The 271,537-nt window shown below is 55.7% G+C and overlaps 6 protein-coding genes and 13 long non-coding RNA genes across 27 annotated transcripts; all 19 read left to right on the forward strand.

Moving 5' to 3' along the window:
* The first annotated feature begins 4,136 nt into the window (after positions 1-4,136).
* Positions 4,137-23,400, forward strand: VDAC1 (voltage dependent anion channel 1). Its single transcript, XM_068163630.1, has 9 exons — positions 4,137-4,258; positions 10,856-10,925; positions 11,806-11,855; positions 13,250-13,402; positions 13,488-13,540; positions 15,650-15,877; positions 20,338-20,488; positions 21,526-21,583; positions 22,402-23,400. The coding sequence occupies exons 2-9, from the start codon at positions 10,859-10,861 to the stop codon at positions 22,491-22,493; spliced, it is 852 nt and encodes a 283-aa protein (XP_068019731.1). The 5' UTR covers positions 4,137-4,258; positions 10,856-10,858; the 3' UTR covers positions 22,494-23,400.
* A 1,373-nt stretch (positions 23,401-24,773) lies between these two features.
* CUNH5orf15 (chromosome unknown C5orf15 homolog) lies at positions 24,774-33,599 on the forward strand. The gene is made up of 3 exons (XM_068163616.1): positions 24,774-24,906; positions 28,645-29,240; positions 32,102-33,599. Exons 1-3 carry the CDS (start codon positions 24,807-24,809, stop codon positions 32,231-32,233), a joined length of 828 nt encoding a protein of 275 aa, XP_068019717.1. The 5' UTR covers positions 24,774-24,806; the 3' UTR covers positions 32,234-33,599.
* A 3,828-nt stretch (positions 33,600-37,427) lies between these two features.
* Positions 37,428-50,757, forward strand: LOC137453929 (uncharacterized). Of its 2 annotated transcripts, XR_010990486.1 has the most exons (7): positions 37,428-37,829; positions 38,675-39,765; positions 39,864-40,011; positions 40,201-45,092; positions 47,548-47,656; positions 48,286-50,071; positions 50,245-50,735. It is a non-coding gene; the product is annotated as an uncharacterized lncRNA (long non-coding RNA). The 2 variants fall into 2 exon arrangements; XR_010990490.1 differs by lacking the exons at positions 37,428-37,829; positions 38,675-39,765; positions 39,864-40,011; positions 40,201-45,092 and adding an exon at positions 46,140-46,535 and having other exon boundaries at positions 50,245-50,757.
* Positions 50,758-50,803: 46 nt separating this feature from the next.
* Positions 50,804-64,302, forward strand: LOC137453920 (uncharacterized). Of its 3 annotated transcripts, XM_068163643.1 has the most exons (8): positions 50,804-52,164; positions 52,338-54,257; positions 54,431-56,350; positions 56,524-58,443; positions 58,617-60,536; positions 60,710-60,991; positions 63,582-63,670; positions 63,760-64,302. In XM_068163643.1, exons 5-7 carry the CDS (start codon positions 60,289-60,291, stop codon positions 63,661-63,663), a joined length of 612 nt encoding a protein of 203 aa, XP_068019744.1. In that variant the 5' UTR covers positions 50,804-52,164; positions 52,338-54,257; positions 54,431-56,350; positions 56,524-58,443; positions 58,617-60,288; the 3' UTR covers positions 63,664-63,670; positions 63,760-64,302. The 3 variants fall into 3 exon arrangements, 1 of the variants encoding a protein (XP_068019744.1); XR_010990483.1 differs by lacking the exons at positions 50,804-52,164; positions 52,338-54,257; positions 54,431-56,350; ... (1 more) ...; positions 58,617-60,536; positions 60,710-60,991 and adding an exon at positions 62,374-62,630 and having other exon boundaries at positions 63,582-64,302; XR_010990482.1 differs by lacking the exons at positions 50,804-52,164; positions 52,338-54,257; positions 54,431-56,350; ... (1 more) ...; positions 58,617-60,536; positions 60,710-60,991 and adding an exon at positions 62,815-62,935 and having other exon boundaries at positions 63,582-64,302.
* A 9,626-nt stretch (positions 64,303-73,928) lies between these two features.
* LOC137446220 (protein phosphatase 1 regulatory subunit 7-like) lies at positions 73,929-79,787 on the forward strand. Its single transcript, XM_068148615.1, has 5 exons — positions 73,929-73,973; positions 74,347-74,463; positions 74,922-75,026; positions 78,008-78,094; positions 79,419-79,787. The coding sequence occupies exons 1-5, from the start codon at positions 73,929-73,931 to the stop codon at positions 79,593-79,595; spliced, it is 531 nt and encodes a 176-aa protein (XP_068004716.1). The 3' UTR covers positions 79,596-79,787.
* Positions 79,788-88,144: 8,357 nt separating this feature from the next.
* Positions 88,145-90,300, forward strand: LOC137446065 (uncharacterized). The gene is made up of 3 exons (XR_010988565.1): positions 88,145-88,266; positions 89,290-89,398; positions 90,028-90,300. It is a non-coding gene; the product is annotated as an uncharacterized lncRNA (long non-coding RNA).
* A 16,939-nt stretch (positions 90,301-107,239) lies between these two features.
* LOC137453936 (uncharacterized) lies at positions 107,240-110,725 on the forward strand. 3 transcript variants are annotated; one of them, XR_010990494.1, is made up of 3 exons: positions 107,240-107,844; positions 108,018-108,206; positions 110,007-110,725. It is a non-coding gene; the product is annotated as an uncharacterized lncRNA (long non-coding RNA). The 3 variants fall into 3 exon arrangements; XR_010990496.1 differs by lacking the exon at positions 108,018-108,206; XR_010990495.1 differs by lacking the exons at positions 107,240-107,844; positions 108,018-108,206 and adding an exon at positions 108,442-109,361.
* Positions 110,726-116,668: 5,943 nt separating this feature from the next.
* Positions 116,669-122,527, forward strand: LOC137446231 (protein phosphatase 1 regulatory subunit 7-like). The gene is made up of 5 exons (XM_068148624.1): positions 116,669-116,713; positions 117,087-117,203; positions 117,662-117,766; positions 120,748-120,834; positions 122,159-122,527. The coding sequence occupies exons 1-5, from the start codon at positions 116,669-116,671 to the stop codon at positions 122,333-122,335; spliced, it is 531 nt and encodes a 176-aa protein (XP_068004725.1). The 3' UTR covers positions 122,336-122,527.
* Positions 122,528-128,938: 6,411 nt separating this feature from the next.
* On the forward strand, positions 128,939-131,211 carry LOC137453938 (uncharacterized). Its single transcript, XR_010990499.1, has 3 exons — positions 128,939-129,334; positions 130,348-130,456; positions 131,086-131,211. It is a non-coding gene; the product is annotated as an uncharacterized lncRNA (long non-coding RNA).
* A 10,685-nt stretch (positions 131,212-141,896) lies between these two features.
* LOC137453944 (uncharacterized) lies at positions 141,897-143,710 on the forward strand. Its single transcript, XR_010990501.1, has 2 exons — positions 141,897-143,085; positions 143,175-143,710. It is a non-coding gene; the product is annotated as an uncharacterized lncRNA (long non-coding RNA).
* Positions 143,711-145,984: 2,274 nt separating this feature from the next.
* Positions 145,985-163,679, forward strand: LOC137453948 (uncharacterized). Its single transcript, XR_010990503.1, has 8 exons — positions 145,985-146,408; positions 156,829-156,907; positions 158,649-158,810; positions 158,904-158,982; positions 159,988-160,492; positions 161,037-161,210; positions 161,455-161,614; positions 163,075-163,679. It is a non-coding gene; the product is annotated as an uncharacterized lncRNA (long non-coding RNA).
* LOC137453951 (uncharacterized) lies at positions 147,809-151,105 on the forward strand. Of its 2 annotated transcripts, XR_010990505.1 has the most exons (4): positions 147,809-147,918; positions 148,463-148,636; positions 148,881-149,040; positions 150,501-151,105. It is a non-coding gene; the product is annotated as an uncharacterized lncRNA (long non-coding RNA). The 2 variants fall into 2 exon arrangements; XR_010990504.1 differs by lacking the exon at positions 147,809-147,918 and having other exon boundaries at positions 148,255-148,636.
* A 5,344-nt stretch (positions 163,680-169,023) lies between the features above and the next one.
* LOC137453952 (uncharacterized) lies at positions 169,024-188,857 on the forward strand. Of its 2 annotated transcripts, XR_010990506.1 has the most exons (10): positions 169,024-169,447; positions 171,189-171,350; positions 171,444-171,522; positions 182,008-182,086; positions 183,828-183,989; positions 184,083-184,161; positions 185,167-185,671; positions 186,216-186,389; positions 186,634-186,793; positions 188,254-188,857. It is a non-coding gene; the product is annotated as an uncharacterized lncRNA (long non-coding RNA). The 2 variants fall into 2 exon arrangements; XR_010990507.1 differs by lacking the exon at positions 171,444-171,522.
* LOC137453964 (uncharacterized) lies at positions 172,926-176,219 on the forward strand. Its single transcript, XR_010990513.1, has 4 exons — positions 172,926-173,032; positions 173,577-173,750; positions 173,995-174,154; positions 175,615-176,219. It is a non-coding gene; the product is annotated as an uncharacterized lncRNA (long non-coding RNA).
* A 7,742-nt stretch (positions 188,858-196,599) lies between the features above and the next one.
* Positions 196,600-199,259, forward strand: LOC137453979 (uncharacterized). The gene is made up of 3 exons (XR_010990516.1): positions 196,600-196,790; positions 197,035-197,194; positions 198,655-199,259. It is a non-coding gene; the product is annotated as an uncharacterized lncRNA (long non-coding RNA).
* A 5,591-nt stretch (positions 199,260-204,850) lies between these two features.
* On the forward strand, positions 204,851-209,634 carry LOC137453953 (uncharacterized). Its single transcript, XR_010990508.1, has 4 exons — positions 204,851-204,897; positions 205,903-207,125; positions 207,370-207,529; positions 208,990-209,634. It is a non-coding gene; the product is annotated as an uncharacterized lncRNA (long non-coding RNA).
* Positions 209,635-211,102: 1,468 nt separating this feature from the next.
* LOC137453970 (uncharacterized) lies at positions 211,103-217,003 on the forward strand. Of its 2 annotated transcripts, XR_010990515.1 has the most exons (5): positions 211,103-211,148; positions 213,346-213,424; positions 215,166-215,327; positions 215,421-215,499; positions 216,500-217,003. It is a non-coding gene; the product is annotated as an uncharacterized lncRNA (long non-coding RNA). The 2 variants fall into 2 exon arrangements; XR_010990514.1 differs by lacking the exon at positions 211,103-211,148 and having other exon boundaries at positions 213,120-213,424.
* A 133-nt stretch (positions 217,004-217,136) lies between these two features.
* Positions 217,137-220,208, forward strand: LOC137453956 (uncharacterized). Its single transcript, XR_010990509.1, has 3 exons — positions 217,137-217,722; positions 217,967-218,126; positions 219,587-220,208. It is a non-coding gene; the product is annotated as an uncharacterized lncRNA (long non-coding RNA).
* Positions 220,209-222,042: 1,834 nt separating this feature from the next.
* LOC137446240 (uncharacterized) lies at positions 222,043-227,320 on the forward strand. Its single transcript, XM_068148636.1, has 4 exons — positions 222,043-222,057; positions 223,610-224,565; positions 225,354-226,387; positions 226,754-227,320. The coding sequence occupies exons 1-3, from the start codon at positions 222,043-222,045 to the stop codon at positions 225,370-225,372; spliced, it is 990 nt and encodes a 329-aa protein (XP_068004737.1). The 3' UTR covers positions 225,373-226,387; positions 226,754-227,320.
* Positions 227,321-271,537: the final 44,217 nt, after the last annotated feature.

A 271,537-nucleotide genomic window follows, 5' to 3' on the forward strand; every position in this document is an offset into this window, starting at 1 on the left:
CACTCCTTGTGCCATTTACCTTTGCAGAGGGCAAAGAGCTGGGGTTACACTTTGGCAGAGGACAGGTTGAAGAACTGATGCTTGTATTGACAGTGCACATTATGCTTGAACCAAAGGGATGATCACAGTATCACTAAGGTTGGAAGAGACCTCAAGGATCATCGAGTCCAACCTGTCACCTGTCAAGTTTATTTAGCTTGAATCTTTTGAATCTTGATTCAAACTTCACCAGAAGTGTTTCTGCAGTCTCGGAAACATTCCTGCTGAGCTCCAGTGGTGTGTCTGAGCAGGATGACTCTAGCCTCTCCTCCTGGAGTGTGCTGTGGCATGCATCACTTGCCTGCTGTGGGTACAGCCCTGGGACAGCTGTGGGAGTGGTGCCTTTCTGGAGAGATCATAGAACTACAGAATCGTAGAATGGCAGGGATTGGAAGAGACCTCCAGAAATCATCTAGCTGAACCCTCCTGCCAGAACAGGATCACCTAGGGCAGGTCACACAGGAACACGTCCAGGGGTTTTTTGAAAATGTCTAGCGGAGACGACTCCACAACCTCTCTGGGCAGCCTGCTCCAGGGCTCCAGCATGGATTTAGGAAGGGCAGGTCCTGCCTGACCAACCTGATCTCCTTCTATGATCAGGTGACTGCCTGGTGACTGTGGGGCAGGCTGTGGATGTAGTCTACCTGGACCTCAGCAAGGCCTTTGACACCGTCCCCCATAGCAAACTGCTGGCCAAGCTGCCAGCCCATGGCTTGGACGGGAGCACACTGCAATGGGTTAGGAACTGGCTGGAGGCTGAGCCCAGAGAGTGGTGGTGAATGGTGCCACAGCCAGCTGGCAGCCAGGCACCAGTGGTGTGCCCCAGGGATCAGTGCTGGGCCCTGTGCTCTTTAACATCTTTATTGATGATCTGGATGAGGGCATTGAGTCCATCATCAGTAAATTTGCTGACAACACCAAGCTGGGGGCAGGAGTTGATCTGCTGGAGGGTAGAGAGGCTCTGCAGAGGGACCTCGACAGGCTGGACAGATGGGCAGAGTCCAAGGGCAGGAGATTTAACACATCCAAGTGCCAGGTTCTGCACATTGGCCACAACAACCCCAGGCAGTGCTACAGGCTGGGGTCAGAGTGGCTGGAGAGCAGCCAGGCAGAGAGGGACCTGGGGGTACTGGTCGATGGTAGGCTGAACATGAGCCTGCAGTGTGCCCAGGCAGCCAAGAGGGCCAATGGCATCCTGGCCTGCATCAGGAACAGTGTGGCCAGAAGGAGCAGGGAGGTCATTCTGCCCCTGTACACTGTGCTGGTTAGGCCACACCTCGAGTCCTGTGTCCAGTTCTGGGTCCCTCAGTTTAGGAAGGAGGTTGACTTGCTGGAGCATGTTCAGAGAAGGGCAACAAAGTTGGTGAGGGGTTTGGAACACAGCCCTGTGAGGAGAGGCTGAGGGAGCTGGGGCTGCTCAGCCTGGAGAAGAGGAGACTCAGGGGTGACCTTATCACTCTCTACAACTACCTGAAGGGAGGTTGTAGACAGGCTGATGATGGTCTCTTCTCCCAGGCACCCAGTACCAGAACAAGAGGACACAGTCTCAGGCTGCACCAGGGGAGGTTCAGGTTGGATGTTAGGAAGAATTTCTACACAGAGAGAGTGATTGCCCATTGGAATGGGCTGCCCAAGGAGGTGGCGGAGTCGCCATCATTGGAGGTGTTCAGGAGGAGACTTGATGGGGTGATGGTGCCATGGGTTAGCTGTTTAGGTGGTGTTGGATTGGTTGATGGGTTGGACACGACGATCTTGAAGGTCTCTTCCAACCTGGTTTGGTTTATTCTATTCTAAATAAAGGTTTATTCTATCACCCTCACTGTAAAGAAGTTTTTCCTCATGTCGAGGTGGAACTTCCTGGGTTCCATTTTGTGCCCATTGCCCCTTGTTCTATCACAGGGCACCGCTGAAAAGAGGCTGCCCCCTTCTTCTTGACACACATGCTTCAGGTATTTATAAACATTAATAGGATCTTCTCTCCGTCTTGTCCTCCTTCTTGCTGCTAGGAAAACAAAGGCATGACCCAGGCAAGAGCAGGGAAACTGCCTCTTACCATCCATTCCCACTGTGTGAGGCAGGAAGAGTAGTAAAGAATTCACTGTGAAAAATGGGATAAGAATTCTTAGCAACAATTTCTTTCTCTGGCAAAAGACCCTTCTAGGTCCCCTAGCCTAGGATCAGAAGGGTGACTATCAAGACCACCAGCAGTTTTCTGGGTGAGATGATTCTTCTATTGCTCTGAGCTTTCCAGGAGCCTCCAGCAGCGAAGGACTGGTTTCATACCTCATCATGAAAGCAGCACAGCTTCAGCCTCTGTTCCTTTTTTGATAGAGAGCACTCACAGCCTGACTTTCTGTCACCAGGAAAATGTCATTCTGGACTCAGCCCCAGCTTGCTGTAAGCCATGAGGGTTGATTCATGTGGTGAGAGTGAGTTATGAAAGATGCAAAGCTCCCTAATTCACTGGAGCAACTCCACACCCCGTGGCTAGTCCCTGTCAAGGGTGACTCACTGCCTCACCATCACATGTGGCTTTACCTGCTCAAAACTTCATAGAATCGTAACAATTATTTGGGTTAGAAGGAAGAGACCCTTAAAAGTCATATAGTCCAACCTCCCTGCACTCAGAAGGGACATCCCCAACTAGAGCAGGTTGCTCAGAGCCCCAAAACAACCTGGCCTGCAATGGTTCCAGGGACGGGGCATCTCCCACCTCTCTGGGTGCCCTGGGCCAGAGTCTTCACCACCCTCAGTATAAAAAAATTTGTCCTTCTCTCTAGTCTAAATCTTCCTCTTGTAGTTCAAACCATCACTCCTTGTCCTGTCACAACAGGCCCTGCTAAGAAGTCTGTCCCCACGATCCTGATCAGCCCCTTTAAGTACTGAAAGGCCACCAGGAGGTCTCCATGGAGCCACCTTTTCTCCAGGCTGAACAAGCTCAACTCTCTCAGCCTGGCCGCATAGTGACATCATACAGACCTCCCTCTCAAACTCTCCTTCCACTCTTGGTTCACTAAGAACATCAGGAATGGGATTTTAACTAGATGTGGCATAAAAACTTCGTTCTAGGTAATGCTTATTTAATTAATTCTCACTAGATGGGGAATTTCCACCAGAACTGGAGATGCAGATAACCGAGTGCTCTGGACCTGGAGGCTGAAGGTGCCCAGGATCACTCTGGTTCTGGAACTGCTGGTGAGTCGCTCCTTGAGTACCATGCTTAATTTTGGGCCCCTCACTACAAGAAGGGCATTGAGGTGCTGGAGTGGGTCCAGAGAAGAGCAATGAAACTGGAGAAGGGTCTAGAGCACAAAACTTGTGAAAAGCAGCTGAGGGAACTGGGGTTGTTTTGTTAAGACTGAAGAGGCTGAGGGGAGACCTTCTGGTTCTCTACAGCTCCCTGAATGGAGGTTGCTGCAAGGTGGAGGCTGGTCTCTTCTAAAGAACAAGTGATAGGACAGGGGGAAATAGTCTCAACTTGTACCAAGAGAGGTTTAGCAGGACAGTTGAAGAAGCTTCTTCACTGAAAGGGTTTGGAGACGCTGGACCAGGCTGCTCAGGGAAGTGGTTGAATCCCATCCCTGGAGGTGCTGAAAAGAGGCAGAAATGTGGTGCTGATGAATGTGGTTTAGTACCTGACTTGGTAGTTAGAGGATGGTTAGACTGGATGAGCTTAAAGGCCTTTTCCAACCAAGACGATTCTGCGACTGATCACCTCCCAGAGATGTTGTGCCCCGGGGCTGGTGTGTTTCACAGAATCACAGAAACGTTCAGGTTGGAAAAGACCCTCAGAATCACCAAGTCCAACCCAGAACCCTACTCTACAAGGTTCACCCCTAAACCGTATTGCCAAGCACCGCGTCTAAACGATCTTTAAACACACCCAGGGCTGGTGACTCCACTCCCGCCTCGGGCAGCACATTGCAATGCCTGACTGCAGGGCCGGCGGGGGCCGGAGGGGAGGCTCCTGCTCGGAACCCTGGCTGATCCCAGCCGCCGGACGCCAGGGAGGGCTGCCCGGGCCCGCTGCTGCGGCAAGGCCCGCCCCGCCGCCCGTCCCCTCCCCTCCCCTCCCGTCCCCGCCCGCCGTCACGCAGCCGCCGCCGCAGAGCTCGGGGAGGCGCCGGGCAGGGGTTGGGGCAGGGGCAAACCGCCGCCGGAGGAGGCCGAGGCGGGAGCGCGAGCGCGCTACCGGCTGCTGCCGCCGCGGCGGGGCCAGGTACGGGGGCGGGGGAGGAGGGAGGTCCCCGGGCCACCCCTCGGGGTAGGGAGGTTGGACGGGAGCAGGGCGGTGGGACAGGGGTCACGGGTGGGAGCTGAGGGAATCCTCTGCGAGCCAGGAGGGGTTTGCCACGTTGAGAAGGCAGTCACTGTTCCCTTGCGTAATGCAGTGCGTTAGGAGATGAAGGCCTGTGGGGTGGGGTGAGTGCGACGCGGATGGGGCTGAGGCGGCGGCAGGTGGGCGCTGGGGCTGCTGCCATGTGCCCGTCGCATCGCACCATGCCATCGGCTTGTCCCGAGGAGGCCAAGCGCGGGTCGATGCGGGCGTTGGACTTCCCCGTGACAGGGATTTAAAGGTCGTTCGGGCATGGAGGAGCCGGCAGGGCTCTTGAGAAACACTTCCTCAAGCCGGAATCATTTTGCACCTTCCCACGGAGCAAAGGTCGCAGCTGCACCTGCCTGGGTTTGGCACCATTTTAGGGGTGACATCCCTGACACCTCGCTCGTCTGCGCCCCTGGGTTCTGTTTTTCAGCTTGGCAGGTTCATCCTGACATACCAAACCACCAAACCCTACCCCGAGCAGCCAAACAGATTCCCCCCCCCCATTTTATTCTGTTTATTCTCAAAACATAGCGCTTTTCTTGGGGGGAATGAAGTCAGCTTTCAGCTTCTGAACCAAGCAAGGAGCAGCGTGGAACTGCAGCAGAGCTATTGCCTCCATTCTGCCTTGTCACAGCCCTTGCTGGGAACAACTCTTGCTGGAGGGTGAAAGACTCACACAGACTTTGGGCATTTGTGGAAAAAAAACCCACCCAAAACCAAACCCCTAACAACATTTTTCTGAAGACAAAGCTGACTCATCCTTACTGACCGAGGCAGGTTATGTCTCTGGGGAATGTTTATAGCCATGTTGGTTGAAACAGATTCCACCTCATTTCTCAGATGGTCTGGTGAGGATCAGGAGCTCAGTGTAATGGATGGTTGAATAATCACCACCCTTGTAGCATTTTACCTGTGACATTGTAAAGTCATAGAATCAGAGAATTATTTCAGCTGGTAGAGACCTTTAAGATCAAGTTTTGTCAGAATTACCTCAAAAAAGGGCTTTTACTTAAAAAAAAAAAAAAAAAAGGAGGGGGTTGGGGTGTTGAATAGTCCCTCTCCCCCCGCACTCTCCACTGAAGTTTTATGCTGATACCCAGACTGCATGTTTTCTTCCTGCCTGTGTTTTGGTGATGCCTGTGTGATGGTGTGTGGGACATGGCTACTGGTTACCACAGCCCCAGGAGCAATGTGCCCAGCCCTGGCACTCTAGGATGCAGTCAGGAAGCACAGCATAGGCCCTCTTGGCTTTGCCATCTGCTGCAGGTAGAGAAAAACACATCCACTGGCTCCTGAGCTCCTGTGCAGTGGATGCTTCTCTGGTGTGAGGAGATTAAGCTGTCAAATTGTGCTGGAAGACAAAATGCCCTTCTAATTAGCCGTTCCCATGGACCTGGTGCTGGGTGTTCCCATATCAGGGCCGGGAGTGAAGGACATGTCCCTTCTTGAGGGCTGTGCTAGGGCATGTGCCAGCCTTGCCCCAGCACTGTGCTGGTGGCATGGGGTGGGACAGCAGCACTGCTTATCTCCTTCTCTGGTTTGGGTTGGGAGGGACCCTTAAAGTGTCATCTAGTGCAACTTCCCTGTGGTTGGCAAGGACCTGTTCAGCTATGCTGGGTAGCTCAAAGCTCCATCCAGCCTGGCGAATAGATTGTTAACCTGAATATTGAGTTTAACCTACAGCATGTGGCTCTTTGTTCTTCCCTGGCAGCTGCAATAACTACAGTAGCTTCAGCAAGCTGCAATATCCCCCAACTTGCTTTAATTGATACTTACCAGTGATAGTTTAATAAGGGGCTGTTGTTCATAGTTTGTGCCTGTACAATTAAGAGTAAGCTCTGCCTTTCTTTACTTCTGTAAACATTAGTATAGACCAAATAGTAATATTTACATTGGCTTTTGAGGGGTTTATCTCCTATGTGCTCTGGTGTTTATTGGGCTACAGAGATGTTACACAAACCAGCCTTTAAAACCCAAACCTGCTCCATCGTGTGTGTAGCACAGAGGCCTTTGCCAGTGACAGAGGGATGCTGTGTGGGTTTAGTAATACGTGCAGGAGAGAAATGGTTTGCTCCAGAGTCTTAAACTTTGAGTCATAGTGCTGCATGGATTATAGGACTTCAGCACAGTAGCAGGTTGGGTATTTACAAACTGTGTGCTTGTATGGGCTTCTCCAAATTCTCAGTGTGCCCAACGTGATGTCTGAGCTCAGCAGGGCTGCTCATGACTTTATGGGTAAGTGTGGCTTTAAATCTCTCCACAATAAGGCTTAGGAACCTGATTCAAAGTAGGTTGTAGTCAGTACTTGAATGAATTTGGGATCTGAATTGTAAAACTCAAACTGTGGAATTGGCACTTTGGGATGTCAGATGGTGGGATGGGGATACTTGTGGTGTGTGGAGCTGGTGGCTCTGATCAGCCTGTTGGGTTGATGGTTGGAGTCGGTGATCTTAGAGGCCTTTTCCAGTTGAAACAATTCTATGATTTTGTGAGAACTGAGCCCTGCCCTGCCTGGCAGCAAACCCAGCCCCCTTCATGGTCTGTTTATTGATAAAACATATGTCAGTTGGGAAGTGACGCTACACAGGCTGGGGGTCCAGAGAGGCACTTAAAAGTTGCTTCATAGCAAAGAGTAATTTTTCCTTCACTGAAGGAGATAAATGAAAAGGACATCATTCATTTTTTTTTGTCTCTTGAGGCAAGAGGCCCTCATGTGCTTTACTCCTCACATAGCTTGTACCTGGTCTCATAACCTGATCCTGTCTGTCCCTCCCAGCTCACACACCACTGGGATGTGTGCCTTGAGCTCTGCACTTACCTTTTCAGGGGTCCTGGAGACAGGGGAGGTGAAGTGTTCAGAACTAATGTTTACCAGCATGAAATGATACACGACTACAGATTTATTAGGAAAACATGTGGCTGGAGTAAGGTTAAATCCAGCCTTTTTATTTTCTTAGCATTGAACCTGGCAAACTCCCATCAAGGCAGTTTTATTCCTATTGTGGGTTTTATTGGTATCTTACACTTTTAGATTACTCCTTCCCCTTGTGTACATATCATCAAGTTGCTAAGTCCATGTAGGGAACCTTTAACATAGGCACACAAGAGAGTTAGGAAGCAGAGATGAGTTTTTCCTTTGGTTGCAGCCAGTCCTTGCATTGCCAAGAGCACCTCAGGGGTGTGATGCCCATTGAGTTGGTTTCAATTTAATTGCCCAGGACATCATGTGGCGAAAAGTTTGCCATCTGTGACATTGGAAAGTGGTCAAATGTGGCCCGCTGGAAGTGCTTCATCTCTAATGAAGCCTTCACTAGGGCTGGCACTTGGGAGACTCCAAAGGAAGCTTCCTATTTTCTCCCTGTGTCAGGTGTAAATTCCTGGATGTAGTGCTCACAGCAGCACCTGCAGCTAACTCCTCAGTTCAGGTCTTCTTCAGCCATGACTTGTGTGTAGTTCAGTATTTCCTACTCAGGAGCAGAGGGACATCATCACTCCGAGCTATTTGCGCACTTGGATGAGGATAAAAGCAATGAATTCACTTCAGCCTCAGCCTAATCTGAGTTAATGGGCTGGAATCCCACTGGTGAAAAGCAAGGGCACTTGGTCACGGCCATTCCTTGATCCTTTAAGAGTTTGAATCCCTGTTAAGCATGCTTGTCTTACAACCTGCACTCACACAGGATGTAATCAGTGTTGGTTTCCATCTGTTGAACAAGAGGCTCCTGATTAGAAAGAACAAGAAATAATTATTTTTGGTCTTGGTGACTGCAGCAAGGTTAACCACCATGTGCCCATCTTGTGCTGTCTTCCACATGAAGCAGTTTTAACCACTTTGCTTTGTGTGCTTTGCATGATTTGCCTTCAACCAGCAGGGATTTGGCTTTCAATATTGTCTCTCAATTATACTAATTGCCTAAGCAGAGATCTTGACATCTCCCACTGTCCTGCAGCCGCAGCTCAGATGGCAGCAGTGGAGCAGCCTGTCACAGCTCATCGACCCCATGAGCCTGGCTGCATCCAGGGAAGAGACACAAATCAGGAGGAAGTTTTACACAGAGAGAGTGATTGCCCATTGGAATGGGCTGCCCGGGGAGGTGGTGGAGTCGCCATTGCTGGAGGTGTTCAGGAGGAGACTTGACAGGGTGCTTGGTTGCATGGTTTAGGTGATTAGGTGGTGTTGGATGATAGGTTGGACACGATGATCTTGAAGGTCTCTTCCAACCTGGTTTATTCTATTCTATTCTAAATGTCAGTGGGAGGCAAACCTGGCTTTATGGGCTTGGATGAAGGGAAAAAACATAACCTACAAAATCCAAGCCCAAAGCAAAGAGCATTCAGTCTTCAATAAAATGTTTTGATTTGGTGAAGTGGCTCAAAGGGCCTGTTGATCAAATAGGTCTGCTGGATGCCACAGTGCCGCTGGCAGAGCAATGCATTATCTTCTGAAGTGGTGCTTATGTGATTGTCAAGTGTGGGGATTTTTAACACTTTCAATTTTTGATGATGCTAAGTGGAAATACCCATCAGAGGGTTCTCATGAGACCAGGCTGGGAGGGAAGAAGCATTTCCTGGACACAGAGAGTCCTGAGTGAATATGTTCATCTCTCTGCCGAGTGCTGCCTTGGCTTCAACTTTAGGGTATGATCTCCAAGCATTTGGCTCTAGTGATTTCGGTGAAGAGCAGAATTACTTAAAGAAATCTGTTAATTCTTGGTCAGGGGGGAGGGGGTTATGTGTGTATTTTTGCATTTTCTTTTTTTTTTGGTCCTTTTTGGGGGAAGGGTGGGGGGACAGTTGTGGGTATGTTGTGTTGTTTGGGGGTTTTGGTGGGCTGTGTGTTCGGTTTTGGTTTGTTCGTTTGGGTGTTTTGTTTGGTTTTAAAGGCTGGTTTTGTATATAAGCATTCAACCCCTGCTTTCATGTTTGTGCAAAAATTAGACATTTAGGTCTACAATAAGCAACTAAAACTGCTTGGGGATATGGAATTCCTTTCTTTTTCTCCTTTAAATTTAACTGTTTAGCTGTTCATGTATTTGGGACTGCATCTTATTACTGAACTATGAGGGAAGAGTCTGCAACTGAAACTATATCATAATATGCACCCTTGTATCCTACTTGATGTTTTGAGAAGCCTGTTTCCTTTTACATAGCCACCAGATCTATTTTGATCCCTCTAGGACAGGGATTCTTCATTTATGCAGTGGCAACATCCTGCTTTAACCAGCAACAGCTTGTTGGGTGGAGTGCTTGAGGCATTGAGTCGCTGCTGAAACTCCCTATCTGATGCTCATGGGGTAGTGTGCTTGCCCAGGGAACTGTGGCCAAGACACTTAAGAGCATCCCTCATGTTCAGAGCTAGCTGTTTTGTGTGTGCTTCAGAGGAATAGTTTTCTGCTGACATTGGATAGTCTGGAGTCAGGATTGGCAGGCAACTTTTTAAGCATTCACATCCTTGTGTAATCAGCTGCTTGTTAGTGTGGCATAACCAAAACATCTGTGAATACGGAATGTTAGCGCAACGTCTGGTCTCAAGAGGAGCAGCTTTGTCAGAGTGATTCATCTCCTCAAATGATGAAAGCTTATCTATGAAGACAGAAGGCATGCACTGTTTCAGACTGTTGTACTTTGCTTCCCTAGAACAAATGACTGTGCTTGGATAAGGAAGTAGGTTGGGTTGGTTTGTTCCTCCCAGAATCTTGTTTTCCGCTTTGTATATGATAAGGCACTTTTCTCAGTGGCACAGAAAACGGGATGCATTAATTTTCTTGGAGGCCACTGAGCTAAGAATGGCCAAGGCTTGCTGAAGATGGGAAAGTGAGGACCTACATGGCAACGTGGGCATCCCTCTGAGCAAAATGTTATGGAGAAAACTGAAGCTGATGCCTCACTCCAGGAATTGCAGATAGCTCCAGTCTGCATCTGGCAGCTGCAGCAAGTGATGGCTACTCTCTGACTGCCTGACTTCATGGTGTCGCATCCCTTCAGTCTTTATTTTTCACAACAAACTCATTTTTCCCCCACTTGAACACGAAACCACTTAAAAGGTCAGTGTCTAAGGAGATATCTCAGCCTATTAAAAGCAGTAGCAAAATGAAAGGAAACTGAAGCAGAAGAATGCCCTCTTGTTGACGTTGCTAACATAAATGATACCCATTTGCTGAGCACATGACTTGGGGCCCTAATGCTCTGCATCACAACACAGACCTGTGGCAAGAGACAGGGGGAATGTTTCTAAGAAATGGTTTTAAATAGATACCTGCTTTGTAAGCTGTTTCTCGTCCTTGGTGACAAATGCATGGTCATGTCCTCTGCTGGCTAAAAACCAAAATCAAGTCCCACCATTTGCTACAGCTACTTTCTTCAGGCTGTATTTAATTGATAGGTGGTAAATAGAAAATAAAACTGCCTGATAAAGGCTTACGTTTCTGGATGTGTAAATGAATTAAGTAACTTTCTGAACACTGTAACTTGCCTTTTTTTTTTCCCCCTCAGAAAATGGCTGTTCCACCTGCTTATGCTGATCTGGGCAAATCCGCCAGAGATGTTTTCAACAAGGGATATGGTAAATAAAAGCCAAAGTCAGTTTGGTCTGTCACTGTCTGTCTGATTACTAAAGCTGTTAGAATTTTAGTATTTTTCCCTGATAAATATTCCAATAATTTCCATTAGAATCCAGAGAAAATTTTCAGTCTTAGCTTCACCTTGCCATTCCTATCTGGGAAGGGAGAGTAGTTTACTGTTGTTCTGACAATATTTGTTCCCCATCTGTTTTGAAAGAAAATTGTGTGTGTTGTTTTGACTGTTTCCTTGTGTCCTGAATAGGATCATTGATGGCAGTAATTTGCTTATGAACATACTGATGCTTAGCATGAATAAAGTCATTATTGCCTAATTTGGTCCCAGTTATATGGGTGAGTTCAGTAGGCTTCGAAGGGGGCCTCCAGGAGAGCTGGAGAGGGACATTTTACAAAGGCACATGCCTTTGTGACAGGATGAGAAGTAATGGCTTCAAACTGGAAGAAACTGCATTTGGATTCCACATTGGGAAGAAAATCTTCCCCATGAGGGTCGTGAGGCACTGGGACAGGTTGCCCAGAGAAGTTGTGGAGTTTGCAACCCTGGGAAGTGTTCAAAGTGAGGCTGGGTGGGACCTTGAGCAACCTGGTGTAGTAGGAGGTGTACCTGCTTATGGTAGGGGGATTGGAACTGGATGATCTTAAAGGTCCTTTCTGACCCAAACCATTCTGTGATTCTATGATTAAGCAGTCATATTCCATCAGAAGTATGAGCTGTGTAATCTGCTTCATAAAAGCACATGGCCTGTAACTGTACCCTTGGTTTAGTTTTAATAGTTCACAGGTGATTTAGATGGGAGTTTTAAGAAAGCAATCAGAAATGCTTTTCAAATCAACAGATACCTAATTCATATTTTTTACTCCTAGGTTTCGGGTTAATAAAACTTGATTTGAAAACAAAATCTGAAAATGGACTGGTGAGTTTGGAAAGATTCTGAAATCTGAAACTGCCTATTCCTTGTGTTTACTCTGTTTATTAAATTGAATATATAGCCCTTATTCTCCCCTTATCATTTTTCATATATATTATAACCTTGTAAGTTACTTTACATTTATAATGAGAATAGGAGATACAGTGAAAGGCTCCTTTGCAACCATGATCATGGCCTACTACAAAAACAGTGTTGCTGTTTGAGGGTATCACCATGGATTGGGCTCAAAGAAAGTGTCAGTGCTTCCCTCCTGCTTTACTGGGTTGAATGAGCAGAAATACGGGGATTTTATCAACACTTATCAATATCTAAAGAGTGAAGATGATGGTCACAGGGAATGCAAAACCCAAGCAAGTTTCATGAGGATGTGGCCAGCAAGTTGAAAGAGGTTCTCCCCCAGCTTTACTCTTCCATAGTGAGGCCACATCTGAAATACGGCATCCAGTTCTGGGCTCCCCAGTTTGAGAGACAGGAAACTGCTGGAGAGTCCAGTGGAGGGCCACGAAGATGCTGAGGGGCCTGGAGTATCTCTCTGAGGAGAAGCAGCTGAGAGCCCTGGGGCTGTTGAGCCTGGAGAAGAGCAGCCCCAGAGGGGATTGTATCAATGCTCAGCAAGAGCTAAAGGCTGGGGACAAGAGGCTGGGACCAGACTCTGCTCAGTGCTGCCCAGGGACAGGACAAGGGGCAAAGGGCAAAAACTGGACCCCAGGAGGTTCCACCTGAGCAGGAGGAGAAAATTCTTTGCTGTGACGGTGCTGAGCCCTGGAGCAGGCTGCCCAGGGAGGTTGTGGAGTCTCCTTCTCTGGAGAGCTTCCACCCCCCTCCAGCCATTGTGCTCCTGGGCAAGCTGCTGTGGGTGCCCTGCTTTAGCAGAGGGGTTGGACTGGATGATCTCCAAAGATCCCTGCCAACTCCCGCCATGTTGGGTTTCAGGGATTCATTTTCCAAGGGTGCTGCCTGCAGTCACTAAACAAGCAGAGTTGCAGTGTAGCTGTGTTCTGGAGCTGTTTATTTAGAGTATCTCTATGAAGCGTTTGGCCGACTTGCTGTTGATTCAGATACACCTTGTGCAGTCAGTTGTCAAAGAAGCTCCTTGGTCTATGTTACGCTGCTGGTGAGAGTTATCCACACTCCTTTCCTATATCCACTCCCTTATCATGCAATGCCTTTTCTCACTTTTTCTCCTCTTTCTTTGTGGGAAAGGACTATGTTCATATTAAGGACTAGCAACCACATCCTTAAACCTTCTGAGAACTCTGCACTATTGAATCATATCACAAATTGTAATGACTAGTATGTCCTACAAGTATTTGCCTGTTTACAAATATATATTATGTATATATGGCTGGGTTTTGTGTGTTTTTTCCCTTTTCTTTTAGGAATTCACAAGCTCAGGTTCAGCTAACACAGAAACAAGCAAAGTTAATGGTAGTTTGGAAACCAAATACAAGTGGGTGGAGTATGGATTGGTGTTCACAGAAAAGTGGAACACTGACAACACACTAGGCACCGAGATCACACTTGAAGATCAGGTAATTTTTGGCTCACATGATGCAATTTACCAATTAACTTAAGCTCTAGTTGTAGATCCAACCAGTGAATTTCTTTTCTGTTCAGCTTGCTCATGGCCTGAAGCTGACCTTTGACTCCACCTTCTCTCCTAACACTGGGTAAGAAGTAAGGCATTTTTTATTTTATATTTTAGTTTTTCAGAATACTGTCTTTCTTCCTTACTCCTCCTGTCCTGAGATACTGAGGCAGTAAACAGCCTGTGTGTGATGCAATCATGTACATCTGATTCCAGTCTTAGTGTTAACAATCCCTTTCTAATCCTAAAGCATAGTAAGCTAAATACAATAACTTGAACATTACAGTCAGATCATGCTGTGAAGAAAAGGTTTTGTTTGTGCTCCTATGGTGTGTTTCTGGCCATGTCAGAGGACGAGCTACTGTCTGACTAAAACAAGTCAGCTGTAATGCAAAACTTAACAAGCTCCAGGAGCCAGTTTGCCACAGCTCTAATAGGTTCACACAGTAATTGGGCTCTTCTCCAGAGCTGAATTTATCATCGGAATTCTTGCTGGCCGCAATGTGCCTTGGTGGTGGATGAGTGTTTCTGATGCAGCAATTGGACTCCATGTTTTATGTGGGCCAAAGGGATTAAGCAGCAGCTGTAGCTTGAGATGTTGGTTTATTTCCTTCCCCCCACCCCGATTATCTTTTTTGCAAGCACCGCTGCTAGTAAGCCAAAATGCTCTGCATGTTAGCTTCCCAGCATGTTGTGCTGCAGGCTGATGGGGTAACAGTCCCCATGGAGATTTCATCTTGGCTTTGAGACTGTCCTCTGCAGTCAGCTTCCAGTCCATTCCCAGTTCTGCATTAACTGGGTAGTTTTGTATTTGTTAATCAGAATAATTTCTGGAGTCTGTTGAGAATTGTTTCTTAGCTGGTAGGATTCTTAAATTAAAAAGCAAAAAACCTGTATAAGAACAAATTACAGCCCTGTAGCTTACTTCTCAGGCACTTCATGGGCACTCTGGTGTCTAAGTTACAAGGGTTTGCTTGTTGGGAGACTATTATAATGTGAATAAATGGAACTAGATTCCATCCTGGGGGGACCTGGTTTATGTTGACAGGGATGCATGCATTACATTGGAATATGATACGCCCTCTCCTTACTACTTACTGGCTGTGAAGGGTCTTTCAACAGGGAAAATTTTTTAGGAGAGGTCTGTGTTCACTTGCCCCCATCCCTGCGGACTTCTACAGAAGTTGCAGGTGAGCTGATGCAGGTGCTTTTGGCACTCCCGCTCTGTATTTCTGATTTTGGAAAAAAACAAGAAATTCCCAAGTCTGAAAGTAATGATAACAATAATAATGATGGAACAATCTCCATTTGGGTCTGATAGAACACTGACACAGTTCTTGGTAGCTGAAGCAAAAAGTCGGTTTGAAATTTCAAATTAGACTGACTTTTCCAAAGGATTTCAATAAAAGACTTGGTCAAAGACAGGAGACGCTCATAGGGTAAAAAGAGAAATTAATCTTAAATAAGAGTAGCTGAGTATATCAGATGTAACCCTTTTGCCTTGTGAGAGTGTGCACCTTTGATGTAAACCAACCCAAGAACCCATAAGAAGCTATTGTTTAGGCTGACGGTAGAAAAAGAAGCAACTGACTCAGGAAAGTTTATTTCTGTGTTAACTCTGCAGCCTTCCCAATGGCTATAACCATTCAGCTTCCTAAAGCATCCTGAAGAAAAAGCAAGGTGTCAGAGCCCCTGAAGCAGCCTCCTTCCTTAGCAGCAGAAACTTTCCCTCAGGAAGATGGAAGCTTAGGAGTGATTTCTTAACGTCTGTCACAGCAAATGTATAAAACCAGACCAACTGCTAGTGCCTTTCTGTGGCGACCCTGTAAACGAGTTCAGTTTCCATTCCTTCCCTGCATCTACCAGATTTCCCAAACCATCAGGTTAGCTGGAGATAGGCATTTGTCACCTCTCATCTGGCTTACTGTGCTGCTGCTTTTCAGCACACACAACCCAGGAGTGCTTAGTGCGGCTCCATACCACATTCTACTGCTTAATTGCAAATAGTTCACTGTAGCTGAATTAGGAGCTTGCAGGTGTGAAAGGCGAAAAGGTGACGTGTCCCACGGCTCTCCAGGTGTGTATATTTTGTCCTCAAGAACTGTTAGACTGATTTCAGCAACTGGTTTGATTGAATTGCTACCTTTGAGGGTACCTTTTTCAAGATAAGACTTTTCTATTTTCTCTTCAGGAAAAAGAGTGCTAAGGTTAAGACAGGGTACAAAAGGGAACACATCAACATTGGCTGTGACATGGATTTTGATATTGCTGGTCCCTCAATACGTGGAGCCCTGGTGCTTGGCTATGAGGGGTGGCTGGCAGGTTATCAGATGACCTTCGAGAGCGCCAAGTCTAGAGTCACCCAGAGCAACTTTGCTGTTGGCTACAAGACCGATGAATTCCAGCTTCACACCAACGTGTAAGTAACAGCAGCCGGCACTGAACACGAGTTTGAAAGGGTTTTACTGCTTACAAGAAAAACAAATAGGATGGAGTTCCAGCAGTGGAGAAAGAGAGAATGGTGGATTGCCAATTACTACTTCTACTACTTCTGTTTGAAATTACTGCTTCTCTGCCCTAGTGAGGCCTCATCTAGAGTACTGTGTCCAGTTCTGGGCTCCCCAGTTCCAGAAGGACAGGAAAGTACTTGAAAGGGTACATCAAAAGCCTACAAAGATGATTAGGGGACTGGAACATCTCTCTTATGAAGAAAGGATGAGAGGCTTAGAGCTTTTTAGCCTGGAGAGGAGAAGACTGAGGGGGATCTCATCAATGCTTATAAATACTTCAAGGGTGGGTGTCAGGAGGATGGGGCCAGGCTTTTTTAAGTGGTGCCCAGCAACAGGACAAGAGGTAATCGGCACAATCCTGAACGTAGGAAGTTCCATCTGAACTTGAGCAAGGGACTTCTTGATGTTGAGGGTGGTGGAGCACAGGAGCAGGCTGCCCAGAGAGGCGGTTGAGGCTCTATCTCTGGAGTCATCAAAAAACCTGTGCAGCCTGCTCTAGGTGAACCTGCTCTGGCAGCAGGGGTTGAACTAGTTGATCTCCAAAGGTCATTCTGTGATGTAAGGTGCTTTTTTAGTGAACTCTGGGTGATGGAGTGCGTGATGGGAGTTGAACTCGCCATGCACCCAGGCACCCAATGTCTAGTAGAGTCTATTAGTGGAATAATAAAACAAGTGGGCTACAAGATTATCCTTTATGAAAGTTGAAATAAGAGCAATGCCTTTCTTTTGCACATGTCAAAATGAAACAAAATTATTGTTTGATCTGTAGATGAAAAAGTTAATCAGAGGATGAACAAGTACAGGCCAAAGGAAATTAATGGGAGAGATAAGGGCTGTGTTGGTTTGGAGCACAAGCCTATGAGGAGAGGCTGAGGGAGCTGGAGTTGTTTAGCCTGGATAAGAGAAGGCTCAGAGGAGACCTTATTGCTCTCTACAACTACCTGAAGGGAGGTTGTAGCCACGTGGGGGTTGGTCTCTTCTCCCAGGCAACCAGAACAAGAGGACACAGTCTCAAACTGTGCCAGGGGAGGTTTAGGCTGGATGGTAGGAAGAAGTTCTTCACAGAAGGAGAGATTGGCCATTGGAATGGGCTGCCCAGGGAGGTGGTGGAGTCACCATCTCTGGAGGTGTTTAGGAAGAGCCTGGATGGGGGTACTTGGTGCCATGGTTTAGTTGATTAGATGGTGTTGGATGATAGGTTGGACTCGATCTCAAAGATCTTTTCCAACCTGGTTAATTCTATTCTATTCTAGTACCTGGAGGGATATGATGGAAAAGTTTGGTTTAGTATTACAGCTCCTAATAATTATTTACACAAGCATTTGCCCTTTTTGAATGCATGAACAATAGGAAACCAAGACCAAATTCCACAAAACCCTTAATTTCTCTGTCTCCTATTCCTCTTCTGCCTCTGGGGAAGAGAGTTTCTGAGGATGAGGCAACCTCTAATCCATTCCTCCATCCCTCCCTTTCCCATTCCCTTGGGTAACTGGATAGTTTGCACGTAGCAGAGCTGCTGCAGGCTTTTCCCATTCAGGGGCTGAACAACCGTTCTGTCTTCCTGGAGCTACTGTTTCAAAGGCTTTCTGTTCTGTTTCATGGTGTGTGGCAGAGATCTGGTTTAGGAAGCTCTTGTTGCCTTACAGGACAACTGAACCTTCACAGCCCAGACAGTATGTCTGAAAGATTGCCAAAGCTCAAAAATGTGGGCAGAAAACTTGTCTCTAAACAAGTGGAGTCCCCTCCACGCTGAGTTACTCCTTCAAGCACAACAACTTTCAGTTTTGCTATATTGTGTCAGTTCAAAACATTGTATTACTGGGTTTTGCTATAAAAAAGCTTGAATTATTACTACTTTTAATGAAAGCAACAGAAGAAAATAGCTGTAGTAGCAGCAGGGGCTCAGATCTTACTGTACTGTTTCTTAGTTCACTGTTAACTGTATAGAGGTAACAAATCATCCACCTGGTTTAGTGTTTGTCAGAAAGCATGCAGGGACTCCCTTGGTGGTGGAGCAGGAATTGTTTATTGGTACAGAACAAGCAGTTTATATAGGAAAAATCGAGCAGGCTAAGCAGTTCCCTGACATTCTTGCACCACTGCTGCTAATTGAGTTTTCTCCTTTGATATGTCCATTGTTACCTTCATCCCATATCAGGTTGAGCTTCTCCAGCATGGGCACAAGCATCCTTCTGTCTCATCCTTCTGTCTCACACTTCAGGCTGTTTACTGCAGTCAGCTCTTCTTTATCACCAGGCCATCCTCCGTTGTCAGCAGCCTGTTGTTCTTTCCTGTCCTGAAACCTTCCATAGATACTTTCTGCTTTCCTACAAGTATTCATACTCTAGCAATTGACAGGCAAGCCCATAAGTGTATGTCAGGAATACACATTTCATTATTAATAGGCTAGTTGGGTATTTGACGTGTTTCAGCCCCAGAACATGTCAGAGTTTTTATCTAATCCCAGAAGCAGTGGTGTGTTGAACTCCCATCACCAGCCTGCTCGGGTGGTGTTGCACCTGCACGTTTCAGGGCTTTACAGGGGTGCTGTGGCAGAGCTGGTGATTTCACTAATTTCACTCCATGGGGCTTGAAGCAGCATCTTTTTTTACTGGTATAACACAGACCATCTGGAGACTTCAGAAAGTTGCTCTCCTTAGTGGCGCCTTCCTTAATAAATTCATTTTCATGAGAGTTGTGTTGTTGTTTTTATTACATCTGGAAAGTGCTGCTATTGCCATTAATAATAAGAGTAAATAGACTTAAGTAAATAATGGACTTAAAAAGAGGATTGACTTTATATTTTACTACAAGGAGGTAGAGCTGGATAATTTCTAGTTTTAAATACGACTTTCCTAATTTTTTAAGCATAGCTCAGACCACCCCTTGCTAATGTTGCAGGTCAAGATAAAAACTGTGTGGGAGCCTTGCACAGAACCTGCCTGTATAGCCCGTTCTCCTCAGTCCTTTATGATGCCTCCTTTTCTTGAGAGCCAAGCCCACGCCGTTAGATGTGAGCCCCAGTCTTACCTGAATTAACTACTGTAGTGTTTTTCTGGAAGGATGGTTCTGACAATTTAAAAGGCTGCAGTTTGTGAGACTTGTGAACTAAGGTCAGAGGAGGGAAAGTGGAGGGATTCTAAATCCACCCCTTTTAAATCATTAAAGGTTTGGTATAGTCTAATAATTGGAACCAGATTGTTTCATGATTTGGAAATAACCATAAGTATTATAGTTCAGAAATAATTGTAATCATTGTCTTTGCAGGGGTCTTCCTGTGGTTTAATATTTCCTTGGTCAATATCTCAGTTTCCTCTTTGAAGACAATGAGCAAAATGACAATTCATATGCTTGCTGCTTGCAAGGAGTTTATGGCTTTTAAAAGTTTTTGTTATCTGCATGCTCTAAGGTTTTGCATTTTATTTACCACACTTTATTCTCTGTGTTGTCAACTGTGTTGTAACTGGAAGGTGTGCTGCTCAGTAGCCCAAGGCTGTCATTCTTCAGCTGCTGGCCAATGCTCCCTGCAAAGCAAAATCAGTTTAATTTCAGTTTCAGACCCAGAGACACCTATAGTACAGATGTACCATAAGGAAATGGTATTCACTAGATGTTAAATTGGCATCTTTATTTGGAACATAGCATCTGTCTGTGCCTGGTAAAAGCCTTGCTGGTGAGGCAGTGTTGGTTTGACTGTTCAAGCATGGTGACTGGGGCACAGACCTTTTGGGGCATCAGGAAGATGTATGCCTAGGAAAATAATTATCTTGGAGGGAGAGTATCTTTGGGCACAGACTGCAACCCAGGAGGTTCCATCTGAACATAAGGAAAAACTCTTTTCTGTGAGAGTTCTGGAGCCCTGGCCCAGGTTGCCCAGAGAGATTGTGGAGTCTCCTTCTCTGGAGAGATTCCAACCCCCCCGGCCATTGTGCTCCTGGGCAAGCTGCTGTGGGTGCCCTGCTGGAGGAGGGGATTGGACTGGGCAATCCCCAGAGATCCTTTCAAACCCCACCATGCTGGGATTCTGGGATATATAGAGAAGAATAGATCTCTGTACTACAAAGGCTCCCATCTGCAGAGAAGGGGAAACTGTCATGAGTAGTCTATTTTTGATAGGTTGTCACAGTTTTGGGTTTTTTAAGTTCCCTATACTTTTTTTCCCCCTCTGAATTACACTAATCACCAATGAACACCAGCATTTAAAACCCACTTCAGAACCAACCTGGCCTAATGTTTCAGTCTCAGTTGTTACAGGGATATTAGACGAGGTGTAAGTGAATGTTCTGCAAATGCAGATCTTACAGGGGGAAAGAGCTGAGGCGACTGTTGGGGGATGCAGTTTAAAATGAGAGTAATGCATTGCTTCCAGGAATGATGGCACGGAGTTCGGCGGCTCCATTTACCAGAAGGTGAACAACAAACTGGAAACTGCCGTGCAGCTTGCCTGGACAGCTGGGAACAGCAACACACGCTTTGGAATAGCAGCCAAGTATCAGATTGACCCAGATGCCTCATTTTGTGTGAGTACCCTGCACCTACAGCTATAAACAACTGAAAGCAGGCTCTCTGGGTGGGAATGGGAAGGGCTTTTGCATCAGTGAAGGATATCTTGATGCAGTTCTCCTGTGAAGCATTGGCTCCTAGGTCCCTTTGTCTTGTTTTTGGCAGCATGAGAGCGCAACATTGGATCTTCCTTAGAAGTGACACATAATGTTTTATTGTAGCATTGGGCACTGCTTGGAGCATTTTTCCCTAACCTTCTTGATAAAACTAAAAGCCATGTTAATAGAAACATTACTGCCTATAGCAACTGTGGATTGCTGGAGATTTTGCATTTAAGTTATGGCAAAATTAACTTCTTTTTGTGATTTAAAACATTAAATTCTTCACCTGCTTAAAAGGTGTGACTTTCTGGGGTGCATTAAAAGGGTGTCATCAGCAGGTTCTTCCCCACTACTCTGCCCCAGTGAGGCCACAGCTGGAGTATTGTGTCCAATTCTGGGCTTCTCAGTTCAAGAGAGAGAGGGAACTACTGGAGGGAGTCCAGTGGAGGCTACAAAGATATTGAGGGGACTGGACTATCTCTTACGAGCAATGGCTGAGAGCCCTGGGGCTGTTGAGCCTGGAGAAGAGCAGCCCCAGAGAGGATCTGGTCAATGCTTGTCAAGAAGCTAATGGGTGGAGGGCAAAAGGCTGGGGCCAGACTCTTGTCAGTGGTACCCAGTGACAGGACAAGGGGCAAAGGGCACAGACTGGAACCCAGAAGGTTCCATCTGCACAGAAGGAGAAACTTCTTTGATGTGAGGGTGCTGAGCCCTGGAGCAGGCTGCCCAGAGAGCTTGTGGAGTCTTTCTCTGGAGAGATTCCAAAGCCCCCTGGACACTGTGATCCTGGGCAAGCTGCTGTGAGTGCCCTGCTTTAGCAGGGGGGTTGGGCTGGATGATCTCCAGAGATCCCTTCTAACCGCCACCATGCTGGGACTCTGTGACTTAATTTTCAAGGGGGAAGGACTTTGAGGAAAGCTACCAAACTACTTACAGTATTTTTTCCATTTAAGGCTAAAGTGAACAACTCCAGTCTGATTGGATTAGGATACACTCAGATTTTAAAGCCAGGTAAGTTCATGGAGAGAAAATTCAGAATCAACAACATGACATTTCAATCCTGAAATGCTAGATTTTTTTTGTGACAAAATGTGATCAATGTTGCTGTTCCCCTTGGCAAGCCAGTAATGAACTTTTTCCAGAGACTGCTCTGTTAATTTTGGATGTCTGTTGGAAGCAGAATTGGAGACCACCATCTACTGCTGTGTCAGATCCTCTTTTATGTTGATATAAACTGTATCTACAGTTGGTTTTTGGTGGTTTTTTTTTTTCCACAGATAAATAAATGCATTTTTAGTACTTTCAGAACCTTCTTATTACTGATTTATTTTGCTTGAAAATAAGCAAGGGCCTTCTCAAGGTTCCGTGATCCAGGAAGAAGACACTCTTGCTGTGAAATTGGTTTTAATGTGGTTAAATAAATCTACTGCCAGAATTACAAACAGATTGACATGAGAGATTACAGCAGAAGCAGCTTGGGCATTTTCATACCTAGATTTTGGGTTGGAAAGCTGGGTTTGTATCAAGGTCTCATTTTTTCATAATACTGGACTGTAAAATTAGATTAGTCAGTAGACCAGCAGCAGTGAAATGACTCAGAGCCTTTAATTACTTGAAGTGAAAAAAAAAAGCAGATTTATCTCACTGTGATTTATTATAGTTCTCATAATTCATAAAGATTTCAAATCTGCAAATCTTTTTAAAACATCCAGGCCTGTTATCCTGGCTACCCAAGAAATTAAAGTAGCAACACAGACATTACACTTGCTGAACCTAAAGCTCCTCCCAAGTTTTAACAGTTGTTTTTTTCTCTTCCTTTTCTCTCTCAGGTATCAAAATGACACTGTCAGCTTTGTTGGATGGCAAGAACGTCAACGCAGGTGGTCACAAACTTGGTCTAGGATTGGAATTTGAAGCATAAGGAGTGGTTCTATGATGGCTACTTTCAAAATACAGCATATCTACCTTCAGAATATAGTGTACCTTTCAATGTTTTGTCTGGGATGCAAGTTTTGCTCGGTATCAGTTCTGCTAGTCCTGGTTAAAGACAGTTAAGTTTTAAAAATGCTGTTGTTAAAGAAATGGAGACAAAAGCATAAAGCTAATTCCTAATTCCAGGTTGGTTTGGTGGTGGTGGTGTTTTTTTGGTGGTGGTGGTGGTTGTGGTTTTTTTAATATTATTGGCCATGACACCTGTCAGCTGCCACAATATAGGAAGTAGGAAGATATTAATTACCAATATATTGACTGCACATGGAAAATGTTAATGTGGCATAAAAACTACAATGTGAAGAATCACAAACCACTATTAGTACTGTTAATTCTGCAAGCAAAATGTTCTGACACGTAAGGTTTCGGTTCATGGTGGAATGTGCAAACTTGGCTGAAAAAGGGATTTTTTTAGAAACAATTATTTTTTTAGATAGGCATTTCATGAAAAATGGTTTGTCTTTTTTTGTTATCTTCCACCTACAGCTGTCTCCAGAATGCTTTAGGTTGTCCAATCTGTTTAAGTCCATTGTGGAGGTTTGATGTGACTCAGCCAATACTACCTGTCCTGTGTTGTGGTTCCTTTCCCCTGCTCTGACTGGGAAGCTTGTAAGATAGGGCCATAATCAGGGAAGAGTTTGTAACTGCAAACCCTTAGTTGCATCACTGAATTTAAAATGGACTTTTGCTTTATTGCCAGTTTTTTGCAGCAACTAAATGGGTGCATTTTTAGAGTCTTCCATTTTGTGTGGAACTAGACCCCAAAATGTTGTCCTTGGCACTATTAAAAATGGATAAAAAAAAACCCAACCCAAGTTGAATAAAATATTGAAATGTCACTTTTTACTTTGTCTTTATATTAGTCATTAAAACAATTTCATATTAATTCTTAGCTCCAGAAGCAGACTGGCGCTATCCAAGTGGATAGTTTGTACCACGCAGACAAAAAACACTTGGTAGATTTAAGTTCCAGACCTGGCCATGTTTTAGCGCTCCCTAAACTCTGGCAACTACACATATGTGTGTGTTTAGCTCACAGAGAGAAGGTGGCCAAATGACTTATTTATCTTTTATCACAGAATTCACTAAGCTGAATTACTTTTCAATAGACAAATAGGTGTATTCTTTTCATATGTAAGTAAATTGCTGTGGGTAGAGTGCAGATGGTGGAAAGCTGGGATGCAGCAAGATGTGCCTGGTGAGACAGTGGCCTTACGACTCTTGAGGCTGTAGATCCCCCTCAGCTGCAGCTCACAAATTGTGCAGCATCAGCTTGACTTCTCCCTTATCACAAAGCATTTCTGAATACTGGTATGCCTTAGCTCAAATATTTAACCCAACACTCCTGGACAAAGTGGGTCCTCTTCCTGGGCCTCACTGATGAAGCAGCACCACATGTAACCAGCTCCCAGTGACGCAGCAAATGCTCCTGTATGTTCTGCACAGCCTGGGGGCTCTCGTTGCCCCTGTATACCTTGGGCTTCCTTGGTTTTCTCATGTTTGAGGCATCTGGTTTGGAATTTTCTCTCCTGTGATCAGCTTCAAGGCTTCTCTCAGGGCTTGGATTACTTCACTTGAGGTGAGAACAAGAAAGCATTTTTCTGTGAGTCCATGTTATTCTTGCACAAAGCATTCCATGAGCACAAAGCTAGCATATACGTGCTGGTGACCAGTTCCCCAGGGCTTTCTGGGGAAGCTTCAGTCCCTGACATCAGCCCTGACAAACCTCAAACCAGGAGGGGCTTGGTTTCTTCCTAGGAACAAGTGACAGGATGAGAAGAAACAGCCTCAAATTGTGGCAGGGGAGGCTTAGTTTGGAGATTAGAAAAACCTTCTCCACTGAAGGAGGTTTGGAACACTGGAACAGGCTCCCCAGGGAGCTGGTTGAATCCCCATCCCTGGAGGTGTTTAAAGGAGGCAGAGATGTGGTGCTTGAGAAAGAATCAACCAGGTTGGAAATTGCCTGAGATATCATCAAGTCCAACCCAACACCTCCTGACAACTAAAACCGTGGCTTCCAGTGCCACCTCCAATCCTTTCTTGAACACCTCCAGGGACGGTGACTCCACATGGTTTAGCACCTGACAGTGATCAGACTCGACGGCCTTAACAACCTGCTTCTAACCCAACTGCCTCCCTCCCATCTTTCCGCCCAGGCGCCGGCGCGGCCGCTCTGGGCTGCCTCCTTCCCGCGCAGGCGCCGAGGGCGGAGCCATCGCCACGTCTGTGGAGGGTGCCCGGCAAGATGGCGGCGGCCGGTGGGAGTCGTGTCCCGGCGGGCCGCGCTCTCTGCCTCCTGGTGCTCTGCGGCTGGGGCCTGGCGGTCCTCGGCGAGGACGGCTCCGGTGAGCACAGGAAGGGCTAGGCTGGGCTGGCCTGCGACGGCTGGTTGAGTGAGGGGCGGCGGGTGCCTCTTGGCCGCCCCGCCGCTAGTCTTTCAGCGGACTCGTCCTCGGAGCTTTTGGGCTCAGAGGGCTTTGCAGTCCTCGCTGCCGGTGGCCGGCGCTGGGTCCGCCTTGGGGCTGCTGCTGGGTCCGCCTTGGGGCTGCTGCTGGGTCCGCCTTGGGGCTGCTGCTGGGTCCGCCTTGGGGCTGCTGCTGGGTCCGCCTTGGGGCTGCTGCTGGGTCCGCCTTGGGGCTGCTGCTGGGTCCGCCTTGGGGCTGCTGCTGGGTCCGCCTTGGGGCTGCTGCTGGGTCCGCCTTGGGGCGGCTGCTGGGTCCGCCTTGGGGCGGCGGCGGGGCCCGGCCCGGCCCCTCGGCAGCCGGCCTCAGGCGGGTTCTCCTTTTCGCTCTCTGAGGGAGCCGGTCGCTGGCAGCGGCGGCAGAGAGGGCTGTGGGGAAACTGCTGCTCCCTCGGCGGGTGTGCCCGAGACGGGCTCACTTGGGGCTTTTATTGCTGTGGAGATCACTTCCTCTGAGTACTTCAGCCATCAGATTTGCTATTTTGTGCAAATTGTTCCAGTTGTGCGCCTGTTTTCAACCTTACTCCCCTTAATAAACTTAGGTTATTTTGTGGGTTGACTCCTAGTTAAGTCCATTTTCTTCCTCCCACCCCCTTCAGCCTGCAGACTAACTGCAACCAAATGCTGATCAGAAATACATGAGTGCAGGGAGATTTTCTTTGTTTTAAATGGAGTAGGGATTGGACAGTGAAGAGGAAGGGAATTACTGAAGGAAGGGAAGGGAGCTGTTTTGAGCAAGCAGTTCCTTTGTTGCTCGTCAGTCATATCCAACAAGCCAGCTCTGTTTGTGTTGCCTCTTCCTTGGTCTAGTGGGTAGGAATTAATGAAGGATGTGAGACCCTGTAGGAAGCCGACAGTTTTTATCTTCAAAAATGATGAAACAACTTATGTCCAAAGGGAAAAAAAGAAGAATTGTTTTCCTGGCAGTGACTTTTGACCCTACCAGGTGTTTTTATGTACAGTGTTTACAAAGAGGACTGTGCTGCTGGTTCTGTGGCCGTGATTGAACATCAATAGCTGTGTTTGAAGCTGAGGCATCTCTGGAGTCCAAGCACTGCGTTTAACATCATCTGACACTGTTGTGTAACTGTAAACAGTGCTACCACTGATTATGCCAAATATTTTTGGGTAGATATCATAAATCAATTGTGGTGTGGTTGCTAAACTCACTTGTATTGAAACAAACAAAAAACAAAACCAATAAACTTTTTAAAGGAGCAATAGGAAATTATTCTTTCTCACTCTAAACTGCAGCATTATCTGGTGGGAGTCTCTTGAATTTAAGCATATATCCTACAACATTCTTGTTAAAATTAAACTCAGTTGAAGTGTAAGGATCCATGCAGTGTAGTTCTGTAGAAAACATTCTTGTATTTCAAACAATTCAGCTATTTCTCTCTAATACTTTTGTCTGTTTGGTGTAGGTAGCAGTAGGGTTTTACTTGCTTCACTCGTATCAAGTGATAGGATGAGAGGAAACGGCCTGAATAGAATAGAATAGGTTGGAAGAGACCTTCAAGATTATCGTGTCCAACCCATCAACCAATCCAACCCACCCAAACAACTAACCCATGGCACCAAGCACCCCATCAAGTCTCCTCCTGAACACCTCCAAAGATGGTGACTCCACCACCTCCCCAGGCAGCCCATTCCAATGGGCAATCACTCTCTCTGTGTAGAACTTCCTCCTAACATGCAACCTAAACCTCCCCTGGCGCAGCTTGAGACTGTGTCCTCTTGTTGCACCAGGGAAGGTTTAGATTGGATATTAGAAGAAACTTGCTGCTGAAATGATTCTCAAACACTGGAACAAGCTGCCCGGAGAGGTGGTTGAATCCCTGTCACTGGAGATGTTTAAAAGATGCAGGGATGTGGTGCTGAGGGACATAGTCTAGCACCAGACTTGGTAGAATTATGGAAGGGTTGGACTTGATCTTAAACATCTTTTCCAAGCTGAATGATTCTGTGATTCTGTATCATGCCAACTAGCAATCATGAAAATCCTTTTGCAGCTTGTTTTCTTTGTATTTATCTCCATGTATGGAATTAGCTGGCTTGACTCATGAGTGCCGATAAGAATTCTCTAAACTTGTCCTGAGCAAGAACTGAGCAAGTTAGTGTTGATATTCACACTGGTAGTTTCTTCCACAATTAGCATGTTAAATGTAAAGTAGTTGACTTTGAATGTCAGCAGAGAGGCACCACAGTGTCTGGTTCATGCAGCCTAAGTTGAGCCTTCTCTGTTATGCAGTTGGTTAAAGAGCAATTCATGCTGGAGAAGTGTACCATATAAACAAGAAGTCTGTTGTAACTGATCCTCTGTAAATATATGTGTTTCATGAATAACATGGTTCAGTTTCTCCCTTATAATACTTGACTTATGAGAAATTTGACACAAACAGTTGGTTGAAGGCTTTCCAGTGAACCAGGGAGTGTTTAATGAAAGTATTGTTAGGTGTAAAAAAACCCCACCAAACCAAAACCAACTTTCTCAAAAAAACAGCACCAAAACAGTTTTGGCATGCTAAAATACAAGGCAAGCATGATTCAGATGTTGAAATTGTGTTTACCTAAAGTCTAAAATATGTTCTGCGTTTTTAAGGTACCTCCTGATTTGAGTCTGGGAGTGACATGCTGTAAACATGAGTAGTTTGCTTTTTTTTGCTTGTTTATTTGTTGTGGGGGTTTTGTTTGTTTGGGTTTTTTTGGGGATCAACAAAATTTAGCTATTTGTAAACTCCCTCTGCATCTTTTAACCTGCCTCTGGACAGAGAGGAGGGATGATGGACCCTGCGTATGGCTTTAATGCTTACCTTGCTTTTTAAGTAGCACTTCAAAGCCACCCCAGCTCTGCAGAGAGAAATTTGCCTTGGTGTGCACTCAGTGTTGCTGGCTTAATTCATTGTAAGTTTGCTGCCAACATAAGGCTTTCCTGCAGGAGCATATCAGAATGTCCTTCTTCCAGCTTTGTTCTTTAGGCTGTGGTTTATTAGTCTACTTCAAGTTAAGGTTGGAAATCTGTTTCTGTGCCTACAAACTCAAATCAAAATAAGTGCCTGGGAAGAGGTGGTGGGACCTTGTGTCCTGACCGAAGGAGACATCGCAGCATGTTCTCATTTTCGGCTGGTAAAACAAAAAAAACGTGGTGAAAGGCTGAAAACCTTTAACTGCGGGGCAAGCGTTACTGAGAACTTGCTCAGTAGGCCTCAGTATGGTCTGAGGGAGAAAGAGTTTGATTATGGAGAAAATACTGCTTGTCTATGATTCCTCAGCACATCATAAAGCCACAGAGCTCCAGAGGGAGGCTATTTCTCTCAAACTCTGAGTCTGGAAAAACATGTGTGCTTAATTTTTCAGGCAAACTTTGGCATAGTAGCTTAGGAAGTATGTTCTTCCAGGCTTGAATTCCTGTCCCACTGGAGACTGAAGTTGCTGAAGTACAGAAGTCTGCATTTTACATATGAATTCTCAGACATTTGCAGTGTGAAGTAAGCCCTGTTCACCATGTGATTTCTTGTCTATACAGTAAATGCTTGCAGCAATTTTCATTTGTAGCCGGAGTAGCACAGGATGAGTAAGTACCTTGTGCTTAGTGTTGACTGTTTCTCATCCCTTTTTTCAGATGCTGTGGAAGTGGGGATGCTTCAGAAAAATATTTCTTCTAAAACTGAAAATGAAACACTAAGTAAATCCCAAAATGTAACAGACAGCTTACAGAGTATAACCCCAACAAAAAAAGAGGAGACCTCAACAGCGGCTAAAAGCAGTTCAACTGCAGCAAAACCTTCAACAGTAAAAGGTGATTCTCCACCACCCATTCTCTCTCGTCTGGTGACTGCTAGTCCAGTGTCTCATATGGATGTTGATGCTTCTGAAGCGACCAAAATTGAGGAGGAGGATCTTCTAACTGATTTGAAAAACGTAATAAATAGCTCACCGCCTGCCATGAAAGAAATGATTGAGTCAGAGGGAGGAGATGACTATGGCCCTTACGAAATGACATCAAATTCCAGATACAACCCAGACCTGGAGATGCCGGAAGATGATGACTCTGACACCATTAGTAATTACAACCAGATCAAGACCCTTAATGAGAAGATAAAAGATGTTTCTGTCTCAGGGCTGGAAGAAGAAGACGACAGCCATTTCTTTTTCCATCTGGTTGTAGTTGCCTTCTTAGTAGCTGTTGTTTATGTGACCTATCACAATAAGAGGAAGGTGAGTCTGCTGTGAAAAGTTGAGGAAAACTTTGGTGTTGAAAATCAAATTCAATTGCCTTGCACATGGTTTTAGTAGGAGGAACAGAGCTTTTTGGAGAAAGAACTCTTCACTTACTCTTGTGATATGATAAGCAGATAATTAAGCAGATGTAATTAACTAATAAGCAGATCACTTGGTGACACATGGGTTTGATGGGTGGACCACTAGATGGATAAGGAACTGGTTTGATGGCTGCACCCAAAGAGTGCCTGTCAATGGGTCCATGTCCCAGTGGAGGCCAGGGACAAGCGGAGTCCCTCAGGGATCAGTCCTGGGACCTGTCTTGTTCAACATCTTTGTGGGTGACATGGACAGTGGCATTGAGTGCACCCTCAGCAAGTTTGCTGATGACACCAAGCTGTGTGGTGCAGCAGACACGCTGGAGGGAAGGGAGGCCATCCAGAGGGACCTTGAGAGGCTGGAGAGGTGGGCACAAGCCAACCTCATGAAGTTCAATAAGAGCAAGTGCAGGGTCCTGCATCTGGGTCGAGGCAATCCCAGGCACAAATACTGGCTGGAAAGCAGCACTGAGGAGAGAGACTTGGGGGTGCTGGTGGACAAAAAGCTCAACGTGAGCTCTCAATGTGCACTTGCAGCCTGCAAAGCCAATCAGGTCCTGGGCTGTATCAGGAGAAGTGTGGCCAGCAGGTCGAGGGAGGTGATCCTCCCCCTCTACTCAGCCCTGGTGAGACCCCACCTGGAGTACTGTGTCCAGTTCTGGAGCCCCTATTACAAGAGGGATGTGGAGGTGCTGGAAGGTGTCCAGAGAAGGGCCACGAGGATGATCAGAGGGCTGGAGCACCTCTCCTGTGAGGACAGACTGAAGGAGTTGGGGCTGTTCAGTCTGCAGAAGAGAAGGCTCCGAGGTGACCTCATTGTGGCCTTCCAGTATCTGAAAGGGGCCTACAGGAAGGTTGGGGAAGGACTTCTCAGGATCTCAGGTAGTGATAGGACTAGGGGGAATGGAATGAAGCTGGAGGTGGGGAGATTCAGGCTAGATGTGAGGAGGAGGTTCTTCCCCATGAGAGTGGTGAAGCCCTGGAATGGGTTGTCCAGGAAGGTGGTTGAGGCCCCGTCCCTGGAGGTGTTTAAGCCCAGGCTGGATGAGGCTCTGGGCAGCCTGATCTAGTGTGGGGTGTCCCTGCCCATGGCAGGGGGGTTGGAACTAGATGATCCTTGTGGTCCCTTCCAACCCTGAATGATACTATGGTACTATGACACTACTGCCATTTTGTCTGCACAATGACATCTTGAACCAGACATTTGAAATTAGAAAATCAGTTAATTGGTAATATCAGTAATCAATCAGTCATGAACACTGGTAATGTACAACATAAGTTCCAGAAATGAGACCTGAGCCAAGTTGAATGAAGGTAATTAACTAATTTTGTTTCTGCACAGGATTATAAACAGCAAATTAAGGAAGGTTTAACCCCAGATGTCATGGGAACATTCTTATAACTGTGGTAATCCTGGTAATAAGTGTTCACTTTAAGGTGGTCTTTACATCATAACTAATCTTGAGGATTTAACTACAAATGTTTAGGGAGTGTTTAACACTCTTTCCAGTTCACATAGAGAAGCTCAGAGTTGCTGTTTTCAGGTAACTGTTTCATGAGTGCAAATTAATTCTCTGTATCTCAGAAGTGTTCCTTAGTAACACTAAATCAGTATGAGCATGAGGGTAGCGGAACACTGAACAGGTTGCCCAGGGAAGTGGTTGAGGCCCCATCCCTGGAGATAGTCAAAGTGAAGCTTGACAGGGCTCTGGGCAACCTGATCTGGGTGGGGATGCCTCTAGTGACTGCAGAGGAGCATGGACTGGATGACCTTTGGAAGCCCCTTCCAACCCAGACCACTCTATGATTAGATGGGTAGCCTGAAAAATGGAACTTCAGCCCAGGCAGACCCAGTACAGATGCATGCACAGCTTTGAATTATGAGGGAAATGTAGTGCTTATACTTGTACAGAACACTGATTTGGTCAAGGATTTGGGGAACTGAACAGAACGCAGTTCAAAAAACCCCCAAACTTCAGCTTTACAATGCAATGGCATATCTGGAATGTGCCAGGTGTTTATGGGGGGAAATGCTGAAGACTGATTCACCTTTGTGAATTTAACTTCGAGGGAACATAGAATGGTTTGGGTTGGAAGGGGCCTGAAAGATCATCCACTTCCAAGCCCCCTCCCATGGGCAGGGACACCTCCTACTGCACCAGGCTTCTCAAGGCCACCCTGGCCTTGCACACCTCCAGAGAGGGGGCATCCACAGCCTCCCTGTGCAACCTCTTCCAGTGTCTCACTATCCTCACTGTAAAGAATTTCTTCCTAGTCTCTAATCTAAATCTGCTCTCTTCCATCTTAAAGCCACTGTTCCTCATCCTATCACTGCAAGTCTTTGTAGAAAGTCCCTCCCCAGTTTTCTTATAGGTTCCCTTCAGGTACCAGAAGTAGTAGGTGATAAAAATTACCTTGCTTTGCTCCTTAAGTAAAATAATGCTTGTAATGTCATTTGTGTGACTGAAAAGCTGTCTGTGGATACTGCGTTTTAGCACTTGCAAATAATTTTGGTAGCAGAAAATGCTCTTAAGTACATTGATAGTGGCATATATTTGTGTGAGACAGCAGTCACATTTATTTAGATTCTCCTTTTTCTTTCCCTGTTCTCACTTAAACCACCCTCTGTGATTTCCTCTTTGCCCAGTACAGTTGGTTTGCGTAGTTACAGTGAGTTCCTAGATGATGGTGGTAAGAAATGAGACTGAATGTGGTGGACGTGTAACAGACTTGAAATCAAATTGTTTCTTTCTCTTTCAGATCTTCTTGCTGGTCCAGAGCCGGAGGTGGAGGGACGGCCTCTGCTCTAGGACAGTAGAATACCATCGTTTAGATCAAAATGTTAATGAAGCAATGCCTTCCCTGAAAATAACTAATGACTATGTCTTTTGAAAACACTGTGATTTCAGTTTGTTGAGCTTACCGCTCTCTGCCTGCCTGATCATGTAATGACATTCAGGTATTCTCAACATCCTGCTTGTCCGGAAGTGAGGTGTACTCTCTTTGACCTGGCTGTTCTTGAGGTTAAATCTCATGGGACATCAAGGGCATGATACATCTGTTTGCTACTTTGGTCAGGTTTTACATCAACTACAAAGACACTGAGATTTAAATTAGTGCTCTTTCCATTCATTAGGCATCGTCTCCTCTGTCTGCAGCAGTGGCAATACAAAAAATCACCACCAAACATTTTAGGGCTAATAAATGAATGACTTTATCATCACTAAATCAAATGAACGATCTCTTTGGTATTCAGTTATGTGGCTTGTAAACATAATGACTTTTTTCTGTGCTTAAATCCTGATGCTGCAAATCTTTCATCTTCGGTCTTTTGGGTTCTGTTTTCTTGTTGCATAACTTGAGCCTGGTTTAGGCAGAATAGCAAGCCTGGCAATTTCATCATTTCTCTGTGTGTCCATGCAGTAAATAAATTTAAAAAATAATGACATATAACCCATTTTGTTTCAGAAGTTCTCATGCATTTCCTTTAAATGTTCGAGGTCTTCGTGCAAGTACGCAGCTTCTTGACAGTTTGTTCAGTACTTCTGGCTGTTTCATTGTCTTTGTAATTAATGAATGCAAACTAAGCCTTTTTGAATAATCTTACTAAAATAGAGTTGACAGTCTATACATCAGTGCTGTCTGTTGAATTTTAAGGCAAAGGGAAGTCAGTTATGTGGGTTCTGTTAAAAATGGTAACGTGAGAATGATTTATTTTGTTCTTCTGACCCAGGTAACAGGCAGATGAAGTGATGGTGTGTGGGGCTGCCAGTCTGGCCAGCGCACCCATTTGTAATCCTAATTTAGTGTAAAGCAAGTTACTGGTAAGGTAGGTGTTTGGGGTTTTGTTTTTAAACCTTGTCTTTTGTACTACCATTATTTATGTTTTCATGAGTTGTAAGATATAAAATCTTAATTTTCTGTACATTCTGTTTGTGATTTAGTTTTCAGACTGAGAAATATATAAATAAGGGTGAATCAGGACCGCATAGTTAATGACTTGGCATTCAGGTAGCTCTGTAACATTTTGAAAGCATCAGATTTACAACTCCTGGCATGAAGAGTCTGAAGGCATGACACTGTCTTTCAAATGAAGTGCTAAAAGTTTGAAATCCTACTGTTCGATGTGTTCATTTTATAACAAGAAGTAAAGCACAAAACACCCCAGAACACTTTTCTTGCAGTACTTTTCATCATACTTGGACTTGTATCCCTTAATATTTTGAATAAGGTTTTAAAAATAAATGACAGTAATAAACTTGTGGGTTTTGTCTTAACTGTTTCACACTTTTCTTCAGAGAAAGAGCTTGGGAGTGGACATCCAGTTCAAACCCATCTTGTCTGTGACTGGTTAAATTCACTCTGTAGGGGATGTTTGGAGTTTGCTTTATGCTTCTGGGATGCTGTGTACGGTAGATGGCAAGGCTTAGCAAAGGGCAGCAAAGCTGGTGAAGGGTGTGTGGAACAAGTCTTCTGAGGAACAGCTGAGGGAACTGGGATTGTTAGTTTGGAGGAGATCTCATTGCTCTCTACAAGTCCCTGAAAGGAAGTTGTAGTGATGTGGGGGTGGTCTCTTCTCCCTAGTATCAAGTAATAGAACAAGAGGAAATGCCCTGAAGTTGCAGCAGGGGAGGTTTAGGTTGGAGATTAAGAAAAATTTCATTGCTGCAAGAGCGGTCAGGCACGGGCACAGGCTGTTAAGGGAGGTGGTGGAGTCACCATTCCTGGAGGTGTTCAAGAAACCTGTGGCCATGGCACTTCAGGACATGGTTTAGTGGCCATGGTGTTAGGTTGATGGTTGGACTTGATGATCTTGCAGGTCTTTTCCAATGTGTACAATTCTATGAAATTAAAGTTTTTAAGATGTAGGAATTAAGTTTTTCAACAAGTAATTTTTCACCTAAACTGACTTATTGGTGATTCTTGTGGAAGATGCTTGAAACACTCACTTGAAGATAGCCACATCATATCACTTTGGTCAGGATCCAGAGGGAAGGGTTACTTGGCAAAGCTCCTTTACGATGTTTGAATGCTGGGATTGGAGAAGGAGGAGGGTGATGGTTTTAGACTAGAAATTTAACAGCTTCCTGCTTAAACACGTGCATAAAAGGTGATTTTCACAGCAGGGCATCTGTGTTGCTTGTGTTCCCTTTCAGCCTGGTACCTCAGCCCTTACGCAGACACTGCATGAGGGAGTGAGGAAGTACCCATATTAGAGATTCCACTTCAAATGTCATTTCCTCTTTAAACATACCCAGTGCATCAGGCCAGGTACTACTTTTCCAACCACCTGACTGTAGCAGCTAGAACACTGTTCTAAAATATGTAGGAAAGTCAACATTGACCTAAACTAGAAGAAATCATTTACATTTTGTTGATTTCTGGCATTTGTAGATAGTTACTTATTCCATCTTGGATGGCTGCCAAAGCTGTGGCAGCATAGTTCAACTGGTTGCCTCAAAACCAATCTAAATGTTTTTCCTTACAGTAACAATGTCCTCTTTAAGGCTGTATGCTAATATATTGGTGGAAAAAATCTTGCCTTTCCCTCAAATAATTTGTCCTTGTGAAAAGACTGGCTGTAGAGAGAGAAATTCATCAGCTTTCCAGCTTCTGAGCTGTTCCTTCCAAAACTGGACACAGTATGGGCAACCACTGGAACAGGCTGCCGGGGGAAATGGTGGAGGCCACATTCCTGGAAGCTTTCAAGGTCAGGATTGATAGGGCTTTGAGCAACCAATGCCCCTGCTTAGTGCAGGGAGGTTGGACTGGATGACCTGTAGAGGTACCTTCTAAACAAGTGCATGCTATGAAATGAAATTAGAAATTGGTCAGCTGGCACCTCCAGCCTGGCTGATGACGGAGCTGAACAGCTGTCAGCACACAGCTATGTCACACAGCGCGGTGCAGGTGAAGGGCCTGAAAAACAGTGACTTTGACACCTTGTCAAAGGATGGTTTTGTATCTGCAGTAGCCCTGGGATCGTTGCAGGGAAGTGCCTCGGGTAGTTGATAGGCTGTTCCCTGACATCACTGATGGATGGGGAAAGGTTTACCTTGATCCACTTTTCTAAGAGCTTCAGCAGCACCGGGAGAGTGGAGCCTGTGTCACCCACTGCTCAATAAGAGAGCCATTTGCTGAGGAGGCAATCGAAATTCAGAAAGTGCTGACAAAGAGGCAAGGAAAAGCAAGCAGACTTGTGTCAGATCTTACCAGCGAGACATGTTACAATTAATTTCTTCACTGAAGAAAAGAATCCTTCTGACATTAAGGTGAATTATGACTTCCATCACTATTCTGATCAAAGGAACAAAGTATTCCTGAAGAGCTTTCTATTTAAATTTCTCCAGATGAAAGTTGAAGCTGTTTATGTAGGCTCTTCCTCATGCTTGGGTTTTGTGAAACAAGGAAAGAAAGAATTATCAGGATAGTTCAAACAAATGATTTGTTTCACTTTTCCTATCCAGGAAACCAGATATTTAAAAATATTTATAGTTTAATTTTCATTTAGCACCAGTGCATATTACTCAGCTAAGTCAACTGTCCTTGGCTGCTGCTAGTTGTGTATGGGGTGAAGAGAAGAAGGTTTATCTGAGCAGGGTAGTTTGCCTGACAGAATATCAATTTGCAACATGGAGATGAAAAAGGGGGCTCTCTCTTCAATACATGCAAATGCTGCAAGAAGAACAGGGAAAAGGCATCCTGCTGCGGCTCTAGCTCAGACACTGTTTGTATTAGAAGACGCGGGGGTGCTGAGTTCAGTTCTGGACTCCTCAGCACAGCCAGGGACCTGCTGGAGCAGGGCCAGAGGAGACCACAGCAATGCTGGCAGGGCTGGAAGCCCTCTGCTGGGGGGCCAGGCTGAGAGAGCTGGGCTTGGTCAGCCTGGAGAGGAGAAGGCTCCAGGTGACCTTGTGGTCTTTTGTTGCTACAAGAGGCCAATCAGAAAGTTGGGGACAGACTTCTAACAGGGCCTCTTGTGACACGACAAGGGGTGATGGTTTGAACTGGAAGAGATTCAGATGGGATAGGGGACAGGGAAAAATGTAAGTATTGGTGTGAGGCGATCCGGAGACCTCGTTTTCATCTAGAGAGTGAAGAATTGGCTTTACATGTAAAAAAGACTTTGAAATGCTGCCCCTGTGCATCCTCTATTTTGTAAAAGCTTTTAGAATTAAAAAAAAAAAAAAAGTCATATAGGGGCTTGAAATACAAATACAGCCTGTGTCTATACAAATTGAAAATAGTGGCGTGTGTGTGTTGTGGTTTTTCATTCGAATAGCCAAACATCTGAGCTGCTCCCCACACCCAGGGAGTTGCTCAGTGCTGCCCCCGCGCGTGTGATGTCTGCACTGCGTTGCTATGGATGCAGCGCATGCGTCCTAGTGCGGGTCTGTCGACGCCCACATGCCAGCGTCGCGAGCGTTGCCATGGATACAGCGCGGGCGCCATGGTGTGCAGCGCTGCGTTCCGCGCTTTGGGACAGGAATTGCCACGGAGAGCCCTCGTTTCGGCATCTGACTGCCTTCTGTGCACCACTCTGCCTGCGAGCCGCCATCCTTGGGCGGGGAAAGGGGTCCTGGCTCATTCGGGGAGCTTGCAGTCCGGTTTCCGCTGTCACTGCTGGCCCGGGATCCCCAGCCGTCTTCCTTCCGGTGTCTGAGGGTGATCTGGGGGCATCCGAACGGCTTTTGGGGGTGCCATAGGAGGTCTGGGGGCACCCGAAAGGATCTGGGGATATTTAAAGTTCTCGTGGGGTCATCTAAAAGGGTCTGGGGTCATGTAAAGGGGGCTGGGCACCTCTGAACGACCCTTTGGAAGGTCTCGGAGCCTCTCTGCAGGGTTCCATGGGAGCTGGGGGTGTCTCGGTGTGAGTTTGGGGTCTCCGTGGGAGCTGGGGGTGTCTCGGTGTGGGTTTGGGGTCTCCGTGGGAGCTGGGGGTGTCTCGGTGTGGGTTTGGGGGCTCCGTGGGAGCTGGGGGTGTCTCCGTGTGGGTTTGGGGGCTCCGTGGGAGCTGGGGGTGTCTCCGTGTGGGTTTGGGGGCTCTGCGGGCTCTGCACAGTGTCTGGGTTCTTGTATGTCTTTGCAGGGGGCTCAGTGCAGACTCTCCCGTTCACTGCTGTGCCTCGTGCCCATGGCAGGGTACAGTTTGCTGCCAGGTGCTGCTGGGGGTCTGAGGAGCCTCTGAAGGGGAGCTGGAGAAGTGGGAAGGATTTTTTGAGGCCATTTCTTCTCCTCCTGGCACTTGCTGCTAGGAAGAAGAGAACAACCCGCACCTGGCTCCGACCTCGTTCTTGTTTTTTTACGTCTGTTGCCTAATGGCTTCGGCTGGGGTAGAGCTAATTTTCTTCATTGCAGCTGGTGTGGGGCTGTGCTTTGGATTTGTGCCGGAAAGAGTGTTGATAATGCAGGGGCATTTTAATTACCGCTGAGCGGGTTAGCCGGTGGTCTGCTGCTCCAGGACTGGGTTAACATCAGTCAGCTGATGGTGAGCAATAGTGTTCATTTCCATTTCTTATCCTTCTTAGGATTACTGTTATTATCATTGCTGTTATCACTATTATTACTATTACTATTATTCCTTCCCATGAGTTTTCTCACTTTTACCCTTCCAATTGTCTTCCCCCACATCCTGCTGTGTGATGCTTGTTTGCTCAGGGCTGTGCCGGACACGGAGCCTGCTTGTGTCATCTGCCTTAGGCACGCTCATGTGAATCCAGCATTCAGAGAGGTGCTGCCTGTTTGAAATATATAGTTGGGTCGACTCAGTCCTACCAAAAGAAGAAAAAAGAGAAAAGGAATAATTTGTCATAAAAAAACAATTCCTGTAGGATTTCAAGTTCCTACTTAACAATATATATTAGTTTATGGTTTGGTTGTTTTGTTTTTTTTTTCTTCTTGTTGTGCTGCAAAGATTTTTATAGGAATCTCCAGGTATTAAATATAGCCAGAGCAAGGCTCTAATTGCCCTGGGAATGCAGGGAAAAGCTTTTGGGAATTAGAACCAAATGAGAAACTTCTCAGTTAAAGAAACAAGTGAGCAAGCAGTGGTTTCTGTCTCTTCCTGTAGCTTTGATTGCAGAAGCCTCCATCTAAGCACATTTATTGTAGTATCTTTTGCAGTGACTCAGTGCAATTCCTCTGTGCCACCCAGCCCATAACAGACATGCAGCTGGCAGTGCAAATGCTGCCCAAAACGCCTTCCTACCTTCAAAACCGGTCCTGTGTCCTTTCCTCATCATGGCTGAGGAGTGCTGGTTCTTCTTAGCTTAGCTTTCCCCACCCCCCCTTCTCCCCATTTATCTTCATTTTTTGCCCTTTTCCTTCTTCCAGGCTTATCTTGATCACAGCTACCGTGGCCTGCTTTATACGGCTGCAGCTCAGGATAGGGAGCCTGGCAAAAACATGCTGCTGAAGAGAGAGAGGAGAGATGAAGGTAATGGTTGTCTCAGCCCAGGTAAGCATCTAAGGAAGCAATCCCTGGGAGGGTTGTGGTCATCTAAGTCAGTACACTCTGCTTTGAAGCATGCAGACAGCATACTTTTCACATCCTGAAAATGATCTAATCGGTAGCTGTTGATTCCTCTTTAAGGCTTTAAGCACTCTCCCTGCTCGCAGCTAAGTCTAACACTTGAGCAAAGTTTTACTTCAAATGACCGCCTTCAGAGCCAGTCAGAGCGTGCCTTTTCTGACTAGCGTAGCATTCTGAATCCTCACCCGTACAATCTTACGATGTGCTCCCCGTGTTCCTTTCTGCCTTCTAGCCAGCTACCCAAGTCTGGGTAGAAAAACTCCCTCAGGAATATAAAATCAAAAGTTTTAAAAGTCTAGAAGCAGATTATTTATACAATTGAAACTGTTGTGTATGGAGGATGTCCCTGCTCGCTGTAGGGGTTTGGACTAGATGACATTGGGAGTCCCTTCCAACCCCACCCATTCTGTGATTCCTTTTGGGGAGCTGCAGAGAGCAGTGAGGTTTCCCTTCAGCCTCTTTTTCTCCAGACTAAACAGCCCAGCTCCCTCAGCTGCTCCTCAGCCCTGTTCTCCAGACCCTTCCCCATTACGAACAACATGATTTATGAGGAGAGCGTGGGAAGCGGTTTGTTGGCTAAAGAAGACGGAAATATCTTGTAGGACCGGGGATATAATCCCATGCTCCTTGGTGAAGTGTTTAAATTGTCCTTTAGTAGTAAGTACTACTGAAATAAATTTTAGGTAGCCCATCTGAGCAGAAGGAGAACTTTTGGTTGAAGCTGGGGGAGCCTGGGTAGTGAAAACATTTTACAGCTTTCAGGGTAAAAGAAATCTTGACCTCATCATGGAGCACTTACTTGGAAATAAGCTGTTTGCTGACAGAGGATGTTGGGTGTGTGGGTCCTGGCAGCGACAGTTTTCCAAAGAGGAGCTGTAAGGCCAGCTACAAGGTTAGGTGTGGATTCTCCTGGGGTCTCACACAGAACAAGTCTTAGGATTCAGGTGGTCTGATTTCACAGCTGCATTTTCTTCTCTCTGTGGGTGACAGGATGACCTCACTAACAAAGAGAGAGACCTTATCAGAAGAGGAGATGCAGTTTGACAGGCCTGGATCTGTGTTGGCCACCAGTGCCGTTGAGCAGCTGGGAGTCATCCACAGGAGTATTACGCCAGAGAGCCTTCTGCTGGGTGCGAGGGTAAGGGGTGTGCATGTGAAGTGCCTATAGTTGAAACCCCCCAGTCTGCAGCTGAGGCCCTGCAGAGTGGTGCTTGCAGTAGCTCTGCGCAACTCTGCCATGGGCTCAGGAGGCTGTGCAGCGGTTAAACCTTTTCTTTTGCTCAAGCACAATCTTTCTGAATTCTTTTCTTGGATTTTTTTTTCCCAGGGTTCATCTGAAACTGTCTGATTTTGGGCTAAGCAGAGCTGTTCAGAAGGCTCAGCGACCTGAGCTCTACGGGAACCTCGCACACAACCCCCCAAGTGCCTTCTGTGAGTACAAGCTGTCTTTGTTCAACGTGGAACTAGTTGAGGGCTGAAGCCAGACCACAGCATAATTCATTTCTGCCATTGTAAACAAGATTGGTCAGGCTGATTGCATTTAATGGGGGACTGGGAATGCACCTTCCCTGCTGATGGAAGCTTTGAATGGGAAAGAAATTCATATTTCTTTGTCATGTTGGTGTGGTTTTGCTCACATGTACCTGGACACAAATAGAGTTTTGTGCCAATGTCAGTGAGGCTCCATGAGCACTTGTTCAGCAGGGACATGGTTTTCATATACTGACTTAGTGAGGGTGATGACTGTCTTGTGAGAAACTGGTTATAATATTTGGCTTTCGCAAGGGGAATTACTGGGGAGCGTGGGGCTGGATTGTTGGGCTGATGGTCTGTATTGTGTGGGGTATTGGGAGGGAAAGGGGAGGTGCCAACAGGTCTAAAGACTGGCCAGGTCAAAAGTGCAGGTTTGGTCTGTCCTGATGGAGAGGGGTGGGAGCGTGCAGGGGAATATATGAATATGTACGCTTTAATATATGAATATGTCTGTTTGCCGTCTCTATCAGCTCACCTCGTGTTGTGGGGGTGCGCCTCTAGCAAGCTCGCTCTGCGCCCAGTGCTGTGTTGCCTTTATTTTATAATAAACTGGTTATAAATTTTCAGCAGTGAGTTCATTTCTCACAATTTGGTGACCCGTACGTGATTACCCTGCCTGCGACGGCTTTCGGGGCCCTTCAGAAGGGGGGGCGCTCCCGCCGATTTTGGTGGCCCAGAAGGAGGACCCTGGAAGCCTCTCGGAACACGGGTAGATGATCCAGCTGACATTATAAGATAAAGGCAAGGGAAGGAGCTCCCGGAACTAGCCTGTAATTCTAGTGCACAAAGACCCAGGCAAGAAAAAGACTGTAAGTATTGTCCAGTTGGGCAGGCATTGAGGTCAGTGAGAGTGTGTGCGTGCGTGAGACGTGGGCTGGACAGCCCGGATCCACGAAGTGAGTGCAGAGTCCTTCTAACTGCGTTTCCAAGCACCCGCGAGGGACTTGGCCAGTGAAGGGACGAAGTGGTTGGTGATGGAAAGCTTGGACCTCGGGAAATGGGGCAAGGGTGAGGTGTAGAGCAGCCCCGGGAAACATGGGAGCAACAAGGGTACCCAGGGGTATACCCCCGGACAGTCCTCTGGGGTTGCGTGTTGGAGGCACAATACGCAGGATAAGGATAAGGCAAAAAGGGTAGTGGAGGAAGGGCCTAGAGAGAAAAGTAGATTGTGGGAAGGTTGGGCATTTGAAACGAGAGTGCCCAAGGAGAAGAGTGATCTTAAGGGGTTTTTTTTTAAGCTTAGTTGGATCGGCTCCGTGCGGGCCTGGAGCCGGGGCCATTAGGGTAGGGGCTGGGCGTAGAGCAGCTGGAGCTGCGAGTCAGCGTTTGCGCCAGCACCTGCGGTAGTGCGGCGGGCGGAGCAGGAGCTGTTGCAGGGAGAGCTGCAATGGCTGAGCCGTGCCCACCAGGGACTGGTAAAGGAGCAGGCCCAGGAGGTGGCCAGGCTCAGGTCGGAGAAGGAGGGTTACTCGTGTTACCAAGGTTCCTAGAGGGGGTGTGGAGAGTGAGTTTTAGGGGCAAAAGGGGAAAGGTTTAAAGTCCCGGTAGCTAAGGAGGGATCCTGGCTACGGGGTCCCGGAATTTCACTGTGGGTGGGGATTCCAGGATTCTGGATGGTAGTCAGGTGGTCTTCACACCCCTGCTTTCGGGCTGTGAAGGGGCAGCGTTGTTTCTATGGTCTAGGGGCTGTGGAGACTGGTCGTCCGTAGGGATCGGGAGACCGGCGCTGCGTCCCGGTGTCCCGGTGGTGAGGGGCCCGGTCTCGGGGGTTTGGTATCCTGCGGTCCGGTTTCTGGAGGGGCCGGGGCCGTGGGGGCCCGTGGCGCGGTCACGCTCGCGGGTCTGACGTCCCGGTTTCTTAGGGGGGACCTCGGTTTGAGGGCCCTGCTTCGGGAAGGTTTTTTTCCGTGGTTTCAGGCCTCCGCAGGAGGGAGGGCAGGGACCTGGGCTGCGGCGGGTGAGGTTTCTTTGCGGTTGGACTTTGCAGGGGATCGGCACAGCGAGGGGGGTCGGTCGTTCGCAGGGAGCCGGCTAGCGGCTCGGAGCCGGCGCTTCAACTGCCGCCGCTCGGTTTTGACCCCCGGGCAGTGATTAGTGATCGGGAGAATGGGACAAAAGCAAGTCATCAGAACTGCCTCCCATCCCCATCTCAGAGAGCGCCTTGGGGATCATATTATAGTATTGGGATGATGAGTTGAGAGAAGGAAAATCAAAGAAAAAAATGGTTTAAGCTGCATATGCTGCTGTTTGGATCAGGGCTTCACGCCCTACCCCTGTTCCCATATTTAAGGACAAAGACAAGGAAAAGGCAGACAGGCTGGTGTGAGAATATGGGAGAGGTAAAATCAGAGCGGGGGGGCCACCAAGAAATCAGAAGTGGCCTAATCAAGATCCTCAGTGGGACCATCAACAGCTTCAGGGGAGACAGAACATGGGACAAGGAATTGAAGCTGTGCCCAGAAATTTTGATAAAGCCTATAGTGAGCATCAGAGGAAGCCTCCTATGGGGTGGATGCTAGGATTAAAGAGAAGTTTGCAGCTCTATTCTGGAATAGATCCCAGTTCTGCAGCTGGGGTGATACTTCTCAGGATGCAGTTTGTGGCAAAACCATGGGCAGATATTAGAAATTGGAAAAGATTGAGGATTGGCACGACAGAGGTTTAGAGGAATTACTACGTGAAGCTCGGAAGGTGTTTGTAAGGAGGGATGTAGAGAAACAGAAGACAAAAGCTAGAATGTTGGTAACTGCTGTAAGGGTACTGGTGATTATGGATAGAGAGGGAAAAAAAGGTAGAAGTCTTATATGATAAATTAGCCCTCAATAGTAATATTAATGGAGTCCAGAAGACGATGAGTGATTGGATAAATAAAAGAATGTTGATTGATGCTCTGTTTTAAATTTGCCTGACATGGACAAATAATTTGATCTTTTTGTACATCTATATGGGGTGTTGACCCAGGACTGGACTGGAATTAAAAATCCTGTAGGGCATTGTTCCAAGTTATTAGATTCTGTAAGTAGGTGAGGGCCAATTTGCTTATCAGTGACCTTTACTAGTAGAGGAGGCCCAGAAAGCGGCTTTTTGTTTTGTTCTGGTCTCAGATCCCACCTTTGGGATTCCTGATGTATATGGGACTGAAGCTGGGGGTAAAGTGTTAATAACAACTTGGAAAGGAGAGTCACTAATTTCCCCCTGGGAAGGATCTTTTCTTGGTTTTGTTAACAACAGATCCAGCTGTCCGTACTGCAGAACAAGGGTGGACACGTGCTTCCTGAATAAAAGGAGCACTTCAGGAATGTGCTTCTGAACCTGGCTGACTTGCACCTGTAACACCTCTGGTCTGAAGGCTCTGGAACTAGCGAGACAAACCCACCTTTTGAAACATCTGACATTGTGTGACATCGAATCTGCATTGCAAGAAAATACCAAGGATTTCATTCGGTGTATAAAAGATCCTGGGACTTGATGTCATTGGGGATGGGTAAAGTGTAATGGTAAACTGGCTATTTAGAAAAGTGATGGTAAATTTTTCTGCTGCACTACAATGATGTGCTGAGAGTGTGTGTGGTTATAAATGTATGCTGTTGTAGTTCTAATTTGAAGTGATTAGGACAGAGGATTCACCTGTGTTCTTTGTGTTAAAGTACCAAAAACTCTGTTCGGCTAGTGGGACCACAGGGACTGCAATACAGAAAGGACTGCTGGATCCATCCACTGAATGGACTGAGGTACCCCAAATGGAGGACATAAAGATGAGTTCCAGTATCAGAATAGGAGTGGTAGTGGTCCTTGCCTGAAAATATCACAAACTAGAAACAGGTCGGGGTTCGAAATTGGTACAACCTCCCTGGACAAGGGAAGGAGACACGGTCCGAGCAGAGCATTGGTGGGATTGAAGGAGGCAAAGCCGGGTAGACCTCTGTAATTGCCACAAAGAAGATCTAGAACCATGGCTGTGGGCAGCAACCCCATAGGCCACGTGAGTGGAGTTGCAAGTCAAACCGGACTCCTAATTCCCAGGATTAACCACTCGGAGGGAGAAAGGTGTCACCCAGGTATTGGTATATATAGCATAGCCACTCACTGTGTATGGCACCTATTAAAGTAAAAGAGGAAATACTTTCAGGCAAGGAACATCAGTTGTTATCCCATTCCCTTTACCAGGAAGTTGAAATTGGGAATCCTTTTGCTTGTTGTAGAATTGTTGCCAAGTTAGGTTATTATGGCTCAAGCCAAATGTAGTAGAAAGAAGGGGAGGGATTGTGAGAAACTGGTTATAATATTTGGCTTTCGCAAGGGGGATTACTGGGGAGCGTGGGGCTGGATCGTTGGGCTGATGGTCTGTATTGTGTGGGGTATTGGGAGGGAAAGGGGAGGTGCCAACAGGTCTAAAGACTGGCCAGGTCAAAAGTGCAGGTTTGGTCTGTCCTGATGGAGAGGGGTGGGAGCGTGCTGGGGAATATATGAATATGTACGCTTTAATATATGAATATGTCTGTTTGCCGTCTCTATCAGCTCACCTCGTGTTGTGGGGGTGCGCCTCTAGCAAGCTCGCTCTGCGCCCAGTGCTGTGTTGCCTTTATTTTATAATAAACTGGTTATAAGTTTTCAGCAGCGAGTTCGTTTCTCACGGTCTCCAGAAGCTTTTCATCAGAGGGAAGTTGCTCATCAGCTTGTCTGCAGGTGAGTGTTTTATAGAATAATAGAATCGTTTGGGTTGGAAAAGGCCTTTCAGATTCCGCAGTCCCAACAGCTCACAAACTGCCAAGTCTCATCCCAATCTCTTTGTCTCTTAAGCATCTGCAGGGATGGGGATTCAACCACTTCCCTGGGGAAACTATTCCAGTCTTTTGAGAAGCTTTCAGTGAAGAAGCTTCTTTAACAGGCAACCTAAACATCCTCTGATACAACTTGAGGCCATTTCCTCACATGGGGGGGGGGGACAATGAACACCAGAGTGAGCCCCCCCGATGCTGGGAGACCCCAAAATCTAAGATCCTGCAATTCCACTGAAGACACCAGATGAAGGGGGGACCATCAAAGGGTTTAAGTGAGGAGAGCAACAGACAGAAGAGATGGGTGATTGCCAGTGCTAAATGCGCTGACTGCAAAGTGATGTCGGGGCTGTCAGCCCTGGGAGCCCTGCTCGGAGAGGCAGAGCTCTGTGTCTCCTGCGCGGCGGCGTTTGGATCAATACATCATTAATATTGTTATTGCCTCCCCGCCTCCTCCTTTGGCCGCAGGGGGCCAGGGTGCTGCTGGGACAGGACAGCTCCAAGGCAGGACAGCCCCAGGCGCGGCAGGGGGCCGGGGGCACAGCCGGGCGGGGGAGGCAGGGGCGGCCCTGCGGTGTGCCGAGCGGCTGCGAGAGCTCTGAGGGACGGGGAAGAGCGCTGGGGGGGCGGCTCGGAGCCGGGGCCGCTGTGAGCACCGCGGCGGGGCCGGGGCCGGGGTCTGTGCGCCCCGGGGCTCCCCGCCCCAGCGCTCTGCCGCACCGCAGCGCTCGGCGCCGGCCGCTGCCCCTCCGGCCCGGGCTCGGTGCGAGACCTGCAAGGGGCAGAGGCGCTCGGCTCTGCCGCCAGAGCTCAACCCCAGCCTGCGGCCGCGGAGTGCGGAGGCGGCGCTGGGGCAGAGCTCCGGCGCTGAGCTCTGGCAAGCACCGCGGAGCGCCCTGAGGCAGGGCCCGGGCAGGTGCGGGAGAGGGAGCGGGGGGGGCTCGAGCAGGGGGGGCCTGGGGCGGCCGAGAGGGACGTTTTAAATTCCCTTCTGTAACTGTGAGGTCTCTCCTGGGCCGCTCAGAACACTACAGATGGAGATACAGTTCATAGAGGGAGCAGCAGGGGTGCCCGAAGGCTCTCTGGGGGGCGCGCCAGCGCCGGCGGAGGAGACTGAGCGCCCTGAGGCGCGGGGCGGGGCCGGGGGCGGGGCCTGGGCTCCTCCCAGGGCTTCAGCGCGAGAATTCGAGCGGCCAGAGGCGCCCGGCCCGGGCGGGACCGGCCCCGGCCAGAGGCGCCGCTGGACTTGGGAGTTGCGCTCAGAGGGCAGCTGTGGCAGCGCTCCGGCGGATGGAGACCTGGCAGGCGCCTCAGGGGGGCTCTGGCGGATCCGCGAGGGACAGGAGCCCAGGTGCGAGCGGGGACAGGGAGGGCTGGCCCGGGGAGACCTGCGGGAGCTTAGAGCCTGAGGCGCTCGCCGTGCAGCTTCAACCGCCCGTCGGTGCAGATGTCCTCAGTGCAATGAACACGAGGGGGGGCTGCCAGGGCGGCCCGGAGGGCATTCCAGCGGCTGGGGGAGTTCCGGCTCTGCGGGGAAGGCTGAGCCGAGGCGCCGCTAGGCGGGCTGGGTGCGAGGACGGCTCCCGAAGCGCAGGGGCAGCGCTGGGGCAGCGCGGGGGGTGGCGGAGCGCTGAAGGCAGCGCTGAGGTGCGTGAGAGGGAACGGGGCTGGGCTGGGGCAGAGCTGCAGCAGCTGAAGGGAGGAGTTTGTGTAGGCAGTGTCTGAGGTGCTGTCATCTCCAGCCCGGAACATACACGTGTTTGTATTGGTTTTAATAAAAGGACATTAAGGGTGGCCGGGCTGGGGGGGGCTGTGTCTGTGAGCGCCACAGAAGGCGCCGCGGCGGGGGGGGGCTGTGGGGTGTTGGGGGCTGTGAGCGCCCTGAGGGTTCCCGCGCGGCGGCTTTCCCGCCCTGCCCGCGCCACAGGCACCAGCGCGCGCTGTTCCCGCGCGGCCGCCGCCTGAGGCAAGGGGAGGCGCCTGGCTGTGGGGACTGTGAGCGCCCGGAGGGTCCCGGCCTCACCTGTGCGCCCTTCCCGCCAGAGGGGCCGGCGCGCGCCGCGCGCCTCAGGAGCTGCCGGGGCGGGAACGGGAAGCGGCCCGGGGCAGGGCCGGGCCGGGCCGCAGCCCGCAGCTGCGCTGGGGTTGGGGTCTGGGAGGATCCGCTCCTGGGGCAGAGCTGCGGATGCCGGAGGGCAGGGCAGGCAGCGCAGGGGCTTGGGCAGGTTCGTGAGGGCGCAGGGTGAGACCGGCCGGGGGCAGGGGAATCAGCTCGGGGACAATTTCTGTTTCGTTAAAACCTGAGGCACTTCCCTCTGTAGCTCAGCACCTCCTGAGTGTGCCTCTGCTGTTTGCTCCTTCAGGCAGAACGAGGCTCTGCAGGGAGCAGACTCGGGGACAGAGCAGTGACGTTTGGGCACAGAGACTGAGAGGATCTGTGGGGCAGAAAATGCAAACAGAGAAAGCCCTGAGGTAAGCAAGAGCAGAGGTGACATCCTGGAGGGAAAACATGGAGGCAGTTTATACAGGATAAAAGCCAAAGCTTTCGGAGGGAAAAGCTGAGGCAATGTGCTGGGGGCAGAGCGGGCATGGAGGGAACCTGAGGCAACCCACAGGGAGAAGGTGAAAATTGTCCTGAGAAAACCTGAGCAAAGAAGAGGGGACACAGGAAGCAGCTTGGAGGGAAGACTTAAGGCAAATATCTGTGAGACAAGACACAGAAATGAACAGGAAAGTTAACCAATGGGAGACAAAAACGAGGATTTGAGAGGGAAAATCACAGCTTATTTAGGAGGGAGAGTGAGAGGGAGGAAAGGCATGGGAGGGAAGAGCTGAGGAAAGGTGGAAGGAGGAAAGGGGATGTTTGGGAGGGAAACAGAGGCCATTTTGGACGGGAGGAAGGGAAATTATGCCTCGAATTGAGAAGGAAATCTGTAGGGCAGAGGATGAAAATGTTGAAAATAGAAGCTAAGATAATGCAAGGAGAGAAAGGACATTTTGAACAGAAAAACCCTGTAGTGATGGAGGAGCAGTGATACCTTTTCCCCTTGGGCGGGGAGGAATTGGCACTGCTGAGGCCTAACTCTGTCCTCCTTCCTCAGAGGCAGCTGGCACAGAGCCCCACTATGGAGCGGCGAGGCAAGGTGCGGGGGGGCGAAAGGAGCTGAGAAGAGGAGGAGCACCGGGCTGAACAGCTGGACATGGGCAAGGCGCCCTGGGCAATGAGACCTCCCTCTCAATTTGGCTGTGGTAACACAAGATCTTTGCCAGCACCGTTAGGGTGCCCTGGTTGGCTTTGTGCTGGGCGACCTCCCTGTAAGCAGGGCTCGGTCTTTGCTTTTGCTGTTGTAGGCGTTTTGCCACCTAGCTCCTTGGCTGCACGGAGACTGGCAACCCTGTAAGGAGGGTCCGAGCCGGCGTCTCGGCCCGTATGGGGGGAAGTGTAGCTGCCTGGACCCCAGCCCCCCCTGTAAGCAGGGGAGGGCCCTTTAAACAGTTTCTCGGCTGCTGGCGGCCTGGCCAGCGTGACGCCCTGTACTTGGGGCACGTCACAAGGATTGGCATCCTGAGGCCCCTCTACCTGCATGCATCCCCGGGGGGGCCAGGTCTGACCCTCTGCTCTCCTGCTCGGGGTTAAGGATGCCTGCCCCACCAGTGGCTGCCCAGAGCTTGCTCCCTCTCTTGGGAAGGGCTGTGTGTGTGGCCCCTCTTGCCTCTGTGTGCCTGAGTCTGCTTGTCCTTTAGGTCCCTTAGAAAAGGCTGTAGCTTAGCTTAGGCTTCCCAGGAGGGAAAGAGGGGCTCTGGGCGGTTCCACGGCAGTCTCCTTGGAGGCCTCGAGTGGGGTGGGAGCTCGGCTTGCCCCTCCTTTGATTGGATGGACGCCGCGAAGCCGCTTAAGTCGTCTTGCGGCAAGGTGACCCCCCTGTAGTTCAGGGCCTGGGTCTCTGCCTTCATGGCAGCCTGTTCCCTTGGCACCCTGTCAGCTTAACAGCCCCGCACTCGGGGCCTGTGTGACGAGTTATGGAGCCTTCTGTGCCGTTCTGTCCCCTTCTGTCCCCAGCAGCAGCCCCAGGTCCCTGTAAGCAGGGCTGGGGAGGCTGCTTTTGGCAGCTAACAGGAACAAACCCTTAGAGGGTTGAGGTCAGTCCCTGGGCTCCTGAAGAGGTGGTGTTGTGCTGCAGCCAGGAGGGCCGGCCCGTAAGTGGGCGCAGGCCAGAGCCCGTGGCTCTCCGTGGGGCTTTTTGGGAGTGCCGGGCCGAGAGCGACCGCCCTGTAGGCAGGGAAGTGTGTTGCCGGTGTCCGGCGGGAGGTTCAAGGAGGGACCCCCCCTGTAATCAGGGCGGGTAGATCTGGTCCCGGCCTTTCAGAGGCATGGGGCCAGGGAGTGCGTGGGGCTTATCTTAGCGTGTTGTTCCCCCCCGCCCCACCCCGTCTTCGGGGCTGGGGCCACAGCCCCCCGGCCTTTGGCCGTGATGCCCCACTGCCTGGCTGCTGTCTTCCTGTAGCTGCGGGGCCAGGCCAAGCTCTCAGCTCCCTGGGTTTCGACCCGCCCGTAAGAGGGGTCGGGGTCCGAGTGCCTTTGCGCTCAGCTGGCAGCCTGTGTGGGGCACCCCCCCCGGCTAGCGGGGTGTGGGTCAAGATGCCCCTGAAGCGGAGAGAAGGAGCCTCCGTGGGCCTTTTGGGACCAGGGCCGCCCTGTAAGTCAGGGCCCGGTCAGTGCCCTGGCATCCCGGGCGCTTTGAAATGCCAGCGGCGGCTCCAGCCCCCTGTAAGCAGGGTCGTGCAGCCGCTCTGGCCGCTGCGTTGCATGCCCAGCTCCATTGCCCAGGGCGTCTGCTGCGGCGCCCGTCTGCGGTCCCGATCGGAAGTGTGCCGTGCGCCGCTTGGGTGAGTCGAGCGAAAGCGGGAAGACTTTGCAGAGCTGGGGGTGTCTGCGGGCGGGTAGCTGGCCGGGGGGTGCCCATGGGGAGCTGCCTGCGGGGCTGGAGGCTTCCCTCTTTCCCTCGGGCGGGGAGCAACTGGCACTACTGAGGCCTAACTCTGTCCTCCTCCCTTGGCAGTGGCTGGCACAGAAGGAAGAAGAGGCCCGCTGCGGAGCGGCGAGGCAACATACGGCGGAGGCAAGAGGCGGCGAGGCAACATACGACGGAGGCAAGAGGCGGCGAGGCAACATACGGCGGAGGCAAGAGGAGGCGAGGCAACATACGGCGGAGGCAAGAGGCGGCGAGGCAACATACGGCGGAGGCAAGAGGCGGCGAGGCAAGAGGAGCGGCGTCCGGCGGAAGAGCAGGACAGGAGAAAGGCGCCCTGGGCAATGAGACCTCCCTCTCAATTTGGCTGTGGTAACACAAGATCTTTGCCAGCACCGTTAGGGTGCCCTGGTTGGCTTTGTGCTGGGCGACCTCCCTGTAAGCAGGGCTCGGTCTTTGCTTTTGCTGTTGTAGGCGTTTTGCCACCTAGCTCCTTGGCTGCACGGAGACTGGCAACCCTGTAAGGAGGGTCCGAGCCGGCGTCTCGGCCCGTATGGGGGGAAGTGTAGCTGCCTGGACCCCAGCCCCCCCTGTAAGCAGGGGAGGGCCCTTTAAACAGTTTCTCGGCTGCTGGCGGCCTGGCCAGCGTGACGCCCTGTACTTGGGGCATGTCACAACGATTGGCATCCTGAGGCCCCTCTACCTGCATGCATCCCCGGGGGGGCCAGGTCTGACCCTCTGCTCTCCTGCTCAGGGTTAAGGATGCCTGCCCCACCAGTGTCTGCCCAGAGCTTGCTCCCTCTCTTGGGAAGGGCTGTGTGTGTGGCCCCTCTTGCCTCTGTGTGCCTGAGTCTGCTTGTCCTTTAGGTCCCTTAGAAAAGGCTGTAGCTTAGCTTAGGCTTCCCAGGAGGGAAAGAGGGGCTCTGGGCGGTTCCACGGCAGTCTCCTTGGAGGCCTCGAGTGGGGTGGGAGCTCGGCTTGCCCCTCCTTTGATTGGATGGACGCAGCGAAGCCGCTTAAGTCGTCTTGCGGCAAGGTGACCCCCCTGTAGTTCAGGGCCTGGGTCTCTGCCTTCATGGCAGCCTGTTCCCTTGGCACCCTGTCAGCTTAACAGCCCCGCACTCGGGGCCTGTGTGACGAGTTATGGAGCCTTCTGTGCCGTTCTGTCCCCTTCTGTCCCCAGCAGCAGCCCAAGGTCCCTGTAAGCAGGGCTGGGGAGGCTGCTTTTGGCAGCTAACAGGAACAAACCCTTAGAGGGTTGAGGTCAGTCCCTGGGCTCCTGAAGAGGTGGTGTTGTGCTGCAGCCAGGAGGGCCGGCCCGTAAGTGGGCGCAGGCCAGAGCCCGTGGCTCTCCGTGGGGCTTTTTGGGAGTGCCGGGCCGAGAGCGACCGCCCTGTAGGCAGGGAAGTGTGTTGCCGGTGTCCGGCGGGAGGTTCAAGGAGGGACCCCCCCTGTAATCAGGGCGGGTAGATCTGGTCCCGGCCTTTCAGAGGCATGGGGCCAGGGAGTGCGTGGGGCTTATCTTAGCGTGTTGTTCCCCCCCGCCCCACCCCGTCTTCGGGGCTGGGGCCACAGCCCCCCGGCCTTTGGCCGTGATGCCCCACTGCCTGGCTGCTGTCTTCCTGTAGCTGCGGGGCCAGGCCAAGCTCTCAGCTCCCTGGGTTTCGACCCGCCCGTAAGAGGGGTCGGGGTCCGAGTGCCTTTGCGCTCAGCTGGCAGCCTGTGTGGGGCACCCCCCCCGGCTAGCGGGGTGTGGGTCAAGATGCCCCTGAAGCGGAGAGAAGGAGCCTCCGTGGGCCTTTTGGGACCAGGGCCGCCCTGTAAGTCAGGGCCCGGTCAGTGCCCTGGCATCCCGGGCGCTTTGAAATGCCAGCGGCGGCTCCAGCCCCCTGTAAGCAGGGTCGTGCAGCCGCTCTGGCCGCTGCGTTGCATGCCCAGCTCCATTGCCCAGGGCGTCTGCTGCGGCGCCCGTCTGCGGTCCCGATCGGAAGTGTGCCGTGCGCCGCTTGGGTGAGTCGAGCGAAAGCGGGAAGACTTTGCAGAGCTGGGGGTGTCTGCGGGCGGGTAGCTGGCCGGGGGGTGCCCATGGGGAGCTGCCTGCGGGGCTGGAGGCTTCCCTCTTTCCCTCGGGCGGGGAGCAACTGGCACTACTGAGGCCTAACTCTGTCCTCCTCCCTTGGCAGTGGCTGGCACAGAAGGAAGAAGAGGCCCGCTGCGGAGCGGCGAGGCAACATACGGCGGAGGCAAGAGGCGGCGAGGCAACATACGACGGAGGCAAGAGGCGGCGAGGCAACATACGGCGGAGGCAAGAGGAGGCGAGGCAACATACGGCGGAGGCAAGAGGCGGCGAGGCAACATACGGCGGAGGCAAGAGGCGGCGAGGCAAGAGGAGCGGCGTCCGGCGGAAGAGCAGGACAGGAGAAAGGCGCCCTGGGCAATGAGACCTCCCTCTCAATTTGGCTGTGGTAACACAAGATCTTTGCCAGCACCGTTAGGGTGCCCTGGTTGGCTTTGTGCTGGGCGACCTCCCTGTAAGCAGGGCTCGGTCTTTGCTTTTGCTGTTGTAGGCGTTTTGCCACCTAGCTCCTTGGCTGCACGGAGACTGGCAACCCTGTAAGGAGGGTCCGAGCCGGCGTCTCGGCCCGTATGGGGGGAAGTGTAGCTGCCTGGACCCCAGCCCCCCCTGTAAGCAGGGGAGGGCCCTTTAAACAGTTTCTCGGCTGCTGGCGGCCTGGCCAGCGTGACGCCCTGTACTTGGGGCACGTCACAAGGATTGGCATCCTGAGGCCCCTCTACCTGCATGCATCCCCGGGGGGGCCAGGTCTGACCCTCTGCTCTCCTGCTCGGGGTTAAGGATGCCTGCCCCACCAGTGGCTGCCCAGAGCTTGCTCCCTCTCTTGGGAAGGGCTGTGTGTGTGGCCCCTCTTGCCTCTGTGTGCCTGAGTCTGCTTGTCCTTTAGGTCCCTTAGAAAAGGCTGTAGCTTAGCTTAGGCTTCCCAGGAGGGAAAGAGGGGCTCTGGGCGGTTCCACGGCAGTCTCCTTGGAGGCCTCGAGTGGGGTGGGAGCTCGGCTTGCCCCTCCTTTGATTGGATGGACGCAGCGAAGCCGCTTAAGTCGTCTTGCGGCAAGGTGACCCCCCTGTAGTTCAGGGCCTGGGTCTCTGCCTTCATGGCAGCCTGTTCCCTTGGCACCCTGTCAGCTTAACAGCCCCGCACTCGGGGCCTGTGTGACGAGTTATGGAGCCTTCTGTGCCGTTCTGTCCCCTTCTGTCCCCAGCAGCAGCCCAAGGTCCCTGTAAGCAGGGCTGGGGAGGCTGCTTTTGGCAGCTAACAGGAACAAACCCTTAGAGGGTTGAGGTCAGTCCCTGGGCTCCTGAAGAGGTGGTGTTGTGCTGCAGCCAGGAGGGCCGGCCCGTAAGTGGGCGCAGGCCAGAGCCCGTGGCTCTCCGTGGGGCTTTTTGGGAGTGCCGGGCCGAGAGCGACCGCCCTGTAGGCAGGGAAGTGTGTTGCCGGTGTCCGGCGGGAGGTTCAAGGAGGGACCCCCCCTGTAATCAGGGCGGGTAGATCTGGTCCCGGCCTTTCAGAGGCATGGGGCCAGGGAGTGCGTGGGGCTTATCTTAGCGTGTTGTTCCCCCCCGCCCCACCCCGTCTTCGGGGCTGGGGCCACAGCCCCCCGGCCTTTGGCCGTGATGCCCCACTGCCTGGCTGCTGTCTTCCTGTAGCTGCGGGGCCAGGCCAAGCTCTCAGCTCCCTGGGTTTCGACCCGCCCGTAAGAGGGGTCGGGGTCCGAGTGCCTTTGCGCTCAGCTGGCAGCCTGTGTGGGGCACCCCCCCCGGCTAGCGGGGTGTGGGTCAAGATGCCCCTGAAGCGGAGAGAAGGAGCCTCCGTGGGCCTTTTGGGACCAGGGCCGCCCTGTAAGTCAGGGCCCGGTCAGTGCCCTGGCATCCCGGGCGCTTTGAAATGCCAGCGGCGGCTCCAGCCCCCTGTAAGCAGGGTCGTGCAGCCGCTCTGGCCGCTGCGTTGCATGCCCAGCTCCATTGCCCAGGGCGTCTGTTGCGGCGCCCGTCTGCGGTCCCGATCGGAAGTGTGCCGTGCGCCGCTTGGGTGAGTCGAGCGAAAGCGGGAAGACTTTGCAGAGCTGGGGGTGTCTGCGGGCGGGTAGCTGGCCGGGGGGTGCCCATGGGGAGCTGCCTGCGGGGCTGGAGGCTTCCCTCTTTCCCTCGGGCGGGGAGCAACTGGCACTACTGAGGCCTAACTCTGTCCTCCTCCCTTGGCAGTGGCTGGCACAGAAGGAAGAAGAGGCCCGCTGCGGAGCGGCGAGGCAACATACGGCGGAGGCAAGAGGCGGCGAGGCAACATACGACGGAGGCAAGAGGCGGCGAGGCAACATACGGCGGAGGCAAGAGGCGGCGAGGCAACATACGGCGGAGGCAAGAGGCGGCGAGGCAACATACGGCGGAGGCAAGAGGCGGCGAGGCAAGAGGAGCGGCGTCCGGCGGAAGAGCAGGACAGGAGAAAGGCGCCCTGGGCAATGAGACCTCCCTCTCAATTTGGCTGTGGTAACACAAGATCTTTGCCAGCACCGTTAGGGTGCCCTGGTTGGCTTTGTGCTGGGCGACCTCCCTGTAAGCAGGGCTCGGTCTTTGCTTTTGCTGTTGTAGGCGTTTTGCCACCTAGCTCCTTGGCTGCACGGAGACTGGCAACCCTGTAAGGAGGGTCCGAGCCGGCGTCTCGGCCCGTATGGGGGGAAGTGTAGCTGCCTGGACCCCAGCCCCCCCTGTAAGCAGGGGAGGGCCCTTTAAACAGTTTCTTGGCTGCTGGCGGCCTGGCCAGCGTGACGCCCTGTACTTGGGGCATGTCACAACGATTGGCATCCTGAGGCCCCTCTACCTGCATGCATCCCCGGGGGGGCCAGGTCTGACCCTCTGCTCTCCTGCTCAGGGTTAAGGATGCCTGCCCCACCAGTGTCTGCCCAGAGCTTGCTCCCTCTCTTGGGAAGGGCTGTGTGTGTGGCCCCTCTTGCCTCTGTGTGCCTGAGTCTGCTTGTCCTTTAGGTCCCTTAGAAAAGGCTGTAGCTTAGCTTAGGCTTCCCAGGAGGGAAAGAGGGGCTCTGGGCGGTTCCACGGCAGTCTCCTTGGAGGCCTCGAGTGGGGTGGGAGCTCGGCTTGCCCCTCCTTTGATTGGATGGACGCAGCGAAGCCGCTTAAGTCGTCTTGCGGCAAGGTGACCCCCCTGTAGTTCAGGGCCTGGGTCTCTGCCTTCATGGCAGCCTGTTCCCTTGGCACCCTGTCAGCTTAACAGCCCCGCACTCGGGGCCTGTGTGACGAGTTATGGAGCCTTCTGTGCCGTTCTGTCCCCTTCTGTCCCCAGCAGCAGCCCAAGGTCCCTGTAAGCAGGGCTGGGGAGGCTGCTTTTGGCAGCTAACAGGAACAAACCCTTAGAGGGTTGAGGTCAGTCCCTGGGCTCCTGAAGAGGTGGTGTTGTGCTGCAGCCAGGAGGGCCGGCCCGTAAGTGGGCGCAGGCCAGAGCCCGTGGCTCTCCGTGGGGCTTTTTGGGAGTGCCGGGCCGAGAGCGACCGCCCTGTAGGCAGGGAAGTGTGTTGCCGGTGTCCGGCGGGAGGTTCAAGGAGGGACCCCCCCTGTAATCAGGGCGGGTAGATCTGGTCCCGGCCTTTCAGAGGCATGGGGCCAGGGAGTGCGTGGGGCTTATCTTAGCGTGTTGTTCCCCCCCGCCCCACCCCGTCTTCGGGGCTGGGGCCACAGCCCCCCGGCCTTTGGCCGTGATGCCCCACTGCCTGGCTGCTGTCTTCCTGTAGCTGCGGGGCCAGGCCAAGCTCTCAGCTCCCTGGGTTTCGACCCGCCCGTAAGAGGGGTCGGGGTCCGAGTGCCTTTGCGCTCAGCTGGCAGCCTGTGTGGGGCACCCCCCCCGGCTAGCGGGGTGTGGGTCAAGATGCCCCTGAAGCGGAGAGAAGGAGCCTCCGTGGGCCTTTTGGGACCAGGGCCGCCCTGTAAGTCAGGGCCCGGTCAGTGCCCTGGCATCCCGGGCGCTTTGAAATGCCAGCGGCGGCTCCAGCCCCCTGTAAGCAGGGTCGTGCAGCCGCTCTGGCCGCTGCGTTGCATGCCCAGCTCCATTGCCCAGGGCGTCTGCTGCGGCGCCCGTCTGCGGTCCCGACCGGAAGTGTGCCGTGCGCCGCTTGGGTGAGTCGAGCGAAAGCGGGAAGACTTTGCAGAGCTGGGGGTGTCTGCGGGCGGGTAGCTGGCCGGGGGGTGCCCATGGGGAGCTGCCTGCGGGGCTGGAGGCTTCCCTCTTTCCCTCGGGCGGGGAGCAACTGGCACTACTGAGGCCTAACTCTGTCCTCCTTCCTTGGCAGTGGCTGGCACAGAAGGAAGAAGAGGCCCGCTGCGGAGCGGCGAGGCAACATACGGCGGAGGCAAGAGGCGGCGAGGCAACATACGACGGAGGCAAGAGGCGGCGAGGCAACATACGGCGGAGGCAAGAGGAGGCGAGGCAACATACGGCGGAGGCAAGAGGCGGCGAGGCAACATACGGCGGAGGCAAGAGGCGGCGAGGCAAGAGGAGCGGCGTCCGGCGGAAGAGCAGGACAGGAGAAAGGCGCCCTGGGCAATGAGACCTCCCTCTCAATTTGGCTGTGGTAACACAAGATCTTTGCCAGCACCGTTAGGGTGCCCTGGTTGGCTTTGTGCTGGGCGACCTCCCTGTAAGCAGGGCTCGGTCTTTGCTTTTGCTGTTGTAGGCGTTTTGCCACCTAGCTCCTTGGCTGCACGGAGACTGGCAACCCTGTAAGGAGGGTCCGAGCCGGCGTCTCGGCCCGTATGGGGGGAAGTGTAGCTGCCTGGACCCCAGCCCCCCCTGTAAGCAGGGGAGGGCCCTTTAAACAGTTTCTCGGCTGCTGGCGGCCTGGCCAGCGTGACGCCCTGTACTTGGGGCACGTCACAAGGATTGGCATCCTGAGGCCCCTCTACCTGCATGCATCCCCGGGGGGGCCAGGTCTGACCCTCTGCTCTCCTGCTCGGGGTTAAGGATGCCTGCCCCACCAGTGGCTGCCCAGAGCTTGCTCCCTCTCTTGGGAAGGGCTGTGTGTGTGGCCCCTCTTGCCTCTGTGTGCCTGAGTCTGCTTGTCCTTTAGGTCCCTTAGAAAAGGCTGTAGCTTAGCTTAGGCTTCCCAGGAGGGAAAGAGGGGCTCTGGGCGGTTCCACGGCAGTCTCCTTGGAGGCCTCGAGTGGGGTGGGAGCTCGGCTTGCCCCTCCTTTGATTGGATGGACGCAGCGAAGCCGCTTAAGTCGTCTTGCGGCAAGGTGACCCCCCTGTAGTTCAGGGCCTGGGTCTCTGCCTTCATGGCAGCCTGTTCCCTTGGCACCCTGTCAGCTTAACAGCCCCGCACTCGGGGCCTGTGTGACGAGTTATGGAGCCTTCTGTGCCGTTCTGTCCCCTTCTGTCCCCAGCAGCAGCCCAAGGTCCCTGTAAGCAGGGCTGGGGAGGCTGCTTTTGGCAGCTAACAGGAACAAACCCTTAGAGGGTTGAGGTCAGTCCCTGGGCTCCTGAAGAGGTGGTGTTGTGCTGCAGCCAGGAGGGCCGGCCCGTAAGTGGGCGCAGGCCAGAGCCCGTGGCTCTCCGTGGGGCTTTTTGGGAGTGCCGGGCCGAGAGCGACCGCCCTGTAGGCAGGGAAGTGTGTTGCCGGTGTCCGGCGGGAGGTTCAAGGAGGGACCCCCCCTGTAATCAGGGCGGGTAGATCTGGTCCCGGCCTTTCAGAGGCATGGGGCCAGGGAGTGCGTGGGGCTTATCTTAGCGTGTTGTTCCCCCCCGCCCCACCCCGTCTTCGGGGCTGGGGCCACAGCCCCCCGGCCTTTGGCCGTGATGCCCCACTGCCTGGCTGCTGTCTTCCTGTAGCTGCGGGGCCAGGCCAAGCTCTCAGCTCCCTGGGTTTCGACCCGCCCGTAAGAGGGGTCGGGGTCCGAGTGCCTTTGCGCTCAGCTGGCAGCCTGTGTGGGGCACCCCCCCCGGCTAGCGGGGTGTGGGTCAAGATGCCCCTGAAGCGGAGAGAAGGAGCCTCCGTGGGCCTTTTGGGACCAGGGCCGCCCTGTAAGTCAGGGCCCGGTCAGTGCCCTGGCATCCCGGGCGCTTTGAAATGCCAGCGGCGGCTCCAGCCCCCTGTAAGCAGGGTCGTGCAGCCGCTCTGGCCGCTGCGTTGCATGCCCAGCTCCATTGCCCAGGGCGTCTGTTGCGGCGCCCGTCTGCGGTCCCGATCGGAAGTGTGCCGTGCGCCGCTTGGGTGAGTCGAGCGAAAGCGGGAAGACTTTGCAGAGCTGGGGGTGTCTGCGGGCGGGTAGCTGGCCGGGGGGTGCCCATGGGGAGCTGCCTGCGGGGCTGGAGGCTTCCCTCTTTCCCTCGGGCGGGGAGCAACTGGCACTACTGAGGCCTAACTCTGTCCTCCTCCCTTGGCAGTGGCTGGCACAGAAGGAAGAAGAGGCCCGCTGCGGAGCGGCGAGGCAACATACGGCGGAGGCAAGAGGCGGCGAGGCAACATACGACGGAGGCAAGAGGCGGCGAGGCAACATACGGCGGAGGCAAGAGGCGGCGAGGCAACATACGGCGGAGGCAAGAGGCGGCGAGGCAACATACGGCGGAGGCAAGAGGCGGCGAGGCAAGAGGAGCGGCGTCCGGCGGAAGAGCAGGACAGGAGAAAGGCGCCCTGGGCAATGAGACCTCCCTCTCAATTTGGCTGTGGTAACACAAGATCTTTGCCAGCACCGTTAGGGTGCCCTGGTTGGCTTTGTGCTGGGCGACCTCCCTGTAAGCAGGGCTCGGTCTTTGCTTTTGCTGTTGTAGGCGTTTTGCCACCTAGCTCCTTGGCTGCACGGAGACTGGCAACCCTGTAAGGAGGGTCCGAGCCGGCGTCTCGGCCCGTATGGGGGGAAGTGTAGCTGCCTGGACCCCAGCCCCCCCTGTAAGCAGGGGAGGGCCCTTTAAACAGTTTCTTGGCTGCTGGCGGCCTGGCCAGCGTGACGCCCTGTACTTGGGGCATGTCACAACGATTGGCATCCTGAGGCCCCTCTACCTGCATGCATCCCCGGGGGGGCCAGGTCTGACCCTCTGCTCTCCTGCTCAGGGTTAAGGATGCCTGCCCCACCAGTGTCTGCCCAGAGCTTGCTCCCTCTCTTGGGAAGGGCTGTGTGTGTGGCCCCTCTTGCCTCTGTGTGCCTGAGTCTGCTTGTCCTTTAGGTCCCTTAGAAAAGGCTGTAGCTTAGCTTAGGCTTCCCAGGAGGGAAAGAGGGGCTCTGGGCGGTTCCACGGCAGTCTCCTTGGAGGCCTCGAGTGGGGTGGGAGCTCGGCTTGCCCCTCCTTTGATTGGATGGACGCAGCGAAGCCGCTTAAGTCGTCTTGCGGCAAGGTGACCCCCCTGTAGTTCAGGGCCTGGGTCTCTGCCTTCATGGCAGCCTGTTCCCTTGGCACCCTGTCAGCTTAACAGCCCCGCACTCGGGGCCTGTGTGACGAGTTATGGAGCCTTCTGTGCCGTTCTGTCCCCTTCTGTCCCCAGCAGCAGCCCAAGGTCCCTGTAAGCAGGGCTGGGGAGGCTGCTTTTGGCAGCTAACAGGAACAAACCCTTAGAGGGTTGAGGTCAGTCCCTGGGCTCCTGAAGAGGTGGTGTTGTGCTGCAGCCAGGAGGGCCGGCCCGTAAGTGGGCGCAGGCCAGAGCCCGTGGCTCTCCGTGGGGCTTTTTGGGAGTGCCGGGCCGAGAGCGACCGCCCTGTAGGCAGGGAAGTGTGTTGCCGGTGTCCGGCGGGTGGTTCAAGGAGGGACCCCCCCTGTAATCAGGGCGGGTAGATCTGGTCCCGGCCTTTCAGAGGCATGGGGCCAGGGAGTGCGTGGGGCTTATCTTAGCGTGTTGTTCCCCCCCGCCCCACCCCGTCTTCGGGGCTGGGGCCACAGCCCCCCGGCCTTTGGCCGTGATGCCCCACTGCCTGGCTGCTGTCTTCCTGTAGCTGCGGGGCCAGGCCAAGCTCTCAGCTCCCTGGGTTTCGACCCGCCCGTAAGAGGGGTCGGGGTCCGAGTGCCTTTGCGCTCAGCTGGCAGCCTGTGTGGGGCACCCCCCCCGGCTAGCGGGGTGTGGGTCAAGATGCCCCTGAAGCGGAGAGAAGGAGCCTCCGTGGGCCTTTTGGGACCAGGGCCGCCCTGTAAGTCAGGGCCCGGTCAGTGCCCTGGCATCCCGGGCGCTTTGAAATGCCAGCGGCGGCTCCAGCCCCCTGTAAGCAGGGTCGTGCAGCCGCTCTGGCCGCTGCGTTGCATGCCCAGCTCCATTGCCCAGGGCGTCTGCTGCGGCGCCCGTCTGCGGTCCCGACCGGAAGTGTGCCGTGCGCCGCTTGGGTGAGTCGAGCGAAAGCGGGAAGACTTTGCAGAGCTGGGGGTGTCTGCGGGCGGGTAGCTGGCCGGGGGGTGCCCATGGGGAGCTGCCTGCGGGGCTGGAGGCTTCCCTCTTTCCCTCGGGCGGGGAGCAACTGGCACTACTGAGGCCTAACTCTGTCCTCCTTCCTTGGCAGTGGCTGGCACAGAAGGAAGAAGAGGCCCGCTGCGGAGCGGCGAGGCAACATACGGCGGAGGCAAGAGGCGGCGAGGCAACATACGACGGAGGCAAGAGGCGGCGAGGCAACATACGGCGGAGGCAAGAGGAGGCGAGGCAACATACGGCGGAGGCAAGAGGCGGCGAGGCAACATACGGCGGAGGCAAGAGGCGGCGAGGCAAGAGGAGCGGCGTCCGGCGGAAGAGCAGGACAGGAGAAAGGCGCCCTGGGCAATGAGACCTCCCTCTCAATTTGGCTGTGGTAACACAAGATCTTTGCCAGCACCGTTAGGGTGCCCTGGTTGGCTTTGTGCTGGGCGACCTCCCTGTAAGCAGGGCTCGGTCTTTGCTTTTGCTGTTGTAGGCGTTTTGCCACCTAGCTCCTTGGCTGCACGGAGACTGGCAACCCTGTAAGGAGGGTCCGAGCCGGCGTCTCGGCCCGTATGGGGGGAAGTGTAGCTGCCTGGACCCCAGCCCCCCCTGTAAGCAGGGGAGGGCCCTTTAAACCGTTTCTCGGCTGCTGGCGGCCTGGCCAGCGTGACGCCCTGTACTTGGGGCATGTCACAACGATTGGCATCCTGAGGCCCCTCTACCTGCATGCATCCCCGGGGGGGCCAGGTCTGACCCTCTGCTCTCCTGCTCAGGGTTAAGGATGCCTGCCCCACCAGTGGCTGCCCAGAGCTTGCTCCCTCTCTTGGGAAGGGCTGTGTGTGTGGCCCCTCTTGCCTCTGTGTGCCTGAGTCTGCTTGTCCTTTAGGTCCCTTAGAAAAGGCTGTAGCTTAGCTTAGGCTTCCCAGGAGGGAAAGAGGGGCTCTGGGCGGTTCCACGGCAGTCTCCTTGGAGGCCTCGAGTGGGGTGGGAGCTCGGCTTGCCCCTCCTTTGATTGGACGGACACAGCGAAGCCGCTTAAGTCGTCTTGCGGCAAGGTGACCCCCCTGTAGTTCAGGGCCTGGGTCTCTGCCTTCATGGCAGCCTGTTCCCTTGGCACCCTGTCAGCTTAACAGCCCCGCACTCGGGGCCTGTGTGACGAGTTATGGAGCCTTCTGTGCCGTTCTGTCCCCTTCTGTCCCCAGCAGCAGCCCAAGGTCCCTGTAAGCAGGGCTGGGGAGGCTGCTTTTGGCAGCTAACAGGAACAAACCCTTAGAGGGTTGAGGTCAGTCCCTGGGCTCCTGAAGAGGTGGTGTTGTGCTGCAGCCAGGAGGGCCGGCCCGTAAGTGGGCACAGGCCAGAGCCCGTGGCTCTCCGTGGGGCTTTTTGGGAGTGCCGGGCCGAGAGCGACCGCCCTGTAGGCAGGGAAGTGTGTTGCCGGTGTCCGGCGGGAGGTTCAAGGAGGGACCCCCCCTGTAATCAGGGCGGGTAGATCTGGTCCCGGCCTTTCAGAGGCATGGGGCCAGGGAGTGTGTGGGGCTTATCTTAGCGTGTTGTTCCCCCCCACCCCACCCCGTCTTCGGGGCTGGGGCCACAGCCCCCCGGCCTTTGGCCGTGATGCCCCACTGCCTGGCTGCTGTCTTCCTGTAGCTGCGGGGCCAGGCCAAGCTCTCAGCTCCCTGGGTTTCGACCCGCCCGTAAGAGGGGTCGGGGTCCGAGTGCCTTTGCGCTCAGCTGGCAGCCTGTGTGGGGCACCCCCCCCCGGCTAGCGGGGTGTGGGTCAAGATGCCCCTGAAGCGGAGAGAAGGAGCCTCCGTGGGCCTTTTGGGACCAGGGCCGCCCTGTAAGTCAGGGCCCGGTCAGTGCCCTGGCATCCCGGGCGCTTTGAAATGCCAGCGGCGGCTCCAGCCCCCTGTAAGCAGGGTCGTGCAGCCACTCTGGCCGCTGCGTTGCATGCCCAGCTCCATTGCCCAGGGCGTCTGCTGCGGCGCCCGTCTGCGGTCCCGACCGGAAGTGTGCCGTGCGCCGCTTGGGTGAGTCGAGCGAAAGCGGGAAGACTTTGTAGAGCTGGGGGTGTCTGCGGGCGGGTAGCTGGCCGGGGGGTGCCCATGGGGAGCTGCCTGCGGGCCTGGAGGCATCCCTCTTTCCCTCGGGCGGGGAGCAGCTGGCACTACTGAGGCCTTGTTTTGTCCTTTTGGCAATCTTTGTCAAGGCAGACAGAACGTAGCACTGCTGTGTATCATAATTTCTTGTCCTGCTCCTTCAGATATTCTTCATGTGGAAAGCACACTCAGACTATCCTTTAGTCGCCACAAGCTGTATCCAAGGCCTGCCTCAGGTGATTTTTTGCCTGTTTATGTCTCCTGGCATAATGAGCTGCAGTCCTGTTGTGCAAGAATCCCGTCCTTCTTCCATGTGGATTGTCACTTGCACTAGTGCAAAATGGTTGAGGTACCACGCAGCTCTTACTGTGTCCGTTTGAAGTCCATTTTGCTTCGATTCTGGACAGCTTTTCTGTGCTCAGGGTGAACATGCCACAGGTGTAAGGGTGAATTTGTGTTCCCAGTGATCCTCTTCTTTGGGAGAGAATAATTTTTGTTCTGTTGCTCTTATGTGATGCCTCCGTGCTTTTAATGAGTTGGAAGGAAATTTTAAGTGGTATGGAAGCAGTATTCAGCAGGGACACTAAGGACCAGTTTTCAGTTAGTCCACGTGCCAGGCAATGCAGGTGAGAGGGCAGACTCAAATCAAACTCTCCAAAGCTTCTCATCATGTCTTCACATGGAGCAACTGCTCCTTCCCTTGCAGGCATCCTGGCTTGTTTCTAGGCTTAAGCATCTGTTGTGGACGTTCTTTGCACTTTTTAACCCTCCTAAACACCGGGGGGATTCTTCAGGGAACAGTTTAGCTCAATCACAGCACTTATTTGTCTGTAAAATTTTGCCAGTGCTTCTGTAATAAAAAGGTTTTTATTTCTGCTGTAGCTTGCAAGCTGGTGACCACCGTGGGAGCACCGCTCTGTTGTTCACAGAGTGTTTTGTTGTTGCAAACTTGGGACAAATGTGAGATTTAGGTGAGTTACTTTCTTTAGAAGTGTCTGCTCAGCCATCCTCTTCCTGGATCTCTTGGACAGGAGAAAGGTTTGTCTCTCTCTGTTTGCAGTGCCCTGATGAGGACTTGTGCCAACACAGGCTCAGAAAGCTGAAACCACCGAAGGGTTTAGTGGATGAGAGCAAAGCTCAGCCAGTTGCTGAAGGTGGAAACCTTACCCAGAAGGCTGTCCCCAGCTCGGGGTGATAAAAAGAACAGGAGCGTAGCTGCTCAGCTGTCTTTCCTTCTGTGATGCCACGTGGGGGTGGTAAGGGTGCAGCAGAGGAGCAGTGAGGGAGGGGTGGGGGCAGTCTCCCACAAAGGCTGCTTGCAGACCTGAATGTTTGAAATGCCAGAACGTTCTTGGAGGGGAGGGAAAGCCCTGGGAAAGTGTGAGTGTGAGATGTTCCAGCAGAGGAAAAGCGGTGCTGTTTAGCAGGAGATTGCAGGACAGTGATTTGTATGCAGCAAGGCTTTGACCTGACTCCCCCTGGATCTCTGTTATCTTGAAATGCTTCCAGAATAGAAAAGCACAGCCTGAGCAGGCCACAGAGGGTTTGAACTGGAAATAGAAATATCAACTGTGTCTCTCTCAATTAAAACTTTGTGTGTGCTTGTGGTGTGTTGTTTTTTCTTGGAATGGAAAAAGCCTGGAAGGGAGCTCAGCAAAGCTGCTCCCCAGGCAGAGGTGGAGGACCTGCCCCAGACCTGCTGTGTTGGGAGTCTGTTACAGGGGTCTGCTGTTATCTAAAGTGGGCCTTGGGGGGTATGAAAAGGGAATTTGGGGGTATCTGAATGGTTCTGAGGGCCTCTGCAGGGTCCTGATGGAGACTGGGGGGAGGTGGTGGGGTTTAGGGTCAGGCATCTCTGTGGGGTTCCAGGTTTTGGGGTCTTGCAGGAGCTGGGGAGGTCTCACTCTGGGTTTTAGTGTACCTGCAGCCCTGGGAGGCCCCAGCTTCGGCTCCCCCTGCATCTAAAGGTAAGCTCGGTGCACCTCCAGGGCTTCAGATTGTGACAAAAGGGGTCTGGGGACATGTGAACGGGACTGGGGGTACCAAGGCGGTTCTGACCTCACCAAGGTGCTGGCTGGGCAGTTTGCTTTATTTTCTGACATTTTTGGGGGTGAATCAAAGGGAGTGGGGGGATTGTGGGTGGGCTGGTTCTGCCACGTGGGGCAGGGGGCTGCTGCAGCAGAGGAGCAGGTGAGCGAGGGCTGGGGGCCCCCCCTAAAGTGCTGAAAATTCTCCGAGGGGACCACACTATCTTTAAAAGTGTAAGTACTGGGGTGAGGCGAGGCGGAGGCAAACCTCTGGTTTGCAGCTGGAGAGGGAGGGCTTGGAGTGACTGGTGCGTAAGAAAGCTTTGGAAACGACCCCTGTCTGCCCTCTCTGCTTCTAAAAGGCTTTTAGCATTGGAAAATAAAACCCACGTGGGGGCCCGGCTGCTGCCCACGCCCAGGGAGGTGCTCAGTGCTGCCACCCGGTGTGTAACGGCCGGCAGTGCAGCCGTGCCGCGTGTGTGCCGCCCCGGGGGAGCTCAATGCTGCCACCCGGTGTGTAACGGCCGGCAGTGCAGCCGTGCCACGGCGTGTGCCGCCCCGGGGGAGCTAATTTCTGCAGCCTAACTGCGCTGAATGCTCGAAAATTCTTAGGGGAAGAGCGGAGAGCGGAGAGCTTGACTCGAGCGTCGCTATGGATCCAGCGCCTGCGCCCTAGCCCGGCTCTGCTCGCGCCAGGGGGGCAGCGTCCCGGTGGTCGCTATGGATACGGCGCCTGCGCCCTAGCCCGGCTCTGCTGGCGCCACAGGGGCAGCGTCCCGGTGGTCGCTATGGATACGGCGCCTGCGCCCTAGCCCGGCTCTGCTCGCGCCAGGGGGGGCAGCGTCCCGGTGGTCGCTATGGATACGGCGCCTGCGCCCTAGCCCGGCTCTGCTCGCACCAGAGGGGCAGCGTTCCGGTGGTCGCTATGGATACGGCGCCTGCGCCGCAGCGGGTCCGGTCCCGCGCACGCGCCCTCCTCGCGGGCTTCGCCCCGCTTTTCTGGCCGGGGGGGCGGGCGCCGCGCTGAGCAGCTTTGGAGCCGGAGCGGTGGTGGAGAGCCCTGATTCGGCGCCTGACGCCGTTCTGTGCCCCAGGGTGCCTGCGAACCGCCGTCCTTTGGCGGGGCAAGGGGTGCTGGCGCATTCGGGGAGCTCGCAGTGCGGTTTCCGGTGTCGCTGCCGGCCCGGGACTCCCAGGTGTGTTCCTTCCGGCGTCTGAAGGTGGTCTGGGGCCATCGGCAGGGCTTTTGGGGGTGACGGAGGAGGTCTGGGGACACCTAAGAGGGTCTGGGGATATGTAAAGTTCTGGTGGGGCCATCTGAAAGGATCAAGGGTCGTGGAGAGGCAGCTGGGCACCTCCGACGGACCCTTTGGGAGGTCTCTGCAGGCTCCCGTGGGAGCTGGGGGTGTCTCGGGGTGGGTTTGGTTTGGGTTTGTGCTGCAAACAGCGTTGATAATGACTTAGAGAAAGACACACAAGAGACTCAGTAAGTCTCTTGTATCGTGCTTCTATTCTGGCGCCTGACACAGGTAGGATCATTTCAAAAGAGCTGTGTGTCTTCAGAGAGGTTTGGGCAAACTTTTATACAAAAAGTTATCTGTCTATAATGACAGAGGTCCAGATGCTGCCTATCTATACAAAGCTTATCTCTCTAAAAGAGCAGAAGTACACATATCATGCAGGTGTCCTTTGTCTTATCCAAAAGAGCATCTTGTCCAAGACTAACAGAAGTGAATCACTGACAAATCCTGTTATTCCTTCTCTATCCAAAGGCTGTCTGCCAGCCCCTCTCCCCCTCCCTGCGTCCCAGCATTTCAGCTAACAAGCGGAAAATTCTTATCAACTCTGTGGTTCTGTTAATGAGACTTTTCTGTTCATCAGTTCCCCCCTTTCTCACAGCCAACAGTATATTCCTATACTATATTTTCTTAAGGCAAACTTTGGACCCAGGCTTTCTGAGCTATCTTTCCCATGCTGACACTTGTGGAAGTTACTCTCAGATGTAGTCACCCAGTCTGATGCCCCCCAAGTCCAATTCATTGAGGCTTCCCCAAATAAAGGGGTCCTCATTTGGCCTCGAGGAAGTTCAGTGCATATCCAACAGTTAGAGAGATTAGTTTGCAAAGCCAATTCTTGCCTAACGTGTAAGTACATATTGCCTTCCCATCCCTCAATTTCCTTGCTGTGCTGCAAAGATTTTGATAGGAATTTCTAGGTATTAACTACAGCCAGGGCAATCCTTCAAGTGCCCTAGGAATGCAGTGAAAACCTTTTGGGAATTGTTCCTGCTCTGGTACTCCTCAAGCTATGAGGAGCTCTTCAGGGCAGCTCCAAGGTTAGGTTTGGATTCTCCTGGAGTCTCACACAGAACGAGTCTCACGATTCCAGTGGTCTAATTTCATAGCTGCATTTTCTTCTCTCTGCCTAGGTGACAGGACGACCTCACTAATGAAGAGAGATAGCCTGAGCTCTGCAGGAACCTTGAACCCAAGCAGCCAGTGCCTTCTGTGAGTACAAGCTGTCCTTGTTCAACGTGGAACTAGTTGAGAGCTGAAGCCAGACCACACCATAATTCCCTCAGCTTCCTCTTCTGCAGATTAAACAGTCCCAGTTCCTTCAGCCACTCCTCATAAGGCTTGTTATCCAGACCCCTCACCAGCTTTGTGGCCCTTCTCTGGACACGTTCCAGCACCTCCACATCCCTCTTGTAATAGGGGCTCCAGAACTGGACACAGTACTCCAGGTGGGGTCTCACCAGGGCTGAGTAGAGGGGGAGGATCACCTCCCTCGACCTGCTAGCCACACTTCTCTTGATGCAGCCCAGGATCTGATTGGCCTTGCGGGCTGCAAGTGCACACTGAGAGCTCCTGTTGAGCTTTTTGTCCACCAGCACCCCCAAGTCTCTCTCTTCAGGGCTACCCTCCAGCCAGTCACTGCCCAGCCTGTATTTGTGCCTGGGATTGCCTCGACCCAGATGCAGGACCCTGCACTTGCTCTTATTGAACTTCATGAGGTTGGCTTGTGCCCACCTCTCCAGCCTGTCCAGGTCCCTCTGGATGGCCTCCCTTCCCTCCAGCGTGTCTGCTGCACCACACAGCTTGGTGTCATCAGCAAACTTGCTGAGGGTGCACTCAATGCCACTGTCCATGTCACCCACAAAGATGTTGAACAAGACAGGTCCCAGGACTGATCCCTGAGGGACTCCGCTTGTCCCTGGCCTCCCCTGGGACATGGACCCATTGACAGCCACTCTTTGGCTGCGGCCATCAAGCCAGTTCCTTATCCATCTAGTGGTCACCCATCACACCCATGTGTCACCAGCCTGGAGACCAGGATGTGGTGCGGGACAGTGTCGAAGGCTGTGCTCAGGTCCAGGTAAATGACATCAGTTGCTCGCCCCTCATCTATTAATTTTGTCACCTGCTCATAGAAGGCCACCAGGTTGGTCAGGCAGGATTTGCCCTTGGCAAAGCCATGCTGACTGTTCCCAATCACCTCTTCACTATTCTTCTGAGCGAGTAGTGACTCCAGGAGGATCTGCTCCATGATCTTTCCAGGCACAGAGGTGAGACTGACTGGCCTGTAGTTCCCTGGTTACTCCTTCTTGCCCTTTTTGAAGATGGGGGCAATGTTTCCCCTTTTCCAGTCTGTGGGGACTGCCCCAGACTGCCAGGACTTTTGAAATATAATAGAGAGGGGTTTAGCAACCTCCTCTGCCAGTTCTCTCAGCACCCGTGGGTGTAACCCGTCGGGTCCCATGGACTTGAACACTTTCAGGTTCTTCAGATGATCACGAACCTGATCTGCACTTACAATGGGCAGTTCTTCCTCCCTGTCCCTGGCTTTGACTTCCATAACATCAGGAGTGTGGCTAGAGGCCCTTGCAGTGAAGACTGAGGTAAAGAAGTTATTAAGCACCTCAGCCTTTTCCTCATCACATGTGACCATGTCACCAGTTTCCTTTCTGAGGGGGCCCACACCTTCCCTAGTCTTCTTCTTCCCATTAATATACCTGTAAAAGTTCTTAGTGTTCCCTTTAATCTCCCTGGCTAGATTCAACTCAAACTCTGCTTTGGCTTTCCTAACCAGGACTCTTGCTGCTCGGGCAGCTTGCTTATATTCCCCCTGTTCTACCTGTCCTTCCCTCCACTTCCTGTAGAGTTTCCTTTTAAGTAATAGTGTGTCCAGTAGCTCCTTGCCCATCCAGGCAGGCCTCCTAGCGTTCTTACCTGCTTTTCTCTTTGTTGGTACACAGAGCTCCTGGACACAGAGGAGGTGGTCCTTGAATACTGCCCAGCTGTCCTGGGTCCCTCTTCCCTCCAGGGCTTTGTCCCACGACACTTTGGCTAGCAGATCCCTGAAGCCATCAAAATCTGCACGCCTAAAGTCTAGGGTCGTGAGCTTGGAATACTTCCTCCTGACTGCCCTGAGGATGTTAAATTCAACTGCTTGTAGCCAGGTGGGGGTTGGTCTCTTCTCCCAGGCAAGCAGCACCAGAACAAGAGGACACAGTCTCAAGCTGTGCCAGGGGAGGTTTAGGCTGAATGTTAGGAAGAGGTTTACAGCTTGGCCGAAGACTCTTCTGATCCCTGTCTTCTGGTCGTGACCAGCAGCGTGCACGGGTGGCCAAGAAGGCCACTGGCAACCTGGCCAATATCAGGAACAGTGTGGCCAGCAGGAGCAGGGAGGTCATTCTGCCCCTGCACTTGGCACTGGTTAGGGCACACCTTGAGTCCCGTGTCCAGTTCTGGGCCCCTCCGTTTAAGCAAGACGTTGAGTTGCTGGAAGGAGTCCGGAGAAGGGCAACAAAGCTGGGGAGGGGTTTGGAGCACAGGCCTGTGAGGAGCGGCTGAGGGAGCTGGGGTTGCTCAGCCTGGAGAAGAGGAGGCTCAGGGGAGACCTTCTTGCTTTCTACGACTCCCTGAAGGGAGGTTGTAGCCAGGTGGGGGTTGGTCTCTTCTTCCAGGCAAGCAGCACCAGAACAAGAGGACACAGTCTCAAGCTGTGCCAGGGGAGGTTTAGGCTAGAGGTTAGGAAGAGGTTCTGCACAGAGAGAGTGATTGCCCATTGGAATGGGCTGCCCAGGGAGGTGGTGGAGTCACCATCTTTGGAGGTGTTCAGGAGGAGACTGGATAGGGTGCTTGGTTGCATGGTTTAGTTGATTAGGTGGTGTTGGATGATAGGTTGGACATGATGATCTTGAAGGTCTCTTCCAACCTGGTCCATTCCATTCCATTCCATCACCATCTAATCAACTAAACCATGGCACTGAGTGCCTCATCCAGTCTCTTTCTAAACACTTCCAGTGATGGTGACTCCACCACCTCCCTGGGCAGCACATTCCAAAGGCCAATCTCTCTTTCATCCTGCTCTATTCTATTCTGTGAAGACCTTCTTCCTAACATCCAGGTTTAATTGGTGAGAGCAACAGACTTGGTTGCTGCCACCCGCTGCTACGGGGTCTGAGTGGCCCCCAAATGGGGTTTGGAGGCAGGTAAAGGTTTCTTTTGGCGTGTGAAGGGGTTTTGTGGGCATCTAGAAGGGGTGTGGAGCCCCCTGAAAGGGTCTGGGATAGTGTCAGGGGGTTCTGGGCTGGTTCACCAGCGGGTCTGGGGACATTAAAAGCATCTGGGGGTACCTAAAACGGAGCTGGGCGTATCAGATGGGGGGTTTGGGTGCCTCCAAAGGGGTTTTGTGGGCATCTAATTGGGGAATCTGGGGGGGTCCTGAAGGAGTTGGGGGGTTCTCAGTGAGGTTTTGGAGTCTCTATGGAGTGCCTGGAGTCTCCTGGAGTGCCTGTGCTTGAAACCCCCCCAGAGGCCCTGCAGAGTGGTGCTCACAGTAGCTCTGCAAGTCTGCCATGGGCTCAGGAGGCTGTGCAGCTGTTAAACCTTTTCTTTTGCTCAAGCACAATCTTTCTGAATTCTTTTCTTGGATTTTTTTTTTTCCCAGGGTGATGTGAAACTGTCTGATTTTGGGCTAAGCACAGCTCTTCAGAAGTCTCAGAGACCTGAGCTCTACAGGAACCTCACACACAAACCCCCAAGTGCCTTCTGTGAGTACAAGCTGTCCTTGTTCAACATGGAGGTAGTTGAGAGCTGAAGCCAGACCACACCATAATTCCCTCAGCTTCCTCTTCTGCAGATTAAACAGTCCCAGTTCCTTCAGCCACTCCTCATAAGGCTTGTTATCCAGACCCCTCACCAGCTTTGTGGCCCTTCTCTGGACTCACTCTCTCACCTCTGTGTGCTGGGGAACACCACTTGTGCCCGGCCGGCCACCGGCTGGGTTTAACTCTGTTCCCCACCGCTCTTGGGGCCCAGCCATCCATCCTGTTCTGCTGTCCAGCAGTCCCTTTGAAAAACAATCCATCTGAAAAAAGAAGTAGCAGAGAAGGAAAGCTGAAGCTGCAAAGACTGCAGTCCCCTCAGTTCTTGTGGTACCCTCTGTGAGATCCTAAGCCACCTGAACTGAGCCGGTCAGGCAGCCAAGCTAGTGCAGCAGTGTCTTCTGGAGAGTTGATAGGAGCCAGTTCTGTGGGGTTTGTTGAAGTGAGTGGCCAGTCGTTCTACATGAACAATTGTCTTAGTGCTAGCAAGTAGGAGGCTCTGAAGTGTGGTACTTTGAGAGCTCCATTCATACTTGCCCTTCAGGAGGAGCCAGCTCTTTCATTGAAGGATCTTCCTGAGGTGTCCAAGTACAATTTCTGTTGACACTTTTCAGCTCTTACATCCAGGTTGCTGACAGAGGATGTTGGGTTTGTGGGCCCTGGCAGCGACAGTTTTCCAAAGAGGAGCTCTAAGGCCAGCTGCAAGGTTAGGTTTGGATTCTCCTGGGGTGCCTGTGCTTGAAAGCCCCCCAGAGGCCGTGCAGAGTGGTGCTCGCAGTAGCTCTGTGCAAGTCTGCCATGGGCTCAGGAGGCCAGTATCTAGAGAGAGGGAAGGACAGAGACACTTCTAAGACAGTTTTAAAGAAATAATTATGAGAAGAGGCAAATTAATTCTGGGGACTCATGTGATATATCTGTTTAAGAGAAAAAAAAATGAAGGAGGTTTCTGACCATAACCAGGCTGACAAAGCACAGTAATGTGGTTTCCTATGGGATTCAACTCCTCCTGCATTGCACAGGACACTTCAACAGCTGTCCTGACAAGCTCTAAGTAATGAACTTAATCCACCCTGTGCGAGCAATGGGGCAAAAGATTACAAAATCCATGTATGCAGTTGAGATGTGTTACGTTGGGACGCCCAGGATACAGCTCATCAAGCTCTCCTAGTGTTTAGACGCAAGATGGAAGAAGGAAGGGGGAAGACAGAGCAGAAGGTCTATTTAAATATGAAACTCCTAGGCTGAAAGAAAAGAAAAACATTTTAAAGAGCACTCAGTGAGACTCTGTCACCAGCATAGCTAATCACAGAATCACTGAGTGTTAGGGGTTGGAAGGGACCCCAAAATAGCATCCGGTCCAACCCCTGTGCCAGTGCAGGATCACCTGGGGCAGGTTTTGAATGTCTCCAGAGACTCCACTAACTCTCTGGGCAGCCTGCTCCAGGGCTCTGGCACACACAGTGAAAAGGTTTTCCCTTCTGTTCCTGTGGAACTTCCTCCTTTTATTCGTCGGACGCAGCGGAGCCGCTGGGTCGTGTTGCTGCGGCAAGGTGACCCACCCTGTAGTTCAGGGCCTGGGTCTGTGCCTTCATGGCAGCCTGTTCCCTTGGCACCCTGTCAGCTTAACAGCCCTGTACTCGGGGCCTGTGTGACGAGTTGTGGAGCCCTCCATCCCCCTTCTGTCCCCAGCAGCAGCCCAAGGTCCCTGGAAGCAGGGCTGGGGAGGCTGCTTTAGGCAGCTAACAGGAACCAACCTTGCCTGGCCCTTAGGGGCCTGAGGTCAGTCCCTGGGCTCCTGAAGAGGAGGTGTTGCGCTGCTGCCAGGAGGGCCGGCCCTTTTTTGTTGTCCTTCACAGCAGAGGCTAAGATCTAAATGGGCTTTTGTGCCTCTTAATTTTTTTCCTGCATGACCTAGCAACATCCTTAAACATTCCATGGGTCAACTCTCCTTCCTTCCCTGATGTTTTTCCCATAATTCACTCAGAAGCTCGTTGCCCATCCAGGCTCTCTCTTCTGGGGCTCATCTCCAGCACATTGGCGCAGCCTGGTCTGAGCCTTCAAGGGTTCTGTCTTGAAGCAGGTCCTGCTCTCCTGGACCCCTTTATTTTTAAGGGCTGTTTCTCAAGGAACCTTCTGAGTTAGTTCCTTAAGTAATCTGAAGTCTGCCCTCCGGCAGTCCAGAGTGGAGGTTTTGTTGCTGCCCCTCTTAGCTTGACTGGATTTTGAACACTCAATTATCTCCTGGTCACTGGACCCCAGACAGCCTCCAACCACATCTCCCACCAGCCCTTCTCTGCTTGTAAAAGGAAGGTCAAGCAAGGCCTTACCCTTGGTAGGCTCTCACAGCACCTGGGATAAGAAGCTGTCCTCCATGCACTCTAAGAACCTCTTAGACTGTCTCCCTCTAGCTGCCCATAGAATCACTCATCAACCTCTCCATCCTGGTTGGGTGGTCTGTAACAGACTTCAACCAGGATGTCAGCCTTGTTGGCCTTCCCTCTAATTCTCACCCACAGGCACTCAACCTGATCATCCATGGCATCTAGAGCCCTCCTGATGTACAGGGCCACCCCTCTACCTTTTCACCCCGGCCTGTCTCTCCTGAAGAGCCTGTGGCCATCAATTACAGTACTCCAGTCATGTGAGCCATCCCACCACATTTCTGTGATGGCAGCTACATCATAACTTTCCTGCTGGAAAAAGGCTTCCAGCTCCTCTTGTTACCCGTGCTGTGTGCATTAGTGTACATGCACTGATTTCAGCCCCTTCCCCCTTCAAATCTAGTTTAGAGCCCTGCCAATGAGACCTGCCAACTCCCTTCTTAGAACCCTTTTCCCTCTGTGGGATAGGCTGTTCTCATGTGCTAGGAAAGCTGCTTTGAAGTCTCCCTGGAGCCTTCTCTTCTGCAGGCTGAACAGCCTCAACTCTCCCAGCCTGGTCCCACAGGGGAGGTTCTCCTGCCCTGTGTGATTATCTTGGTGCCCTCCTGGACCCTCCTTTGCAGCCTCGTGCCCTTCTTTTGCCGGGGGCACCAGAACTGGATATGCAGAAGCGTTGTGCAGAGAAGCTGAACAGTTTGTCTCTGCCTGTGCTATGCCATCACTGCTGAGCAGTGACAGATTCATGCTTGCCAAGTTGGTAATTGCTGCTCTGGATACACCTCATGGCTCAGGGAATGTCACTGTCACTGTTCTCTGAGCCTGCTCATTCTCAGCTCTTGCTACCTGGCCAGTGAAGGCAGCAGCTGGGACAAAGCAATACCGCCCTCACTAAACCCACCAGTAAAAAGTGCCACCAGCCACCTGTCACACGGGTGAGGTTTGCTGTCACTGCACTTAACTCCGCTCTTGGGTCATGGTGGGGGCCCTGCCTCGTGCACACCTTGTGTTGGATTCCCAGGCTTGTTTCTCAGGAGTGCAGCTCCAGGGGCCAAGGCTACAAAATGCCAGGCAGAGGGAGAAGCTGGAGTTGTATATCACAGCAGTGAATGTCTCCTGTTGTCACGTTGCAGGCAATTGAGAACAGCGACACCTTGGCCACTCTTGACAGCCTGTTCCTTGGGAAGAACAAAATCACCAAACTGCAGAACCTGGATGCACTGACAAACCTGACTGTGCTCAGCGTGCAGGTAGGGCTCTGCTTTGTCCTGTTTGCAGCAGCCTTCCTCACCCCCTCCCTGGAGGTGTTCCAGGCCTTCAGCAACCTGCTCCGGTGGAAAGTTGGGGCTGGACCTGGATGATCTTCAAGGTCCCTCCCAACCCAAACCACTCTATGAATCTATGAAATGAGTTATAGTAACATGTAAGCCTGTTGTTTGTAAGGACCCCAAGAAGACAACTTTCAGGCTACAGCTTTCGATGGGAGGGTCAGAATCTGATTCTTGCACACTTAGAGCCCCTAGACCCCTGGACCTTCCGTTGCGCATCGGTGGTACAAAGCTCAAAGGAACTGAGCTCATGAGATCAGTGTGCACCCGAGCAGACCCTTTCCCCTTCCCAGCCATACTTCAGAGAAAAGCCTTTTCTTCAGGGAGTCTCTTGGGGTTTGGTTTGTTTGGATGCCCTTACAGCACTGCTTCCCTTTCAGAATAACCGCCTGACCAAGATCGAGGGGCTGCAGAGCCTGGTGAACCTGCGCGAGCTGTACCTCAGCCACAACGGCATCGAAGTCATCGAGGGGCTGGAGAACAATGTGAGCAGGCTCTTGCTAGCTGTGCCTGACCTCTTGCCCTGAGCTGCTCTTATCAGTAGCTGTGCTTTTCAGGAAGGTTTTGTTCCTCAGCTTTCTCCACTTACATGTAGGGTTCTGAGTCCCTTGGAAAGACCTCAAAGATCCAAGTATTTGTTGTGTTAAAGTACCTTGTGTAAGTGGAGCTCCTCCTTGTGTTGTAAATTGGTTTTGTGGCGAGGTGAAGCACAAGATGCAATTAATGCAGGAGCCTGGCTCATGCCAGGACACAGAGGTGTTTGGGCAAGTCCGGAGGAGGGCTACAAGGGTGATCCAAGGGCTGGAGCAGGTCTGCTGTGAGCACAGGCTGAGGGAGCTGGGGCTGAGCAGCCTGGAGAAGGCTCCAGGGGGGCCTTAGAGCCTCAGGGGAGGTTCAGGTTGGATGTTAGGAAGAAGTTCTATACAGATCCTGGGATGCATCAGGAGAAGTGTGGCTAGCAGGTCGAGGGAGGTGATCCTCCCCCTCTACTCAGCCCTGGTGAGACCCCACCTGGAGTACTGTGTCCAGTTCTGGAGCCCCTATTACAAGAGGGATGTGGAGGTGCTGGAACGTGTCCAGAGAAGGGCCACAAGGATGATCAGAGGGCTGGAGCACCTCTCCTGTGAGGACAGACTGAAGGAGTTGGGGCTGTTCAGCCTGCAGAAGAGAAGGCTCCCAGGTGACCTCATTGTGGCCTTCCAGTATCTGAAGGGGGCCTACAGGAAGGCTGGGGAAGGACTTCTCAGGATCTCAGGTAGTGATAGGACTAGGGGGAATGGAATGAAGCTGGAGGTGGGGAGATTCAGGCTGGATGTGAGGAGGAGGTTCTTCACCATGAGAGTGGTGAAGCCCTGGAATGGGTTGTCCAGGGAGGTGGTCGAGGCCCCGTCCCTGGGGGTGTTTAAGAGCAGGCTGGATGAGGCTCTGTCCAGCCTGATCTAGTGTGGGGTGTCCCTGCCCATGGCAGGGGGGTTGGAACTAGATGATCCTTGTGGTCCCTTCCAACCCTGAATGAAACTATGAAACTATGAAACTATGAAAGAGTGATTGCCCATTGGAATGGGCTGCCCGGGGAGGTGGTGGAGTCGCCGTCATTGAAGGTGTTCAGAAGGAGACTTGATGGGGTGCTTGGTGCCATGGGTTAGCTGTTTGGGTGGGTTGGATTGGTTGATGGGTTGGACACGATGATCTTGAAGGTCTCTTCCAACCTGGTTTGGTTTATTCTAATAAAAGTTTATTCTAATAAAGAGCTGCCTGCCAGGACCTGAAGGGATCCTGCAGGAAGGCTGCAGAGAGACTTTTGCTGAGGGTGTCTGAGGCAGGCTATGGGGGAATGGTTTGAAGCTGAGGCAGAGCAGGGTTACAGTGGAGCTGAGGAAGAAGTTCTTCGGTATGAGGGTGGTGAGACTCTGGCACAGGCTGCCCAGGAGACTGTGGATGCCTCCTGCCTGGGGGAGTTCAAGGCCAAATTGGATGAGTCCTTGAGCAGCCAAGTCTAATTGAGAGGTGTCCCTGGGCATGGCAGGGAGGTTGGAGTAGATCATGTCTGAGGTCCCTTCCAACCTGAGCCACTCCAGGATTCTCTGTGTCCCTATGCCCTAACCACTGCCTGCAGAGGAGCCGAGCACCCCAAGCCTGCTTTCCCCCACGCACAAGGTCTTGCACTGAGCAGTTTGCAGAGGAGATAATGACATTCCCAATTTGCCTAGAGAAGAGATAGAGGGGGGGAAAAAGAAAGAAGGAAAGCAGGCTAAGTGATGCCTGCCCTGGATATTCAGCTGCTGCTGATCTCGCCCCCTCCTCCAGGAACAGCGTAACCCTAATAATCCTTCTAGCACCCTGTAACGAAGGCTAATAAACACCTCAGGGGTTTGCTTGAACAAAGGATCTTGGCACCGGCCATAGGAAACCCCTAGCCCGTGGCTGGTATGGGGGAAGAACAAGTAGCAGGATGTGGGTTGCCCACCTGAGACCCCCCCAGCTCAGTCCCTCTGTGCCCCCCTGCCTGGTTTCCTGCTCCCCTGGGGGTTTCTGGGGTGAGGGACTTTTGGCAAGGGCTCGTAGGGACAAAAGGAAGTGGAATGGCTGTGAGCTGGAGGAAGGGAGATTTAGATTGGAGATTAGGAAGAAATTCTTTCCAGTGTGGGTGGGGAGGCACTGGTACAAGCTGCCCAGGGAGGCTGTGGATGCCCCTTCCCTGGCGGTGTTCATAGTCAGGTTGGATGAGACCTTGAGCAACCTGGGCTGGTGGAAGGTGTTGACGGGGGTTGGAACTGGATGATATTTAAGGTCCCTTCCATCCCAAACCATTCCATGATTCTGTGATCTTCAGCCATGGAAATGCTGCTGCAGCCTTTTACACAGCAGTTTGTAGGTAACTCTCGGTTCCTTTTGATAGGACATCAACTGGAGCTGGAAGTAGGAGGGAACGAACTGTGGCATGTGGCTTTCCTTTGTGTTAGTATCCATTTGAAGAAGCCTGTAGCATTTTCATTCTCACCCAACAGTAGATGATATTGTCAGAGAGCAGAGACAATCTGGAACTTAGCTGACTCTGTAAGGCAGAAAAAATCCTTTTTCTGGAACTCTTGAATTCCCTGCTGCAACAAGTTTGTTCAGGTCTGCTGCTGAAGAGGGCATTTGTGATCTGATTTTTAATGGAGCACTCTGCTTCATGTGTTCTGAGGAAAGGCTCACTCTTGAGGAGCCCTTGGCTGTGAATTGCTGTCAGACTAGTGATTGCTTTAATTTTTGTCATAAGGCTTCTGGGCTGTCAGTAACCCAGCTTCATTAAAAGTAATTGTCCTTGCTACATACATAAGCAGGGAGAGTTCTTGTGCTGCATGTAAACAGCTGGCAATAGTTTTTCTTTGCTTCCCACAGTTTCCAGCTCTGGGCTTGAAAAAGTGGGAGAGAGAAGATGGGAAGAAATTTTGGTCTAATGTTTTTGTGTTTGCTTGTCTAGAACAAACTCACAATGCTGGACATAGCATCCAACAGAATCAAGAGGATTGAGAACATCAGTCACTTAACAGAGCTGCAGGAGTTCTGGGTAAGCATAGGATGGAACTGTCCCTGGAATGTCCCTACAGCAAGTGAACAAAAACCTTCTGGTGAGGAGCAATGGGAGGGTGGTGTACATCTATATCTCTGAGTAAGCTCAGATTCACAGATTGCACTGGGTTGGGAGGGACCCTCAAAGGTCATCTTGTTCAACCCCCTTGCACTCAGCAGGGACACCTTCAACTAGATCAGGCTGCCCAGGCCCAAAAGGAATTTGATCTTGAATGTCTCTGGGGATGCCCCCTCGATGGAGGTGTTCAAGGCCAGGCTGGATGAGGCCTTGAGCAGCCTGGGCTGGTGGGAGGTGTCCCTGCCCAAGGCAGGGTTTGGAGCTGGATGGTCGTTAAGGTCCCTACCAACCCACTCTATGATTATCTGCCAGGCAGCAAACAGTGCACAAAGTTTCCACTTCACTGTGGATGGCCGAGGTGAGGAAGTTGTTCTTGGATGGGGGCACAGCTGATCCATTGCTGGGGTTTTTTAATGATTATTTTTTGTTATTGCTGTTAGTGTTTAAAGGTGATACTGCTTTAGTCACTGCTTCTGCATCCAAAAGCAAAGGATGGCTGAAGTCTCCAGGTTGCCGGCAGTTGGAGCATCATCCCCTTGTAATTCCTCTGCAGTGCCAGCAATGAGGCACCTCCTAGGCTTGGTCCCTGGATCAGGGAGCTTGGCACTTTCTGGAGTGGAGGAACAGTTTTGGTGGGAAAGTGATGTAGAGGGGGGAGGAAAATGCCACTTTTCACATCAGTTTGGGACCAATTTTAATGTTTCCTGGGAAATCATGAAAGTAAAGATTTCAGTGTAAGAAGATCTTGGCAGTAAACATTTCTAGCCCTTAAATGTGCAGTGGATCAACTGGGACACTGTTGTAAAGAGACTGTCTCAATGTCTTGCAGGGTGTTTTATCCTAATTCATAGATCACAGAATGGTTGGGTTGGAAGGGACCTTAAAGATCATCCAGTTCCAGGCCTCTGCCTTGGGCAGGGACACCTCCCACTAGACCAAGTTACTCGAGGCCTGGATATGCTCTCAGAGGGGTGGAGCCTTTGATCACTACCCCAGGACAGTGTAGGGATGGTTAGCGAGGGCCTGCCTGGAATGTCTGACAGGAAAGCACAGCTGGGAGGCTCCAGGGGGAAAAGGGTCACATAGCCAGGGCCATCTCACATGTGCATGAAGACTGTACAGTGCCACTGCCTTGGGCTTGTAGAAATCCTCCTGTGCGGTGGCTCTGTGGCGAGGCTGCTGCTAACCAGGCTTAGCTTGCAAGTATCTGTTGGTGTGAGCCTCCCCTGTATGTGCCGTGCAGATGAATGACAACCTGGTGGAGAGCTGGAGTGACCTGGATGAACTGAAAGGAGCCAAAAACTTGGAAACCGTCTACCTGGAGCGAAATCCCTTGCAGAAGGACCCCCAGTACCGGCGCAAAATCATGCTGGCCCTCCCCGCTGTCCGGCAGATTGACGCCACCTTTGTTCGATTCTAAACCTCCTCCTGCTGCCCTCCTTGGAGAAATGTCCCAGCTGGGTTTTTTATCCACTTAACCACACAGCCCAAGTCTTCAGTGCACTGTCACAGAGCAGATGGTCAAGAAAAAGCACTGAGTACCAGATCCTGTGTACGATGCACTCATTGTTTTTGAGATGTTGTTGTTATTATTATTAAATCTTGATATGGAGACTTCTCTCCGTTTCTGCCTCTTGCTGGTGGGGGAGGTTTGGCCAGCATCATTGCCGCAGACTGAAGTCACCTGGAGCCACTTGCTGACTTCTCTTGGCTCTGTGACACAGCTTTGGGTTAGTGACATCCTTGCAAACATCACTGCCAGATCCAGTCACAGTGGTGGTCTGTCAAAGGATGAAAAGATGGGGAACACCGTTCATGTGGGGCAGAGTCAGAGAGAGACACCCATCCAAGTCACCCTCAGAGCTGCATCCGCTCCTTCTCCTCTGTCAAACGATAGAAAACTACAAGAAGAAATAAATGGGAAGGGTGATTGATTGGTGGTGCTTTGATTCATTCTGATCTGTGGTGGATTTGAATCTTTGGAAGCCTGGAATGAATCCCTTTGCCTTCAGCAGGAGATCAGTAGCATTAAACAGGACAATGTGACCCTGTGGAAAATTTTGCAGGTTCCATTTGTGGGCTGTTTTCCTTTTACATGCCCAGCCCAGCTCCGCTGTGAATTAAGATACCACAGAGGTTGCTGGAGGTGGTCAGGTGACACTGGGCTTCATGGTGGGAGCTGCACCCCACCGTGCTCCTGAACTGGGGTGATTGATTCACCTCAGCCTGCTGCAGGTACGTGTTTTTGGAGGTCTTGGAGCCCCCTCATAGCGTCAAGATCACTCCTTGGGGTCTATAAGAGTAGCAGCTTCTTGGCTGCTCCAGTGGCCATCCCTGCTGCACACCCCCATGTTGTCCTCTGGCCTGCTGCCTGGTGGCCTGCCTATTGGTGGGCAGCACCTTGGAGGTGGAGCTGGACTTCAAACAAGGCTGCAAAAAACAGCAGAAGCTTCTGCAGGTATGAGGTAAGCATGGTGCTTTACACTTACATGGCACCCCAAAATTCTTGTAGCAGGCACCCTCCAGGGTGTAGGGGGATACCTACTGCCCCCTCAACGACTCTCTGCAAGTCCCTCACAAAACAAAGGAAATTTGGGCTAGGCTCTTCATCTTATAACCTGGAGTGTTTTGCTTTGTGTGCTATTCAGATGAGTAAGCGCTCTGGTTCAAAACTGCATGGTTTGCTCCTGTGTCCTACCTTTTCCTGTCCCACTCTCCCCTTGTGTCACACCTTTTGTAGCCCCCTTTTCCCCCCTCCTTTTTAGGTCCCCTTCTGTTCCTCCTTTCCCCATCCCCCTGTGCTGAGTCTTTCTCACCACCCTGCATCCCTCCTTTTCCAGTCCCTCTCCCCCTGCTTTTCATGTCACACTGTCTCTCTCTGCACAGTCAGAGACCAGAGAACAGAATTAAGACTCAAGATGGAGTCAAGCACCAAGTAACTTTTATTTGCCTGACAGCAAATTTGCAAATGCAAAGGGGGGAGAGAGAAAAAGAAAGGAAAGAAAGAAGAAAGGGTCAGTTGAGATAGCTGCCACCACCACAGACCTGCAGCGTCCTGAAGGCCAACTCATCTTCCACCTCAGTGGGTCCAACGTTGGCAGTCTTTCCTCTTGCATTTGGTCACATTATATATTCATTTCTCTTCTGAGAATCACTTAGCATGTTCTGTGATTAGTTTTGCTTACCCACAGCTTCCACCCAGCAGTGGTGTGCATGCCCAGTACTGTCACTGGAAGGGTTCTGGTGGTCTTCGGGCTGTCTGAACTGTTCTGTCTCCCAGGCCATGGGTTTGAGCACACGTGCAGAGGTTAGGCCAAATTTATTGGAATCAGCTCCACACTCAGGTGTGGAAGAAAGCAGGAAACCTCTGTCTAGTCTTGCGGTCCAATTGATGCTGCATGGCTGTGGCAGTGATGTCAGTTGTTGGCTTTGTGTTCTAGCAACACTGAACCAAAACAAGCAACCAGTCTCTTACACGAAGTTTGCAGAGATGGGGAGTAGCCTCTGGCCTAGTGAGACTAATCAGCAGTGTTGCTTCAGCTAAGATCTCCATGGTGGAATTTTTTACTGCAGGGAAAATATTGTGGGTAGCAGTTGTCATTAAGTGGGTAGCAAAAAAGGTAAAGGCTCTTAAATGACAAGTAACTGAATTTCATTGCTGTTAAAATATGCAGCAGCAGGTTTAGTTGATTAGATGGTGTTGGGTGATAGATTGGACTTGCTGATCTCAAAGGTCTTTTCCAACCTATTCTTTTTTTTACTTTTATTCTCATGCAAGAGTTGGCTTTCCCTCTGAACTTTTATACTTTTGTGTAAAGCTTGAGCAGCCCTTAACTTTCGAACTATTATACTGCATGCACTACTGCTTTGCAACATTCACAGGACTGTGGTGGTGTCAGATGGTTCACTTGCATTTAGCTCCTCAGGCGCCAGACCTTCCTTTGGGCTGATAGTCTTGGCCAAAGCTGCAATGTTCAGTCCTTGCTGTGAAAGGCAGGAGGTGCTGGCTGGGCAGTTTGCTTTATTTTGTGCCTTTTTGGGGGTGAATCAAAGGGAGTGGGGGGATTGTGGGTGGGCTGGTTCTGCCACGTGGGGCAGGGATTGGGCGACCGGCGCTGCGTCCCGGTGTCCCGGCGGTGAGGGGCCCGGTCTCGGGGGTTTGGTATCCTGCAGTCCGGTTTCTGGAGGGGCCGGGGCCGTGGGGGCCCGTGGCGCGGTCACGCTCGCGGGTCTGACGTCCCGGTTTCTAGGGGGGGACCTCGGTTTGAGGGCCCTGCTTCGGGTCGGCACAGCGAGGGGGGTCGGTCGTTCGCAGGGAGCCGGCTAGCGGCTCGGAGCCGGCGCTTCAACTGCCGCCGCTCGGTTTTGACCCCCGGGCAGTGATTAGTGATCGGGAGAACGGGACAAAAGCAAGTCATCAGAACTGCCTCCCATCCCCATCTCAGAGAGCGCCTTGGGGATCATATTATAGTATTGGGATGATGAGTTGAGAGAAGGAAAATCAAAGAAAAAAATGGTTTAAGCTGCATATGCTGCTGTTTGGATCAGGGCTTCACGCCCTACCCCTGTTCCCATATTTCAGGACATATACAAGGAAAAGGCAGACAGGCTGGCGTGAGAATATGGGAGAGGTAAAATCAGAGCGGGGGGGCCACCAAGAAATCAGAAGTGGCCTAATCAAGATCCTCAGTGGGACCATCAACAGCTTCAGGGGAGACAGAACATGGGACAAGGAATTGAAGCTGTGCCCAGAAATTTTGATAAAGCCTATAGTGAGCATCAGAGGAAGCCTCCTATGGGGTGGATGCTAGGATTAAAGAGAAGTTTGCAGCTCTATTCTGGAATAGATCCCAGTTCTGCAGCTGGGGTGATACTTCTCAGGATGCAGTTTGTGGCAAAACCATGGGCAGATATTAGAAATTGGAAAAGATTGAGGATTGGCACGACAGAGGTTTAGAGGAATTACTACGTGAAGCTCGGAAGGTGTTTGTAAGGAGGGATGTAGAGAAACAGAAGGCAAAAGCTAGAATGTTGGTAACTGCTGTAAGGGTACTGGTGATTATGGATAGAGAGGGAAAAAAAGGTAGAAGTCTTATATGATAAATTAGCCCTCAATAGTAATATTAATGGAGTCCAGAAGACGATGAGTGATTGGATAAATAAAAGAATGTTGATTGATGCTCTGTTTTAAATTTGCCTGACATGGACAAATAATTTGATCTTTTTGTACATCTATATGGGGTGTTGACCCAGGACTGGACTGGAATTAAAAATCCTGTAGGGCATTGTTCCAAGTTATTAGATTCTGTAAGTAGGTGAGGGCCAATTTGCTTATCAGTGACCTTTACTAGTAGAGGAGGCCCAGAAAGCGGCTTTTTGTTTTGTTCTGGTCTCAGATCCCACCTTTGGGATTCCTGATGTATATGGGACTGAAGCTGGGGGTAAAGTGTTAATAACAACTTGGAAAGGAGAGTCACTAATTTCCCCCTGGGAAGGATCTTTTCTTGGTTTTGTTAACAACAGATCCAGCTGTCCGTACTGCAGAACAAGGGTGGACACGTGCTTCCTGAGTAAAAGGAGCACTTCAGGAATGTGCCTCTGAACCTGGCTGACTTGCACCTGTAACACCTCTGGTCTGAAGGCTCTGGAACTAGCGAGACAAACCCACCTTTTGAAACATCTGACATTGTGTGACATCGAATCTGCATTGCAAGAAAATACCAAGGATTTCATTCGGTGTATAAAAGATCCTGGGACTTGATGTCATTGGGGATGGGTAAAGTGTAATGGTAAACTGGCTATTTAGAAAAGTGATGGTAAATTTTTCTGCTGCACTACAACGATGTGCTGAGAGTGTGTGTGGTTATAAATGTATGCTGTTGTAGTTCTAATTTGAAGTGATTAGGACAGAGGATTCATCTGTGTTCTTTGTGTTAAAGTACCAAAAACTCTGTTCGGCTAGTGGGACCACAGGGACTGCAATACAGAAAGGACTGCTGGATCCATCCACTGAATGGACTGAGGTACCCCAAATGGAGGACATAAAGATGAGTTCCAGTATCAGAATAGGAGTGGTAATGGTCCTTGCCTGAAAATATCACAAACTAGAAAGAGGTCGGGGTTCGAAATTGGTACAACCTCCCTGGACAAGGGAAGGAGACACGGTCCAAGCAGAGCATTGGTGGGATTGAAGGAGGCAAGGCCGGGTAGACCTCTGTAATTGCCACAAAGAAGATCTAGAACCATGGCTGTGGGCAGCAACCCCATAGGCCATGTGAGTGGAGTTGCAAGTCAAACCGGACTCCTAATTCCCAGGATTAACCACTCGGAGGGAGAAAGTTGTCACCCAGGTATTAGAATAAACCTTTATTAGAATAAACCAAACCAGGTTGGAAGAGACCTTCAAGATCATCGTGTCCAACCCATCAACCAATCCAACCCACCCAAACAGCTAACCCATGGCACCAAGCACCCCGTCAAGTCTCCTTCTGAACACCTTCAATGACGGCGACTCCACCACCTCCCCGGGCAACCCATTCCATAGCGCAATCACTCTTTCTGTATAGAACTTCTTCCTAACATCCAACCTGAACCTCCCCTGGCGCAGCCTGAGACTGTGTCCTCTTGTTCTGGTACTGGGTGCCTGGGAGAAGAGACCATCATCAGCCTGTCTACAACCTCCCTTCAGGTAGTTGTAGAGAGTGATAAGGTCACCCCTAAGTCTCCTCTTCTCCAGGCTAAGCAGCCCCAGCTCCCTCAGCCTCTCCTCATAGGGCTTGTGTTCCAAACCCCTCACCAACTTTGTTGCTCTTCTCTGGACTCGTTCCAGCAAGTCAACATCCTTCCTAAACTGAGGGGCCCAGAACTGGACACAGTACTCGAGGTGTGGCCTAACCAGTGCAGTGTACAGGGGCAGAATGACCTCCCTGCTCCTGCTGGCCACACTGTTCTTGATGCAGGCCAGGATGCCATTGGCCCTCTTGGCTGCCTGGGCACACTGCAGGCTCATGTTAAGCCTACCATCAACCAGCACCCCCAGATCCCTCTCTGCCTGGCTGCTCTCTAGCCACTCTGACCCCAGCCTGTAGCACTGCATGGGGTTGTTGTGGCCAATGTGCAGAACCCGGCATTTGGATGTGTTAAATCTCATGCCGTTGGATTCTGCCCATCTGTCCAGCCTGTCCAGGTCTCTCTGCAGAGCCTCTCTACCCTCCAGCAGATCAGCTCTTGCCCCCAGCTTGGTGTCGTCAGCAAATTTACTGATGATGGACTCAATGCCCTCATCCAGATCATCAATAAAGATGTTAAAGAGCACAGGGCCCAGCACTGATCCTTGGGGCACACCACTAGTGACTGGTTGCCAGCTGGATGTGGCACCATTCACCACCACTCTCTGGGCTCGGCCCTCCAGCCAGTTCCTAACCCATCGCAGTGTGCTCCCGTCCAAGCCATGGGCTGACAGCTTGGCCAGCAGTTTGCTATGGGGGACGGTGTCAAAGGCCTTGCTGAGGTCCAGGTAGACTACATCAACAGGCCTCCCCACATCCACCAGGCGGGTCACCTGATCATAGAAGGAGATCAGGTTGGTCAGGCAGGACCTGCCCTTCCTAAATCCATGCTGGCTAGGCCTGATCCCTTGGCCATCCTGTAAGTGTTGTGTTATTGAACTCAGGATGACCTGTTCCATGATCTTGCCTGGCACTGAGGTCAGGCTGACAGGCCTGTAATTCCCTGGCTCATCCAACCGGCCCTTCTTATGGATGGGCACCACATTGGCCAGCTTCCAGTCCTCTGGGACCTCGCCAGTGAGCCAGGACTGCTGGAAAATTATGGAGAGTGGCTTGGCCAGCTCATCTGCCAGCTCTCTCAGCACCCTAGGATGAATCCCATCTGGTCCCATGGACTTGTGGGGATCCAAGCTGCTAAGGAGAGTTCCAACTACCGCTTCATGGAACATAGGGAAACTGTGCAGCTCCCTGGCTCCTTCTGCTAGCTCTGCAGACCAGCTGTCAGGAAGCTGTATTGGTATATATAGCATAGCCACTCACTGTGTATGGCACCTATTAAAGTAAAAGAGGAAATACTTTCAGGCAAGGAACATCAGTTGTTATCCCATTCCCTTTACCAGGAAGTTGAAATTGGGAATCCTTTTGCTTGTTGTAGAATTGTTGCCAAGTTAGGTTATTATGGCTCAAGCCAAATGTAGTAGAAAGAAGGGGAGGGATTGTGAGAAACTGGTTATAATATTTGGCTTTCGCAAGGGGGATTACTGGGGAGCGTGGGGCTGGATCGTTGGGCTGATGGTCTGTATTGTGTGGGGTATTGGGAGGGAAAGGGGAGGTGCCAACAGGTCTAAAGACTGGCCAGGTCAAAAGTGCAGGTTTGGTCTGTCCTGATGGAGAGGGGTGGGAGCGTGCTGGGGAATATATGAATATGTACGCTTTAATATATGAATATGTCTGTTTGCCGTCTCTCTCAGCTCACCTCGTGTTGTGGGGGTGCGGCTCTAGCAAGCTCGCTCTGCGCCCAGTGCTGTGTTGCCTTTATTTTATAATAAACTGGTTATAAGTTTTCAGCAGCGAGTTCGTTTCTCACGGTCTCCAGAAGCTTTCCATCAGAGGGAAGTTGCTCATCAGCTTGTCTGCAGGTGAGTGTTTTATAGAATAATAGAATCGTTTGGGTTGGAAAAGGCCTTTCAGATTCCGCAGTCCCAACAGCTCACAAACTGCCAAGTCTCATCCCAATCTCTTTGTCTCTTAAGCATCTGCAGGGATGGGGATTCAACCACTTCCCTGGGGAAACTATTCCAGTCTTTTGAGAAGCTTTCAGTGAAGAAGCTTCTTTAACAGGCAACCTAAACATCCTCTGATACAACTTGAGGCCATTTCCTCACATTGGGGGGGGGACAATGAACACCAGAGTGAGCCCCCCCGATGCTGGGAGACCCCAAAATCTAAGATCCTGCAATTCCACTGAAGACACCAGATGAAGGGGGGACCATCAAAGGGTTTAAGTGAGGAGAGCAACAGACAGAAGAGATGGGTGATTGCCAGTGCTAAATGCGCTGACTGCGAAGTGGTCTCGGGGCTGTCAGCCCTGGGAGCCGTGCTCGGAGATGCAGAGCTCTGTGTCTCCTGCGCGGCGGCGTTTGGATCAATACATCATTAATATTGTTATTGCCTCCCCGCCTCCTCCTTTGGCCGCAGGGGGCCAGGGTGCTGCTGGGACAGGACAGCTCCAAGGCAGGACAGCCCCAGGCGCGGCAGGGGGCCGGGGGCACAGCCGGGCGGGGGAGGCAGGGGCGGCCCTGCGGTGTGCCGAGCGGCTGCGAGAGCTCTGAGGGACGGGGAAGAGCGCTGGGGGGGGCGGCTCGGAGCCGGGGCCGCTGTGAGCACCGCGGCGGGGCCGGGGCCGGGGTCTGTGCGCCCCGGGGCTCCCCGCCCCAGCGCTCTGCCGCACCGCAGCGCTCGGCGCCGGCCGCTGCCCCTCCGGCCCGGGCTCGGTGCGAGACCTGCAAGGGGCAGAGGCGCTCGGCTCTGCCGCCAGAGCTCAACCCCAGCCTGCGGCCGCGGAGTGCGGAGGCGGCGCTGGGGCAGAGCTCCGGCGCTGAGCTCTGGCAAGCACCGCGGAGCGCCCTGAGGCAGGGCCCGGGCAGGTGCGGGAGAGGGAGCGGGGGGGGCTCGAGCAGGGGGGGCCTGGGGCGGCCGAGAGGGACGTTTTAAATTCCCTTCTGTAACTGTGAGGTCTCTCCTGGGCCGCTCAGAACACTACAGATGGAGATACAGTTCATAGAGGGAGCAGCAGGGGTGCCCGAAGGCTCTCTGGGGGGCGCGCCAGCGCCGGCGGAGGAGACTGAGCGCCCTGAGGGGCGGGGCCGGGGGCGGGGCCTGGGCTCCTCCCAGGGCTTCAGCGCGAGAATTCGAGCGGCCAGAGGCGCCCGGCCCGGGCGGGACCGGCCCCGGCCCCGGCCAGAGGCGCCGCTGAACTTGGGAGTTGCGCTCAGAGGGCAGCTGTGGCAGCGCTACGGCGGATGGAGACCTGGCAGGCGCCTCAGGGGGGCTCTGGCGGATCCGCGAGGGACAGGAGCCCAGGTGCGAGCGGGGACAGGGAGGGCTGGCCCGGGGAGACCTGCGGGAGCTTAGAGCCTGAGGCGCTCTCCGTGCAGCTTCAACCGCCCGTCGGTGCAGATGTCCTCAGTGCAATGAACACGAGGGGGGGCTGCCAGGGCGGCCCGGAGGGCATTCCAGCGGCTGGGGGAGTTCCGGCTCTGCGGGGAAGGCTGAGCCGAGGCGCCGGTAGACGGGCTGGGTGCGAGGACGGCTCCCGAAGCGCAGGGGCAGCGCTGGGGCAGCGCGGGGGGGTGGCGGAGCGCTGAAGGCAGCGCTGAGGTGCGTGAGAGGGAACGGGGCTGGGCTGGGGCAGAGCTGCAGCAGCTGAAGGGAGGAGTTTGTGTAGGCAGTGTCTGAGGTGCTGTCATCTCCAGCCCGGAACATACACGTGTTTGTATTGGTTTTAATAAAAGGACATTAAGGGTGGCCGGGCTGGGGGGGGCTGTGTCTGTGAGCGCCACAGAAGGCGCCGCGGCGGGGGGGGGGCTGTGGGGTGTTGGGGGCTGTGAGCGCCCTGAGGGTTCCCGCGCGGCGGCTTTCCCGCCCTGCCCGCGCCACAGGCACCAGCGCGCGCTGTTCCCGCGCGGCCGCCGCCTGAGGCAAGGGGAGGCGCCTGGCTGTGGGGACTGTGAGCGCCCGGAGGGTCCCGGCCTCACCTGTGCGCCCTTCCCGCCAGAGGGGCCGGCGCGCGCCGCGCGCCTCAGGAGCTGCCGGGGCGGGAACGGGAAGCGGCCGGCGCGGCCCGGGGCAGGGCCGGGCCGGGCCGCAGCCCGCAGCTGCGCTGGGGTTGGGGTCTGGGAGGATCCGCTCCTGGGGCAGAGCTGCGGATGCCGGAGGGCAGGGCAGGCAGCGCAGGGGCTTGGGCAGGTTCGTGAGGGCGCAGGGTGAGACCGGCCGGGGGCAGGGGAATCAGCTCGGGGACAATTTCTGTTTCGTTAAAACCTGAGGCACTTCCCTCTGTAGCTCAGCACCTCCTGAGTGTGCCTCTGCTGTTTGCTCCTTCAGGCAGAACGAGGCTCTGCAGGGAGCAGACTCAGGGACAGAGCAGTGACATTTGGGCACAGAGACTGAGAGGATCTGTGGGGCAGAAAATGCAAACAGAGAAAGCCCTGAGGTAAGCAAGAGCAGAGGTGACATCCTGGAGGGAAAACATGGAGGCAGTTTGTACAGGATAAAAGCCAAAGCTTTCGGAGGGAAAAGCTGAGGCAATGTGCTGGGGGCAGAGCAGGCATGGAGGGAACCTGAGGCAACCCACAGGGAGAAGGTGAAAATTGTCCTGAGAAAACCTGAGCAAAGAAGAGGGGACACAGGAAGCAGCTTGGAGGGAAGACTTAAGGCAAATATCTGTGAGACAAGACACAGAAATGAACAGGAAAGTTAACCTATGGGAGACAAAAACGAGGATTTGAGAGGGAAAATCACAGCTTATTTAGGAGGGAGAGTGAGGGGGAGGAAAGGCATGGGAGGGAAGAGCTGAGGAAAGGTGGAGGGAGGAAAGGGGATGTTTGGGAGGGAAACAGAGGCCATTTTGGACGGGAGGAAGGGAAATTATGCCTCGAATTGAGAAGGAAATCTGTAGGGCAGAGGATGAAAATGTTGAAAATAGAAGCTAAGATAATGCAAGGAGAGAAAGGACATTTTGAACAGAAAAAGCCTGTAGTGATTGAGGAGCAGTGATACCTTTTCCCCTTGGGCGGGGAGGAATTGGCACTGCTGAAGCCTAACTCTGTCCTCCTTCCTCAGAGGCAGCTGGCACAGAGCCCCACTATGGAGCGGCGAGGCAAGGTGTGGGGGGGCGAAAGGAGCTGAGAAGAGGAGGAGCACCGGGCTGAACAGCTGGACATGAGCAAGGCGCCCTGGGCAATGAGACCTCCCTCTCAATTTGGCTGTGGTAACACAAGATCTTTGCCAGCACTGTTAGGGTGCCCTGGTTGGCTTTGTGCTGGGCGACCTCCCTGTAAGCAGGGCTCGGTCTTTGCTTTTGCTGTTGTAGGCGTTTTGCCACCTAGCTCCTTGGCTGCATGGAGACTGGCAACCCTGTAAGGAGGGTCCGAGCCGGCGTCTCGGCCCGTATGGGGGGAAGTGTAGCTGCCTGGACCCCAGCCCCCCCTGTAAGCAGGGGAGGGCCCTTTAAACAGTTTCTCGGCTGCTGGCGGCCTGGCCAGCGTGACGCCCTGTACTTGGGGCATGTCACAACGATTGGCATCCTGAGGCCCCTCTACCTGCATGCATCCCCGGGGGGGCCAGGTCTGACCCTCTGCTCTCCTGCTCAGGGTTAAGGATGCCTGCCCCACCAGTGGCTGCCCAGAGCTTGCTCCCTCTCTTGGGAAGGGCTGTGTGTGTGGCCCCTCTTGCCTCTGTGTGCCTGAGTCTGCTTGTCCTTTAGGTCCCTTAGAAAAGGCTGTAGCTTAGCTTAGGCTTCCCAGGAGGGAAAGAGGGGCTCTGGGCGGTTCCACGGCAGTCTCCTTGGAGGCCTCGAGTGGGGTGGGAGCTCGGCTTGCCCCTCCTTTGATTGGATGGACGCAGCGAAGCCGCTTAAGTCGTCTTGCGGCAAGGTGACCCCCCTGTAGTTCAGGGCCTGGGTCTCTGCCTTCATGGCAGCCTGTTCCCTTGGCACCCTGTCAGCTTAACAGCCCCGCACTCGGGGCCTGTGTGACGAGTTATGGAGCCTTCTGTGCTGTTCTGTCCCCTTCTGTCCCCAGCAGCAGCCCAAGGTCCCTGTAAGCAGGGCTGGGGAGGCTGCTTTTGGCAGCTAACAGGAACAAACCCTTAGAGGGTTGAGGTCAGTCCCTGGGCTCCTGAAGAGGTGGTGTTGTGCTGCAGCCAGGAGGGCCGGCCCGTAAGTGGGCGCAGGCCAGAGCCCGTGGCTCTCCGTGGGGCTTTTTGGGAGTGCCGGGCCGAGAGCGACCGCCCTGTAGGCAGGGAAGTGTGTTGCCGGTGTCCGGCGGGAGGTTCAAGGAGGGACCCCCCCTGTAATCAGGGCGGGTAGATCTGGTCCCGGCCTTTCAGAGGCATGGGGCCAGGGAGTGTGTGGGGCTTATCTTAGCGTGTTGTTCCCCCCCGCCCCACCCCGTCTTCGGGGCTGGGGCCACAGCCCCCCGGCCTTTGGCCGTGATGCCCCACTGCCTGGCTGCTGTCTTCCTGTAGCTGCGGGGCCAGGCCAAGCTCTCAGCTCCCTGGGTTTCGACCCGCCCGTAAGAGGGGTCGGGGTCCGAGTGCCTTTGCGCTCAGCTGGCAGCCTGTGTGGGGCACCCCCCCCGGCTAGCGGGGTGTGGGTCAAGATGCCCCTGAAGCGGAGAGAAGGAGCCTCCGTGGGCCTTTTGGGACCAGGGCCGCCCTGTAAGTCAGGGCCCGGTCAGTGCCCTGGCATCCCGGGCGCTTTGAAATGCCAGCGGCGGCTCCAGCCCCCTGTAAGCAGGGTCGTGCAGCCGCTCTGGCCGCTGCGTTGCATGCCCAGCTCCATTGCCCAGGGCGTCTGCTGCGGCGCCCGTCTGCGGTCCCGACCGGAAGTGTGCCGTGCGCCGCTTGGGTGAGTCGAGCGAAAGCGGGAAGACTTTGCAGAGCTGGGGGTGTCTGCGGGCGGGTAGCTGGCCGGGGGGTGCCCATGGGGAGCTGCCTGCAGGGCTGGAGGCTTCCCTCTTTCCCTCGGGCGGGGAGCAACTGGCACTACTGAGGCCTAACTCTGTCCTCCTTCCTTGGCAGTGGCTGGCACAGAAGGAAGAAGAGGCCCGCTGCGGAGCGGCGAGGCAACATACGGCGGAGGCAAGAGGCGGCGAGGCAACATACGGCGGAGGCAAGAGGCGGCGAGGCAAGAGGAGCGGCGTCCGGCTGAAGAGCAGGACAGGAGAAAGGCGCCCTGGGCAATGAGACCTCCCTCTCAATTTGGCTGTGGTAACACAAGATCTTTGCCAGCACCGTTAGGGTGCCCTGGTTGGCTTTGTGCTGGGCGACCTCCCTGTAAGCAGGGCTCGGTCTTTGCTTTTGCTGTTGTAGGCGTTTTGCCACCTAGCTCCTTGGCTGCACGGAGACTGGCAACCCTGTAAGGAGGGTCCGAGCCGGCGTCTCGGCCCGTATGGGGGGAAGTGTAGCTGCCTGGACCCCAGCCCCCCCTGTAAGCAGGGGAGGGCCCTTTAAACAGTTTCTCGGCTGCTGGCGGCCTGGCCAGCGTGACGCCCTGTACTTGGGGCATGTCACAACGATTGGCATCCTGAGGCCCCTCTACCTGCATGCATCCCCGGGGGGGCCAGGTCTGACCCTCTGCTCTCCTGCTCGGGGTTAAGGATGCCTGCCCCACCAGTGGCTGCCCAGAGCTTGCTCCCTCTCTTGGGAAGGGCTGTGTGCGTGGCCCCTCTTGCCTCTGTGTGCCTGAGTCTGCTTGTCCTTTAGGTCCCTTAGAAAAGGCTGTAGCTTAGCTTAGGCTTCCCAGGAGGGAAAGAGGGGCTCTGGGTGGTTCCACGGCAGTCTCCTTGGAGGCCTCGAGTGGGGTGGGAGCTCGGCTTGCCCCTCCTTTGATTGGATGGACGCAGCGAAGCCGCTTAAGTCGTCTTGCGGCAAGGTGACCCCCCTGTAGTTCAGGGCCTGGGTCTCTGCCTTCATGGCAGCCTGTTCCCTTGGCACCCTGTCAGCTTAACAGCCCCGCACTCGGGGCCTGTGTGACGAGTTATGGAGCCTTCTGTGCCGTTCTGTCCCCTTCTGTCCCCAGCAGCAGCCCAAGGTCCCTGTAAGCAGGGCTGGGGAGGCTGCTTTTGGCAGCTAACAGGAACAAACCCTTAGAGGGTTGAGGTCAGTCCCTGGGCTCCTGAAGAGGTGGTGTTGTGCTGCAGCCAGGAGGGCCGGCCCGTAAGTGGGCGCAGGCCAGAGCCCGTGGCTCTCCGTGGGGCTTTTTGGGAGTGCCGGGCCGAGAGCGACCGCCCTGTAGGCAGGGAAGTGTGTTGCCGGTGTCCGGCGGGAGGTTCAAGGAGGGACCCCCCCTGTAATCAGGGCGGGTAGATCTGGTCCCGGCCTTTCAGAGGCATGGGGCCAGGGAGTGTGTGGGGCTTATCTTAGCGTGTTGTTCCCCCCCGCCCCACCCCGTCTTCGGGGCTGGGGCCACAGCCCCCCGGCCTTTGGCCGTGATGCCCCACTGCCTGGCTGCTGTCTTCCTGTAGCTGCGGGGCCAGGCCAAGCTCTCAGCTCCCTGGGTTTCGACCCGCCCGTAAGAGGGGTCGGGGTCCGAGTGCCTTTGCGCTCAGCTGGCAGCCTGTGTGGGGCACCCCCCCCGGCTAGCGGGGTGTGGGTCAAGATGCCCCTGAAGCGGAGAGAAGGAGCCTCCGTGGGCCTTTTGGGACCAGGGCCGCCCTGTAAGTCAGGGCCCGGTCAGTGCCCTGGCATCCCGGGCGCTTTGAAATGCCAGCGGCGGCTCCAGCCCCCTGTAAGCAGGGTCGTGCAGCCGCTCTGGCCGCTGCGTTGCATGCCCAGCTCCATTGCCCAGGGCGTCTGCTGCGGCGCCCGTCTGCGGTCCCGACCGGAAGTGTGCCGTGCGCCGCTTGGGTGAGTCGAGCGAAAGCGGGAAGACTTTGCAGAGCTGGGGGTGTCTGCGGGCGGGTAGCTGGCCGGGGGGTGCCCATGGGGAGCTGCCTGCGGGGCTGGAGGCTTCCCTCTTTCCCTCGGGCGGGGAGCAACTGGCACTACTGAGGCCTAACTCTGTCCTCCTTCCTTGGCAGTGGCTGGCACAGAAGGAAGAAGAGGCCCGCTGCGGAGCGGCGAGGCAACATACGGCGGAGGCAAGAGGCGGCGAGGCAACACACGGCGGAGGCAAGAGGCGGCGAGGCAACATACGGCGGAGGCAAGAGGCGGCGAGGCAAGAGGAGCGGCGTCCGGCTGAAGAGCAGGACAGGAGAAAGGCGCCCTGCGCAATGAGACCTCCCTCTCAATTTGGCTGTGGTAACACAAGATCTTTGCCAGCACCGTTAGGGTGCCCTGGTTGGCTTTGTGCTGGGCGACCTCCCTGTAAGCAGGGCTCGGTCTTTGCTTTTGCTGTTGTAGGCGTTTTGCCACCTAGCTCCTTGGCTGCACGGAGACTGGCAACCCTGTAAGGAGGGTCCGAGCCGGCGTCTCGGCCCGTATGGGGGGAAGTGTAGCTGCCTGGACCCCAGCCCCCCCTGTAAGCAGGGGAGGGCCCTTTAAACAGTTTCTCGGCTGCTGGCGGCCTGGCCAGCGTGACGCCCTGTACTTGGGGCATGTCACAACGATTGGCATCCTGAGGCCCCTCTACCTGCATGCATCCCCGGGGGGGCCAGGTCTGACCCTCTGCTCTCCTGCTCGGGGTTAAGGATGCCTGCCCCACCAGTGGCTGCCCAGAGCTTGCTCCCTCTCTTGGGAAGGGCTGTGTGTGTGGCCCCTCTTGCCTCTGTGTGCCTGAGTCTGCTTGTCCTTTAGGTCCCTTAGAAAAGGCTGTAGCTTAGCTTAGGCTTCCCAGGAGGGAAAGAGGGGCTCTGGGCGGTTCCACGGCAGTCTCCTTGGAGGCCTCGAGTGGGGTGGGAGCTCGGCTTGCCCCTCCTTTGATTGGATGGACGCAGCGAAGCCGCTTAAGTCGTCTTGCGGCAAGGTGACCCCCCTGTAGTTCAGGGCCTGGGTCTCTGCCTTCATGGCAGCCTGTTCCCTTGGCACCCTGTCAGCTTAACAGCCCCGCACTCGGGGCCTGTGTGACGAGTTATGGAGCCTTCTGTGCCGTTCTGTCCCCTTCTGTCCCCAGCAGCAGCAGCCCAAGGTCCCTGTAAGCAGGGCTGGGGAGGCTGCTTTTGGCAGCTAACAGGAACAAACCCTTAGAGGGTTGAGGTCAGTCCCTGGGCTCCTGAAGAGGTGGTGTTGTGCTGCAGCCAGGAGGGCCGGCCCGTAAGTGGGCGCAGGCCAGAGCCCGTGGCTCTCCGTGGGGCTTTTTGGGAGTGCCGGGCCGAGAGCGACCGCCCTGTAGGCAGGGAAGTGTGTTGCCGGTGTCCGGCGGGAGGTTCAAGGAGGGACCCCCCCTGTAATCAGGGCGGGTAGATCTGGTCCCGGCCTTTCAGAGGCATGGGGCCAGGGAGTGTGTGGGGCTTATCTTAGCGTGTTGTTCCCCCCCGCCCCACCCCGTCTTCGGGGCTGGGGCCACAGCCCCCCGGCCTTTGGCCGTGATGCCCCACTGCCTGGCTGCTGTCTTCCTGTAGCTGCGGGGCCAGGCCAAGCTCTCAGCTCCCTGGGTTTCGACCCGCCCGTAAGAGGGGTCGGGGTCCGAGTGCCTTTGCGCTCAGCTGGCAGCCTGTGTGGGGCACCCCCCCCGGCTAGCGGGGTGTGGGTCAAGATGCCCCTGAAGCGGAGAGAAGGAGCCTCCGTGGGCCTTTTGGGACCAGGGCCGCCCTGTAAGTCAGGGCCCGGTCAGTGCCCTGGCATCCCGGGCGCTTTGAAATGCCAGCGGCGGCTCCAGCCCCCTGTAAGCAGGGTCGTGCAGCCGCTCTGGCCGCTGCGTTGCATGCCCAGCTCCATTGCCCAGGGCGTCTGCTGCGGCGCCCGTCTGCGGTCCCGACCGGAAGTGTGCCGTGCGCCGCTTGGGTGAGTCGAGCGAAAGCGGGAAGACTTTGCAGAGCTGGGGGTGTCTGCGGGCGGGTAGCTGGCCGGGGGGTGCCCATGGGGAGCTGCCTGCAGGGCTGGAGGCTTCCCTCTTTCCCTCGGGCGGGGAGCAACTGGCACTACTGAGGCCTAACTCTGTCCTCCTTCCTTGGCAGTGGCTGGCACAGAAGGAAGAAGAGGCCCGCTGCGGAGCGGCGAGGCAACATACGGCGGAGGCAAGAGGCGGCGAGGCAACATACGGCGGAGGCAAGAGGCGGCGAGGCAAGAGGAGCGGCGTCCGGCTGAAGAGCAGGACAGGAGAAAGGCGCCCTGGGCAATGAGACCTCCCTCTCAATTTGGCTGTGGTAACACAAGATCTTTGCCAGCACCGTTAGGGTGCCCTGGTTGGCTTTGTGCTGGGCGACCTCCCTGTAAGCAGGGCTCGGTCTTTGCTTTTGCTGTTGTAGGCGTTTTGCCACCTAGCTCCTTGGCTGCACGGAGACTGGCAACCCTGTAAGGAGGGTCCGAGCCGGCGTCTCGGCCCGTATGGGGGGAAGTGTAGCTGCCTGGACCCCAGCCCCCCCTGTAAGCAGGGGAGGGCCCTTTAAACAGTTTCTCGGCTGCTGGCGGCCTGGCCAGCGTGACGCCCTGTACTTGGGGCATGTCACAACGATTGGCATCCTGAGGCCCCTCTACCTGCATGCATCCCCGGGGGGGCCAGGTCTGACCCTCTGCTCTCCTGCTCGGGGTTAAGGATGCCTGCCCCACCAGTGGCTGCCCAGAGCTTGCTCCCTCTCTTGGGAAGGGCTGTGTGCGTGGCCCCTCTTGCCTCTGTGTGCCTGAGTCTGCTTGTCCTTTAGGTCCCTTAGAAAAGGCTGTAGCTTAGCTTAGGCTTCCCAGGAGGGAAAGAGGGGCTCTGGGTGGTTCCACGGCAGTCTCCTTGGAGGCCTCGAGTGGGGTGGGAGCTCGGCTTGCCCCTCCTTTGATTGGATGGACGCAGCGAAGCCGCTTAAGTCGTCTTGCGGCAAGGTGACCCCCCTGTAGTTCAGGGCCTGGGTCTCTGCCTTCATGGCAGCCTGTTCCCTTGGCACCCTGTCAGCTTAACAGCCCCGCACTCGGGGCCTGTGTGACGAGTTATGGAGCCTTCTGTGCCGTTCTGTCCCCTTCTGTCCCCAGCAGCAGCCCAAGGTCCCTGTAAGCAGGGCTGGGGAGGCTGCTTTTGGCAGCTAACAGGAACAAACCCTTAGAGGGTTGAGGTCAGTCCCTGGGCTCCTGAAGAGGTGGTGTTGTGCTGCAGCCAGGAGGGCCGGCCCGTAAGTGGGCGCAGGCCAGAGCCCGTGGCTCTCCGTGGGGCTTTTTGGGAGTGCCGGGCCGAGAGCGACCGCCCTGTAGGCAGGGAAGTGTGTTGCCGGTGTCCGGCGGGAGGTTCAAGGAGGGACCCCCCCTGTAATCAGGGCGGGTAGATCTGGTCCCGGCCTTTCAGAGGCATGGGGCCAGGGAGTGTGTGGGGCTTATCTTAGCGTGTTGTTCCCCCCCGCCCCACCCCGTCTTCGGGGCTGGGGCCACAGCCCCCCGGCCTTTGGCCGTGATGCCCCACTGCCTGGCTGCTGTCTTCCTGTAGCTGCGGGGCCAGGCCAAGCTCTCAGCTCCCTGGGTTTCGACCCGCCCGTAAGAGGGGTCGGGGTCCGAGTGCCTTTGCGCTCAGCTGGCAGCCTGTGTGGGGCACCCCCCCCGGCTAGCGGGGTGTGGGTCAAGATGCCCCTGAAGCGGAGAGAAGGAGCCTCCGTGGGCCTTTTGGGACCAGGGCCGCCCTGTAAGTCAGGGCCCGGTCAGTGCCCTGGCATCCCGGGCGCTTTGAAATGCCAGCGGCGGCTCCAGCCCCCTGTAAGCAGGGTCGTGCAGCCGCTCTGGCCGCTGCGTTGCATGCCCAGCTCCATTGCCCAGGGCGTCTGCTGCGGCGCCCGTCTGCGGTCCCGACCGGAAGTGTGCCGTGCGCCGCTTGGGTGAGTCGAGCGAAAGCGGGAAGACTTTGCAGAGCTGGGGGTGTCTGCGGGCGGGTAGCTGGCCGGGGGGTGCCCATGGGGAGCTGCCTGCGGGGCTGGAGGCTTCCCTCTTTCCCTCGGGCGGGGAGCAACTGGCACTACTGAGGCCTAACTCTGTCCTCCTTCCTTGGCAGTGGCTGGCACAGAAGGAAGAAGAGGCCCGCTGCGGAGCGGCGAGGCAACATACGGCGGAGGCAAGAGGCGGCGAGGCAACATACGGCGGAGGCAAGAGGCGGCGAGGCAAGAGGAGCGGCGTCCGGCTGAAGAGCAGGACAGGAGAAAGGCGCCCTGGGCAATGAGACCTCCCTCTCAATTTGGCTGTGGTAACACAAGATCTTTGCCAGCACCGTTAGGGTGCCCTGGTTGGCTTTGTGCTGGGCGACCTCCCTGTAAGCAGGGCTCGGTCTTTGCTTTTGCTGTTGTAGGCGTTTTGCCACCTAGCTCCTTGGCTGCACGGAGACTGGCAACCCTGTAAGGAGGGTCCGAGCCGGCGTCTCGGCCCGTATGGGGGGAAGTGTAGCTGCCTGGACCCCAGCCCCCCCTGTAAGCAGGGGAGGGCCCTTTAAACAGTTTCTCGGCTGCTGGCGGCCTGGCCAGCGTGACGCCCTGTACTTGGGGCATGTCACAACGATTGGCATCCTGAGGCCCCTCTACCTGCATGCATCCCCGGGGGGGCCAGGTCTGACCCTCTGCTCTCCTGCTCGGGGTTAAGGATGTCTGCCCCACCAGTGGCTGCCCAGAGCTTGCTCCCTCTCTTGGGAAGGGCTGTGTGTGTGGCCCCTCTTGCCTCTGTGTGCCTGAGTCTGCTTGTCCTTTAGGTCCCTTAGAAAAGGCTGTAGCTTAGCTTAGGCTTCCCAGGAGGGAAAGAGGGGCTCTGGGCGGTTCCACGGCAGTCTCCTTGGAGGCCTCGAGTGGGGTGGGAGCTCGGCTTGCCCCTCCTTTGATTGGATGGACGCAGCGAAGCCGCTTAAGTCGTCTTGCGGCAAGGTGACCCCCCTGTAGTTCAGGGCCTGGGTCTCTGCCTTCATGGCAGCCTGTTCCCTTGGCACCCTGTCAGCTTAACAGCCCCGCACTCGGGGCCTGTGTGACGAGTTATGGAGCCTTCTGTGCCGTTCTGTCCCCTTCTGTCCCCAGCAGCAGCCCAAGGTCCCTGTAAGCAGGGCTGGGGAGGCTGCTTTTGGCAGCTAACAGGAACAAACCCTTAGAGGGTTGAGGTCAGTCCCTGGGCTCCTGAAGAGGTGGTGTTGTGCTGCAGCCAGGAGGGCCGGCCCGTAAGTGGGCGCAGGCCAGAGCCCGTGGCTCTCCGTGGGGCTTTTTGGGAGTGCCGGGCCGAGAGCGACCGCCCTGTAGGCAGGGAAGTGTGTTGCCGGTGTCCGGCGGGAGGTTCAAGGAGGGACCCCCCCTGTAATCAGGGCGGGTAGATCTGGTCCCGGCCTTTCAGAGGCATGGGGCCAGGGAGTGTGTGGGGCTTATCTTAGCGTGTTGTTCCCCCCCGCCCCACCCCGTCTTCGGGGCTGGGGCCACAGCCCCCCGGCCTTTGGCCGTGATGCCCCACTGCCTGGCTGCTGTCTTCCTGTAGCTGCGGGGCCAGGCCAAGCTCTCAGCTCCCTGGGTTTCGACCCGCCCGTAAGAGGGGTCGGGGTCCGAGTGCCTTTGCGCTCAGCTGGCAGCCTGTGTGGGGCACCCCCCCCGGCTAGCGGGGTGTGGGTCAAGATGCCCCTGAAGCGGAGAGAAGGAGCCTCCGTGGGCCTTTTGGGACCAGGGCCGCCCTGTAAGTCAGGGCCCGGTCAGTGCCCTGGCATCCCGGGCGCTTTGAAATGCCAGCGGCGGCTCCAGCCCCCTGTAAGCAGGGTCGTGCAGCCGCTCTGGCCGCTGCGTTGCATGCCCAGCTCCATTGCCCAGGGCGTCTGCTGCGGCGCCCGTCTGCGGTCCCGACCGGAAGTGTGCCGTGCGCCGCTTGGGTGAGTCGAGCGAAAGCGGGAAGACTTTGCAGAGCTGGGGGTGTCTGCGGGCGGGTAGCTGGCCGGGGGGTGCCCATGGGGAGCTGCCTGCGGGGCTGGAGGCTTCCCTCTTTCCCTCGGGCGGGGAGCAACTGGCACTACTGAGGCCTAACTCTGTCCTCCTTCCTTGGCAGTGGCTGGCACAGAAGGAAGAAGAGGCCCGCTGCGGAGCGGCGAGGCAACATACGGCGGAGGCAAGAGGCGGCGAGGCAACATACGGCGGAGGCAAGAGGCGGCGAGGCAAGAGGAGCGGCGTCCGGCTGAAGAGCAGGACAGGAGAAAGGCGCCCTGGGCAATGAGACCTCCCTCTCAATTTGGCTGTGGTAACACAAGATCTTTGCCAGCACCGTTAGGGTGCCCTGGTTGGCTTTGTGCTGGGCGACCTCCCTGTAAGCAGGGCTCGGTCTTTGCTTTTGCTGTTGTAGGCGTTTTGCCACCTAGCTCCTTGGCTGCACGGAGACTGGCAACCCTGTAAGGAGGGTCCGAGCCGGCGTCTCGGCCCGTATGGGGGGAAGTGTAGCTGCCTGGACCCCAGCCCCCCCTGTAAGCAGGGGAGGGCCCTTTAAACAGTTTCTCGGCTGCTGGCGGCCTGGCCAGCGTGACGCCCTGTACTTGGGGCATGTCACAACGATTGGCATCCTGAGGCCCCTCTACCTGCATGCATCCCCGGGGGGGCCAGGTCTGACCCTCTGCTCTCCTGCTCGGGGTTAAGGATGTCTGCCCCACCAGTGGCTGCCCAGAGCTTGCTCCCTCTCTTGGGAAGGGCTGTGTGTGTGGCCCCTCTTGCCTCTGTGTGCCTGAGTCTGCTTGTCCTTTAGGTCCCTTAGAAAAGGCTGTAGCTTAGCTTAGGCTTCCCAGGAGGGAAAGAGGGGCTCTGGGCGGTTCCACGGCAGTCTCCTTGGAGGCCTCGAGTGGGGTGGGAGCTCGGCTTGCCCCTCCTTTGATTGGATGGACGCAGCGAAGCCGCTTAAGTCGTCTTGCGGCAAGGTGACCCCCCTGTAGTTCAGGGCCTGGGTCTCTGCCTTCATGGCAGCCTGTTCCCTTGGCACCCTGTCAGCTTAACAGCCCCGCACTCGGGGCCTGTGTGACGAGTTATGGAGCCTTCTGTGCCGTTCTGTCCCCTTCTGTCCCCAGCAGCAGCCCAAGGTCCCTGTAAGCAGGGCTGGGGAGGCTGCTTTTGGCAGCTAACAGGAACAAACCCTTAGAGGGTTGAGGTCAGTCCCTGGGCTCCTGAAGAGGTGGTGTTGTGCTGCAGCCAGGAGGGCCGGCCCGTAAGTGGGCGCAGGCCAGAGCCCGTGGCTCTCCGTGGGGCTTTTTGGGAGTGCCGGGCCGAGAGCGACCGCCCTGTAGGCAGGGAAGTGTGTTGCCGGTGTCCGGCGGGAGGTTCAAGGAGGGACCCCCCCTGTAATCAGGGCGGGTAGATCTGGTCCCGGCCTTTCAGAGGCATGGGGCCAGGGAGTGTGTGGGGCTTATCTTAGCGTGTTGTTCCCCCCCGCCCCACCCCGTCTTCGGGGCTGGGGCCACAGCCCCCCGGCCTTTGGCCGTGATGCCCCACTGCCTGGCTGCTGTCTTCCTGTAGCTGCGGGGCCAGGCCAAGCTCTCAGCTCCCTGGGTTTCGACCCGCCCGTAAGAGGGGTCGGGGTCCGAGTGCCTTTGCGCTCAGCTGGCAGCCTGTGTGGGGCACCCCCCCCGGCTAGCGGGGTGTGGGTCAAGATGCCCCTGAAGCGGAGAGAAGGAGCCTCCGTGGGCCTTTTGGGACCAGGGCCGCCCTGTAAGTCAGGGCCCGGTCAGTGCCCTGGCATCCCGGGCGCTTTGAAATGCCAGCGGCGGCTCCAGCCCCCTGTAAGCAGGGTCGTGCAGCCGCTCTGGCCGCTGCGTTGCATGCCCAGCTCCATTGCCCAGGGCGTCTGCTGCGGCGCCCGTCTGCGGTCCCGACCGGAAGTGTGCCGTGCGCCGCTTGGGTGAGTCGAGCGAAAGCGGGAAGACTTTGCAGAGCTGGGGGTGTCTGCGGGCGGGTAGCTGGCCGGGGGGTGCCCATGGGGAGCTGCCTGCGGGGCTGGAGGCTTCCCTCTTTCCCTCGGGCGGGGAGCAACTGGCACTACTGAGGCCTAACTCTGTCCTCCTTCCTTGGCAGTGGCTGGCACAGAAGGAAGAAGAGGCCCGCTGCGGAGCGGCGAGGCAACATACGGCGGAGGCAAGAGGCGGCGAGGCAACATACGGCGGAGGCAAGAGGCGGCGAGGCAAGAGGAGCGGCGTCCGGCTGAAGAGCAGGACAGGAGAAAGGCGCCCTGGGCAATGAGACCTCCCTCTCAATCTGGCTGTGGTAACACAAGATCTTTGCCAGCACCGTTAGGGTGCCCTGGTTGGCTTTGTGCTGGGCGACCTCCCTGTAAGCAGGGCTCGGTCTTTGCTTTTGCTGTTGTAGGCGTTTTGCCACCTAGCTCCTTGGCTGCACGGAGACTGGCAACCCTGTAAGGAGGGTCCGAGCCGGCGTCTCGGCCCGTATGGGGGGAAGTGTAGCTGCCTGGACCCCAGCCCCCCCTGTAAGCAGGGGAGGGCCCTTTAAACAGTTTCTCAGCTGCTGGCGGCCTGGCCAGCGTGACGCCCTGTACTTGGGGCATGTCACAACGATTGGCATCCTGAGGCCCCTCTACCTGCATGCATCCCCGGGGGGGCCAGGTCTGACCCTCTGCTCTCCTGCTCGGGGTTAAGGATGCCTGCCCCACCAGTGGCTGCCCAGAGCTTGCTCCCTCTCTTGGGAAGGGCTGTGTGTGTGGCCCCTCTTGCCTCTGTGTGCCTGAGTCTGCTTGTCCTTTAGGTCCCTTAGAAAAGGCTGTAGCTTAGCTTAGGCTTCCCAGGAGGGAACGAGGGGCTCTGGGCGGTTCCACGGCAGTCTCCTTGGAGGCCTCGAGTGGGGTGGGAGCTCGGCTTGCCCCTCCTTTGATTGGACGGACACAGGGAAGCCGCTTAGTCGTCTTGCGGCAAGGTGACCCCCCTGTAGTTCAGGGCCTGGGTCTCTGCCTTCATGGCAGCCTGTTCCCTTGGCACCCTGTCAGCTTAACAGCCCCGCACTCGGGGCCTGTGTGACGAGTTATGGAGCCTTCTGTGCCGTTCTGTCCCCTTCTGTCCCCAGCAGCAGCCCCAGGTCCCTGTAAGCAGGGCTGGGGAGGCTGCTTTTGGCAGCTAACAGGAACAAACCCTTAGAGGGTTGAGGTCAGTCCCTGGGCTCCTGAAGAGGTGGTGTTGTGCTGCAGCCAGGAGGGCCGGCCCGTAAGTGGGCGCAGGCCAGAGCCCGTGGCTCTCCGTGGGGCTTTTTGGGAGTGCCAGGCCGAGAGCGACCGCCCTGTAGGCAGGGAATTGTGTTGCCGGTGTCCGGCGGGAGGTTCAAGGAGGGACCCCCCCTGTAATCAGGGCGGGTAGATCTGGTCCCGGCCTTTCAGAGGCATGGGGCCAGGGAGTGTGTGGGGCTTATCTTAGCGTGTTGTTCCCCCCCGCCCCACCCCGTCTTCGGGGCTGGGGCCACAGCCCCCCGGCCTTTGGCCGTGATGCCCCACTGCCTGGCTGCTGTCTTCCTGTAGCTGCGGGGCCAGGCCAAGCTCTCAGCTCCCTGGGTTTCGACCCGCCCGTAAGAGGGGTCGGGGTCCGAGTGCCTTTGCGCTCAGCTGGCAGCCTGTGTGGGGCACCCCCCCCGGCTAGCGGGGTGTGGGTCAAGATGCCCCTGAAGCGGAGAGAAGGAGCCTCCGTGGGCCTTTTGGGACCAGGGCCGCCCTGTAAGTCAGGGCCCGGTCAGTGCCCTGGCATCCCGGGCGCTTTGAAATGCCAGCGGCGGCTCCAGCCCCCTGTAAGCAGGGTCGTGCAGCCGCTCTGGCCGCTGCGTTGCATGCCCAGCTCCATTGCCCAGGGCGTCTGCTGCGGTGCCCGTCTGCGGTCCCGACCGGAAGTGTGCCGTGCGCCGCTTGGGTGAGTCGAGCGAAAGCGGGAAGACTTTGCAGAGCTGGGGGTGTCTGCGGGCGGGTAGCTGGCCGGGGGGTGCCCATGGGGAGCTGCCTGCGGGGCTGGAGGCTTCCCTCTTTCCCTCGGGCGGGGAGCAACTGGCACTACTGAGGCCTAACTCTGTCCTCCTTCCTTGGCAGTGGCTGGCACAGAAGGAAGAAGAGGCCCGCTGCGGAGCGGCGAGGCAACATACGGCGGAGGCAAGAGGCGGCGAGGCAACATACGGCGGAGGCAAGAGGCGGCGAGGCAAGAGGAGCGGCGTCCGGCTGAAGAGCAGGACAGGAGAAAGGCGCCCTGGGCAATGAGACCTCCCTCTCAATCTGGCTGTGGTAACACAAGATCTTTGCCAGCACCGTTAGGGTGCCCTGGTTGGCTTTGTGCTGGGCGACCTCCCTGTAAGCAGGGCTCGGTCTTTGCTTTTGCTGTTGTAGGCGTTTTGCCACCTAGCTCCTTGGCTGCACGGAGACTGGCAACCCTGTAAGGAGGGTCCGAGCCGGCGTCTCGGCCCGTATGGGGGGAAGTGTAGCTGCCTGGACCCCAGCCCCCCCTGTAAGCAGGGGAGGGCCCTTTAAACAGTTTCTCGGCTGCTGGCGGCCTGGCCAGCGTGACGCCCTGTACTTGGGGCATGTCACAACGATTGGCATCCTGAGGCCCCTCTACCTGCATGCATCCCCGGGGGGGCCAGGTCTGACCCTCTGCTCTCCTGCTCGGGGTTAAGGATGCCTGCCCCACCAGTGGCTGCCCAGAGCTTGCTCCCTCTCTTGGGAAGGGCTGTGTGTGTGGCCCCTCTTGCCTCTGTGTGCCTGAGTCTGCTTGTCCTTTAGGTCCCTTAGAAAAGGCTGTAGCTTAGCTTAGGCTTCCCAGGAGGGAACGAGGGGCTCTGGGCGGTTCCACGGCAGTCTCCTTGGAGGCCTCGAGTGGGGTGGGAGCTCGGCTTGCCCCTCCTTTGATTGGACGGACACAGGGAAGCCGCTTAGTCGTCTTGCGGCAAGGTGACCCCCCTGTAGTTCAGGGCCTGGGTCTCTGCCTTCATGGCAGCCTGTTCCCTTGGCACCCTGTCAGCTTAACAGCCCCGCACTCGGGGCCTGTGTGACGAGTTATGGAGCCTTCTGTGCCGTTCTGTCCCCTTCTGTCCCCAGCAGCAGCCCCAGGTCCCTGTAAGCAGGGCTGGGGAGGCTGCTTTTGGCAGCTAACAGGAACAAACCCTTAGAGGGTTGAGGTCAGTCCCTGGGCTCCTGAAGAGGTGGTGTTGTGCTGCAGCCAGGAGGGCCGGCCCGTAAGTGGGCGCAGGCCAGAGCCCGTGGCTCTCCGTGGGGCTTTTTGGGAGTGCCAGGCCGAGAGCGACCGCCCTGTAGGCAGGGAAGTGTGTTGCCGGTGTCCGGCGGGAGGTTCAAGGAGGGACCCCCCCTGTAATCAGGGCGGGTAGATCTGGTCCCGGCCTTTCAGAGGCATGGGGCCAGGGAGTGTGTGGGGCTTATCTTAGCGTGTTGTTCCCCCCCGCCCCACCCCGTCTTCGGGGCTGGGGCCACAGCCCCCCGGCCTTTGGCCGTGATGCCCCACTGCCTGGCTGCTGTCTTCCTGTAGCTGCGGGGCCAGGCCAAGCTCTCAGCTCCCTGGGTTTCGACCCGCCCGTAAGAGGGGTCGGGGTCCGAGTGCCTTTGCGCTCAGCTGGCAGCCTGTGTGGGGCACCCCCCCCGGCTAGCGGGGTGTGGGTCAAGATGCCCCTGAAGCGGAGAGAAGGAGCCTCCGTGGGCCTTTTGGGACCAGGGCCGCCCTGTAAGTCAGGGCCCGGTCAGTGCCCTGGCATCCCGGGCGCTTTGAAATGCCAGCGGCGGCTCCAGCCCCCTGTAAGCAGGGTCGTGCAGCCGCTCTGGCCGCTGCGTTGCATGCCCAGCTCCATTGCCCAGGGCGTCTGCTGCGGTGCCCGTCTGCGGTCCCGACCGGAAGTGTGCCGTGCGCCGCTTGGGTGAGTCGAGCGAAAGCGGGAAGACTTTGCAGAGCTGGGGGTGTCTGCGGGCGGGTAGCTGGCCGGGGGGTGCCCATGGGGAGCTGCCTGCGGGGCTGGAGGCTTCCCTCTTTCCCTCGGGCGGGGAGCAACTGGCACTACTGAGGCCTAACTCTGTCCTCCTTCCTTGGCAGTGGCTGGCACAGAAGGAAGAAGAGGCCCGCTGCGGAGCGGCGAGGCAACATACGGCGGAGGCAAGAGGCGGCGAGGCAACATACGGCGGAGGCAAGAGGCGGCGAGGCAAGAGGAGCGGCGTCCGGCTGAAGAGCAGGACAGGAGAAAGGCGCCCTGGGCAATGAGACCTCCCTCTCAATCTGGCTGTGGTAACACAAGATCTTTGCCAGCACCGTTAGGGTGCCCTGGTTGGCTTTGTGCTGGGCGACCTCCCTGTAAGCAGGGCTCGGTCTTTGCTTTTGCTGTTGTAGGCGTTTTGCCACCTAGCTCCTTGGCTGCACGGAGACTGGCAACCCTGTAAGGAGGGTCCGAGCCGGCGTCTCGGCCCGTATGGGGGGAAGTGTAGCTGCCTGGACCCCAGCCCCCCCTGTAAGCAGGGGAGGGCCCTTTAAACAGTTTCTCGGCTGCTGGCGGCCTGGCCAGCGTGACGCCCTGTACTTGGGGCATGTCACAACGATTGGCATCCTGAGGCCCCTCTACCTGCATGCATCCCCGGGGGGGCCAGGTCTGACCCTCTGCTCTCCTGCTCGGGGTTAAGGATGCCTGCCCCACCAGTGGCTGCCCAGAGCTTGCTCCCTCTCTTGGGAAGGGCTGTGTGTGTGGCCCCTCTTGCCTCTGTGTGCCTGAGTCTGCTTGTCCTTTAGGTCCCTTAGAAAAGGCTGTAGCTTAGATTAGGCTTCCCAGGAGGGAACGAGGGGCTCTGGGCGGTTCCACGGCAGTCTCCTTGGAGGCCTCGAGTGGGGTGGGAGCTCGGCTTGCCCCTCCTTTGATTGGACGGACACAGGGAAGCCGCTTAGTCGTCTTGCGGCAAGGTGACCCCCCTGTAGTTCAGGGCCTGGGTCTCTGCCTTCATGGCAGCCTGTTCCCTTGGCACCCTGTCAGCTTAACAGCCCCGCACTCGGGGCCTGTGTGACGAGTTATGGAGCCTTCTGTGCCGTTCTGTCCCCTTCTGTCCCCAGCAGCAGCCCCAGGTCCCTGTAAGCAGGGCTGGGGAGGCTGCTTTTGGCAGCTAACAGGAACAAACCCTTAGAGGGTTGAGGTCAGTCCCTGGGCTCCTGAAGAGGTGGTGTTGTGCTGCAGCCAGGAGGGCCGGCCCGTAAGTGGGCGCAGGCCAGAGCCCGTGGCTCTCCGTGGGGCTTTTTGGGAGTGCCAGGCCGAGAGCGACCGCCCTGTAGGCAGGGAAGTGTGTTGCCGGTGTCCGGCGGGAGGTTCAAGGAGGGACCCCCCCTGTAATCAGGGCGGGTAGATCTGGTCCCGGCCTTTCAGAGGCATGGGGCCAGGGAGTGTGTGGGGCTTATCTTAGCGTGTTGTTCCCCCCCGCCCCACCCCGTCTTCGGGGCTGGGGCCACAGCCCCCCGGCCTTTGGCCGTGATGCCCCACTGCCTGGCTGCTGTCTTCCTGTAGCTGCGGGGCCAGGCCAAGCTCTCAGCTCCCTGGGTTTCGACCCGCCCGTAAGAGGGGTCGGGGTCCGAGTGCCTTTGCGCTCAGCTGGCAGCCTGTGTGGGGCACCCCCCCCGGCTAGCGGGGTGTGGGTCAAGATGCCCCTGAAGCGGAGAGAAGGAGCCTCCGTGGGCCTTTTGGGACCAGGGCCGCCCTGTAAGTCAGGGCCCGGTCAGTGCCCTGGCATCCCGGGCGCTTTGAAATGCCAGCGGCGGCTCCAGCCCCCTGTAAGCAGGGTCGTGCAGCCGCTCTGGCCGCTGCGTTGCATGCCCAGCTCCATTGCCCAGGGCGTCTGCTGCGGCGCCCGTCTGCGGTCCCGACCGGAAGTGTGCCGTGCGCCGCTTGGGTGAGTCGAGCGAAAGCGGGAAGACTTTGCAGAGCTGGGGGTGTCTGCGGGCGGGTAGCTGGCCGGGGGGTGCCCATGGGGAGCTGCCTGCGGGGCTGGAGGCTTCCCTCTTTCCCTCGGGCGGGGAGCAACTGGCACTACTGAGGCCTAACTCTGTCCTCCTTCCTTGGCAGTGGCTGGCACAGATGGAAGAAGAGGCCCGCTGCGGAGCGGCGAGGCAACATACGGCGGAGGCAAGAGGCGGCGAGGCAACATACGGCGGAGGCAAGAGGCGGCGAGGCAAGAGGAGCGGCGTCCGGCTGAAGAGCAGGACAGGAGAAAGGCGCCCTGGGCAATGAGACCTCCCTCTCAATTTGGCTGTGGTAACACAAGATCTTTGCCAGCACCGTTAGGGTGCCCTGGTTGGCTTTGTGCTGGGCGACCTCCCTGTAAGCAGGGCTCGGTCTTTGCTTTTGCTGTTGTAGGCGTTTTGCCACCTAGCTCCTTGGCTGCACGGAGACTGGCAACCCTGTAAGGAGGGTCCGAGCCGGCGTCTCGGCCCGTATGGGGGGAAGTGTAGCTGCCTGGACCCCAGCCCCCCCTGTAAGCAGGGGAGGGCCCTTTAAACAGTTTCTCGGCTGCTGGCGGCCTGGCCAGCGTGACGCCCTGTACTTGGGGCATGTCACAACGATTGGCATCCTGAGGCCCCTCTACCTGCATGCATCCCCGGGGGGGCCAGGTCTGACCCTCTGCTCTCCTGCTCGGGGTTAAGGATGCCTGCCCCACCAGTGGCTGCCCAGAGCTTGCTCCCTCTCTTGGGAAGGGCTGTGTGTGTGGCCCCTCTTGCCTCTGTGTGCCTGAGTCTGCTTGTCCTTTAGGTCCCTTAGAAAAGGCTGTAGCTTAGCTTAGGCTTCCCAGGAGGGAAAGAGGGGCTCTGGGCGGTTCCACGGCAGTCTCCTTGGAGGCCTCGAGTGGGGTGGGAGCTCGGCTTGCCCCTCCTTTGATTGGATGGACGCAGCGAAGCCGCTTAAGTCGTCTTGCGGCAAGGTGACCCCTCTGTAGTTCAGGGCCTGGGTCTCTGCCTTCATGGCAGCCTGTTCCCTTGGCACCCTGTCAGCTTAACAGCCCCGCACTCGGGGCCTGTGTGACGAGTTATGGAGCCTTCTGTGCCGTTCTGTCCCCTTCTGTCCCCAGCAGCAGCCCCAGGTCCCTGTAAGCAGGGCTGGGGAGGCTGCTTTTGGCAGCTAACAGGAACAAACCCTTAGAGGGTTGAGGTCAGTCCCCGGGCTCCTGAAGAGGTGGTGTTGTGCTGCAGCCAGGAGGGCCGGCTGGGGGCATCCCTCTTTCCCTCGGGCAGGGAGGAATTGGCACTACCGAGGCCTTCTTTTGTCCTTTTGGCAATCTTTGTCAAGGCAGACAGAACGTAGCACTGCTGTGTATCATCACTTCTTGTCCTGCTCCTTCAGATATTCTTCATGTGGAAAGCACACTCAGACTAGCCTTCAGCTGCCACAAGCTGTATCCAAGGCCTGCCTCAGGTGATTTTTTGCCTGTTTATGTCTCCTGGCATAATGAGCTGCAGTCCTGTTGTGCAAGAATCCCGTCCTTCTTCCATGTGGATTGTCACTTGCACTAGTGCAAAATGGTTGAGGTACCACGCAGCTCTTACTGTGTCCGTTTGAAGTCCATTTTCCTTCGATTCTGGACAGCTTTTCTGTGCTCAGGGTGAACATGCCACAGGTGTAAGGGTGAATTTGTGTTCCCAGTGATCCTCTTCTTTGGGAGAGAATAATTTTTTTTCTTTTGCTCTTATGTGATGCCTCCGTGCTTTTAATGAGTTGGAAGGAAATTTTAAGTGGTATGGAAGCAGTATTCAGCAGGGACACTAAGGACCAGTTTTCAGTTAGTCCACGTGCCAGGCAATCAGGTGAGAGGGTAGACTCAAATCAAACTCTCCAAAGCTTCTCATCATGTCTTCACATGGAGCAACTGCTCCTTCCCTTGCAGGCATCCTGGCTTGTTTCTAGGCTTAAGCATCTGTTGTGGACGTTCTTTGCACTTTTTAACCCTCCTAAACACTGGGGGGATTCTTCAGGGAACAGTTTAGCTCAATCACAGCACTTATTTGTCTGTAAAATTTTGCCAGTGCTTCTGTAATAAAAAGGTTTTTATTTCTGCTGTAGCTTGCAAGCTGGTGACCACCGTGGGAGCACCGCTCTGTTGTTCACAGAGTGTTTTGTTGTTGCAAACTTGGGACAAATGTGAGATTTAGGTGAGTTACTTTCTTTAGAAGTGTCTGCTCAGCCATCCTCTTCCTGGATCTCTTGGACAGGAGAAAGGTTTGTCTCTCTCTGTTTGCAGTGCCCTGATGAGGACTTGTGCCAACACAGGCTCAGAAAGCTGAAACCACCGAAGGGTTTAGTGGATGAGAGCAAAGCTCAGCCAGTTGCTGAAGGTGGAAACCTTACCCAGAAGGCTGTCCCCAGCTCGGGGTGATAAAAAGAACAGGAGCGTAGCTGCTCAGCTGTCTTTCCTTCTGTGATGCCACGTGGGGGTGGTAAGGGTGCAGCAGAGGAGCAGTGAGGGAGGGGTGGGGGCAGTCTCCCACAAAGGCTGCTTGCAGACCTGAATGTTTGAAATGCCAGAACGTTCTTGGAGGGGAGGGAAAGCCCTGGGAAAGTGTGAGATGTTCCAGCAGAGGAAAAGCGGTGCTGTTTAGCAGGAGATTGCAGGACAGTGATTTGTATGCAGCAAGGCTTTGACCTGACTCCCCCTGGATCTCTGTTACCTTGAAATGCTTCCAGAATAGAAAAGCACAGCCTGAGCAGGCCACAGAGGGTTTGAACTGGAAATAGAAATATCAACTGTGTCTCTCTCAATTAAAACTTTGTGTGTGCTTGTGGTGTGTTGTTTTTTCTTGGAATGGAAAAAGCCTGGAAGGGAGCTCAGCAAAGCTGCTCCCCAGGCAGAGGTGGAGGACCTGCCCCAGACCTGCTGTGTTGGGAGTCTGTTACAGGGGTCTGCTGTTATCTAAAGTGGGCCTTGGGGGGTATGAAAATGGAATTTGGGGGTATCTGAATGGTTCTGAGGGCCTCTGCAGGGTCCTGATGGAGACTGGGGGGAGGTGGTGGGGTTTAGGGTCAGGCATCTCTGTGGGGTTCCAGGTTTTGGGGTCTTGCAGGAGCTGGGGAGGTCTCACTCTGGGTTTTAGTGTACCTGCAGCCCTGGGAGGCCCCAGCTTCGGCTCCCCCTGCATCTAAAGGTAAGCTCGGTGCACCTCCAGGGCTTCAGATTGTGACAAAAGGGGTCTGGGGACATGTGAACGGGACTGGGGGTACCAAGGCGGTTCTGACCTCACCAAGGTGCTGGCTGGGCAGTTTGCTTTATTTTCTGACATTTTTGGGGGTGAATCAAAGGGAGTGGGGGGATTGTGGGTGGGCTGGTTCTGCCACGTGGGGCAGGGGGCTGCTGCAGCAGAGGAGCAGGTGAGCGAGGGCTGGGGGCACCCCCCTAAAGTGCTGAAAATTCTCCGAGGGGACCACACTATCTTTAAAAGTGTAAGTACTGGGGTGAGGCGAGGCGGAGGCAAACCTCTGGTTTGCAGCTGGAAAGGGAGGGCTTGGAGTGACTGGTGCGTAAGAAAGCTTTGGAAACGACCCCTGTCTGCCCTCTCTGCTTCTAAAAGGCTTTTAGCATTGGAAAATAAAACCCACGTGGGGGCCCGGCTGCTGCCCACGCCCAGGGAGGTGCTCAGTGCTGCCACCCGGTGTGTAATGGCCGGCAGTGCAGCCGTGCCGCGGCGTGTGCCGCCCCGGGGGAGCTCAATGCTGCCACCCTGTGTGTAACGGCCGGCAGTGCAGCCGTGCCGCGGCGTGTGCCGCCCCGGGGGAGCTCAATGCTGCCACCCGGTGTGTAACGGCCGGCAGTGCAGCCGTGCCACGGCGTGTGCCGCCCCGGGGGAGCTAATTTCTGCAGCCTAACTGCGCTGAATGCTCGAAAATTCTTAGGGGAAGAGCGGAGAGCGGAGAGCTTGACTCGAGCGTCGCTATGGATACGGCGCCTGCGCCCTAGCCCGGCTCTGCTGGCGCCACAGGGGCAGCGTCCCGGTGGTCGCTATGGATACGGCGCCTGCACCGCAGCGGGTCCGGTCCCGCGCACGCGCCCTCCTCGCGGGCTGCGCCCCGCTTTTCTGGCCGGGGGGGGCGGGCGCCGCGCTGAGCAGCTTTGGAGCCGGGGCGGTCGCGGAGAGCCCTGATTCGGCGCCTGACGCCGTTCTGTGCCCCAGGGTGCCTGCGAACCGCCGTCCTTTGGCGGGGCAAGGGGTGCTGGCGCATTCGGGGAGCTCGCAGTGCGGTTTCCGGTGTCGCTGCCGGCCCGGGACTCCCAGGTGTGTTCCTTCCGGCGTCTGAAGGTGGTCTGGGGCCATCGGCAGGGCTTTTGGGGGTGACGGAGGAGGTCTGGGGACACCTAAGAGGGTCTGGGGATATGTAAAGTTCTGGTGGGGCCATCTGAAAGGGTCAAGGGTCGTGGAGAGGCAGCTGGGCACCTCCGACGGACCCTTTGGGAGGTCTCTGCAGGCTCCCGTGGGAGCTGGGGGTGTCTCGGGGTGGGTTTGGGTTTGGGTTTGTGCTGCAAACAGCGTTGATAATGACTTAGAGAAAGACACACAAGAGACTCAGTAAGTCTCTTGTATCGTGCTTCTATTCTGGCGCCTGACACAGGTAGGATCATTTCAAAAGAGCTGTGTGTCTTCAGAGAGGTTTGGGCAAACTTTTATACAAAAAGTTATCTGTCTATAATGACAGAGGTCCAGATGCTGCCTATCTATACAAAGCTTATCTATCTAAAAGAGCAGAAGTACACATATCATGCAGGTGTCCTTTATCTTATCCAAAAGAGCATCTTGTCCAAGACTAACAGAAGTGAATCACTGACAAATCCTGTTATTCCTTCTCTATCCAAAGGCTGTCTGCCAACCCCTCTCCCCCTCCCTGCGTCCCAGCATTTCAGCTAACAAGCGGAAAATTCTTATCAACTCTGTGGTTCTGTTAATGAGACTTTTCTGTTCATCAGTTCCCCCCTTTCTCACAGCCAACAGTATATTCCTATACTATATTTTCTTAAGGCTAACTTTGGACCCAGGCTTTCTGAGCTATCTTTCCCATGCTGACACTTGTGGAAGTTACTCTCAGATGTAGTCACCCAGTCTGATGCCCCCCAAGTCCAATTCATTGAGGCTTCCCCAAATAAAGGGGTCCTCATTTGGCCTCGAGGAAGTTCAGTGCATATCCAACAGTTAGAGAGATTAGTTTGCAAAGCCAATTCTTGCCTAACGTGTAAGTACATATTGCCTTCCCATCCCTCAATTTCCTTGCTGTGCTGCAAAGATTTTGATAGGAATTTCTAGGTATTAACTACAGCCAGGGCAATCCTTCAAGTGCCCTAGGAATGCAGTGAAAACCTTTTGGGAATTGTTCCTGCTCTGGTACTCCTCAAGCTATGAGGAGCTCTTCAGGGCAGCTCCAAGGTTAGGTTTGGATTCTCCTGGAGTCTCACACAGAACGAGTCTCACGATTCCAGTGGTCTAATTTCATAGCTGCATTTTCTTCTCTCTGCCTAGGTGACAGGACGACCTCACTAATGAAGAGAGATAGCCTGAGCTCTGCAGGAACCTTGAACCCAAGCAGCCAGTGCCTTCTGTGAGTACAAGCTGTCCTTGTTCAACGTGGAACTAGTTGAGAGCTGAAGCCAGACCACACCATAATTCCCTCAGCTTCCTCTTCTGCAGATTAAACAGTCCCAGTTCCTTCAGCCACTCCTCATAAGGCTTGTTATCCAGACCCCTCACCAGCTTTGTGGCCCTTCTCTGGACTCACTCTCTCACCTCTGTGTGCTGGGGAACACCACTTGTGCCCGGCCGGCCACCGGCTGGGTTTAACTCTGTTCCCCACCGCTCTTGGGGCCCAGCCATCCATCCTGTTCTGCTGTCCAGCAGTCCCTTTGAAAAAAAATCCATCTGAAAAAAGAAGTAGCAGAGAAGGAAAGCTGAAGCTGCAAAGACTGCAGTCCCCTCAGTTCTTGTGGTACCCTCTGTGAGATCCTAAGCCACCTGAACTGAGCCGGTCAGGCAGCCAAGCTAGTGCAGCAGTGTCTTCTGGAGAGTTGATAGGAGCCAGTTCTGTGGGGTTTGTTGAAGTGAGTGGCCAGTCGTTCTACATGAACAATTGTCTTAGTGCTAGCAAGCAGGAGGCTCTGAAGTGTGGTACTTTGAGAGCTCCATTCATACTTGCCCTTCAGGAGGAGCCAGCTCTTTCATTGAAGGATCTTCCTGAGCTGTCCAAGTACAATTTCTGTTGACACTTTTCAGCTCTTACATCCAGGTTGCTGACAGAGGATGTTGGTTTGTGGGCCCTGGCAGCGACAGTTTTCCAAAGAGGAGCTCTAAGGCCAGCTGCAAGGTTAGGTTTGGATTCTCCTGGGGTGCCTGTGCTTGAAAGCCCCCCAGAGGCCGTGCAGAGTGGTGCTCGCAGTAGCTCTGTGCAAGTCTGCCATGGGCTCAGGAGGCCAGTATCTAGAGAGAGGGAAGGACAGAGACACTTCTAAGACAGTTTTAAAGAAATAATTATGAGAAGAGGCAAATTAATTCTGGGGACTCATGTGATATATCTGTTCAAGAGAAAAAAAAATGAAGGCGGTTTCTGACCATAACCAGGCTGACAAAGCACAGTAATGTGGTTTCCTATGGGATTCAACTCCTCCTGCATTGCACAGGACACTTCAACAGCTGTCCTGACAAGCTCTAAGTAATGAACTTAATCCACCCTGTGCGAGCAATGGGGCAAAAGATTACAAAATCCATGTATGCAGTTGAGATGTGTTACGTTGGGACGCCCAGGATACAGCTCATCAAGCTCTCCTAGTGTTTAGACGCAAGATGGAAGAAGGAAGGGGGAAGACAGAGCAGAAGGTCTATTTAAATATGAAACTCCTAGGCTGAAAGAAAAGAAAAACATTTTAAAGAGCACTCAGTGAGACTCTGTCACCAGCATAGCTAATCACAGAATCACTGAGTGTTAGGGGTTGGAAGGGACCCCAAAATAGCATCCGGTCCAACCCCTGTGCCAGTGCAGGATCACCTGGGGCAGGTTTTGAATGTCTCCAGAGACTCCACTAACTCTCTGGGCAGCCTGCTCCAGGGCTCTGGCACACACAGTGAAAAGGTTTTCCCTTCTGTTCCTGTGGAACTTCCTCCTTTTATTCGTCGGACGCAGCGAAGCCGCTGGGTCGTGTTGCTGCGGCAAGGTGACCCACCCTGTAGTTCAGGGCCTGGGTCTGTGCCTTCATGGCAGCCTGTTCCCTTGGCACCCTGTCAGCTTAACAGCCCTGTGCTCGGGGCCTGTGTGACGAGTTGTGGAGCCCTCCATCCCCCTTCTGTCCCCAGCAGCAGCCCAAGGTCCCTGTAAGCAGGGCTGGGGAGGCTGCTTTAGGCAGCTAACAGGAACCAACCTTGCCTGGCCCTTAGGGGGCTGAGGTCAGTCCCTGGGCTCCTGAAGAGGTGGTGTTGCGCTGCTGCCAGGAGGGCCGGCCCTTTTTTGTTGTCCTTCACAGCAGAGGCTAAGATCTAAATGGGCTTTTGTGCCTCTTAATTTTTTTCCTACATGACCTAGCAACATCCTTAAACATTCCATGGGTCAACTCTCCTTCCTTCCCTGATGTTTTTCCCATAATTCACTCAGAAGCTCGTTGCCCATCCAGGCTCTCTCTTCTGGGGCTCATCTCCAGCACATTGGCGCAGCCTGGTCTGAGCCTTCAAGGGTTCTGTCTTGAAGCAGGTCCTGCTCTCCTGGACCCCTTTATTTTTAAGGGCTGTTTCTCAAGGAACCTTCTGAGTTAGTTCCTTAAGTAATCTGAAGTCTGCCCTCCAGCAGTCCAGAGTGGAGGTTTTGTTGCTGCCCCTCTTAGCTTGACTGGATATTGAACACTCAATTATCTCCTGGTCACTGCACCCCAGACAGCCTCCAACCACATCTCCCACCAGCCCTTCTCTGCTTGTAAAAGGAAGGTCAAGCAAGGCCTTACCCCTGGTAGGCTCTCACAGCACCTGGGATAAGAAGCTGTCCTCCATGCACTCTAAGAACCTCTTAGACTGTCTCCCTCTAGCTGCCCATAGAGTCACTCATCAACCTCTCCATCCTGGTTGGGTGGTCTGTAACAGACTTCAACCAGGATGTCAGCCTTGTTGGCCTTCCCTCTAATTCTCACCCACAGGCACTCAACCTGATCATCCATGGCATCTAGAGCCCTCCTGATGTACAGGGCCACCCCTCTACCTTTTCACCCCGGCCTGTCTCTCCTGAAGAGCCTGTGGCCATCAATTACAGTACTCCAGTCATGTGAGCCATCCCACCACATTTCTGTGATGGCAGCTACATCATAACTTTCCTGCTGGAAAAAGGCTTCCAGCTCCTCTTGTTACCCGTGCTGTGTGCATTAGTGTACATGCACTGATTTCAGCCCCTTCCCCCTTCAAATCTAGTTTAGAGCCCTGCCAATGAGACCTGCCAACTCCCTTCTTAGAACCCTTTTCCCTCTGTGGGATAGGCTGTTCTCATGTGCTAGGAAAGCTGCTTTGAAGTCTCCCTGGAGCCTTCTCTTCTGCAGGCTGAACAGCCTCAACTCTCCCAGCCTGGTCCCACAGGGGAGGTTCTCCTGCCCTGTGTCATTATCTTGGTGCCCTCCTGGACCCTCCTTTGCAGCCTCGTGCCCTTCTTTTGCCGGGGGCACCAGAACTGGATATGCAGAAGCGTTGTGCAGAGAAGCTGAACAGTTTGTCTCTGCCTGTGCTATGCCATCACTGCTGAGCAGTGACAGATTCATGCTTGCCAAGTTGGTAATTGCTGCTCTGGATACACCTCATGGCTCAGGGAATGTCACTGTCACTGTTCTCTGAGCCTGCTCATTCTCAGCTCTTGCTACCTGGCCAGTGAAGGCAGCAGCTGGGACAAAGCAATACCGCCCTCACTAAACCCACCAGTAAAAAGTGCCACCAGCCACCTGTCACACGGGTGAGGTTTGCTGTCACTGCACTTAACTCCGCTCTTGGGTCATGGTGGGGGCCCTGCCTCGTGCACACCTTGTGTTGGATTCCCAGGCTTGTTTCTCAGGAGTGCAGCTCCAGGGGCCAAGGCTACAAAATGCCAGGCAGAGGGAGAAGCTGGAGTTGTATATCACAGCAGTGAATGTCTCCTGTTGTCACGTTGCAGGCAATTGAGAACGTCGACACCTTGGCCACTCTTGACAGCCTGTTCCTTGGGAAGAACAAAATCACCAAACTGCAGAACCTGGATGCACTGACAAACCTGACTGTGCTCAGCGTGCAGGTAGGGCTCTGCTTTGTCCTGTTTGCAGCAGCCTTCCTCACCCCCTCCCTGGAGGTGTTCCAGGCCTTCAGCAACCTGCTCCGGTGGAAAGTTGGGGCTGGACCTGGATGATCTTCAAGGTCCCTTCCAACCCAAACCACTCTATGAATCTATGAAATGAGTTACAGTAACATGTAAGCCTGTTGTTTGTAAGGACCCCAAGAAGACAACTTTCAGGCTACAGCTTTCGATGGGAGGGTCAGAATCTGATTCTTGCACACTTAGAGCCCCTAGACCCCTGGACCTTCCGTTGCACATCGGTGGTACAAAGCTCAAAGGAACTGAGCTCATGAGATCAGTGTGCACCCGAGCAGACCCTTTCCCCTTCCCAGCCATACTTCAGAGAAAAGCCTTTTCTTCAGGGAGTCTCTTGGGGTTTGGTTTGTTTGGATGCCCTTACAGCACTGCTTCCCTTTCAGAATAACCGCCTGACCAAGATCGAGGGGCTGCAGAGCCTGGTGAACCTGCGCGAGCTGTACCTCAGCCACAACGGCATCGAAGTCATCGAGGGGCTGGAGAACAATGTGAGCAGGCTCTTGCTAGCTGTGCCTGACCTCTTGCCCTGAGCTGCTCTTATCAGTAGCTGTGCTTTTCAGGAAGGTTTTGTTCCTCAGCTTTCTCCACTTACATGTAGGGTTCTGAGTCCCTTGGAAAGACCTCAAAGATCCAAGTATTTGTTGTGTTAAAGTACCTTGTGTAAGTGGAGCTCCTCCTTGTGTTGTAAATTGGTTTTGTGGCGAGGTGAAGCACAAGATGCAATTAATGCAGGAGCCTGGCTCATGCCAGGACACAGAGGTGTTTGGGCAAGTCCGGAGGAGGGCTACAAGGGTGATCCAAGGGCTGGAGCAGGTCTGCTGTGAGCACAGGCTGAGGGAGCTGGGGCTGAGCAGCCTGGAGAAGGCTCCAGGGGGGCCTTAGAGCCTCAGGGGAGGTTCAGGTTGGATGTTAGGAAGAAGTTCTATACAGATCCTGGGATGCATCAGGAGAAGTGTGGCTAGCAGGTCGAGGGAGGTGATCCTCCCCCTCTACTCAGCCCTGGTGAGACCCCACCTGGAGTACTGTGTCCAGTTCTGGAGCCCCTATTACAAGAGGGATGTGGAGGTGCTGGAACGTGTCCAGAGAAGGGCCACAAGGATGATCAGAGGGCTGGAGCACCTCTCCTGTGAGGACAGACTGAAGGAGTTGGGGCTGTTCAGCCTGCAGAAGAGAAGGCTCCCAGGTGACCTCATTGTGGCCTTCCAGTATCTGAAGGGGGCCTACAGGAAGGCTGGGGAAGGACTTCTCAGGATCTCAGGTAGTGATAGGACTAGGGGGAATGGAATGAAGCTGGAGGTGGGGAGATTCAGGCTGGATGTGAGGAGGAGGTTCTTCACCATGAGAGTGGTGAAGCCCTGGAATGGGTTGTCCAGGGAGGTGGTCGAGGCCCCGTCCCTGGGGGTGTTTAAGAGCAGGCTGGATGAGGCTCTGTCCAGCCTGATCTAGTGTGGGGTGTCCCTGCCCATGGCAGGGGGGTTGGAACTAGATGATCCTTGTGGTCCCTTCCAACCCTGAATGAAACTATGAAACTATGAAACTATGAAAGAGTGATTGCCCATTGGAATGGGCTGCCCGGGGAGGTGGTGGAGTCGCCGTCATTGAAGGTGTTCAGAAGGAGACTTGATGGGGTGCTTGGTGCCATGGGTTAGCTGTTTGGGTGGGTTGGATTGGTTGATGGGTTGGACACGATGATCTTGAAGGTCTCTTCCAACCTGGTTTGGTTTATTCTAATAAAAGTTTATTCTAATAAAGAGCTGCCTGCCAGGACCTGAAGGGATCCTGCAGGAAGGCTGCAGAGAGACTTTTGCTGAGGGTGTCTGAGACAGGCTATGGGGGAATGGTTTGAAGCTGAGGCAGAGCAGGGTTACAGTGGAGCTGAGGAAGAAGTTCTTCGGTATGAGGGTGGTGAGACTCTGGCACAGGCTGCCCAGGAGACTGTGGATGCCTCCTGCCTGGGGGAGTTCAAGGCCAAATTGGATGAGTCCTTGAGCAGCCAAGTCTAATTGAGAGGTGTCCCTGGGCATGGCAGGGAGGTTGGAGTAGATCATGTCTGAGGTCCCTTCCAACCTGAGCCACTCCAGGATTCTCTGTGTCCCTATGCCCTAACCACTGCCTGCAGAGGAGCCGAGCACCCCAAGCCTGCTTTCCCCCACGCACAAGGTCTTGCACTGAGCAGTTTGCAGAGGAGATAATGACATTCCCAATTTGCCTAGAGAAGAGATAGAGGGGGGGAAAAAGAAAGAAGGAAAGCAGGCTAAGTGATGCCTGCCCTGGATATTCAGCTGCTGCTGATCTCGCCCCCTCCTCCAGGAACAGCGTAACCCTAATAATCCTTCTAGCACCCTGTAACGAAGGCTAATAAACACCTAAGGGGTTTGCTTGAACAAAGGATCTTGGCACCGGCCATAGGAAACCCCTAGCCCGTGGCTGGTATGGGGGAAGAACAAGTAGCAGGATGTGGGTTGCCCACCTGAGACCCCCCCAGCTCAGTCCCTCTGTGCCCCCCTGCCTGGTTTCCTGCTCCCCTGGGGGTTTCTGGGGTGAGGGACTTTTGGCAAGGGCTCGTAGGGACAAAAGGAAGTGGAATGGCTGTGAGCTGGAGGAAGGGAGATTTAGATTGGAGATTAGGAAGAAATTCTTTCCAGTGTGGGTGGGGAGGCACTGGTACAAGCTGCCCAGGGAGGCTGTGGATGCCCCTTCCCTGGCGGTGTTCATAGTCAGGTTGGATGAGACCTTGAGCAACCTGGGCTGGTGGAAGGTGTTGACGGGGGTTGGAACTGGATGATATTTAAGGTCCCTTCCATCCCAAACCATTCCATGATTCTGTGATCTTCAGCCATGGAAATGCTGCTGCAGCCTTTTACACAGCAGTTTGTAGGTAACTCTCGGTTCCTTTTGATAGGACATCAACTGGAGCTGGAAGTAGGAGGGAACGAACTGTGGCATGTGGCTTTCCTTTGTGTTAGTATCCATTTGAAGAAGCCTGTAGCATTTTCATTCTCACCCAACAGTAGATGATATTGTCAGAGAGCAGAGACAATCTGGAACTTAGCTGACTCTGTAAGGCAGAAAAAATCCTTTTTCTGGAACTCTTGAATTCCCTGCTGCAACAAGTTTGTTCAGGTCTGCTGCTGAAGAGGGCATTTGTGATCTGATTTTTAATGGAGCACTCTGCTTCATGTGTTCTGAGGAAAGGCTCACTCTTGAGGAGCCCTTGGCTGTGAATTGCTGTCAGACTAGTGATTGCTTTAATTTTTGTCATAAGGCTTCTGGGCTGTCAGTAACCCAGCTTCATTAAAAGTAATTGTCCTTGCTACATACATAAGCAGGGAGAGTTCTTGTGCTGCATGTAAACAGCTGGCAATAGTTTTTCTTTGCTTCCCACAGTTTCCAGCTCTGGGCTTGAAAAAGTGGGAGAGAGAAGATGGGAAGAAATTTTGGTCTAATGTTTTTGTGTTTGCTTGTCTAGAACAAACTCACAATGCTGGACATAGCATCCAACAGAATCAAGAGGATTGAGAACATCAGTCACTTAACAGAGCTGCAGGAGTTCTGGGTAAGCATAGGATGGAACTGTCCCTGGAATGTCCCTACAGCAAGTGAACAAAAACCTTCTGGTGAGGAGCAATGGGAGGGTGGTGTACATCTATATCTCTGAGTAAGCTCAGATTCACAGATTGCACTGGGTTGGGAGGGACCCTCAAAGGTCATCTTGTTCAACCCCCTTGCACTCAGCAGGGACACCTTCAACTAGATCAGGCTGCCCAGGCCCAAAAGGAATTTGATCTTGAATGTCTCTGGGGATGCCCCCTCGATGGAGGTGTTCAAGGCCAGGCTGGATGAGGCCTTGAGCAGCCTGGGCTGGTGGGAGGTGTCCCTGCCCAAGGCAGGGTTTGGAGCTGGATGGTCGTTAAGGTCCCTACCAACCCACTCTATGATTATCTGCCAGGCAGCAAACAGTGCACAAAGTTTCCACTTCACTGTGGCTGGCCGAGGTGAGGAAGTTGTTCTTGGATGGGGGCACAGCTGATCCATTGCTGGGGTTTTTTAATGATTATTTTCTGTTATTGCTGTTAGTGTTTAAAGGTGATACTGCTTTAGTCACTGCCTCTGCATCCAAAAGCAAAGGATGGCTGAAGTCTCCAGGTTGCCGGCAGTTGGAGCATCATCCCCTTGTAATTCCTCTGCAGTGCCAGCAATGAGGCACCTCCTAGGCTTGGTCCCTGGATCAGGGAGCTTGGCACTTTCTGGAGTGGAGGAACAGTTTTGGTGGGAAAGTGATGTAGAGGGGGGAGGAAAATGCCACTTTTCACATCAGTTTGGGACCAATTTTAATGTTTCCTGGGAAATCATGAAAGTAAAGATTTCAGTGTAAGAAGATCTTGGCAGTAAACATTTCTAGCCCTTAAATGTGCAGTGGATCAACTGGGACACTGTTGTAAAGAGACTGTCTCAATGTCTTGCAGGGTGTTTTATCCTAATTCATAGATCACAGAATGGTTGGGTTGGAAGGGACCTTAAAGATCATCCAGTTCCAGGCCTCTGCCTTGGGCAGGGACACCTCCCACTAGACCAAGTTACTCGAGGCCTGGATATGCTCTCAGAGGGGTGGAGCCTTTGATCACTACCCCAGGACAGTGTAGGGATGGTTAGCCAGGGCCTGCCTGGAATGTCTGACAGGAAAGCACAGCTGGGAGGCTCCAGGGGGAAAAGGGTCACATAGCCAGGGCCATCTCACATGTGCATGAAGACTGTACAGTGCCACTGCCTTGGGCTTGTAGAAATCCTCCTGTGCGGTGGCTCTGTGGCGAGGCTGCTGCTAACCAGGCTTAGCTTGCAAGTATCTGTTGGTGTGAGCCTCCCCTGTATGTGCCGTGCAGATGAATGACAACCTGGTGGAGAGCTGGAGTGACCTGGATGAACTGAAAGGAGCCAAAAACTTGGAAACCGTCTACCTGGAGCGAAATCCCTTGCAGAAGGACCCCCAGTACCGGCGCAAAATCATGCTGGCCCTCCCCGCTGTCCGGCAGATTGACGCCACCTTTGTTCGATTCTAAACCTCCTCCTGCTGCCCTCCTTGGAGAAATGTCCCAGCTGGGTTTTTTATCCACTTAACCACACAGCCCAAGTCTTCAGTGCACTGTCACAGAGCAGATGGTCAAGAAAAAGCACTGAGTACCAGATCCTGTGTACGATGCACTCATTGTTTTTGAGATGTTGTTGTTATTATTATTAAATCTTGATATGGAGACTTCTCTCCGTTTCTGCCTCTTGCTGGTGGGGGAGGTTTGGCCAGCATCATTGCCGCAGACTGAAGTCACCTGGAGCCACTTGCTGACTTCTCTTGGCTCTGTGACACAGCTTTGGGTTAGTGACATCCTTGCAAACATCACTGCCAGATCCAGTCACAGTGGTGGTCTGTCAAAGGATGAAAAGATGGGGAACACCGTTCATGTGGGGCAGAGTCAGAGAGAGACACCCATCCAAGTCACCCTCAGAGCTGCATCCGCTCCTTCTCCTCTGTCAAACGATAGAAAACTACAAGAAGAAATAAATGGGAAGGGTGATTGATTGGTGGTGCTTTGATTCATTCTGATCTGTGGTGGATTTGAATCTTTGGAAGCCTGGAATGAATCCCTTTGCCTTCAGCAGGAGATCAGTAGCATTAAACAGGACAATGTGACCCTGTGGAAAATTTTGCAGGTTCCATTTGTGGGCTGTTTTCCTTTTACATGCCCAGCCCAGCTCCGCTGTGAATTAAGATACCACAGAAGTTGCTGGAGGTGGTCAGGTGACACTGGGCTTCATGGTGGGAGCTGCACCCCACCGTGCTCCTGAACTGGGGTGATTGATTCACCTCAGCCTGCTGCAGGTACGTGTTTTTGGAGGTCTTGGAGCCCCCTCATAGCGTCAAGATCACTCCTTGGGGTCTATAAGAGTAGCAGCTTCTTGGCTGCTCCAGTGGCCATCCCTGCTGCACACCCCCATGTTGTCCTCTGGCCTGCTGCCTGGTGGCCTGCCTATTGGTGGGCAGCACCTTGGAGGTGGAGCTGGACTTCAAACAAGGCTGCAAAAAACAGCAGAAGCTTCTGCAGGTATGAGGTAAGCATGGTGCTTTACACTTACATGGCACCCCAAAATTCTTGTAGCAGGCACCCTCCAGGGTGTAGGGGGATACCTACTGCCCCCTCAACGACTCTCTGCAAGTCCCTCACAAAACAAAGGAAATTTGGGCTAGGCTCTTCATCTTATAACCTGGAGTGTTTTGCTTTGTGTGCTATTCAGATGAGTAAGCGCTCTGGTTCAAAACTGCATGGTTTGCTCCTGTGTCCTACCTTTTCCTGTCCCACTCTCCCCTTGTGTCACACCTTTTGTAGCCCCCTTTTCCCCCCTCCTTTTTAGGTCCCCTTCTGTTCCTCCTTTCCCCATCCCCCTGTGCTGAGTCTTTCTCACCACCCTGCATCCCTCCTTTTCCAGTCCCTCTCCCCCTGCTTTTCATGTCACACTGTCTCTCTCTGCACAGTCAGAGACCAGAGAACAGAATTAAGACTCAAGATGGAGTCAAGCACCAAGTAACTTTTATTTGCCTGACAGCAAATTTGCAAATGCAAAGGGGGGAGAGAGAAAAAGAAAGGAAAGAAAGAAGAAAGGGTCAGTTGAGATAGCTGCCACCACCACAGACCTGCAGCGTCCTGAAGGCCAACTCATCTTCCACCTCAGTGGGTCCAACGTTGGCAGTCTTTCCTCTTGCATTTGGTCACATTATATATTCATTTCTCTTCTGAGAATCACTTAGCATGTTCTGTGATTAGTTTTGCTTACCCACAGCTTCCACCCAGCAGTGGTGTGCATGCCCAGTACTGTCACTGGAAGGGTTCTGGTGGTCTTCGGGCTGTCTGAACTGTTCTGTCTCCCAGGCCATGGGTTTGAGCACACGTGCAGAGGTTAGGCCAAATTTATTGGAATCAGCTCCACACTCAGGTGTGGAAGAAAGCAGGAAACCTCTGTCTAGTCTTGCGGTCCAATTGATGCTGCATGGCTGTGGCAGTGATGTCAGTTGTTGGCTTTGTGTTCTAGCAACACTGAACCAAAACAAGCAACCAGTCTCTTACACGAAGTTTGCAGAGATGGGGAGTAGCCTCTGGCCTAGTGAGACTAATCAGCAGTGTTGCTTCAGCTAAGATCTCCATGGTGGAATTTTTTACTGCAGGGAAAATATTGTGGGTAGCAGTTGTCATTAAGTGGGTAGCAAAAAAGGTAAAGGCTCTTAAATGACAAGTAACTGAATTTCATTGCTGTTAAAATATGCAGCAGCAGGTTTAGTTGATTAGATGGTGTTGGGTGATAGATTGGACTTGCTGATCTCAAAGGTCTTTTCCAACCTATTCTTTTTTTTACTTTTATTCTCATGCAAGAGTTGGCTTTCCCTCTGAACTTTTATACTTTTGTGTAAAGCTTGAGCAGCCCTTAACTTTCGAACTATTATACTGCATGCACTACTGCTTTGCAACATTCACAGGACTGTGGTGGTGTCAGATGGTTCACTTGCATTTAGCTCCTCAGGCGCCAGACCTTCCTTTGGGCTGATAGTCTTGGCCAAAGCTGCAATGTTCAGTCCTTGCTGTGAAAGGCAGGAGGTGCTGGCTGGGCAGTTTGCTTTATTTTGTGCCTTTTTGGGGGTGAATCAAAGGGAGTGGGGGGATTGTGGGTGGGCTGGTTCTGCCACGTGGGGCAGGGATTGGGCGACCGGCGCTGCGTCCCGGTGTCCCGGCGGTGAGGGGCCCGGTCTCGGGGGTTTGGTATCCTGCGGTCCGGTTTCTGGAGGGGCCGGGGCCGTGGGGGCCCGTGGCGCGGTCACGCTCGCGGGTCTGACGTCCCGGTTTCTAGGGGGGGACCTCGGTTTGAGGGCCCTGCTTCGGGTCGGCACAGCGAGGGGGGTCGGTCGTTCGCAGGGAGCCGGCTAGCGGCTCGGAGCCGGCGCTTCAACTGCCGCCGCTCGGTTTTGACCCCCGGGCAGTGATTAGTGATCGGGAGAACGGGACAAAAGCAAGTCATCAGAACTGCCTCCCATCCCCATCTCAGAGAGCGCCTTGGGGATCATATTATAGTATTGGGATGATGAGTTGAGAGAAGGAAAATCAAAGAAAAAAATGGTTTAAGCTGCATATGCTGCTGTTTGGATCAGGGCTTCACGCCCTACCCCTGTTCCCATATTTCAGGACATATACAAGGAAAAGGCAGACAGGCTGGCGTGAGAATATGGGAGAGGTAAAATCAGAGCGGGGGGGCCACCAAGAAATCAGAAGTGGCCTAATCAAGATCCTCAGTGGGACCATCAACAGCTTCAGGGGAGACAGAACATGGGACAAGGAATTGAAGCTGTGCCCAGAAATTTTGATAAAGCCTATAGTGAGCATCAGAGGAAGCCTCCTATGGGGTGGATGCTAGGATTAAAGAGAAGTTTGCAGCTCTATTCTGGAATAGATCCCAGCTCTGCAGCTGGGGTGATACTTCTCAGGATGCAGTTTGTGGCAAAACCATGGGCAGATATTAGAAATTGGAAAAGATTGAGGATTGGCACGACAGAGGTTTAGAGGAATTACTACGTGAAGCTCGGAAGGTGTTTGTAAGGAGGGATGTAGAGAAACAGAAGGCAAAAGCTAGAATGTTGGTAACTGCTGTAAGGGTACTGGTGATTATGGATAGAGAGGGAAAAAAAGGTAGAAGTCTTATATGATAAATTAGCCCTCAATAGTAATATTAATGGAGTCCAGAAGATGATGAGTGATTGGATAAATAAAAGAATGTTGATTGATGCTCTGTTTTAAATTTGCCTGACATGGACAAATAATTTGATCTTTTTGTACATCTATATGGGGTGTTGACCCAGGACTGGACTGGAATTAAAAATCCTGTAGGGCATTGTTCCAAGTTATTAGATTCTGTAAGTAGGTGAGGGCCAATTTGCTTATCAGTGACCTTTACTAGTAGAGGAGGCCCAGAAAGCGGCTTTTTGTTTTGTTCTGGTCTCAGATCCCACCTTTGGGATTCCTGATGTATATGGGACTGAAGCTGGGGGTAAAGTGTTAATAACAACTTGGAAAGGAGAGTCACTAATTTCCCCCTGGGAAGGATCTTTTCTTGGTTTTGTTAACAACAGATCCAGCTGTCCGTACTGCAGAACAAGGGTGGACACGTGCTTCCTGAGTAAAAGGAGCACTTCAGGAATGTGCCTCTGAACCTGGCTGACTTGCACCTGTAACACCTCTGGTCTGAAGGCTCTGGAACTAGCGAGACAAACCCACCTTTTGAAACATCTGACATTGTGTGACATCGAATCTGCATTGCAAGAAAATACCAAGGATTTCATTCGGTGTATAAAAGATCCTGGGACTTGATGTCATTGGGGATGGGTAAAGTGTAATGGTAAACTGGCTATTTAGAAAAGTGATGGTAAATTTTTCTGCTGCACTACAACGATGTGCTGAGAGTGTGTGTGGTTATAAATGTATGCTGTTGTAGTTCTAATTTGAAGTGATTAGGACAGAGGATTCATCTGTGTTCTTTGTGTTAAAGTACCAAAAACTCTGTTCGGCTAGTGGGACCACAGGGACTGCAATACAGAAAGGACTGCTGGATCCATCCACTGAATGGACTGAGGTACCCCAAATGGAGGACATAAAGATGAGTTCCAGTATCAGAATAGGAGTGGTAATGGTCCTTGCCTGAAAATATCACAAACTAGAAAGAGGTCGGGGTTCGAAATTGGTACAACCTCCCTGGACAAGGGAAGGAGACACGGTCCGAGCAGAGCATTGGTGGGATTGAAGGAGGCAAGGCCGGGTAGACCTCTGTAATTGCCACAAAGAAGATCTAGAACCATGGCTGTGGGCAGCAACCCCATAGGCCATGTGAGTGGAGTTGCAAGTCAAACCGGACTCCTAATTCCCAGGATTAACCACTCGGAGGGAGAAAGTTGTCACCCAGGTATTGGTATATATAGCACAGCCACTCACTGTGTATGGCACCTATTAAAGTAAAAGAGGAAATACTTTCAGGCAAGGAACATCAGTTGTTATCCCATTCCCTTTACCAGGAAGTTGAAATTGGGAATCCTTTTGCTTGTTGTAGAATTGTTGCCAAGTTAGGTTATTATGGCTCAAGCCAAATGTAGTAGAAAGAAGGGGAGGGATTGTGAGAAACTGGTTATAATATTTGGCTTTCGCAAGGGGGATTACTGGGGAGCGTGGGGCTGGATCGTTGGGCTGATGGTCTGTATTGTGTGGGGTATTGGGAGGGAAAGGGGAGGTGCCAACAGGTCTAAAGACTGGCCAGGTCAAAAGTGCAGGTTTGGTCTGTCCTGATGGAGAGGGGTGGGAGCGTGCTGGGGAATATATGAATATGTACGCTTTAATATATGAATATGTCTGTTTGCCGTCTCTCTCAGCTCACCTCGTGTTGTGGGGGTGCGGCTCTAGCAAGCTCGCTCTGCGCCCAGTGCTGTGTTGCCTTTATTTTATAATAAACTGGTTATAAGTTTTCAGCAGCGAGTTCGTTTCTCACGGTCTCCAGAAGCTTTCCATCAGAGGGAAGTTGCTCATCAGCTTGTCTGCAGGTGAGTGTTTTATAGAATAATAGAATCGTTTGGGTTGGAAAAGGCCTTTCAGATTCCGCAGTCCCAACAGCTCACAAACTGCCAAGTCTCATCCCAATCTCTTTGTCTCTTAAGCATCTGCAGGGATGGGGATTCAACCACTTCCCTGGGGAAACTATTCCAGTCTTTTGAGAAGCTTTCAGTGAAGAAGCTTCTTTAACAGGCAACCTAAACATCCTCTGATACAACTTGAGGCCATTTCCTCACATGGGGGGGGGACAATGAACACCAGAGTGAGCCCCCCGATGCTGGGAGACCCCAAAATCTAAGATCCTGCAATTCCACTGAAGACACCAGATGAAGGGGGGACCATCAAAGGGTTTAAGTGAGGAGAGCAACAGACAGAAGAGATGGGTGATTGCCAGTGCTAAATGCGCTGACTGCAAAGTGATGTCGGGGCTGTCAGCCCTGGGAGCCCTGCTCGGAGAGGCAGAGCTCTGTGTCTCCTGCGCGGCGGCGTTTGGATCAATACATCATTAATATTGTTATTGCCTCCCCGCCTCCTCCTTTGGCCGCAGGGGGCCAGGGTGCTGCTGGGACAGGACAGCTCCAAGGCAGGACAGCCCCAGGCGCGGCAGGGGGCCGGGGGCACAGCCGGGCGGGGGAGGCAGGGGCGGCCCTGCGGTGTGCCGAGCGGCTGCGAGAGCTCTGAGGGACGGGGAAGAGCGCTGGCGGGGGCGGCTCGGAGCCGGGGCCGCTGTGAGCACCGCGGCGGGGCCGGGGCCGGGGTCTGTGCGCCCCGGGGCTCCCCGCCCCAGCGCTCTGCCGCACCGCAGCGCTCGGCGCCGGCCGCTGCCCCTCCGGCCCGGGCTCGGTGCGAGACCTGCAAGGGGCAGAGGCGCTCGGCTCTGCCGCCAGAGCTCAACCCCAGCCTGCGGCCGCGGAGTGCGGAGGCGGCGCTGGGGCAGAGCTCCGGCGCTGAGCTCTGGCAAGCACCGCGGAGCGCCCTGAGGCAGGGCCCGGGCAGGTGCGGGAGAGGGAGCGGGGGGGGCTCGAGCAGGGGGGGCCTGGGGCGGCCGAGAGGGACGTTTTAAATTCCCTTCTGTAACTGTGAGGTCTCTCCTGGGCCGCTCAGAACACTACAGATGGAGATACAGTTCATAGAGGGAGCAGCAGGGGTGCCCGAAGGCTCTCTGGGGGGCGCGCCAGCGCCGGCGGAGGAGACTGAGCGCCCTGAGGCGCGGGGCGGGGCCGGGGGCGGGGCCTGGGCTCCTCCCAGGGCTTCAGCGCGAGAATTCGAGCGGCCAGAGGCGCCCGGCCCGGGCGGGACCGGCCCCGGCCAGAGGCGCCGCTGAACTTGGGAGTTGCGCTCAGAGGGCAGCTGTGGCAGCGCTACGGCGGATGGAGACCTGGCAGGCGCCTCAGGGGGGCTCTGGCGGATCCGCGAGGGACAGGAGCCCAGGTGCGAGCGGGGACAGGGAGGGCTGGCCCGGGGAGACCTGCGGGAGCTTAGAGCCTGAGGCGCTCGCCGTGCAGCTTCAACCGCCCGTCGGTGCAGATGTCCTCAGTGCAATGAACACGAGGGGGGGCTGCCAGGGCGGCCCGGAGGGCATTCCAGCGGCTGGGGGAGTTCCGGCTCTGCGGGGAAGGCTGAGCCGAGGCGCCGGTAGACGGGCTGGGTGCGAGGACGGCTCCCGAAGCGCAGGGGCAGCGCTGGGGCAGCGCGGGGGGTGGCGGAGCGCTGAAGGCAGCGCTGAGGTGCGTGAGAGGGAACGGGGCTGGGCTGGGGCAGAGCTGCAGCAGCTGAAGGGAGGAGTTTGTGTAGGCAGTGTCTGAGGTGCTGTCATCTCCAGCCCGGAACATACACGTGTTTGTATTGGTTTTAATAAAAGGACATTAAGGGTGGCCGGGCTGGGGGGGGCTGTGTCTGTGAGCGCCACAGAAGGCGCCGCGGCGGGGGGGGGCTGTGGGGTGTTGGGGGCTGTGAGCGCCCTGAGGGTTCCCGCGCGGCGGCTTTCCCGCCCTGCCCGCGCCACAGGCACCAGCGCGCGCTGTTCCCCGCGCGGCCGCCGCCTGAGGCAAGGGGAGGCGCCTGGCTGTGGGGACTGTGAGCGCCCGGAGGGTCCCGGCCTCACCTGTGCGCCCTTCCCGCCAGAGGGGCCGGCGCGCGCCGCGCGCCTCAGGAGCTGCCGGGGCGGGAACGGGAAGCGGCCCGGGGCAGGGCCGGGCCGGGCCGCAGCCCGCAGCTGCGCTGGGGTTGGGGTCTGGGAGGATCCGCTCCTGGGGCAGAGCTGCGGATGCCGGAGGGCAGGGCAGGCAGCGCAGGGGCTTGGGCAGGTTCGTGAGGGCGCAGGGTGAGACCGGCCGGGGGCAGGGGAATCAGCTCGGGGACAATTTCTGTTTCGTTAAAACCTGAGGCACTTCCCTCTGTAGCTCAGCACCTCCTGAGTATGCCTCTGCTGTTTGCTCCTTCAGGCAGAACGAAGCTCTGCAGGGAGCAGACTCGGGGACAGAGAAGTGACGTTTGGGCAAAGAGACTGAGAGGATCTGTGGGGCAGAAAATGCAAACAGAGAAAGCCCTGAGGTAAGCAAGAGCAGAGGTGACATCCTGGAGGGAAAACATGGAGGCAGTTTATACAGGATAAAAGCCAAAGCTTTCGGAGGGAAAAGCTGAGGCAATGTGCTGGGGGCAGAGCGGGCATGGAGGGAACCTGAGGCAACCCACAGGGAGAAGGTGAAAATTGTCCTGAGAAAACCTGAGCAAAGAAGAGGGGACACAGGAAGCAGCTTGGAGGGAAGACTTAAGGCAAATATCTGTGAGACAAGACACAGAAATGAACAGGAAAGTTAACCTATGGGAGACAAGAATGAGGATTTGAGAGGGAAAATCACAGCTTATTTAGGAGGGAGAGTGAGAGGGAGGAAAGGCATGGGAGGGAAGAGCTGAGGAAAGGTGGAGGGAGGAAAGGGGATGTTTGGGAGGGAAACAGAGGCCATTTTGGACGGGAGGAAGGGAAATTATGCCTCGAATTGAGAAGGAAATCTGTAGGGCAGAGGATGAAAATGTTGAAAATAGAAGCTAAGATAATGCAAGGAGAGAAAGGACATTTTGAACAGAAAAAGCCTGTAGTGATTGAGGAGCAGTGATACCTTTTCCCCTTGGGCGGGGAGGAATTGGCACTGCTGAAGCCTAACTCTGTCCTCCTTCCTCAGAGGCAGCTGGCACAGAGCCCCACTATGGAGCGGCGAGGCAAGGTGCGGGGGGGCGAAAGGAGCTGAGAAGAGGAGGAGCACCGGGCTGAACAGCTGGACATGGGCAAGGCGCCCTGGGCAATGAGACCTCCCTCTCAATTTGGCTGTGGTAACACAAGATCTTTGCCAGCACCGTTAGGGTGTCCTGGTTGGCTTTGTGCTGGGCGACCTCCCTGTAAGCAGGGCTCGGTCTTTGCTTTTGCTGTTGTAGGCGTTTTGCCACCTAGCTCCTTGGCTGCACGGAGACTGGCAACCCTGTAAGGAGGGTCCGAGCCGGCGTCTCGGCCCGTATGGGGGGAAGTGTAGCTGCCTGGACCCCAGCCCCCCCTGTAAGCAGGGGAGGGCCCTTTAAACAGTTTCTCGGCTGCTGGCGGCCTGGCCAGCGTGACACCCTGTACTTGGGGCATGTCACAACGATTGGCATCCTGAGGCCCCTCTACCTGCATGCATCCCCGGGGGGGCCAGGTCTGACCCTCTGCTCTCCTGCTCGGGGTTAAGGATGCCTGCCCCACCAGTGGCTGCCCAGAGCTTGCTCCCTCTCTTGGGAAGGGCTGTGTGTGTGGCCCCTCTTGCCTCTGTGTGCCTGAGTCTGCTTGTCCTTTAGGTCCCTTAGAAAAGGCTGTAGCTTAGCTTAGGCTTCCCAGGAGGGAAAGAGGGGCTCTGCGCAGTTCCACGGCAGTCTCCTTGGAGGCCTCGAGTGGGGTGGGAGCTCGGCTTGCCCCTCCTTTGATTGGATGGACACAGCGAAGCCGCTTAAGTCGTCTTGCGGCAAGGTGACCCCCCTGTAGTTCAGGGCCTGGGTCTCTGCCTTCATGGCAGCCTGTTCCCTTGGCACCCTGTCAGCTTAACAGCCCCGCACTCGGGGCCTGTGTGACGAGTTATGGAGCCTTCTGTGCCGTTCTGTCCCCTTCTGTCCCCAGCAGCAGCCCAAGGTCCCTGTAAGCAGGGCTGGGGAGGCTGCTTTTGGCAGCTAACAGGAACAAACCCTTAGAGGGTTGAGGTCAGTCCCTGGGCTCCTGAAGAGGTGGTGTTGTGCTGCAGCCAGGAGGGCCGGCCCGTAAGTGGGCGCAGGCCAGAGCCCGTGGCTCTCCGTGGGGCTTTTTGGGAGTGCCGGGCCGAGAGCGACCGCCCTGTAGGCAGGGAAGTGTGTTGCCGGTGTCCGGCGGGAGGTTCAAGGAGGGACCCCCCCTGTAATCAGGGCGGGTAGATCTGGTCCCGGCCTTTCAGAGGCATGGGGCCAGGGAGTGTGTGGGGCTTATCTTAGCGTGTTGTTCCCCCCCGCCCCACCCCGTCTTCGGGGCTGGGGCCACAGCCCCCCGGCCTTTGGCCGTGATGCCCCACTGCCTGGCTGCTGTCTTCCTGTAGCTGCGGGGCCAGGCCAAGCTCTCAGCTCCCTGGGTTTCGACCCGCCCGTAAGAGGGGTCGGGGTCCGAGTGCCTTTGCGCTCAGCTGGCAGCCTGTGTGGGGCACCCCCCCCGGCTAGCGGGGTGTGGGTCAAGATGCCTCTGAAGCGGAGAGAAGGAGCCTCCGTGGGCCTTTTGGGACCAGGGCCGCCCTGTAAGTCAGGGCCCGGTCAGTGCCCTGGCATCCCGGGCGCTTTGAAATGCCAGCGGCGGCTCCAGCCCCCTGTAAGCAGGGTCGTGCAGCCGCTCTGGCCGCTGCGTTGCATGCCCAGCTCCATTGCCCAGGGCGTCTGCTGCGGCGCCCGTCTGCGGTCCCGACCGGAAGTGTGCCGTGCGCCGCTTGGGTGAGTCGAGCGAAAGCGGGAAGACTTTGCAGAGCTGGGGGTGTCTGCGGGCGGGTAGCTGGCCGGGGGGTGCCCATGGGGAGCTGCCTGCGGGGCTGGAGGCTTCCCTCTTTCCCTCGGGCGGGGAGCAACTGGCACTACTGAGGCCTAACTCTGTCCTCCTTCCTTGGCAGTGGCTGGCACAGAAGGAAGAAGAGGCCCGCTGCGGAGCGGCGAGGCAACATACGGCAGAGGCAAGAGGCGGCGAGGCAACATACGGCGGAGGCAAGAGCAGGATAGGAGAAAGGCGCCCTGGGCAATGAGACCTCCCTCTCAATTTGGCTGTGGTAACACAAGATCTTTGCCAGCACCGTTAGGGTGCCCTGGTTGGCTTTGTGCTGGGCGACCTCCCTGTAAGCAGGGCTCGGTCTTTGCTTTTGCTGTTGTAGGCGTTTTGCCACCTAGCTCCTTGGCTGCACGGAGACTGGCAACCCTGTAAGGAGGGTCCGAGCCGGCGTCTCGGCCCGTATGGGGGGAAGTGTAGCTGCCTGGACCCCAGCCCCCCCTGTAAGCAGGGGAGGGCCCTTTAAACAGTTTCTCGGCTGCTGGCGGCCTGGCCAGCGTGACGCCCTGTACTTGGGGCATGTCACAACGATTGGCATCCTGAGGCCCCTCTACCTGCATGCATCCCCGGGGGGGCCAGGTCTGACCCTCTGCTCTCCTGCTCGGGGTTAAGGATGCCTGCCCCACCAGTGGCTGCCCAGAGCTTGCTCCCTCTCTTGGGAAGGGCTGTGTGTGTGGCCCCTCTTGCCTCTGTGTGCCTGAGTCTGCTTGTCCTTTAGGTCCCTTAGAAAAGGCTGTAGCTTAGCTTAGGCTTCCCAGGAGGGAAAGAGGGGCTCTGGGCGGTTCCACGGCAGTCTCCTTGGAGGCCTCGAGTGGGGTGGGAGCTCGGCTTGCCCCTCCTTTGATTGGATGGACGCAGCGAAGCCGCTTAAGTCGTCTTGCGGCAAGGTGACCCCCCTGTAGTTCAGGGCCTGGGTCTCTGCCTTCATGGCAGCCTGTTCCCTTGGCACCCTGTCAGCTTAACAGCCCCGCACTCGGGGCCTGTGTGACGAGTTATGGAGCCTTCTGTGCCGTTCTGTCCCCTTCTGTCCCCAGCAGCAGCCCCAGGTCCCTGTAAGCAGGGCTGGGGAGGCTGCTTTTGGCAGCTAACAGGAACAAACCCTTAGAGGGTTGAGGTCAGTCCCTGGGCTCCTGAAGAGGTGGTGTTGTGCTGCAGCCAGGAGGGCCGGCCCGTAAGTGGGCGCAGGCCAGAGCCCGTGGCTCTCCGTGGGGCTTTTTGGGAGTGCCGGGCCGAGAGCGACCGCCCTGTAGGCAGGGAAGTGTGTTGCCGGTGTCCGGCGGGAGGTTCAAGGAGGGACCCCCCCTGTAATCAGGGCGGGTAGATCTGGTCCCGGCCTTTCAGAGGCATGGGGCCAGGGAGTGTGTGGGGCTTATCTTAGCGTGTTGTTCCCCCCCGCCCCACCCCGTCTTCGGGGCTGGGGCCACAGCCCCCCGGCCTTTGGCCGTGATGCCCCACTGCCTGGCTGCTGTCTTCCTGTAGCTGCGGGGCCAGGCCAAGCTCTCAGCTCCCTGGGTTTCGACCCGCCCGTAAGAGGGGTCGGGGTCCGAGTGCCTTTGCGCTCAGCTGGCAGCCTGTGTGGGGCACCTCCCCCGGCTAGCGGGGTGTGGGTCAAGATGCCCCTGAAGCGGAGAGAAGGAGCCTCCGTGGGCCTTTTGGGACCAGGGCCGCCCTGTAAGTCAGGGCCCGGTCAGTGCCCTGGCATCCCGGGCGCTTTGAAATGCCAGCGGCGGCTCCAGCCCCCTGTAAGCAGGGTCGTGCAGCCGCTCTGGCCGCTGCGTTGCATGCCCAGCTCCATTGCCCAGGGCGTCTGCTGCGGCGCCCGTCTGCGGTCCCGACCGGAAGTGTGCCGTGCGCCGCTTGGGTGAGTCGAGCGAAAGCGGGAAGACTTTGCAGAGCTGGGGGTGTCTGCGGGCGGGTAGCTGGCCGGGGGGTGCCCATGGGGAGCTGCCTGCGGGGCTGGAGGCTTCCCTCTTTCCCTCGGGCGGGGAGCAACTGGCACTACTGAGGCCTAACTCTGTCCTCCTCCCTTGGCAGTGGCTGCCACAGAAGGAAGAAGAGGCCCGCTGCGGAGCGGCGAGGCAACATACGGCGGAGGCAAGAGGCGGCGAGGCAACATACGGCGGAGGCAAGAGGCGGCGAGGCAAGAGGAGCGGCGTCCGGCTGAAGAGCAGGACAGGAGAAAGGCGCCCTGGGCAATGAGACCTCCCTCTCAATTTGGCTGTGGTAACACAAGATCTTTGCCAGCACCGTTAGGGTGCCCTGGTTGGCTTTGTGCTGGGCGACCTCCCTGTAAGCAGGGCTCGGTCTTTGCTTTTGCTGTTGTAGGCGTTTTGCCACCTAGCTCCTTGGCTGCACGGAGACTGGCAACCCTGTAAGGAGGGTCCGAGCCGGCGTCTCGGCCCGTATGGGGGGAAGTGTAGCTGCCTGGACCCCAGCCCCCCCTGTAAGCAGGGGAGGGCCCTTTAAACAGTTTCTCGGCTGCTGGCGGCCTGGCCAGCGTGACGCCCTGTACTTGGGGCATGTCACAACGATTGGCATCCTGAGGCCCCTCTACCTGCATGCATCCCCGGGGGGGCCAGGTCTGACCCTCTGCTCTCCTGCTCGGGGTTAAGGATGCCTGCCCCACCAGTGGCTGCCCAGAGCTTGCTCCCTCTCTTGGGAAGGGCTGTGTGTGTGGCCCCTCTTGCCTCTGTGTGCCTGAGTCTGCTTGTCCTTTAGGTCCCTTAGAAAAGGCTGTAGCTTAGCTTAGGCTTCCCAGGAGGGAAAGAGGGGCTCTGGGCGGTTCCACGGCAGTCTCCTTGGAGGCCTCGAGTGGGGTGGGAGCTCGGCTTGCCCCTCCTTTGATTGGATGGACGCAGCGAAGCCGCTTAAGTCGTCTTGCGGCAAGGTGACCCCCCTGTAGTTCAGGGCCTGGGTCTCTGCCTTCATGGCAGCCTGTTCCCTTGGCACCCTGTCAGCTTAACAGCCCCGCACTCGGGGCCTGTGTGACGAGTTATGGAGCCTTCTGTGCCGTTCTGTCCCCTTCTGTCCCCAGCAGCAGCCCAAGGTCCCTGTAAGCAGGGCTGGGGAGGCTGCTTTTGGCAGCTAACAGGAACAAACCCTTAGAGGGTTGAGGTCAGTCCCTGGGCTCCTGAAGAGGTGGTGTTGTGCTGCAGCCAGGAGGGCCGGCCCGTAAGTGGGCGCAGGCCAGAGCCCGTGGCTCTCCGTGGGGCTTTTTGGGAGTGCCGGGCCGAGAGCGACCGCCCTGTAGGCAGGGAAGTGTGTTGCCGGTGTCCGGCGGGAGGTTCAAGGAGGGACCCCCCCTGTAATCAGGGCGGGTAGATCTGGTCCCGGCCTTTCAGAGGCATGGGGCCAGGGAGTGTGTGGGGCTTATCTTAGCGTGTTGTTCCCCCCCGCCCCACCCCGTCTTCGGGGCTGGGGCCACAGCCCCCCGGCCTTTGGCCGTGATGCCCCACTGCCTGGCTGCTGTCTTCCTGTAGCTGCGGGGCCAGGCCAAGCTCTCAGCTCCCTGGGTTTCGACCCGCCCGTAAGAGGGGTCGGGGTCCGAGTGCCTTTGCGCTCAGCTGGCAGCCTGTGTGGGGCACCTCCCCCGGCTAGCGGGGTGTGGGTCAAGATGCCCCTGAAGCGGAGAGAAGGAGCCTCCGTGGGCCTTTTGGGACCAGGGCCGCCCTGTAAGTCAGGGCCCGGTCAGTGCCCTGGCATCCCGGGCGCTTTGAAATGCCAGCGGCGGCTCCAGCCCCCTGTAAGCAGGGTCGTGCAGCCGCTCTGGCCGCTGCGTTGCATGCCCAGCTCCATTGCCCAGGGCGTCTGCTGCGGCGCCCGTCTGCGGTCCCGACCGGAAGTGTGCCGTGCGCCGCTTGGGTGAGTCGAGCGAAAGCGGGAAGACTTTGCAGAGCTGGGGGTGTCTGCGGGCGGGTAGCTGGCCGGGGGATGCCCATGGGGAGCTGCCTGCGGGGCTGGAGGCTTCCCTCTTTCCCTCGGGCGGGGAGCAACTGGCACTACTGAGGCCTAACTCTGTCCTCCTTCCTTGGCAGTGGCTGGCACAGAAGGAAGAAGAGGCCCGCTGCGGAGCGGCGAGGCAACATACGGCGGAGGCAAGAGGCGGCGAGGCAACATACGGTGGAGGCAAGAGGCGGCGAGGCAACATACGGCGGAGGCAAGAGGCGGCGAGGCAAGAGGAGCGGCGTCCGGCTGAAGAGCAGGACAGGAGAAAGGCGCCCTGGGCAATGAGACCTCCCTCTCAATTTGGCTGTGGTAACACAAGATCTTTGCCAGCACCGTTAGGGTGCCCTGGTTGGCTTTGTGCTGGGCGACCTCCCTGTAAGCAGGGCTCGGTCTTTGCTTTTGCTGTTGTAGGCGTTTTGCCACCTAGCTCCTTGGCTGCACGGAGACTGGCAACCCTGTAAGGAGGGTCCGAGCCGGCGTCTCGGCCCGTATGGGGGGAAGTGTAGCTGCCTGGACCCCAGCCCCCCCTGTAAGCAGGGGAGGGCCCTTTAAACAGTTTCTCGGCTGCTGGCGGCCTGGCCAGCGTGACGCCCTGTACTTGGGGCATGTCACAACGATTGGCATCCTGAGGCCCCTCTACCTGCATGCATCCCCGGGGGGGCCAGGTCTGACCCTCTGCTCTCCTGCTCGGGGTTAAGGATGCCTGCCCCACCAGTGGCTGCCCAGAGCTTGCTCCCTCTCTTGGGAAGGGCTGTGTGTGTGGCCCCTCTTGCCTCTGTGTGCCTGAGTCTGCTTGTCCTTTAGGTCCCTTAGAAAAGGCTGTAGCTTAGCTTAGGCTTCCCAGGAGGGAAAGAGGGGCTCTGGGCGGTTCCACGGCAGTCTCCTTGGAGGCCTCGAGTGGGGTGGGAGCTCGGCTTGCCCCTCCTTTGATTGGATGGACGCAGCGAAGCCGCTTAAGTCGTCTTGCGGCAAGGTGACCCCCCTGTAGTTCAGGGCCTGGGTCTCTGCCTTCATGGCAGCCTGTTCCCTTGGCACCCTGTCAGCTTAACAGCCCCGCACTCGGGGCCTGTGTGACGAGTTATGGAGCCTTCTGTGCCGTTCTGTCCCCTTCTGTCCCCAGCAGCAGCCCAAGGTCCCTGTAAGCAGGGCTGGGGAGGCTGCTTTTGGCAGCTAACAGGAACAAACCCTTAGAGGGTTGAGGTCAGTCCCTGGGCTCCTGAAGAGGTGGTGTTGTGCTGCAGCCAGGAGGGCCGGCCCGTAAGTGGGCGCAGGCCAGAGCCCGTGGCTCTCCGTGGGGCTTTTTGGGAGTGCCGGGCCGAGAGCGACCGCCCTGTAGGCAGGGAAGTGTGTTGCCGGTGTCCGGCGGGAGGTTCAAGCAGGGACCCCCCCTGTAATCAGGGCGGGTAGATCTGGTCCCGGCCTTTCAGAGGCATGGGGCCAGGGAGTGTGTGGGGCTTATCTTAGCGTGTTGTTCCCCCCCGCCCCACCCCGTCTTCGGGGCTGGGGCCACAGCCCCCCGGCCTTTGGCCGTGATGCCCCACTGCCTGGCTGCTGTCTTCCTGTAGCTGCGGGGCCAGGCCAAGCTCTCAGCTCCCTGGGTTTCGACCCGCCCGTAAGAGGGGTCGGGGTCCGAGTGCCTTTGCGCTCAGCTGGCAGCCTGTGTGGGGCACCTCCCCCGGCTAGCGGGGTGTGGGTCAAGATGCCCCTGAAGCGGAGAGAAGGAGCCTCCGTGGGCCTTTTGGGACCAGGGCCGCCCTGTAAGTCAGGGCCCGGTCAGTGCCCTGGCATCCCGGGCGCTTTGAAATGCCAGCGGCGGCTCCAGCCCCCTGTAAGCAGGGTCGTGCAGCCGCTCTGGCCGCTGCGTTGCATGCCCAGCTCCATTGCCCAGGGCGTCTGCTGCGGCGCCCGTCTGCGGTCCCGACCGGAAGTGTGCCGTGCGCCGCTTGGGTGAGTCGAGCGAAAGCGGGAAGACTTTGCAGAGCTGGGGGTGTCTGCGGGCGGGTAGCTGGCCGGGGGATGCCCATGGGGAGCTGCCTGCGGGGCTGGAGGCTTCCCTCTTTCCCTCGGGCGGGGAGCAACTGGCACTACTGAGGCCTAACTCTGTCCTCCTTCCTTGGCAGTGGCTGGCACAGAAGGAAGAAGAGGCCCGCTGCGGAGCGGCGAGGCAACATACGGCGGAGGCAAGAGGCGGCGAGGCAAGAGGAGCGACGTCCGGCTGAAGAGCAGGACAGGAGAAAGGCGCCCTGGGCAATGAGACCTCCCTCTCAATTTGGCTGTGGTAACACAAGATCTTTGCCAGCACCGTTAGGGTGCCCTGGTTGGCTTTGTGCTGGGCGACCTCCCTGTAAGCAGGGCTCGGTCTTTGCTTTTGCTGTTGTAGGCGTTTTGCCACCTAGCTCCTTGGCTGCACGGAGACTGGCAACCCTGTAAGGAGGGTCCGAGCCGGCGTCTCGGCCCGTATGGGGGGAAGTGTAGCTGCCTGGACCCCAGCCCCCCCTGTAAGCAGGGGAGGGCCCTTTAAACAGTTTCTCGGCTGCTGGCGGCCTGGCCAGCGTGACGCCCTGTACTTGGGGCATGTCACAACGATTGGCATCCTGAGGCCCCTCTACCTGCATGCATCCCCGGGGGGGCCAGGTCTGACCCTCTGCTCTCCTGCTCGGGGTTAAGGATGCCTGCCCCACCAGTGGCTGCCCAGAGCTTGCTCCCTCTCTTGGGAAGGGCTGTGTGTGTGGCCCCTCTTGCCTCTGTGTGCCTGAGTCTGCTTGTCCTTTAGGTCCCTTAGAAAAGGCTGTAGCTTAGCTTAGGCTTCCCAGGAGGGAAAGAGGGGCTCTGGGCGGTTCCACGGCAGTCTCCTTGGAGGCCTCGAGTGGGGTGGGAGCTCGGCTTGCCCCTCCTTTGATTGGATGGACGCAGCGAAGCCGCTTAAGTCGTCTTGCGGCAAGGTGACCCCCCTGTAGTTCAGGGCCTGGGTCTCTGCCTTCATGGCAGCCTGTTCCCTTGGCACCCTGTCAGCTTAACAGCCCCGCACTCGGGGCCTGTGTGACGAGTTATGGAGCCTTCTGTGCCGTTCTGTCCCCTTCTGTCCCCAGCAGCAGCCCAAGGTCCCTGTAAGCAGGGCTGGGGAGGCTGCTTTTGGCAGCTAACAGGAACAAACCCTTAGAGGGTTGAGGTCAGTCCCTGGGCTCCTGAAGAGGTGGTGTTGTGCTGCAGCCAGGAGGGCCGGCCCGTAAGTGGGCGCAGGCCAGAGCCCGTGGCTCTCCGTGGGGCTTTTTGGGAGTGCCGGGCCGAGAGCGACCGCCCTGTAGGCAGGGAAGTGTGTTGCCGGTGTCCGGCGGGAGGTTCAAGGAGGGACCCCCCCTGTAATCAGGGCGGGTAGATCTGGTCCCGGCCTTTCAGAGGCATGGGGCCAGGGAGTGTGTGGGGCTTATCTTAGCGTGTTGTTCCCCCCCGCCCCACCCCGTCTTCGGGGCTGGGGCCACAGCCCCCCGGCCTTTGGCCGTGATGCCCCACTGCCTGGCTGCTGTCTTCCTGTAGCTGCGGGGCCAGGCCAAGCTCTCAGCTCCCTGGGTTTCGACCCGCCCGTAAGAGGGGTCGGGGTCCGAGTGCCTTTGCGCTCAGCTGGCAGCCTGTGTGGGGCACCCCCCCCGGCTAGCGGGGTGTGGGTCAAGATGCCCCTGAAGCGGAGAGAAGGAGCCTCCGTGGGCCTTTTGGGACCAGGGCCGCCCTGTAAGTCAGGGCCCGGTCAGTGCCCTGGCATCCCGGGCGCTTTGAAATGCCAGCGGCGGCTCCAGCCCCCTGTAAGCAGGGTCGTGCAGCCGCTCTGGCCGCTGCGTTGCATGCCCAGCTCCATTGCCCAGGGCGTCTGCTGCGGCGCCCGTCTGCGGTCCCGACCGGAAGTGTGCCGTGCGCCGCTTGGGTGAGTCGAGCGAAAGCGGGAAGACTTTGCAGAGCTGGGGGTGTCTGCGGGCGGGTAGCTGGCCGGGGGGTGCCCATGGGGAGCTGCCTGCGGGGCTGGAGGCTTCCCTCTTTCCCTCGGGCGGGGAGCAACTGGCACTACTGAGGCCTAACTCTGTCCTCCTTCCTTGGCAGTGGCTGGCACAGAAGGAAGAAGAGGCCCGCTGCGGAGCGGCGAGGCAACATACGGCGGAGGCAAGAGGCGGCGAGGCAACATACGGCGGAGGCAAGAGGCGGCGAGGCAAGAGGAGCGGCGTCCGGCTGAAGAGCAGGACAGGAGAAAGGCGCCCTGGGCAATGAGACCTCCCTCTCAATTTGGCTGTGGTAACACAAGATCTTTGCCAGCACCGTTAGGGTGCCCTGGTTGGCTTTGTGCTGGGCGACCTCCCTGTAAGCAGGGCTCGGTCTTTGCTTTTGCTGTTGTAGGCGTTTTGCCACCTAGCTCCTTGGCTGCACGGAGACTGGCAACCCTGTAAGGAGGGTCCGAGCCGGCGTCTCGGCCCGTATGGGGGGAAGTGTAGCTGCCTGGACCCCAGCCCCCCCTGTAAGCAGGGGAGGGCCCTTTAAACAGTTTCTCGGCTGCTGGCGGCCTGGCCAGCGTGACGCCCTGTACTTGGGGCATGTCACAACGATTGGCATCCTGAGGCCCCTCTACCTGCATGCATCCCCGGGGGGGCCAGGTCTGACCCTCTGCTCTCCTGCTCGGGGTTAAGGATGCCTGCCCCACCAGTGGCTGCCCAGAGCTTGCTCCCTCTCTTGGGAAGGGCTGTGTGTGTGGCCCCTCTTGCCTCTGTGTGCCTGAGTCTGCTTGTCCTTTAGGTCCCTTAGAAAAGGCTGTAGCTTAGCTTAGGCTTCCCAGGAGGGAAAGAGGGGCTCTGGGCGGTTCCACGGCAGTCTCCTTGGAGGCCTCGAGTGGGGTGGGAGCTCGGCTTGCCCCTCCTTTGATTGGACGGACACAGGGAAGCCGCTTAGTCGTCTTGCGGCAAGGTGACCCCCCTGTAGTTCAGGGCCTGGGTCTCTGCCTTCATGGCAGCCTGTTCCCTTGGCACCCTGTCAGCTTAACAGCCCCGCACTCGGGGCCTGTGTGACGAGTTATGGAGCCTTCTGTGCCGTTCTGTCCCCTTCTGTCCCCAGCAGCAGCCCCAGGTCCCTGTAAGCAGGGCTGGGGAGGCTGCTTTTGGCAGCTAACAGGAACAAACCTTTAGAGGGTTGAGGTCAGTCCCTGGGCTCCTGAAGAGGTGGTGTTGTGCTGCAGCCAGGAGGGCCGGCTGGGGGCATCCCTCTTTCCCTCGGGCAGGGAGGAATTGGCACTACCGAGGCCTTCTTTTGTCCTTTTGGCAATCTTTGTCAAGGCAGACAGAACGTAGCACTGCTGTGTATCATCACTTCTTGTCCTGCTCCTTCAGATATTCTTCATGTGGAAAGCACACTCAGACTAGCCTTCAGCTGCCACAAGCTGTATCAAAGGCCTGCCTCAGGTGATTTTTTGCCTGTTTATGTCTCCTGGCATAATGAGCTGCAGTCCTGTTGTGCAAGAATCCCATCCTTCTTCCATGTGGATTGTCACTTGCACTAGTGCAAAATGGTTGAGGTACCACGCAGCTCTTACTGTGTCCGTTTGAAGTCCATTTTGCTTCGATTCTGGACAGCTTTTCTGTGCTCAGGGTGAACATGCCACAGGTGTAAGGGTGAATTTGTGTTCCCAGTGATCCTCTTCTTTGGGAGAGAATAATTTTTGTTCTTTTGCTCTTATGTGATGCCTCCGTGCTTTTAATGAGTTGGAAGGAAATTTTAAGTGGTATGGAAGCAGTGTTCAGCAGGGACACTAAGGACCAGTTTTCAGTTAGTCCACGTGCCAGGCAATCAGGTGAGAGGGCAGACTCAAATCAAACTCTCCAAAGCTTCTCATCATGTCTTCACATGGAGCAACTGCTCCTTCCCTTGCAGGCATCCTGGCTTGTTTCTAGGCTTAAGCATCTGTTGTGGACGTTCTTTGCACTTTTTAACCCTCCTAAACACTGGGGGGATTCTTCAGGGAACAGTTTAGCTCAATCACAGCACTTATTTGTCTGTAAAATTTTGCCAGTGCTTCTGTAATAAAAAGGTTTTTATTTCTGCTGTAGCTTGCAAGCTGGTGACCACCGTGGGAGCACCGCTCTGTTGTTCACAGAGTGTTTTTTTGTTGCAAACTTGGGACAAATGTGAGATTTAGGTGAGTTACTTTCTTTAGAAGTGTCTGCTCAGCCATCCTCTTCCTGGATCTCTTGGACAGGAGAAAGGTTTGTCTCTCTCTGTTTGCAGTGCCCTGATGAGGACTTGTGCCAACACAGGCTCAGAAAGCTGAAACCACCGAAGGGTTTAGTGGATGAGAGCAAAGCTCAGCCAGTTGCTGAAGGTGGAAACCTTACCCAGAAGGCTGTCCCCAGCTCGGGGTGATAAAAAGAAGAGGAGCGTAGCCGCTCAGCTGTCTTTCCTTCTGTGATGCCACGTGGGGGTGGTAAGGGTGCAGCAGAGGAGCAGTGAGGGAGGGGTGGGGGCAGTCTCCCACAAAGGCTGCTTGCAGACCTGAATGTTTGAAATGCCAGAACGTTCTTGGAGGGGAGGGAAAGCCCTGGGAAAGTGTGAGTGTGAGGTGTTCCAGCAGAGGAAAAGCGGTGCTGTTTGCAGGACAGTGATTTGTATGCAGCAAGGCTTTGACCTGACTCCCCCTGGATCTCTGTTACCTTGAAATGCTTCCAGAATAGAAAAGCACAGCCTGAGCAGGCCACAGAGGGTTTGAACTGGAAATAGAAATATCAACTGTGTCTCTCTCAATTAAAACTTTGTGTGTGCTTGTGGTGTGTTGTTTTTTCTTGGAATGGAAAAAGCCTGGAAGGGAGCTCAGCAAAGCTGCTCCCCAGGCAGAGGTGGAGGACCTGCCCCAGACCTGCTGTGTTGGGAGTCTGTTACAGGGGTCTGCTGTTATCTAAAGTGGGCCTGGGGGGTATGAAAAGGGAATTTGGGGGTATCTGAATGGTTCTGAGGGCCTCTGCAGGGTCCTGATGGAGACTGGGGGGAGGTGGTGGGGTTTAGGGTCAGGCATCTCTGTGGGGTTCCAGGTTTTGGGGTCTTGCAGGAGCTGGGGAGGTCTCACTCTGGGTTTTAGTGTACCTGCAGCCCTGGGAGGCCCCAGCTTCGGCTCCCCCTGCATCTAAAGGTAAGCTAGGTGCACCTCCAGGGCTTCAGATTGTGACAAAAGGGGTCTGGGGACATGTGAACGGGACTGGGGGTACCAAGGCGGTTCTGACCTCACCAAGGTGCTGGCTGGGCAGTTTGCTTTATTTTGTGACATTTTTGGGGGTGAATCAAAGGGAGTGGGGGGATTGTGGGTGGGCTGGTTTTGCCACGTGGGGCAGGAGGCTGCTGCAGCAGAGGAGCAGGTGAGCGAGGGCTGGGGGCACCCCCCTAAAGTGCTGAAAACTCTCAGAGGGGACCACGAAATCTTCAAAACTGTAAGCACGGGGGTGAGGCGAGGCGGAGGCAAACCTCTGGTTTGCAGCTGGAGAGGCAGGGGTTGGAGTGATGGTGCGTAAGAAAGCTTTGGAAACGACCCCTGTCTGCCCTTTTTAAAGGCTTAGAGAATTGAAAAACAGAAGCCACAGAGGGGCTTGAGCTATAAGCAGAGCCTGTGTCATGCAAATTCAAAACAGTGGGGTGTGCGCGTTGTGGTTTGTAATGTAAATAGAAAAGATTCTGAGCAGGGCCGAGCCGAGCTGCTGCCCACGCCCAGGGAAGTGCTCAATCCCGCCCCGCCTGTGTAATGACACTGCTGCAATGGGCACAGCGCCTGCGCCCTAGCCCGGCTCTGCTCGCGCCAGGGGGGGCAGCGTCCCGGTGGTCGCTATGGATACGGCGCCTGCGCCCTAGCCCGGCTCTGCTCGCGCCAGGGGGGGCAGCGTCCCGGTGGTCGCTATGGATACGGCGCCTGCGCCGCAGCGGGTCCGGTCCCGCGCACGCGCCCTCCTCGCGGGCTTCGCCCCGCTTTTCTGGCCGGGGGGGGCGGGCGCCGCGCTGAGCAGCTTTGGAGCCGGAGCGGTGGCGGAGAGCCCTGATTCGGCGCCTGACGCCGTTCTGTGCCCCAGGGTGCCTGCGAACCGCCGTCCTTTGGCGGGGCAAGGGGTGCTGGCGCATTCGGGGAGCTCGCAGTGCGGTTTCCGGTGTCGCTGCCGGCCCGGGACTCCCAGGTGTGTTCCTTCCGGCGTCTGAAGGTGGTCTGGGGCCATCGGCAGGGCTTTTGGGGGTGACGGAGGAGGTCTGGGGACACCTAAGAGGGTCTGGGGATACGTAAAGTTCTCGTGGGTCCATCGGAAAGGGTCAAGGGTCGTGGGGAGGCAGCTGGGCACCTCCGACGGACCCTTTGGGAGGTCTCTGCAGGCTCCCGTGGGAGCTGGGGGTGTCTCGGGGTGGGTTTGGGTTTGGGTTTGTGCTGCAAACAGCGTTGATAATGACTTAGAGAAAGACACACAAGAGACTCAGTAAGTCTCTTGTATCGTGCTTCTATTCTGGTGCCTGACACAGGTAGGATCATTTCAAAAGAGCTGTGTGTCTTCAGAGAGGTTTGGGCAAACTTTTATACAAAAAGTTATCTGTCTATAATGACAGAGGTCCAGATGCTGCCTATCTATACAAAGCTTATCTCTCTAAAAGAGCAGAAGTACACATATCATGCAGGTGTCCTTTATCTTATCCAAAAGAGCATCTTGTCCAAGACTAACAGACGTGAATCACTGACAAATCCTGTTATTCCTTCTCTATCCAAAGGCTGTCTGCCAGCCCCTCTCCCCCTCCCTGCGTCCCAGCATTTCAGCTAACAAGCGGAAAATTCTTATCAACTCTGTGGTTCTGTTAATGAGACTTTTCTGTTCATCAGTTCCCCCCTTTCTCACAGCCAACAGTATATTCCTATACTATATTTTCTTAAGGCAAACTTTGGACCCAGGCTTTCTGAGCTATCTTTCCCATGCTGACACTTGTGGAAGGTACTCTCAGATGTAGTCACCCAGTCTGATGCCCCCCAAGTCCAATTCATTGAGGCTTCCCCAAATAAAGGGGTCCTCATTTGGCCTCGAGGAAGTTCAGTGCATATCCAACAGTTAGAGAGATTAGTTTGCAAAGCCAATTCTTGCCTAACGTGTAAGTACATATTGCCTTCCCATCCCTCAATTTCCTTGCTGTGCTGCAAAGATTTTGATAGGAATTTCTAGGTATTAACTACAGCCAGGGCAATCCTTCAAGTGCCCTAGGAATGCAGTGAAAACCTTTTGGGAATTGTTCCTGCTCTGGTACTCCTCAAGCTATGAGGAGCTCTTCAGGGCAGCTCCAAGGTTAGGTTTGGATTCTCCTGGAGTCTCACACAGAACGAGTCTCACGATTCCAGTGGTCTAATTTCATAGCTGCATTTTCTTCTCTCTGCCTAGGTGACAGGACGACCTCACTAATGAAGAGAGATAGCCTGAGCTCTGCAGGAACCTTGAACCCAAGCAGCCAGTGCCTTCTGTGAGTACAAGCTGTCCTTGTTCAACGTGGAACTAGTTGAGAGCTGAAGCCAGACCACACCTTAATTCCCTCAGCTTCCTCTTCTGCAGATTAAACAGTCCCAGTTCCTTCAGCCACTCCTCCTAAGGCTTGTTATCCAGACCCCTCACCAGCTTTGTGGCCCTTCTCTGGACTCACTCTCTCACAAGGGGTGTCCTGGGGAACACCACTTGTGCCCGGCCGTCCACCGGCTGGGTTTAACTCTGTTCCCCACCGCTCTTGGGGCCCAGCCATCCATCCTGTTCTGCTGTCCAGCAGTCCCTTTGAAAAACAATCCATCTGAAAAAAGAAGTAGCAGAGAAGGAAAGCTGAAGCTGCAAGGATTGCAGTCCCCTCAGTTCTGGTTGTAGCCAGGTGGGGGTTGGTCTCTTCTCCCAGGCAAGCAGCACCAGAACAAGAGGACACAGTCTCAAGCTGTGCCAGGGGAGGTTTAGGCTGGATGTTAGGAAGAAGGTCTTCATAGAATAGAATAGAGCAGGTTGAAAGAGAGATTGGCCTTTGGAATGTGCTGCTCAGGGAGGTGGTGCCCAGAGAGTCACCATCACTGGAAGTGTTTAGAAAGAGACTGGATGAGGCACTCAGTGCCGTGGTTTAGTTGATTAGATGGTGTTGGAATGGAATGGAACGGAATAGAATAGAATAGACCAGACCGAGTTGGAAGAGACCTTCAAGATCATCGTGTCCAACCTATCATCCAACACCACCTAATCAACTAAACCAAGCAACCAGGCACCCTATCCAGTCTCCTCCTGAACACCTCCAAAGATGGTGACTCCACCACCACCCTGGGCAGCCCATTCCAATGGGCCATCACTCTCTCTGTGCAGAACCTCTTCCTAACCTCTAGCCTAAACCTCCCCTGGTGCAGCCTGAGACTGTGTCCTCTTGCTGGGCCTGGTGATGATCAAAGTTCTTTTCCAAGCTGCTTACTCCTGTTTGGTTTTATTCTCCTGCATGAATTGTCAGTTCAAAGCACTCGAGAGAAATGGTGTGATGGCTGTGCTGCCAAGCATCAGACTGGGGACCGAAAGACAACCTCCTGTGGATCGATGTACCGGGATATTCCAGGAACCTCTGTGCTGCCACAGACCTGGACTTAAACTCGTTCCAGATGCCGCGGTGTGTTCCGCATGACAATCGCACTCGGCACGTGAAGAGTGGCCAAGAGACTTCCCTTGTTTCCTTTGTGGAAGGCTTTTGTGTGTCCCCCGGCCCCGGGGGCCGTGTTCCTCTCGGGCAGGCTGCGGACGAGGCTGCCCTCGGCAGCAGGCGTGCCGCAAGCGGAGCGGCGAAGCTGTGTTCCTGGCAGTTCTCTCTCCGCCTGGATCAGGACGAAGGTGCCGGCCGACAAGGACTTGCACTGACACAGGGCCAGAGAGCTGAGAGCACCAAAGGGTTTAATTGGTGAGAGCAACAGACTTGGTTGCTGCCACCCGCTGCTAAGTGGCCCCCACGTGGGGTTTGGAGGCAGGTAAAGGTTTCTTTTGGCGTGTGAAGGGGTTTTGTGGGCATCTAGAAGGGGTGTGGAGCCCCCTGAAAGGGTCTGGGATAGTGTCAGGGGGTTCTGGGCTGGTCCACCAGCGGGTCTGGGGACATTGGAAGCATCTGGGGGTACCTAAAGTGGAGCTGGGTGTTTCAGATGGGGGGTTTGGGTGCAACCAAAGGGGTTTTGTGGGCATCTAAGTTGGAGAATCTGTGGGGGTCCTGAAGGAGTTGGGGGGTTCTCAGTGAGGTTTTGGAGTCTCTATGGAGTCCCTGTTGTATCTTGGGTCTGCTGTGGGATTGGTAGTGACTGGGTGCTCCGGTTTTGGTGGCTCCAGGGCAGCAGGTACCCACAGGGCTGTGCCTTGCTTTATGTTCCCCAGCTGTGGGCCAAGCAGGAGCCCCAGGGGAAGGGAATTTCAGCATGTGGCGGGTGATAGTGGAGGCGACTTCCTGACAAAATGGCTTTGGGGGTTTGGTTAGGTCTTGTTTTTATGGTTGACTCACTCTTGCTTTCTTTCCTTTTTTTTCAGGGAGCTTAACTGCTTTGCCTGAGGACCAGTTGCAGATTTGTATTCGGCCTCAGCCACAAGCCCTGACGCGGAGCGGGGTGCTTTGGTGTCAGAATGTGGAGCTGTTGGAAACCCAATTGCTCACTGAAAAAAAGAAAAGGAATAATTTGTCATAAAAAAATCCCCACAGTTCCTGTAAGCTTTCGAGTTCCTACTTAATAATATAAAGCAGTTTGTGGTTTGGTTGGTTTGGTTTTTTTCTTGTTGTGCTGCAAAGATTTTGATAGGAATTTCTAGGTATTAACTACAGCCAGAGCAAGCCTCTACTTGCCCTGGGAACGCAGTGAAAACCTTTTGGGAATTGGTTCTGCTCTGTTACTCCTCAAGCTATGAGCAGACACACAGGCAGTTGTTAACAGAGTTTCTTTGTGCATTCCAGGTCCGGTGTGTTCAGACCGGCAGGATCTTCCTGGGCCATCCGATTACGGTTTCCGTTGACACTTTTCAGCCCTTACATCCGGTTTGCCGACAGAGGACGTTGGTTTGTGGGCCCTGGCAGCGACAGTTTTCCAAAGAGGAGCTCTAAGGCCAGCTGCAAGGTTAGGTTTGGATTCTCCTGGGGTGCCTGTGCTTGAAAGCCCCCCAGAGGCCGTGCAGAGTGGTGCTCGCAGTAGCTCTGTGCAAGTCTGCCGTGGGCTCAGGAGGCCAGTATCTAGAGAGAGGGAAGGACAGAGACACTTCTAAGACAGTTTTAAAGAAATAATTATGAGAAGAGGCAAATTAATTCTGGGGACTCATGTGATAGATCTGTTCAAGAGAAAAAAAAATGAAGGAGGTTTCTGACCATAACCAGGCTGACAAAGCACAGTAATGTGGTTTCCTATGGGATTCAACTCCTCCTGCATTGCACAGGACACTTCAACAGCTGTCCTGACAAGCTCTAAGTAATGAACTTAATCCACCCTGTGCGAGCAATGGGGCAAAAGATTACAAAATCCATGTATGCAGTTGAGATGTGTTACGTTGGGACGCCCAGGATACAGCTCATCAAGCTCTCCTAGTGTTTAGACGCAAGATGGAAGAAGGAAGGGGGAAGACAGAGCAGAAGGTCTATTTAAATATGAAACTCCTAGGCTGAAAGAAAAGAAAAACATTTTAAAGAGCACTCAGTGAGACTCTGTCACCAGCATAGCTAATCACAGAATCACTGAGTGTTAGGGGTTGGAAGGGACCCCAAAATAGCATCCGGTCCAACCCCTGTGCCAGTGCAGGATCACCTGGGGCGGGTTTTGAATGTCTCCAGAGACTCCACTGACTCTCTGGGCAGCCTGCTCCAGGGCTCTGGCACACACAGTGAAAAGGTTTTCCCTTCTGTTCCTGTGGAACTTCCTCCTTTTATTCGTCGGACGCAGCGAAGCCGCTGGGTCGTGTTGCTGCGGCAAGGTGACCCACCCTGTAGTTGAGGGCCTGGGTCTGTGCCTTCATGGCAGCCTGTTCCCTTGGCACCCTGTCAGCTTAACAGCCCTGTGCTCGGGGCCTGTGTGACGAGTTGTGGAGCCCTCCATCCCCCTTCTGTCCCCAGCAGCAGCCCAAGGTCCCTGTAAGCAGGGCTGGGGAGGCTGCTTTAGGCAGCTAACAGGAACCAACCTTGCCTGGCCCTTAGGGGGCTGAGGTCAGTCCCTGGGCTCCTGAAGAGGTGGTGTTGCGCTGCTGCCAGGAGGGCCGGCCCGTAGGTGGGGCACGGGCCAGAGCCTGTGGCTCTCTGTGGGGCTTTTTGGGAGTGCTGCTGAGGCCTCACTCTGTCCTGTTGGCATCCTTTGTCAGGGTAGCCAGATCCTAGGCCCGATGTCTATCGTTAGCTCAATCGCAGAATTTGCTCGTCTGCTGTTCCTGTCCGTAAATTTTTGCCAGTGCTTCTGTAATAAAAAGGTTTTTATTTCTCCTGTAACTTGCAAGCTGGTGACCTCCTTAGGAGCACCACTGTGTTGTTCACAAAGTTCTTTGCTGTTGCAAAGCTGGGAGAAGTGTGAGGTTCAGCTGATGAAGTTTCTCTCTTTAGGGGTGTCTGCTCAGCCGTCCTCTTCCTGGATCTCGGAGCTTTGTCTCTCCCTGTTTGCGGTGCCCCGACAAGGACTTGTGCCGACACATCCTCGGGAAGCTGAAACCACCAAAGGGTTTAATGGGTGAGAGCAAAGCTCAGCTGTGTGCTGAAGCTGCAAACCTTGCCCAGAAGGCTGTCCCCGGCTCGGGGTGATAAAAAGAACAGGAGCGTAGCCGCTCGGCTGTCTTTCCTTCTGTGATGCCACAGCGGGGTGGGCGAGGATACAGCAGAGGAGCAGTGAGGGAGGGGTGAGGGCAGCCTCCCACAAAGGCTGCTTGCAGACCTGAAATGCCAAATGTTTGAAATGCCAGGACGTTCTTGGAGGGGAGGGAAAGCCCCGGGCAAGTGTAAGAGTGAGTGTGAGGTGTTCCAGCAGAGGAACAGCGGTGCTGCTTATTGAGAGATTGCAGAAGGGCAGTGATTTGTGTGCAGAAAGGCCTTGACGTGACCCCCCTCTGTTCTGTAGAAAGGCTTCTAGAGGAGAAAAGCACATCCTGAGCAGAGCCACGGGGGGGTGTGGGGTGTGGTTTGAAGCAGAAATAGCAACTGTCTCTCAATTAAAACAGTGGATTGTCTTTCGTGTGTGTGTGTGGTGTGCTGTTTTTTCATTGACTGGAAAAAGCTCTGCAGGGAGACCAGCTGATCTGCTCCCGAGGCACAGCAGCACCGGACCTGCTGAGCGCTGGGGGCCTGTTAAGGAGGGTCTGCTGTCATCTGAAGTGGGCTTGGGGGTATGAAAGGGGAATTTGGGGGCATGTGAAGGGTTCTGGGAGCATCTAGAGGTGTCTGGGGACCTCTGGAGGGGCTCCTGGGTCATGTCTGGAGGGTCACGGAGGAGTGGGGGGGTCTGTGCCTCAGTGTGGTTTCGGGGTCTCTGTGTCAGGTCCCCACAGCGTGTGGGTTGCTGTGTGGCACTGCTGGAGTCTCGGTGTCCCTAGCGCCGCTGACTCTTCTGCTCACTGCTCCCACCTTGTGGGCACGGCCAGGTACTGCTTGCTGTCGCCTGCTGCCAAGGGTGTGAGTGGCCTCTGCAGGGAGGCGCAGAGAGGTATTCTGGGGCGTCTAGAGGGGCTTTGTGGGCATCGAGAGGTGTCTGGCGGCCTCTGGAGGGTCTCCGGGGGGGTCTCTGGAGGGTCCTGAAGCAGCTGAGGGGGCGGGGAGTGGTGGTGTTGTGTTAGAGGTCTCGGGGGGGTTCCAGGGTTTGGGGTCCCGCAGGATTGGGGTGGTCTCACCCCGGTATTGGGTGTCCTGCAGTCCCAGGGTCCCCCAGCCACATCTCCCCCGGCATCTCAAGGCGAGCTGCGAGCACCTCAAGGGCCTTAGAGGGTGAGAAAGGAGGGCTGGGGGCATGTAGACGGAAGTGAGGGCACCAAGACGGCACCGTCCTCCCCGTGACAGCGCCTGCCCTTCCCAAGATGGCGCCGCCCTCCCCGTGACAGCGCCTGCCCTTCCCAAGATGGCGTCGATCTCCCCGTGACAGCGCCTGCCCTTTCCAAGATGGCGTCGCCCTTCCCGTGACAGCGCCTGCCCTTCCCAAGATGGCGCCGCCCTCGCCCCGTCGGCTCCGACCTAGCCAGCGTAATCCTCGTCCCCTCTGCTTTCTCCGCTCCGCATCAGCTCGGTGTGGACTCTGCTGCTCTCTGGAGTTGCTCTGTGCCTGCTGCAGGACTCTGCTATGGGTTTGAGGGTGGGCGGCAGCGAGGGGGGGGGCCGAGAAACACCAGCGGCGGGGGGGGGGGGGGGGGGGGGTGTCGATTTGCCGCGGTCGGGAGCAGTCTACTCCCAGTTCACGAGCTGTTCTCCTGTCTCTCCCAGCTCTTGCAGGCTGACCCCAATGCCCTCAGACTCGCCCAGCGATCCCAGGGTGAACCCGGCAGCACCCAGACTCGCCCAGCGATCCCAGGGCGAACCCAGCAGCACCCAGACTCGCCCAGCGATCGTCACGTGATTAGGGGCCGCGCAAAGGAGGGGCGGGGAGCAGAGAAAGCGGCGGCGGCGCCCAGCCTCCAGCCACGCCCGCTGGAACATGCTTTCCAATTAGTACGCTACCTCTTAGGTTTCCAACCTGGGTATTCAAAGAACGCCGAGGAAAGTGGGGGCAGGTGCTTTTGCCAGGCAGCCTCCAATGAGCAGGCCCGGGGCAACGAGGAGGTGGCAGCAGCCAGCACATGCAGGCATTTCCTGGGGCTCAGTGAATGTTTAGAGCTCAGGGGCTCAGCCTGTGCTTCCGCTTCCTTTTCTTCAGCACAGGAGTTCGGTTTGGCTGTCCAGAGCCTTGCTCTGCACCCGAATGCCGTACCGAGCGTGAGGGAAAGATGAAGCAACACCCACGTAGGCACCCAGGGAAAAAGCGGAGGTTGTCTTAGGAGCCGGTTTGAGACAAAATTCACCCAACTCCTTCTGCGGTGGTGTACGGGAAAGAGTCGGTAGGGGAAGCCGCAGGACAGCCTGCAGCAAAGCTCAGGACTTGTTCCCTCGCCTCTGCCTTCTGCACGTCTCCTCGTCGGCCGCCTGTGAGCGAGACGCTTCACCAGCTGGCTTGTTTGAAATCAGCAAAGTTATGGCATGGAAGTTATCTGGTAGGAGTCGTTGCTAAACAGATGCAGTTGAAGCTTTGTATCTTCCGTTCTCTCTACTAGTTATTCTAATCTTGCCCTGTTGGTTTAGCCCATCAGTTTTCATGTTCTCTTCATCTATTAATAGCAGAAGAAAGGGCCCCTTGATTCCAGTATTTCTTGCTGTAGTTCAGAGGTAGAGTTGGCTTTCCCTCTGACCTTTTATACTTTTACTTTGTGTTAAGTGGAACCCAAAACTGAATAGGATACTTTGTGTAAAGCTTGAGCAGCCCTTAACTTTCGAATTATTATACCGCATGCACTACTGCTTTGCAACATTCACAGGACTGTGGTGGTGTCAGATAGTTCACTTGCATTTAGTTCCTCAGGGCCCAGGCCTTCCTTTGGGCTGATGGTCTTGGCCAAAGCTGCAATGTTCAGTCCTTGCTGTGAAAGGCAGGAGGTGCTGGCTGGGCAGTTTGCTTTATTTTGTGCCTTTTTGGGGGCGACTCAAAGGGAGTGGGGGGATTGTGGGTGGGCTGGTTCTGCCACGTGGGGCAGGGGGCTGCTGCAGCAGAGGAGCAGGTGAGCGAGGGCTGGGGGCCCCCCCCTAAAGTGCTGAAAATTCTCCGAGGGGACCACACTATCTTTAAAAGTGTAAGTACTGGGGTGAGGCGAGGCGGAGGCAAACCTCTGGTTTGCAGCTGGAGAGGGAGGGCTTGGAGTGACTGGTGCGTAAGAAAGCTTTGGAAACGACCCCTGTCTGCCCTCTCTGCTTCTAAAAGGCTTTTAGCGTTGGAAAATAAAAGCCAGGTGGGGGCCCGGCTGCTGCCCACGCCCAGGGAGGTGCTCAGTGCTGCCACCCGGTGTGTAACGGCCGGCAGTGCAGCCGTGCCGCGGCGTGTGCCGCCCCGTGGGAGCTCAATGCTGCCACCCTGTGTGTAACGGCCGGCAGTGCAGCCGTGCCGCGGCGTGTGCCGCCCCGGGGGAGCTCAATGTTGCCATCCGGTGTGTAACGGCCGGCAGTGCTGGCGGAACGAACGTTTTTCTGACAGCTCTTGGAGGAACGTTTCTGTACAGGTGTTCCCCAGGGCTCCTCAGCTGCTCAGAACTCAACGTGTTGTCTTGGAGGGGAATAAAACCCATGGAACGCTGAGCGTGAGGTCACAACGCAGGCACCGCCCCCCCCCAGCGTGGCACCGCCCCCCCAGCGTGGCACCGCCCCCCCAGCGTGGCACCGCCCCCCCAGCGTGGCACCGCCCCCCCAGCGTGGCACCGCCCCCCAGCGTGGCACCGCCCCCCAGCGTGGCACCGCCCCCCAGCGTGGCACCGCCCCCCAGCGTGGCACCGCCCCCCCAGCGTGGCACCGCCCCCCCAGCGTGGCACCGCCCCCCCAGCGTGGCACCGCCCCCCCCCAGCGTGGCACCGCCCCCCCCAGCGTGGCACCGCCCCCCCCAGCGTGGCACCGCCCCCCCCAGCGTGGCACCGCCCCCCCCCAGCGTGGCACCGCCCCCCCCAGCGTGGCACCGCCCCCCCCAGCGTGGCACCGCCCCCCCCCAGCGTGGCACCGCCCCCCCCAGCGTGGCACCGCCCCCCCCAGCGTGGCACCGCCCCCCCCCAGCGTGGCACCGCCCCCCCCAGCGTGGCACCGCCCCCCCCAGCGTGGCACCGCCCCCCCCAGCGTGGCACCGCCCCCCCCAGCGTGGCACCGCCCTCAACAACATGGCGCCAGATGCTTTAAAGTGGCTCAGTGCAGGGTTGTGGCTGGTAGACGTTGGAGCTCTTCTGCTGTGTCCCAGGTCAGTGCCAGTCTCTGCTGCTTTGGGGGGTTTCTCTATAGCAGCCGCTGGAGCTGCGCGGGGCTTGGGGGGGTGGCCACCGGCGGGGCAGCGCGGGGCTTTTGGGGGGGGGGAGGGGGGCGTGTCCGGGCTTGGCCGGCGGGGCTCTGCGGCGGTGGCGGCGGCTGCCTCAACCGTACCCAGAGGCCCCGTGGGAGCTCAATGCTGCCACCCTGTGTGTAATGGCCGGCAGTGCAGCCGTGCCGCGGCGTGTGCCGCCCCGGGGGAGCTCAATGCTGCCACCCGGTGTGTAATGGCCGGCAGTGCAGCCGTGCCGCGGCGTATACCGCCCCGGGGGAGCTCAGTGCTGCCACCCGGTGTGTAATGGCCGGCAGTGCAGCCGTGCCGCGGCGTATACCGCCCCGTGGGAGGTCAGTGCTCAACCCGGTGTGTAATGGCCGGCAGTGCAGCCGTGCCGCGGCGTGTGCCGCCCTGGGTGAGCTAATTTCTGCAGCCTAACTGCGCTGAATGCTCGAAAATTCTTAGGGGAAGAGCGGAGGGCGGAGAGCTTGACTCGAGCGTCGCTATGGATCCGGCGCCTGCGCCCTAGCCCGGCTCTGCTCGCGCCAGGGGGGCAGCGTCCCGGTGGTCGCTATGGACACGGCGCCTGCGCCGCAGCGGGTCCGGTCCCGGTGTCGCTGCCGGCCCGGGACTCCCAGGTGTGTTCCTTCCGGCGTCTGAAGGTGGTCTGGGGCCATCGGCAGGGCTTTTGGGGGTGACGGAGGAGGTCTTGGGGACACCTAAAAGGGTCTGGGGATACGTAAAGTTCTCGTGGGGCCATCGGAAAGGGTCTAGGGTCGTGGGGAGGCAGCTGGGCACCTCCGACGGACCCTTTGGGAGGTCTCTGCAGGCTCCCGTGGGAGCTGGGGGTGTCTCGGGGTGGGTTTGGGTTTGGGTTTGTGCTGCAAACAGCGTTGATAATGACTTAGAGAAAGACACACAAGAGACTCAGTAAGTCTCTTGTATCGTGCTTCTATTCTGGCGCCTGACACAGGTAGGATCATTTCAAAAGAGCTGTGTGTCTTCAGAGAGGTTTGGGCAAACTTTTATACAAAAAGTTATCTGTCTATAATGACAGAGGTCCAGATGCTGCCTATCTATACAAAGCTTATCTCTCTAAAAGAGCAGAAGTACACATATCATGCAGGTGTCCTTTGTCTTATCCAAAAGAGCATCTTGTCCAAGACTAACAGAAGTGAATCACTGACAAATCCTGTTATTCCTTCTCTATCCAAAGGCTGTCTGCCAACCCCTCTCCCCCTCCCTGCGTCCCAGCATTTCAGCTAACAAGCGGAAAATTCTTATCAACTCTGTGGTTCTGTTAATGAGACTTTTCTGTTCATCAGTTCCCCCCTTTCTCACAGCCAACAGTATATTCCTATACTATATTTTCTTAAGGCAAACTTTGGACCCAGGCTTTCTGAGCTATCTTTCCCATGCTGACACTTGTGGAAGGTACTCTCAGATGTAGTCACCCAGTCTGATGCCCCCCAAGTCCAATTCATTGAGGCTTCCCCAAATAAAGGGGTCCTCATTTCGCCTCGAGGAAGTTCAGTGCATATCCAACAGTTAGAGAGATTAGTTTGCAAAGCCAATTCTTGCCTAACGTGTAAGTACATATTGCCTTCCCATCCCTCAATTTCCTTGCTGTGCTGCAAAGATTTTGATAGGAATTTCTAGGTATTAACTACAGCCAGGGCAATCCTTCAAGTGCCCTAGGAATGCAGTGAAAACCTTTTGGGAATTGTTCCTGCTCTGGTACTCCTCAAGCTATGAGGAGCTCTTCAGGGCAGCTCCAAGGTTAGGTTTGGATTCTCCTGGAGTCTCACACAGAACGAGTCTCACGATTCCAGTGGTCTAATTTCATAGCTGCATTTTCTTCTCTCTGCCTAGGTGACAGGACGACCTCACTAATGAAGAGAGATAGCCTGAGCTCTGCAGGAACCTTGAACCCAAGCAGCCAGTGCCTTCTGTGAGTACTAGCTATCCTTGCTCAACGTGGAACTAGTTGAGAGCTGAAGCCAGACCACGCCATAATTCCCTCAGCTTCCTCTTCTGCAGATTAAACAGTCCCAGTTCCTTCAGCCACTCCTCCTAAGGCTTGTTATCCAGACCCCTCACCAGCTTTGTGGCCCTTCTCTGGACTCACTCTCTCACAAGGGGTGTCCTGGGGAACACCACTTGTGCCCGGCCGGCCACCGGCTGGGTTTAACTCTGTTCCCCACCGCTCTTGGGGCCCAGCCATCCATCCTGTTCTGCTGTCCAGCAGTCCCTTTGAAAAACAATCCATCTGAAAAAAGAAGTAGCAGAGAAGGAAAGTTGAAGCTGCAAGGATTGCAGTCCCCTCAGTTCTGGTTGTAGCCAGGTGGGGGTTGGTCTCTTCTCCCAGGCAAGCAGCACCAGAACAAGAGGACACAGTCTCAAGCTGTGCCAGGGGAGGTTTAGGCTGAATGTTAGGAAGAGGTTTACAGCTTGGCCGAAGACTCTTCTGATCCCTGTCTTCTGGTCGTGACCAGCAGCGTGCACGGGTGGCCAAGAAGGCCACTGGCAACCTGGCCAATATCAGGAACAGTGTGGCCAGCAGGAGCAGGGAGGTCATTCTGCCCCTGCACTTGGCACTGGTTAGGGCACACCTTGAGTCCCGTGTCCAGTTCTGGGCCCCTCCGTTTAAGCAAGACGTTGAGTTGCTGGAAGGAGTCCGGAGAAGGGCAACAAAGCTGGGGAGGGGTTTGGAGCACAGGCCTGTGAGGAGAGGCTGAGGGAGCTGGGGTTGCTTAGCCTGGAGAAGAGGAGGCTCAGGGGAGACCTTCTTGCTCTCTGCAACTCCCTGAAGGGAGGTTGTAGCCAGGTGGGGGTTGGTCTCTTCTTCCAGGCAAGCAGCACCAGAACAAGAGGACACAGTCTCAAGCTGTGGCAGGGGAGGTTTAGGCTAGAGGTTAGGAAGAGGTTCTGCACAGAGAGAGTGATTGCCCATTGGAATGGGCTGCCCAGGGAGGTGGTGGAGTCACCATCTTTGGAGGTGTTCATGAGGAGACTGGATAGGGTGCTTGGTTGCATGGTTTAGTTGATTAGGTGGTGTTGGATGATAGGTTGGACACGATGATCTTGAAGGTCTCTTCCAACCTGGTCCGGTCCATTCCATTCCATCACCATCTAATCAACTAAACCACGGCACTGAGTGCCTCATCCAGTCTCTTTCTAAACACTTCCAGTGATGGTGACTCCACCACCTCCCTGGGCAGCACATTCCAAAGGCCAATCTCTCTTTCAACCTGCTCTATTCTATTCTATGAAGACCTTCTTCCTAACATCCAGGTTTAATTGGTGAGAGCAACAGACTTGGTTGCTGCCACCCGCTGCTAAGGGGTCTGAGTGGCCCCCTAATGGGGTTTGGAGGCAGGTAAAGGTTTCTTTTGGCATGTGAAGGGGTTTTGTGGGCATCTAGAAGGGGTGTGGAGCCCCCTGAAAGGGTCTGGGATAGTGTCAGGGGGTTCTGGGCTGGTCTACCAGCGGGTCTGGGGACATTAGAAGCGTCTGGGGGTACCTAAAACGGATCTGGGCGTATCAGATGGGGGGTTTGGGTGCATCCAAAGGGGTTTTGTGGGCATCTAAGTTGGGGAGTCTGGGGGGGTCCTGAAGGAGTTGGGGGGTTCTCCTCAAGCTATGAGCAGACACACAGAGAGTTGTTAACGGACTTTCTTTGATCATTCCAGGACTGGTGTGCTGGGACTGGCAGGATCTTCCTGAGCTGTCCACGTACAGTTTCTGTCGACACTCTTCAGCTCGTACATCCGGTTTGCTGACAGAGGGTGTGGGGTTTGTGGGGCCCGGCAGTGAGACTTTTCCAAAGAGGAGCTCTTCAGGGCAGCTCCAAGGTTAGGTTTGGATTCTCCTGGAGTCGCACACAGAACGAGTCTCACGATTCCAGTGGTCTCATTTCATAGCTGCATTTTCTTCTCTCTGCCTAGGTGACAGGACGACCTCACTAATCAAGAGAGATAGCCTGAGCTCTGCAGGAACCTTGAACCCAAGCAGCCAGTGCCTTCTGTGAGTACAAGCTGTCCTTGCTCAACGTGGAACTAGTTGAGAGCTGAAGCCAGACCACGCCATAATTCCCTCAGCTTCCTCTTCTGCAGATTAAACAGTCCCAGTTCCTTCAGCCACTCCTCCTAAGGCTTGTTATCCAGACCCCTCACCAGCTTTGTGGCCCTTCTCTGGACTCACTCTCTCACAAGGGGTGTCCTGGGGAACACCACTCGTGCCCGGCCGGCCACCGGCTGGGTTTAACTCTGTTCCCCACCGCTCTTGGGGCCCAGCCATCCATCCTGTTCTGCTGTCCAGCAGTCCCTTTGAAAAACAATCCATCTGAAAAAAGAAGTAGCAGAGAAGGAAAGTTGAAGCTGCAAGGATTGCAGTCCCCTCAGTTCTGGTTGTAGCCAGGTGGGGGTTGGTCTCTTCTCCCAGGCAAGCAGCACCAGAACAAGAGGACACAGTCTCAAGCTGTGCCAGGGGAGGTTTAGGCTGGATGTTAGGAAGAAGGTCTTCATAGAATAGAATAGAGCAGGTTGAAAGAGAGATTGGCCTTTGGAATGTGCTGCTCAGGGAGGTGGTGCCCAGGGAGTCACCATCACTGGAAGTGTTTAGAAAGAGACTGGATGAGGCACTCAGTGCCGTGGTTTAGTTGATTAGATGGTGTTGGAATGGAATGGAACGGAATAGAATAGAATAGACCAGACCGAGTTGGAAGAGACCTTCAAGATCATCGTGTCCAACCTATCATCCAACGCCACCTAATCAACTAAACCAAGCAACCAGGCACCCTATCCAGTCTCCTCCTGAACACCTCCAAAGATGGTGACTCCACCACCACCCTGGGCAGCCCATTCCAATGGGCCATCACTCTCTCTGTGCAGAACCTCTTCCTAACCTCTAGCCTAAACCTCCCCTGGTGCAGCCTGAGACTGTGTCCTCTTGCTGGGCCTGGTGATGATCAAAGTTCTTTTCCAAGCTGCTTACTCCTGTTTGGTTTTATTCTCCTGCATGAATTGTCAGTTCAAAGCACTCGAGAGAAATGGTGTGATGGCTGTGCTGCCAAGCATCAGACTGGGGACCGAAAGACAACCTCCTGTGGATCGATGTACCGGGATATTCCAGGAACCTCTGTGCTGCCACAGACCTGGACTTAAACTCGTTCCAGATGCCGCGGTGTGTTCCGCATGACAATCGCACTCGGCACGTGAAGAGTGGCCAAGAGACTTCCCTTGTTTCCTTTGTGGAAGGCTTTTGTGTGTCCCCCGGCCCCGGGGGCCGTGTTCCTCTCGGGCAGGCTGCGGACGAGGCTGCCCTCGGCAGCAGGCGTGCCGCAAGCGGAGCGGCGAAGCTGTGTTCCTGGCAGTTCTCTCTCCGCCTGGATCAGGACGAAGGTGCCGGCCGACAAGGACTTGCACTGACACAGGGTCAGAGAGCTGAGAGCACCAAAGGGTTTAATTGGTGAGAGCAACAGACTTGGTTGCTGCCACCCGCTGCTAAGTGGCCCCCACGTGGGGTTTGGAGGCAGGTAAAGGTTTCTTTTGGCGTGTGAAGGGGTTTTGTGGGCATCTAGAAGGGGTGTGGAGCCCCCTGAAAGGGTCTGGGATAGTGTCAGGGGGTTCTGGGCTGGTCCACCAGCGGGTCTGGGGACATTGGAAGCATCTGGGGGTACCTAAAGTGGAGCTGGGTGTTTCAGATGGGGGGTTTGGGTGCAACCAAAGGGGTTTTGTGGGCATCTAAGTTGGAGAATCTGTGGGGGTCCTGAAGGAGCTGGGGGGTTCTCAGTGAGGTTTTGGAGTCTCTATGGAGTCCCTGTTGTATCTTGGGTCTGCTGTGGGATTGGTAGTGACTGGGTGCTCCGGTTTTGGTGGCTCCAGGGCAGCAGGTACCCACAGGGCTGTGCCTTGCTTTATGTTCCCCAGCTGTGGGCCAAGCAGGAGCCCCAGGGGAAGGGAATTTCAGCATGTGGCGGGTGATAGTGGAGGCGACTTCCTGACAAAATGGCTTTGGGGGTTTGGTTAGGTCTTGTTTTTATGGTTGACTCACTCTTGCTTTCTTTCCTTTTTTTTCAGGGAGCTTAACTGCTTTGCCTGAGGACCAGTTGCAGATTTGTATTCGGCCTCAGCCACAAGCCCTGACACGGAGCGGGGTGCTTTGGTGTCAGAATGTGGAGCTGTTGGAAACCCAATTGCTCACTGAAAAAAAGAAAAGGAATAATTTGTCATAAAAAAATCCCCACAGTTCCTGTAAGCTTTCGAGTTCCTACTTAATAATATAAAGCAGTTTGTGGTTTGGTTGGTTTGGTTTTTTTCTTGTTGTGCTGCAAAGATTTTGATAGGAATTTCTAGGTATTAACTACAGCCAGAGCAAGCCTCTACTTGCCCTGGGAACGCAGTGAAAACCTTTTGGGAATTGGTTCTGCTCTGTTACTCCTCAAGCTATGAGCAGACACACAGGCAGTTGTTAACAGAGTTTCTTTGTGCATTCCAGGTCCGGTGTGTTCAGACCGGCAGGATCTTCCTGGGCCATCCGATTACGGTTTCCGTTGACACTTTTCAGCCCTTACATCCGGTTTGCCGACAGAGGACGTTGGTTTGTGGGCCCTGGCAGCGACAGTTTTCCAAAGAGGAGCTCTAAGGCCAGCTGCAAGGTTAGGTTTGGATTCTCCTGGGGTGCCTGTGCTTGAAAGCCCCCCAGAGGCCGTGCAGAGTGGTGCTCGCAGTAGCTCTGTGCAAGTCTGCCGTGGGCTCAGGAGGCCAGTATCTAGAGAGAGGGAAGGACAGAGACACTTCTAAGACAGTTTTAAAGAAATAATTATGAGAAGAGGCAAATTAATTCTGGGGACTCATGTGATAGATCTGTTCAAGAGAAAAAAAAATGAAGGAGGTTTCTGACCATAACCAGGCTGACAAAGCACAGTAATGTGGTTTCCTATGGGATTCAACTCCTCCTGCATTGCACAGGACACTTCAACAGCTGTCCTGACAAGCTCTAAGTAATGAACTTAATCCACCCTGTGCGAGCAATGGGGCAAAAGATTACAAAATCCATGTATGCAGTTGAGATGTGTTACGTTGGGACGCCCAGGATACAGCTCATCAAGCTCTCCTAGTGTTTAGACGCAAGATGGAAGAAGGAAGGGGGAAGACAGAGCAGAAGGTCTATTTAAATATGAAACTCCTAGGCTGAAAGAAAAGAAAAACATTTTAAAGAGCACTCAGTGAGACTCTGTCACCAGCATAGCTAATCACAGAATCACTGAGTGTTAGGGGTTGGAAGGGACCCCAAAATAGCATCCGGTCCAACCCCTGTGCCAGTGCAGGATCACCTGGGGCGGGTTTTGAATGTCTCCAGAGACTCCACTGACTCTCTGGGCAGCCTGCTCCAGGGCTCTGGCACACACAGTGAAAAGGTTTTCCCTTCTGTTCCTGTGGAACTTCCTCCTTTTATTCGTCGGACGCAGCGAAGCCGCTGGGTCGTGTTGCTGCGGCAAGGTGACCCACCCTGTAGTTCAGGGCCTGGGTCTGTGCCTTCATGGCAGCCTGTTCCCTTGGCACCCTGTCAGCTTAACAGCCCTGTGCTCGGGGCCTGTGTGACGAGTTGTGGAGCCCTCCATCCCCCTTCTGTCCCCAGCAGCAGCCCAAGGTCCCTGTAAGCAGGGCTGGGGAGGCTGCTTTAGGCAGCTAACAGGAACCAACCTTGCCTGGCCCTTAGGGGGCTGAGGTCAGTCCCTGGGCTCCTGAAGAGGTGGTGTTGCGCTGCTGCCAGGAGGGCCGGCCCGTAGGTGGGGCACGGGCCAGAGCCTGTGGCTCTCTGTGGGGCTTTTTGGGGGTGCTGCTGAGGCCTCACTCTGTCCTGTTGGCATCCTTTGTCAGGGTAGCCAGATCCTAGGCCTGATGTCTGTCGTTAGCTCAATCGCAGAATTTGCTCGTCTGCTGTTCCTGTCCGTAAATTTTTGCCAGTGCTTCTGTAATAAAAAGGTTTTTATTTCTCCTGTAACTTGCAAGCTGGTGACCTCCTTAGGAGCACCACTGTGTTGTTCACAAAGTTCTTTGCTGTTGCAAAGCTGGGAGAAGTGTGAGGTTCAGCTGATGAAGTTTCTCTCTTTAGGGGTGTCTGCTCAGCCGTCCTCTTCCTGGATCTCGGAGCTTTGTCTCTCCCTGTTTGCGGTGCCCCGACAAGGACTTGTGCCGACACATCCTCGGGAAGCTGAAACCACCAAAGGGTTTAATGGGTGAGAGCAAAGCTCAGCTGTGTGCTGAAGCTGCAAACCTTGCCCAGAAGGCTGTCCCCGGCTCGGGGTGATAAAAAGAACAGGAGCGTAGCCGCTCGGCTGTCTTTCCTTCTGTGATGCCACAGCGGGGTGGGCGAGGATACAGCAGAGGAGCAGTGAGGGAGGGGTGAGGGCAGCCTCCCACAAAGGCTGCTTGCAGACCTGAAATGCCAAATGTTTGAAATGCCAGGACGTTCTTGGAGGGGAGGGAAAGCCCCGGGCAAGTGTAAGAGTGAGTGTGAGGTGTTCCAGCAGAGGAACAGCGGTGCTGCTTATTGAGAGATTGCAGAAGGGCAGTGATTTGTGTGCAGAAAGGCCTTGACGTGACCCCCCTCTGTTCTGTAGAAAGGCTTCTAGAGGAGAAAAGCACATCCTGAGCAGAGCCACGGGGGGGTGTGGGGTGTGGTTTGAAGCAGAAATAGCAACTGTCTCTCAATTAAAACAGTGGATTGTCTTTCGTGTGTGTGTGTGGTGTGCTGTTTTTTCATTGACTGGAAAAAGCTCTGCAGGGAGACCAGCTGATCTGCTCCCGAGGCACAGCAGCACCGGACCTGCTGAGCGCTGGGGGCCTGTTAAGGAGGGTCTGCTGTCATCTGAAGTGGGCTTGGGGGTATGAAAGGGGAATTTGGGGGCATGTGAAGGGTTCTGGGAGCATCTAGAGGTGTCTGGGGACCTCTGGAGGGGCTCCTGGGTCATGTCTGGAGGGTCACGGAGGAGTGGGGGGGTCTGTGCCTCAGTGTGGTTTCGGGGTCTCTGTGTCAGGTCCCCACAGCGTGTGGGTTGCTGTGTGGCACTGCTGGAGTCTCGGTGTCCCTAGCGCCGCTGACTCTTCTGCTCACTGCTCCCACCTTGTGGGCACGGCCAGGTACTGCTTGCTGTCGCCTGCTGCCAAGGGTGTGAGTGGCCTCTGCAGGGAGGCGCAGAGAGGTATTCTGGGGCGTCTAGAGGGGCTTTGTGGGCATCGAGAGGTGTCTGGCGGCCTCTGGAGGGTCTCCGGGGGGGTCTCTGGAGGGTCCTGAAGCAGCTGAGGGGGCGGGGAGTGGTGGTGTTGTGTTAGAGGTCTCGGGGGGGTTCCAGGGTTTGGGGTCCCGCAGGATTGGGGTGGTCTCACCCCGGTATTGGGTGTCCTGCAGTCCCAGGGTCCCCCAGCCACATCTCCCCCGGCATCTCAAGGCGAGCTGCGAGCACCTCAAGGGCCTTAGAGGGTGAGAAAGGAGGGCTGGGGGCATGTAGACGGAAGTGAGGGCACCAAGACGGCACCGTCCTCCCCGTGACAGCGCCTGCCCTTCCCAAGATGGCGCCGCCCTCCCCGTGACAGCGCCTGCCCTTCCCAAGATGGCGCCGCCCTCCCCGTGACAGCGCCTGCCCTTCCCAAGATGGCGTCGATCTCCCCGTGACAGCGCCTGCCCTTCCCAAGATGGCGCCGCCCTCGCCCCGTCGGCTCCGACCTAGCCAGCGTAATCCTCGTCCCCTCTGCTTTCTCCGCTCCGCATCAGCTCGGTGTGGACTCTGCTGCTCTCTGGAGTTGCTCTGTGCCTGCTGCAGGACTCTGCTATGGGTTTGAGGGTGGGCGGCAGCGAGGGGGGGGCCGAGAAACACCAGCGGCGGGGGGGGGGGGGGGGGGGGTGTCGATTTGCCGCGGTCGGGAGCAGTCTACTCCCAGTTCACGAGCTGTTCTCCTGTCTCTCCCAGCTCTTGCAGGCTGACCCCAATGCCCTCAGACTCGCCCAGCGATCCCAGGGTGAACCCGGCAGCACCCAGACTCGCCCAGCGATCCCAGGGCGAACCCAGCAGCACCCAGACTCGCCCAGCGATCGTCACGTGATTAGGGGCCGCGCAAAGGAGGGGCGGGGAGCAGAGAAAGCGGCGGCGGCGCCCAGCCTCCAGCCACGCCCGCTGGAACATGCTTTCCAATTAGTACGCTACCTCTTAGGTTTCCAACCTGGGTATTCAAAGAACGCCGAGGAAAGTGGGGGCAGGTGCTTTTGCCAGGCAGCCTCCAATGAGCAGGCCCGGGGCAACGAGGAGGTGGCAGCAGCCAGCACATGCAGGCATTTCCTGGGGCTCAGTGAATGTTTAGAGCTCAGGGGCTCAGCCTGTGCTTCCGCTTCCTTTTCTTCAGCACAGGAGTTCGGTTTGGCTGTCCAGAGCCTTGCTCTGCACCCGAATGCCGTACCGAGCGTGAGGGAAAGATGAAGCAACACCCACGTAGGCACCCAGGGAAAAAGCGGAGGTTGTCTTAGGAGCCGGTTTGAGACAAAATTCACCCAACTCCTTCTGCGGTGGTGTACGGGAAAGAGTCGGTAGGGGAAGCCGCAGGACAGCCTGCAGCAAAGCTCAGGACTTGTTCCCTCGCCTCTGCCTTCTGCACGTCTCCTCGTCGGCCGCCTGTGAGCGAGACGCTTCACCAGCTGGCTTGTTTGAAATCAGCAAAGTTATGGCATGGAAGTTATCTGGTAGGAGTCGTTGCTAAACAGATGCAGTTGAAGCTTTGTATCTTCCGTTCTCTCTACTAGTTATTCTAATCTTGCCCTGTTGGTTTAGCCCATCAGTTTTCATGTTCTCTTCATCTATTAATAGCAGAAGAAAGGGCCCCTTGATTCCAGTATTTCTTGCTGTAGTTCAGAGGTAGAGTTGGCTTTCCCTCTGACCTTTTATACTTTTACTTTGTGTTAAGTGGAACCCAAAACTGAATAGGATACTTTGTGTAAAGCTTGAGCAGCCCTTAACTTTCGAATTATTATACCGCATGCACTACTGCTTTGCAACATTCACAGGACTGTGGTGGTGTCAGATAGTTCACTTGCATTTAGTTCCTCAGGGCCCAGGCCTTCCTTTGGGCTGATGGTCTTGGCCAAAGCTGCAATGTTCAGTCCTTGCTGTGAAAGGCAGGAGGTGCTGGCTGGGCAGTTTGCTTTATTTTGTGCCTTTTTGGGGGCGACTCAAAGGGAGTGGGGGGATTGTGGGTGGGCTGGTTCTGCCACGTGGGGCAGGGGGCTGCTGCAGCAGAGGAGCAGGTGAGCGAGGGCTGGGGGCCCCCCCCTAAAGTGCTGAAAATTCTCCGAGGGGACCACACTATCTTTAAAAGTGTAAGTACTGGGGTGAGGCGAGGCGGAGGCAAACCTCTGGTTTGCAGCTGGAGAGGGAGGGCTTGGAGTGACTGGTGCGTAAGAAAGCTTTGGAAACGACCCCTGTCTGCCCTCTCTGCTTCTAAAAGGCTTTTAGCGTTGGAAAATAAAAGCCAGGTGGGGGCCCGGCTGCTGCCCACGCCCAGGGAGGTGCTCAGTGCTGCCACCCGGTGTGTAACGGCCGGCAGTGCAGCCGTGCCGCGGCGTGTGCCGCCCCGTGGGAGCTCAATGCTGCCACCCTGTGTGTAACGGCCGGCAGTGCAGCCGTGCCGCGGCGTGTGCCGCCCCGGGGGAGCTCAATGTTGCCATCCCGTGTGTAACGGCCGGCAGTGCTGGCGGAACGAACGTTTTTCTGACAGCTCTTGGAGGAACGTTTCTGTACAGGTGTTCCCCAGGGCTCCTCAGCTGCTCAGAACTCAACGTGTTGTCTTGGAGGGGAATAAAACCCATGGAACGCTGAGCGTGAGGTCACAACGCAGGCACCGCCCCCCCCCAGCGTGGCACCGCCCCCCCAGCGTGGCACCGCCCCCCCAGCGTGGCACCGCCCCCCCAGCGTGGCACCGCCCCCCCAGCGTGGCACCGCCCCCCAGCGTGGCACCGCCCCCCAGCGTGGCACCGCCCCCCAGCGTGGCACCGCCCCCCCAGCGTGGCACCGCCCCCCCAGCCTGGCACCGCCCCCCCAGCCTGGCACCGCCCCCCCAGCGTGGCACCGCCCCCCCAGCGTGGCACCGCCCCCCCCCAGCGTGGCACCGCCCCCCCCAGCGTGGCACCGCCCCCCCCAGCGTGGCACCGCCCCCCCCAGCGTGGCACCGCCCCCCCCAGCGTGGCACCGCCCCCCCCAGCGTGGCACCGCCCCCCCCAGCGTGGCACCGCCCCCCCCCAGCGTGGCACCGCCCCCCCCAGCGTGGCACCGCCCCCCCCCAGCGTGGCACCGCCCCCCCCAGCGTGGCACCGCCCCCCCCAGCGTGGCACCGCCCCCCCCAGCGTGGCACCGCCCCCCCCAGCGTGGCACCGCCCCCCCCAGCGTGGCACCGCCCCCCCCAGCGTGGCACCGCCCTCAACAACATGGCGCCAGATGCTTTAAAGTGGCTCAGTGCAGGGTTGTGGCTGGTAGACGTTGGAGCTCTTCTGCTGTGTCCCAGGTCAGTGCCAGTCTCTGCTGCTTTGGGGGGTTTCTCTATAGCAGCCGCTGGAGCTGCGCGGGGCTTGGGGGGGTGGCCACCGGCGGGGCAGCGCGGGGCTTTTGGGGGGGGGGAGGGGGGCGTGTCCGGGCTTGGCCGGCGGGGCTCTGCGGCGGTGGCGGCGGCTGCCTCAACCGTACCCAGAGGCCCCGGGGGAGCTCAATGCTGCCCCCCTGTGTGTAATGGCCGGCAGTGCAGCCGTGCCGCGGCGTGTGCCGCCCCGGGGGAGCTCAATGCTGCCACCCGGTGTGTAATGGCTGGCAGTGCAGCCGTGCCGCGGCGTATACCGCCCCGTGGGAGGTCAGTGCTCAACCCGGTGTGTAATGGCCGGTAGTGCAGCCGTGCCGCGGCGTGTGCCGCCCTGGGTGAGCTAATTTCTGCAGCCTAACTGCGCTGAATGCTCGAAAATTCTTAGGGGAAGAGCGGAGGGCGGAGAGCTTGACTCGAGCGTCGCTATGGATCCGGCGCCTGCGCCCTAGCCCGGCTCTGCTCGCGCCAGGGGGGCAGCGTCCCGGTGGTCGCTATGGACACGGCGCCTGCGCCGCAGCGGGTCCGGTCCCGGTGTCGCTGCCGGCCCGGGACTCCCAGGTGTGTTCCTTCCGGCGTCTGAAGGTGGTCTGGGGCCATCGGCAGGGCTTTTGGGGGTGACGGAGGAGGTCTTGGGGACACCTAAAAGGGTCTGGGGATACGTAAAGTTCTCGTGGGGCCATCGGAAAGGGTCAAGGGTCGTGGGGAGGCAGCTGGGCACCTCCGACGGACCCTTTGGGAGGTCTCTGCAGGCTCCCGTGGGAGCTGGGGGTGTCTCGGGGTGGGTTTGGGTTTGGGTTTGTGCTGCAAACAGCGTTGATAATGACTTAGAGAAAGACACACAAGAGACTCAGTAAGTCTCTTGTATCGTGCTTCTATTCTGGCGCCTGACACAGGTAGGATCATTTCAAAAGAGCTGTGTGTCTTCAGAGAGGTTTGGGCAAACTTTTATACAAAAAGTTATCTGTCTATAATGACAGAGGTCCAGATGCTGCCTATCTATACAAAGCTTATCTCTCTAAAAGAGCAGAAGTACACATATCATGCAGGTGTCCTTTGTCTTATCCAAAAGAGCATCTTGTCCAAGACTAACAGAAGTGAATCACTGACAAATCCTGTTATTCCTTCTCTATCCAAAGGCTGTCTGCCAACCCCTCTCCCCCTCCCTGCGTCCCAGCATTTCAGCTAACAAGCGGAAAATTCTTATCAACTCTGTGGTTCTGTTAATGAGACTTTTCTGTTCATCAGTTCCCCCCTTTCTCACAGCCAACAGTATATTCCTATACTATATTTTCTTAAGGCAAACTTTGGACCCAGGCTTTCTGAGCTATCTTTCCCATGCTGACACTTGTGGAAGTTACTCTCAGATGTAGTCACCCAGTCTGATGCCCCCCAAGTCCAATTCATTGAGGCTTCCCCAAATAAAGGGGTCCTCATTTGGCCTCGAGGAAGTTCAGTGCATATCCAACAGTTAGAGAGATTAGTTTGCAAAGCCAATTCTTGCCTAACGTGTAAGTACATATTGCCTTCCCATCCCTCAATTTCCTTGCTGTGCTGCAAAGATTTTGATAGGAATTTCTAGGTATTAACTACAGCCAGGGCAATCCTTCAAGTGCCCTAGGAATGCAGTGAAAACCTTTTGGGAATTGTTCCTGCTCTGGTACTCCTCAAGCTATGAGGAGCTCTTCAGGGCAGCTCCAAGGTTAGGTTTGGATTCTCCTGGAGTCTCACACAGAACGAGTCTCACGATTCCAGTGGTCTAATTTCATAGCTGCATTTTCTTCTCTCTGCCTAGGTGACAGGACGACCTCACTAATCAAGAGAGATAGCCTGAGCTCTGCAGGAACCTTGAACCCAAGCAGCCAGTGCCTTCTGTGAGTACAAGCTGTCCTTGCTCAACGTGGAACTAGTTGAGAGCTGAAGCCAGACCACGCCATAATTCCCTCAGCTTCCTCTTCTGCAGATTAAACAGTCCCAGTTCCTTCAGCCACTCCTCCTAAGGCTTGTTATCCAGACCCCTCACCAGCTTTGTGGCCCTTCTCTGGACTCACTCTCTCACAAGGGGTGTCCTGGGGAACACCACTCGTGCCCGGCCGGCCACCGGCTGGGTTTAACTCTGTTCCCCACCGCTCTTGGGGCCCAGCCATCCATCCTGTTCTGCTGTCCAGCAGTCCCTTTGAAAAACAATCCATCTGAAAAAAGAAGTAGCAGAGAAGGAAAGTTGAAGCTGCAAGGATTGCAGTCCCCTCAGTTCTGGTTGTAGCCAGGTGGGGGTTGGTCTCTTCTCCCAGGCAAGCAGCACCAGAACAAGAGGACACAGTCTCAAGCTGTGCCAGGGGAGGTTTAGGCTGAATGTTAGGAAGTGGTTTACAGCTTGGCCGAAGACTCTTCTGATCCCTGTCTTCTGGTCGTGACCAGCAGCGTGCACGGGTGGCCAAGAAGGCCACTGGCAACCTGGCCAATATCAGGAACAGTGTGGCCAGCAGGAGCAGGGAGGTCATTCTGCCCCTGCACTTGGCACTGGTTAGGGCACACCTTGAGTCCCGTGTCCAGTTCTGGGCCCCTCCGTTTAAGCAAGACGTTGAGTTGCTGGAAGGAGTCCGGAGAAGGGCAACAAAGCTGGGGAGGGGTTTGGAGCACAGGCCTGTGAGGAGACGCTGAGGGAGCTGGGGTTGCTTAGCCTGGAGAAGAGGAGGCTCAGGGGAGACCTCCTTGCTCTCTGCAACTCCCTGAAGGGAGGTTGTAGCCAGGTGGGGGTTGGTCTCTTCTTCCAGGCAAGCAGCACCAGAACAAGAGGACACAGTCTCAAGCTGTGGCAGGGGAGGTTTAGGCTAGAGGTTAGGAAGAGGTTCTGCACAGAGAGAGTGATTGCCCATTGGAATGGGCTGCCCAGGGAGGTGGTGGAGTCACCATCTTTGGAGGTGTTCATGAGGAGACTGGATAGGGTGCTTGGTTGCATGGTTTAGTTGATTAGGTGGTGTTGGATGATAGGTTGGACACGATGATCTTGAAGGTCTCTTCCAACCTGGTCCGGTCCATTCCATTCCATCACCATCTAATCAACTAAACCATGGCACTGAGTGCCTCATCCAGTCTCTTTCTAAACACTTCCAGTGATGGTGACTCCACCACCTCCCTGGGCAGCACATTCCAAAGGCCAATCCCTCTTTCAACCTGCTCTATTCTATTCTGTGAAGACCTTCTTCCTAACATCCAGGTTTAATTGGCGAGAGCAACAGACTTGGTTGCTGCCACCCGCTGCTAAGGGGTCTGTGTGGCCCCCAAATGGGGTTTGGAGGCAGGTAAAGGTTTCTTTTGGCATGTGAAGGGGTTTTGTGGGCATCTAGAAGGGGTGTGGAGCCCCCTGAAAGGGTCTGGGATAGTGTCAGGGGGTTCTGGGCTGGTCTACCAGCGGGTCTGGGGACATTAGAAGCGTCTGGGGGTACCTAAAACAGATCTGGGCGTATCAGATGGGGGGTTTGGGTGCATCCAAAGGGGTTTTGTGGGCATCTAAGTTGGGGAGTCTGGGGGGGTCCTGAAGGAGTTGGGGGGTTCTCCTCAAGCTATGAGCAGACACACAGACAGTTGTTAACGGACTTTCTTTGATCATTCCAGGACTGGTGTGCTGGGACTGGCAGGATCTTCCTGAGCTGTCCACGTACAGTTTCTGTCGACACTCTTCAGCTCGTACATCCGGTTTGCTGACAGAGGGTGTGGGGTTTGTGGGGCCCGGCAGCGAGACTTTTCCAAAGAGGAGCTCTTCAGGGCAGCTCCAAGGTTAGGTTTGGATTCTCCTGGAGTCGCACACAGAACGAGTCTCACGATTCCAGTGGTCTCATTTCATAGCTGCATTTTCTTCTCTCTGCCTAGGTGACAGGACGACCTCACTAATCAAGAGAGATAGCCTGAGCTCTGCAGGAACCTTGAACCCAAGCAGCCAGTGCCTTCTGTGAGTACAAGCTGTCCTTGCTCAACGTGGAACTAGTTGAGAGCTGAAGCCAGACCATACCTTAATTCCCTCAGCTTCCTCTTCTGCAGATTAAACAGTCCCAGTTCCTTCAGCCACTCCTCCTAAGGCTTGTTATCCAGACCCCTCACCAGCTTTGTGGCCCTTCTCTGGACTCACTCTCTCACAAGGGGTGTCCTGGGGAACACCACTTGTGCCCGGCCGGCCACCGGCTGGGTTTAACTCTGTTCCCCACCGCTCTTGGGGCCCAGCCATCCATCCTGTTCTGCTGTCCAGCAGTCCCTTTGAAAAAAAATCCATCTGAAAAAAGAAGTAGCAGAGAAGGAAAGCTGAAGCTGCAAGGATTGCAGTCCCCTCAGTTCTGGTTGTAGCCAGGTGGGGGTTGGTCTCTTCTCCCAGGCAAGCAGCACCAGAACAAGAGGACACAGTCTCAAGCTGTGCCAGGGGAGGTTTAGGCTGGATGTTAGGAAGAAGGTCTTCATAGAATAGAATAGAGCAGGTTGAAAGAGAGATTGGCCTTTGGAATGTGCTGCTCAGGGAGGTGGTGCCCAGGGAGTCACCATCACTGGAAGTGTTTAGAAAGAGACTGGATGAGGCACTCAGTGCCGTGGTTTAGTTGGTTAGATGGTGTTGGAATGGAATGGAACGGAATAGAATAGAATAGACCAGACCGAGTTGGAAGAGACCTTCAAGATCATCGTGTCCAACCTATCATCCAACACCACCTAATCAACTAAACCAAGCAACCAGGCACCCTATCCAGTCTCCTCCTGAACACCTCCAAAGATGGTGACTCCACCACCACCCTGGGCAGCCCATTCCAATGGGCCATCACTCTCTCTGTGCAGAACCTCTTCCTAACCTCTAGCCTAAACCTCCCCTGGTGCAGCCTGAGACTGTGTCCTCTTGCTGGGCCTGGTGATGATCAAAGTTCTTTTCCAAGCTGCTTACTCCTGTTTGGTTTTATTCTCCTGCATGAATTGTCAGTTCAAAGCACTCGAGAGAAATGGTGTGATGGCTGTGCTGCCAAGCATCAGACTGGGGACCGAAAGACAACCTCCTGTGGATCGATGTACCGGGATATTCCAGGAACCTCTGTGCTGCCACAGACCTGGACTTAAACTCGTTCCAGATGCCGCGGTGTGTTCCGCATGACAATCGCACTCGGCACGTGAAGAGTGGCCAAGAGACTTCCCTTGTTTCCTTTGTGGAAGGCTTTTGTGTGTCCCCCGGCCCCGGGGGCCGTGTTCCTCTCGGGCAGGCTGCGGACGAGGCTGCCCTCGGCAGCAGGCGTGCCGCAAGCGGAGCGGCGAAGCTGTGTTCCTGGCAGTTCTCTCTCCGCCTGGATCAGGACGAAGGTGCCGGCCGACAAGGACTTGCACTGACACAGGGCCAGAGAGCTGAGAGCACCAAAGGGTTTAATTGGTGAGAGCAACAGACTTGGTTGCTGCCACCCGCTGCTAAGTGGCCCCCACGTGGGGTTTGGAGGCAGGTAAAGGTTTCTTTTGGCGTGTGAAGGGGTTTTGTGGGCATCTAGAAGGGGTGTGGAGCCCCCTGAAAGGGTCTGGGATAGTGTCAGGGGGTTCTGGGCTGGTCCACCAGCGGGTCTGGGGACATTGGAAGCATCTGGGGGTACCTAAAGTGGAGCTGGGTGTTTCAGATGGGGGGTTTGGGTGCAACCAAAGGGGTTTTGTGGGCATCTAAGTTGGAGAATCTGTGGGGGTCCTGAAGGAGTTGGGGGGTTCTCAGTGAGGTTTTGGAGTCTCTATGGAGTCCCTGTTGTATCTTGGGTCTGCTGTGGGATTGGTAGTGACTGGGTGCTCCGGTTTTGGTGGCTCCAGGGCAGCAGGTACCCACAGGGCTGTGCCTTGCTTTATGTTCCCCAGCTGTGGGCCAAGCAGGAGCCCCAGGGGAAGGGAATTTCAGCATGTGGCGGGTGATAGTGGAGGCGACTTCCTGACAAAATGGCTTTGGGGGTTTGGTTAGGTCTTGTTTTTATGGTTGACTCACTCTTGCTTTCTTTCCTTTTTTTTCAGGGAGCTTAACTGCTTTGCCTGAGGACCAGTTGCAGATTTGTATTCGGCCTCAGCCACAAGCCCTGACACGGAGCGGGGTGCTTTGGTGTCAGAATGTGGAGCTGTTGGAAACCCAATTGCTCACTGAAAAAAAGAAAAGGAATAATTTGTCATAAAAAAATCCCCACAGTTCCTGTAAGCTTTCGAGTTCCTACTTAATAATATAAAGCAGTTTGTGGTTTGGTTGGTTTGGTTTTTTTCTTGTTGTGCTGCAAAGATTTTGATAGGAATTTCTAGGTATTAACTACAGCCAGAGCAAGCCTCTACTTGCCCTGGGAACGCAGTGAAAACCTTTTGGGAATTGGTTCTGCTCTGTTACTCCTCAAGCTATGAGCAGACACACAGGCAGTTGTTAACAGAGTTTCTTTGTGCATTCCAGGTCCGGTGTGTTCAGACCGGCAGGATCTTCCTGGGCCATCCGATTACGGTTTCCGTTGACACTTTTCAGCCCTTACATCCGGTTTGCCGACAGAGGACGTTGGTTTGTGGGCCCTGGCAGCGACAGTTTTCCAAAGAGGAGCTCTAAGGCCAGCTGCAAGGTTAGGTTTGGATTCTCCTGGGGTGCCTGTGCTTGAAAGCCCCCCAGAGGCCGTGCAGAGTGGTGCTCGCAGTAGCTCTGTGCAAGTCTGCCGTGGGCTCAGGAGGCCAGTATCTAGAGAGAGGGAAGGACAGAGACACTTCTAAGACAGTTTTAAAGAAATAATTATGAGAAGAGGCAAATTAATTCTGGGGACTCATGTGATAGATCTGTTCAAGAGAAAAAAAAATGAAGGAGGTTTCTGACCATAACCAGGCTGACAAAGCACAGTAATGTGGTTTCCTATGGGATTCAACTCCTCCTGCATTGCACAGGACACTTCAACAGCTGTCCTGACAAGCTCTAAGTAATGAACTTAATCCACCCTGTGCGAGCAATGGGGCAAAAGATTACAAAATCCATGTATGCAGTTGAGATGTGTTACGTTGGGACGCCCAGGATACAGCTCATCAAGCTCTCCTAGTGTTTAGACGCAAGATGGAAGAAGGAAGGGGGAAGACAGAGCAGAAGGTCTATTTAAATATGAAACTCCTAGGCTGAAAGAAAAGAAAAACATTTTAAAGAGCACTCAGTGAGACTCTGTCACCAGCATAGCTAATCACAGAATCACTGAGTGTTAGGGGTTGGAAGGGACCCCAAAATAGCATCCGGTCCAACCCCTGTGCCAGTGCAGGATCACCTGGGGCGGGTTTTGAATGTCTCCAGAGACTCCACTGACTCTCTGGGCAGCCTGCTCCAGGGCTCTGGCACACACAGTGAAAAGGTTTTCCCTTCTGTTCCTGTGGAACTTCCTCCTTTTATTCGTCGGACGCAGCGAAGCCGCTGGGTCGTGTTGCTGCGGCAAGGTGACCCACCCTGTAGTTGAGGGCCTGGGTCTGTGCCTTCATGGCAGCCTGTTCCCTTGGCACCCTGTCAGCTTAACAGCCCTGTGCTCGGGGCCTGTGTGACGAGTTGTGGAGCCCTCCATCCCCCTTCTGTCCCCAGCAGCAGCCCAAGGTCCCTGTAAGCAGGGCTGGGGAGGCTGCTTTAGGCAGCTAACAGGAACCAACCTTGCCTGGCCCTTAGGGGGCTGAGGTCAGTCCCTGGGCTCCTGAAGAGGTGGTGTTGCGCTGCTGCCAGGAGGGCCGGCCCGTAGGTGGGGCACGGGCCAGAGCCTGTGGCTCTCTGTGGGGCTTTTTGGGAGTGCTGCTGAGGCCTCACTCTGTCCTGTTGGCATCCTTTGTCAGGGTAGCCAGATCCTAGGCCCGATGTCTATCGTTAGCTCAATCGCAGAATTTGCTCGTCTGCTGTTCCTGTCCGTAAATTTTTGCCAGTGCTTCTGTAATAAAAAGGTTTTTATTTCTCCTGTAACTTGCAAGCTGGTGACCTCCTTAGGAGCACCACTGTGTTGTTCACAAAGTTCTTTGCTGTTGCAAAGCTGGGAGAAGTGTGAGGTTCAGCTGATGAAGTTTCTCTCTTTAGGGGTGTCTGCTCAGCCGTCCTCTTCCTGGATCTCGGAGCTTTGTCTCTCCCTGTTTGCGGTGCCCCGACAAGGACTTGTGCCGACACATCCTCGGGAAGCTGAAACCACCAAAGGGTTTAATGGGTGAGAGCAAAGCTCAGCTGTGTGCTGAAGCTGCAAACCTTGCCCAGAAGGCTGTCCCCGGCTCGGGGTGATAAAAAGAACAGGAGCGTAGCCGCTCGGCTGTCTTTCCTTCTGTGATGCCACAGCGGGGTGGGCGAGGATACAGCAGAGGAGCAGTGAGGGAGGGGTGAGGGCAGCCTCCCACAAAGGCTGCTTGCAGACCTGAAATGCCAAATGTTTGAAATGCCAGGACGTTCTTGGAGGGGAGGGAAAGCCCCGGGCAAGTGTAAGAGTGAGTGTGAGGTGTTCCAGCAGAGGAACAGCGGTGCTGCTTATTGAGAGATTGCAGAAGGGCAGTGATTTGTGTGCAGAAAGGCCTTGACGTGACCCCCCTCTGTTCTGTAGAAAGGCTTCTAGAGGAGAAAAGCACATCCTGAGCAGAGCCACGGGGGGGTGTGGGGTGTGGTTTGAAGCAGAAATAGCAACTGTCTCTCAATTAAAACAGTGGATTGTCTTTCGTGTGTGTGTGTGGTGTGCTGTTTTTTCATTGACTGGAAAAAGCTCTGCAGGGAGACCAGCTGATCTGCTCCCGAGGCACAGCAGCACCGGACCTGCTGAGCGCTGGGGGCCTGTTAAGGAGGGTCTGCTGTCATCTGAAGTGGGCTTGGGGGTATGAAAGGGGAATTTGGGGGCATGTGAAGGGTTCTGGGAGCATCTAGAGGTGTCTGGGGACCTCTGGAGGGGCTCCTGGGTCATGTCTGGAGGGTCACGGAGGAGTGGGGGGGTCTGTGCCTCAGTGTGGTTTCGGGGTCTCTGTGTCAGGTCCCCACAGCGTGTGGGTTGCTGTGTGGCACTGCTGGAGTCTCGGTGTCCCTAGCGCCGCTGACTCTTCTGCTCACTGCTCCCACCTTGTGGGCACGGCCAGGTACTGCTTGCTGTCGCCTGCTGCCAAGGGTGTGAGTGGCCTCTGCAGGGAGGCGCAGAGAGGTATTCTGGGGCGTCTAGAGGGGCTTTGTGGGCATCGAGAGGTGTCTGGCGGCCTCTGGAGGGTCTCCGGGGGGGTCTCTGGAGGGTCCTGAAGCAGCTGAGGGGGCGGGGAGTGGTGGTGTTGTGTTAGAGGTCTCGGGGGGGTTCCAGGGTTTGGGGTCCCGCAGGATTGGGGTGGTCTCACCCCGGTATTGGGTGTCCTGCAGTCCCAGGGTCCCCCAGCCACATCTCCCCCGGCATCTCAAGGCGAGCTGCGAGCACCTCAAGGGCCTTAGAGGGTGAGAAAGGAGGGCTGGGGGCATGTAGACGGAAGTGAGGGCACCAAGACGGCACCGTCCTCCCCGTGACAGCGCCTGCCCTTCCCAAGATGGCGCCGCCCTCCCCGTGACAGCGCCTGCCCTTCCCAAGATGGCGTCGATCTCCCCGTGACAGCGCCTGCCCTTTCCAAGATGGCGTCGCCCTCCCCGTGACAGCGCCTGCCCTTCCCAAGATGGCGCCGCCCTCGCCCCGTCGGCTCCGACCTAGCCAGCGTAATCCTCGTCCCCTCTGCTTTCTCCGCTCCGCATCAGCTCGGTGTGGACTCTGCTGCTCTCTGGAGTTGCTCTGTGCCTGCTGCAGGACTCTGCTATGGGTTTGAGGGTGGGCGGCAGCGAGGGGGGGGCCGAGAAACACCAGCGGCGGGGGGGGGGGGGGGGGGGGGTGTCGATTTGCCGCGGTCGGGAGCAGTCTACTCCCAGTTCACGAGCTGTTCTCCTGTCTCTCCCAGCTCTTGCAGGCTGACCCCAATGCCCTCAGACTCGCCCAGCGATCCCAGGGTGAACCCGGCAGCACCCAGACTCGCCCAGCGATCCCAGGGCGAACCCAGCAGCACCCAGACTCGCCCAGCGATCGTCACGTGATTAGGGGCCGCGCAAAGGAGGGGCGGGGAGCAGAGAAAGCGGCGGCGGCGCCCAGCCTCCAGCCACGCCCGCTGGAACATGCTTTCCAATTAGTACGCTACCTCTTAGGTTTCCAACCTGGGTATTCAAAGAACGCCGAGGAAAGTGGGGGCAGGTGCTTTTGCCAGGCAGCCTCCAATGAGCAGGCCCGGGGCAACGAGGAGGTGGCAGCAGCCAGCACATGCAGGCATTTCCTGGGGCTCAGTGAATGTTTAGAGCTCAGGGGCTCAGCCTGTGCTTCCGCTTCCTTTTCTTCAGCACAGGAGTTCGGTTTGGCTGTCCAGAGCCTTGCTCTGCACCCGAATGCCGTACCGAGCGTGAGGGAAAGATGAAGCAACACCCACGTAGGCACCCAGGGAAAAAGCGGAGGTTGTCTTAGGAGCCGGTTTGAGACAAAATTCACCCAACTCCTTCTGCGGTGGTGTACGGGAAAGAGTCGGTAGGGGAAGCCGCAGGACAGCCTGCAGCAAAGCTCAGGACTTGTTCCCTCGCCTCTGCCTTCTGCACGTCTCCTCGTCGGCCGCCTGTGAGCGAGACGCTTCACCAGCTGGCTTGTTTGAAATCAGCAAAGTTATGGCATGGAAGTTATCTGGTAGGAGTCGTTGCTAAACAGATGCAGTTGAAGCTTTGTATCTTCCGTTCTCTCTACTAGTTATTCTAATCTTGCCCTGTTGGTTTAGCCCATCAGTTTTCATGTTCTCTTCATCTATTAATAGCAGAAGAAAGGGCCCCTTGATTCCAGTATTTCTTGCTGTAGTTCAGAGGTAGAGTTGGCTTTCCCTCTGACCTTTTATACTTTTACTTTGTGTTAAGTGGAACCCAAAACTGAATAGGATACTTTGTGTAAAGCTTGAGCAGCCCTTAACTTTCGAATTATTATACCGCATGCACTACTGCTTTGCAACATTCACAGGACTGTGGTGGTGTCAGATGGTTCACTTGCATTTAGTTCCTCAGGGCCCAGGCCTTCCTTTGGGCTGATGGTCTTGGCCAAAGCTGCAATGTTCAGTCCTTGCTGTGAAAGGCAGGAGGTGCTGGCTGGGCAGTTTGCTTTATTTTGTGCCTTTTTGGGGGCGACTCAAAGGGAGTGGGGGGATTGTGGGTGGGCTGGTTCTGCCACGTGGGGCAGGGGGCTGCTGCAGCAGAGGAGCAGGTGAGCGAGGGCTGGGGGCCCCCCCCTAAAGTGCTGAAAATTCTCCGAGGGGACCACACTATCTTTAAAAGTGTAAGTACTGGGGTGAGGCGAGGCGGAGGCAAACCTCTGGTTTGCAGCTGGAGAGGGAGGGCTTGGAGTGACTGGTGCGTAAGAAAGCTTTGGAAACGACCCCTGTCTGCCCTCTCTGCTTCTAAAAGGCTTTTAGCGTTGGAAAATAAAAGCCAGGTGGGGGCCCGGCTGCTGCCCACGCCCAGGGAGGTGCTCAGTGCTGCCACCCGGTGTGTAACGGCCGGCAGTGCAGCCGTGCCGCGGCGTGTGCCGCCCCGGGGGAGCTCAATGTTGCCATCCCGTGTGTAACGGCCGGCAGTGCTGGCGGAACGAACGTTTTTCTGACAGCTCTTGGAGGAACGTTTCTGTACAGGTGTTCCCCAGGGCTCCTCAGCTGCTCAGAACTCAACGTGTTGTCTTGGAGGGGAATAAAACCCATGGAACGCTGAGCGTGAGGTCACAACGCAGGCACCGCCCCCCCCAGCGTGGCACCGCCCCCCCAGCGTGGCACCGCCCCCCCAGCGTGGCACCGCCCCCCCAGCGTGGCACCGCCCCCCAGCGTGGCACCGCCCCCCAGCGTGGCACCGCCCCCCAGCGTGGCACCGCCCCCCAGCGTGGCACCGCCCCCCAGCGTGGCACCGCCCCCCCAGCGTGGCACCGCCCCCCCCAGCGTGGCACCGCCCCCCAGCGTGGCACCGCCCCCCCAGCGTGGCACCGCCCCCCCCAGCGTGGCACCGCCCCCCCAGCGTGGCACCGCCCCCCCCAGCGTGGCACCGCCCCCCCCAGCGTGGCACCGCCCCCCCCAGCGTGGCACCGCCCCCCCCAGCGTGGCACCGCCCCCCCCAGCGTGGCACCGCCCCCCCCAGCGTGGCACCGCCCCCCCCCAGCGTGGCACCGCCCCCCCCAGCGTGGCACCGCCCCCCCCCAGCGTGGCACCGCCCCCCCCCAGCGTGGCACCGCCCCCCCCCAGCGTGGCACCGCCCCCCCCCAGCGTGGCACCGCCCCCCCCAGCGTGGCACCGCCCCCCCCAGCGTGGCACCGCCCCCCCCAGCGTGGCACCGCCCCCCCCCAGCGTGGCACCGCCCCCCCCCAGCGTGGCTCCGCCCCCCCAGCGTGGCACCGCCCCCCCCAGCGTGGCACCGCCCTCAACAACATGGCGCCAGATGCTTATAGTGGCTCAGTGCAGGGTTGTGGCTGGTAGACGTTGGAGCTCTTCTGCTGTGTCCCGGGTCAGTGCCAGTCTCTGCTGCTTTGGGGGGTTTCTCTATAGCAGCCGCTGGAGCTGCGCGGGGCTTGGGGGGGTGGCCACCGGCGGGGCAGCGCGGGGCTTTGTGGGGGGGGGAGGGGGGCGTGTCCGGGCTTGGCCGGCGGGGCTCTGCGGGGGTGGCGGCTGCTGCCTCAACCGTACCCAGAGGCCCCGTGGGAGCTCAATGCTGCCACCCTGTGTGTAATGGCCGGCAGTGCAGCCGTGCCGCGGCGTGTGCCGCCCCGGGGGAGCTCAATGCTGCCACCCGGTGTGTAATGGCCGGCAGTGCAGCCGTGCCGCGGCGTATACCGCCCCGGGGGAGCTCAGTGCTGCCACCCGGTGTGTAATGGCCGGCAGTGCAGCCGTGCCGCGGCGTATACCGCCCCGTGGGAGGTCAGTGCTCAACCCGGTGTGTAATGGCCGGCAGTGCAGCCGTGCCGCGGCGTGTGCCGCCCTGGGTGAGCTAATTTCTGCAGCCTAACTGCGCTGAATGGTCGAAAATTCTTAGGGGAAGAGCGGAGGGCGGAGAGCTTGACTCGAGCGTCGCTATGGATCCGGCGCCTGCGCCCTAGCCCGGCTCTGCTCGCGCCAGGGGGGCAGCGTCCCGGTGGTCGCTATGGACACGGCGCCTGCGCCGCAGCGGGTCCGGTCCCGGTGTCGCTGCCGGCCCGGGACTCCCAGGTGTGTTCCTTCCGGCGTCTGAAGGTGGTCTGGGGCCATCGGCAGGGCTTTTGGGGGTGACGGAGGAGGTCTTGGGGACACCTAAAAGGGTCTGGGGATACGTAAAGTTCTCGTGGGGCCATCGGAAAGGGTCTAGGGTCGTGGGGAGGCAGCTGGGCACCTCCGACGGACCCTTTGGGAGGTCTCTGCAGGCTCCCGTGGGAGCTGGGGGTGTCTCGGGGTGGGTTTGGGTTTGGGTTTGTGCTGCAAACAGCGTTGATAATGACTTAGAGAAAGACACACAAGAGACTCAGTAAGTCTCTTGTATCGTGCTTCTATTCTGGCGCCTGACACAGGTAGGATCATTTCAAAAGAGCTGTGTGTCTTCAGAGAGGTTTGGGCAAACTTTTATACAAAAAGTTATCTGTCTATAATGACAGAGGTCCAGATGCTGCCTATCTATACAAAGCTTATCTCTCTAAAAGAGCAGAAGTACACATATCATGCAGGTGTCCTTTGTCTTATCCAAAAGAGCATCTTGTCCAAGACTAACAGAAGTGAATCACTGACAAATCCTGTTATTCCTTCTCTATCCAAAGGCTGTCTGCCAACCCCTCTCCCCCTCCCTGCGTCCCAGCATTTCAGCTAACAAGCGGAAAATTCTTATCAACTCTGTGGTTCTGTTAATGAGACTTTTCTGTTCATCAGTTCCCCCCTTTCTCACAGCCAACAGTATATTCCTATACTATATTTTCTTAAGGCAAACTTTGGACCCAGGCTTTCTGAGCTATCTTTCCCATGCTGACACTTGTGGAAGGTACTCTCAGATGTAGTCACCCAGTCTGATGCCCCCCAAGTCCAATTCATTGAGGCTTCCCCAAATAAAGGGGTCCTCATTTGGCCTCGAGGAAGTTCAGTGCATATCCAACAGTTAGAGAGATTAGTTTGCAAAGCCAATTCTTGCCTAACGTGTAAGTACATATTGCCTTCCCATCCCTCAATTTCCTTGCTGTGCTGCAAAGATTTTGATAGGAATTTCTAGGTATTAACTACAGCCAGGGCAATCCTTCAAGTGCCCTAGGAATGCAGTGAAAACCTTTTGGGAATTGTTCCTGCTCTGGTACTCCTCAAGCTATGAGGAGCTCTTCAGGGCAGCTCCAAGGTTAGGTTTGGATTCTCCTGGAGTCTCACACAGAACGAGTCTCACGATTCCAGTGGTCTAATTTCATAGCTGCATTTTCTTCTCTCTGCCTAGGTGACAGGACGACCTCACTAATGAAGAGAGATAGCCTGAGCTCTGCAGGAACCTTGAACCCAAGCAGCCAGTGCCTTCTGTGAGTACTAGCTATCCTTGCTCAACGTGGAACTAGTTGAGAGCTGAAGCCAGACCACGCCATAATTCCCTCAGCTTCCTCTTCTGCAGATTAAACAGTCCCAGTTCCTTCAGCCACTCCTCGTAAGGCTTGTTATCCAGACCCCTCACCAGCTTTGTGGCCCTTCTCTGGACTCACTCTCTCACAAGGGGTGTCCTGGGGAACACCACTTGTGCCCGGCCGGCCACCGGCTGGGTTTAACTCTGTTCCCCACCGCTCTTGGGGCCCAGCCATCCATCCTGTTCTGCTGTCCAGCAGTCCCTTTGAAAAACAATCCATCTGAAAAAAGAAGTAGCAGAGAAGGAAAGTTGAAGCTGCAAGGATTGCAGTCCCCTCAGTTCTGGTTGTAGCCAGGTGGGGGTTGGTCTCTTCTCCCAGGCAAGCAGCACCAGAACAAGAGGACACAGTCTCAAGCTGTGCCAGGGGAGGTTTAGGCTGAATGTTAGGAAGAGGTTTACAGCTTGGCCGAAGACTCTTCTGATCCCTGTCTTCTGGTCGTGACCAGCAGCGTGCACGGGTGGCCAAGAAGGCCACTGGCAACCTGGCCAATATCAGGAACAGTGTGGCCAGCAGGAGCAGGGAGGTCATTCTGCCCCTGCACTTGGCACTGGTTAGGGCACACCTTGAGTCCCGTGTCCAGTTCTGGGCCCCTCCGTTTAAGCAAGACGTTGAGTTGCTGGAAGGAGTCCGGAGAAGGGCAACAAAGCTGGGGAGGGGTTTGGAGCACAGGCCTGTGAGGAGAGGCTGAGGGAGCTGGGGTTGCTTAGCCTGGAGAAGAGGAGGCTCAGGGGAGACCTTCTTGCTCTCTGCAACTCCCTGAAGGGAGGTTGTAGCCAGGTGGGGGTTGGTCTCTTCTTCCAGGCAAGCAGCACCAGAACAAGAGGACACAGTCTCAAGCTGTGGCAGGGGAGGTTTAGGCTAGAGGTTAGGAAGAGGTTCTGCACAGAGAGAGTGATTGCCCATTGGAATGGGCTGCCCAGGGAGGTGGTGGAGTCACCATCTTTGGAGGTGTTCATGAGGAGACTGGATAGGGTGCTTGGTTGCATGGTTTAGTTGATTAGGTGGTGTTGGATGATAGGTTGGACACGATGATCTTGAAGGTCTCTTCCAACCTGGTCCGGTCCATTCCATTCCATCACCATCTAATCAACTAAACCACGGCACTGAGTGCCTCATCCAGTCTCTTTCTAAACACTTCCAGTGATGGTGACTCCACCACCTCCCTGGGCAGCACATTCCAAAGGCCAATCTCTCTTTCAACCTGCTCTATTCTATTCTATGAAGACCTTCTTCCTAACATCCAGGTTTAATTGGTGAGAGCAACAGACTTGGTTGCTGCCACCCGCTGCTAAGGGGTCTGAGTGGCCCCCTAATGGGGTTTGGAGGCAGGTAAAGGTTTCTTTTGGCATGTGAAGGGGTTTTGTGGGCATCTAGAAGGGGTGTGGAGCCCCCTGAAAGGGTCTGGGATAGTGTCAGGGGGTTCTGGGCTGGTCTACCAGCGGGTCTGGGGACATTAGAAGCGTCTGGGGGTACCTAAAACGGATCTGGGCGTATCAGATGGGGGGTTTGGGTGCATCCAAAGGGGTTTTGTGGGCATCTAAGTTGGGGAGTCTGGGGGGGTCCTGAAGGAGTTGGGGGGTTCTCCTCAAGCTATGAGCAGACACACAGAGAGTTGTTAACGGACTTTCTTTGATCATTCCAGGACTGGTGTGCTGGGACTGGCAGGATCTTCCTGAGCTGTCCACGTACAGTTTCTGTCGACACTCTTCAGCTCGTACATCCGGTTTGCTGACAGAGGGTGTGGGGTTTGTGGGGCCCGGCAGTGAGACTTTTCCAAAGAGGAGCTCTTCAGGGCAGCTCCAAGGTTAGGTTTGGATTCTCCTGGAGTCGCACACAGAACGAGTCTCACGATTCCAGTGGTCTCATTTCATAGCTGCATTTTCTTCTCTCTGCCTAGGTGACAGGACGACCTCACTAATCAAGAGAGATAGCCTGAGCTCTGCAGGAACCTTGAACCCAAGCAGCCAGTGCCTTCTGTGAGTACAAGCTGTCCTTGCTCAACGTGGAACTAGTTGAGAGCTGAAGCCAGACCATGCCATAATTCCCTCAGCTTCCTCTTCTGCAGATTAAACAGTCCCAGTTCCTTCAGCCACTCCTCCTAAGGCTTGTTATCCAGACCCCTCACCAGCTTTGTGGCCCTTCTCTGGACTCACTCTCTCACAAGGGGTGTCCTGGGGAACACCACTCGTGCCCGGCCGGCCACCGGCTGGGTTTAACTCTGTTCCCCACCGCTCTTGGGGCCCAGCCATCCATCCTGTTCTGCTGTCCAGCAGTCCCTTTGAAAAACAATCCATCTGAAAAAAGAAGTAGCAGAGAAGGAAAGTTGAAGCTGCAAGGATTGCAGTCCCCTCAGTTCTGGTTGTAGCCAGGTGGGGGTTGGTCTCTTCTCCCAGGCAAGCAGCACCAGAACAAGAGGACACAGTCTCAAGCTGTGCCAGGGGAGGTTTAGGCTGGATGTTAGGAAGAAGGTCTTCATAGAATAGAATAGAGCAGGTTGAAAGAGAGATTGGCCTTTGGAATGTGCTGCTCAGGGAGGTGGTGCCCAGGGAGTCACCATCACTGGAAGTGTTTAGAAAGAGACTGGATGAGGCACTCAGTGCCGTGGTTTAGTTGATTAGATGGTGTTGGAATGGAATGGAACGGAATAGAATAGAATAGACCAGACCGAGTTGGAAGAGACCTTCAAGATCATCGTGTCCAACCTATCATCCAACGCCACCTAATCAACTAAACCAAGCAACCAGGCACCCTATCCAGTCTCCTCCTGAACACCTCCAAAGATGGTGACTCCACCACCACCCTGGGCAGCCCATTCCAATGGGCCATCACTCTCTCTGTGCAGAACCTCTTCCTAACCTCTAGCCTAAACCTCCCCTGGTGCAGCCTGAGACTGTGTCCTCTTGCTGGGCCTGGTGATGATCAAAGTTCTTTTCCAAGCTGCTTACTCCTGTTTGGTTTTATTCTCCTGCATGAATTGTCAGTTCAAAGCACTCGAGAGAAATGGTGTGATGGCTGTGCTGCCAAGCATCAGACTGGGGACCGAAAGACAACCTCCTGTGGATCGATGTACCGGGATATTCCAGGAACCTCTGTGCTGCCACAGACCTGGACTTAAACTCGTTCCAGATGCCGCGGTGTGTTCCGCATGACAATCGCACTCGGCACGTGAAGAGTGGCCAAGAGACTTCCCTTGTTTCCTTTGTGGAAGGCTTTTGTGTGTCCCCCGGCCCCGGGGGCCGTGTTCCTCTCGGGCAGGCTGCGGACGAGGCTGCCCTCGGCAGCAGGCGTGCCGCAAGCGGAGCGGCGAAGCTGTGTTCCTGGCAGTTCTCTCTCCGCCTGGATCAGGACGAAGGTGCCGGCCGACAAGGACTTGCACTGACACAGGGTCAGAGAGCTGAGAGCACCAAAGGGTTTAATTGGTGAGAGCAACAGACTTGGTTGCTGCCACCCGCTGCTAAGTGGCCCCCACGTGGGGTTTGGAGGCAGGTAAAGGTTTCTTTTGGCGTGTGAAGGGGTTTTGTGGGCATCTAGAAGGGGTGTGGAGCCCCCTGAAAGGGTCTGGGATAGTGTCAGGGGGTTCTGGGCTGGTCCACCAGCGGGTCTGGGGACATTGGAAGCATCTGGGGGTACCTAAAGTGGAGCTGGGTGTTTCAGATGGGGGGTTTGGGTGCAACCAAAGGGGTTTTGTGGGCATCTAAGTTGGAGAATCTGTGGGGGTCCTGAAGGAGTTGGGGGGTTCTCAGTGAGGTTTTGGAGTCTCTATGGAGTCCCTGTTGTATCTTGGGTCTGCTGTGGGATTGGTAGTGACTGGGTGCTCCGGTTTTGGTGGCTCCAGGGCAGCAGGTACCCACAGGGCTGTGCCTTGCTTTATGTTCCCCAGCTGTGGGCCAAGCAGGAGCCCCAGGGGAAGGGAATTTCAGCATGTGGCGGGTGATAGTGGAGGCGACTTCCTGACAAAATGGCTTTGGGGGTTTGGTTAGGTCTTGTTTTTATGGTTGACTCACTCTTGCTTTCTTTCCTTTTTTTTCAGGGAGCTTAACTGCTTTGCCTGAGGACCAGTTGCAGATTTGTATTCGGCCTCAGCCACAAGCCCTGACACGGAGCGGGGTGCTTTGGTGTCAGAATGTGGAGCTGTTGGAAACCCAATTGCTCACTGAAAAAAAGAAAAGGAATAATTTGTCATAAAAAAATCCCCACAGTTCCTGTAAGCTTTCGAGTTCCTACTTAATAATATAAAGCAGTTTGTGGTTTGGTTGGTTTGGTTTTTTTCTTGTTGTGCTGCAAAGATTTTGATAGGAATTTCTAGGTATTAACTACAGCCAGAGCAAGCCTCTACTTGCCCTGGGAACGCAGTGAAAACCTTTTGGGAATTGGTTCTGCTCTGTTACTCCTCAAGCTATGAGCAGACACACAGGCAGTTGTTAACAGAGTTTCTTTGTGCATTCCAGGTCCGGTGTGTTCAGACCGGCAGGATCTTCCTGGGCCATCCGATTACGGTTTCCGTTGACACTTTTCAGCCCTTACATCCGGTTTGCCGACAGAGGACGTTGGTTTGTGGGCCCTGGCAGCGACAGTTTTCCAAAGAGGAGCTCTAAGGCCAGCTGCAAGGTTAGGTTTGGATTCTCCTGGGGTGCCTGTGCTTGAAAGCCCCCCAGAGGCCGTGCAGAGTGGTGCTCGCAGTAGCTCTGTGCAAGTCTGCCGTGGGCTCAGGAGGCCAGTATCTAGAGAGAGGGAAGGACAGAGACACTTCTAAGACAGTTTTAAAGAAATAATTATGAGAAGAGGCAAATTAATTCTGGGGACTCATGTGATAGATCTGTTCAAGAGAAAAAAAAATGAAGGAGGTTTCTGACCATAACCAGGCTGACAAAGCACAGTAATGTGGTTTCCTATGGGATTCAACTCCTCCTGCATTGCACAGGACACTTCAACAGCTGTCCTGACAAGCTCTAAGTAATGAACTTAATCCACCCTGTGCGAGCAATGGGGCAAAAGATTACAAAATCCATGTATGCAGTTGAGACGTGTTACGTTGGGACGCCCAGGATACAGCTCATCAAGCTCTCCTAGTGTTTAGACGCAAGATGGAAGAAGGAAGGGGGAAGACAGAGCAGAAGGTCTATTTAAATATGAAACTCCTAGGCTGAAAGAAAAGAAAAACATTTTAAAGAGCACTCAGTGAGACTCTGTCACCAGCATAGCTAATCACAGAATCACTGAGTGTTAGGGGTTGGAAGGGACCCCAAAATAGCATCCGGTCCAACCCCTGTGCCAGTGCAGGATCACCTGGGGCGGGTTTTGAATGTCTCCAGAGACTCCACTGACTCTCTGGGTAGCCTGCTCCAGGGCTCTGGCACACACAGTGAAAAGGTTTTCCCTTCTGTTCCTGTGGAACTTCCTCCTTTTATTCGTCGGACGCAGCGAAGCCGCTGGGTCGTGTTGCTGCGGCAAGGTGACCCACCCTGTAGTTCAGGGCCTGGGTCTGTGCCTTCATGGCAGCCTGTTCCCTTGGCACCCTGTCAGCTTAACAGCCCTGTGCTCGGGGCCTGTGTGACGAGTTGTGGAGCCCTCCATCCCCCTTCTGTCCCCAGCAGCAGCCCAAGGTCCCTGTAAGCAGGGCTGGGGAGGCTGCTTTAGGCAGCTAACAGGAACCAACCTTGCCTGGCCCTTAGGGGGCTGAGGTCAGTCCCTGGGCTCCTGAAGAGGTGGTGTTGCGCTGCTGCCAGGAGGGCCGGCCCGTAGGTGGGGCACGGGCCAGAGCCTGTGGCTCTCTGTGGGGCTTTTTGGGAGTGCTGCTGAGGCCTCACTCTGTCCTGTTGGCATCCTTTGTCAGGGTAGCCAGATCCTAGGCCTGATGTCTATCGTTAGCTCAATCGCAGAATTTGCTCGTCTGCTGTTCCTGTCCGTAAATTTTTGCCAGTGCTTCTGTAATAAAAAGGTTTTTATTTCTCCTGTAACTTGCAAGCTGGTGACCTCCTTAGGAGCACCACTGTGTTGTTCACAAAGTTCTTTGCTGTTGCAAAGCTGGGAGAAGTGTGAGGTTCAGCTGATGAAGTTTCTCTCTTTAGGGGTGTCTGCTCAGCCGTCCTCTTCCTGGATCTCGGAGCTTTGTCTCTCCCTGTTTGCGGTGCCCCGACAAGGACTTGTGCCGACACATCCTCGGGAAGCTGAAACCACCAAAGGGTTTAATGGGTGAGAGCAAAGCTCAGCTGTGTGCTGAAGCTGCAAACCTTGCCCAGAAGGCTGTCCCCGGCTCGGGGTGATAAAAAGAACAGGAGCGTAGCCGCTCGGCTGTCTTTCCTTCTGTGATGCCACAGCGGGGTGGGCGAGGATACAGCAGAGGAGCAGTGAGGGAGGGGTGAGGGCAGCCTCCCACAAAGGCTGCTTGCAGACCTGAAATGCCAAATGTTTGAAATGCCAGGACGTTCTTGGAGGGGAGGGAAAGCCCCCGGCAAGTGTAAGAGTGAGTGTGAGGTGTTCCAGCAGAGGAACAGCGGTGCTGCTTATTGAGAGATTGCAGAAGGGCAGTGATTTGTGTGCAGAAAGGCCTTGACGTGACCCCCCTCTGTTCTGTAGAAAGGCTTCTAGAGGAGAAAAGCACATCCTGAGCAGAGCCACGGGGGGGTGTGGGGTGTGGTTTGAAGCAGAAATAGCAACTGTCTCTCAATTAAAACAGTGGATTGTCTTTCGTGTGTGTGTGTGGTGTGCTGTTTTTTCATTGACTGGAAAAAGCTCTGCAGGGAGACCAGCTGATCTGCTCCCGAGGCACAGCAGCACCGGACCTGCTGAGCGCTGGGGGCCTGTTAAGGAGGGTCTGCTGTCATCTGAAGTGGGCTTGGGGGTATGAAAGGGGAATTTGGGGGCATGTGAAGGGTTCTGGGAGCATCTAGAGGTGTCTGGGGACCTCTGGAGGGGCTCCTGGGTCATGTCTGGAGGGTCACGGAGGAGTGGGGGGGTCTGTGCCTCAGTGTGGTTTCGGGGTCTCTGTGTCAGGTCCCCACAGCGTGTGGGTTGCTGTGTGGCACTGCTGGAGTCTCGGTGTCCCTAGCGCCGCTGACTCTTCTGCTCACTGCTCCCACCTTGTGGGCACGGCCAGGTACTGCTTGCTGTCGCCTGCTGCCAAGGGTGTGAGTGGCCTCTGCAGGGAGGCGCAGAGAGGTATTCTGGGGCGTCTAGAGGGGCTTTGTGGGCATCGAGAGGTGTCTGGCGGCCTCTGGAGGGTCTCCGGGGGGGTCTCTGGAGGGTCCTGAAGCAGCTGAGGGGGCGGGGAGTGGTGGTGTTGTGTTAGAGGTCTCGGGGGGGTTCCAGGGTTTGGGGTCCCGCAGGATTGGGGTGGTCTCACCCCGGTATTGGGTGTCCTGCAGTCCCAGGGTCCCCCAGCCACATCTCCCCCGGCATCTCAAGGCGAGCTGCGAGCACCTCAAGGGCCTTAGAGGGTGAGAAAGGAGGGCTGGGGGCATGTAGACGGAAGTGAGGGCACCAAGACGGCACCGTCCTCCCCGTGACAGCGCCTGCCCTTCCCAAGATGGCGCCGCCCTCCCCGTGACAGCGCCTGCCCTTCCCAAGATGGCGTCGATCTCCCCGTGACAGCGCCTGCCCTTTCCAAGATGGCGTCGCCCTCCCCGTGACAGCGCCTGCCCTTCCCAAGATGGCGCCGCCCTCGCCCCGTCGGCTCCGACCTAGCCAGCGTAATCCTCGTCCCCTCTGCTTTCTCCGCTCCGCATCAGCTCGGTGTGGACTCTGCTGCTCTCTGGAGTTGCTCTGTGCCTGCTGCAGGACTCTGCTATGGGTTTGAGGGTGGGCGGCAGCGAGGGGGGGGGCCGAGAAACACCAGCGGCGGGGGGGGGGGGGGGGTGGGTGTCGATTTGCCGCGGTCGGGAGCAGTCTACTCCCAGTTCACGAGCTGTTCTCCTGTCTCTCCCAGCTCTTGCAGGCTGACCCCAATGCCCTCAGACTCGCCCAGCGATCCCAGGGTGAACCCGGCAGCACCCAGACTCGCCCAGCGATCCCAGGGCGAACCCAGCAGCACCCAGACTCGCCCAGCGATCGTCACGTGATTAGGGGCCGCGCAAAGGAGGGGCGGGGAGCAGAGAAAGCGGCGGCGGCGCCCAGCCTCCAGCCACGCCCGCTGGAACATGCTTTCCAATTAGTACGCTACCTCTTAGGTTTCCAACCTGGGTATTCAAAGAACGCCGAGGAAAGTGGGGGCAGGTGCTTTTGCCAGGCAGCCTCCAATGAGCAGGCCCGGGGCAACGAGGAGGTGGCAGCAGCCAGCACATGCAGGCATTTCCTGGGGCTCAGTGAATGTTTAGAGCTCAGGGGCTCAGCCTGTGCTTCCGCTTCCTTTTCTTCAGCACAGGAGTTCGGTTTGGCTGTCCAGAGCCTTGCTCTGCACCCGAATGCCGTACCGAGCGTGAGGGAAAGATGAAGCAACACCCACGTAGGCACCCAGGGAAAAAGCGGAGGTTGTCTTAGGAGCCGGTTTGAGACAAAATTCACCCAACTCCTTCTGCGGTGGTGTACGGGAAAGAGTCGGTAGGGGAAGCCGCAGGACAGCCTGCAGCAAAGCTCAGGACTTGTTCCCTCGCCTCTGCCTTCTGCACGTCTCCTCGTCGGCCGCCTGTGAGCGAGACGCTTCACCAGCTGGCTTGTTTGAAATCAGCAAAGTTATGGCATGGAAGTTATCTGGTAGGAGTCGTTGCTAAACAGATGCAGTTGAAGCTTTGTATCTTCCGTTCTCTCTACTAGTTATTCTAATCTTGCCCTGTTGGTTTAGCCCATCAGTTTTCATGTTCTCTTCATCTATTAATAGCAGAAGAAAGGGCCCCTTGATTCCAGTATTTCTTGCTGTAGTTCAGAGGTAGAGTTGGCTTTCCCTCTGACCTTTTATACTTTTACTTTGTGTTAAGTGGAACCCAAAACTGAATAGGATACTTTGTGTAAAGCTTGAGCAGCCCTTAACTTTCGAATTATTATACCGCATGCACTACTGCTTTGCAACATTCACAGGACTGTGGTGGTGTCAGATAGTTCACTTGCATTTAGTTCCTCAGGGCCCAGGCCTTCCTTTGGGCTGATGGTCTTGGCCAAAGCTGCAATGTTCAGTCCTTGCTGTGAAAGGCAGGAGGTGCTGGCTGGGCAGTTTGCTTTATTTTGTGCCTTTTTGGGGGCGACTCAAAGGGAGTGGGGGGATTGTGGGTGGGCTGGTTCTGCCACGTGGGGCAGGGGGCTGCTGCAGCAGAGGAGCAGGTGAGCGAGGGCTGGGGGCCCCCCCCTAAAGTGCTGAAAATTCTCCGAGGGGACCACACTATCTTTAAAAGTGTAAGTACTGGGGTGAGGCGAGGCGGAGGCAAACCTCTGGTTTGCAGCTGGAGAGGGAGGGCTTGGAGTGACTGGTGCGTAAGAAAGCTTTGGAAACGACCCCTGTCTGCCCTCTCTGCTTCTAAAAGGCTTTTAGCGTTGGAAAATAAAAGCCAGGTGGGGGCCCGGCTGCTGCCCACGCCCAGGGAGGTGCTCAGTGCTGCCACCCGGTGTGTAACGGCCGGCAGTGCAGCCGTGCCGCGGCGTGTGCCGCCCCGTGGGAGCTCAATGCTGCCACCCTTTGTGTAACGGCCGGCAGTGCAGCCGTGCCGCGGCGTGTGCCGCCCCGGGGGAGCTCAATGTTGCCATCCGGTGTGTAACGGCCGGCAGTGCTGGCGGAACGAACGTTTTTCTGACAGCTCTTGGAGGAACGTTTCTGTACAGGTGTTCCCCAGGGCTCCTCAGCTGCTCAGAACTCAACGTGTTGTCTTGGAGGGGAATAAAACCCATGGAACGCTGAGCGTGAGGTCACAACGCAGGCACCGCCCCCCCCCAGCGTGGCACCGCCCCCCCAGCGTGGCACCGCCCCCCCCAGCGTGGCACCGCCCCCCCAGCGTGGCACCGCCCCCCCCAGCGTGGCACCGCCCCCCCAGCGTGGCACCGCCCACCCCAGCGTGGCACCGCCCACCCCAGCGTGGCACCGCCCACCCCAGCGTGGCACCGCCCCCCCCAGCGTGGCACCGCCCCCCCCAGCGTGGCACCGCCCCCCCCAGCGTGGCACCGCCCCCCCCAGCGTGGCACCGCCCCCCCCAGCGTGGCACCGCCCCCCCCCAGCGTGGCACCGCCCACCCCAGCGTGGCACCGCCCACCCCAGCGTGGCACCGCCCCCCCAGCGTGGCAACGCCCCCCCGCGTGGCACCGCCCCCTCAGCGTGGCACCGCCCCTCCAGCCTGAACCCCACCCCCCAGCATGGCACCGCTCTCAACAACATGGCGCCAGATGCTTTAAAGTGGCTCAGTGCAGGGTTGTGGCTGGTAGAGGTTGGAGCTCTTCTGCTGTGTCCCAGGTCAGTGCCAGTCTCTGCTGCTTTGGGGGGTTTCTCTATAGCAGCCGCTGGAGCTGCGCGGGGTTTGGGGGGGTGGCCACCGGCGGGGCAGCGCGGGGCTTTTGGGGGGGGGGAGGGGGGCGTGTCCGGGCTTGGCCGGCGGGGCTCTGCGGGGGTGGCGGCTGCTGCCTCAACCGTACCCAGAGGCCCCGTGGGAGCTCAATGCTGCCACCTTGTGTGTAATGGCCGGCAGTGCAGCCGTGCCGCGGCGTGTGCCGCCCCGGGGGAGCTCAATGCTGCCACCCGGTGTGTAATGGCCGGCAGTGCAGCCGTGCCGCGGCGTATACCGCCCCGGGGGAGCTCAGTGCTCAACCCTGTGTGTAATGGCCGGCAGTGCAGCCGTGCCGCGGCGTGTGCCGCCCCGGGGGAGCTCAATGCTGCCACCCGGTGTGTAACGGCCGGCAGTGCAGCCGTGCCGCGGCGTGTGCCGCCCTGGGTGAGCTAATTTCTGCAGCCTAACTGCGCTGAATGCTCGAAAATTCTTAGGGGAAGAGCGGAGGGCGGAGAGCTTGACTCGAGCGTCGCTATGGATCCGGCGCCTGCGCCCTAGCCCGGCTCTGCTGCCGCCAGAGGGGCAGCGTCCCGGTGGTCGCTATGGATACGGCGCCTGCGCCGCAGCGGGTCCGGTCCCGGTGTCGCTGCCGGCCCGGGACTCCCAGGTGTGTTCCTTCCGGCGTCTGAAGGTGGTCTGGGGCCATCGGCAGGGCTTTTGGGGGTGACGGAGGAGGTCTTGGGGACACCTAAAAGGGTCTGGGGATACGTAAAGTTCTCGTGGGGCCATCGGAAAGGGTCAAGGGTCGTGGGGAGGCAGCTGGGCACCTCCGACGGACCCTTTGGGAGGTCTCTGCAGGCTCCCGTGGGAGCTGGGGGTGTCTCGGGGTGGGTTTGGGTTTGGGTTTGTGCTGCAAACAGCGTTGATAATGACTTAGAGAAAGACACACAAGAGACTCAGTAAGTCTCTTGTATCGTGCTTCTATTCTGGCGCCTGACACAGGTAGGATCATTTCAAAAGAGCTGTGTGTCTTCAGAGAGGTTTGGGCAAACTTTTATACAAAAAGTTATCTGTCTATAATGACAGAGGTCCAGATGCTGCCTATCTATACAAAGCTTATCTCTCTAAAAGAGCAGAAGTACACATATCATGCAGGTGTCCTTTGTCTTATCCAAAAGAGCATCTTGTCCAAGACTAACAGAAGTGAATCACTGACAAATCCTGTTATTCCTTCTCTATCCAAAGGCTGTCTGCCAGCCCCTCTCCCCCTCCCTGCGTCCCAGCATTTCAGCTAACAAGCGGAAAATTCTTATCAACTCTGTGGTTCTGTTAATGAGACTTTTCTGTTCATCAGTTCCCCCCTTTCTCACAGCCAACAGTATATTCCTATACTATATTTTCTTAAGGCAAACTTTGGACCCAGGCTTTCTGAGCTATCTTTCCCATGCTGACAATTGTGGAAGTTACTCTCAGATGTAGTCACCCAGTCTGATGCCCCCCAAGTCCAATTCATTGAGGCTTCCCCAAATAAAGGGGTCCTCATTTGGCCTCGAGGAAGTTCAGTGCATATCCAACAGTTAGAGAGATTAGTTTGCAAAGCCAATTCTTGCCTAACGTGTAAGTACATATTGCCTTCCCATCCCTCAATTTCCTTGCTGTGCTGCAAAGATTTTGATAGGAATTTCTAGGTATTAACTACAGCCAGGGCAATCCTTCAAGTGCCCTAGGAATGCAGTGAAAACCTTTTGGGAATTGTTCCTGCTCTGGTACTCCTCAAGCTATGAGGAGCTCTTCAGGGCAGCTCCAAGGTTAGGTTTGGATTCTCCTGGAGTCGCACACAGAACGAGTCTCACGATTCCAGTGGTCTAATTTCATAGCTGCATTTTCTTCTCTCTGCCTAGGTGACAGGACGACCTCACTAATCAAGAGAGATAGCCTGAGCTCTGCAGGAACCTTGAACCCAAGCAGCCAGTGCCTTCTGTGAGTACAAGCTGTCCTTGCTCAACGTGGAAGTAGTTGAGAGCTGAAGCCAGACCACGCCATAATTCCCTCAGCTTCCTCTTCTGCAGATTAAACAGTCCCAGTTCCTTCAGCCACTCCTCCTAAGGCTTGTTATCCAGACCCCTCACCAGCTTTGTGGCCCTTCTCTGGACTCACTCTCTCACAAGGGGTGTCCTGGGGAACACCACTTGTGCCCGGCCGGCCACCGGCTGGGTTTAACTCTGTTCCCCACCGCTCTTGGGGCCCAGCCATCCATCCTGTTCTGCTGTCCAGCAGTCCCTTTGAAAAACAATCCATCTGAAAAAAGAAGTAGCAGAGAAGGAAAGTTGAAGCTGCAAGGATTGCAGTCCCCTCAGTTCTGGTTGTAGCCAGGTGGGGGTTGGTCTCTTCTCCCAGGCAAGCAGCACCAGAACAAGAGGACACAGTCTCAAGCTGTGCCAGGGGAGGTTTAGGCTGGATGTTAGGAAGAAGGTCTTCATAGAATAGAATAGAGCAGGTTGAAAGAGAGATTGGCCTTTGGAATGTGCTGCTCAGGGAGGTGGTGCCCAGGGAGTCACCATCACTGGAAGTGTTTAGAAAGAGACTGGATGAGGCACTCAGTGCCGTGGTTTAGTTGATTAGATGGTGTTGGAATGGAATGGAACGGAATAGAATAGAATAGACCAGACCGAGTTGGAAGAGACCTTCAAGATCATCGTGTCCAACCTATCATCCAACGCCACCTAATCAACTAAACCAAGCAACCAGGCACCCTATCCAGTCTCCTCCTGAACACCTCCAAAGATGGTGACTCCACCACCACCCTGGGCAGCCCATTCCAATGGGCCATCACTCTCTCCGTGCAGAACCTCTTCCTAACCTCTAGCCTAAACCTCCCCTGGTGCAGCCTGAGACTGTGTCCTCTTGCTGGGCCTGGTGATGATCAAAGTTCTTTTCCAAGCTGCTTACTCCTGTTTGGTTTTATTCTCCTGCATGAATTGTCAGTTCAAAGCACTCGAGAGAAATGGTGTGATGGCTGTGCTGCCAAGCATCAGACTGGGGACCGAAAGACAACCTCCTGTGGATCGATGTACCGGGATATTCCAGGAACCTCTGTGCTGCCACAGACCTGGACTTAAACTCGTTCCAGATGCCGCGGTGTGTTCCACATGACAATCGCACTCGGCACGTGAAGAGTGAGCAAGAGACTTCCCTTGTTTCCTTTGTGGAAGGCTTTTGTGTGTCCCCCGGCCCCGGGGGCCGTGTTCCTCTCGGGCAGGCTGAGGACGAGGCTGCCCTCGGCAGCAGGCGTGCCGCAAGCGGAGCGGCGAAGCTGTGTTCCTGGCAGTTCTCTCTCCGCCTGGATCAGGACGAAGGTGCCGGCCGACAAGGACTTGCACTGACACAGGGTCAGAGAGCTGAGAGCACCAAAGGGTTTAATTGGTGAGAGCAACAGACTTGGTTGCTGCCACCCGCTGCTAAGTGGCCCCCACATGGGGTTTGGAGGCAGGTAAAGGTTTCTTTTGGCGTGTGAAGGGGTTTTATGGGCATCTAGAAGGGGTGTGGAGCCCCCTGAAAGGGTCTGGGATAGTGTCAGGGGGTTCTGGGCTGGTCCACCAGCGGGTCTGGGGACATTGGAAGCATCTGGGGGTACCTAAAGTGGAGCTGGGTGTTTCAGATGGGGGGTTTGGGTGCAACCAAAGGGGTTTTGTGGGCATCTAAGTTGGAGAATCTGTGGGGGTCCTGAAGGAGTTGGGGGGTTCTCAGTGAGGTTTTGGAGTCTCTATGGAGTCCCTGTTGTATCTTGGGTCTGCCGTGGGATTGGTAGTGACTGGGTGCTCCGGTTTTGGTGGCTCCAGGGCAGCAGGTACCCACAGGGCTGTGCCTTGCTTTATGTTCCCCAGCTGTGGGCCAAGCAGGAGCCCCAGGGGAAGGGAATTTCAGCATGTGGCGGGTGATAGTGGAGGCGACTTCCTGACAAAATGGCTTTGGGGGTTTGGTTAGGTCTTGTTTTTATGGTTGACTCACTCTTGCTTTCTTTCCTTTTTTTTCAGGGAGCTTAACTGCTTTGCCTGAGGACCAGTTGCAGATTTGTATTCGGCCTCAGCCACAAGCCCTGACACGGAGCGGGGTGCTTTGGTGTCAGAATGTGGAGCTGTTGGAAACCAAATTGCTCACTGAAAAAAAGAAAAGGAATAATTTGTCATAAAAAAATCCCCACAGTTCCTGTAAGCTTTCGAGTTCCTACTTAATAATATAAAGCAGTTTGTGGTTTGGTTGGTTTGGTTTTTTTCTTGTTGTGCTGCAAAGATTTTGATAGGAATTTCTAGGTATTAACTACAGCCAGAGCAAGCCTCTACTTGCCCTGGGAACGCAGTGAAAACCTTTTGGGAATTGGTTCTGCTCTGTTACTCCTCAAGCTATGAGCAGACACACAGGCAGTTGTTAACAGAGTTTCTTTGTGCATTCCAGGTCTGGTGTGTTCAGACCGGCAGGATCTTCCTGGGCCATCCGATTACGGTTTCCGTTGACACTTTTCAGCCCTTACATCCGGTTTGCCGACAGAGGACGTTGGTTTGTGGGCCCTGGCAGCGACACTTTTCCAAAGAGGAGCTCTAAGGCCAGCTGCAAGGTTAGGTTTGGATTCTCCTGGGGTGCCTGTGCTTGAAAGCCCCCCAGAGGCCGTGCAGAGTGGTGCTCGCAGTAGCTCTGTGCAAGTCTGCCGTGGGCTCAGGAGGCCAGTATCTAGAGAGAGGGAAGGACAGAGACTCTTCTAAGACAGTTTTAAAGAAATAATTATGAGAAGAGGCAAATTAATTCTGGGGACTCATGTGATATATCTGTTCAAGAGAAAAAAAAATGAAGGCGGTTTCTGACCATAACCAGGCTGACAAAGCACAGTAATGTGGTTTCCTATGGGATTCAACTCCTCCTGCATTGCACAGGACACTTCAACAGCTGTCCTGACGAGCTATAAGTAATGAACTTAATCCACCCTGTGCGAGCAATGGGGCAAAAGATTACAAAATCCATGTATGCAGTTGAGATGTGTTACGTTGGGACGCCCAGGATACAGCTCATCAAGCTCTCCTAGTGTTTAGACGCAAGATGGAAGAAGGAAGGGGGAAGACAGAGCAGAAGGTCTATTTAAATATGAAACTCCTAGGCTGAAAGAAAAGAAAAACATTTTAAAGAGCACTCAGTGAGACTCTGTCACCAGCATAGCTAATCACAGAATCACTGAGTGTTAGGGGTTGGAAGGGACCCCAAAATAGCATCCGGTCCAACCCCTGTGCCAGTGCAGGATCACCTGGGGCGGGTTTTGAATGTCTCCAGAGACTCCACTAACTCTCTGGGCAGCCTGCTCCAGGGCTCTGGCACACACAGTGAAAAGGTTTTCCCTTCTGTTCCTGTGGAACTTCCTCCTTTTATTCGTCGGACGCAGCGAAGCCGCTGGGTCGTGTTGCTGCGGCAAGGTGACCCACCCTGTAGTTCAGGGCCTGGGTCTGTGCCTTCATGGCAGCCTGTTCCCTTGGCACCCTGTCAGCTTAACAGCCCTGTACTTGGGGTCTGTGTGACGAGTTGTGGAGCCCTCCATCCCCCTTCTGTCCCCAGCAGCAGCCCAAGGTCCCTGGAAGCAGGGCTGGGGAGGCTGCTTTAGGCAGCTAACAGGAACCAACCTTGCCTGGCCCTTAGGGGGCTGAGGTCAGTCCCTGGGCTCCTGAAGAGGTGGTGTTGCGCTGCTGCCAGGAGGGCCGGCCCGTAGGTGGGGCACGGGCCAGAGCCTGTGGCTCTCTGTGGGGCTTTTTGGGAGTGCTGCTGAGGCCTCACTCTGTCCTGTTGGCATCCTTTGTCAGGGTAGCCAGATCCTAGGCCTGATGTCTATCGTTAGCTCAATCGCAGAATTTGCTCGTCTGCTGTTCCTGTCCGTAAATTTTTGCCAGTGCTTCTGTAATAAAAAGGTTTTTATTTCTCCTGTAACTTGCAAGCTGGTGACCTCCTTAGGAGCACCACTGTGTTGTTCACAAAGTTCTTTGCTGTTGCAAAGCTGGGAGAAGTGTGAGGTTCAGCTGATGAAGTTTCTCTCTTTAGGGGTGTCTGCTCAGCCGTCCTCTTCCTGGATCTCGGAGCTTTGTCTCTCCCTGTTTGCGGTGCCCCGACAAGGACTTGTGCCGACACATCCTCGGGAAGCTGAAACCACCAAAGGGTTTAATGGGTGAGAGCAAAGCTCAGCTGTGTGCTGAAGCTGCAAACCTTGCCCAGAAGGCTGTCCCCGGCTCGGGGTGATAAAAAGAACAGGAGCGTAGCCGCTCGGCTGTCTTTCCTTCTGTGATGCCACAGCGGGGTGGGCGAGGATACAGCAGAGGAGCAGTGAGGGAGGGGTGAGGGCAGCCTCCCACAAAGGCTGCTTGCAGACCTGAAATGCCAAATGTTTGAAATGCCAGGACGTTCTTGGAGGGGAGGGAAAGCCCCGGGCAAGTGTAAGAGTGAGTGTGAGGTGTTCCAGCAGAGGAACAGCGGTGCTGCTTATTGAGAGATTGCAGAAGGGCAGTGATTTGTGTGCAGAAAGGCCTTGACGTGACCCCCCTCTGTTCTGTAGAAAGGCTTCTAGAGGAGAAAAGCACATCCTGAGCAGAGCCACGGGGGGGTGTGGGGTGTGGTTTGAAGCAGAAATAGCAACTGTCTCTCAATTAAAACAGTGGATTGTCTTTCGTGTGTGTGTGTGGTGTGCTGTTTTTTCATTGACTGGAAAAAGCTCTGCAGGGAGACCAGCTGATCTGCTCCCGAGGCACAGCAGCACCGGACCTGCTGAGCGCTGGGGGCCTGTTAAGGAGGGTCTGCTGTCATCTGAAGTGGGCTTGGGGGTATGAAAGGGGAATTTGGGGGCATGTGAAGGGTTCTGGGAGCATCTAGAGGTGTCTGGGGACCTCTGGAGGGGCTCCTGGGTCATGTCTGGAGGGTCACGGAGGAGTGGGGGGGTCTGTGCCTCAGTGTGGTTTCGGGGTCTCTGTGTCAGGTCCCCACAGCGTGTGGGTTGCTGTGTGGCACTGCTGGAGTCTCGGTGTCCCTAGCGCCGCTGACTCTTCTGCTCACTGCTCCCACCTTGTGGGCACGGCCAGGTACTGCTTGCTGTCGCCTGCTGCCAAGGGTGTGAGTGGCCTCTGCAGGGAGGCGCAGAGAGGTATTCTGGGGCGTCTAGAGGGGCTTTGTGGGCATCGAGAGGTGTCTGGCGGCCTCTGGAGGGTCTCCGGGGGGGTCTCTGGAGGGTCCTGAAGCAGCTGAGGGGGCGGGGAGTGGTGGTGTTGTGTTAGAGGTCTCGGGGGGGTTCCAGGGTTTGGGGTCCCGCAGGATTGGGGTGGTCTCACCCCGGTATTGGGTGTCCTGCAGTCCCAGGGTCCCCCAGCCACATCTCCCCCGGCATCTCAAGGCGAGCTGCGAGCACCTCAAGGGCCTTAGAGGGTGAGAAAGGAGGGCTGGGGGCATGTAGACGGAAGTGAGGGCACCAAGACGGCACCGCCCTCCCCGTGACAGCGCCTGCCCTTCCCAAGATGGCGCCGCCCTCCCCGTGACAGCGCCTGCCCTTCCCAAGATGGCGTCGATCTCCCCGTGACAGCGCCTGCCCTTTCCAAGATGGCGTCGCCCTCCCCGTGACAGCGCCTGCCCTTCCCAAGATGGCGCCGCCCTCGCCCCGTCGGCTCCGACCTAGCCAGCGTAATCCTCGTCCCCTCTGCTTTCTCCGCTCCGCATCAGCTCGGTGTGGACTCTGCTGCTCTCTGGAGTTGCTCTGTGCCTGCTGCAGGACTCTGCTATGGGTTTGAGGGTGGGCGGCAGCGAGGGGGGGGCCGAGAAACACCAGCGGCGGGGGGGGGGGGGGGTGGGTGTCGATTTGCCGCGGTCGGGAGCAGTCTACTCCCAGTTCACGAGCTGTTCTCCTGTCTCTCCCAGCTCTTGCAGGCTGACCCCAATGCCCTCAGACTCGCCCAGCGATCCCAGGGTGAACCCGGCAGCACCCAGACTCGCCCAGCGATCCCAGGGCGAACCCAGCAGCACCCAGACTCGCCCAGCGATCGTCACGTGATTAGGGGCCGCGCAAAGGAGGGGCGGGGAGCAGAGAAAGCGGCGGCGGCGCCCAGCCTCCAGCCACGCCCGCTGGAACATGCTTTCCAATTAGTACGCTACCTCTTAGGTTTCCAACCTGGGTATTCAAAGAACGCCGAGGAAAGTGGGGGCAGGTGCTTTTGCCAGGCAGCCTCCAATGAGCAGGCCCGGGGCAACGAGGAGGTGGCAGCAGCCAGCACATGCAGGCATTTCCTGGGGCTCAGTGAATGTTTAGAGCTCAGGGGCTCAGCCTGTGCTTCCGCTTCCTTTTCTTCAGCACAGGAGTTCGGTTTGGCTGTCCAGAGCCTTGCTCTGCACCCGAATGCCGTACCGAGCGTGAGGGAAAGATGAAGCAACACCCACGTAGGCACCCAGGGAAAAAGCGGAGGTTGTCTTAGGAGCCGGTTTGAGACAAAATTCACCCAACTCCTTCTGCGGTGGTGTACGGGAAAGAGTCGGTAGGGGAAGCCGCAGGACAGCCTGCAGCAAAGCTCAGGACTTGTTCCCTCGCCTCTGCCTTCTGCACGTCTCCTCGTCGGCCGCCTGTGAGCGAGACGCTTCACCAGCTGGCTTGTTTGAAATCAGCAAAGTTATGGCATGGAAGTTATCTGGTAGGAGTCGTTGCTAAACAGATGCAGTTGAAGCTTTGTATCTTCCGTTCTCTCTACTAGTTATTCTAATCTTGCCCTGTTGGTTTAGCCCATCAGTTTTCATGTTCTCTTCATCTATTAATAGCAGAAGAAAGGGCCCCTTGATTCCAGTATTTCTTGCTGTAGTTCAGAGGTAGAGTTGGCTTTCCCTCTGACCTTTTATACTTTTACTTTGTGTTAAGTGGAACCCAAAACTGAATAGGATACTTTGTGTAAAGCTTGAGCAGCCCTTAACTTTCGAATTATTATACCGCATGCACTACTGCTTTGCAACATTCACAGGACTGTGGTGGTGTCAGATAGTTCACTTGCATTTAGTTCCTCAGGGCCCAGGCCTTCCTTTGGGCTGATGGTCTTGGCCAAAGCTGCAATGTTCAGTCCTTGCTGTGAAAGGCAGGAGGTGCTGGCTGGGCAGTTTGCTTTATTTTGTGCCTTTTTGGGGGCGACTCAAAGGGAGTGGGGGGATTGTGGGTGGGCTGGTTCTGCCACGTGGGGCAGGGGGCTGCTGCAGCAGAGGAGCAGGTGAGCGAGGGCTGGGGGCCCCCCCCTAAAGTGCTGAAAATTCTCCGAGGGGACCACACTATCTTTAAAAGTGTAAGTACTGGGGTGAGGCGAGGCGGAGGCAAACCTCTGGTTTGCAGCTGGAGAGGGAGGGCTTGGAGTGACTGGTGCGTAAGAAAGCTTTGGAAACGACCCCTGTCTGCCCTCTCTGCTTCTAAAAGGCTTTTAGCGTTGGAAAATAAAAGCCAGGTGGGGGCCCGGCTGCTGCCCACGCCCAGGGAGGTGCTCAGTGCTGCCACCCGGTGTGTAACGGCCGGCAGTGCAGCCGTGCCGCGGCGTGTGCCGCCCCGTGGGAGCTCAATGCTGCCACCCTTTGTGTAACGGCCGGCAGTGCAGCCGTGCCGCGGCGTGTGCCGCCCCGGGGGAGCTCAATGTTGCCATCCGGTGTGTAACGGCCGGCAGTGCTGGCGGAACGAACGTTTTTCTGACAGCTCTTGGAGGAACGTTTCTGTACAGGTGTTCCCCAGGGCTCCTCAGCTGCTCAGAACTCAACGTGTTGTCTTGGAGGGGAATAAAACCCATGGAACGCTGAGCGTGAGGTCACAACGCAGGCACCGCCCCCCCCCAGCGTGGCACCGCCCCCCCCAGCGTGGCACCGCCCCCCCAGCGTGGCACCGCCCCCCCAGCGTGGCACCGCCCCCCCAGCGTGGCACCGCCCCCCCAGCGTGGCACCGCCCACCCCAGCGTGGCACCGCCCACCCCAGCGTGGCACCGCCCACCCCAGCGTGGCACCGCCCCCCCAGCGTGGCACCGCCCCCCCAGCGTGGCACCGCCCCCCCCAGCGTGGCACCGCCCACCCCAGCGTGGCACCGCCCACCCCAGCGTGGCACCGCCCCCCCAGCGTGGCAACGCCCCCCCGCGTGGCACCGCCCCCTCAGCGTGGCACCGCCCCTCCAGCCTGAACCCCACCCCCCAGCATGGCACCGCTCTCAACAACATGGCGCCAGATGCTTTAAAGTGGCTCAGTGCAGGGTTGTGGCTGGTAGAGGTTGGAGCTCTTCTGCTGTGTCCCAGGTCAGTGCCAGTCTCTGCTGCTTTGGGGGGTTTCTCTATAGCAGCCGCTGGAGCTGCGCGGGGTTTGGGGGGGTGGCCACCGGCGGGGCAGCGCGGGGCTTTTGGGGGGGGGGAGGGGGGCGTGTCCGGGCTTGGCCGGCGGGGCTCTGCGGGGGTGGCGGCTGCTGCCTCAACCGTACCCAGAGGCCCCGTGGGAGCTCAATGCTGCCACCTTGTGTGTAATGGCCGGCAGTGCAGCCGTGCCGCGGCGTGTGCCGCCCCGGGGGAGCTCAATGCTGCCACCCGGTGTGTAATGGCCGGCAGTGCAGCCGTGCCGCGGCGTATACCGCCCCGGGGGAGCTCAGTGCTCAACCCTGTGTGTAATGGCCGGCAGTGCAGCCGTGCCGCGGCGTGTGCCGCCCCGGGGGAGCTCAATGCTGCCACCCGGTGTGTAACGGCCGGCAGTGCAGCCGTGCCGCGGCGTGTGCCGCCCTGGGTGAGCTAATTTCTGCAGCCTAACTGCGCTGAATGCTCGAAAATTCTTAGGGGAAGAGCGGAGGGCGGAGAGCTTGACTCGAGCGTCGCTATGGATCCGGCGCCTGCGCCCTAGCCCGGCTCTGCTGCCGCCAGAGGGGCAGCGTCCCGGTGGTCGCTATGGATACGGCGCCTGCGCCGCAGCGGGTCCGGTCCCGGTGTCGCTGCCGGCCCGGGACTCCCAGGTGTGTTCCTTCCGGCGTCTGAAGGTGGTCTGGGGCCATCGGCAGGGCTTTTGGGGGTGACGGAGGAGGTCTTGGGGACACCTAAAAGGGTCTGGGGATACGTAAAGTTCTCGTGGGGCCATCGGAAAGGGTCAAGGGTCGTGGGGAGGCAGCTGGGCACCTCCGACGGACCCTTTGGGAGGTCTCTGCAGGCTCCCGTGGGAGCTGGGGGTGTCTCGGGGTGGGTTTGGGTTTGGGTTTGTGCTGCAAACAGCGTTGATAATGACTTAGAGAAAGACACACAAGAGACTCAGTAAGTCTCTTGTATCGTGCTTCTATTCTGGCGCCTGACACAGGTAGGATCATTTCAAAAGAGCTGTGTGTCTTCAGAGAGGTTTGGGCAAACTTTTATACAAAAAGTTATCTGTCTATAATGACAGAGGTCCAGATGCTGCCTATCTATACAAAGCTTATCTCTCTAAAAGAGCAGAAGTACACATATCATGCAGGTGTCCTTTGTCTTATCCAAAAGAGCATCTTGTCCAAGACTAACAGAAGTGAATCACTGACAAATCCTGTTATTCCTTCTCTATCCAAAGGCTGTCTGCCAGCCCCTCTCCCCCTCCCTGCGTCCCAGCATTTCAGCTAACAAGCGGAAAATTCTTATCAACTCTGTGGTTCTGTTAATGAGACTTTTCTGTTCATCAGTTCCCCCCTTTCTCACAGCCAACAGTATATTCCTATACTATATTTTCTTAAGGCAAACTTTGGACCCAGGCTTTCTGAGCTATCTTTCCCATGCTGACAATTGTGGAAGTTACTCTCAGATGTAGTCACCCAGTCTGATGCCCCCCAAGTCCAATTCATTGAGGCTTCCCCAAATAAAGGGGTCCTCATTTGGCCTCGAGGAAGTTCAGTGCATATCCAACAGTTAGAGAGATTAGTTTGCAAAGCCAATTCTTGCCTAACGTGTAAGTACATATTGCCTTCCCATCCCTCAATTTCCTTGCTGTGCTGCAAAGATTTTGATAGGAATTTCTAGGTATTAACTACAGCCAGGGCAATCCTTCAAGTGCCCTAGGAATGCAGTGAAAACCTTTTGGGAATTGTTCCTGCTCTGGTACTCCTCAAGCTATGAGGAGCTCTTCAGGGCAGCTCCAAGGTTAGGTTTGGATTCTCCTGGAGTCGCACACAGAACGAGTCTCACGATTCCAGTGGTCTAATTTCATAGCTGCATTTTCTTCTCTCTGCCTAGGTGACAGGACGACCTCACTAATCAAGAGAGATAGCCTGAGCTCTGCAGGAACCTTGAACCCAAGCAGCCAGTGCCTTCTGTGAGTACAAGCTGTCCTTGCTCAACGTGGAAGTAGTTGAGAGCTGAAGCCAGACCACGCCATAATTCCCTCAGCTTCCTCTTCTGCAGATTAAACAGTCCCAGTTCCTTCAGCCACTCCTCCTAAGGCTTGTTATCCAGACCCCTCACCAGCTTTGTGGCCCTTCTCTGGACTCACTCTCTCACAAGGGGTGTCCTGGGGAACACCACTTGTGCCCGGCCGGCCACCGGCTGGGTTTAACTCTGTTCCCCACCGCTCTTGGGGCCCAGCCATCCATCCTGTTCTGCTGTCCAGCAGTCCCTTTGAAAAACAATCCATCTGAAAAAAGAAGTAGCAGAGAAGGAAAGTTGAAGCTGCAAGGATTGCAGTCCCCTCAGTTCTGGTTGTAGCCAGGTGGGGGTTGGTCTCTTCTCCCAGGCAAGCAGCACCAGAACAAGAGGACACAGTCTCAAGCTGTGCCAGGGGAGGTTTAGGCTGGATGTTAGGAAGAAGGTCTTCATAGAATAGAATAGAGCAGGTTGAAAGAGAGATTGGCCTTTGGAATGTGCTGCTCAGGGAGGTGGTGCCCAGGGAGTCACCATCACTGGAAGTGTTTAGAAAGAGACTGGATGAGGCACTCAGTGCCGTGGTTTAGTTGATTAGATGGTGTTGGAATGGAATGGAACGGAATAGAATAGAATAGACCAGACCGAGTTGGAAGAGACCTTCAAGATCATCGTGTCCAACCTATCATCCAACGCCACCTAATCAACTAAACCAAGCAACCAGGCACCCTATCCAGTCTCCTCCTGAACACCTCCAAAGATGGTGACTCCACCACCACCCTGGGCAGCCCATTCCAATGGGCCATCACTCTCTCCGTGCAGAACCTCTTCCTAACCTCTAGCCTAAACCTCCCCTGGTGCAGCCTGAGACTGTGTCCTCTTGCTGGGCCTGGTGATGATCAAAGTTCTTTTCCAAGCTGCTTACTCCTGTTTGGTTTTATTCTCCTGCATGAATTGTCAGTTCAAAGCACTCGAGAGAAATGGTGTGATGGCTGTGCTGCCAAGCATCAGACTGGGGACCGAAAGACAACCTCCTGTGGATCGATGTACCGGGATATTCCAGGAACCTCTGTGCTGCCACAGACCTGGACTTAAACTCGTTCCAGATGCCGCGGTGTGTTCCGCATGACAATCGCACTCGGCACGTGAAGAGTGGCCAAGAGACTTCCCTTGTTTCCTTTGTGGAAGGCTTTTGTGTGTCCCCCGGCCCCGGGGGCCGTGTTCCTCTCGGGCAGGCTGCGGACGAGGCTGCCCTCGGCAGCAGGCGTGCCGCAAGCGGAGCGGCGAAGCTGTGTTCCTGGCAGTTCTCTCTCCGCCTGGATCAGGACGAAGGTGCCGGCCGACAAGGACTTGCACTGACACAGGGTCAGAGAGCTGAGAGCACCAAAGGGTTTAATTGGTGAGAGCAACAGACTTGGTTGCTGCCACCCGCTGCTAAGTGGCCCCCAAATGGGGTTTGGAGGCAGGTAAAGGTTTCTTTTGGCGTGTGAAGGGGTTTTATGGGCATCTAGAAGGGGTGTGGAGCCCCCTGAAAGGGTCTGGGATAGTGTCAGGGGGTTCTGGGCTGGTCCACCAGCGGGTCTGGGGACATTGGAAGCATCTGGGGGTACCTAAAGTGGAGCTGGGTGTTTCAGATGGGGGGTTTGGGTGCAACCAAAGGGGTTTTGTGGGCATCTAAGTTGGAGAATCTGTGGGGGTCCTGAAGGAGTTGGGGGGTTCTCAGTGAGGTTTTGGAGTCTCTATGGAGTCCCTGTTGTATCTTGGGTCTGCCGTGGGATTGGTAGTGACTGGGTGCTCCGGTTTTGGTGGCTCCAGGGCAGCAGGTACCCACAGGGCTGTGCCTTGCTTTATGTTCCCCAGCTGTGGGCCAAGCAGGAGCCCCAGGGGAAGGGAATTTCAGCATGTGGCAGGTGATAGTGGAGGCGACTTCCTGACAAAATGGCTTTGGGGGTTTGGTTAGGTCTTGTTTTTATGGTTGACTCACTCTTGCTTTCTTTCCTTTTTTTTCAGGGAGCTTAACTGCTTTGCCTGAGGACCAGTTGCAGATTTGTATTCGGCCTCAGCCACAAGCCCTGACACGGAGCGGGGTGCTTTGGTGTCAGAATGTGGAGCTGTTGGAAACCCAATTGCTCACTGAAAAAAAGAAAAGGAATAATTTGTCATAAAAAAATCCCCACAGTTCCTGTAAGCTTTCGAGTTCCTACTTAATAATATAAAGCAGTTTGTGGTTTGGTTGGTTTGGTTTTTTTCTTGTTGTGCTGCAAAGATTTTGATAGGAATTTCTAGGTATTAACTACAGCCAGAGCAAGCCTCTACTTGCCCTGGGAACGCAGTGAAAACCTTTTGGGAATTGGTTCTGCTCTGTTACTCCTCAAGCTATGAGCAGACACACAGGCAGTTGTTAACAGAGTTTCTTTGTGCATTCCAGGTCCGGTGTGTTCAGACCGGCAGGATCTTCCTGGGCCATCCGATTACGGTTTCCGTTGACACTTTTCAGCCCTTACATCCGGTTTGCCGACAGAGGACGTTGGTTTGTGGGCCCTGGCAGCGACAGTTTTCCAAAGAGGAGCTCTAAGGCCAGCTGCAAGGTTAGGTTTGGATTCTCCTGGGGTGCCTGTGCTTGAAAGCCCCCCAGAGGCCGTGCAGAGTGGTGCTCGCAGTAGCTCTGTGCAAGTCTGCCGTGGGCTCAGGAGGCCAGTATCTAGAGAGAGGGAAGGACAGAGACACTTCTAAGACAGTTTTAAAGAAATAATTATGAGAAGAGGCAAATTAATTCTGGGGACTCATGTGATATATCTGTTTAAGAGAAAAAAAAATGAAGGAGGTTTCTGACCATAACCAGGCTGACAAAGCACAGTAATGTGGTTTCCTATGGGATTCAACTCCTCCTGCATTGCACAGGACACTTCAACAGCTGTCCTGACGAGCTATAAGTAATGAACTTAATCCACCCTGTGCGAGCAATGGGGCAAAAGATTACAAAATCCATGTATGCAGTTGAGATGTGTTACGTTGGGACGCCCAGGATACACCTGATCAAGCTCTCCTAGTGTTTAGACGCAAGATGGAAGAAGGAAGGGGGAAGACAGAGCAGAAGGTCTATTTAAATATGAAACTCCTAGGCTGAAAGAAAAGAAAAACATTTTAAAGAGCACTCAGTGAGACTCTGTCACCAGCATAGCTAATCACAGAATCACTGAGTGTTAGGGGTTGGAAGGGACCCCAAAATAGCATCCGGTCCAACCCCTGTGCCAGTGCAGGATCACCTGGGGCAGGTTTTGAATGTCTCCAGAGACTCCACTAACTCTCTGGGCAGCCTGCTCCAGGGCTCTGGCACACACAGTGAAAAGGTTTTCCCTTCTGTTCCTGCGGAACTTCCTCCTTTTATTCGTCGGACGCAGCGAAGCCGCTGGGTCGTGTTGCTGCGGCAAGGTGACCCACCCTGTAGTTCAGGGCCTGGGTCTGTGCCTTCATGGCAGCCTGTTCCCTTGGCACCCTGTCAGCTTAACAGCCTTGTACTCGGGGCCTGTGTGACGAGTTGTGGAGCCCTCCATCCCCCTTCTGTCCCCAGCAGCAGCCCAAGGTCCCTGTAAGCAGGGCTGGGGAGGCTGCTTTAGGCAGCTGACAGGAACCAACCTTGCCTGGCCCTTAGGGGGCTGAGGTCAGTCCCTGGGCTCCTGAAGAGGTGGTGTTGCGCTGCTGCCAGGAGGGCCGGCCCGTAGGTGGGGCACGGGCCAGAGCCTGTGGCTCTCTGTGGGGCTTTTTGGGGGTGCTGCTGAGGCCTCACTCTGTCCTGTTGGCATCCTTTGTCAGGGTAGCCAGATCCTAGGCCCGATGTCTATCGTTAGCTCAATCGCAGAATTTCCTCGTCTGCTGTTCCTGTCCGTAAATTTTTGCCAGTGCTTCTGTAATAAAAAGGTTTTTATTTCTCCTGTAACTTGCAAGCTGGTGACCTCCTTAGGAGCAGCACTGTGTTGTTCACAAAGTTCTTTGCTGTTGCAAAGCTGGGAGAAGTGTGAGGTTCAGCTGATGAAGTTTCTCTCTTTAGGGGTGTCTGCTCAGCCGTCCTCTTCCTGGATCTCGGTGCTTTGTCTCTCCCTGTTTGCGGTGCCCCGACAAGGACTTGTGCCGACACATCCTCGGGAAGCTGAAACCACCAAAGGGTTTAATGGGTTTGAGACAAAATTCACCCAACTCCTTCTGCGGTGGTGTACGGGAAAGAGTCGGTAGGGGAAGCCGCAGGACAGCCTGCAGCAAAGCTCAGGACTTGTTCCCTCGCCTCTGCCTTCTGCACGTCTCCTCGTCGGCCGCCTGTGAGCGAGACGCTTCACCAGCTGGCTTGTTTGAATTCAGCAAAGTTATGGCATGGAAGTTATCTGGTAGGAGTCGTTGCTAAACAGATGCAGTTGAAGCTTTGTATCTTCCGTTCTCTCTACTAGTTATTCTAATCTTGCCCTGTTGGTTTAGCCCATCAGTTTTCATGTTCTCTTCATGTATTAGTAGCAGAAGAAAGGGCCCCTTGATTCCAGTATTTCTTGCTGTAGTTCAGAGGTAGAGTTGGCTTTCCCTCTGACCTTTTACACTTTTACTTTGTGTTAAGTGGAACCCAAAACTGAATAGGATACTTTGTGTAAAGCTTGAGCAGCCCTTAACTTTCGAATTATTATACTGCATGCACTACTGCTTTGCAACATTCACAGGACTGTGGTGGTGTCAGATGGTTCACTTGCATTTAGCTCCTCAGGGGCCAGGCCTTCCTTTGGGCTGATAGTCTTGGCCAAAGCTGCAATGTTCAGTCCTTGCTGTGAAAGGCAGGAGGTGCTGGCTGGGCAGTTTGCTTTATTTTGTGCCTTTTTGGGGGTGAATCAAAGGGAGTGGGGGGATTGTGGGTGGGCTGGTTCTGCCACGTGGGGCAGGGGGCTGCTGCAGCAGAGGAGCAGGTGAGCGAGGACTGGGGGCCCCCCCCTAAAGTGCTGAAAATTCTCCGAGGGGACCACACTATCTTTAAAAGTGTAAGTACTGGGGTGAGGCGAGGCGGAGGCAAACCTCTGGTTTGCAGCTGGAAAGGGAGGGCTTGGAGTGACTGGTGCGTAAGAAAGCTTTGGAAACGACCCCTGTCTGCCCTCTCTGCTTCTAAAAGGCTTTTAGCATTGGAAAATAAAACCCACGTGGGGGCCCGGCTGCTGCCCACGCCCAGGGAGGTGCTCAGTGCTGCCACCCGGTGTGTAACGGCCGGCAGTGCAGCCGTGCCGCGGCGTGTGCCGCCCCGGGGGAGCTCAATGCTGCCACCCGGTGTGTAACGGCCGGCAGTGCAGCCGTGCCGCGGCGTGTGCCGCCCCGTGGGAGCTCAATGCTGCCACCCGGTGTGTAACGGCCGGCAGTGCTGGCGGAACGAACGTTTTTCTGACAGCTCTTGGAGGAACATTTCTGTACAGGTGTTCCCCAGGGCTCCTCAGCTGCTCAGAACTCAACGTGTTGTCTTGGAGGGGAATAAAAACCATGGAAAACTGAGCGTGAGGTGACAACGCAGGCACCGCCCCCGCCAGCGTGGCGCCGCCCCCGCCAGCGTGGCGCCGCCCCCGCCAGCGTGGCGCCGCCCCCGCCAGCGTGGCGCCGCCCCCGCCAGCGTGGCGCCGCCCCCGCCAGCGTGGCGCCGCCCCCGCCAGCGTGGCGCCGCCCCCGCCAGCGTGGCGCCGCCCCCGCCAGCGTGGCGCCGCCCCCGCCAGCGTGGCGCCGCCCCCGCCAGCGTGGCGCCGCCCCCGCCAGCGTGGCGCCGCCCCCGCCAGCGTGGCGCCGCCCCCGCCAGCGTGGCGCCGCCCCCGCCAGCGTGGCGCCGCCCCCGCCAGCGTGGCGCCGCCCCCGCCAGCGTGGCGCCGCCCCCGCCAGCGTGGCGCCGCCCCTGCCAGCGTGGCGCCGCCCCACCCCCGCGTGGCGCCGCCCCACCCCCGCGTGGCGCCGCCCCACCCCCGCGTGGCGCCGCCCCCCCCCCGCGTGGCGCCGCCCCCCCCGCGTGGCGCCGCCCCCCCCCGCGTGGCGCCGCCCCCCCCAGCGTGTCGCCGCCCCCCCCAGCGTGTCACCGCCCCCCCCCAGCCTGAACCCCACCCCCCAGCATGGCACCGCCCTCAACAACATGGCGCCAGATGCTTTAAAATGGCTCAGTGCAGGGTCGTGGCTGGTAGAGGTTGGAGCTCTTCTGCTGTGTCCCAGGTCAGTGCCAGTCTCTGCTGCTTTGTGGGGTTTCTCTATAGCAGCCGCTGCAGCTGCGCGGGGCTTGGGGGGGTGGCCACCGGCGGGGCAGCGCGGGGCTTTTGGGGGGGGGGGCGTGTCCGGGCTTGGCCGGTGGGGCTCTGCGGGGATGGCGGCTGCTGCCTCAACCGTGCCCAGAGGCCCCGTGGGAGCTCAATGCTGCCACCCGGTGTGTAATGGCCGGCAGTGCAGCCGTGCCGCGGCGTGTGCCGCCCCGGGGGAGCTCAGTGCTCACCCCTGTGTGTAATGGCCGGCAGTGCAGCCGTGCCGCGGCGTGTGCCGCCCCGGGGGAGCTCAATGCTGCCACCCGGTGTGTAATGGCCGGCAGTGCAGCCGTGCCGCGGCGTGTGCCGCCCCGGGGGAGCTCAATGCTGCCACCCGGTGTGTAATGGCCGGCAGTGCTGCCGTGCCGCGGCGTGTGCCGCCCCGGGGGAGCTAATTTCTGCAGCCTAACTGCGCTGAATGCTCGAAAATTCTTAGGGGAAGAGCGGAGAGCTTGAGTCGAGCGTCGCTATGGGTCCAGCGCCTGCGCCCTAGCCCGGCTCTGCTCGCGCCAGGGGGGCAGCGTCCCGGTGGTCGCTATGGATACGGCGCCTGCGCCCTAGCCCGGCTCTGCTCGCGCCAGGGGGGCAGCGTCCCGGTGGTCGCTATGGATACGGCGCCCGCGCCGCAGCGGGTCCGGTCCCGCGCACGCGCCCTCCTCGCGGGCTGCGCCCCGCTTTTCTGGCCGGGGGGGCGGGCGCCGCGCTGAGCAGCTTTGGAGCCGGAGTGGTGGCGGAGAGCCCTGATTCGGCGCCTGACGCCGTTCTGGCCCCAGGGTGCCTGCGAACCGCCGTCCTTTGGCGGGGCAAGGCGTCCTGGCGCATTCGGGGAGCTCGCAGTGCGGTTTCCGGTGTCGCTGCCGGCCCGGGACTCCCAGGTGTGTTCCTTCCGGCGTCTGAAGGTGGTCTGGGGCCATCGGCAGGGCTTTTGGGGGTGACGGAGGAGGTCTGGGGACACCTAAAAGGGTCTGGGGATATGTAAAGTTCTGGTGGGGCCATCTGAAAGGATCAAGGGTCGTGGAGAGGCAGCTGGGCACCTCCGACGGACCCTTTGGGAGGTCTCTGCAGGCTCCCGTGGGAGCTGGGGGTGTCTCGGGGTGGGTTTGGGTTTGGGTTTGGGTTTGTGCTGCAAACAGCGTTAATAATGACTTAGAGAAAGACACACAAGAGACTCAGTAAGTCTCTTGTATCGTGCTTCTATTCTGGCGCCTGACACAGGTAGGATCATTTCAAAAGAGCTGTGTGTCTTCAGAGAGGTTTGGGCAAACTTTTATACAAAAAGTTATCTGTCTATAATGACAGAGGTCCAGATGCTGCCTATCTATACAAAGCTTATCTCTCTAAAAGAGCAGAAGTACACATATCATGCAGGTGTCCTTTGTCTTATCCAAAAGAGCATCTTGTCCAAGACTAACAGAAGTGAATCACTGACAAATCCTGTTATTCCTTCTCTATCCAAAGGCTGTCTGCCAGCCCCTCTCCTACTCCCTGCGTCCCAGCATTTCAGCTAACAAGCGGAAAATTCTTATCAACTCTGTGATTCTGTTAATGAGACTTTTCTGTTCGTCAATTCCCCCCTTTCTCACAGCCAACAGTATATTCCTATACTATATTTTCTTAAGGCAAACTTTGGACCCAGGCTTTCTGAGCTATCTTTCCCATGCTGACAATTGTGGAAGGTACTCTCAGATGTAGTCACCCAGTCTGATGCCCCCCAAGTCCAATTCATTGAGGCTTCCCCAAATAAAGGGGTCCTCATTTGGCCTCGAGGAAGTTCAGTGCATATCCAACAGTTAGAGAGATTAGTTTGCAAAGCCAATTCTTGCCTAACGTGTAAGTACATATTGCCTTCCCATCCCTCAATTTCCTTGCTGTGCTGCAAAGATTTTGAGGGGAATTTCTAGGTATTAACTACAGCCAGGGCAATCCTTCAAGTGCCCTAGGAATGCAGTGAAAACCTTTTGGGAATTGTTCCTGCTCTGGTACTCCTCAAGCTATGAGGAGCTCTTCAGGGCAGCTCCAAGGTTAGGTTTGGATTCTCCTGGAGTCTCACACAGAACGAGTCTCACGATTCCAGTGGTCTAATTTCATAGCTGCATTTTCTTCTCTCTGCCTAGGTGACAGGACGACCTCACTAATGAAGAGAGATAGCCTGAGCTCTGCAGGAACCTTGAACCCAAGCAGCCAGTGCCTTCTGTGAGTACAAGCTGTCCTTGCTCAACGTGGAACTAGTTGAGAGCTGAAGCCAGACCACGCCTTAATTCCCTTAGCTTCCTCTTCTGCAGATTAAACAGTCCCAGTTCCTTCAGCCACTCCTCATAAGGCTTGTTATCCAGACCCCTCACCAGCTTTGTGGCCCTTCTCTGGACTCACTCTCTCACAAGGGGTGTCCTGGGGAACACCACTCGTGCCTGGCCGTCCACCGGCTGGGTTTAACTCTGTTCCCCACCGCTCTTGGGGCCCAGCCATCCATCCTGTTCTGCTGTCCAGCAGTCCCTTTGAAAAACAATCCATCTGAAAAAAGAAGTAGCAGAGAAGGGAAGTTGAAGCTGCAAAGATTGCAGTCCCCTCAGTTCTGGTTGTAGCCAGGTGGGGGTTGGTCTCTTCTCCCAGGCAAGCAGCACCAGAGCAAGAGGACACAGTCTCAAGCTGTGCCAGGGGAGGTTTAGGCTGAATGTTAGGAAGAGGTTTACAGCTTGGCCAAAGACTCTTCTGATCCCTGTCTTCTGGTCGTGACCAGCAGCGTGCACAGGTGGCCAAGAAGGCCACTGGCAACCTGGCCAATATCGGGAACAGTGTGGCCAGCAGGAGCAGGGAGGTCATTCTGCCCCTGCACTTGGCACTGGTTAGGGCACACCTTGAGTCCCGTGTCCAGTTCTGGGCCCCTCCGTTTAAGCAAGACGTTGAGTTGCTGGAAGGAGTCCGGAGAAGGGCAACAAAGCTGGGGAGGGGTTTGGAGCACAGGCCTGTGAGGAGCGGCTGAGGGAGCTGGGGTTGCTTAGCCTGGAGAAGAGGAGGCTCAGGGGAGACCTTCTTGCTCTCTGCAACTCCCTGAAGGGAGGTTGTAGCCAGGTGGGGGTTGGTCTCTTCTTCCAGGCAAGCAGCAGCAGAACAAGAGGACACAGTCTCAAGCTGTGGCAGGGGAGGTTTAGGCTAGAGGTTAGGAAGAGGTTCTGCACAGAGAGAGTGATTGCCCATTGGAGTGGGCTGCCCAGGGAGGTGGTGGAGTCACCATCTTTGGAGGTGTTCAGGAGGAGACTGGATAGGGTGCTTGGTTGCATGGTTTAGTTGATTAGGTGGTGTTGGATGATAGGTTGGACACGATCATCTTGAAGGTCTCTTCCAACCTGGTCCGGTCCATTCCATTCCAACACCATCTAATCAACTAAACCACAGCACTGAGTGCCTCATCCAGTCTCTTTCTAAACACTTCCAGTGATGGTGACTCCACCACCTCCCTGGGCAGCACATTCCAAAGGCCAATCTCTCTTTCAACCTGCTCTATTCTATTCTATGAAGACCTTCTTCCTAACATCCAGGTTTAATTGGTGAGAGCCACAGACTTGGTTGCTGCCACCCGCTGCTAAGGGGTCTGAGTGGCCCCCAAATGGGGTTTGGAGGCAGGTAAAGGTTTCTTTTGGCGTGTGAAGGGGTTTTGTGGGCATCTAGAAGGGGTGTGGAGCCCCCTGAAAGGGTCTGGGATAGTGTCAGGGGGTTCTGGGCTGGTCTACCAGCGGGTCTGGGGACATTAGAAGCGTCTGGGGGTACCTAAAACGGAGCTGGGCGTATCAGATGGGGGGTTTGGGTGCCTCCAAAGGGGTTTTGTGGGCATCTAAGTTGGGGAATCTGGGGGGGTCCTGAAGGAGTTGGGGGGTTCTCCTCAAGCTATGAGCAGACACACAGACAGCTGTTAACGGACTTTCTTTGATCATTCCAGGTCTGGTGTGCTGGGACTGGCAGGACCTTCCTGAGCTGTCCACGTACAGTTTCTGTCGACACTCTTCAGCTCGTACATCCGGTTTGCTGACAGAGGGTGTGGGGTTTGTGGGGCCCGGCAGCGAGACTTTTCCAAAGAGGAGCTCTTCAGGGCAGCTCCAAGGTTAGGTTTGGATTCTCCTGGAGTCGCACACAGAACGAGTCTCACGATTCCAGTGGTCTAATTTCATAGCTGCATTTTCTTCTCTCTGCCTAGGTGACAGGACGACCTCACTAATGAAGAGAGATAGCCTGAGCTCTGCAGGAACCTTGAACCCAAGCAGCCAGTGCCTTCTGTGAGTACAAGCTGTCCTTGCTCAACGTGGAACTAGTTGAGAGCTGAAGCCAGACCATACCTTAATTCCCTCAGCTTCCTCTTCTGCAGATTAAACAGTCCCAGTTCCTTCAGCCACTCCTCCTAAGGCTTGTTATCCAGACCCCTCACCAGCTTTGTGGCCCTTCTCTGGACTCACTCTCTCACAAGGGGTGTCCTGGGGAACACCACTCGTGCCCGGCCGTCCACCGGCTGGGTTTAACTCTGTTCCCCACCGCTCTTGGGGCCCAGCCATCCATCCTGTTCTGCTGTCCAGCAGTCCCTTTGAAAAACAATCCATCTGAAAAAAGAAGTAGCAGAGAAGGAAAGCTGAAGCTGCAAAGATTGCAGTCCCCTCAGTTCTGGTTGTAGCCAGGTGGGGGTTGGTCCCTTCTCCCAGGCAAGCAGCACCAGAGCAAGAGGACACAGTCTCAAGCTGTGCCAGGGGAGGTTTAGGCTGGATGTTAGGAAGAAGGTCTTCATAGAATAGAATAGAGCAGGTTGAAAGAGAGATTGGCCTTTGGAATGTGCTGCTCAGGGAGGTGGTGCCCAGGGAGTCACCATCACTGGAAGTGTTTAGAAAGAGACTGGATGAGGCACTCAGTGCCATGGTTTAGTTGATTAGATGGTGTTGGAATGGAATAGAATAGAATAGAATAGACCAGACCGAGTAGGAAGAGACCTTCAAGATCATCGTGTCCAACCTATCATCCAACACCACCTAATTAACTAAACCATGCAACCAAGCACCCTATCCAGTCTCCTCCTGAACACCTCCAAAGATGGTGACTCCAGCACCTCCCTGGGCAGCCCATTCCAATGGGCCATCACTCTCTCTGTGCAGAACCTCTTCCTAACCTCTAGCCTAAACCTCCCCTGGTGCAGCCTGAGACTGTGTCCTCTTGTTGGGCCCGGTGATGATCAAAGTTCTTTTCCAAGCTGCTTACTCCTGTTTGGTTTTATTCTCCTGCATGAATTGTCAGTTCAAAGCACTCGAGAGAAATGGTGTGATGGCTGTGCTGCAAAGCATCAGACTGGGGACCGAAAGACAACCTCCTGTGGATCGATGTACCGGGATATTCCAGGAACCTCTGTGCTGCCATAGACCTGGACTTAAACTCGTTCCAGATGCCGCGGTGTGTTCCACATGACAATCGCACTCGGCACGTGAAGAGTGAGCAAGAGACTTCCCTTGTTTCCTTTGTGGAAGGCTTTTGTGTGTCCCCCGGCCCCGGGGGCCGTGTTCCTCTCGGGCAGGCTGCGGACGAGGCTGCCCTCGGCAGCAGGCGTGCCGCAAGCGGAGCGGCGAAGCTGTGTTCCTGGCAGTTCTCTCTCCGCCTGGATCAGGACGAAGGTGCCGGCCGACAAGGACTTGCACTGACACAGGGTCAGAGAGCTGAGAGCACCAAAGGGTTTAATTGGTGAGAGCAACAGACTTGGTTGCTGCCACCCGCTGCTAAGTGGCCCCCTAATGGGGTTTGGAGGCAGGTAAAGGTTTCTTTTGGCGTGTGAAGGGGTTTTGTGGGCATCTAGAAGGGGTGTGGAGCCCCCTGAAAGGGTCTGGGATAGTGTCAGGGGGTTCTGGGCTGGTCCACCAGCGGGTCTGGGGACATTGGAAGCATCTGGGGGTACCTAAAGTGGAGCTGGGTGTTTCAGATGGGGGGTTTGGGTGCAACCAAAGGGGTTTTGTGGGCATCTAAGTTGGAGAATCTGTGGGGGTCCTGAAGGAGTTGGGGGGTTCTCAGTGAGGTTTTGGAGTCTCTATGGAGTCCCTGTTGTATCTTGGGTCTGCCGTGGGATTGGTAGTGACTGGGTGCTCCGGTTTTGGTGGCTCCAGGGCAGCAGGTACCCACAGGGCTGTGCCTTGCTTTATGTTCCCCAGCTGTGGGCCAAGCAGGAGCCCCAGGGGAAGGGAATTTCAGCATGTGGCGGGTGATAGTGGAGGCGACTTCCTGACAAAATGGCTTTGGGGGTTTGGTTAGGTCTTGTTTTTATGGTTGACTCACTCTTGCTTTCTTTCCTTTTTTTTCAGGGAGCTTAACTGCTTTGCCTGAGGACCAGTTGCAGATTTGTATTCGGCCTCAGCCACAAGCCCTGACACGGAGCGGGGTGCTTTGGTGTCAGAATGTGGAGCTGTTGGAAACCCAATTGCTCACTGAAAAAAAGAAAAGGAATAATTTGTCATAAAAAAATCCCCACAGTTCCTGTAAGCTTTCGAGTTCCTACTTAATAATATAAAGCAGTTTGTGGTTTGGTTGGTTTGGTTTTTTTCTTGTTGTGCTGCAAAGATTTTGATAGGAATTTCTAGGTATTAACTACAGCCAGAGCAAGCCTCTACTTGCCCTGGGAACGCAGTGAAAACCTTTTGGGAATTGGTTCTGCTCTGTTACTCCTCAAGCTATGAGCAGACACACAGGCAGTTGTTAACAGAGTTTCTTTGTGCATTCCAGGTCCGGTGTGTTCAGACCGGCAGGATCTTCCTGGGCCATCCGATTACGGTTTCCGTTGACACTTTTCAGCCCTTACATCCGGTTTGCCGACAGAGGACGTTGGTTTGTGGGCCCTGGCAGCGACAGTTTTCCAAAGAGGAGCTCTAAGGCCAGCTGCAAGGTTAGGTTTGGATTCTCCTGGGGTGCCTGTGCTTGAAAGCCCCCCAGAGGCCGTGCAGAGTGGTGCTCGCAGTAGCTCTGTGCAAGTCTGCCGTGGGCTCAGGAGGCCAGTATCTAGAGAGAGGGAAGGACAGAGACACTTCTAAGACAGTTTTAAAGAAATAATTATGAGAAGAGGCAAATTAATTCTGGGGACTCATGTGATATATCTGTTTAAGAGAAAAAAAAATGAAGGAGGTTTCTGACCATAACCAGGCTGACAAAGCACAGTAATGTGGTTTCCTATGGGATTCAACTCCTCCTGCATTGCACAGGACACTTCAACAGCTGTCCTGACGAGCTATAAGTAATGAACTTAATCCACCCTGTGCGAGCAATGGGGCAAAAGATTACAAAATCCATGTATGCAGTTGAGATGTGTTACGTTGGGACGCCCAGGATACAGCTCATCAAGCTCTCCTAGTGTTTAGACGCAAGATGGAAGAAGGAAGGGGGAAGACAGAGCAGAAGGTCTATTTAAATATGAAACTCCTAGGCTGAAAGAAAAGAAAAACATTTTAAAGAGCACTCAGTGAGACTCTGTCACCAGCATAGCTAATCACAGAATCACTGAGTGTTAGGGGTTGGAAGGGACCCCAAAATAGCATCCGGTCCAACCCCTGTGCCAGTGCAGGATCACCTGGGGCAGGTTTTGAATGTCTCCAGAGACTCCACTAACTCTCTGGGCAGCCTGCTCCAGGGCTCTGGCACACACAGTGAAAAGGTTTTCCCTTCTGTTCCTGCGGAACTTCCTCCTTTTATTCGTCGGACGCAGCGAAGCCGCTGGGTCATGTTGCTGCGGCAAGGTGACCCACCCTGTAGTTCAGGGCCTGGGTCTGTGCCTTCATGGCAGCCTGTTCCCTTGGCACCCTGTCAGCTTAACAGCCCTGTACTCGGGGCCTGTGTGACGAGTTGTGGAGCCCTCCATCCCCCTTCTGTCCCCAGCAGCAGCCCAAGGTCCCTGTAAGCAGGGCTGGGGAGGCTGCTTTAGGCAGCTGACAGGAACCAACCTTGCCTGGCCCTTAGGGGGCTGAGGTCAGTCCCTGGGCTCCTGAAGAGGTGGTGTTGCGCTGCTGCCAGGAGGGCCGGCCCGTAGGCGGGGCACGGGCCAGAGCCTGTGGCTCTCTGTGGGGCTTTCTGGGGGTGCTGCTGAGGCCTCACTCTGTCCTGTTGGCATCCTTTGTCAGGGTAGCCAGATCCTAGGCCCGATGTCTATCGTTAGCTCAATCGCAGAATTTCCTCGTCTGCTGTTCCTGTCCGTAAATTTTTGCCAGTGCTTCTGTAATAAAGAGGTTTTTATTTCTCCTGTAACTTGCAAGCTGGTGACCTCCTTAGGAGCACCACTGTGTTGTTCACAAAGTTCTTTGCTGTTGCAAAGCTGGGAGAAGTGTGAGGTTCAGCTGATGAAGTTTCTCTCTTTAGGAGTGTCTGCTCAGCCGTCCTCTTCCTGGATCTTGGTGCTTTGTCTCTCCCTGTTTGCGGTGCCCCGACAAGGACTTGTGCCGACACGTCCTCGGGAAGCTGAAACCACCAAAGGGTTTAATGGGTGAGAGCAAAGCTCAGCTGTGTGCTGAAGCTGCAAACCTTGCCCAGAAGGCTGTCCCCGGCTCGGGGTGATAAAAAGAACAGGAGCGTAGCCGCTCGGCTGTCTTTCCTTCTGTGATGCCACAGGGGGGTGGGCGAGGATACAGCAGAGGAGCAGTGAGGGAGGGGTGAGGGCAGCCTCCCACAAAGGCTGCTTGCAGACCTGAAATGCCAAATGTTTGAAATGCCAGGACGTTCTTGGAGGGGAGGGAAAGCCCCGGGAAAGTGTAAGAGTGATTGTGAGGTGTTCCAGCAGAGGAACAGCGGTGCTGCTTATTGAGAGATTGCAGAAGGGCAGTGATTTGTGTGCAGAAAGGCCTTGACGTGACCCCCCTCTGTTCTGTAGAAAGGCTTCTAGAGGAGAAAAGCACATCCTGAGCAGAGCCACGGGGGGGTGTGGGGTGTGGTTTGAAACAGAAATAGCAACTGTCTCTCAATTAAAACAGTGGATTGTCTTTCATGTGTGTGTGGTGTGCTGTTTTTTCATTGACTGGAAAAAGCTCTGCAGGGAGACCAGCTGATCTGCTCCCGAGGCACAGCAGCACCGGACCTGCTGAGCGTTGGGGGCCTGTTAAGGAGGGTCTGCTGTCATCTGAAGTGGGCTTGGGGGTATGAAAGGGGAATTTGGGGGCATGTGAAGGGTTCTGGGAGCATCTAGAGGTGTCTGGGGACCTCTGGAGGGGCTCCTGGGTCATGTCTGGAGGGTCAGGGAGGAGTGGGGGGGTCTGTGCCTCAGTGTGGTTTCGGGGTCTCTGTGTCAGGTCCCCACAGCGTGTGGGTTGCTGTGTGGCACTGCTGGAGTCTCGGTGTCCCTAGCGCCGCTGACTCTTCTGCTCACTGCTCCCACCTTGTGGGCACGGCCAGGTACTGCTTGCTGTTGCCTGCTGCCAAGGGTGTGAGTGGCCTCTGAAGGGAGGCGCAGAGAGGTATTCTGGGGCGTCTAGAGGGGCTTTGTGGGCATCGAGAGGTGTCTGGCGGCCTCTGGAGGGTCTCCGGGGGTGTCTCTGGAGGGTCCTGAAGCAGCTGAGGGGGCGGGGAGTGGTGGTGCTGTGTTAGAGGTCTCTGGGGGGTTCCAGGTTTTGGGGTCCCCCAGGATTGGGGTGGTCTCACTCCAGTATTGGGTGTCCTGCAGTCCCAGGACCCCCCAGCCACATCTCCCCCGACATCTGAAGGCGAGCTGCGAGCACCTCAAGGGCCTTAGAGGGTGACAAAGGAGGTCTGGGGGCATGTAGACGGAAGTGAGGGCACCAAGACGGCACCGTCCTCCCCGTGACAGCGCCTGCCCTTCCCAAGATGGCGCCGCCCTACCCGTGACAGCGCCTGCCCTTCCCAAGATGGCGTCGCCCTCCCCGTGACAGCGCTTGCCCTTCCCATGATGGCGTCGCCCTCCCCGTGACAGCGCTTGCCCTTCCCAAGATGGCGTCGCCCTCCCCGTGACAGCGCCTGCCCTTCCCAAGATGGCGTCGCCCTCCCCGTGACAGCGCTTGCCCTTCCCAAGATGGCGCCGCCCTCGCCCCGTCGGCTCCGACCTAGCCAGCGTAACTATCGTCCCCTCTGCTTTCTCCGCTCCGCATCATCTCAGTGTAGACTCTGCTGCTCTCTGGAGTTGTTCTGTCCCTGCTGCAGGACTCTGCTATGGGTCTGAGGGTGGGCAGCAGCGAGGGGGGGGGGGCGAGAAACATCAGCGGCGAGGGGGGGGGGTGGGTGTCGATTTGCCGCGGTCGGGAGCAGTCTGCTCACGAGCTGTTCTCCTGTCTCTCCCAGCTCTTGCAGGCTGACCCCAATGCCCCCAGACTCGCCCAGCGATCCCAGGGTGAACCCCGCAGCACCCAGACTCGCCCAGCGATCGTCACGTGATTAGGGGCCGCGCAAAGGAGGGGCGGGGAGCAGAGAAAGCGGCGGCGGCGCTGTGAGGGGATAGGAAAGGGAAAGGGTGGGAAGGGAGCTAGAGGGGAGGGGGAGCGGGGAAGAGTGCGCAGGTTACGTCACTGGAGGCGGGGCTAGCGGGCGGCAATAGAATGGCTAAGGGAGGGGATGGGAACGAGAGGACAGCTGCGTCACAAGGGGGCGGGGTTTGAGTGAAATAGGATGGTTATGGAGGGGGCGGGGAAAGGGCTGAGGGAGGTTGCAGGAGGTGGGACTGGAGGACTGGAGGCAGGGCTGGAGAGCGACAATTGGATGGCTATAGGAGGGGGCGGGGCTGGAGGAGGGCAGCAGGATGGCTATGGGGGGGCGGGGAATAGCGCAGACTATGTCACGGGGGGCGTGGCCTGAGCAGCTGGGGCAGAGAGGCGATGGCTGCTGATTACGTCAGAGCAAGGGGGCGGAGCACCTAGGCGGGAGTTGGGAGGAGGGCACCAGGGCTGCCCCGCGCGGTGACATCAGAGAGTGGAGTGGGGCCGCGGGGAGCGCGGAAAAGGGAGAATGGGAGGGGAGAGGAGGAGGAGGGGTGGGAGGGAGAGGCTGGGGGGGGTCATTAGTGGCCACCCAAGCTCGATACTGATCCAGACCGGTCCAAACCGGTCCAAGCCGGTCCAGACCGGTCCAAACTGGTCCAAACCGGTCCAAGCCGGTCCAGACTGGTCCAAACCGGTCCAAACCGGTCCAGACCGGGCCAGACCAGTCCAGACTGGTCCAAGCCGGTCCAGCCTGGTCCAGACCGGTCCAAGCCGGTCCGGACCGGTCCGGACCGGTCCAGACCGGTCCAAGCCGGTCCAGACCGGTCCAGACCGGTCCGGACCGGTCAAAACCGGTCCAAACTGGTCCAGACCGGTCCAGACCGGCCCAGACCGGCCCAGACCGGTCCAAACTGGTCCAGACCGGTCCAAACCGGTCAAAACCGGTCCAGACCGGTCCAAACTGGTCCAGACCGGTCCAAGCCGGTCCAAGCCGGTCCAAACCGGTCCAAACCGGTCCAAACCGGTCCAGACCGGGCCAGACCGGTCCAGACTGGTCCAAGCCGGTCCAGACTGGTCCAGACCGGTCCAAGCCGGTCCAGACCGGTCCAGACCGGTCCAAGCCGGTCCAGACCGGTCCGGACCGGTCAAAACCGGTCCAAACTGGTCCAGACCGGTCCAAACCGGTCCAGACCGGCCCAGACCGGTCCAAACTGGTCCAGACCGGTCCAAACCGGTCAAAACCGGTCCAGACCGGTCCAAACTGGTCCAGACCGGCCCAGACCGGCCCAGACCGGTCCAGACCGGCCCAGACCGGTCCAAACCGGCCCAGACCGGTCCAAACCGGTCCAGACCGGTCCAAACCTGTCCAAACCGGTCCAGACCGGTCCAGACCGGTCCAGACCGGTCCAGACCGGCCCAGACCGGCCCAGACCGGCCCAAACCGGTCCAAACCGGTCCAGACCGGTCCAGACCGGCCCAGACCGGTCCAAACCGGTCCAGACCGGCCCAGACCGGTCCAAACCGGTCCAGACCGGTCCAGACCGGTCCAAACCGGTCCAAACCAGTCCAGACCGGTCAAAACCGGTCCAGACTGGTCCAGACCGGTCCAGACCGGTCCAAACCGGTCCAAACCACTCCAGACTGGTCCAAACCGGTCCAAACCAGTCTACACTGGTCCAAACTGATCCATACTGTTCCAAAATGGTCCAGACTGGTCCAGACTGGTCCAGACTGGTCCAAACTGGTCCAGACCGGTCCAGACTGGTCTAGCCCTGGCTCCATACTGGTACATACTGGTACATACTGGTCCCCCCTCTCTTCCTCTCTCCTCCCTTCCCCTTCCTTATTCCTTTCCCACCCTCCCCTCCCCTTTTGCCGCCCACCCCTAACCCCTTTCCCGCCTTTGCGCTTTCCCCTCCCTCCTATTGGCCGCACCGCGCCAGAAGCTCCCTCCCCCTTTTAGCTTGGTGGGGGGAGGGGGCATGGCCAGCCACCCGCCTCCGCTTCACTTTCTCCCTCCCTTATTTGGGGGGGTGGCGTGGCCAGCCCCCCACCTCGCTTCTTCACTGCCCTCCCTTTGTGGGTGTGGCCAGCCGTCCTCCTCCGTTTCACTCTCCCTCCCTTATTTGGGAGGGGGCGTGGCCAGCCAGTCCCATCGCAGTGCACTCCCAGTCATTCGCATTCTCTCCCAGTTCCCTCCCATTCCCATTCCACTACACCCAGTTCCTCCCTGTCCTTTCCCACTCCCTTTCCAAAACCCTTCCAGTGCCCTCCCAGTCCCTTCACTGTTCCCTACCAATTCCCTCCCAGTTTCCTCCCGCTCCCTCCCAGTCCCCTCCAATTTCACTCAGGTCCTCCCAGTTCCCTCCAAGTCCCCTTCCAGTTTGACCCAGGCCCTTCCCAGTTCCTTCCCAGTCCCCTCCCATCCCTCCCATTCCCTACCACTGCCCTCCCTGTCAATCCCAGTCCACCCAAGCCCCTAACAGTCCATCCCAGTCCCTTTCATTCCCTTCCCAGTTCACTCAGTCCCATCCCAATCCCCTCCCTGTCCCTTCCCTGTCCCTTCCCAATCCCCTTACTGTCCCATCCCACTCCATCCCAGTCCCTGCCAGTCCCTCCCAGTCCATTCACACTATGTCCCCTCCCTGTCCCTCCAAGTCCCCTACCATACTGTCCCACTCCCTTCCCATCCCCTCCCAGTCCCTCCCTGTTTATTCCTGTCCCTTACAGTACCTCCCAATCCCTTCTAGTCCTATCCCAGTATGGGAGGAGACCAGTAGGGACCAGGAGGCACTGGGAGACATGCCTGGACCAGCTGGAGGCATTGCTGGAGCCCTGGGAGACAACTGGAAGCAGCAGGAACTCAACTGGGAGCACTGGGAACAACTGGGAGACAACTGGGAGAGCACTGGGAGCACTGTGAGTATCTCCACATAACCCCCAGTGCCCCCCTCAGCCCCTCCAGACCTCCTCAAAGTCTTTCCAGAGTCTCTGAGTTCTTCCCAGTGCCATTCAGAGCCCTTCCCAGTACCTCCCAGTTAACCCTTATAGTTCTCCAGCGCCCCCTCACTCCCCCCAGTAACCCTCCCCCCCCAGATCTTTTCACAGCCTCCCAGTACCTCCCAGTGCCCCCCCAGAGCCCTTAACAGCCTCCCTGTCCTTCACAGTACTGTCCTGAGCCCTTTCCAATTCCCTCCCTGATCCATCCCACTCCATCCCAGTCCCTTCCAACTCTTTTCCTTTCCCATTCCCTTCTTAGTTCCCTCCCAATCCCCTCCCACTGGCTCCCCACTCCCCTCCCAGTCCCGTCGCAGTGCACTCCCAGTCCTTCCCAGTCTCTCCCAGTTCCCTCCCATTCCAGTACACCCAGTTCCTCCCTGTCCTTTCCCACTCCCATCCCAGTCTCTTCCCAGTGCCCCCCCAGTCCATCCCCGCCCCTCCCAGTTCCTCCCAGTCCATCCCAGTCCCTTCACAGTCCCCAACCAGTGCCTTCCCCATCCCTTTCCAGTACCCTCCCAGTTCTACCTGCACTACCTGGCAAGAGCCCTGGTGGACAATTGGAAGCAGTAGCATCCCCACTGGGAGACAACTGGGAGCACTGGGAGCATGACCCAGGAATTCCCAGTACCCCCCTCAGTCCCCCATTTCCCTCCCACAGCCCTTTACAGCCTCCCAGTCCATCCCATTTTCTCCTACACCTTTCCCAGTCTGGGAGGAGACTGGTAGGGACTGGAAGTTTCTGGGAGAGTCTGGGAGCCGTACCTGCAGCACCTGGAGTCAGACCTGGAGCCCTGGGAGACAACTGGAAGCAGCAGGAACCCAACTGGGACAAAACTGGGAGACAGCTGTGAAAGTGCCCTCTCAGTCCCTGCCAGTCCCTCCCAGTCCATTCCCACTATGTCCCCTCCCTGTCCCTCCATGTCCCCTCCCATACTGTCCCACTCCCTTCCCAGTCCCTCCCTGTTTATTCCTGTCCCTCCCAGTACCTCCCAATCCCTTCTAGTCCTATCCCAGTATGGGAGGAGACCAGTAGGGACCAGGAGGCACTGGGAGGCATACCTGGACCAGCTGGAGGCATTGCTGGAGCCCTGGGACACAACTGGAAGCAGCAGAAACCCAACTGGGAGCACTAGGGGTCCCTGGGAGGAACTGGGAGACAACTGGGAGAATCTCCCCATGACCCCCAGTGCCCCCCTGAGCCCCTCCAGACCGCCCCAAAGTCTTTCCACAGTCTCTGAGTTCTTCCCAGTGCCATTCAGAGCCCTTCCCAGTACCTCCCAGTTAACCCTTAGACTTCCCCAGTGCCCCCTCACTCCCCCCACAGTAACCCTCCCCTCCCAGAGTCCTTTCACAGCCTCCCAGTACTCCCCACTACCTCCCAGTACCTTCCAGTAACCCCCAGTGCCCCCCTGAGCCCTCCCAGTTCCACCGAGGAAGTCCTTCCACAGCCTCCCAGTGACCCTCTGTACCCCACTGAGCATCCCCAATTCCTCCCCAGAGTCCTTCCACAGTCTCCCAGTACCTCCCCACTACTGTCCTGAGCCCCTCCCAGTGCCTCCCAGTCCTTTCCCAGTCTGGGAGGAGGCTGGCAGGGGCTGAGAGGCACTGGGAGGGACTGGGAGCCATACCTGCAGCACCTGGAGTCAGTTCTGGAGCCCTGGGATACAACTGGAAGCATCAGGAACTCAACTGGGAGCACTGGGAGGAACTGGGAGACAACTGGGAGAGCACTGGGAGCACTGTGAGTATCTCCCCATAACCCCCAGTGACCCCTTCACCCCCTGCAGACCGCCCCAAAGTCTCTCCACAGTCTCTGAGTTTTTCCCAGTGCCATTCAGAGCCCTTCCCAGTACCTCCCAGTTAACCCTTATAGTTCTCCAGTGCCCCTCACTCCCCCCCAGAGTCCTTCCACAGCCTCCCAGTACCTTCTAGTACTTCCCAGTAACCCCCAGTTCCTCCTAGTACCTCCCAGTCTCACATAATCAACCAGGTTTGAAGAGACCTCAGATCTCATCAATTCCCTCCTATGTCTGCATCCCTATCCCCTCCTCACAATTAAACCATGGCTCCAGCTGCCACATCCAGTTCTTTTTTGGAACACCTCCAGGGATGGGGACTCCACCACCTCCCTGGGCAGCACATTCCAATGGCCAGTTCCTCTTTCTGGGATGAACTTTGTCCTCACCTCTAGCTTAAACCTTCCCTGGCACAGCCTGAGACTGCGTCCTCTTGTTCTGGTACTGGGTGCCTGGGTGAACAGACCAAACCCCACCTGGCTACAATCTGCCCTCAGGTAGTTGTAGAGAGCAAGAAGGTCTCCCCTGAGCCTCCTCTTCTCCAGGCTAAGCAACCCCAGCTCCCTCAGCCTTGCCTCACAGGGCTGTGCTCCAGACCCCTCCCCAGCTTTGTTGCCCTTCTCTGGACACCTTCCAGCATCTCAACATCTTTCCTAAACTGAGGGGCCCAGGAACTGGACCCAGAACTCAAGGTGTGGCCTGACCAGTGCTGAGCACAGGGCAGAATGACCTCCCTGCTCCTGCTGGCCACACTGTTCCTGATGCAGGCCAGGATGTATTTGGCCTTCTTGGCCACCTGGGCACACTGCTGGCTCATGTTCAGCTGGTGTCAACCAGCACCCTCAGGTCCCTTTCCAGCCTGGTTCCTATCCAGCTAGTCTGACCCCAGCCTGTAGCAATGCCTGGGGTTGTTGTGGTAATGTGTAGAACCTGGCACTTGCATGTGTTCAATAGCATGCCCTTGGACTCTGCCTGGAGGAAAGCAGAAAGTATCTATGGAAGGTTTCAGGACAGGAAAGAACAACAGGCTGCTGACGACGGAAGAACGGTCTGATGATAAAGAAGAGCTGACTGCAGTAAACAGCCTGAAGCGCGAGACAGAAGGACGCTCGCCTCCGTGCCGGAGAAGCTCAACCTGATATGGGATGAAGATAATAATGGAGAGCTGCATATTAGAATAAACCTTTATTAGAATAAACCAAACCAGGTTGGAAGAGACCTTCAAGATCATCGTGTCCAACCCATCAACCAATCCAACCCACCCAAACAGCTAACCCATGGCACCAAGCACCCCATCAAGTCTCCTTCTGAACACCTTCAATGACGGCGACTCCACCACCTCCCCGGGCAACCCATTCCATAGCGCAATCACTCTTTCTGTATAGAACTTCTTCCTAACATCCAACCTGAACCTCCCCTGGCGCAGCTTGAGACTATGTCCTCTTGTTCTGGTACTGGGTGCCTGGGAGAAGAGACCATCATCAGCCTGTCTACAACCTCCCTATCAAAGGAGAAAACTCAATTAGCAGCAGTGGTGCAAGAATGCCAGGGAATTGCTTAGCCTGCTTGATTTTTCCTACATACACTGCTTGTTCTGTACCACTAAACAATTCCTGCTTCACCAACCAGGGAGTCCATGCATGCTTTCCAAACTCTGCCCATCTGTCCAGCCTGTCAGGGTCCCTCTGCTGAGCTCTCCTACCTTCCAGCAGATCAACTCCTGCCCCCAGCTTGGTGTCATCTGCAAAGTTATTGATGATGGACTTGCTCCCCTCATCCAGATCATCAATACAGATATTGAACAGGATGGGACCCAGCACTGATCCCTGGGGGACACCACTAGTGCCCGGCTGCCAGCTGCATGTGGCACCATTCACCACCACTCTCTGGGCCCAGGACTCCAGCCAGTTCCTAACCCAGCACAGAGTGCTCCTGTCCAGGATGTGGGCTGTTCTGCTTGGCCAGGAGTTTGTTGTGGCAGACAGTGTCAAAGGCCTTGCTGAAGTCCAGGCAGACTACATCCACAGCCTTCCCCACACCTACCAGGCAGTCACCTGGGCATAGAAGGAGATCAGGTTGGTGAGGCAGGACCTGCCCCTCCCACCAAATCTTTGCTGGCTGGGCCTGAGCCCTTGCCCGTCCTGCAGGTTTGCTGTGATTGCCCCCAGGACGATCTGCTCCATAGTCTTGCCAGGCACTGAGGTCAGGCTTACAGGCCTGGAGTTCCCAGGTTCTTCCCTCCAGCCCTTCTCGTGAATGGCATCACACTGGCAGCTTCCAGCCACCTGGGACCTCTGTGGTCATGCAGGACTGGTGGCAAATGTTGGACAGTGGCTTGGAGCTCATCTGCCAGAGCTCTCTGCCCTGGGATGGATCCCATCTGGTGCCATAGACTTGTGAGGGTCCCAGTGGTATCCCAGTCCCTCCCAGTTCTTTCCCAGTCCTTCTCAGTCAGATTTTTCTGACAGCTCTTGGAAGAACATTTCTGTACAGGTGTTCCCCAGGGCTCCTCAGCTGCTCATAACTCAACAATCTTGGAGGGGAATAAAACCCATGGAAAGCTGAGCGTGAAGTGACAAAGCAGGCACCGCCCCCCCCCAGGGTGGCACCGCCCCCCCCCAGGGTTGCACCGCCCCCCCCCAGGGTGGCACCGCCCTTCCCAGGGTGGCACCGCCCCCCCCCAGGGTGGCACCGCCCCTTCCCAGGGTGGCACCGCCCTTCCCAGGGTGGCACCGCCCTTCCCAGCGCGGCACCGCCCCCCAGCGCGGCACCGCCTCCACCCATGTGGCACCGCCCCCCAGCGTGGCACCGCCCCCTCAGCGTAGCATCGCCCCCCCAGCCTGAACCCCACCCCCCAGCGTGGCACCGCCCTCAACAACATGGCGCCGGATGCTTTAAAACGGCTCAGTGCAGGGTCGTGGCTGGTAGAGGTTGGAGCTCTTCTGCTGTGTCCCGGGTCAGTGCCAGTCTCTGCTGCTTTGTGGGGTTTCTCTATAGCAGCCGCTGGAGCTGCGCGGGGCTTGGGGGTGTGGCCGCCCGCGGTGCTGCGCGGGGCTTTGGGGGGGGTGGCCGCCCGCGGTGCTGCGCGAGGCTTTGGGGGGGTGGCCGCCGGCGGTGCTGCGCGGGGCTTTGGGGGGGTGGCGGCTGCTGCCTCAACTGTACCCAGAGATACCTGTAACTCTGTGCTTCTAGTGCATGCAATAATGACGGAAGTGTGGAGCTGTAAGTGATAACAGAATTGGCCCTTTATCTCTTTTTCTTTTCTAGTACACCCAGTGTTTCCCCACTCCTGTTAGGAGTCTTGTCTGCAGGACTCTTGCTGTTCTCCACATGTGGGGTGTGTGTGTATGTCTACATCAGGAGCAGTCTATACGTTGTGCTTTGGAGAACAAGACCACAAGTAAGTCTGCTTTGTGTTGCACTCATGAGGAATGAGCTGCCCTGGGAGGTGATGGAGTCACCATCACTGCAAGTGTTTAAAGTAAGACTGGATGAGGCACTGAGTACCATGGTTTGGTTGACTAGATGGTGGTGGGTGATAGGTTGGACTCAGTGTTCTGGAAGGTCTTTTGCAACCTGGTTAAGTCTGTATTCTATTCTGCTTTCCTGATTGCTCCCAGCATGGCCCCTGTGTTCTCCCTCTTCTTCCCAGTAACTCCAAAATCCTTTTCTAGTGCTCCCAGTGCCTTCCCAAGTCTCCCAGTGGGGCCCCAGATCTTCCCTCAGTGGGGAAGTGTTCTCCCAGCATGCCAAACTCTCTTCTTGGTGCTCCAAGTACCACCAGATGCTGAGTGTGTGTTTTGGGACAGCATCAGTTCACAGCTCTGTGAGTTAAATGAACGCTGAAGGGAGAACAAATGATTTTGTGGTATTTTTATTGAATGCATGCTAACCTCCTCAGAGCTTTACAATGTGAGTAACTGAGATCTGTTCTTTGCTTTTTGCTTTATTCTTTACAGATTGACTCTTTGCTTTCCACTTCATTAACTGAGCAAGCAAGACGTGCAGCAGCGACACGGTCGGCACAAGGGCTACGGCTGCTGCGACGGTACAGCCTCGCCCTGCCAGCCTAGCAGGGGATCTCCTGCTTGGCTTGTGTGGGCTCCAGGTAGGGTTTGATCTGTCAGTCAGGAAGGAAAGGCTGAAAAAGAAACTGCTCAGTCCACGCTTTTACCGAGGAGCTGAAACTTCTTCCAGTGTAGACTCCAACCGAGCAGGTAGGTAAGCAAGCAGAAGTCCTCTGATGGGTATAATGGGAGTGGCAAAGAGACTTCCCTTGTTTCCAGTGTGGACAACCTCTTGTTTGTCCCCTGACCCCAGGAGCTTTTCACAGGGGCTGTGTTCCTCACTAACAGCAAGGCTGCGCTCGGCCCCTGGGGATGCTGCAACCGTAGCAGAGAAGTTGTGCTCCTGGCAGTTCTCTCTCCACCTGGATCAGGATGAAGGTGCAGGCCATTGCTCTGCATCTAGGCACCGCTGGGAGCTGCAGCTGGTGCCCAGATCAAAGACAGCTTTGTCTCTAAGGCCAGTGCTTCTCTGCAGAGAAACCAAGATTTCTCTGTAGGTGTTGCCCAGGGTTCCTCATCTGCTCAGAATGCCCAGCTCCAGTGCCAGGCTGATGTCCCCTCACAGCCGTCACTCTGTCGGTGCTTGCCTGGAAGTGCCGGAAATCTTCCTGGAACTATTGGAGAAAAGGAAGCTTTGTCTGTCTCTGTTTGCAGTGCCCTGAGAAGGACTTGTACCGACACAGGCTCAGAAAGCTGAAACAAAACAATGAGAGCAACAGATGGAAGAGATGGGTTGATTGCCAGCAAGAAATGCACCAACTGCAAGGTGATTATGGGGTAGTAAATCCCAGAAGGTGTGACACGCTTGGAGATGCAGACCTGCGCAGCAGCTGTCACAGAGGAGGGAAGCGCAGCAAAAACTCAGCTGCGTGCTGAAGGTGCAAATCCTACTGAGAAGGGCATCCGTGGGTCGGGGTGATAAAAAGCGGGGCAGCCCCTCAGCTGTCTCTCTTTCCTTCCATGATACCACATGGGGGTGGGTGCTGATGCAGGAGAGGAGCAGGTGAGTGAGGGGCGGGGGATGCTGCCCAAAAAAGCTGCCTGAATGCTCTCAGAGGGGATGAAAACCCATGAAAAAAATTTAAGTGTTAGTGTGAGGTATTCCAGCAGAGAAAAAGCTGTGCTCTTAATCGAGAGATTGCAGAACAGTAGTAATGTGGATGCAAAAAGGCTTTGAAATGACTCTTATTTGCAAACTAAAAAACCCCACAAGACACACAAAAGAAACATCACTGGTTTTATTTTTAGTTTCTTAATTTGAATGGGAAGTCAAGGGGAATATAGAGGCATGTGGGGACTAATGGAAGGTCTCCTGTGGGTATTTTAGTCGGATGGTTAGGGTTAGTTGTGGTGGTGGGGGGAAAGCTTTGCAGTAGTGGCCTTTGTGGCGGGGGTCCAAATAACCCTAAATATCCAACTAATCCTTTGGGAGACTCTCCAGAGGCCCTCCTCATCCCTCTATGTGCCCCCAAATTCCCCTTTGATACCCCCAGGTGCACCTTAGGTGCCAACCGATCCCCTTAATAGGGGTGGCAACACTGACCAGTTAGGGGCTTCTCTTGCCCCTGTGTGTGGGGAGCAGCTGAGTGCGGCCCTCTTTGAAGGTTTTTCCATTTGTATTGAAAACTAAGAAACAAAAAGAAAAAAACCCCAAAGGAACAAAGAAGGGCAACCCCCCCCTCCCATGACAGACAAAAAGGAAGGTCTACTGTTTTTATGTGATACACATGTTATATTTATGCTTTGAAACCCTGTTTTGCTCTCCCTAGAATTTGCTTTTACATTCCAGAAGCTCTCCTGTTTAAGTGGATGTAGAAGAATAGTATGATGTGGGAAGGTGTTTTGGGATAGCTTTGGAAGACTACGGGGAAGATTTGCCTTTGCTCGAGTCAGAGAAAGCTATGTTTTGCCTTTGACTCTGAGAGTAATGTAAACACTTTGGAACCGAAGGAGAGAAACTGGGCAGAGTTTGGTTGGACGTGTTAAAATAGTTCTGTTGTTACGACCTACTGTATGCCTTAATTACACGTATGCCAGTAGAAAATGCCCAACTGAGATGTGCCACGTGTGCCTTCTGATTAGACTATATAACTTTGCTGTATAATGTAATAAATGTCTTCAGCTGCTTACATCTGGCCCAGAAAGCACTGCTCGAAGTAATTAAAACATCAATACTACAACAAATGGTCACCCCGGACAGAGGTAAGTGACTGGGGAAACTGAGCGTCGGTGCCTCCTGTTGAGGAGCACGTATGGGTAATGAAAGAACAAAAGAAGATAACTTGATACTCAGAGTCATTTACTTACATCTTGGAGGGAAAAAAAAGGGCAACAATGTAGAATGAAAAGACATGGGAGCGGGGAGGGATGGCGGCAACAAAAGTAAACAAAATTGTTACATCTTCCCTTACAACACAGGGACTAATTAAAGATTCTTTAGATCAATTAGCAGAGCATTATAAAGCTGTTACAATAGTAATGCCATTTCACCAGAACAAAGCTCTTCTTTGACATCTACGCCCCCCAGCCCTTCTCCCCCACCATGGCCACTAAGCTCACCTGCACCCCTGGAGCTGCAGTCACTGGCACCTGGCCAATAGCAACAGCAGCCCACTCCCCCCCTGCTGCTGGACACCCTCCCACTAACTCTTAAAAGCTTTTCCATGTGTTTTAATTGTGGACAGAAGGGACACTTTAGGCAAAAAGCATGACTTGGGAGAAGATGACTGTCCTAGAAGCCTGTAAGAAACACTGATTGCCAGATACTTTTGTGTACTTTAGGAACTGCTGCTGTAAGTTGTATGCACTGACATCCAGCAATATGGAGTGGAGAAGAGACAGTGGCATCTGCTACAAGCACCTTGAGTTTTAGGCTCAAAAACATCAATGTAGCTCAAAATTGCTGCTATCGCCTCCTATGGAAGTCTCCATGCCTTCAGGGAATCCTACATTTGACCTCGAGGCTGCCTGGAAGGGCAGCTGGTGTGAATTCGGTGGCTTTCTCCCCACCCCCCTTTCCCCCCCCTCTCTTTGTCCCTATGGTGCCTTTGCTAGCCGGCCGCCTCCCCCCCCCCCCATTTCTCCCCCCCTTTCTGATAACCTCTCTAGTCTATGAAAGTTGTGTTCTGATTTAAAGCAACAATGATTATTTCATTATTTCTGATTGTGATGTGTTTTAGAGATTTTTTTTTTTGTTTTTAATAGTTGTTTTACCTGTAAGCATAATGAATAGTAAGTATTTAGTGTTTATAAGTATTAAGTAATTAGTGATTGTACTAAGGTACTAAGGTGTTAGGATAAGAGTTTGATATAGGGATATTATAGAATGAGATTTTTGTTTCTTTGTATTCAAAATCGTTTTAAGAGAAGGATTATATATATTAAAAAAAAAAAGGATGCATATTTTATAACAGGTTGGATGTGTTAAAATAGTTTTATTGCAACCTATTGTATGCCAGCAGAAAATGCCCGAGATGTGCCACGTGTGCCTTCTGATGAGACTATATGACTTTGCTGTATAATGTAATAAATGTCTTCAGCTGCTTACATCTGGCCCAGAAAGCACTGCTCGAAGTAAAACCTCTATACTACAGTGTTAATTCGTAAGAAGGGAGGCTTTGAAATGGGGTACGTGGGGTTCTCAAATATATAAATGTGCAGTGTGTATCTATCATATGCAAAGAGTGGCTTTTTAAAAGTATCGATTTTGTTGTCGATTGGTTATTTTTTATGTGAATGGAAAACCCTCTGAACAGAGGCTGGCTGAGCCTGATAGGAAAAATTAACCGTTCTGTATAAAATAAGAATTAACATGGGAAAAGATTAACCTTTTATATAACCCCCGGCTGGGCTCGGCTCCCTTCGGCGGCTCGGCTGGGCTCGGCTCCCTTCGGCGCCTCGGCTGGGCTCGGCTCCCTTCGGCGGCTCGGCTGGGCTCGGCTCCCTTCGGCGCCTCGGCTGGGCTCGGCTCCCTTCGGCGCCTCGGCTGGGCTCGGCTCCCTTCGGCGCCTCGGCTGGGCTCGGCTCCCTTCGGCTCCTCGGCTGGGCTCGGCTCCCTTCGGCGCCTCGGCTGGGCTCGGCTCCCTTCGGCGCCTCGGCTGGGCTCGGTTCCCTTCGGCTCCTCGGCTCGGCTCGGCTCCCTTCGGCGCCTCGGCTCGGCTCGGCTCCCTTCGGCGCCTCGGCTCGGCTCGGCTCCCTTCGGCGCCTCGGCTCGGCTCGGCTCCCTTCGGCGCCTCGGCTCGGCTCGGCTCCCTTCGGCTCCTCGGCTCGGCTCGGCTCCCTTCGGCTCCTCGGCTCGGCTCGGCTCCCTTCGGCTCCTCGGCTGGGCTCGGCTCCCTTCGGCGCCTCGGCTGGGCTCGGCTCCCTTCGGCGCCTCGGCTGGGCTCGGCTCCCTTCGGCGCCTCGGCTCGGCGCGGCTCCCTTCGGCCCCTCGGCTCGGCGCGGCTCCCTTCGGCCCCTCGGCTGGGCTCGGCTCCCTTCGGCTCCTCGGCTGGGCTCGGCTCCCTTCGGCTCCTCGGCTCGGCTCGGCTCCCTTCGGCTCCTCGGCTGGGCTCGGCTCCCTTCGGCTCCTCGGCTCGGCTCGGCTCCCTTCGGCTCCTCGGCTCGGCTCGGCTCCCTTCGGCTCCTCGGCTCGGCTCGGCTCCCTTCGTCTCCTCGGCTCGGCTCGGCTCCCTTCGGCTCCTCGGCTCGGCTCGGCTCCCTTCGGCTCCTCGGCTCGGCTCGGCTCCCTTCGGCTCCTCGGCTCGGCTCGGCTCCCTTCGGCTCCTCGGCTCGGCTCGGCTCCCTTCGGCTCCTCGGCTCGGCTCGGCTCCCTTCGGCGCCTCGGCTCGGCTCGGCTCCCTTCGGCTCCTCGGCTCGGCTCGGCTCCCTTCGGCTCCTCGGCTCGGCTCGGCTCCCTTCGGCTCCTCGGCTCGGCTCGGCTCCCTTCGGCTCCTCGGCTCGGCTCGGCTCCCTTCGGCTCCTCGGCTCGGCTCGGCTCCCTTCGGCTCCTCGGCTCGGCTCGGCTCCCTTCGGCTCCTCGGCTCGGCTCGGCTCCCTTCGGCTCCTCGGCTCGGCTCGGCTCCCTTCGGCGCCGCCCTCCCCGTGACAGCGCCTGCCCTTCCCAAGATGGCGCCGTCCTCCCCGTGACAGCGCCTGCCCTTCCCAAGATGGCGCCGTCCTCCCCGTGACAGCGCCTGCCCTTCCCAAGATGGCGCCGCCCTCGCCCCCTCGGCTCTGACCTAGCCAGCGTAACCCTCGTCCCCTCTGCTTTCTCTGCTCCGCATCAGCTCAGTGTCGACTCTGCTGCTCTCTGGAGTTGTTTTGTCCCTGCTGCAGGACTCTGCCACGGGTCTGGGGGTGGGCAGCAGCGAGGGGGCGGGGGTGGGTGTCGATTTGCCGCGGTCAGGAGCAGTCTGCTCCCAGTTCACGAGCTGTTCTCCTGTCTCTCCCAGCTCTTGCAGGCTGACCCCAATGCCCCCAGACTCGCCCAGCAATCCCAGGGTGAACCCAGCGCCTCCCAGTCTCTGCCAGTGCTCCCGGGAACTGCAAAATCCCTCTCCAGTGCTCCCAGGAACGCAGTGAGTGACCTCCTGTCCCACGCGGTGCTGCCAGTAAAACCTCTCCGATCCTATTCTCGGTGACCTCGCAGCAACAACAGTGCTCCCAGGAACTCCAAGATCTCCCTCAAGGGCTCCCAGTACTGCAATGTGTTCTCCCAGTCCCTTCCCTGTTTGTCCCTGTCCCTCCCAGCTTGTCCCAGTCTGTAACAATCGCTTTGCTATCCCTACCAAGTCCCTTCCCACACTGTCCCAGTCCCTTCCCAGTCCCTTCCCAGTTTCATTCCCAGTCCTTTCCCACTGCATCCCAGTCCCTTCGCAGTACTCTCCCATTCCCAGCCAAGTCCCTTCCCAGTTTCCTTCCAGTCCCTCCCAATTTCTCCCACTACCTCCCAGTTCTTCTTAGTCCCTTGCCAGTTCCCTCCAGGTCCTTTCCAGTCCATCCCATTCCCACCCAGTCCCTTCCCCGTCCTATCCCAGTCCATCCCACTCCATCCCGGGCCCTCCCAGTCCCTTCCCATTCCCTTCCCAGTTCCCTCCCATTCCGTCCCAGTCCTTCCCAGTCTCTCCCCCCCCATTCCTGTCCATCCCAGCCCCTCCCATTCCCTCCCCGTCCCCTCCCAGTCTGTCCAGTGCCCTCCCAGTCATTCCCAGTTCCTCCCATTCCCTCTCAGTCCCCTCCTGGTCCATTCCCAGTGCCCTCCCATTCCCTCCCCGTCCCCTCCCATTTCACTCTGGTCCTCCCAGTGCACTCCCAGTCCCCTCCCACTTTGTCCCAGTTCCCTCCCTGTCCCTTCCCAGCCCCTTCCCAGTCCCTCCCACTCCATCCCAGTCCCTCCCATTCCCTCCTGTTCCACCCAGTCCCTCCCACTCCCTCACTGTCCCTTCCCAGTTCCCTCCCAGTCCGTCCCAGTGCCCTCCCCATACCTTCCCAGTCTCTTCACAGTTCCCTCCCAGTTTCGCCCAGGCCCTTTCCAGTCCCTCCCAGCAAGCTCCCAGTCCTGCCCTGTCCCTCCCAATTCCCTCCCAGTCCACCCAGTCCCTCCCACTCCCCTCCCAGTTCCCTCCCAGTTTGTCCCAGGCCCTTACCAGTCCATTCTAACTTTCCTCCCTGTCCCCTCCCAGTCCCTTCCCAGTGCACTCCCAGTCCCTTCCCAGTGCACTCCCAGTCCCCTCCCATTCTCTTCCAGACCCCTCCCATTCTCTCCCAGTCCCTCCAAGCCCCTCCCTGTCCATCCCAGTCCCCTCCCACTTAGTTCCAGGCCCCTCCCTGTCCCTTCCCACTCCCCTCCCTGTCCCTTCCCACTCCCCTCCCTGTCCCTTCCCTGTCACCTCCGTGTCGCTTCCCTGTCGCCTCTGTGTTGCTTCCTTGTCCCTTTCTTGTCGCCTCCTTGTCTCCTCCGTGTTGCTTCCTTGTCCCTTCCTTGTTCCATCCCAGTCCCCTCCCATTTTGTCCCAGGACCTTCCCAGTCCCCTTCCAGTCCCCTCCCAGTCCACCCAGTTTCTCCCAGTCCCTTTCCAGTCCCTTTCCAGGCCTTCCAAGTTTCCTCCCATTCCTTCCCGGTCCTTCCCAGTGCCCTCCTAGGTCCTCCCAGTTCCCTCCAAGTCCCCTCCCACAGGCCCTTCCCAGTCCCTTCTCAGGTCCCTCCCAGTCCCATCCCAATCCCCTCCCAGTCCCTTCCCACTGCCCTTCCTTGTGCATTCCCAGTTCCCTCCCAGTTTGTCCCAGGACCTACCCAGTCCCTTCTCAGTCCCTCCCAGGCCCTTTCCAGTTCCTTCCCAGGCCCTCCCATTGCCTCCCAGTTCCCTCCAAGTCCCCTCCCACTTAGTTCCAGGGCCTTCCTAGGCCGTTCCCAGTGTCCTCCCACTCCATCTCATTCCCCTCCAGTCCACCCACTTCCTCCAGTCCCTTCCCAGGCCCTCCCAGATTCCTCCCATTCCCTCCCAGTTCCCTCCAAGTCCCTTCCCACTTAGTTCCAGGCCCTTCCCAGTCCCTTCCCAGTTTGACCCAGTCCACCCATTCCCTCCCACTCCCCCCCACTCCCTTCCCAGTCCCTTTCCAATACCCTCTCACTCCCCTCCCGCTCCCTTTCCATTAGCCTTCCAGTGCCCTCCCAGTCGCCTCCCAGTTTGTCCCAGTCCCTTTCCTGGTCCTCCCAGTTTCCTACCAGTCCCTCCCATTCCCTCCCGGTCCCCTCCCAGTCCACCCAGTTCCTCCCAGGCCCCTCCCAGTCTCTTCCCATTCCCTTTCCAGTGGTCACCCAGTCTTTCCCACTGCCCTCCCAGTCCCTCCCAGTGCCCTCCCATTTCACTCGGGTCCTCCCACTTCCCTCCAAGTCTGCTCCCAGTGTGTCCCAGTCCCTTCCCAGTGTGTCCCAGTCCCTTCCCACTTTGTCCCAGTCCCTTCCCAATCCCCTCCCAGTCCCTTCCCACTCTCCTCCCTGTCCATTCCTTGTTACTTTCCAGTTCCCTTCCAGTCCCCTCCCAGTTTGTCCTAGTCCCCTCCCAGTCCACCCAGTTCCTCCCAGGCCCTTTCCCGTCTCTTCCCAGTCCCTCCCGTTCCCTCCCATTCCCTCCCAGGTCTTCCCAGTTCCCTCCAAGTCCCCTCCCAGTTAGTTCCAGGCCCTTCCCAGTCCCTTCAAAGTTTATCCCAGTGCCTACTCAGTTCCATCCCAGTCCATCCCACTCCACCCAGTCTCTCCCACTCCCCTCCCAGTCCCTTTGCATTACCCTTCCAGTTCCCTCCCACTCCCCTCCCTGTCCCTTCCCACTCCCCTCCCTGTCCCTTCCTTGTCGCCTCCGTGTCGCTTCCTTGTCCCTTTCTTGTTGCCTCCGTGTTGCTTCCTTGTCCCTTCCTTGTTCCATCCCAGTCCCCTTCCAGTCCCCTCCCAGTCCACCCAGTTTCTTCCAGTCCCTTCCCAGGCCCTCCAAGTTTCCTCCCACTCCATCCCACCCCCTCCCATTCCTTCCCGGTCCTTCCCAGTGCCCTCCCAGGTCCTCCCAGTTCCCTCCAAGTCCCCTCCCAGTTAGTTCCAGGCCCTTCCCAGTTTGTCCCAGTCCCTTCTCAGGTCCCTCCCAGTCCCATCCCAATCCCCTCCCAGTCCCTTCCCACTGCCCTTCCTTGTGCATTCCCAGTTCCCTCCCAGTTTGTCCCAGGACCTACCCAGTCCCTTCTCAGTCCCTCCCAGGGCCTTTCCAGTTCCTTCCCAGGCCCTCCCATTCCCTCCCAGTTCCCTCCAAGTCCCCTCCCACTTAGTTCCAGGCCCTTCCCAGTTTGTCCCAGTCCCTTCTCACTCCCCTCCCAGTCCCTTCTCACTCCCCTCCCAGTCCCTTCTCACTCCCCTCCTTGTCCCCTCCTTGTCCCCTCCCTGTCCCTTCCTTTTCCCTTCCCAGTTCCATCCCAGTCCCCTCCCAGTTTGTCCCAGGCCCTTTCCAGTCCCTTCCCAGGCCCTCCAAGTTTCCTCCCACTCCCTCCCGGTCCCCTCCCATTCCTTCCAAGTACCCTCCCAGGTCCTCCAAGTCCCCTCCCACTTCGTTCCAGGCCCTTCCTAGTTTGTCCCTGTCCCTTCTCAGTACCCTCCTTGTCCTCCCACTCCCCTCCCAGTCCCCTCCTTGTCCCCTCCTTCTACCCTTCTTGTCCCTTCCTTTTCCCTTCCCAGTTCCATCCCAGTCCCCTCCAATTTGTCCCAGGCCCTTTCCAGTCCCTTCCCAGGCACTCCCAGTTTCCTCCCACTCCCTCCCGGTGCCCTCCCAGTCCTTCCAAGTGCCCTCCCAGGTCCTCCAAGTCCCCTCCCAGTTAGTTCCAGGCCCGTCCCATTCCCTTCTCAGTTCCCTCCCACTCCCCCTCACTCCCCTCCCTGTCCCTTCCTTGTCCCGTCCCTGTCCCTTCCCACTCCCCTCCCTGTCCCTTCCTGGGTCCTCCCAGTTCCCTCCAAGTCCCCTCCCAATTTGTCCCAGGCCCTTCCCAGTCCCGTCCCAGTCCCTTCCTGTCCCTTCCCAGTCCCTTTGCACTGCCCTCCTTTTCCCTTCCCAGTTCCCTCCCAGTCCCCTCCCAGTTTGTGCCAATCTCTTCCCACTCCCCTTCCTTGTCCCTTCCCAGGCCCTCCCAGTTCCCTCCCACTCCATCCCAGTTCCACCCATTCCCTCCCGGTCCCCTCCCAGTCCGCCCAGTCCTTCCCAGTGCCCTCCCATTCCCTCCCAGTCCACTCCCAGTTCCCTCCAAGTCCCCTCCCAGTTTCTCCCAGGCTTTTTCCAGACCCTTCCCAGTACCCTCCCAGTCCCTTCCATTCCCTCCTGGTCCACCCTGTCCCTCAAACTCCCCGCACTGTCCCTTCTCAGTCCCTTCCAACTCTTTTCCCTGTCCCTTTTACATTCCCATCCCAGTGCCTAAGCAGTCCCCTCCCAGTCCCCCCCCCAGTCCCTTCCCAGTTTGTCCCAGTGCCCTCCCTGTCCCTTCCCAGTCCCTTCCTGTCCCTTCACTGTCACTTCCCAGTCCCTTCACAGTTCATCCACTTCCCAACCAGTCCCCTCCCAGTTTGTCCCAGTCCATTCCCATTCCCCTCATAGTTCCCTCCCCATCCTTCCCAGTTCCTCCCATTCCCTCTCAGTCCCCTCCCATTTCACTCAGGTCCTCCCAGTGCCATTGCCAGTCCCCTCCCAGTTTTTCCCGGTGCCCTCCCTGTTCCTTCCCACTCCCTTCACACTCCCTACCCATTCCATTCCCAGTCCCTTCCAACTTTTTTCCCTTCCCATTCCCTTCTTAATTCCCTCCCATTTCCCTCCCACTGGCTCCCCACTCCCCTCCCAGTCACTTGCCACTCCCCTCCCAGTCCCGTCGCACTGCATTCCCAGTCCTTCCCAGTCTCTCCCGGTTCCCTCCCACTCCCATCCCAGTACACCCAGTTCCTCCCTGTCCTTTCCCACTCCCATCCCAGTCTCTTCTCAGTGCCCCCCCAGTCCATCCCAGCCCCTCCCAGTCCATCCCAGTTCCTCCCATTCCATCCCAGTCCCTTCCATGTCCCCTACTAGTCCCTTCCTAGTTTTCCCCAGTCCTTCCCAATCCCCTCCCATTCAACCCATTTCCTCCCAATCCTTTCTCAGTCCCTTCCCAGTCCTTGCCAGTCCCTGCCAGTTCCTCCCCAGTCCCTCCCAGTCCTGCCCAGTGGCCCTCCCACTCCCCTCCCAGTGCCCCTCCCAGTCCTCTTCAAGTCCCTTCACAGTCCCCAACCAGTCCCTTCCCCATCCCTTTCCAGTTCCCTCCCAGTCATACATGCACTACCTGGCAAGAGCCCTGGTGGACAATTGGAAACAGTAGCATCCCCACTGGGAACACTGGGAGACAACTGGGAAACAACTGGGAGCACTGGGAGCATGACCCAGGAATTTCCAGTACCCCCCTCAGTCCCCCATTTCCCTCCACAGCCCTTTACAGCCTCCCAGTCCATTCCCACTATGTCCCCTCCCTGTCCCTCCACGTCCCCTCCCACACTGTCCCACTCCCTTCCCAGTCCCCTCCCAGTCCCTCCCTGTTTATTCCTGTCTCTCCCAGTACCTCCCAATCCCTTCTAGTCCTATCCCTGTATGGGAGGAGACCAGTAGGGACCAGGAGGCACTGGGAGGCATACCTGGACCAGCTGGAGGCATTGCTGGAGCCCTGGGACACAACTGGAAGCAGCAGAAACCCAACTGGGAGCACTAGGGGTCCCTGGGAGGAACTGGGAGACAACTGGGAGAATCTCCCCATGACCCCCAGTGCCCCCCTGAGCCCCTCCAGACCACCCCAAAGTCTTTCCACAGTCTCTGAGTTCTTCCCAGTGCCATGTAGAGCCCTTCCCAGTACCTCCCAGTTAACCCTTAGACTTCCCCAGTGCCCCCTCACTCCCCCCCAGTAACCCTCCCTACCCCAGATCCTTCCACAGCCTCCCACTGCCCCCCCCAATTCCCCTCCAGAGCTGTTAACAGCCTCCCAGTCCTTCCCACTATTGTCCTGAGCCCTTTCCAGTACCCTCCCAGTCGTTTTCCAATCCCCTCCCTGTCCCTTCCCAGTCCCTTCCAACTCTTTTCCTTTCCCATTCCCTTCTTAGTTCCCTCCCAATCCCCTCCCACTGGCTCCCCACTCCCCTCCCAGTCCCGTCGCAGTGCACTCCCAGTCCTTCCCAGTCTCTCCCAGTTCCCTCCCATTCCCATTCCAGTGCACCCAGTTGCTCCCTGTCCTTTCCCACTCCCATCCCAGTCTCTTCCCAGTGCCCCCCCAGTCCATCCCAGTTCCTCCCAGTCCATCCCAGTTCCTCCCATTCCATCCCAGTCCCTTCACAGTCCCCAACCAGTGCCTTCCCCATCCCTTTCCAGTCCCCTCCCAGTCATACCTGCACTACCTGGCAAGAGCCCTGGTGGACAATTGGAAGCAGTAGCATCCCCACTGGGAGACAACTGGGAGCACTGGGAGCATGACCCAGGAATTCCCAGTACCCCCCCTCAGTCCCCCATTTCCCTCCCACAGCCCTTTACAGCCTCCCAGTCCATTCCCACTGTGTCCCCTCCCTGTCCCTCCAAGTCCCCTCCCACACTGTCCCACTCCCTTCCCAGTCCCCTCCCAGTCCCTCCCTGTTTATTCCTGTCCCTCCCAGTACCTCCCAATCCCTTCTAGTCCTATCCCAGTATGGGAGGAGACCAGTAGGGACCAGGAGGCACTGGGAGACATGCCTGGACCAGCTGGAGGCATTGCTGGAGCCCTGGGACACAACTGGAAGCAGCAGGATCCCAACTGGGAGCACTAGGGGTCCCTGGGAGGAACTGGGAGACAACTGGGAGAGCACTGGGAGTATCTCCCCATGACCCCCAGTGCCCCCCTGAGCCCCTCCAGACCGCCCCAAAGTCTTTCCACAGTCTCCGAGTTCTTCCCAGTGCCATGTAGAGCCCTTCCCAGTACCTCCCAGTTAACCCTTAGAATTTTCCCAGTGTCCCCTTACTCTCCCCCCCGTAACCTTACCCCCACCACAGGTCTTCCACAGCCTCCCAGTACCTTCCAGTACTGTCCTGAACCCCTCCCAGTGCCTCCCAGTCCTTTCCCAGTCTGGGAAGAAGCTGGTAGGGGCTGAGAGGCACTGGGAGGGACTGGGAGCCATACCTGCAGCAGCTGAAGTCAGTTCTGGAGCCATGGGAGACAACTGGAAGCAGCAGGAACCCAACTGGGAGCAACTGGGAGACAACTGGGAGAGCACTGGGAGCACTGTGAGTATCTCCTCATAACCCCAAGTGCCCCCCTCAGCCCCTCCACACTGCCCCAGAGTCTTTCCACAGTCTCTGAGTTCTTCCCAGTGCCATTCAGAGCCCTTCCCAGTACCTCCCAGTTAACCCTTAGAATTTTCCCAGTGCCTCCTCACTCCCCCCCAGTAACCCTCCCCCCCAGAGTCCTTCCACAGCCTCCCAGTACCTCCCAGTACTGTCCTGAGCCCCTCCCAGCCCTTTGCCACCCCCTTACCGCTCCCTTTCCAGCCTGGTTCCTCTCCAGCTAGTCTGACCCCAGCCTGTAGCAATGCCTGGGGTTGTTGTGGTAATGTGTAGAACCTGGCACTTGCATGTGTTCAATATCATGCCCTTGGACTCTGCCTGGAGGAAAGCAGAAAGTATCTATGGAAGGTTTCAGGACAGGAAAGAACAACAGGCTGCTGACGACGGAAGAACGGTCTGATGATAAAGAAGAGCTGACTGCAGTAAACAGCCTGAAGCGCGAGACAGAAGGACGCTCGCCTCCGTGCCGGAGAAGCTCAACCTGATATGGGATGAAGATAATAATGGAGAGCTGCATATCAAAGGAGAAAACTCAATTAGCAGCAGTGGTGCAAGAATGCCAGGGAATTGCTTAGCCTGCTTGATTTTTCCTACATACACTGCTTGTTCTGTACCACTAAACAATTCCTGCTTCACCAACCAGGGAGTCCGTGCATGCTTTCCAAACTCTGCCCATCTGTCCAGCCTGTCAGGGTCCCTCTGCTGAGCTCTCCTACCTTCCAGCAGATCAACTCCTGCCCCCAGCTTGGTGTCATCTGCAAAGTTATTGATGATGGACTCCCCTCATCCAGATCATCAATACAGATATTGAACAGGATGGGACCCAGCACTGATCCCTGGGGGACACCACTAGTGCCCGGCTGCCAGCTGCATGTGGCACCATTCACCACCACTCTCTGGGCCCAGGACTCCAGCCAGTTCCTAACCCAGCACAGAGTGCTCCTGTCCAGGATGTGGGCTGTTCTGCTTGGCCAGGTGGTTGTTGTGGCAGACAGTGTCAAAGGCCTTGCTGAAGTCCAGGCAGACTACATCCACAGCCTTCCCCACACCTACCAGGCAGTCACCTGGGCATAGAAGGAGATCAGGTTGGTGAGGCAGGACCTGCCCCTCCCACCAAATCTTTGCTGGCTGGGCCTGAGCCCTTGCCCGTCCTGCAGGTTTGCTGTGATTGCCCCCAGGACGATCTGCTCCATAGTCTTGCCAGGCACTGAGGTCAGGCTTACAGGCCTGGAGTTCCCAGGTTCTTCCCTCCAGCCCTTCTCGTGAATGGCATCACACTGGCAGCTTCCAGCCACCTGGGACCTCTGTGGTCATGCAGGACTGGTGGCAAATGTTGGGCAGTGGCTTGGAGCTCATCTGCCAGAGCTCTCTGCCCTGGGATGGATCCCATCTGGTGCCATAGACTTGTGAGGGTCCCAGTGGTATCCCAGTCCCTCCCAGTTCTTTCCCAGTCCTTCTCAGTCAGATTTTTCTGACAGCTCTTGGAAGAACATTTCTGTACAGGTGTTCCCCAGGGCTCCTCAGCTGCTCATAACTCAACAATCTTGGAGGGGAATAAAACCCATGGAAAGCTGAGCGTGAAGTGACAAAGCAGGCACCGCCCCCCCCCAGGGTTGCACCGCCCCCCCCACAGGGTTGCACCGCCCCCCCCCAGGGTTGCACCGCCCCCCCCCAGGGTGGCACCGCCCTTCCCAGCGTGGCACCGCCCTTCCCAGCGTGGCACCGCCCTTCCCAGCGCGGCACCGCCTCCCCCAGCGCGGCACCGCCTCCCCCAGCGCGGCACCGCCTCCCCCAGCGCGGCACCGCCTCCCCCAGCGCGGCACCGCCCCCCAGCGTGGCACCGCCTCCCCCAGCGCGGCACCGCCCCCCAGCGTGGCACCGCCCCCTCAGCGTAGCATCGCCCCCCCCAGCCTGAACCCCACCCCCCAGCGTGGCACCGCCCTCAACAACATGGCGCCGGATGCTTTAAAATGGCTCAGTGCAGGGTCGTGGCTGGTAGAGGTTGGAGCTCTTCTGCTGTGTCCCAGGTCAGTGCTAGTCTCTGCTGCTTTGTGGGGTTTCTCTATAGCAGCCGCTGGAGCTGCGCGTGGCTTGGGGGGGTGGCCGCCGGCGGTGCTGCGCGGGGCTTTGGGGGGGTGGCCGCAGGCGGTGCTGCGCGGGGCTTGGGGGGGTGGCCCCAGGCGGGGCTGCGCGAGGCTTTGGGGGCTGGCCGCCGGCGGGGCAGCGCGGGGCTTTGGGGGGGTGGCGGCTGCTGCCTCAACTGTACCTAGAGATACCTGTAACTCTGTGCTTCTAGTGCATGCAATAATGACGGAAGTGTGGAGCTGTAAGTGATAACAGAATTGGCCCTTTATCTCTTTTCTTTTCTAGTACACCCAGTGTTTCCCCACTCCTGTTAGGAGTCTTGTCTGCAGGACTCTTGCTGTTCTCCACATGTGGGGTGTGTGTGTATGTCTACATCAGGAGCAGTCTATACGTTGTGCTTTGGAGAACAAGACCACAAGTAAGTCTGCTTTGTGTTGCACTCATGAGGAATGAGCTGCCCTGGGAGGTGATGGAGTCACCATCACTGCAAGTGTTTAAAGTAAGACTGGATGAGGCACTGAGTACCATGGTTTGGTTGACTAGATGGTGGTGGGTGATAGGTTGGACTCAGTGTTCTGGAAGGTCTTTTGCAACCTGGTTAAGTCTGTATTCTATTCTGCTTTCCTGATTGCTCCCAGCATGGCCCCTGTGTTCTCCCTCTTCTTCCCAGTAACTCCAAAATCCTTTTCTAGTGCTCCCAGTGCCTTCCCAAGTCTCCCAGTGGGGCCCCAGATCTTCCCTCAGTGGGGAAGTGTTCTCCCAGCATGCCAAACTCTCTTCTTGGTGCTCCAAGTACCACCAGATGCTGAGTGTGTGTTTTGGGACAGCATCAGTTCACAGCTCTGTGAGTTAAATGAACGCTGAAGGGAGAACAAATGATTTTGTGGTATTTTTATTGAATGCATGCTAACCTCCTCAGAGCTTTACAATGTGAGTAACTGAGATCTGTTCTTTGCTTTTTGCTTTATTCTTTACAGATTGACTCTTTGCTTTCCACTTCATTAACTGAGCAAGCAAGACGTGCAGCAGCGACACGGTCGGCACAAGGGCTACGGCTGCTGCGACGGTACAGCCTCGCCCTGCCAGCCTAGCAGGGGATCTCCTGCTTGGCTTGTGTGGGCTCCAGGTAGGGTTTGATCTGTCAGTCAGGAAGGAAAGGCTGAAAAAGAAACTGCTCAGTCCACGCTTTTACCGAGGAGCTGAAACTTCTTCCAGTGTAGACTCCAACCGAGCAGGTAGGTAAGCAAGCAGAAGTCCTCTGATGGGTATAATGGGAGTGGCAAAGAGACTTCCCTTGTTTCCAGTGTGGACAACCTCTTGTTTGTCCCCTGACCCCAGGAGCTTTTCACAGGGGCTGTGTTCCTCACTAACAGCAAGGCTGCGCTCGGCCCCTGGGGATGCTGCAACCGTAGCAGGGAAGTTGTGCTCCTGGCAGTTCTCTCTCCACCTGGATCAGGATGAAGGTGCAGGCCATTGCTCTGCAGCTAGGCACCGCTGGGAGCTGCAGCTGGTGCCCAGATCAAAGACAGCTTTGTCTCTAAGGCCAGTGCTTCTCTGCAGAGAAACCAAGATTTCTCTGTAGGTGTTGCCCAGGGTTCCTCATCTGCTCAGAATGCCCAGCTCCAGTGCCAGGCTGATGTCCCCTCACAGCCGTCACTCTGTCAGTGCTTGCCTAGAAGTGCCGGAAATCTTCCTGGAACTATTGGAGAAAAGGAAGCTTTGTCTGTCTCTGTTTGCAGTGCCCTGAGAAGGACTTGTACCGACACAGGCTCAGAAAGCTGAAACAAAACAATGAGAGCAACAGATGGAAGAGATGGGTTGATTGCCAGCAAGAAATGCACCAACTGCAAGGTGATTATGGGGTAGTAAATCCCTGAAGGTGTGACATGCTTGGAGATGCAGACCTGCGCAGCAGCTGTCACAGAGAAGAGAAGCGCAGCAAAAACTCAGCTGCGTGCTGAAGGTGCAAATCCTACTGAGAAGGGCATCCGTGGGTCGGGGTGATAAAAAGCGGGGCAGCCCCTCAGCTGTCTCTCTTTCCTTCCATGATACCACATGGGGGTGGGTGCTGATGCAGGAGAGGAGCAGGTGAGTGAGGGGCGGGGGATGCTGCCCAAAAAAGCTGCCTGAATGCTCTCAGAGGGGATGAAAACCCATGAAAAAAATTTAAGTGTTAGTGTGAGGTATTCCAGCAGAGAAAAAGCTGTGCTCTTAATCGAGAGATTGCAGAACAGTAGTAATGTGGATGCAAAAAGGCTTTGAAATGACTCTTATTTGCAAACTAAAAAACCCCACAAGACACACAAAAGAAACATCACTGGTTTTATTTTTAGTTTCTTAATTTGAATGGGAAGTCAAGGGGAATATAGAGGCATGTGGGGACTAATGGAAGGTCTCCTGTGGGTATTTTAGTCGGATGGTTAGGGTTAGTTGTGGTGGTGGGGGGAAAGCTTTGCAGTAGTGGCCTTTGTGGCGGGGGTCCAAATAACCCTAAATATCCAACTAATCCTTTGGGAGACTCTCCAGAGGCCCTCCTCATCCCTCTATGTGCCCCCAAATTCCCCTTTGATACCCCCAGGTGCACCTTAGGTGCCAACCGATCCCCTTAAGAGGGGTGGCAACACTGACCAGTTAGGGGCTTCTCTTGCCCCTGTGTGTGGGGAGCAGCTGAGTGCGGCCCTCTTTGAAGGTTTTTCCATTTGTATTGAAAACTAAGAAACAAAAAGAAAAAAACCCCAAAGGAACAAAGAAGGGCAACCCCCCCCCCCCCATGACAGACAAAAAGGAAGGTCTACTGTTTTTATGTGATACACATGTTATATTTATGCTTTGAAACCCTGTTTTGCTCTCCCTAGAATTTGCTTTTACATTCCAGAAGCTCTCCTGTTTAAGTGGATGTAGAAGAATAGTATGATGTGGGAAGGTGTTTTGGGATAGCTTTGGAAGACTACGGGGAAGATTTGCCTTTGCTCGAGTCAGAGAAAGCTATGTTTTGCCTTTGACTCTGAGAGTAATGTAAACACTTTGGAACCGAAGGAGAGAAACTGGGCAGAGTTTGGTTGGACGTGTTAAAATAGTTCTGTTGTTACGACCTACTGTATGCCTTAATTACACGTATGCCAGTAGAAAATGCCCAACTGAGATGTGCCACGTGTGCCTTCTGATTAGACTATATAACTTTGCTGTATAATGTAATAAATGTCTTCAGCTGCTTACATCTGGCCCAGAAAGCACTGCTCGAAGTAATTAAAACATCAATACTACAACAAATGGTCACCCCGGACAGAGGTAAGTGACTGGGGAAACTGAGCGTCGGTGCCTCCTGTTGAGGAGCACGTATGGGTAATGAAAGAACAAAAGAAGATAACTTGATACTCAGAGTCATTTACTTACATCTTGGAGGGAAAAAAAAGGGCAACAATGTAGAATGAAAAGACATGGGAGCGGGGAGGGATGGCGGCAACAAAAGTAAACAAAATTGTTACATCTTCCCTTACAACACAGGGACTAATTAAAGATTCTTTAGATCAATTAGCAGAGCATTATAAAGCTGTTACAATAGTAATGCCATTTCACCAGAACAAAGCTCTTCTTTGACATCTACGCCCCCCAGCCCTTCTCCCCCACCATGGCCACTAAGCTCACCTGCACCCCTGGAGCTGCAGTCACTGGCACCTGGCCAATAGCAACAGCAGCCCACTCCCCCCCTGCTGCTGGACACCCTCCCACTAACCCTTAAAAGTTTTTCCATGTGTTTTAATTGTGGACAGAAGGGACACTTTAGGCAAAAAGCATGACTTGGGAGAAGATGACTGTCCTAGAAGCCTGTAAGAAACACTGATTGCCAGATACTTTTGTGTACTTTAGGAACTGCTGCTGTAAGTTGTATGCACTGACATCCAGCAATATGGAGTGGAGAAGAGACAGTGGCATCTGCTACAAGCACCTTGAGTTTTAGGCTCAAAAACATCAATGTAGCTCAAAATTGCTGCTATCGCCTCCTATGGAAGTCTCCATGCCTTCAGGGAATCCTACATTTGACCTCGAGGCTGCCTGGAAGGGCAGCTGGTGTGAATTCGGTGGCTTTCTCCCCACCCCCCTTTCCCCCCCCTCTCTTTGTCCCTATGGTGCCTTTGCTAGCCGGCCGCCTCCCCCCCCCCCCATTTCTCCCCCCCTTTCTGATAACCTCTCTAGTCTATGAAAGTTGTGTTCTGATTTAAAGCAACAATGATTATTTCATTATTTCTGATTGTGATGTGTTTTAGAGATTTTTTTTTTTTGTTTTTAATAGTTGTTTTACCTGTAAGCATAATGAATAGTAAGTATTTAGTGTTTATAAGTATTAAGTAATTAGTGATTGTACTAAGGTACTAAGGTGTTAGGATAAGAGTTTGATATAGGGATATTATAGAATGAGATTTTTGTTTCTTTGTATTCAAAATCGTTTTAAGAGAAGGATTATATATATTAAAAAAAAAAAGGATGCATATTTCATAACAGGTTGGATGTGTTAAAATAGTTTTATTGCAACCTATTGTATGCCAGCAGAAAATGCCCAACTGAGATGTGCCACGTGTGCCTTCTGATGAGACTATATGTCTTTGCTGTATAATGTAATAAATGTCTTCAGCTGCTTACATCTGGCCCAGAAAGCACTGCTCGAAGTAAAACCTCTATACTACAGTGTTAATTCGTAAGAAGGGAGGCTTTGAAATGGGGTACGTGGGGTTCTCAAATATATAAATGTGCAGTGTGTATCTATCATATGCAAAGAGTGGCTTTTTAAAAGTATCGATTTTGTTGTCGATTGGTTATTTTTTATGTGAATGGAAAACCCTCTGAACAGAGTCTGGCTGAGCCTGATAGGAAAAATTAACCGTTCTGTATAAAATAAGAATTAACATGGGAAAAGATTAACCTTTTATATAACCCTCGGCTGGGCTCGGCTCCCTTCGGCGCCTCGGCTGGGCTCGGCTCCCTTCGGCGGCTCGGCTGGGCTCGGCTCCCTTCGGCGCCTCGGCTGGGCTCGGCTCCCTTCGGCGCCTCGGCTGGGCTCGGCTCCCTTCGGCGCCTCGGCTGGGCTCGGCTCCCTTCGGCGCCTCGGCTGGGCTCGGCTCCCTTCGGCGCCTCGGCTCGGCGCGGCTCCCTTCGGCCCCTCGGCTCGGCGCGGCTCCCTTCGGCCCCTCGGCTCGGCGCGGCTCCCTTCGGCCCCTCGGCTCGGCGCGGCTCCCTTCGGCCCCTCGGCTCGGCGCGGCTCCCTTCGGCCCCTCGGCTCGGCGCGGCTCCCTTCGGCTCCTCGGCTGGGCTCGGCTCCCTTCGGCTCCTCGGCTGGGCTCGGCTCCCTTCGGCTCCTCGGCTGGGCTCGGCTCCCTTCGGCTCCTCGGCTGGGCTCGGCTCCCTTCGGCTCCTCGGCTGGGCTCGGCTCCCTTCGGCTCCTCGGCTCGGCTCGGCTCCCTTCGGCTCCTCGGCTCGGCTCGGCTCCCTTCGGCTCCTCGGCTCGGCTCGGCTCCCTTCGGCTCCTCGGCTCGGCTCGGCTCCCTTCGGCTCCTCGGCTCGGCTCGGCTCCCTTCGGCTCCTCGGCTCGGCTCGGCTCCCTTCGGCTCCTCGGCTCGGCTCGGCTCCCTTCGGCTCCTCGGCTCGGCTCGGCTCCCTTCGGCTCCTCGGCTCGGCTCGGCTCCCTTCGGCTCCTCGGCTCGGCTCGGCTCCCTTCGGCTCCTCGGCTCGGCTCGGCTCCCTTCGGCTCCTCGGCTCGGCTCGGCTCCCTTCGGCTCCTCGGCTCGGCTCGGCTCCCTTCGGCTCCTCGGCTCGGCTCGGCTCCCTTCGGCTCCTCGGCTCGGCTCGGCTCCCTTCGGCTCCTCGGCTCGGCTCGGCTCCCTTCGGCTCCTCGGCTCGGCTCGGCTCCCTTCGGCTCCTCGGCTCGGCTCGGCTCCCTTCGGCTCCTCGGCTCGGCTCGGCTCCCTTCGGCTCCTCGGCTCGGCTCGGCTCCCTTCGGCGCCGCCCTCCCCGTGACAGCGCCTGCCCTTCCCAAGATGGCGCCGTCCTCCCCGTGACAGCGCCTGCCCTTCCCAAGATGGCGCCGTCCTCCCCGTGACAGCGCCTGCCCTTCCCAAGATGGCGCCGCCCTCGCCCCCTCGGCTCTGACCTAGCCAGCGTAACCCTCGTCCCCTCTGCTTTCTCTGCTCCGCATCAGCTCAGTGTCGACTCTGCTGCTCTCTGGAGTTGTTTTGTCCCTGCTGCAGGACTCTGCCACGGGTCTGGGGGTGGGCAGCAGCGAGGGGGCGGGGGTGGGTGTCGATTTGCCGCGGTCAGGAGCAGTCTGCTCCCAGTTCACGAGCTGTTCTCCTGTCTCTCCCAGCTCTTGCAGGCTGACCCCAATGCCCCCAGACTCGCCCAGCAATCCCAGGGTGAACCCAGCGCCTCCCAGTCTCTGCCAGTGCTCCCGGGAACTGCAAAATCCCTCTCCAGTGCTCCCAGGAACGCAGTGAGTGACCTCCTGTCCCACGCGGTGCTGCCAGTAAAACCTCTCCGATCCTATTCTCGGTGACCTCGCAGCAACAACAGTGCTCCCAGGAACTCCAAGATCTCCCTCAAGGGCTCCCAGTACTGCAATGTGTTCTCCCAGTCCCTTCCCTGTTTGTCCCTGTCCCTCCCAGCTTGTCCCAGTCTGTAACAATCGCTTTGCTATCCCTACCAAGTCCCTTCCCACACTGTCCCAGTCCCTTCCCAGTCCCTTCCCAGTTTCATTCCCAGTCCTTTCCCACTGCATCCCAGTCCCTTCGCAGTACTCTCCCATTCCCAGCCAAGTCCCTTCCCAGTTTCCTTCCAGTCCCTCCCAATTTCTCCCACTACCTCCCAGTTCTTCTTAGTCCCTTGCCAGTTCCCTCCAGGTCCTTTCCAGTCCATCCCATTCCCACCCAGTCCCTTCCCCGTCCTATCCCAGTCCATCCCACTCCATCCCGGGCCCTCCCAGTCCCTTCCCATTCCCTTCCCAGTTCCCTCCCATTCCGTCCCAGTCCTTCCCAGTCTCTCCCCCCCCATTCCTGTCCATCCCAGCCCCTCCCATTCCCTCCCCGTCCCCTCCCAGTCTGCCCAGTGCCCTCCCAGTCATTCCCAGTTCCTCCCATTCCCTCTCAGTCCCCTCCTGGTCCATTCCCAGTGCCCTCCCATTCCCTCCCCGTCCCCTCCCATTTCACTCTGGTCCTCCCAGTGCACTCCCAGTCCCCTCCCACTTTGTCCCAGTTCCCTCCCTGTCCCTTCCCAGCCCCTTCCCAGTCCCTCCCACTCCATCCCAGTCCCTCCCATTCCCTCCTGTTCCACCCAGTCCCTCCCACTCCCTCACTGTCCCTTCCCAGTTCCCTCCCAGTCCGTCCCAGTGCCCTCCCCATACCTTCCCAGTCTCTTCACAGTTCCCTCCCAGTTTCGCCCAGGCCCTTTCCAGTCCCTCCCAGCAAGCTCCCAGTCCTGCCCTGTCCCTCCCAATTCCCTCCCAGTCCACCCAGTCCCTCCCACTCCCCTCCCAGTTCCCTCCCAGTTTGTCCCAGGCCCTTACCAGTCCATTCTCACTTTCCTCCCTGTCCCCTCCCAGTCCCTTCCCAGTGCACTCCCAGTCCCTTCCCAGTGCACTCCCAGTCCCTTCCCAGTGCACTCCCAGTCCCCTCCCATTCTCTTCCAGACCCCTCCCATTCTCTCCCAGTCCCTCCAAGCCCCTCCCTGTCCATCCCAGTCCCCTCCCACTTAGTTCCAGGCCCCTCCCTGTCCCTTCCCACTCCCCTCCCTGTCCCTTCCCACTCCCCTCCCTGTCCCTTCCCACTCCCCTCCCTGTCCCTTCCCACTCCCCTCCCTGTCCCTTCCCACTCCCCTCCCTGTCCCTTCCCACTCCCCTCCCTGTCCCTTCCCACTCCCCTTCCTGTCCCTTCCCACTCCCCTCCCTGTCCCTTCCCTGTCACCTCCGTGTCGCTTCCCTGTCGCCTCTGTGTTGCTTCCTTGTCCCTTTCTTGTCGCCTCCTTGTCGCCTCCTTGTCTCCTCCGTGTTGCTTCCTTGTCCCTTCCTTGTTCCATCCCAGTCCCCTCCCAGTCCCCTTCCAGTTTGTCCCAGTCTCTTCCCAGTTCCCTCCCACTCCTTTCCCAGGTCCCTTCCCGTTCCCTTCCCGTTCCCTTCCCGTTCCCTTCCCGTTCCCTTCCCGTTCCCTTCCCGTTCCCTTCCCAGTTCCCTTCCCAGTCCCCTCCCAGTCCACCCATTTCCTCCCAGTCCCTTTCCAGTCCCTTCCCAGGCCCTCCAAGTTTCCTCCCACTCCCTCCCGGTCCCCTCCCAGTCCTTCCAAGTGCCCTCCCAGGTCCTCCAAGTCCCCTCCCACTTAGTTCTTGGCCCTTCCTTCCCAGTTTGTCCCTGTCCCTTCTCACTCCCCTCCTTGTCCTCTCCTTGTCCTCTCCTTGTTCCCTCCTTCTTCTCTCCTTGTCCTTTCCATGTCCCTTCCTTTTCCCTTCCCAGTTCCATCCCAGTCCCCTCCCACTTAGTTCCAGGCCCTTCCCTGTCCCTTCCCACTCCCCTCCCTGTCCCTTCCCTGTCACCTCCGTGTCGCTTCCCTGTCGCCTCTGTGTTGCTTCCTTGTCCCTTTCTTGTCGCCTCCTTGTCTCCTCCGTGTTGCTTCCTTGTCCCTTCCTTGTTCCATCCCAGTCCCCTCCCATTTTGTCCCAGGACCTTCCCAGTCCCCTTCCAGTCCCCTCCCAGTCCACCCAGTTTCTCCCAGTCCCTTTCCAGTCCCTTCCCAGGCCTTCCAAGTTTCCTCCCATTCCTTCCCGGTCCTTCCCAGTGCCCTCCTAGGTCCTCCCAGTTCCCTCCAAGTCCCCTCCCACAGGCCCTTCCCAGTCCCTTCTCAGGTCCCTCCCAGTCCCATCCCAATCCCCTCCCAGTCCCTTCCCACTGCCCTTCCTTGTGCATTCCCAGTTCCCTCCCAGTTTGTCCCAGGACCTACCCAGTCCCTTCTCAGTCCCTCCCAGGCCCTTTCCAGTTCCTTCCCAGGCCCTCCCATTGCCTCCCAGTTCCCTCCAAGTCCCCTCCCACTTAGTTCCAGGGCCTTCCTAGGCCGTTCCCAGTGTCCTCCCACTCCATCCCATTCCCCTCCAGTCCACCCACTTCCTCCAGTCCCTTCCCAGGCCCTCCCAGATTCCTCCCATTCCCTCCCAGTTCCCTCCAAGTCCCTTCCCACTTAGTTCCAGGCCCTTCCCAGTCCCTTCCCAGTTTGACCCAGTCCACCCATTCCCTCCCACTCCCCCCCACTCCCTTCCCAGTCCCTTTCCAATACCCTCTCACTCCCCTCCCGCTCCCTTTCCATTAGCCTTCCAGTGCCCTCCCAGTCGCCTCCCAGTTTGTCCCAGTCCCTTTCCTGGTCCTCCCAGTTTCCTACCAGTCCCTCCCATTCCCTCCTGGTCCCCTCCCAGTCCACCCAGTTCCTCCCAGGCCCCTCCCAGTCTCTTCCCATTCCCTTTCCAGTGGTCACCCAGTCTTTCCCACTGCCCTCCCAGTCCCTCCCAGTGCCCTCCCATTTCACTCGGGTCCTCCCACTTCCCTCCAAGTCTGCTCCCAGTGTGTCCCAGTCCCTTCCCAGTGTGTCCCAGTCCCTTCCCACTTTGTCCCAGTCCCTTCCCAATCCCCTCCCAGTCCCTTCCCACTCCCCTCCCTGTCCATTCCTTGTTACTTTCCAGTTCCCTTCCAGTCCCCTCCCAGTTTGTCCTAGTCCCCTCCCAGTCCACCCAGTTCCTCCCAGGCCCTTTCCCGTCTCTTCCCAGTCCCTCCCGTTCCCTCCCATTCCCTCCCAGGTCTTCCCAGTTCCCTCCAAGTCCCCTCCCAGTTAGTTCCAGGCCCTTCCCAGTCCCTTCAAAGTTTATCCCAGTGCCTACTCAGTTCCATCCCAGTCCATCCCACTCCACCCAGTCTCTCCCACTCCCCTCCCAGTCCCTTTGCATTACCCTTCCAGTTCCCTCCCACTTCCCTCCCTGTCCATTCCTTGTTACTTTCCAGTTCCCTTCCAGTCCCCTCCCAGTTTGTCCCAGTCTCATCCTAATCCCCTCCCTGTCCCTTCCCAGTCCCTTCCCACTCCCCTCTGTCCCTCCCCAATTCCCTCCTTGTCTCCTCCTTGTCCCTTCCCAGTCCCCTCCCAGTCCACCCATTTCCTCCCAGTCCCTTCCCAGGCCCTCCCGGTCCCCTCCCAGTCCTTCCAAGTGCCCTCCCAGGTCCTCCCAGTCCCTTCCCACTCCCCTCCCAGTCCCTTCCCACTCCCCTCCTTGTACTCTCTTTGTTCTCCTTGTCTCCTCCTTCTCCTCTCCTTGTCCTTTCCATGTCTCTTCCTTTTCCCTTCCCAGGCCCTCCCAGTTTCCTCCCACTCCCTCCCGATCCCCTCCCAGTTCTTCCAAGTGCCCTCCCAGGTCCTCCAAGTCCCCTCCCACTTAGTTCTAGGCCCTTCCCTGTCCCTTCTCAGTTCCCTTCCCACTCCCCTCCCTGTCCCTTCCCACTCCCCTCCCTGTCCCTTCCCACTCCCCTCCCTGTCCCTTCCCACTCCCCTCCCTGTCCCTTCCCACTCCCCTCCCTGTCCCTTCCTTGTCCCTTTCTTGTTGCCTCCGTGTTGCTTCCTTGTCCCTTCCTTGTTCCATCCCAGTCCCCTTCCAGTCCCCTCCCAGTCCACCCAGTTTCTTCCAGTCCCTTCCCAGGCCCTCCAAGTTTCCTCCCACTCCATCCCACCCCCTCCCATTCCTTCCCAGTGCCCTCCCAGGTCCTCCCAGTTCCCTCCAAGTCCCCTCCCAGTTAGTTCCAGGCCCTTCCCAGGCCCTTCCCAGTTTGTCCCAGTCCCTTCTCAGGTCCCTCCCAGTCCCATCCCAATCCCCTCCCAGTCCCTTCCCACTGCCCTTCCTTGTGCATTCCCAGTTCCCTCCCAGTTTGTCCCAGGACCTACCCAGTCCCTTCTCAGTCCCTCCCAGGCCCTTTCCAGTTCCTTCCCAGGCCCTCCCATTCCCTCCCAGTTCCCTCCAAGTCCCCTCCCACTTAGTTCCAGGCCCTTCCCAGTTTGTCCCAGTCCCTTCTCACTCCCCTCCCAGTCCCTTCTCACTCCCCTCCCAGTCCCTTCTCACTCCCCTCCCAGTCCCTTCTCACTCCCCTCCCAGTCCCTTCTCACTCCCCTCCCAGTCCCTTCTCACTCCCCTCCCAGTCCCTTCTCACTCCCCTCCTTGTCCCCTCCTTGTCCCCTCCCTGTCCCTTCCTTTTCCCTTCCCAGTTCCATCCCAGTCCCCTCCCAGTTTGTCCCAGGCCCTTTCCAGTCCCTTCCCAGGCCCTCCAAGTTTCCTCCCACTCCCTCCCGGTCCCCTCCCATTCCTTCCAAGTGCCCTCCCAGGTCCTCCAAGTCCCCTCCCACTTCGTTCCAGGCCCTTCCTAGTTTGTCCCTGTCCCTTCTCAGTACCCTCCTTGTCCTCCCACTCCCCTCCCAGTCCCCTCCTTGTCCCCTCCTTCTACCCTTCTTGTCCCTTCCTTTTCCCTTCCCAGTTCCATCCCAGTCCCCTCCAATTTGTCCCAGGCCCTTTCCAGTCCCTTCCCAGGCACTCCCAGTTTCCTCCCACTCCCTCCTGGTGCCCTCCCAGTCCTTCCAAGTGCCCTCCCAGGTCCTCCAAGTCCCCTCCCAGTTAGTTCCAGGCCCGTCCCGTTCCCTCTCACTCCCCTCCCTGTCCCTTCCTTGTCTCGTCCCTGTCCCTTCCCACTCCCCTCCCTGTCCCTTCCTGGGTCCTCCCAGTTCCCTCCAAGTCCCCTCCCAATTTGTCCCAGGCCCTTCCCAGTCCCGTCCCAGTCCCTTCCTGTCCCTTCCCAGTCCCTTTGCACTGCCCTCCTTTTCCCTTCCCAGTTCCCTCCCAGTCCCCTCCCAGTTTGTGCCAATCTCTTCCCACTCCCCTTCCTTGTCCCTTCCCAGGCCCTCCCAGTTCCCTCCCACTCCATCCCAGTTCCACCCATTCCCTCCCGGTCCCCTCCCAGTCCGCCCAGTCCTTCCCAGTGCCCTCCCATTCCCTCCCAGTCCACTCCCAGTTCCCTCCAAGTCCCCTCCCAGTTTCTCCCAGGCTTTTTCCAGACCCTTCCCAGTACCCTCCCAGTCCCTTCCATTCCCTCCTGGTCCACCCTGTCCCTCAAACTCCCCGCACTGTCCCTTCTCAGTCCCTTCCAACTCTTTTCCCTGTCCCTTTTACATTCCCTTCCCAGTGCCTAAGCAGTCCCCTCCCAGTCCCCCCCCCAGTCCCTTCCCAGTTTGTCCCAGTGCCCTCCCTGTCCCTTCCCAGTCCCTTCCTGTCCCTTCACTGTCACTTCCCAGTCCCTTCACAGTTCATCCACTTCCCAACCAGTCCCCTCCCAGTTTGTCCCAGTCCATTCCCATTCCCCTCATAGTTCCCTCCCCATCCTTCCCAGTTCCTCCCATTCCCTCTCAGTCCCCTCCCATTTCATTCAGGTCCTCCCAGTGCCATTGCCAGTCGCCTCCCAGTTTGTCCCGGTGCCCTCCCTGTTCCTTCCCACTCCCTTCACACTCCCTACCCATTCCATTCCCAGTCCCTTCCAACTTTTTTCCCTTCCCATTCCCTTCTTAATTCCCTCCCATTTCCCTCCCACTGGCTCCCCACTCCCCTCCCAGTCACTTGCCACTCCCCTCCCAGTCCTGTCGCACTGCATTCCCAGTCCTTCCCAGTCTCTCCCGGTTCCCTCCCACTCCCATCCCAGTACACCCAGTTCCTCCCTGTCCTTTCCCACTCCCATCCCAGTCTCTTCTCAGTGCCCCCCCAGTCCATCCCAGCCCCTCCCAGTCCATCCCAGTTCCTCCCATTCCATCCCAGTCCCTTCCATGTCCCCTACTAGTCCCTTCCTAGTTTTCCCCAGTCCTTCCCAATCCCCTCCCATTCAACCCATTTCCTCCCAATCCTTTCTCAGTCCCTTCCCAGTCCTTGCCAGTCCCTGCCAGTTCCTCCCCAGTCCCTCCCAGTCCTGCCCAGTGGCCCTCCCACTCCCCTCCCAGTGCCCCTCCCAGTCCTCTTCAAGTCCCTTCACAGTCCCCAACCAGTCCCTTCCCCATCCCTTTCCAGTTCCCTCCCAGTCATACATGCACTACCTGGCAAGAGCCCTGGTGGACAATTGGAAACAGTAGCATCCCCACTGGGAACACTGGGAGACAACTGGGAAACAACTGGGAGCACTGGGAGCATGACCCAGGAATTCCCAGTACCCCCCCTCAGTCCCCCATTTCCCTCCACAGCCCTTTACAGCCTCCCAGTCCATTCCCACTATGTCCCCTCCCTGTCCCTCCACGTCCCCTCCCACACTGTCCCACTCCCTTCCCAGTCCCCTCCCAGTCCCTCCCTGTTTATTCCTGTCTCTCCCAGTACCTCCCAATCCCTTCTAGTCCTATCCCTGTATGGGAGGAGACCAGTAGGGACCAGGAGGCACTGGGAGGCATACCTGGACCAGCTGGAGGCATTGCTGGAGCCCTGGGACACAACTGGAAGCAGCAGAAACCCAACTGGGAGCACTAGGGGTCCCTGGGAGGAACTGGGAGACAACTGGGAGAATCTCCCCATGACCCCCAGTGCCCCCCTGAGCCCCTCCAGACCGCCCCAAAGTCTTTCCACAGTCTCTGAGTTCTTCCCAGTGCCATGTAGAGCCCTTCCCAGTACCTCCCAGTTAACCCTTAGACTTCCCCAGTGCCCCCTCACTCCCCCCCAGTAACCCTCCCTACCCCAGATCCTTCCACAGCCTCCCACTGCCCCCCCCAATTCCCCTCCAGAGCTGTTAACAGCCTCCCAGTCCTTCCCACTATTGTCCTGAGCCCTTTCCAGTACCCTCCCAGTCGTTTTCCAATCCCCTCCCTGTCCCTTCCCAGTCCCTTCCAACTCTTTTCCTTTCCCATTCCCTTCTTAGTTCCCTCCCAATCCCCTCCCACTGGCTCCCCACTCCCCTCCCAGTCCCGTCGCAGTGCACTCCCAGTCCTTCCCAGTCTCTCCCAGTTCCCTCCCATTCCCATTCCAGTGCACCCAGTTGCTCCCTGTCCTTTCCCACTCCCATCCCAGTCTCTTCCCAGTGCCCCCCCAGTCCATCCCAGCCCCTCCCAGTCCATCCCAGTTCCTCCCATTCCATCCCAGTCCCTTCACAGTCCCCAACCAGTGCCTTCCCCATCCCTTTCCAGTCCCCTCCCAGTCATACCTGCACTACCTGGCAAGAGCCCTGGTGGACAATTGGAAGCAGTAGCATCCCCACTGGGAGACAACTGGGAGCACTGGGAGCATGACCCAGGAATTCCCAGTACCCCCCCTCAGTCCCCCATTTCCCTCCACAGCCCTTTACAGCCTCCCAGTCCATTCCCACTATGTCCCCTCCCTGTCCCTCCACGTCCCCTCCCACACTGTCCCACTCCCTTCCCAGTCCCCTCCCAGTCCCTCCCTGTTTATTCCTGTCTCTCCCAGTACCTCCCAATCCCTTCTAGTCCTATCCCAGTATGGGAGGAGACCAGTAGGGACCAGGAGGCACTGGGAGGCATACCTGGACCAGCTGGAGGCATTGCTGGAGCCCTGGGACACAACTGGAAGCAGCAGAAACCCAACTGGGAGCACTAGGGGTCCCTGGGAGGAACTGGGAGACAACTGGGAGAATCTCCCCATGACCCCCAGTGCCCCCCTGAGCCCCTCCAGACCGCCCCAAAGTCTTTCCACAGTCTCTGAGTTCTTCCCCGTGCCATGTAGAGCCCTTCCCAGTACCTCCCAGTTAACCCTTAGACTTCCCCAGTGCCCCCTCACTCCCCCCCAGTAACCCTCCCTACCCCAGATCCTTCCACAGCCTCCCACTGCCCCCCCCAATTCCCCTCCAGAGCTGTTAACAGCCTCCCAGTCCTTCCCACTATTGTCCTGAGCCCTTTCCAGTACCCTCCCAGTCGTTTTCCAATCCCCTCCCTGTCCCTTCCCAGTCCCTTCCAACTCTTTTCCTTTCCCATTCCCTTCTTAGTTCCCTCCCAATCCCCTCCCACTGGCTCCCCACTCCCCTCCCAGTCCCGTCGCAGTGCACTCCCAGTCCTTCCCAGTCTCTCCCAGTTCCCTCCCATTCCCATTCCAGTGCACCCAGTTGCTCCCTGTCCTTTCCCACTCCCATCCCAGTCTCTTCCCAGTGCCCTCCCAGTCCATCCCAGCCCCTCCCAGTCCATCCCAGTTCCTCCCATTCCATCCCAGTCCGTTCACAGTCCCCAACCAGTGCCTTCCCCATCCCTTTCCAGTCCCCTCCCAGTCATACCTGCACTACCTGGCAAGAGCCCTGGTGGACAATTGGAAGCAGTAGCATCCCCACTGGGAGACAACTGGGAGCACTGGGAGCATGACCCAGGAATTCCCAGTACCCCCCTCAGTCCCCCATTTCCCTCCCACAGCCCTTTACAGCCTCCCAGTCCATTCCCACTGTGTCCCCTCCCTGTCCCTCCAAGTCCCCTCCCACACTGTCCCACTCCCTTCCCAGTCCCCTCCCAGTCCCTCCCTGTTTATTCCTGTCCCTCCCAGTACCTCCCAATCCCTTCTAGTCCTATCCCAGTATGGGAGGAGACCAGTAGGGACCAGGAGGCACTGGGAGACATGCCTGGACCAGCTGGAGGCATTGCTGGAGCCCTGGGACACAACTGGAAGCAGCAGGATCCCAACTGGGAGCACTAGGGGTCCCTGGGAGGAACTGGGAGACAACTGGGAGAGCACTGGGAGTATCTCCCCATGACCCCCAGTGCCCCCCTGAGCCCCTCCAGACCGCCCCAAAGTCTTTCCACAGTCTCCGAGTTCTTCCCAGTGCCATGTAGAGCCCTTCCCAGTACCTCCCAGTTAACCCTTAGAATTTTCCCAGTGTCCCCTTACTCTCCCCCCCGTAACCTTACCCCCACCACAGGTCTTCCACAGCCTCCCAGTACCTTCCAGTACTGTCCTGAACCCCTCCCAGTGCCTCCCAGTCCTTTCCCAGTCTGGGAAGAAGCTGGTAGGGGCTGAGAGGCACTGGGAGGGACTGGGAGCCATACCTGCAGCAGCTGAAGTCAGTTCTGGAGCCATGGGAGACAACTGGAAGCAGCAGGAACCCAACTGGGAGCAACTGGGAGACAACTGGGAGAGCACTGGGAGCACTGTGAGTATCTCCTCATAACCCCAAGTGCCCCCCTCAGCCCCTCCACACTGCCCCAGAGTCTTTCCACAGTCTCTGAGTTCTTCCCAGTGCCATTCAGAGCCCTTCCCAGTACCTCCCAGTTAACCCTTAGAATTTTCCCAGTGCCTCCTCACTCCCCCCCAGTAACCCTCCCCCCCAGAGTCCTTCCACAGCCTCCCAGTACCTCCCAGTACTGTCCTGAGCCCCTCCCAGCCCTTTGCCACCCCCTTACCGCTCCCTTTCCAGCCTGGTTCCTCTCCAGCTAGTCTGACCCCAGCCTGTAGCAATGCCTGGGGTTGTTGTGGTAATGTGTAGAACCTGGCACTTGCATGTGTTCAATATCATGCCCTTGGACTCTGCCTGGAGGAAAGCAGAAAGTCTGTATGGAAGGTTTCAGGACAGGAAAGAACAACAGGCTGCTGACGACGGAAGAACGGTCTGATGATAAAGAAGAGCTGACTGCAGTAAACAGCCTGAAGCGCGAGACAGAAGGACGCTCGCCTCCGTGCCGGAGAAGCTCAACCTGATATGGGATGAAGATAATAATGGAGAGCTGCATATCAAAGGAGAAAACTCAATTAGCAGCAGTGGTGCAAGAATGCCAGGGAATTGCTTAGCCTGCTTGATTTTTCCTACATACACTGCTTGTTCTGTACCACTAAACAATTCCTGCTTCACCAACCAGGGAGTCCGTGCATGCTTTCCAAACTCTGCCCATCTGTCCAGCCTGTCAGGGTCCCTCTGCTGAGCTCTCCTACCTTCCAGCAGATCAACTCCTGCCCCCAGCTTGGTGTCATCTGCAAAGTTATTGATGATGGACTCCCCTCATCCAGATCATCAATACAGATATTGAACAGGATGGGACCCAGCACTGATCCCTGGGGGACACCACTAGTGCCCGGCTGCCAGCTGCATGTGGCACCATTCACCACCACTCTCTGGGCCCAGGACTCCAGCCAGTTCCTAACCCAGCACAGAGTGCTCCTGTCCAGGATGTGGGCTGTTCTGCTTGGCCAGGTGGTTGTTGTGGCAGACAGTGTCAAAGGCCTTGCTGAAGTCCAGGCAGACTACATCCACAGCCTTCCCCACACCTACCAGGCAGTCACCTGGGCATAGAAGGAGATCAGGTTGGTGAGGCAGGACCTGCCCCTCCCACCAAATCTTTGCTGGCTGGGCCTGAGCCCTTGCCCGTCCTGCAGGTTTGCTGTGATTGCCCCCAGGACGATCTGCTCCATAGTCTTGCCAGGCACTGAGGTCAGGCTTACAGGCCTGGAGTTCCCAGGTTCTTCCCTCCAGCCCTTCTCGTGAATGGCATCACACTGGCAGCTTCCAGCCACCTGGGACCTCTGTGGTCATGCAGGACTGGTGGCAAATGTTGGGCAGTGGCTTGGAGCTCATCTACCAGAGCTCTCTGCCCTGGGATGGATCCCATCTGGTGCCATAGACTTGTGAGGGTCCCAGTGGTATCCCAGTCCCTCCCAGTTCTTTCCCAGTCCTTCTCAGTCACATTTTTCTGACAGCTCTTGGAAGAACATTTCTGTACAGGTGTTCCCCAGGGCTCCTCAGCTGCTCATAACTCAACAATCTTGGAGGGGAATAAAACCCATGGAAAGCTGAGCGTGAAGTGACAAAGCAGGCACCGCCCCCCCCACAGGGTTGCACCGCCCACCCCCAGGGTTGCACCGCCCCCCCCCAGGGTGGCACCGCCCTTCCCAGCGTGGCACCGCCCTTCCCAGCGTGGCACCGCCCTTCCCAGCGCGGCACCGCCTCCCCCAGCGCGGCACCGCCTCCCCCAGCGCGGCACCGCCTCCCCCAGCGCGGCACCGCCTCCCCCAGCGCGGCACCGCCTCCCCCAGCGCGGCACCGCCTCCCCCAGCGCGGCACCGCCTCCCCCAGCGCGGCACCGCCTCCCCCAGCGCGGCACCGCCTCCCCCAGCGCGGCACCGCCTCCCCCAGCGCGGCACCGCCTCCCCCAGCGCGGCACCGCCTCCCCCAGCGCGGCACCGCCTCCCCCAGCGCGGCACCGCCCCCCAGCGTGGCACCGCCTCCCCCAGCGCGGCACCGCCCCCCAGCGTGGCACCGCCCCCTCAGCGTAGCATCGCCCCCCCAGCCTGAACCCCACCCCCCAGCGTGGCACCGCCCTCAACAACATGGCGCCGGATGCTTTAAAATGGCTCAGTGCAGGGTCGTGGCTGGTAGAGGTTGGAGCTCTTCTGCTGTGTCCCAGGTCAGTGCTAGTCTCTGCTGCTTTGTGGGGTTTCTCTATAGCAGCCGCTGGAGCTGCGCGTGGCTTGGGGGGGTGGCCGCCGGCGGTGCTGCGCGGGGCTTTGGGGGGGTGGCCGCAGGCGGTGCTGTGCGGGGCTTGGGGGGGTGGCCCCAGGCGGGGCTGCGCGAGGCTTTGGGGGCTGGCCGCCGGCGGGGCAGCGCGGGGCTTTGGGGGGGTGGCGGCTGCTGCCTCAACTGTACCTAGAGATACCTGTAACTCTGTGCTTCTAGTGCATGCAATAATGACGGAAGTGTGGAGCTGTAAGTGATAACAGAATTGGCCCTTTATCTCTTTTCTTTTCTAGTACACCCAGTGTTTCCCCACTCCTGTTAGGAGTCTTGTCTGCAGGACTCTTGCTGTTCTCCACATGTGGGGTGTGTGTGTATGTCTACATCAGGAGCAGTCTATACGTTGTGCTTTGGAGAACAAGACCACAAGTAAGTCTGCTTTGTGTTGCACTCATGAGGAATGAGCTGCCCTGGGAGGTGATGGAGTCACCATCACTGCAAGTGTTTAAAGTAAGACTGGATGAGGCACTGAGTACCATGGTTTGGTTGACTAGATGGTGGTGGGTGATAGGTTGGACTCAGTGTTCTGGAAGGTCTTTTGCAACCTGGTTAAGTCTGTATTCTATTCTGCTTTCCTGATTGCTCCCAGCATGGCCCCTGTGTTCTCCCTCTTCTTCCCAGTAACTCCAAAATCCTTTTCTAGTGCTCCCAGTGCCTTCCCAAGTCTCCCAGTGGGGCCCCAGATCTTCCCTCAGTGGGGAAGTGTTCTCCCAGCATGCCAAACTCTCTTCTTGGTGCTCCAAGTACCACCAGATGCTGAGTGTGTGTTTTGGGACAGCATCAGTTCACAGCTCTGTGAGTTAAATGAACGCTGAAGGGAGAACAAATGATTTTGTGGTATTTTTATTGAATGCATGCTAACCTCCTCAGAGCTTTACAATGTGAGTAACTGAGATCTGTTCTTTGCTTTTTGCTTTATTCTTTACAGATTGACTCTTTGCTTTCCACTTCATTAACTGAGCAAGCAAGACGTGCAGCAGCGACACGGTCGGCACAAGGGCTACGGCTGCTGCGACGGTACAGCCTCGCCCTGCCAGCCTAGCAGGGGATCTCCTGCTTGGCTTGTGTGGGCTCCAGGTAGGGTTTGATCTGTCAGTCAGGAAGGAAAGGCTGAAAAAGAAACTGCTCAGTCCACGCTTTTACCGAGGAGCTGAAACTTCTTCCAGTGTAGACTCCAACCGAGCAGGTAGGTAAGCAAGCAGAAGTCCTCTGATGGGTATAATGGGAGTGGCAAAGAGACTTCCCTTGTTTCCAGTGTGGACAACCTCTTGTTTGTCCCCTGACCCCAGGAGCTTTTCACAGGGGCTGTGTTCCTCACTAACAGCAAGGCTGCGCTCGGCCCCTGGGGATGCTGCAACCGTAGCAGGGAAGTTGTGCTCCTGGCAGTTCTCTCTCCACCTGGATCAGGATGAAGGTGCAGGCCATTGCTCTGCAGCTAGGCACCGCTGGGAGCTGCAGCTGGTGCCCAGATCAAAGACAGCTTTGTCTCTAAGGCCAGTGCTTCTCTGCAGAGAAACCAAGATTTCTCTGTAGGTGTTGCCCAGGGTTCCTCATCTGCTCAGAATGCCCAGCTCCAGTGCCAGGCTGATGTCCCCTCACAGCCGTCACTCTGTCAGTGCTTGCCTAGAAGTGCCGGAAATCTTCCTGGAACTATTGGAGAAAAGGAAGCTTTGTCTGTCTCTGTTTGCAGTGCCCTGAGAAGGACTTGTACCGACACAGGCTCAGAAAGCTGAAACAAAACAATGAGAGCAACAGATGGAAGAGATGGGTTGATTGCCAGCAAGAAATGCACCAACTGCAAGGTGATTATGGGGTAGTAAATCCCTGAAGGTGTGACATGCTTGGAGATGCAGACCTGCGCAGCAGCTGTCACAGAGGAGGGAAGCGCAGCAAAAACTCAGCTGCGTGCTGAAGGTGCAAATCCTACTGAGAAGGGCATCCGTGGGTCGGGGTGATAAAAAGCGGGGCAGCCCCTCAGCTGTCTCTCTTTCCTTCCATGATACCACATGGGGGTGGGTGCTGATGCAGGAGAGGAGCAGGTGAGTGAGGGGCGGGGGATGCTGCCCAAAAAAGCTGCCTGAATGCTCTCAGAGGGGATGAAAACCCATGAAAAAAATTTAAGTGTTAGTGTGAGGTATTCCAGCAGAGAAAAAGCTGTGCTCTTAATCGAGAGATTGCAGAACAGTAGTAATGTGGATGCAAAAAGGCTTTGAAATGACTCTTATTTGCAAACTAAAAAACCCCACAAGACACACAAAAGAAACATCACTGGTTTTATTTTTAGTTTCTTAATTTGAATGGGAAGTCAAGGGGAATATAGAGGCATGTGGGGACTAATGGAAGGTCTCCTGTGGGTATTTTAGTCGGATGGTTAGGGTTAGTTGTGGTGGTGGGGGGAAAGCTTTGCAGTAGTGGCCTTTGTGGCGGGGGTCCAAATAACCCTAAATATCCAACTAATCCTTTGGGAGACTCTCCAGAGGCCCTCCTCATCCCTCTATGTGCCCCCAAATTCCCCTTTGATACCCCCAGGTGCACCTTAGGTGCCAACCGATCCCCTTAAGAGGGGTGGCAACACTGACCAGTTAGGGGCTTCTCTTGCCCCTGTGTGTGGGGAGCAGCTGAGTGCGGCCCTCTTTGAAGGTTTTTCCATTTGTATTGAAAACTAAGAAACAAAAAGAAAAAAACCCCAAAGGAACAAAGAAGGGCAACCCCCCCCCCCCCATGACAGACAAAAAGGAAGGTCTACTGTTTTTATGTGATACACATGTTATATTTATGCTTTGAAACCCTGTTTTGCTCTCCCTAGAATTTGCTTTTACATTCCAGAAGCTCTCCTGTTTAAGTGGATGTAGAAGAATAGTATGATGTGGGAAGGTGTTTTGGGATAGCTTTGGAAGACTACGGGGAAGATTTGCCTTTGCTCGAGTCAGAGAAAGCTATGTTTTGCCTTTGACTCTGAGAGTAATGTAAACACTTTGGAACCGAAGGAGAGAAACTGGGCAGAGTTTGGTTGGACGTGTTAAAATAGTTTTGTTGTTACGACCTACTGTATGCCTTAATTACACGTATGCCAGTAGAAAATGCCCAACTGAGATGTGCCACGTGTGCCTTCTGATTAGACTATATAACTTTGCTGTATAATGTAATAAATGTCTTCAGCTGCTTACATCTGGCCCAGAAAGCACTGCTCGAAGTAATTAAAACATCAATACTACAACAAATGGTCACCCCGGACAGAGGTAAGTGACTGGGGAAACTGAGCGTCGGTGCCTCCTGTTGAGGAGCACGTATGGGTAATGAAAGAACAAAAGAAGATAACTTGATACTCAGAGTCATTTACTTACATCTTGGAGGGAAAAAAAAGGGCAACAATGTAGAATGAAAAGACATGGGAGCGGGGAGGGATGGCGGCAACAAAAGTAAACAAAATTGTTACATCTTCCCTTACAACACAGGGACTAATTAAAGATTCTTTAGATCAATTAGCAGAGCATTATAAAGCTGTTACAATAGTAATGCCATTTCACCAGAACAAAGCTCTTCTTTGACATCTACGCCCCCCAGCCCTTCTCCCCCACCATGGCCACTAAGCTCACCTGCACCCCTGGAGCTGCAGTCACTGGCACCTGGCCAATAGCAACAGCAGCCCACTCCCCCCCTGCTGCTGGACACCCTCCCACTAACCCTTAAAAGTTTTTCCATGTGTTTTAATTGTGGACAGAAGGGACACTTTAGGCAAAAAGCATGACTTGGGAGAAGATGACTGTCCTAGAGGCCTGTAAGAAACACTGATTGCCAGATACTTTTGTGTACTTTAGGAACTGCTGCTGTAAGTTGTATGCACTGACATCCAGCAATATGGAGTGGAGAAGAGACAGTGGCATCTGCTACAAGCACCTTGAGTTTTAGGCTCAAAAACATCAATGTAGCTCAAAATTGCTGCTATCGCCTCCTATGGAAGTCTCCATGCCTTCAGGGAATCCTACATTTGACCTCGAGGATGCCTGGAAGGGCAGCTGGTGTGAATTCGGTGGCTTTCTCCCCACCCCCCTTTCCCCCCCCTCTCTTTGTCCCTATGGTGCCTTTGCTAGCCGGCCGCCTCCCCCCCCCCCCCATTTCTCCCCCCCTTTCTGATAACCTCTCTAGTCTATGAAAGTTGTGTTCTGATTTAAAGCAACAATGATTATTTCATTATTTCTGATTGTGATGTGTTTTAGAGATTTTTTTTTTTGTTTTTAATAGTTGTTTTACCTGTAAGCATAATGAATAGTAAGTATTTAGTGTTTATAAGTATTAAGTAATTAGTGATTGTACTAAGGTACTAAGGTGTTAGGATAAGAGTTTGATATAGGGATATTATAGAATGAGATTTTTGTTTCTTTGTATTCAAAATCGTTTTAAGAGAAGGATTATATATATTAAAAAAAAAAAGGATGCATATTTTATAACAGGTTGGATGTGTTAAAATAGTTTTATTGCAACCTATTGTATGCCAGCAGAAAATGCCCAACTGAGATGTGCCACGTGTGCCTTCTGATGAGACTATATGTCTTTGCTGTATAATGTAATAAATGTCTTCAGCTGCTTACATCTGGCCCAGAAAGCACTGCTCGAAGTAAAACCTCTATACTACAGTGTTAATTCGTAAGAAGGGAGGCTTTGAAATGGGGTACGTGGGGTTCTCAAATATATAAATGTGCAGTGTGTATCTATCATATGCAAAGAGTGGCTTTTTAAAAGTATCGATTTTGTTGTCGATTGGTTATTTTTTATGTGAATGGAAAACCCTCTGAACAGAGTCTGGCTGAGCCTGATAGGAAAAATTAACCGTTCTGTATAAAATAAGAATTAACATGGGAAAAGATTAACCTTTTATATAACCCTCGGCTGGGCTCGGCTCCCTTCGGCTCCTCGGCTCGGCTCGGCTCCCTTCGGCGCCTCGGCTGGGCTCGGCTCCCTTCGGCGCCTCGGCTGGGCTCGGCTCCCTTCGGCGCCTCGGCTGGGCTCGGCTCCCTTCGGCTCCTCGGCTCGGCTCGGCTCCCTTCGGCTCCTCGGCTCGGCTCGGCTCCCTTCGGCTCCTCGGCTCGGCTCGGCTCCCTTCGGCTCCTCGGCTCGGCTCGGCTCCCTTCGGCTCCTCGGCTCGGCTCGGCTCCCTTCGGCTCCTCGGCTCGGCTCGGCTCCCTTCGGCTCCTCGGCTCGGCTCGGCTCCCTTCGGCTCCTCGGCTCGGCTCGGCTCCCTTCGGCTCCTCGGCTCGGCTCGGCTCCCTTCGGCTCCTCGGCTCGGCTCGGCTCCCTTCGGCTCCTCGGCTCGGCTCGGCTCCCTTCGGCTCCTCGGCTCGGCTCGGCTCGGCTCCCTTCGGCTCCTCGGCTCGGCTCGGCTCGGCTCCCTTCGGCTCCTCGGCTCGGCTCGGCTCGGCTCCCTTCGGCTCCTCGGCTCGGCTCGGCTCGGCTCCCTTCGGCTCCTCGGCTCGGCTCGGCTCGGCTCCCTTCGGCTCCTCGGCTCGGCTCGGCTCCCTTCGGCTCCTCGGCTCGGCTCCCTTCGGCTCCTCGGCTCGGCTCGGCTCCCTTCGGCTCCTCGGCTCGGCTCGGCTCCCTTCGGCTCCTCGGCTCGGCTCGGCTCCCTTCGGCTCCTCGGCTCGGCTCGGCTCCCTTCGGCTCCTCGGCTCGGCTCGGCTCCCTTCGGCTCCTCGGCTCGGCTCGGCTCCCTTCGGCGCCGCCCTCCCCGTGACAGCGCCTGCCCTTCCCAAGATGGCGCCGTCCTCCCCGTGACAGCGCCTGCCCTTCCCAAGATGGCGCCGCCCTCGCCCCCTCGGCTCTGACCTAGCCAGCGTAACCCTCGTCTCCTCTGCTTTCTCTGCTCCGCATCAGCTCAGTGTCGACTCTGCTGCTCTCTGGAGTTGTTTTGTCCCTGCTGCAGGACTCTGCCACGGGTCTGGGGGTGGGCAGCAGCGAGGGGGCGGGGGTGGGTGTCGATTTGCCGCGGTCAGGAGCAGTCTGCTCCCAGTTCACGAGCTGTTCTCCTGTCTCTCCCAGCTCTTGCAGGCTGACCCCAATGCCCCCAGACTCGCCCAGCGATCCCAGGGTGAACCCAGCGCCTCCCAGTCTCTGCCAGTGCTCCCGGGAACTGCAAAATCCCTCTCCAGTGCTCCCAGGAACGCAGTGAGTGACCTCCTGTCCCACGCGGTGCTGCCTGTAAAACCTCTCCGATCCTATTCTCGGTGACCTCGCAGCAACAACAGTGCTCCCAGGAACTCCAAGATCTCCTTCAAGGGCTCCCAGTACTGCAATGTGTTCTCCCAGTCCCTTCCCTGTTTGTCCCTGTCCCTCCCAGCTTGTCCCAGTCTGTAACAATCGCTTTGCTATCCCTACCAAGTCCCTTCCCACACTGTCCCAGTCCCTTCCCAGTCCCTTCCCAGTTTCATTCCCAGTCCTTTCCCACTGCATCCCAGTCCCTTCGCAGTACTCTCCCATTCCCAGCCAAGTCCCTTCCCAGTTTCCTTCCAGTCCCTCCCAATTTCTCCCACTACCTCCCAGTTCTTCTTAGTCCCTTGCCAGTTCCCTCCAGGTCCTTTCCAGTCCATCCCATTCCCACCCAGTCCCTTCCCCGTCCTATCCCAGTCCATCCCACTCCATCCCGGGCCCTCCCAGTCCCTTCCCATTCCCTTCCCAGTTCCCTCCCATTCCGTCCCAGTCCTTCCCAGTCTCTCCCCCCCCCATTCCTGTCCATCCCAGCCCCTCCCATTCCCTCCCCGTCCCCTCCCAGTCTGCCCAGTGCCCTCCCAGTCATTCCCAGTTCCTCCCATTCCCTCTCAGTCCCCTCCTGGTCCATTCCCAGTGCCCTCCCATTCCCTCCCCGTCCCCTCCCATTTCACTCTGGTCCTCCCAGTGCACTCCCAGTCCCCTCCCACTTTGTCCCAGTTCCCTCCCTGTCCCTTCCCAGCCCCTTCCCAGTCCCTCCCACTCCATCCCAGTCCCTCCCATTCCCTCCTGTTCCACCCAGTCCCTCCCACTCCCTCACTGTCCCTTCCCAGTTCCCTCCCAGTCCGTCCCAGTGCCCTCCCCATACCTTCCCAGTCTCTTCACAGTTCCCTCCCAGTTTCGCCCAGGCCCTTTCCAGTCCCTCCCAGCAAGCTCCCAGTCCTGCCCTGTCCCTCCCAATTCCCTCCCAGTCCACCCAGTCCCTCCCACTCCCCTCCCAGTTCCCTCCCAGTTTGTCCCAGGCCCTTACCAGTCCATTCTCACTTTCCTCCCTGTCCCCTCCCAGTCCCTTCCCAGTGCACTCCCAGTCCCTTCCCAGTGCACTCCCAGTCCCTTCCCAGTGCACTCCCAGTCCCTTCCCAGTGCACTCCCAGTCCCCTCCCATTCTCTTCCAGACCCCTCCCATTCTCTCCCAGTCCCTCCAAGCCCCTCCCTGTCCATCCCAGTCCCCTCCCACTTAGTTCCAGGCCCCTCCCTGTCCCTTCCCACTCCCCTCCCTGTCCCTTCCCACTCCCCTCCCTGTCCCTTCCCACTCCCCTCCCTGTCCCTTCCCTGTCACCTCCGTGTCGCTTCCCTGTCGCCTCTGTGTTGCTTCCTTGTCCCTTTCTTGTCGCCTCCTTGTCTCCTCCG

This window comes from Melanerpes formicivorus, unplaced genomic scaffold (assembly GCF_026170545.1).
Source record: "Melanerpes formicivorus ecotype bairdi unplaced genomic scaffold, bMelFor1.0.p_v2 SCAF_2, whole genome shotgun sequence".
In the NCBI taxonomy this organism is placed as follows: domain Eukaryota; kingdom Metazoa; phylum Chordata; class Aves; order Piciformes; family Picidae; genus Melanerpes; species Melanerpes formicivorus.

Coding starts and splice junctions, on each gene's coding strand:
- VDAC1 (XM_068163630.1), top strand. CDS start 10,859: ATGGCTGTTCCACCTGCTTATGCTGATCTGGGCAAATCCGCCAGAGAT. Junction 13,541..15,649: donor ACCTTCTCTCCTAACACTGG/GTAAGAAGTAAG, acceptor TTTTCTCTTCAG/GAAAAAGAGTGCTAAGGTTA. Junction 20,489..21,525: donor ACCCAGATGCCTCATTTTGT/GTGAGTACCCTG, acceptor TTTCCATTTAAG/GCTAAAGTGAACAACTCCAG.
- CUNH5orf15 (XM_068163616.1), top strand. CDS start 24,807: ATGGCGGCGGCCGGTGGGAGTCGTGTCCCGGCGGGCCGCGCTCTCTGC. Junction 24,907..28,644: donor CCTCGGCGAGGACGGCTCCG/GTGAGCACAGGA, acceptor CCCTTTTTTCAG/ATGCTGTGGAAGTGGGGATG. Junction 29,241..32,101: donor CCTATCACAATAAGAGGAAG/GTGAGTCTGCTG, acceptor TTTCTCTTTCAG/ATCTTCTTGCTGGTCCAGAG.
- LOC137453920 (XM_068163643.1), top strand. CDS start 60,289: ATGCCCCTGAAGCGGAGAGAAGGAGCCTCCGTGGGCCTTTTGGGACCA. Junction 60,537..60,709: donor GTGTGCCGTGCGCCGCTTGG/GTGAGTCGAGCG, acceptor CTTCCTTGGCAG/TGGCTGGCACAGAAGGAAGA. Junction 60,992..63,581: donor TCCCTCTCAATTTGGCTGTG/GTAACACAAGAT, acceptor TTTCTGCTGTAG/CTTGCAAGCTGGTGACCACC.
- LOC137446220 (XM_068148615.1), top strand. CDS start 73,929: ATGCCATCACTGCTGAGCAGTGACAGATTCATGCTTGCCAAGTTG. Junction 73,974..74,346: donor GATTCATGCTTGCCAAGTTG/GTAATTGCTGCT, acceptor GTCACGTTGCAG/GCAATTGAGAACAGCGACAC. Junction 75,027..78,007: donor TCGAGGGGCTGGAGAACAAT/GTGAGCAGGCTC, acceptor TTGCTTGTCTAG/AACAAACTCACAATGCTGGA.
- LOC137446231 (XM_068148624.1), top strand. CDS start 116,669: ATGCCATCACTGCTGAGCAGTGACAGATTCATGCTTGCCAAGTTG. Junction 116,714..117,086: donor GATTCATGCTTGCCAAGTTG/GTAATTGCTGCT, acceptor GTCACGTTGCAG/GCAATTGAGAACGTCGACAC. Junction 120,835..122,158: donor CAGAGCTGCAGGAGTTCTGG/GTAAGCATAGGA, acceptor TGTGCCGTGCAG/ATGAATGACAACCTGGTGGA.